The sequence below is a fragment of the Toxotes jaculatrix genome, chromosome 17, assembly GCF_017976425.1.
Source record: "Toxotes jaculatrix isolate fToxJac2 chromosome 17, fToxJac2.pri, whole genome shotgun sequence".
NCBI lineage: Eukaryota > Metazoa > Chordata > Actinopteri > Toxotidae > Toxotes > Toxotes jaculatrix.
Window position 1 is genome coordinate 17,576,692 of NC_054410.1, and position 288,358 is coordinate 17,865,049.

General features: G+C 40.6%; 11 protein-coding genes and 1 non-coding gene across 25 annotated transcripts; 2 read left to right on the forward strand and 10 right to left on the reverse strand.

Moving 5' to 3' along the window:
• Positions 1 to 3,808: 3,808 nt before the first annotated feature.
• On the reverse strand, positions 3,809 to 69,400 carry kiaa1109 (KIAA1109 ortholog). 9 transcript variants are annotated; one of them, XM_041061090.1, is made up of 90 exons: positions 69,273 to 69,400; positions 67,190 to 67,322; positions 65,831 to 65,947; positions 64,413 to 64,491; positions 64,236 to 64,300; positions 63,516 to 63,690; positions 62,782 to 62,863; positions 62,448 to 62,641; positions 61,227 to 61,306; positions 60,627 to 60,777; positions 60,108 to 60,264; positions 59,563 to 59,641; positions 57,857 to 57,948; positions 57,632 to 57,749; positions 57,334 to 57,489; positions 56,504 to 56,601; positions 56,033 to 56,217; positions 55,046 to 55,152; positions 54,676 to 54,905; positions 54,260 to 54,478; positions 53,742 to 53,879; positions 52,949 to 53,125; positions 52,333 to 52,461; positions 51,648 to 51,767; positions 51,171 to 51,502; positions 50,108 to 50,358; positions 49,614 to 49,854; positions 48,919 to 49,410; positions 47,522 to 47,795; positions 47,160 to 47,297; positions 46,946 to 47,016; positions 46,583 to 46,756; positions 45,799 to 45,919; positions 45,455 to 45,604; positions 45,048 to 45,175; positions 44,579 to 44,781; positions 44,149 to 44,349; positions 43,807 to 44,018; positions 42,952 to 43,103; positions 42,360 to 42,510; positions 41,985 to 42,137; positions 41,479 to 41,719; positions 41,074 to 41,216; positions 40,167 to 40,398; positions 39,569 to 39,730; positions 37,607 to 37,791; positions 36,964 to 37,139; positions 36,217 to 36,811; positions 33,301 to 33,499; positions 32,178 to 32,441; positions 31,971 to 32,064; positions 30,153 to 30,359; positions 29,228 to 29,463; positions 28,683 to 28,927; positions 28,472 to 28,577; positions 27,834 to 27,931; positions 27,469 to 27,657; positions 27,128 to 27,296; positions 26,604 to 26,815; positions 25,497 to 25,580; positions 24,289 to 24,487; positions 23,922 to 23,981; positions 23,528 to 23,754; positions 22,597 to 22,773; positions 21,903 to 22,033; positions 21,635 to 21,758; positions 21,365 to 21,477; positions 20,763 to 20,853; positions 20,289 to 20,348; positions 17,474 to 17,742; positions 17,084 to 17,299; positions 16,594 to 16,774; positions 16,311 to 16,500; positions 15,800 to 15,961; positions 15,574 to 15,713; positions 15,103 to 15,298; positions 14,254 to 14,454; positions 13,776 to 13,952; positions 12,918 to 13,055; positions 12,318 to 12,563; positions 12,081 to 12,234; positions 10,960 to 11,117; positions 9,848 to 10,037; positions 9,053 to 9,270; positions 8,413 to 8,664; positions 8,025 to 8,228; positions 7,208 to 7,402; positions 6,411 to 6,545; positions 5,452 to 5,623; positions 3,809 to 4,796 (listed from the first exon to the last, which is right to left on the reverse strand). In XM_041061090.1, the coding sequence occupies exons 2-90, from the start codon at positions 67,290 to 67,292 to the stop codon at positions 4,580 to 4,582; spliced, it is 15,525 nt and encodes a 5,174-aa protein (XP_040917024.1). In that variant the 5' UTR covers positions 67,293 to 67,322; positions 69,273 to 69,400; the 3' UTR covers positions 3,809 to 4,579. The 9 variants fall into 9 exon arrangements, with proteins under 9 accessions (XP_040917024.1, XP_040917027.1, XP_040917023.1 ...); XM_041061093.1 differs by having other exon boundaries at positions 16,404 to 16,500; positions 41,074 to 41,222; XM_041061089.1 differs by having other exon boundaries at positions 41,074 to 41,222.
• c9orf72 (C9orf72-SMCR8 complex subunit) lies at positions 62,879 to 86,099 on the reverse strand. Of its 3 annotated transcripts, XR_005896249.1 has the most exons (11): positions 85,941 to 86,099; positions 84,461 to 84,959; positions 83,246 to 83,341; positions 82,670 to 82,734; positions 82,020 to 82,092; positions 81,090 to 81,206; positions 78,880 to 79,115; positions 78,676 to 78,733; positions 78,170 to 78,279; positions 73,783 to 74,132; positions 62,879 to 62,890 (listed from the first exon to the last, which is right to left on the reverse strand). XR_005896249.1 is itself a non-coding variant. In XM_041061100.1 (10 exons), the coding sequence occupies exons 2-10, from the start codon at positions 84,905 to 84,907 to the stop codon at positions 73,946 to 73,948; spliced, it is 1,389 nt and encodes a 462-aa protein (XP_040917034.1). In that variant the 5' UTR covers positions 84,908 to 84,959; positions 85,944 to 86,099; the 3' UTR covers positions 72,775 to 73,945. The 3 variants fall into 3 exon arrangements, 2 of the variants coding, with proteins under 2 accessions (XP_040917034.1, XP_040917033.1); XM_041061100.1 differs by lacking the exon at positions 62,879 to 62,890 and having other exon boundaries at positions 72,775 to 74,132; positions 85,944 to 86,099; XM_041061099.1 differs by lacking the exon at positions 62,879 to 62,890 and having other exon boundaries at positions 72,775 to 74,132.
• A 14,518-nt stretch (positions 86,100 to 100,617) lies between these two features.
• On the reverse strand, positions 100,618 to 129,296 carry lingo2b (leucine rich repeat and Ig domain containing 2b). Of its 2 annotated transcripts, none has more exons than XM_041060920.1 (2): positions 129,227 to 129,296; positions 100,618 to 102,720 (listed from the first exon to the last, which is right to left on the reverse strand). In XM_041060920.1, the coding sequence occupies exon 2, from the start codon at positions 102,675 to 102,677 to the stop codon at positions 100,809 to 100,811; it is 1,869 nt and encodes a 622-aa protein (XP_040916854.1). In that variant the 5' UTR covers positions 102,678 to 102,720; positions 129,227 to 129,296; the 3' UTR covers positions 100,618 to 100,808. The 2 variants fall into 2 exon arrangements, with proteins under 2 accessions (XP_040916854.1, XP_040916855.1); XM_041060921.1 differs by lacking the exon at positions 129,227 to 129,296 and adding an exon at positions 105,154 to 105,210.
• A 15,363-nt stretch (positions 129,297 to 144,659) lies between these two features.
• On the reverse strand, positions 144,660 to 152,913 carry eif4eb (eukaryotic translation initiation factor 4eb). The gene is made up of 7 exons (XM_041060226.1): positions 152,776 to 152,913; positions 151,635 to 151,738; positions 148,972 to 149,067; positions 148,743 to 148,806; positions 147,437 to 147,550; positions 145,128 to 145,267; positions 144,660 to 145,037 (listed from the first exon to the last, which is right to left on the reverse strand). The coding sequence occupies exons 1-7, from the start codon at positions 152,791 to 152,793 to the stop codon at positions 144,923 to 144,925; spliced, it is 651 nt and encodes a 216-aa protein (XP_040916160.1). The 5' UTR covers positions 152,794 to 152,913; the 3' UTR covers positions 144,660 to 144,922.
• On the forward strand, positions 152,889 to 164,146 carry metap1 (methionyl aminopeptidase 1). The gene is made up of 11 exons (XM_041060225.1): positions 152,889 to 153,049; positions 154,473 to 154,524; positions 154,777 to 154,886; positions 155,188 to 155,248; positions 158,322 to 158,413; positions 158,524 to 158,607; positions 159,298 to 159,436; positions 160,251 to 160,382; positions 160,855 to 160,998; positions 161,111 to 161,176; positions 161,726 to 164,146. The coding sequence occupies exons 1-11, from the start codon at positions 152,933 to 152,935 to the stop codon at positions 161,890 to 161,892; spliced, it is 1,164 nt and encodes a 387-aa protein (XP_040916159.1). The 5' UTR covers positions 152,889 to 152,932; the 3' UTR covers positions 161,893 to 164,146.
• A 3,031-nt stretch (positions 164,147 to 167,177) lies between these two features.
• LOC121197161 (alcohol dehydrogenase class-3 chain L) lies at positions 167,178 to 171,990 on the reverse strand. Its single transcript, XM_041060599.1, has 9 exons — positions 171,877 to 171,990; positions 171,196 to 171,297; positions 170,500 to 170,641; positions 170,332 to 170,419; positions 170,003 to 170,222; positions 169,345 to 169,605; positions 168,977 to 169,112; positions 167,830 to 167,968; positions 167,178 to 167,567 (listed from the first exon to the last, which is right to left on the reverse strand). Exons 1-9 carry the CDS (start codon positions 171,892 to 171,894, stop codon positions 167,543 to 167,545), a joined length of 1,131 nt encoding a protein of 376 aa, XP_040916533.1. The 5' UTR covers positions 171,895 to 171,990; the 3' UTR covers positions 167,178 to 167,542.
• A 1,223-nt stretch (positions 171,991 to 173,213) lies between these two features.
• On the reverse strand, positions 173,214 to 177,186 carry LOC121197162 (alcohol dehydrogenase 1-like). The gene is made up of 9 exons (XM_041060600.1): positions 176,914 to 177,186; positions 176,330 to 176,431; positions 175,969 to 176,104; positions 175,385 to 175,472; positions 174,976 to 175,195; positions 174,605 to 174,865; positions 174,045 to 174,177; positions 173,765 to 173,903; positions 173,214 to 173,651 (listed from the first exon to the last, which is right to left on the reverse strand). Exons 1-9 carry the CDS (start codon positions 176,929 to 176,931, stop codon positions 173,618 to 173,620), a joined length of 1,131 nt encoding a protein of 376 aa, XP_040916534.1. The 5' UTR covers positions 176,932 to 177,186; the 3' UTR covers positions 173,214 to 173,617.
• Positions 177,187 to 179,305: 2,119 nt separating this feature from the next.
• LOC121197160 (alcohol dehydrogenase 1-like) lies at positions 179,306 to 184,000 on the reverse strand. Its single transcript, XM_041060598.1, has 9 exons — positions 183,768 to 184,000; positions 182,539 to 182,640; positions 181,107 to 181,248; positions 180,906 to 180,993; positions 180,401 to 180,620; positions 180,060 to 180,320; positions 179,828 to 179,960; positions 179,586 to 179,724; positions 179,306 to 179,494 (listed from the first exon to the last, which is right to left on the reverse strand). Exons 1-9 carry the CDS (start codon positions 183,783 to 183,785, stop codon positions 179,461 to 179,463), a joined length of 1,137 nt encoding a protein of 378 aa, XP_040916532.1. The 5' UTR covers positions 183,786 to 184,000; the 3' UTR covers positions 179,306 to 179,460.
• Positions 184,001 to 184,353: 353 nt separating this feature from the next.
• LOC121197159 (alcohol dehydrogenase 1-like) lies at positions 184,354 to 188,576 on the reverse strand. Its single transcript, XM_041060596.1, has 9 exons — positions 188,222 to 188,576; positions 187,232 to 187,333; positions 186,187 to 186,328; positions 185,983 to 186,070; positions 185,470 to 185,689; positions 185,099 to 185,359; positions 184,867 to 184,999; positions 184,588 to 184,726; positions 184,354 to 184,500 (listed from the first exon to the last, which is right to left on the reverse strand). Exons 1-9 carry the CDS (start codon positions 188,237 to 188,239, stop codon positions 184,467 to 184,469), a joined length of 1,137 nt encoding a protein of 378 aa, XP_040916530.1. The 5' UTR covers positions 188,240 to 188,576; the 3' UTR covers positions 184,354 to 184,466.
• Positions 188,577 to 189,930: 1,354 nt separating this feature from the next.
• LOC121197158 (alcohol dehydrogenase 1-like) lies at positions 189,931 to 200,722 on the reverse strand. 3 transcript variants are annotated; one of them, XM_041060595.1, is made up of 9 exons: positions 195,182 to 195,645; positions 193,958 to 194,059; positions 192,407 to 192,548; positions 192,197 to 192,284; positions 191,688 to 191,907; positions 191,317 to 191,577; positions 191,085 to 191,217; positions 190,315 to 190,453; positions 189,931 to 190,223 (listed from the first exon to the last, which is right to left on the reverse strand). In XM_041060595.1, the coding sequence occupies exons 1-9, from the start codon at positions 195,197 to 195,199 to the stop codon at positions 190,190 to 190,192; spliced, it is 1,137 nt and encodes a 378-aa protein (XP_040916529.1). In that variant the 5' UTR covers positions 195,200 to 195,645; the 3' UTR covers positions 189,931 to 190,189. The 3 variants fall into 3 exon arrangements, with proteins under 3 accessions (XP_040916529.1, XP_040916528.1, XP_040916527.1); XM_041060594.1 differs by lacking the exons at positions 190,315 to 190,453; positions 191,085 to 191,217; positions 191,317 to 191,577; ... (3 more) ...; positions 193,958 to 194,059; positions 195,182 to 195,645 and adding exons at positions 195,793 to 195,931; positions 196,073 to 196,205; positions 196,388 to 196,648; ... (3 more) ...; positions 199,442 to 199,543; positions 200,583 to 200,722 and having other exon boundaries at positions 189,940 to 190,223; XM_041060593.1 differs by lacking the exons at positions 189,931 to 190,223; positions 190,315 to 190,453; positions 191,085 to 191,217; ... (3 more) ...; positions 192,407 to 192,548; positions 193,958 to 194,059 and adding exons at positions 195,793 to 195,931; positions 196,073 to 196,205; positions 196,388 to 196,648; ... (3 more) ...; positions 199,442 to 199,543; positions 200,583 to 200,722 and having other exon boundaries at positions 195,555 to 195,701.
• Positions 200,723 to 204,829: 4,107 nt separating this feature from the next.
• Positions 204,830 to 228,412, reverse strand: LOC121197399 (serine palmitoyltransferase 2-like). Its single transcript, XM_041060996.1, has 12 exons — positions 228,078 to 228,412; positions 225,223 to 225,417; positions 223,760 to 223,914; positions 222,012 to 222,160; positions 216,743 to 216,867; positions 215,868 to 215,961; positions 215,016 to 215,121; positions 214,424 to 214,643; positions 213,294 to 213,420; positions 211,022 to 211,157; positions 210,298 to 210,427; positions 204,830 to 207,947 (listed from the first exon to the last, which is right to left on the reverse strand). Exons 1-12 carry the CDS (start codon positions 228,228 to 228,230, stop codon positions 207,828 to 207,830), a joined length of 1,710 nt encoding a protein of 569 aa, XP_040916930.1. The 5' UTR covers positions 228,231 to 228,412; the 3' UTR covers positions 204,830 to 207,827.
• Positions 228,413 to 265,176: 36,764 nt separating this feature from the next.
• Positions 265,177 to 265,249, forward strand: trnal-caa. Its single transcript has one exon. It is a non-coding gene; the product is annotated as a tRNA-Leu (tRNA).
• Positions 265,250 to 288,358: the final 23,109 nt, after the last annotated feature.

Sequence of the window (288,358 nt, forward strand, 5' to 3'; positions counted from 1 at the left end):
GCTGATGAGAGGTGAGACCGAACCAAAACAAACCAAATAGACAAACCAAAACAGTAATTCCATGATGACTCATTGTTCTTATAAAAATATTAATGGGATGCAGCTTTAAACCAGCATTAATTGGCTTTCTTGGCCATTTGGGGAAGCACAACAACAACAACAACACAACATTTATTATCACCTCACGCAGGTGATAATGAATGCCTGAATACACATCAATATAACACACAGCAACATTAGCATTCATTTGCAGTCATGTTTCTGTTATTGTCTGTGTTATCCGCAGCAGGCAGTTATTAAAAGCCGAGTGAACACTGGACTCATATTTGTCTGAAAGACGACTCCAGATGATTTGCTATCTGCTGCATATCTGATGAAAGTAACTCTTTGCTCGGTGTTCACCACCAAAAGGCCAAAAATTTGTTCAGTTAATGCAGCTTTAATATGTGGGCCTACAAAAAAACAAAAACAAAAACAATGAGCTGAAAGGTGCTAAAATGCTCCATACAGCTGAATGGAAATGCAGAGTTGGGCGAATATTCTCTGTGGGTTTGTCAGGACAAGCAACACCAGCTTTTTTTTTCACACACTCATTTCATTCATTGTTAATAAGTTCAGCTTTAATTGCATTTATGACACGTCATAAAAAAAAAAAAAACTACTGACAGGCTGTGTTTCTGTGACAGCCTTTAAACTGCTGCTGCTGCTGGCCAGTTGGTGCCCACGAGGAGGTTGAACTTACTACCTTGGCATTAGTACAGAAGCACGATGTTCAAGCTAGCAGACATTAGAGAGCTGCAGCGGCCGTGGCAGATGCTCATGGCAAGGAGGTTCAGACAACATGACGGTCAGGGAGGTCACCATCAAGTGAGGGAAGGTGTAAATCTGTTTCTGTGTGGTTTCACAGCTCAGCCTGAGAATCTCTAACTAAGAGCCTGAGAAACAGTCACGTTCAGGCTATTATACTAACTACCAGCTTCTCCTTTTCCACGCTTCAACCATATTGTTACGCTGAATTATTAAATCGAAGTAAAGCTGATGAAGTGGAACAAGCAGTTAGAAACTCAATTAAAAAGTAGCTCAAATCTCAGTCTGCTCATTTGTATTAAGACAGTTTAGTTGCTGTACATCATAACGGCACTCTGTGGTGTTCAACTGAATGTAGCTCGCTCTTTATTGTCCCACAAGGGCACATTTGTTTTGTAGGGCAAGGTATAGAAGGCAGTTTTGGAGAGGTTTCAGACACTCATAAAGGTATCACGTCTTTTTCTCTTTTCTATCCATCATTAGGCTAATGAGGACTTTCATAACAGGGTGATAATTTGAAAAAGATGTGGAAAATATTGTTCCCTGAAAAGCAGTTTTCTGGAACCACAGTGAAAACCTGAACTCGTTAGGTTTGTCAAGATAACAGTTATTGGAAAAACATAATCAGTGTGTCTTGTGTGGGTGTATTGTGGGCTGGGCAGCCCGGTGAGTTTTTTGGAAAAATGTTCTTATGTGTAGATTAAATAGACAACAATAAATTAAGACATCGCTCCTGATGATGTTTTGAATGAGTGGTTAATGAGTTTGTCTCTTTGATCTTCTTCTCCTGTAAGTATTTTACTAAATATATCACTGTCACCTCCTTATTAAGCTTGTATCTCAGTACAGCTTCAACTTAGAAGTGGCTGGACTTTCTAAACACGGGCTGACAAAACAGAATTAAAACATACAAATTATATTCAGAGGAAAATGAAAAAGAAGATTTATAAAGGTTTCTGAAGTTGTAACTAATGGCTTTAGTTGTAGTTAACATTTATTTATTTATTCATTCATTAACTCTTTATTAATTGGGTACAAGATATTGAACCATTTAAGGTCATCAGACAGTTTATCCTCGCTATTTAGTAATAATGTCTGTTATAAACACTGGTAAAACATTAATAAATAACACAAATGGGTTTCTCAACTTACAGGTTTAAAACAGTCTTAAAACTAATTTCCTGTGAGTTCAGGTTCCATTCACTCTCAGCTCCCTGCTAATGAAGACTTTCAGTCAGGAAAGAGAATATGCATTTTTCCTAAAGCTGCACACAAAGGAAACTTTCAAAAGCTGGTATCTGGCTCTCTTCAAAGCTTAAAACCCCTTTATGCTAAAAATTTCTGAATTCTAGAGATTAAATATTCAAGTGTTTCAGCGTTCCCCTCTAGACTGAACTCTACCTCTCCCACGTTATAATTACCTTTTCATGATATTTTATAACCTGTGCCCACAACTAGAGACTGTTTCTATCATATATTGGTCATTTAATGCTGTATGTCTGTTTTCCTTGACTGAACAGCCCAGAGCTCAGTGGAGACTGAGCACAGTTTGATCCCAGGCCAGGAAGGATAGAGGCAGGCGAGTCATGACGTTCAGCTTCTCTGGCCCCTTTATGACTTTTTAATGTTTTCTATTCTGTTTCTATTTTATAATTCAGCAGCAGGACAGTATTCTGTAGGGAGTGGAAGTATCATTAAGGAAGAGTTCAGCTTGTGGGACGACTGGCTTTTGACTCCATCTACTGGTCACTGGCTTGGCTTTCATGTTAATATGTGTTTACCGTAGCTCTATGAAGTGAGAGAAAGAAGAGAAACACGGTGCAGCGATATGTAAAGTAGAAATCACTTCAAAGGAATTCGTGTGCAGCAGGCGGAATAAAAATCAAAAATAATGTCCGGCCCAGGAAAGCAGGAGCAAAGACTTGAGTGCGCCCTCACGCTGAGCTGTCTGGGTTTGCTCAGCTGGCACTGCTGTAATCTCACAGCAGACGCCACAGAGGAAACCCGTACTTCTCTTCCTCTCCACAGTGCCACCGTGCTCTCCTTCACCCGCCAACGCACCATCAAATATGCAAAACCATGGCACGGAACCAAAAGTGGAACATGACTCGTGGTGAAGGGGATGGGGGGGGGGGGGGGTATCACAGTGGAAGAGATTAGCATGGGTCTTACAGCCAGTGTACTGTATTAATAAAACCCTGCGGTGAACACAGGCAGGCTTTTTAAGGGTGAGTGGTGTGGAGGTGTAGGAGGGGGTTCTGACAAACACTGGAGGACACCAGTAGAAGTTATTATAAATTACAGAATGAATCTTGCAGACTTACACATGCACTCATTAACTGACCTGAAAACCCAGAACAAAAACAAATTACTGCCTGAAGAAAGAAAAGGTATTACTGCTGATGCCATTAAAGCTTTCATTCAAACAATATGAAGCGTTTTTCAAAAAAAAAAAAAAAACATTACCCATTTCCAGTTAATTAAAGTTTCATTTGAAGTCCTAAACACCTGCACACAAAGTGATGCATTGTACGGGTTTGAAAATTGGCAGCACGATCCACAATGGTTTTTAGATAACAAAAAGTTTGCCACCTAAAAGAAAATGAACGTCATTAAAAGGGAGCTCTAACAATTTAGAATCGCAATTCCATAAAAATCATTGTCTCACAAGAGACAGATCTGAAAAAAAAAACGAGATAAACGCTGAATCCTACATTTCCCATGATGCAGCTAATAGCACAGATCTGTTTGACCCTCTCTGCCTGGTTAATAACCACGTCTTACAAACTCCATGCTCCCCGCTTAGTGACGCCGACTCTCTGTCCGAGCCAAAGCCAAGATGACCCTGTTGACATCACTATGACATCATCAGGCACGAGACAACCTTAATGCACACGAGTGCACCTTTAACAGAAGGTCACATCATTTATAAACTTGAAAAGGTCAAAGTTTTAGCTATATCCAACTGAACTTCACCGACATAACAGACCTGAGCTTCATCTACAATTGAATGGCAATATTTTTATTAAGTTAGGAAATCAACACATTTAAGAAATTTAATTATGTACACTGGTTCTACCGCATGGATTTAAAAAAAAAGACAAAAATAAGCTTGACACACCAAGCTAATACATGTTATAGACTTTGCATTTCACATACCCATAAATAATGATCTTGATTCAAATTATAATTACAAGTTTCTGTCATCCTCACGACTGAGCGGATGATGTGCCGTAACCGTCTAGTATTTATTTGTTCACCTCAAAAACGGGAAAAAAAAAAAAAAAATCAAGAACACTGTCACTGAACTGTTCCTCTGGTTTTAAATATCGTAAAACTAGGCTATAAAATACATAAAGCATATCTACCATGTGTTCCATGGGAAACAAAGAAAAGGCAATGGTTTAAGAAATCATTTCTCATGAAATATCGGTAAGCCTTAAAACAAACTTTCAAGCGATTTCAGTAAGGTCATTTACAACAGGTAAAGTAGGCAGGTTTACCACCATTAAAGCAGTCAAGTAATACTAACGTCTGCTAATTTGTTCAAAATATACAGAAAACAACATCGGTGCAAAACGCTTCAGTTGGAGCCGCCGGTAGCGTGCACCACAGTAAACAACTATACTGAGAATTCACAGGGTTTAGCAGGTGCAATGGGCATGTTTGACAAGTGCGTTGTACAGTAGTGGCCGTTGTAATACAGTCATCCAGTGAGTGTGACCAGTGGAGTATGTTTGCACAGCTTTGATTACAGTGGTATGAGCGTTCCTCAGTGTTCCTCTTTGTCGCGGCCTTTCTTTTCCTTCTCGTCTTGCAGGGCGGTGCCCAGCTTCTTGATGAGCACTGACAGCACCTTGTCCAGTGGGTCCATCACACCCCTCTGCAGCCACTTGGGAATGGTAGTCCTGGCGTGGTGGAAGCCAAGTTTCTGCAGGATGTAGTCCACACCCACTGGGTCAATCTTGCGTCCTGTCCAGGAGATGAGCCTGAAGATGGAGGAAACGTTTAGTTTTTAAGATTTTAGAGTTTTAAGAACCTATAAAAACTAACTTTTTTTTCAAATTGAAAACCGAAGCGTTTGTATTTTCACTTTAGTATTTCCATTTTCTGTTCCTTTATACATTTAACCCCACCACATCTGTAAAACAGCTGTAGTTATAGCACTAACCAATGATAAATCAGCTCCACTCCACTCGACCAGTTGTAACATAAAATGCATGTTACACATTCATGCAGAGCTAATACAATAAACAGTACATCACAGGATATCAAGTTACTCTTTAAGTGCAAAAGTTTTAGTTGCTTGTATTTCTATTTATTATGAATTCTGTTTATAATATATTTTTTTTACCTAATAGTGTTATACAGTGATGAGTGACAGCCTTGTATAACTGGCTTTGCATGTTTGGTCTGTGCATCATTGTAAAATCTGGTGTGGCCACCAAGTCATGAAGAATGATGCTTTTCCAGTGTAACAAATGCACACAACGCTCTTCTATTTTCTCCCCTGCTGGTTTTGAATGAACATTATTCATGAACGAACATTGTGACTCAACTGGACTCCGTCAAATGAAAAGGCGTGTGTCTGCCAAAAACAAAAACACACTCCACATGTCTGTGGTGCGGCGGAGCGAAGCTGACCTGAGAGTCGGCTCCAAGTGCCAGGTGTTGCACATGAACTCCCTCCAGTCCACCGTGGTGTAGTTGATGCCGTCGTCCTTGTCCTTGTCCTTGTCCGAGGAGCTTTCGTCGTGCAGGGCCGTGGGGCTCTTCTGGCCTGGCCGAGCCGCAAACATCCGCGGGGCGAAAAGGGCTGAGGGCACACGGGGAGGAAGACAAGCAATAAGATCGTCGCTCGCTTCGAAACGCTCCACCGCCTTCATGTTTTCTTTTTTTGTTTTTTTAACAAGACAAACAGATCCTTCAACAACAACATCCAGCAGCAGAGCACAATAAACACTCATTAATATCCCTGAAAGAGCGGCCGGCACCTTGATGGTATAGATCTAGACTCTATTCACATTCAAATACCCATCTGCCCTACTTCAGCTGATCGGGATTAATCAAACACTGATGAAAATCTTTGCCGCTTTGGCTCTTTTCTCTTTCTGCTCAGCTGCAGAACCAACAGAACAAAGTTAATTGTCATGAAGAATGTGTGCTTTGCCGGCATAAAGAGTGGTAATTTGTTCCTTTGCGACAATAGGAAAGCCATTAAAATGCAGCCAGCATTGGGCTCGCTGACCTCCCCACTGTGTGTGAAAATAACACTCAGCTGCCTGCGTTTCATGCTGCTCTCCAAAATGTGTCCGACAGCATCCAAACAGCTTTGCAGGTACAGAGGCAGACAGATGTGGTCCATCTTGTTGTTGTTGTTGTAGTTTTTTTCTTTTGGATAACACAATGAGTCATTTTCCTGATGTACAATACAATGCCTCGTTTGGAACTTCGACAGCTACTTTCACTCTCGAATAAAATAGTTTTTCATTGCTACACCTGTTGTAGTTGACTCATGAATTTGTCGCAGAGCGTGTGGACATTTGAAATGACTGAACCACAGACCGACTGACTGTATCTGTGATCGCTGGAAAGACACAAACCTTTCTCCTTCTCCTTCAGGTAGGCCGACACCAGGTCGTGGAGGAACATGATGAGCTCAGCGTCCATGGTGACGCAGATGTGGTCGGTGAATTCTGTCACAACGCTGCACTCCACCTTGGGTTTGCTGGTGGAGTCTGGATCAAATTTACAAAAAAAAGAATGAAAGATCTGAACTAGAGACAAGTCACTGCGTCTTTTAATCAGCAATGACACTTGAAAGGTCTTTTTTTTTTTTTTTTACTTCGATTAACCGCTGTACACCCCCAGATTTGTATTGTTCTCTTTATTACTTTTGCGTTCTTCATTTATTTATTATGATGCCGTCTTGTTTTGCATTATGTTTTTTATCTGTGAGAAAACTAAAACCTTTGTAAATTTCTGCAGTTGATATTTTAAGGTCAGCCTTTACCAGAGGTCGGCGTTTTTATTGGAGACTGCGACGTTATTTGAAAATCATTTTATATGTTTATGTTTAAAATTTACAGTTTTTCTGCTGTTGAACATATGTATGTGTTTTAAAAAAAAGGTCCATATTTGACTTTGGACTGAGACACACATTTCACACGTTTCCATGAACCAGACTGTACAAATAAAATATCACTGTGCAGTAAATTTGATATGATGCTGCTGAGGTCACGTTAGTCAGGGGCGACTATTTACACCATATTTGCTGACTAAAATGATAAAAGGATTTAGTTTGACCTTAAAAAAAAATAAATAAATAAAATGTGCGTGACAAGACTTCAGCAGGTGGGCTATTGCCTTGATGCAGCGTTACACCACTGTGCGGCGGTACCTGTTAGAGAAGGTTCATCTGGATCTTGTACGTGGATGGACTTAAAGTCCAGCTGCATCCTGGGAAGAGCAAAGATCGTCTCCGTTTCGTGGTTGTAGCTGGAGGAGCTGCGGAAGCTGCTCAGCAGGCTGGAGCTCTTGGCAGCCACTCCGCTCTCTTGGTTGTTGGCCTCCACGTTCCTGAGCAAGTTCAGCTCTGAAGCCGGAGATAAGACAGAGTCAGAAACTCTTTCAGAGTTTAAGGTCATGTTCACAGTTCTCTGCTTCGTTAAATACTATCTGCACCTATTTTACATTTAAGATAACAGGCAGCTGCTGTGAGGCAGAAACAAAGTAGCTCCTCTGCAAAGAAAAAAAAAAAAGAGAGAAAGCCGTCTGTCGCCTTTTAGTCAGAGCTGTCTGAAGACGAGGAAAGTTTGAAGTTCAAAGCCCACTGGCAATCAGCTGCCAGTTTATTAGGAACACCTTGCTAAAACAAATGCTGTCTCATACCACGGCTTCACTGTGTTGTGCATGTGGGAATTGTGTTTTCAAAATGTGAACCTGTTCCTTTAATCCAGTTTCTTTCTCAGCTTCCACTGTCAGTCGCAGCAGCAGCAGCCCACTGACTGCGTTTAACACCACGGCAAACTCTGACCTAAAAATGATCCCAGTAAGTTTCACACAGTGACGTTTACTGATTCTAAATTTCCCTGATTAGTTCCTGAATCAGCTCATACTATGAACTGAGGTATTGGAATAAATATCGTAGATATATGTAGAAGTGTGATGACATTAGGATAAAATATAAATGATTTACAGGTGAAATAACTGGTTACCTTCGTTCCTCATGGCAGTAACGTAGTTGAACCATTCTTTGACAGTAGCAACACCGTGTGGAGGGTTTTCGTGCCGGCGGCGGGTTATCTTGGTTATGGTAGCCATTGGGCTTTCGAGCGCGCCGCATGGTTTGGTTACCATAGTGTTGTGGCCCAGATGGAAATCCAGTGTCTGAACAATGTAGGTAGAATCATCTTTGGAGCCTGGATATAATAAAAACAAATGTCTGTTGTTAAGCAGCGATCACAGAGCCAAAGTTAAATCTATAAATCTGTAATTACAACTGACAATAATGATGGTTTTCAGTTTATGCAGTGGCTGGTTTTTTGATTGAACATATCGTCTAAATAACACCCCTAAAACAACGTAAGCCTGAAATGTCCTCACCGTCCTCCCAGATCTTCTGAGCCTCAGTCCAGAAGGCGATGTTCGGCTCTTCCAGGTGGAACAGAGCCCATGATTTGGAGCGGAAGTTGGGTCCGTGAAAGCAGGCCAGCGTCATGTGATTGCCATGGAGACTCATTGAACCGCCCAGCTGCACGGCGTCCTCGGGCAGAGGCATCTGGAAGAGGGAGATGTGGCAGCCGGCGATTACCTTCAGCACCCCGGGCCAGTGGCGGTGATGGGCCGCGTCCATGTCTGTGTGACAAAGACGGTTAGGAGACACAGAAATGAGAAGTGGGGAGGATGAAGGCAGACGGATCAATTCTGACTGGAACATGAGGCATGTTGCTGCTGCTAACAGGATCAGATTTTGTGTGTTATGTTGCTTTCAGCCTTCTTTTTAAATCCATGCTGCTTGAGCTTTTTGTTTGTTTTTAATTATCTCATGAGCATGTTTGATTAGTTTCAGTTGTTGAACAACCTTGTCAACTGTTTGAAAAAGCGGTATACAAATTACGCTTATTAGAATTACAAATGATTTCACTTCCTACAACCAGCAGGGCTGCCTCAGACACTTGCTGTGCATACCTCATTATGCCACAGTCTGCATTAAATACTTCAGTATAGAAAAAGGCACGCTTACACAGCTCTGCGGCTCCTTTCTCGGTGTTGATGACGGGGGTTTTGGGGGGCAGGTAGGGGCCGGGGCCCCAGGTGGAGAGGGCGCGCTTGCTGGTGTCGAATTGCTGAGTGAAAAACTCCTGCAGCTTCATGCCGATCTTGATGAGGTCTGGTGTGGTGGAGCGTGAAATGATCACCTGGAAAATGTCCCACTGCAAGTCTCCGTGGACGAAGATCTCACTGGAGGGAGGAGGAGGAGGGAAGGTGGCGAACGGCGAAGCAGATGATTGAGCCGATGGTTAAATTTGTAGGAAACAAAGGAAGGCAAGTAAAACTGCCAGAAATCTTATGTGGATTAAATAAAACTGCATCATGAATGACCGTAAATACTAAATCCAATCTGGTGTAATTCCACTATTATGGCACTGATACCAAACATAAACACATGTGCTCCAGTCCAGACATCAGTTAAACTGTAAATCCTGGCAATAAGATGTTGACGTTTGTCTGTTTCTATTAATAAAATCTGATCGTTTGCTTTGGTTTGTATTTCCATCCTTAAGAAACTGGGATTAAACTCTAATGGAGAGAACACACACCTGCCTGTTTGAGTATTTCAAATGCAGACATCTGTAGATATTTTCTTGCTGATGGCTCTAAAATACTGAGTTTGAATAAATGGGACTAAATATGAATAATGTGAAATCGCCCTTTATGAAAATCCACCAAATACGTTACAGCACGGTGTTGTATTTTAAGAAGCCACAGGTGTTGTGTGTCATGATAAGCTTCAGCTGACATGTTCTCCGTTTCGTACCTTTTCTCTGATAGGCTGGTGTCAACAGTGCACAGGTTGACCTTCCATTCGTCCTGCAGCTGCAGGTCAGCGTTGCTGAACACTCCCATCAGGATACTGGAGCCCATGTAGTCCACCCGAGCCTCCGTGGAGCCCATGGTGATCTGGATCTTATGGCTGGGCTGCTGGTTCGGGTGTTCAGAGATGTGGGCTAGAAAACAGATGGAGACTGGTTAGCACTGCAGCACTGAGTGACCGCTAATAACATGGCAGTCAAACTGGATGAGAGTAAAAAGGGAATAGTGTATAATTAAAATAAAGTTTATTTACACTGAATTTTTTTTTTTGCCAAAGATGTTTTAAATTTAAAAGATTTAAATGAAAAAAAATCTCCAAAGTCATGTTAAGATATTAAACTGAAATAAACAAAATATTAAAACAGGCAATGGAATCATATCCTGGTCTCTAGCTTTCTACAGAGCGGAGGTTGCATAGTAAAATCAGTATGAAAAAGAACGAACACATTCACACTGATCTCTTTCCCTCACGCAAAACTGAGTCCATTTAAAACGAGATGGTTAATTTAGCAGATTTGATTAATTTATTTAAATTTAATAAAACTTAATTGCAAAGCTTTAGCTTGCTTCAGTATCAAGGTCTGTCTTACTCACGGGCATAAAATTCAAATATTTCATTTTCAATAAGATTTTGCTTCACAGAAAAAAAAAACTGTGTAAAAAGGCAAAGAGTTTAGAGTGAACTATATCAAAGATCAGCATTATATGCAAAGCTGCAGCAGGAGGAACACAGTAACATGAATACTCATAAGAACCTGTAAAAGAACGACTCATTGATTAGATATATTCCATTTAAAAAAGAGCACAACATGTACAAATGTCCTATATTAGCAAATTTAAACACTAGATGCGATAGATAAGAGTAGAAAGTGAAAGTGTTTTTATGTCTACGTTCCATCACTGCACAGCTCCCAGTGTAGTTTAAGAACTGTGCACTGAACTCTGGCTCAGCTCCACATCCACAGTTTACACTCTGCTAGAACAAGAGCTGCTAATGAGCTGCAGAAAAACAGAAAAACACCAGATGTCTGAAAAATCGATGCTTTGTTTACTTACAGACCATCTCCAGGGTGTTCACGTCTATATTGCCACCCACCACCCCACCCTTGGAGTCGAGTTTGGAGCGGCCGAGGCCGACAGACATGCTGATCTCTCGGTCCCGGTTGCTGCCAACAGACAGTCGTCCCTGACTCTTCAGCCCGCTGGTCGTCCACCTGCAGGGGCAAACACAACTGTGAGATCTCCTGAAACGCTGCTGAATAATGCAGAGGTGCTCTCTATGAAACATAAATGACTCATGAGAACTTGCCGGGGAGTAAACACAGGTAACTGAAAAGGAAAAAACCAGTCGACCTCAAGTACTGAATGTGACTGACAGGTCAACAAGCGATTATGCATTTCAGCTAACATGTCATTATCTCCAAGTGTCTGTTCATCATGTCATTATTAGCTAATGTCCAAGTACAGCTTGGTGATTTCACCTTTTGTGTTGATACAGTTCTTGTTTTAAACAAAAGACTTCATCTGTGCATAAATGTTTTTATGTTGGAAGAATATTCTGAAGTCATAAATAATATAATTAGAGCTGGAGAGGCAGGAGATGTGTGTGTGTTGCTCAGGGAGCCCACACATTTCCAGAGTGGAAGATGTTTTTTAAACTTTCTGACGACGCAGAGCTCATAAAACCACTCTGCCTTAGTTATGAGGGTGTTGAGTTTGTCACTGATTCAGCAGAATTTTCTGCACTTCAGCCTGAACTGTACAGATGAACGCTGTAACGACTGCATATCGTGGTGGCCGGTAAAATACAACCGTGGACAAGAGAGGAATCAGATGATGAAGGGCCATAAGGGCTGGAATATCACATGTAATATCAGCATGGGAGTCATTTCATAACAATGACTATTAGAATGACAGTTTCCACTTGCTGAGAGTTAGATGAGGAGACTGATGCCACTCTCATGTCTTTGTGGTAAATGTGGAATTATGGCTGTTTTCAATGTTCATGCTAAGCTAAGCTAACTGTCTCCAAGCCACAGCTATAAGGTTCTTGTGCAGACATGTGCATGGTATCGATCTTCTTATCTGTTTGTCTGTTTCTTTAAAATCACTTCAGTTACATTTCTGACATAAAGGTTAAAGTATGTACATGAACGAGTGCTGAAACTGTGACTTACGTGTTGTTTCCCATTACGTTGCTCATGTTCATTTGGACGGTGAGCTGTTTCAGGTTGATGGCAAACACCACCAACGTCTCCCACGGCGCCCCCTGCTGACCTGCCGCTTTACCGTTTTTACTGAAGGAGGGAGTGGATGTTTTCGTCACCGAGTCTGGATAAAAATGAAGAGAGAGATTAGAGAAAAGGCGATCGAGAGCATTTTGTCATTTTCCTCTTTCATTTGTCAGCACTCACCTCTCCTAGGAGCTGAGGAATCAGACACGCTCCTGGTGCGACCAGGTGCAGGGGACTTGAGGTGACCCAGGCCGCCCGGGGACATGTTGCTTCCAGTGGAATGTTCCGAAAAGACATTGGGGGACTGGGGTATGTGCTGTGTCCCGGTGCTGCCGTCCCATGTCCTCCAGTAAGCTTTCCGACTGGACTCGGGGGACAGATGTTGGGTGACGTTTTCAGCCGAGTCTGGGGTGGCGGGGCCAGAGGCTGAAGCAAAGATAAAGGTGCGCAGATGTAAGTGTGAGGACAACCGCAGAAATGTCAACATGGAACAGTAACAGGAGATGTTGGCCCAAGGAGGGTCAGCGTGATGGGTCAGTGATGGGTCAAACAGAAAACCATCCATGAACAATTTAAGAAAAAGAAAGTGTTCACTGTTCATTGTGCCTGATGCCACATAAAAGCTGAAACTTTACAACTAAAGATCTGGCCACATGATTGCTGTTCTTATCTTTGGGACAACTTCAGATAAAGTGGGTATTTTCTACAGAACAGCAGAGAGCTATAAACATACCACACCAACCAAAGCAGAGCAAATCGTCTGACTGGTCAAAAAGTCACCTGGCAAGTTGATTGTCTGGTCTCCAAGGAAGAGGCGTCTGGCGATACTCCGCCTGTACCAGGCTCTAGGGAAGGCCAGGATCTCGCTCAGTCGTCTCATGTCGTACTTGAAGGAAGCCGAGCCGATGTCACACACAGCTAGGGGGCAGTACATGAGACATTAAATTAAATGTTCTCCAGTGCAAACACAGACTCCATATAACAAATCTGACACTCAAAGATTGTAAATTTTTCATCGACAGTATTTCTTGGCTTGTAAAATGTCCCATTTATCAGCTGAAGCACTTGTTGCTTTATGTGTATTTCAATCCCTGTCTGTCCTGGAGTAGGAGTCTTCGAGGTTCCCATGATGCTGCTGATGCTAAATTCCATGACTGAGCTCTATAATGTACTTCATATCCCCCAAAGATGCTACACTGAGAGTATTCAGTTCTGTTGTATATCTCTCCAAATGCCCTCGGCTGTAGTGCTGGATTACGTAATGCTGCTGGAGTCCCAGATTAAGCGAACACACAAAAGGACCCAGCAGTGCTTGTATTAAACACTATGCACTGGACTCAGACATCTCACTGATATTATGAACCTTCCTGTTGAATCAGACTGGAACAAAGCTGGAGACAACTCATGGAAAAAGACATGAATCATAAAGTAAACATCTGGACATTTTACTATTTAAAGCAGCACTCGTCATCAGCAGATGTTAACCTCTCTTGAACAGTGATCTAAAGGTTCCCTTACTTCCCCCTGCCTGAAATAAACCTTTATTAATTCCATTCAAATTCTCCAGTGAGAAAATGAACCTTGCGTAGACTAAGACAGGTACGGTAATATAATCTAATGCAAAAGGCCATGCTGTACCTGAGATGTTGATGAGGGTTGTGTCCATCTTGCCACCTTTGGGAGGAATGAAGCTTTCAATGAATGTGGGGCCTCCGGTTCGTCTCATCCTGGATAAGCTGACCTTCACGAACTCCAGGTTGATGCTCAAAGAGTCTTTTCTTCCTGTGACAGAGGACGGCTCCTCGTCTACTGTGCCTTCAGGAGAAAGAGCCATGCTCATGATGATTAGACTTTAATCTTCACACATTAATAACTCGTGGAATGAGATACCTCCTTAGTACTAAAAGGATATTTTACAGTAGGCTCACGGTTATTTCCATCTACACTCGACCCTAGCACATTTTTATACATGTTTATTTTACACAGCTCTTATCTGTGGAGTAAGGGGGCAAGAAGGCTTCACCAGCAGGAATATTAGACACTCATTTCAGTGAAAACCTGTATCTCTGTATCATTAGCATGAGAAAATCACAGCAAGTTTTCCCTCTTCCCGTACCTAATGGCCCTGGGCCCGGAGGCAACCCTGTGACAGCAGATTTCTGCTTTCCGGCACCATAGGGGTGAAAGACGTAGAGGGAGAAGTCAGACATGCAGGCGGTGAAGCTGAGGCCCGAGGAGTTACTGGGGGGGCCGGTGAGGTCGGACTGGCTGCTGCTGTGGCGGCTCCTGCCCAGAGGGCTCCCCAGCAATGGAGATGCTGGAATGAGGCAGAGGATAGAGAGGGAAAAAAAAAGAGAGGAGGTAAGACAGAGCAGACATAAATGAGCTAAAATCTGACTATGAACAGTGGGAATCACTGCGTCACAGTTTACAAGCCTGACACCTCATCAGCAGCCTGTTTTTGACACAAATGATAAAATCACATTTTTATAATAAAAAGGAGTAACCTAATTAGAGCAGAGATCCAAATGAACTGTCTGCTGCAAGGTTAATGCATCACATAAATATTGATGGCGTACTGTAATATTAATACACAGCTATTCCCCTTTTGGCTTTAGAGCAAACTCTACATTTACCGTAAATGTGACTGGACTAAATAAAAAATAAGATGGAATGAGATGCACTGAGAAAAAAAAAAAAAAAAAAAAACAGGGCAGAACTTGCATGATTTGTCAAAAAGACGGACTGGAGAGCAAAGTAATGAATGCAAGAGAACAAGCTGGGAGCAACATTAAATCACACAGGGCCCAGACATGGCATGGAGTGACTGCTAATAGATAGGCTCACAGTGTGTGACAGACTGTAAAAAAAAAGTCTGACTTCAAATGTTTTGTTCTTCACATATCTCTGCACACGTTAGAGCACCATTATTCCGCTAAAACAAAACGCCAAGTCATTTTCAGACCTTTGCTGGGAGGCGGTTTGGGGATATGTTGCCCCGGCGGGGTGGAGGAGGGCGGGTGGGATCCGTCGGTGGGGTGAGCTCCTGTTGGGGTCTCCAGTTCTCCGCGGTTAGAGGAGAAGACCAGGTCTAAAGAGGGCAGTTTGAGCATACACTCCACCCTGGACATGGGCAGGCAGCTGAAGCGGATCTGTGAGGGCTGGAAACACAAATGATAACTCAGGTTTTAGCCAGAAACAAACAGGGACTGAAAACATTAAATAAATATGCTGAAAAATAAAGATAATACATAAAACATCCATAGCTTATGTTGTTATTTTCAATTCACATGTTAATGACCTAAAATTTGTGCTTGAATTCCCCAAACTATTTTTTGGGGTTACTGTTATTATTTAAATGTTGTGACATTTGTTTGTGAAAAAAAGGGGCTATGGAGAAAGTGAGCTGTAAGAATTACAGTCAGCTTCTTCATACCTGGACTCTGACATAGACAACCACGTCCACAGGGAAGGAGGAGTAGGCCGACGTGGAAGAGGAAACCAGGGAGGTGGTGGATTCCTCCAGCTGCTCCACCGTATCAAACTGACCCATGTCCTCCTCCTGGGAAGCTACAGCTGAGACACAGGTAAAGACATGTAAGTGTGTGTTATAAGTCCTCTGTGGGTGGTATCCTTATAGATCAGCTGGTACTCAAACCAACCTGCATAGCTCCTCTCCACAGGAGTGATAGGAATGGTCTCAAGTGCTTTTTCCAGGAAGTCCAGCAGACAGGGACTGATGACCATTTCCTCTGGCAGAGTCTGCAGAGCCACCCAGGCGTACAGCTTGGCCGTCTTTACCCCTCCACTGCCCTTACCTTTGGCTGCAGAGACACACAGAAGTTAAAAGTCATATGTAGCCTGGGCTAAATGTCTGCAGCTCTTCTGGAATTTCAATTTGTAAACTTATAAAAAAAAACAAAAAAAAAACCCAGGAATCATATTAAGAGTAGTTTCTTCCCCTCTGTGGTGCACATCAATATGCATGAGCCCGTTTGATCAAAGGTGCCCTCTGGATTCATGCCGTAAAATAAAGGATGAAATCACATGCATTGGATTCGGTGGGTCCACGTGTGGATGTAAATCATCGGATTGCAGAGACGTAGCACTGTAGTTTCGGTGATTACGGACGGTGCTAGGGCATGCAATTAAAAATGAGGGAATGCTCAGTACCTGATGGAATAGGTGGGGGCGGGGGAGGTAGGAGCGAGTTAGTCTTGCTTTGGACAGCATTGGGAGGGTTGGGAGGGCCGCTATCTTTCATACCATACAGCTTCGACTCTTTGGAGAGAGTGCGAGGGAGAGAGGATCCACGCGACGCGTTGGGTGACTCCGTCTTCAGGGTCTTGGAGTTGTAGTGCAGCTGGGGGAGAGAATTAATCATTTAAAGCACAAAAGTAAACAAACAACAGAGTAGAAGCTTGTGGGCGATTTGGATGCTGAGGGAGAGGCTGACCTTAACGTCTACCCCTGGAATGTAGAAGACTGTGGTCTCCATGTCATTAGATTTGGTCTGCAGAGAGGAGGGACATTTCTTTCCAGCTAAGAGATGGGTGGTGGACGTGTAGGTGGGCTGCAGCTTCTTCTTCTTCGGGGGAGATTCCTGGTCCAGGCTCCTGAGGCTGCGCTCACAGCTCCTGAAAAATCCACAGGGAGAAGAGTCTTGTAATGTGAAGAGGGAAGGTGTGCTTATGCCTCATTCTGTTTGGTTAGTTGAATATATAAAGTTGTACTTCTTGTATCCACCAAGAACAAGCTGTCACAGCTGTTCCAGGTACAGCATAAAGCTTGATCTGGCAAATCATTCGAGTGGATTTCATAATGTAGAGTCTGATTTGACTTTTCCTGAGTCGTTATTTCAAAAATGACTCACAGAGGAAAATGTGAAGCAGACATTAAATTAATTTCTGTAGTTTTCAGAATGAATGACGTGCATTACATCGTACCTCCTGAAGGAAATGTCCTCATGCTCGGGTTGCTGAGTAGTGGGGTGAAGGACACACTTCCCGCTGTCAATCTCCACACGGACATCCAGCTCAAAGTCAATGTTTCTTTCAGTTGTTGGGCCACTGAAGCTGCGGTTGGCAGGTGTGCTCGGCCAGCGCTCGCTGAACAGCTGACTCACAGCAGAAAAGCCTGAGGACTTCCTGTGAGACGCTTGGCTGAGAACAAATGAGCAAAAAGACTGTTTAGAGAAAACAGCAAAGCTTTATTTCCAGTTGAAAACATAAATCATAAAAGCAAAACTTCTATGATAATGTGAGATTAATTTTGCGTCCTGTCATTTAACATTAGAATGCTTGAGAGGACAAAAACAAAACGAGAAGAAAACTCACAAAGGCCTTCGATAGCTCGGCAGTCTCTCGCGTTCAAACTCGTCCTCCTTTTCGGAGTCTTCGGAGGAGGAAGTGGACAGGTCGTCGCGCCTCATGTCATCGTGCTGGAAGGGAAGCGTGGGTGAGAAGAGAGCAGGGGTGCCGGGGGCACTGAAAACTGAGTGCTGGCCATCGACAGTGGATGGAGAATGAAGATGAAGGTGATGATGAGGATGGGATGGCTCGTCTACGGTGACTGACAACAGGTCCACCTCTGTCTCCTCAGGAAACTTCAGAGAAGGGCAGAAAATCAAACTCACACAAGGGGACAGGGGTCTGTTTAAAGTCCATCCTACTTAGAGACATCAATCCAACAATCTTGGTGATGTAGCCGATGTCTGAAAGTAGGAAGGAAGCCAAGGAATCATAACTTTGAAGGAGATAGTGTTCTGTACAACAGACCATGTCGATCACAAGTTAGTTTATTCTTTCTTTCATTTATTTATTTATCATTTACTCAGTTTTATGAGCTCGTGTCCAGTGACAGAACACTACCAGCCTGCAACTGTTCTCAGAGGAGCCGAGAGGTCATGCACTTTCTGTGAAAAGGAATGAAAGAGAGACAATGTGTGACGAAGAGGAAGATGAGGACGACGTGACACCCCGACAGGAGAAAAGGTGAAACACGCTCTGAAGAGGGCCACCATGGGAAAAAAGTACCCAAAGGAGTCTGGAGCTGGAGAAAATGCCCATTTGCCAACAGTAACAACAGATCCCCAAGACAGGTATCGACAGAGGCTGACTGCAGCTGAACATGATTTGACTGGTGCTTTTTAGACTAAACCACCATCAGGTTATCAGTCTATTCACAAGTTGGTAAACGAGTAATAAATCAGTGGCTGAGGGAAGTAAGTGGGTGGTTAAGGCCAAATGACCACAGAGTGAATGACAAGTGAGGCAAATCCTACAGCCTTCACCAGAGTCAGCCTGGGTCTGTCATCATTAAAGGACGATTGGAGGAACTGAAAAAGATTTGATTATTTACACCAAGCTGGGGAATACCACTGCAGACAGATTCATCCACGTTCATAGGGAAAATGAGACCTTCATAGATTAATTAACTATCAGTTTTGATAGAAGAAAGATTTGCTGGTATAAAATAGGTTTTGTGTCAGCTCAATCCGAAGGTTCTGAAGTGGATTTTGGTTGCAAATTAGTTTGCTAATATTTTAAAGGAACAGTTTGATTCTCCCGGAGCCTCTGCTGGATTTTGGGTCTGTCCCAACACCAACACTTGCAGTTGAAGTGAGTAGTCAAGTGGCTACATATTTCTGGTAATTGCCACAGCGCCCAAGTGCCTGTGAAGAACGCGAGCATGAGGGGGCTTATCAGAGCTCACTGGGACACACTCGATTAATAAGGAACTCCCATCACTCCCACATTTACATGGCACAACTGAGCTCAGATGATTTGATGGAATAAAATTGTTAACATAAGAAAATATACAGTTTTATGGTTACAAGCAAGTGACAGACATTTTTTGTTGACACTGCCAGACATGCATTATTAATGTTATCAGTCTTAGAAGAACAGTGTGGTACGTGGGTACATTTTTCCTAACATGAAACATGCTTTCTACCTGGTGGTGTATGAACACACACTTAAGAGCTCATACGGCGAATGTGGATACTGGGACAGAGCCTTTGTTACCTTCAGACAGAGCCAGGCTAGTGGTTTCCCCCTGACTCCAGTATTTATGCTAAGCTAACTATATTGAAAATCAAGTTATTTCTTGAAGCCTTACAGACACTTTAGACTTGTGCAATGATACCATATGGAGCACTTTAATATCAGTAATTATAAAAGGCTAAACTGTCATATATTATTGTAATTATCTTGAACAAATATGATCATTGCTCAGAGGACTGTAATCTGCTACATCGTTATTCACAATTTGTGCCAACGAACTGTCCAGGTGGGGGAAAAAAGAACTGCAAACAATCTTTTTTTTTCAATTCGGTTTATGTTTATAATATCAATTATTCATAATTTGTGATGTTAGGCAATTATTGATAAGAGACATGGTCTCTTTAAATCAAATTTGGTTGATTTATAATACCAGCAATAATAGTTATTGTATCAGCATAAAGTTTGTGGCACTGTCGGGTATAAGAGAGGACCGACTGCTGTGACAAACAACAGCTGACAGACTGTGGTTCGGAGGTTAACCATGCATAGTTGTTAGAAATCAGTCCATTTATTAAGGTTGAAGAAAAGCTGATTTGGATTTTTATGCGCTTTCAAGACAGGATGAGGATTTGCCGCACCATAACTCATTAAGCAGCACTCCACCCATAAACTGGCATCTATAGAGGACTCGTCTTATTATACAGGCAAGCTGCTTCCTGAAAACATGCTTGCGTTGAAGTTATACAAATAAAATTAGGGACACGTTGCTATCTTACATCACCGGCATTTTTATCAACAGAGAAGTAATAAAGACGGTGGAACTTCAATTTGAAATTGATGGCACATCTAAATAGAAATCCAACTGATGTCTTTGCAGCAGGAATAAATCATAATGTAACTAGGGACACAAAGTGCAGGGTAACAGTAAGTTATTATGCAAATGATCACAATGTTCTTCAATATAACATTGTTGTATATCTGTATAGCAGACGCTGGTGTTTCATCATCCTGTTTTGATCTTGCATATTCAAAATCCTATCAGCTCTGTCAAGGTAATCACAGAGGAGAAGAGGACACAGAAGTAGTATTTGTTGGTGTTGGTTAGGGTAGTTTGACTTGTTAAATTATATTCTTTTGAACAATATACCTTGAATATCTCTCCTGGACTGACAGGTGATTGTGCAGGGTCGAAGACCTGATTATTAAGCTTCAATCGAACAAAAGATTAATTAAAAAGAAGCTCATCCAAAACAAATAAAATAAAAACCTCAGAGCACAGTGGTCCCTCCCTTTGAGCCGCCTTTAAAATAAACTGTATGATCATGAGTCATCATGAACAGTAACTATCATGTAGTATGGAGATACATTACAGTGACAAACACATAGAAATGGAGGATGAGATGATGATATTTAAACTTTCAACATAAAATGACAGAAAACTAAAAAAAATGTATATATGTGTATTTTATCGCTTTAAATATTGATTTGTTTTGAACCAATATGTCAAAAGTACAATTCACAGATCAATTAAATCTGTAGAATTATAACAATGATTTATCAAAGCTTTCTCTGCTCTGTGAGCATATGAGACATGGAAGAGGTTTGTAAAAAACGAGCTTACTGTGTCCTGGATGTTGAACGTGACCCGGGGTCCAGGAGAGGAAGCATCCACACGGATATCTGGCAAATCATCCACATCGCCCATTCTGGAGCTGTGGACGCAAGGAAATGACGTGTCAAGTGGCACGAGATGCTCATATACAAATATGTAAACAATATTAAATGACCCTTGTACAATATAAAGTTGCTTATAGTTAGTTTGAGTTTATATGTTTTCCTTGTTGATCATTAGATTTATTTCCACTTGTTTTCATTTATTCATTTTAGCCCCGAGTTAATGGGTTTCCATTGCTAAAGGTCTTGTAGTCTGTGAACTGTTTTTAATATCATTACTGCAATAATTCAGAGCTATCTGCATAATTACTATCAAAAAAATGAAATGAACACTTCCTCTCCTCCCTTCTAATGTGTGAGTCACCACATCCTCTTTGTGAGAGGGTTAATGGGAAATGTGTTTCAAAAACAGAACGTCAACAGAAGTGGTCTGAGGCAGAGGCTGCTCAGTCCTGTTTGTTTACAGTAAATGCTAGGTAAAACACCCTTAATGGTTTCTATGATAATATGATACCAAGTAAAGTGGCTACTCCTGCCCTCGTTTGTTACCTCTGTCTGTCCATCCTTTTCAGAGGTGGTCTGCCTGCTGCTGCGGAGATACTTTTGGAGCGGTTGTAGCTTGGTTTGTAGCCAAGACCCCACTTATCCTTTAGAGAGGCCGCCTGGAGAGGAACAAAGACAAAGTCAAAAACAGGTCACGCAAAAATCTAAATGAGATCCACAGGCTGTCATTATTTTGTTTTGTTTTAAGCTGACTGTGCTCAGACCGCTGAGGCAAACACATTGCTAATTGGAGATGGAAAATAGATGAGCATTTACCCTCATGCTGGAGCGACGCAGTTTCTTCCTGACGTCTCTCCTGATGTCGTTGACGGCCACAGACTCCAGCTGCTGATAGCGCTGGATCTCCTGGTTGATGGTGCCCTCACTGGCCCCCAATTTCCTGTGGTTATGAAAAGAGAACGTAAATAGTTTTCACAGGATAACTATGAAATGCAAGACATTTCTTCACCAGTGGAGCCTTTTAGAATGAATACTATCAGAAAAAATAGATTAAAATGAACGAGTGAGGAAAAAGAAATCTTACTTGAGGTCATCGATGACCTTGGCCTGTTCGTTCAGCTCTCTGATGTCCACCACCCTCTTGGTGAACTTCCTGCCTCGAGCGTCAATCACCTGGTTTCCCATCACCATCTGCCTTCTGGGGTCAATGGTCTCCTGTTGGGTCAGAGCAGTGACACACACCCAAAAACATTTATCTGATAAAACCGACAACAAAACAAACCAGCTGATCAAACCCCAAAACCACCGTGTCTGAAAGATTTCTGCCAGGCAGCTGCTGTGAATAAGAAAGCATCCTTCCCAAATCTGTGATTAAAGGTGAGTTATTTTTATTGATATGATTCAATCAAAATAGGTTTTATGTAGCTCATTCCACACACCACTGAGAAAACACAAAACAGGAGACACCGCCACCACCATCACCATTCCACTCAGAGTGAAAGAGAAAAAAAATTCAGCTCTATCTAAACAAGAATTGTGTAACACTGATTTATTTCTTCTCACCCATCACTGAAGCTTAACGAGGAAGGGGCAGTGAAAGAAAATGCTAAGCGACACAGTTCTCGCTATCATGCTATTTAGCTAAAGCATAAAAAAGCATTGCTCAGCATTTTGGAATCCACAGCCTTCATCTGTTAACAGCAGGTGACTGAGATTTAACACCACCTTGCAAGTGATTCTGTCAACCCAGAGGAGAGTTTAACTCCGTTGCTACATACACAGGCCCAGGAGAGAGGTCTTTGGGCCCTGGCACTGCCTGCTGGGAGGCGAGGCGACGCACAGTTTAAGTAGTCGGATGGGACAGATATGATTTCAGGCGTGGGGCTCAGGCCCAGGATGTGGTTTACCAGACGCTTCCTTAAGGTCAGCCGAGGGCTGAACTGGCTCTCTGGACTCTGGACAGGGGGATGGACAGGTGGAAGAGTGGATGACTTTACCCTCTGAAGCATTAAGGTAAGCCAGGTAGGATTTCTTTCAAATTTGCTTGTTAAAAGGCATCTTTTGAGATTTTAGGAAATACTCTTAATTTGCTTTCTTGCTGAGAGTCTTTCTAAAGTCTGTAATGTAAATATGAAGCTACCACGAGCGATCAGTTAGCTTAGCACAAAGACTGGAAACACTAAAGTCTTCTTGTGCTGTAAAACCATAAATTGTCGCTTTAGAGGTACTAGCAGGTGGATTGTTACCTTCAGACAAAGCCAGTCTAGCTGTTTCCCCCGATTGCCAGTGTTTGTGCTAAGCTAAACTAACAGGTTGCTGGTAGTAGCCTGATGTTTAACAGAGATATATGACAGAGGTATCAATCTTCCCAGCTCTGTCAAGAAAGCAAATAGGTGTATTTCCCCAAATGTCAAACTATTTCCTGAAACTTGTGACAGCTACCAGCTGAAGTTCACTACTTATGTTCTGTGTTCTTCTTTTAAACAGTGCAAGTCTAAATCTTCTCCTCAGAGAACTTTCTAATTATAATCACAAAACAGAACCTCTGATCTAACTGCTGACAACTGCATATTTCTCTTAGCACATTAAAAGCGATATATAACAAGAGGCTTGGCTAAATCTAGCTGCAGTGGAAACAGTATATCAATAACACTTGAGCATTCTTCCTACCACAAAACTAAATGCTAAGATGTACATGGACCCACTGACCATGTGGATGGTGGGCGACATGGTGTCGGCCTCGTCCTCATCTGAAAGGTCCGCCATGTTGACTGAGTTCAGGTCGGCGATGTCGTCTATGTCCTCCTCGCCCGTCAGTGATGTCAGTGTGTTTCCCAGAGCATTGAGGCGCTTGCCGATGTTGGGATCCATGTGAACGTCAATACCGCACATTTTCCAAAGCACGTTGAGGGTCCAGGTGCCAGCGCTACTGCTCTCTGTTTTGAGGAGGAAGGCGCCAGGAGGGAGAGGAGAGCAAGAATAGCAGAGGATGCGGATGAAATTAATGCAAAATAAAATCTTCAGACAGTTGTCTCATGCTTATTGTGCAGCTCTAGGGTGTGATCCATATTTTATGGACTATAGCTCAGTTAAAAGAACTTGCCTGCAGAGGGTTGCCCTGTAGTCCTGGAACATACTTCATATGTACCGTCAGGGACGACACCTGCACAGAAAACAGCCAGTAAATATTTCAGAGATGGTGCATGAATGGAAAGACACATAAGAATTCTGTTTCTACCTGCTGAAGCCAGGTTATTGAACACACGATAACAGGCTCATGTAGAAAACAGCTAAAAAATCTTTTTCAGTATTTTATGCTTGTTTAGCACATTATCTCTGACAATAGACTCATCTTTTGTTAATTAGCGTTGTGTGTTTAAAAATACTACGTGCCACACTTAAATACAAACAGAAACAAAGTGAACTATCTATGTGACAAATATCAAACTTATAGATAACGCCTCACTCACAAGCGTTCATGACCAGATCCCCTCGGACTTCAGGCTTCCAGTCGTCCCAGGAGGTCTCGAAGCCCTCTGCGAAGCGGATGCAGAAATTCTTGAAGTGGCCTTTGCTCACCAGGGACTCGGAGGAGCAGGCGGTGATCAGTGTGCTCTCAATGGTCAGGACCAGAGCTGAGCCGGCGTCAAAATCTATGCTGTGGTTGGCCTGGTTGGAGGGGCAGGGAGAGGGGTTACACAGGCCTCGAGGGAGGGTGATGTTCATGGAAAAAGAACCCGTTTCCATGTGTTCAGAAAAGGCACGTCTAGTTGGTGACATTTCATTCTGCTGTGCTGTGTAACCACTTTATCAGTTAAATATAATTAAGAGAAATGCAGTTAATTTTCCTGTGCAATTATCAAGTAATACTTTGGTAGAATACCTCGAATTAAGACATTAGGTTTAGTTAAATAACTCTGCTTTCTGTAAAATTTGCAAATAACAGACTGCAAATTAGGACTGTCCCTGTAAACACACCTGCGAGTGAAATGTTACCAAGCTTTGCAGATTGTTAGATTGTGTTTAATTTGCAGTATTGGAAAAGATTTGTCCATATTACCTGAATTTCTGGATTAACTCACCATCGGTCCTATAATAGCAGTCTGATCATTATCTCAGTCATAACCGGAGGCGGGTAATTGTACCTCTACCTCCTGACTCTCCAATTATTTATTATTACAACTTGGATCAAAATCAGACCACAGTTTTTGGGGCAATCAATGCAGGAATGCGTGTAATTTTCAAATGTCCACATGCTTTCTCTCACAAGAGAAGACACTGCAGGGCCTGCCACGTGCACCACTGCACTGTCGTTGTCGATCTAGTGTTAGATTTTAAACCTTTATAAAATTTTATGGCAGTCTTTGAAAGATCAGCCTGATAAATCATCTTATTTACATTTTAGCAACAGATAAACAATACACTGGACACCAACTGGCATAACCTCTTTTTAGTAATTACACACCCCAAACACCTCAGACACCAGCTCAAGCTTCATTAGTTGTTATGCCAGCTCTGTGGAGGAAATCTGATTTTTGACAAAGTGGTGCGACCTGCTGTTTTAAAACTGAAGAACACTTGTGATGCAGTGTATTTGTGGCATGGAAGAGTATTGATCACAGTAAGTCATTGTCCCCACAACAAGCCATCACAAGAGATGTAAGAAATTGTCGGTTACTTTTCGTGCATTTTTATGCTGGCCTACTGATGTGCTGGCCACAGCTTCAGAGTCGATGCCCTCCGTAGCTGGTACTTGTCCTCTCTATGGAAATAAGTGTGACATAACAGCTGGTGTATCTCGTCTCTATGGACACACTGGTAAGTATGACATGACAACTGATATGGACCATTCATGAATATCCAGTGTTTCCCCTAAAACTGTTCCATTAGTGTGTACGGATATGGATTGATATATTAAAAATAATAAAATTAAAAAAATATATTAATGTGACAGCACTGTCTACATTGGAACCAGTAGACTTTAGTCTGGCAACCCCTAAAGCTGCAGACAGTGCAGGAATGAATTTATCATGAATCAAAGATGCATTATGCAAGATAAAAAAAACAAACACACCACTACCTTTATTCTCTTATGAATTTTCCAACTAAATCTAACCTACAGTAAATCTAACAGATATCGGAAATGTATTTTGGGGTATGCATCAATGTGTGGTGGAGCAAGTTAAAAGGAAGGTACGTGTGTTTAGTGGCCCGCCTGCCTATCAACAGCTACGGTAGGGGAAACACTGATATCAAAGCTGATAACAGAAGAACTGTTCTTTTCAGGAACATAAAGAACAAGATGGCAACTGTGCTTCTCAAGACTACCGATAAAAGCGATATGAACATCATGAACACTGGAACGGCAAATGCCGCCTAGTGCCAGTGGAGATGAGAAGAATGTTATTTAATACTTTTGACTTTAGCTAGAATGAGATTACAAATAAAAGTGAAAAAAACTATTTAAAACACTGTGAAACACCGTGGTTTATGTGTAGCACAGTGAAAACACTGCTACACACTGAACAGTGGTAAAATGCATATCAAAGATTTTACATTATTTGCATTCCACATCAAAATGCAAATGTAAGTATTACATTTTTTACTGAATGAAACAGACTGTAAACCTGCAACTGTTTACATATCAAGCGAGTACAATATATGAATTTGCATATCTGCTCTCAGTAAATGTAAATAATAAATAATAATAAATAAATGTAAATAAATAAATAAATAAAAAGTTACAGTTCTACAATATTGACTTTGAAAGATCACAGCAGGGTACCTGGGATGTGTTGGTGATGGGCAGGCAAATACCAAGGTCGTTCACAGTCAGTTGCAGGAAGAGGGTGCTGAAGGCCTGGGCTGAGGTCTGCTGGATGCCTGGCAACTTGTCCACCACCTCTTTGGTGGCCACATGGATGTCCTTGTTGAGAGCCATGCGCTGCTCGTTCCAGTTGTCATACGCCGCCTTGTAATTCAGCCAGAAGAGCACAGCTGCAGGAGGGAGCAAGGAGGGTGGAGAGAACATAAACCTGGATTGTGAATATCATGTGAACAAGTTGAATCAGGTTTAGAGACGTCAGTGTTTGATTTTTGTTGTTTTGTTTTTCACAACCACTGATGATTTGGTCGAATACTTTGTGGGAACTATATTCAGTGTCTACAAATACAAACCTTCCAAGTTCGTGCTGTGTTGATGATGCCTTCAGTGTCACTGTCACTGATTCTTTAATAGGGTTTATAAAGGTACATAGGACTAGTTTAACCATGTGGTATAGTGTGATGAAGACAAAAAGTAAACTGAACCTCTGTCAAATGCCACCGGCTGCGCGAAAACAATTGGCCTGTTGAGTGTGATGAGGACAGCCTCCTTGTCTGAGGAGCCACTGATCTCCTCCTGCAGAGCGTTCCGGAGGCCGATTCGAGTGCGGAAGTACGCCACCTGGTGGAAGTCTGAGCCAGCTTCTTCGTACACCTGTAAAGTGAAAAAAGAAAGGGGGGGTCAGAGAGAGATCTACTGTAATCAAGTACAAGAGGAGCAAAAATTGGTTAAAAGAAAAAAGAAAAAAGAAAAAGTGTGGATTCTGTATCTGTACAACAAGCTGCCTGAAGACACTTCTCTTGTCCAGCGCAACACTGATTTGTACCTGGTGCTTGACTATCTGCCCGAGGGCCAGGTTGAGATCTACTTGACATTTGCCAAACAGTTTCAGGTAACTGCTGCTGCCACCGGGCTGAGTCTTGCACTGGATCCTGTTGGACAGCTCCAGCTCGATCAGGCCCGTCTCAAAGCGCACAGCCCGCATGGAAGGGGTTGTTGCTGTCATCTGGATTCCCTGTGAACAAGAAAACGGCATTAACTGACACTCAAAGCACAACAAAAACCTCTTGAGACAAACGCTTTACTGGTTTTATTACTTAAAGCAACACCAAAAGGTCTGGACCAAAACCTTCACCTGGTTGCTTCTCCCCCCTGTGACTGATTCATACTCAGAGGAAGAACATGAAGTACCTTGAACATGAGGCTGAGTGAATAAAGCAGGATTTTTGGCTTGTCTGCGTCGGTTGAGGTGTCGTGCTCATTCCACAGTGGGATGGGTTGTTCTCCTCCTGCATGGGTAGAAAGTAGACAAGTCAACCTCACACGATCTCACTGACTGCTGTGAAACGCCTGAATATGTGTGAGGTGTAATATCTGCTGAATTGTCCCACTGCCACTACATTTCAAGACTCCCCCCTGATGTGAATACTTGCCACATACTGAGCTGAAGGCTGTGCCATTATTCTTTACCCTAAAATGGCATAAAGCTCACAGTTTTCTCTCTGTTGGGCGATTACATCGATCAAACTTAGCGAGTTAAACAAATTAGCATCAATACTGCAGTGGAAATGAACATGACTGGATTTGTGCCACTGCCTTGGGCATTGTTCTTGTGTGGAAAAAATATTGTTTTTCAGTGACTTAAGCAGGAGCTGTAGGCTACAGAATACCGTGGGGATCGGTCAGATGCTTAAGATTAGATTAACTTTATTGATCTGGGTGGAAAACTGAGCCATTACAACAGAAAAGGAAAGGATAGAGTTCTGTGCAGGTTTTTTTCTTAGAAATGTGTAAATGAGGTAAGTTTGCACTGGTCTAAGTTACAGTACCTGACACCTTCTGAATAACCTCGTTGACCTCCTTCATGAAAACCTTCTGCAGGAAGACCAGGTGGTTGAGCAGGTCTGTGGTCAGGTTGTGCTCAAACGAACCAATCTGCACATCAGAGAAGACAAGTATGTGGTCCAGCTCGGTGGCTAATCAGCTTTTACTTATTGTCCTAGAACACAAATGCGAAATATCCCATCAGGTTCAGCTCACCTCAGCCACACAGCGCAGGTAGTTGCCTTGCAGGTAGTTTCCTTGCTTTGCTGGGAAGTCGTCTGGTGCCCAGCCCTGGTCCGAGTGGCTCTCGTGGTCCTCCATGATGTACTCTCCTGACATGGTGACCGGAGGCAGGGTGAGGCTGGCCGATGGCGGCATGGTGGACATGTCCACCGGGGACACTTTTGACTGGAAGCAAAGCTTGTGGTTTGGCAGCTCAAAGGTGAAACTGGTTTGTGCCCCTAAATGGAAGAGAAGTAAGGGAAGGAAGACTTATGATGTTACAACTTCTTCTTTTGCAGGGACACGGTGTGCCTCAACAGTGATATTAAGGACAGACAAGGAAGAAAAATTTAAAAAAAAAAGTTTTTGCGATGACATTTTAAGAATAAAAAAAAACATCTGCCTTTTTACACATAACGATGGATGTAACTAAAGCACAAAGGCAGGTCAAACTAACAGTGGGGGGAAAACAAAAAGTTGTAATTTTTTAAAAACTGATCCATATCGATGTTCAACATCAGATGCCTTCTTTCACACACCTGTCATGCCATGGCTCTTCATGCGACCCATTTTGTACTCTGCTTTCAGTGAGGGCAGTAGGGCGGCCCCGATGGTGATGCCGTCCATCATGGCGCTGAACTTGAGAACGATGGGCTTCTTCTCCAGGCCCTCTGGAAGCTGAGGGAACTCGTTGGCCTCTACGGGGGTCTGATTGATGCTGGATGCTTTGTCAGAGGGTTGTGGGGTGGGGGTGTCCTCTCTGTTGGGAGGCTGACTGTGAGGGGAGAAAAAAAAAACATCCACCCACACACACTCAGTCAGGTCTGGCTCATTAACTAGTAGCAGTGACTTGGAATATATGAAGAAAGTGCACTAACAACACATTTTTGCTATATTGTTGGTTGGTCCGGATTTAGCATCTCAAATTTTTCTTTCACATTCACCCCAAACTTGTGGGGCAAAACTGTTGTTAAACTATAAACTAAAAATAAAAGAAAAGTGTAGGTTACTTTGATTTAGTTAAGAGTGTGTTATTATGCAGAGCTGTGCAGATTCTGGCTTCTATTCCACTGAATATCAAATTACAGAAAGTTGTTTAATATCCTAAGCACACCTACAAGTCTATAAATATATTAACATAATTCAGCATTACCATGGAAACAGACCACAGGCAGGCTTTGAAAGCAGGCAACAGTGCGGGTATGCTGTAGTAACCTGTCACTTATGTAGATGAAAGACTAAGGAGGATTTTATTAAGTATAGATTTCAATCTAATGACATTAGGCACTGCATGACAGATTCATATCCGTAATGAAGCACCTAATGTGCAACAGATATGAATCTGATGAGCAGTTGCTATATTTAAAATTTTGGATTTTAAATATAGCTATAAATGTAGAACCTTTTAGAGTTCATTTACTTTCAAGGCCAAAAAAAGAGAAAAGACAAACGAGGCGGACATACGCGTTGGAGGGTTGGCGAATGAGGTCAGAGATCTGTTTGGAGAGCTGGTGGGAACTGCGGACCATCATGCTGTGTAAAGTAGCCGGGTGCTGGGGGATGTTGATCATGATGGCCCCCACTTTGAAGACAGCTGCGTTGTTAGTCTTCAGTCCTCGCTGAGCGCTGTACAAGGCCTGCGACTTGGCGATGTTGCATTTGACCACGGTTCTGAAACATAGAATGAACTGGACTGAGAAACAGGACTAAACGTTGATTTTTTTTTTTTTCTTCAGTTGATGTGGACGTATGAATGAATGCGTAACTTAGGTGGAAATTACTGAGAGGACATCAAACGGTGAAACACCATGCAGATTCAGGCAAAACATTCAGTTTTCTGGGCTCAGGTAGAATGAGAGGTCATGACACTGACACACTGAATGAATAACGTAATGAACTGCACGCGATGACAGCTGAGTCTTACGCCAGATTCTTATCCTGGCTTTTGGAGCAAAAACAAAAAGAATGGTGAAATATCAGACAGACTGTAAGATATGTGTTTGTTTTAACTCAACTTTTAACTCAAAACTTTAGGAAAGGAGCACTACATGAATGAGTTCACATGACATTCACGACTGACTTCAAGGAAGCAAAACTGGCCAACTTTCTACTTTCATAAAATCACCAGGAACTCTTTCCTTTAGCTCTGTGTAACCAGTGAAAGTGGCTTCATTCACACAGTCTTTACAAGGAAAGTTCACTGAAAATACATGTGGTGGACAGGTGACTCGTACAAATGAAGGATGCACAGTTCGGGCAGTTGTGTTCTGAATGGTAGTAATAACATACAGAAACTCTTGTTTAGCTGTGCTGGTGGGAGATGTTGGGAAATCCTCCAGTCTATGCACGTAGTTGGAAGAGAAAGGCAAGGGAAAAATAAATAAATAAAAAAGAAGAGCAGAAAAGTGTAAAACAGTTGTGACGCACCATAAAGTGAGAACACAAGCAAGAACACTGAGGAGGCACTTTAAGTGAAAATACAGTCACCTCTGAGGCTGGTAGTCCCTTCAGTTTGTTTTTGTTTTAGATGCTCAAGCTCCATTTATGATGCATTGACAATCAGCGAATACTGCAAACACCATATTTTAGTTTTGACCCACTACCTTCTGCACTGGGGCCTGTTATAGGTTATGGCATAATAAATAAACCTTCTGCAACCCGTGTTCATTTGAATCAAAGAGACATGTAGGGAAATATGTGAGCAGCACTTCCATCATTCTCACTTAAGTAAAGTTGGGCAATTCTGCACATCAGTAATGACTACAAAGTGCCGAGTTGTCTGGCATACACAAATTTAAACACATGAGCACAGTTCGGAGCGCACTCTATGAAAATAGGATTAAGTTTCCGTTTTATTTTCGCAGCGGGAGCATCTGTTAAACAGAATGAGATGAGAAAAACGCCTTACTAAAGCAGCAGCACAAGTTCTAAACTGAATCAAAGCGGTGTGGCGATACATCAGGCTGTCTGAAGGCATGACCACGAGGCCTGTAACCTGGTTATGGTGGTTATGTTTTGAGGAAATTGCTTGCAGTAAAAATACAAACTGCGGTTAAAATTACCTGGCTGGAAAGGAGTCGCTTTTAAGTTTAACTAAGGGATTTTCAAAGGTGTTTCTACACTAGGCATTTAAGCATCATTGTGCAAGGTTCTGCTGCTGCTGTGCAAGAGCAATTTCCCTTGACTTCACTCACTGTTTTGATATCTAGAGTATCTATTTAGAACGTACTTTATCATTTGATAAAGTACTGCAGGCTGAAATGAAGGAGAATTTGTACGTACTGGATGTCAGGGGTTATACCCTCCAGGAGAACAATGTTTACCCCTCCTATATGAGCAGACGCACACGTCTCAGTCATTTTCTGGTGCAGGATATCTGTGGACACATGAGCATGGAAAGAAAGATCAGATCAAGCTGCAAAAAAAAGTAAAAAGTGAAGCACGCTGACCATGATGACCCGTTAACATCCACACAGATCTCTGCCTCACCTTTCATCTTCTCCTTCAGAGTGAAACTTCCGTGGATCTTTTTGAGCTCGGCCTCCATGGTCAGCCCGCCGATGTCGGCCTCCAGGTGGGTGCGGTTCACCATGCCGATGCCGAACACTATGAGCGTGACGTGCTGGGGCTCGGAGCTCACCAGGCTACGCCGCCTCCCGCCTGCTCCAGGGGGCTTGTTGGGCGTGGTGGGGTCCTGCTGCTCGTTCTCAAAGATCACTTTGCAGAGCGGCTCCGAGGGCCGACGGCCACCTTCTGCAGTAAGTATACATGTAGAGGAGCTGGTGTCATGTGGTACAGATTTACACATTACACAACAATACTGTTGTTAGCTGCAACTTTTAAAGAAATGGCATATTTGAATGACCTAAATTTGGCTTGTGATGACAACTGCACCAAAAATAAAAAAAAAAAAGGACTGAGCAAACTTTTAGTCCCTCAGGAACCCTGTCCTTCACTGGAACAGTGTGTGTTCTGCTGAAACACTGTCCCACAACTAAAAGCTACTCTCTCACTCTTAATAAACTCCTCAGGGGGAATGTGGGGTCAAAACAGCAGAGGAAGGAAATATATAGGGATAAATGGACTATAAATAAATAAATAAATAATACAGCAAATGGAAGTATAAAATATGACACATGAGAAAACCACTGCATTATGATGTAATAACTAGGCATACACAAGCAAAAATGAACTGAACTGAAACTGAACTAGCAAATTTTAACTGTCACCACAACATGTACAATTTATATTTAAACATGACCAGATGAAGAATTAAACTGTGACAACAACTGTTAAGATAAAATGATGTGCACTTCAGGTCAGGAGGGAAGGATGGTAGGAAGGAAAGAAGAAATGAAATGTCAAGACACAATGCAGGGCGTAAGAGGACGGTCTGTGAGAAGCAGTGGGTGCAAATGTAAAGAGGGAATGTGAGGTAAAAGGAAATTGCCGAGAAGGGAAGAAAATAAAAGTACAGCAAGATCTTGTGTGAATAATGTGTGGAAAAACCGTATGGATGGTATAAGTGGAAAGTGAAGCAGAACGCCAGTGAAGGGGTTTGAAAAGAGGACAAAAATAAAGAAGTGGCTGACTGCTGGAAGCTGATTTCCACCTGAGAGGCAGTTCTCTGGGGAGCTTTTCTCCAGGATGCCAGTGGGATCGGAGATGAGGGAGTAGAAGTTGAGCAGCTTGTACATGTTCTGCCAACATTCTGCTGACGGCTCGCTCTGCTCTGACACCGTGATGGAGTCTGAGTCGTCCATCTGGATTGCCATGTGGTCCGCCACGTCACGGGAGCCCTTCCGCGACACCTGAAGAAGTTACACAGAATTCCACATTATGAAACAAGGAAAAAATGTCACAGTATGCATCACGGGGCTGAAGGCTAAATAAGCAGCCTGGGTGACTTGCTTCATATTTGATTACCCTGCTGTTTACTGTAACAGTATAGTTATGAGGCTGTAAACTGTCACTACAGCTACAGTTAATAAAATCTGGAAGTGGACAACACATATTTGTGAAATGAACCTGTACAGGAAGGTAACGCAGCCATGTCAGGACACAGAGGTTCTTCAGAGGCCTGCTTTCGATAAAACTTGAGGAAGGTGCTTGAAGTCTGCCGTGATTCCCTCTGATACATTTTCCACTTTAAAAAAAACCTTTTCTCTTCAGAAAGTGCTCAGCTTCTCGAGGTTTTGAGCTGATGCTCCCACTGCTGAGGAAAAGTAACTTTTCTTGTAATAACTATCCAGCTCGACGGGTTTCCAAAGAAGATTCTATCACTATTCAAGTTCTGGCTGAAAGCTGTGGACTGAATGAAACGAGCCTCCACTGTGCTCCAGTGAATGGAGCCTGTTCTAAGAGGCTTTTGTAATCTCCTGGCTCCCTCTAGGGTTTATATGCAGAAAATGAATGAATTTTGTGATTTTACTATTCATATTCATAGGTCTGGACAGGCATTCCATTAAGGAATATTAACAGACCTTTTAACACTATTTGAGCTAGATCATTAACTGAAGTCGCAGGCGACATCCAGCTGTACCTCCCGCTGAAACCTGGTGATCCGTGCGGCGTTAACTCCCTTTTAAATTGAACTGAGGCTGTAAAAATCCTGGACGGCAAAAAGCCTCCTCCAGCTAAACCAGGATAAAACGGATCCCTCCCCCCACACCCCCATCTAAAGACCCGTCTCTTTCTTTAGCCTTTTAATATTCACCATGAAAACATGACTAACCACACTCTTTTTAATTGCATGTCTCTTTCTCTCTGTGTAATTCTGTTGTGTTTACGATTGTGTCCAGATATTCTACGCTTTTATTAATTTACTTACATCCTCTTATAACAGTCTGTGTTTTTATATGATTTTAAATGTGCTCTGTAAATAAATTGATTTGACTCAACATAAACCGAAGTCCTCAGGCAGGTACCGCCTGTTCCAAGTTGTAGATTAGAAATAGTCCGTTTTAAAGGCAACATCTGGACTGCCCTGCTGTGGTCGTTGAGCGTGAGAAATCTATTGATCGTTTTAAATGTGAAAACATAAACATTCTGAATGGGTCCCAAGATTATTTCCTGTTGCAGCGTTTGCCAATATCAATATCTGTCGGTAAAAGAAACTTTGACCCACTTAGAGTGCAGATGGTATGGCCATCTGTAGTTGTGCCAGAGTCTGAAGCGTTTCCAGTCTGTGCTGTCTCACGGGCCATGAGCAATGCAAGCCCTGACCTTTCTAAGGTAAAAGAGTCGAGCTCAAACCTAACCTGCAGCCTATCCTTAGCACTCCATCGCAGCACAGTCAATAATTAAAGCCCTGGCTCAGTTCTTGTCAGTGTTTGGCATTACCAGAGTGATACAAAGGGACTGAAGTTCAAATTTCACTTCAGAATTGTTTTCATAGGCTCAGCAGCAGCTACATGTAGAACATAATCTGTCTACCACCCAGACAGCCAGGGCACTTTACAACATTTTCATTAGACCTTTAAGTCAGTCCTAGCCACTTAGCCATGGTTGGGAGGAGGAGATGCCATGGCTGCTATTTACTGCCAGGGAGGTTGTGAAGGAAAGTACGGGGTTTAGTCCAAATGATCTGGTTTTTGGACACACTGTACATGGTCCATTAAGTGTTTTGCAAAGTGAGTGCCAGCCATCTGAACCACCACAAAACCTGCTTAATTATGCAAATGGTTTTAGGTACAGACTTTATTTTAGCTATTCAGCTGTGTATGTGTGTGCGAGTGTGTGTGTCTGTGTGTGCGTGTGTGGGGGCGTGGGGTCGTCACCGTCTCAGAAATTCGGAGGCATTAAAGGCTTTCCCTTCACTTTTGGATCTCTTGCAGGAGGGTAAACGAGTTGAACTGATTGCTCTTATTAGCAGTTTTCCAGAGCTATTTTCAGACACTGCATCACGTACCGATCTTATTGAACATGACATTAATGTTGGTGCTGCTGAGCCAATTAAGCACAGTTTCTACTGTGTTTCCCCTGAGAAACAAGAAAAGTTGGAGGTGCAGTTATATGTTGGGTAATAACACTGCAGAGCCCATTGCCTTCTGGTTAAAACATCAAACTCCACTTTCAGACCCTGTACAGAATTTAGAAAGGTAAACAGTATTACCAAGCAAGATGTGTTTCCTTTGCCATGCATGGAAGACTGTGCAGATGAAGTTGGTTCAGCTAAGTATGTGAGCAAGTCTGAATTGTTGAAGGGTGACTGGCAGGTCCCCAATGTCTCTGAGGGTCTGAGACATTAGTGCTTTTACAGCTTCGTCTGGACTTTATTCTTACACCATAACACCATTTGTTTTGTGCAATACTCCAGCTCCAAAAGACTTGAATGAATCCTGTGGTCTCTGGTCTTTATTGCATGTGTGTGACTGTGCTGTGTGTCAATGTTTTCAAATGAGCTACCTAAGCAGTCTTTCACAACAACTCATTCCCATGACCCAGTAGGGGATACATCCCCCTGCACGCTACTCAGAGAACCTGGTTTACGCATATGCAAGTAACCTAAAGTTATCATTATCATTACCTTGGAAGTGCGTCGCTCTGAACGTCCAAGGGAGCTGCGTCCTCGAGGTTCTCTTCTCCCCAGCGTGTCCATGCCTGATGGAGGTCCGTTAGGTGGTAAAGGCCCAGCGACCCCTGCTCCTCCTCCACCTGCTCCTGCCGCTCCACCCCCACCTCTCTTGCTCTTTAGGGTTTGGGTTCCGCTGCGCCCTGCCCCGTTCAGGCTGCCCCGGGAGCTGCGGCTGAAGTCCGACGACCTGAAGTGGCGGTAGGGCCGGGCCTTGAAAGTGGGCGTCGGGGAAGCGGAGCCGGCGGTGTAGCGGCTCAGCTTGATGTCGGTCTGCGTGGCCTTGATGTCGTCGATCATGGTGCTGAACTGGTGGATGAGGCGCACCAGGGCCATGTCGACACGCTGGCTGATGGCCTGGCAGGCTGTAGTGAAATCACAGTGGAAAGTGTTGTAGTGGCGGCGGTTGAGGTCATGGAAGGAGAGCGGGGCTGCCGTGGGGCCCTGTGGGGCGCTGGTTGACTTCTCCATCACCACTGCATTCAGGCTGAACGTCTCAATCAGCAGCGCTGGCTTGAACTCGAGTGGAGGGAGGTTTACCATGCCTTGTCTATAGACAGAGGGAGGCACAGACAAATGGTTGTGTGTGTAGTTCGCAGACATTAAATACTTTCATTTGGAGTTTTTACCACACATGAAAAAGCTAATCATGTTTTTAACTTTTGTGATATTGTTATAAGTTATGGTTCAGATTTATTTTACCTCCTGGATCGTTTGTTTTTGCGCTCTTTGGAGGTGTCGGAGTCGACTATGTCTGCTCTGAGACACTCGAGGTTGCCAGAAAAAGACAGGTGCTCTCCAAAATACATCTTGTAACTAAGAGGAGTGGTGTCTTGAGCCTGGATGCCTGTGTAGCTCAGCAAAGGCTTGAAAACAACCTGAGGGGAGGGGACCCAATATCAAGGCACAAAATGAAAACAGGTTTTTCTACTCAACTATGAGCCTTGGAGACACTGTTTCCAACATCTACATATGAAATGGAGATAAAAATGGAGAGATCAGACACAGGAATGAGATACATACAATCGCCAAAATGTCACCCAGGCTAAACATCAATATACTGTTTAATCTACTGTTCAGAACTGGATTCCCCGTTTTCTTCAGCCTGGCATAGTTGACTTTACTACACCATCAGGATGATGACTCATACCAAGAAAGCAGACCATTTGAATAAGCCACTTTTACTCCCCCCAAAAATGCACCTGCTTCCATAATATCAACACAAATAAAAACCTCATTTAAAAACCATTTTCTAAACCATAAATTTACTCCTTTAAAGACTTATCAGTGAGCTGCAGACGCTCTGTTAATCCTCTTTTTTTTCAGACAGATACAGAGACAGTACCTGAGCATCGGCCAGCTGAACAGCAGCTGGACACTGGTTGCCCTCCTCAATGTCAGCCATGTCGTCCTGGCTGGTGCTGTGCTGGGAATGCTGGGAGTGGGTCCCATCCAGGGTGTTCTGGTCGCTGGACAGCACCGTGTTGAAGTCTGACGCTGAGGGAATTGTGGGCAGGTTGCACGTCCCACCTGAGGGTGGTGGAAAAAGAGGTTTGGGACAAATGTTCTGTGAGATCAGGCAGGACCTGGGGGGCTAGTGCGGCCTTATGCTGCTGGATTAAATTCCCACCAGAGCATGTGAGCAGAGGCAGCGTGAACATATAAACAGCAGTGAGTGCTGTGGGGTGAAACACTTTAGCACTCCAGCTCCTCATAACAAAGATGTTAGAGGGGATTAAATAGAAGGCAGCAATCACATTACTGAGAGCGTTAAGGGGAACTTTATGGCCATATTATGCACGATGTGGAGCGCTGAACAGCCTCATCACATTCATTTAATTTGTTTGTGAGGAACTGCCCAGGCTAATTTGCTGTGCTGTCATTGACTGACACCTGGGTAAGCAGATAATGACAAAGCTTATCACTTTGAGAACAAATCCATCCATTTCACACATACAATTGCACCCGCATGATAAAAAAGTGCTCTGCTAAACTGTGGAGGTGAGAAATATCTTTTCACTGATCCATGTGGCTGATTCCAAGTGATGAGCTTCTTTTGATTGAGGAGGAAACAAACGCAGAGTGAAGCCGTTTGTAACTCAAGAAGACGAGTGGGAGTACAGAGGATCAGAGGGTGGGAAAGAGCAGCACTGTGAGGGATGAAAAAAAAAATAAATTTCTGGTCACTAAACTCTGCTAACATGCTCTGGTTCTCGCAGTGTGGTTTGGCAGGAAGGTACCGGTGAGGAAACAACATGACTTAGTCTATCCATCACGACAGAGCTGCTGCTGCAGGCCTGTAGAACAGCTACATGGGATACAGGACACTCTACGGCATTTAAGCTACCATTAGATTCTACTGATATCAAACACCATTTCATATCATCCTGCCCATTTTTACTGACCTGCGAGCAGGTTGCTGTACTAGATGACAACTAATAATCTATGAGATGTTCAGATTTAAAAACTAATCAAAGAAAAAAGAGCTGGTTCTGGATCCGATACTCAATCTTACCTGAAAAGCCATAAAGTGTTCAAAATAGTAAAACCAACCTATAGAACAATCCATGAAGACAATGTTGAGATCACCTCGCAAATAAAAACCGCTCTGGGTCTTATTCTTTAAATTCTGACAATGCTAGTACCAAAAATAGCAACTGTGACAGACAGCAATGCACACTTTAACTGAGTTTGTCTCTTTTTTCAACCAAAAATAAAACATCTCCTCAGAATAACCTGGATCTTGAATACACCACAGTCACAGAAAAACGTCTGTATGCAGCAGTTTTTTATTGTTATAGTTCTGTCTACGTCTTTGCTGCTGTAACAGATTAACATCCCTCCAAAAATGAAGGCAATAAAGCCTTTTTCAAACAGATCAACAGAGATCTACATGTGGGTGACTATAAAACTAACACAGGAAACAAACTACTCAGTCAGCTAGCTAATTAGTTCACCAACACCATCAGCACAGCACTAAGCATTAACCCCTGACCTCCTCCTGGGCTGTTAACAGTTTCCAGTGGTTGATACTGGTAGTGGTTGACAGGAGAATCCAGTGGGTCTGTTAAAACAACATTATATTACATTTAACTGAATTCCTCAGCTGTTATAGCTACTGGAGCAGAAGTGTGGAGATAAAAGAGATTAGTATCTATTCTAACACCATCATAATAAAAGATTTAATAGCACAGAGAAAAATAATTTAGCCTTTAAGCTTCCAAAGAAATTATTTCATATTAGCAAACTGAAATCCCTCATCTTTTCATTCAGAGACTTATTCCATTATGAGTCCACGATGTCTGACCTGTCTGTAGGCTGTTGTGCTGGGAGCGGTTGAGGGGGGACTCCTGGTTTCCAGCTCCAGTCCTGTTGCCCACAGCATTGGACATCCAGTTGTAAAAACTGACGGAGGAGGGCTCAGACAGCAGTGGGTGCTCTGTTAGCATGTCTGTCCCCAGGCTGTTTCCTAAGGCCAAGAAGAAAGACACATTACATCAAACTACAAAAGATTGTTACTGACTGCTGTTCCATGATCATGTTCATCCTGCATCACAGAGGCAGCACGAGGTTTATGTATTAAATTGGGGGTAGGCCAAGGACAGGGTTTGTATAGGTATTTTTCTCCACACCTTGGGTTTTCCCCTATTTATTTCCTACTGTGGTGTTTTTTGTTAGATACTAAGTGTAGTATAAAAAGCTTGTAGTAGTATTGAGGAGGGACCGAGCTGCGAGTCTATTTTGGTTTGTTATTATTCATATTACTGAACGGTAGAGGTCAGCATTGTAGCAAAAATGAATACATGTTGTGATAAAAACCCAGGTTCATGCCTGTTATCACTAACTGCCAGAACCTTCCACACACACACACTAACACAACACAGCGGTGGTTCAGGCTTTAGCACCTGTGCGAGTGAGCGAGCTGCTCTTGGCGCCAGCGGCGGCGGACGGCTCGCTCCTCTGAGGCGTGCCCTCCAGCAGGTTGTGCAGACTCCGAAAGCTGCCCGTCAGATTGCTCAGGAGACTCTCCTTCCTGGGGCTGTCCTTGGCTGGCAGGCCTGCGCGGCTCACATGGGCGGGTGAGTCAGCTGCTGTGTCACCGCTGGTGTAGCTCAGCGACTGGTATGGATGGGAGCCCTGTGTATGGCAAATGTACAGATTCCTGAGAGAAGGTCGTATTCACGCTGCATCACTTTTTATATTTTAATGATCAGTGGGTAACATTGTGTCTGGAGCCATTATGGAAACAGTATGAAGTTGAGGTAACACAAAAGAGCTAAACAGCCTCAACAGATCCTGTGAGGGAATGAACACGTCACAATTTAATTTGGCAGAGAAAGGAAAATGTCATCTCTGCTCTCAGCTCTGATCCCTCCTGGCTTTCCAGCAGCGGAATCATCTTCACACACCAGTCATTTCCTTAATGATTTCTACATCACTCACTTCACTTCATAGTGTTTTTAAAGGTGGCAACGAATTATTATTTTTCATTATCAAAAAATCTGCGGATTATTTTCTTGATTAATCGAACAGTTTGGGCTATAAAATGACAGAAAAATGCCTTTTACAGAATTCTGGATCTTAAGGTAAAATCTCCAAATTGATTATTTGTTCAACCAAGAGTCCAAATGACAAATGTGTTAAATTTCCAATCATAGAAGACAAAGAAAATCAACACATTTTCACATTTAAGGAGCTGGAACAGCTGGATTTTGGCATTTTATGGAAATGGATGCTTATATATAAATGACATTTATTAGGTAACTGAAGGTAACTTACATAACACAGTCACACTCATTCTCAAAGTGGTACCTTTATCCTGAGAGCAGACTCGCTGTGTGTGTGGGATTTGGACAGTTTCCTCATGATCTCCACTCCGCTGACAGGACCAGAGTTGGCTTCTTTAGGTGGGGGGCGACTGCATGCTCCCTCCAGCAGCATGGTGTGTTCACTCACTGTGGCTTCACAAAAATTATATAAAATAAAACTCCAGGAAGACCCATGTGACTGCTATAGAAATAAATCTGAAGATTCATAAGCTCTACGTCTCCTTTCTGCTAACAAGTGACAAGAGTCTGTTTATTTCTGCGCAAACACTGAAGAAGTAGAGGTTGAAAGTTTCACAGTCCGTCTGTGGTAACAGATGGATGGATTAACATCATATCAAGACATAACATAACATAACATAACACAACACAGAAAGTTATAAGTTATCACCTGCATCAAATTCGAATTCAGCTCCGTCGGCGCTGGTGTCACTCTGCAGCGCAGCTCCGTTGTCCATGCCCAGGATGGTCTCACCCAGGCTCTGCTGAGGCTCCTTGGGTTTGGTGAGCTGATTGGGCCTCATCAGACCAATTGCCTTGAAGCCCTGAGTTACCACGATGAATTTCATCCATTGTCTGGCCAGAGCTACCAGACCTTTCTTTAGAGTCACAAGGGCTGGGACACCATCATTCTGAGATAGACAGGAGAAGAGGAAAGAAGTGGATCATTGCTACTATTTCACACTGGGAAAGGACTAATTAAATTTGTGAGGGGCGGCCAAGAACACTTAAGACCACTTACAATAATTGCCAATTGTTTTTTTTTTTTAAATTTGAGCCCAAAAGAGTCCACATCACTTTAATTTTATGAACCATTTAACTATACATGGTCAAGTTTAAGAGCTTTATTAAAGTGAAGCAATGAAACAGTATGAGATTCAGAAGCCTCTCACTCACCATGGTAGCTTCCTCTATGACAGAGTAGTCAGCCTGCTGCAGATAGCGGTGCAGGATGTTACAAAGCATACAGGAGGGATTCTCATGCAGGTAGCGAGCTCGTTTAGTCACGCGGTTGTATTTGCTCCGGATCGGGATGTGGATGCTCTTTTTCTGTTGGGGGATGAGAAAATGTACATAGAAAAAGTTAAAACTGGATACTTCACAAACAAATCAACTGAACGTGGATGTTACAGAAACGTATTTACACTGACAAGCAGAGGAAAAGTTGGTTTGATTAACTGTTATTTCCTTAATTGAACCAGTCTATCCTGGACATTCTTCACATGTGAGCTACCCTGGGTATTTATCAGTGTCTACAGATGTACTGCTGACCTCAAGAGCTTCTGTCATGATGCAACCCATGACAGCACACACGCGCAGTGTGCCCTCCATGTCCAGTTTGCGTAGAGAAGATTTGAGCTGGTCGATGGGAACCAGCCAGGCTCCGATGGCAGGTGTGGCTGTGCTGAGCAGATTCAACTGCCTGTGAACACAAACATTTTTTATCATATCATATCAGATACAATGCTAACTGATTTTTTTCTTTTCCTCTTTTCTCAGCTGCAGATACCAGGTTAATAAAACTCAGATCCACAGTACAAAATTCAGCATGTGCCTGCCAGTGGGCCCCTCCAGTGTGACTGCCTGTGAAGCTGACAGGTCTGACAACTGTTGCCAGGGGCACACAAGAGAGACGGTTTTTCAAAAAAACCTCCCGCAGCAGATAATATTGTACTCATGAAACTATACTGATGCCACAACACTGACACTAAAGGTGAACAGCTAGTGAGCATCATCAGCCAGATGGTGGTTGGTGGTGATGGAGAGTGGCTGCTTTGATTCTGACTGACTTTAATCACTGACTTCCTGTAACAACATGGAGGCATTTATGTGAAAAGGTCCACATAGATCAGCGAGGTCGTACCTGGAGATGGCCTGTGAAGGTGAACGCACATTAGTTGGAGCAGCAAAACTGAACCAGATCTCTCTGATGGTCAGCTTCATGCTGCTGGAGTCAGGCGGCGGGGGCATGAGGGGGAGGTCTTTCTTCAGGTCGTCTGACTCGACCCCTTCATCCTAATGAGCAGCAGAGAACAGGGTTTAACAGGAGGGTGAGAATATTTACTAGCATGACTAATTTTTAAGCTTAGAGTGCATCTAGTTTGATTACTTTAAAGTCTAATCTAAATCTAATTTTGATACACATCTAAACCAATCTCAGTGTATTAATTTTGTGTGAAGAGGACAATTATTCCAATCTGAATCAAAGCCTGGCAATAGGCAGTGACATTTGTATGTTTGGAGGAAACTGAGAAAAACTGATGAATATTCTACAGTTGTTGGCTGAGACTGACCTGACATCAACCTTTTGCTTCAGTTTTGATTCTCTGTGCATATACTCCTGCACTTGATGTGACATTTTGGAGCTTGTTAGGCTTCCATAGATTTATTTTAGCATAGTAAGCTAATGGGTGCAAATACTGAATATCAACTGGTGTGATATTTATTGGTATGATAAAAGAAAATAAGAATTTCAGCCTCTGGAATGGGTTATAGGACTAAAATACCTTTGTATAATATGGATATAATTGGGTTGCTCATGATACACAGCAGAGTTTAAGGTTTGGGTAGGGTAAAAGCAAATCTAATGTTTTTTTAGCGTAGTTTTTTTTTTTTTTTTTTTTTTTAAACCTGCGCAAAAAAAAAAAAAAAAACACCCTGAAAGAGGACTGACGTTTTTTTAGCCCCTTCACAGTATGAGCATATTCCAGTATCTTACTTGGTCGTCTGAATCCGAGTGTTCATTCACATCAGAAGCAGGGCTGATGGCATCATGTGTCAGGTTGTCATCAGAGACGTCGGTGCTGTAACCACTTCCTGTCTGAGAGCCTGTCGAACCATTGGACTTGGATATTCCCGTCTTCCCCCCAGTGTCTGAGCGTCCCATCACACCAAATGCATTGTAAAGAATGGCTCCTGACTGGCGGCCCCCTGTAACACGTTCAAAAATGTTAGCACAAATTCCCTACGTCCTTGCAGATAAGACTCATTTTTACATTTTTCATTTCCCTCGGCCTAAATGTAGTGACGACTGTTGCTCAAAGAGTGTGGGATGGTTTACCTTTGACTGTGAGGTTCTCGATTCCACATTCAAACATGATCCAGCCCCATTTCTCAAGAGATGCTGTGGACCGACTCAGATCACCTGAGGTGGCCTGGGCATCTGTCTCATCTACCAGTGAAAATTCCTCCATTTCCTCCAGGCCAAACAGCACTTTGGACTTCTCAAAAGGGATGGCTGTGATGGCACATGTGCCGATGTCTATGGAAAGAGAATGAACCGTTTAAAAAAATATTTTTTTTAAATTCTGCACAGTGATGCACATAATGTACAAAAAGTCAAAAGGTCTAAACACTTTTTCCTGGAACTGTAGGTCAAGCAAGGGCGCACTGTCTATGCGACAGCTCGTCCAGCATATCAATAAAGACAGGGTCCAACTTCAAAGAGGGGCACAAGGGATCAAACGGGGCTGTCGTTTCACTGAACCAACCTGTGGAGTCCAGGCCTCGAAGCTGACTGTGGATACGGTGGATGTTTAGCCGAGCGGCGATCTCTTTGCCTTTCTCGATGCCGGCGTTGGAGCGCAGAGAGCCAGATGACTGAGGCTGCATCTTGGTGGCTGAGGCGTATTTCTCCAACATGACAGAGGGTCGGCCATGTTCCGTGGTGTTGGGAGTCTCTTCCACGATACCCCTAAAAGAAGCAGAGAGCAAACGTGAGCTTGTGCCAGTGCTTGACTGCTGTCAGATATCAGGGAGAGAGAAAATTTTCATTTGTTTTTCTCCCCTACGGGGTCTAAGATGAACAGCTGAATGGGAGCAGCAGTGCCAGCAGGCAGTTTAAAGCATGTAAAGTATAATTTACAGCAGGTGTATTTGCCCTGTGGACATGCTCCAAAAAAGCTTAGTCAGTGTACACACACACACACAGAATGACATGAGGAGTAGTTGAGGCATTACCTGTTCATCCTGAACTGGGTTGCAATCCTGTCGAAGCACAGCGCCACAAGAGACACATGCGTGACACACTTACTGGAGCAAGACGGTGACCCCTCCTCTACAGAAGCCTGAAGGAGGCAAAGGTTCACCTGCAAGGAAACAAAACAAAACAAAAAGACAACTAAACCAACCTGAACTGAAAAAAAAGGATGGTTACTGGTTTCTGTTTTATGTAATGTTTTGAAATCCACATTTTAGATATTTAAATAATGTGATTTTCTAAGCAGACTTTATTCTACACACTGCAGAGTGTGTATATTAACATCCAAATGTAAAGGGATGTACAGCAACGCTCATGATTCTGTGCTTGCTCTTGAACCTCTCCTGGTCAGAGCTAACCTCTCATTATTCAGGGTCATGGGTCTCACCTTGGGGATGGAGACGTTGGCTTGGAGGCCCTTGATTTTCACATTATCTGGTTTGACGGACAGGTCCGTCTGGCCTTGGGAGATGTTGATGGAGCCAGGGGTCGTGCCCTCTGTCTTGGACAGCTTGTGCTCCTGCTTGCCCGTTTGGCTCTGTGTGGGTCCAGATCCAAAACAGTGGGACATCAGTCATTGGGCACAGAAGTGGACTTCAGTGCAAAAAAATTTGGTCAAATCTCAGAATCTCAGAACAATTAGAAGAGAAACACTTCACACTGGGAAATATTTGTCATTACTACATGAATTTAAACTTTTGTTTCTGATTTAGATGAACTAATTTCACTTACAGACTCAGTGACGGTGGACTTGCTGATCTGATAGGCTTCATTGAGGACTTTCCCGTGAAGGTCGTCCAGAATTGCTGCAGGGTGGCGAATACTAGCAAAGTGGACCATGGACTCAATATACCTGAAACAGGGAAAATGCACAGAAATGATTCATAGCATTAGAAATGTTTTGTTTTATTTAATTGATCTTTGAACTATTACAGTTCAACAAAGACATTTTTCGACTAAAACTGTGAAAACCCACTGAAACATTTAAAAATGCTGTATATATTTTACTTTTTACTGTAAACACATGAATAAAAACACAAAGACTTTACAAAAGTAAACTGTAAGGACATCATCTAAGATAGAGATATAAAAAGTACAAATTTACTATGCCACTGCTTGAAGTCTTCAACCTTCTAGCTATAATTCATCCATCTCCACACTGCATTAATCAGCAGCTACATGCTTATAAGAACAGTGTTAGCCCAGGACCGTTAGCCTTAAGCAAACTAAAGATTCACACCGGTAGACAACCAAGAAGGAGATCAGACTCCAAAGCACTGTCAGCAGAATTTTAAAGCCATGAAACAGCGTGCATGGGGATTTAAGGTCAAATCATAGCCTCAGGCTAAAAATAACCCCTAACTAAGAATGTGCAGTGTGAGAGAGTCAACCATCAGGTTATCTTGCTTTTTTAATCAGGATTTTCAAACTGAGATTAAAAACCTGGTTTTAAGGGAGGGACGGTCAAGAGCAGGAAGAACACACATAAAAACACCATATGCAGCCTGGTTGCTACCTGTCCAGGGATTCAGCCACAAGGGGTGTGAGCACCACATTGATGGCCCCCTTCACCTCCACAATGGCAGTGGTCCTGGTCTGAGCTAAAGGCTGCTCCAGAGTCCAGTCATCGGTTGTTGTGTCCTCATCTGTGTTCTCCATGGCTCTCTTATCCAGAGGGGTATATGGTGTACTGTGGACAGACAAAGACACAACCTCAAAAACCCTTGCACAGGTTGTTACTCGAAAGGACAGAGTGAAGCAGTTCATCATTTGGGTGAGTATATTCAAATAATAAAAAAAAACACATTAACTGAGAGCACATGGTTTTATTTTAAATTTAAAAAGGTGAGATGGTGAAAAAAAACTGTGGCTTAAATACCTGTTATTGTCTCCCATCAATTGAACTCCTCTATCCAGCAGGGAACTGGCTGACAGGCCCTGCTTTATCACCTGAAATGTAAAAGAACATTTTATTTCCTAAACCTGAACCCTGGGTGTACTGAGGACGTAGAGATGCCATCTTTTAACAGCCAATACCAAGACAAAATTCGAAAATGATAAATGTTAAAGACCTTTAGTCATTAGTCACAGACCTTAAAGCTGGGCACAGAGAGCTGGTCAAAGGAGGCAGAGCTCTCTTCGCTGGTGGGAGTGTCCAGATCTAAGGGGCGGTGCAGAGAAGACTTGGAGGTCCTCTTATTGGTGGGCTGCTTGACAGACCAATTTGAGACCTGGCAGTGGTGAAGTAAAAAAAATGTTTAAATTGGACAAGGAAATGTGCATGTGTGCATTTTGTGTGATGCCACAAAATGTATGTAAATTTTGCAAAGTGATGGATTTCACTGATTGAAACAAATAAATGTTTAAGAGTAACAAATTCAGCACCTTGCATGCGCTGCTGACATTAGAATGGACCTAGAATATGCAGATATGGACCAAAAGTGCTATAAATTACCTGGTACTGGGCCAGGTAGTTCTGGTAGCACGCCATGACGTGGGGCTGTCGGGTGACCGGTCCGGGTTCAGCTGTCTTCTCCGCTTCCACTGAGCTCTCCTCCTCCATGGCCAGGGCTGAGACGAAAGAGGCCTGGGATGTGTGGCTGGGTAGTGGCTGAGGCGGGAGTGGGGGCAGTATTGGGGGCAGCGGCAGAGGCCGTGGCTCAGTGATCAACTCCCCGTTGAGAACGTAGGTGAGGGGACCCTCGACGCTGTGGTAGATGGAGCTCCGGCTGGGGGAGGTAAAAATACACGACCATAGAGATTTTGCTGGAAAAAGGACACGTCTGTAAACCTCAAAATTGTTTTGACTGTACTGTTTCATAATGGAGCTGTACATTTCTATTTAAGTGCAATATATCAGCAGTGATTAAACGGTGTTGAAATTAACCCTGCTTGAAAAACACCATCTTTTTAAAAGCATTCCTGCCAACATCTATGACACCTCAGCTCTCTGCCTCTGCTGTACACGCCTTAATGTTCTTAAATTCAGCCTTATGTTTGCACAGGCTTGTACCAGTAGAAACTTTTCATGGGGCTGAACGGCTTCTTTGTGTTTGTGTGGAGGCTATATCAATCAAAAAGCGTGCTGAAATCAATGTGCGACCATTTTGGGTAATATAAAAATGACAAGGTAGTTGCATAAGACTGAAATGAAATTTGCAAAACACACCAGCAGTAAGTGGCTGCCCATGGATCAAACATCTCATTTGCTACAACCGTTCTACATCACATCCATCCATACATAATCGAATCAAAGTAATAAAATAAAAGCTGCGGCGTGTTTCACTTGGGGGCAAGTTGCTTTACACGATAAAATTCAAAACTTGTTGGGTATTAAAACAAAAAAAAATGTCATGACACTGTTAATTGATTCATGTGCTACTAGGACATTTTTTCGATTACTGCGAGTCATCAGACATTATTTGACCCCAGTGTTTACTGCCTGTTTTTCATTCCATTCTGCAGTGCTTTCTCGCCGTTACAGTTTTAGTTCTTGTTTCCAAAAGGGAAAAGGTTTCTATATTATTTGCATGATACATGCACTCATCACAGTCTTAAAATGAAGATCATAAAGGGCAAAATCCACCTCAGAATGGCCCTTAAACATAATTCATAAGGGGAAACACTTAAAGCAATCTAGCAGGGTGAGAAATAAGAGACTCTTTGATGTTACTGTGAGCTGTCTTGAATCTATCATCACCTTAATTCCATATTTAACCTTGTACTTGATCTGGCATTGCAACCAGTCTCCTCTGAAAATTTTAGAAACTCCTCATATTTGAGAACTTTGGTGAGCTCCACCCGCAGACTACTCCACGTTCCATGTTCTACCCTGTTATCGTGTCAGCTGACCTGTAGTTCTCCATGTGATACGGAGGCTGCTGGGGCTGCTGCATCTGCTGCCTCCTCTTCTTCTTGCGGCCCGGGTACGTCCCCGGACCCTCATCAGCGCTGCTGATTGGCTCGAAGTCCTCAGCGGCAGAGAAGTAGGCCTCGCTGTCAGCCACAGACATGCTCGAGTCAGCAGAGCGGTACTGATGGAAGGTGTTGGAGTCCGCGGAGGGCGTGAAGGGAAAGGAGCCGTAGCTTCTGCGCTGACGTGGCGAATCCAGGACGTTCTCGTCGCTGCGGGAAACCTCGCTGCTGAACTGGACGCCTCCGGAGAGAACCGGAGGAGGCTTGTCGGTGAAGACGGCAGCTGAGAGGCTCTTGGTGCTGCCCAGCCGACCCGAGTGTACAGAGGACTGGCGCTTGAGAGGAGAGCAGAGGGGGGAGCGCACTGAGGAGCGGTCCTGGGAGCTGTTGGGTGAGACTGGTGAGACCTCGGGTACCTCCCCTATAGTGCTGCAAAGTAAGAGGAAAAAAAATGTAACATTAAGAAAGAATTACTGACAATAATAGTAAATGATTATAATCAAGGAGACCGAAAATCCTGCAGTGGACAGTGTCATATAATGGTTCCTATAGTGATATGTTTAGAATTAAATACATAATGTTTTAAAGTACAACAACACCAAAAACAGTGCGTCGTTCTGTATGTTACTCACTCCGCAGGGCTTTTGCCATTCATGGGGAACACACGCTCCTCTGTGCTTGGCGAGGGGCTGTCCCTCTCTCCGGCCAGCAGGGGCAGCGCGGCACTGGACGAGCTGTTCTCTTCAGACGAGGAGGCGGAGCTGTGGGAGCGCTGGGGCACCTGGAGACTCAGGTGCTGCTGACCTCGCCTCTCAGGCAGCTCAGGAGGCAGGCACGGCGAATGTGTGTCCGTTTTCAGTCCGACAACTCTCCCTAAGAAAACATGGAGCGAACACACTGAATAAATCTTAGGGCATCAAGTTGGTGTTGTATTTATGTTATCATGACTCACATTAACAACATATAAGTTTACAAATAAATATGTTATATGAATAAAACCACTGTGGATAAAACTATTCTTCATTTTTCTTGGGATCCACCAAAAAACCCCTGAAGCACCTCCTGGAGGACACCACTCTTCTAGAGGATATCAGGAAATGTAGAATAAATCACGGAAAATCCATACCATCCACTTTGGGGGTTTCCTTTGTAATGATCCACTCCCCAGGCTGTAGCAAGGACTGGCCGTAACACATGTCTGACTCAGAGCTGGAGGAGGAGAACACAGACGAGGAAGACGGCGTCAGCTCTTCGAGCTTGAAGAAGTCCAAGCCCATGTTGGTGCCTCCGAAGAACCTGCAGCCTCCGAGGCAGCCGCAGCGGTTCCTGCCGCGCTTGTTCCGAATGCCAGGCTCGTCTGGCCACAGGAACCAGAGTCTGAAGAGATGGAATGTGGGAAGAAAAAACAAAAAGAAAGAACAATAGAGAATGATGAAGGAAGCTGCAAACAACAACAGACAGGATTTGTGGTAATGGGGCTGCGGTAAGGGAAATTCTGCCCAGCCTTACAGACATACCAGGCACTCGTAGATAAAATGTTGCATTAGTCTTCCTTTCTTCAACAACATCTGATTATCATTTATTACCTCCTTCTCTGGTCTGTTGAGTTTCCCTTTCTCATAACCCATATTCAGCACATTTAGCTGCAGTAATGGGAAATGCAATGTGCAACTACAAGCTAGAAAAGAACATCTGTACTGATAATGGTTCTTTGCAGACCTTTGATGAGATTTTAAATTATTATATTATCGGAGAAGGTGGCCAATCTCCTAGCTAATTATCACATATCATGAGCTAGATCACTGTCTGTGACAGGAAAAGAATTAACATTGCTCTTGTGCAGATATTTTCTACTTTATATGATGAGCTGAACTTATACCATGGCTGGTCCTGGTGACTCAGTCTACTGAGGTGTGATACAGAAAATGATTCATTTCCACTTTGAAAAAGAATGTTCAGTACTGTCATGTTCATAAATGGCGTTTTTAACAATACCAGAGTCCCCTGATTAAATTAAAGAGTGCTGTTACCTGTAAGCCAATTCAAAAAATGAAATGATGGTGAACAATAGTGGCTGCTGATCTAAACAAGGGATGCCAAAATGCTGAAAAGGTGCTCTGGGGTAGCTGACACAATGTGAGAAGAGCTTGGAAAAGCAAATAACAGATGACAGTGAGTGTGCTTTCTACCTTTTTGTCTGAGCATCGTGTAGTTCCAGAAAATGCCTCTGGACTTCACATTTGGCTGGGTGGTCAGCGGCCAAGGCAATGTCTGCAGTGATGAGGTTCAGGTTGACTGAACCCGCCTCCAGCCAGACAGAGCGTCGCAGCAGAGGGGGCTGACCGGGACCTAGCGGCTGACCCGGACCTTGACCCTGTCCGGCTGGCTGCAGCCTGGTCGCCTCGCTGTGCTGCTGCTGTTCAATGTACTGCCGGATGTTTACGTCCTGCACCACAGCACTGATGCCCTCTCCCACTGCCTGGTTGTGCAGGTTGCAGTTGGCTACGCGAATAATACCCGTCTAGAGAGGAAGAGAAAAAGGAAGATTCAAGGACATGAACACATACCAAAAATCTGCCACATATTTTTAAACTGACATCGAGTTAAATAGGAAAAAAAATGTCTTGACTTAATTAAAAAAAAAAAATTACCTATCTCCTAATTACCTTGATATTGGCAGCACAGCCATGCTCCACGATGAAGAGGTCAACTCCATCCATGGCCAGTCGGGTCATGGTGTACTTCAGCTCCTCTGATGTGCGACAGTGACCTGGCAGGCAGCTCAGCTGAAAGACAACCACCACTTAGCATCAGAAACTTTTCAGTGGTTACGTGGGAGCCTTCTCTAATTGAGTCTGACTGAGCTTTACATACTGCTACACAGCCTGTAGCCACAGCTGCTCAGCTGTCAGAATCTAATGAGGGCTCTCAGGCAGAGCTCTTAAAAATATCCTTATTTGTATTTGCATAAAAAAACGAGATGTGTTCAGAAAGAGACTTGTTTTCTCTCAAATTTATTCCATATATCAAAGTGTTGTATGTTACATATGGCTGCTGTGGGTAGATCAATAGTTTTGAGTTAGAGGCTGTAGTGGTTCTGTTTCTCCAGCTGTGTAAAAAGTTTCTGCATTATGCATCATTAGAGACAGGTTCACACTGGCCTCTGGTTATTATATCATTCGCACATTTTCTTTCACACTGGACACTGACCAAGGTTTAAATCTGATAAATAAAAAAATGAAAAAAACTGTGGGCTTTCAGCCATAATGAGCCGATTTAGTAGCTTGGCGTGTGAGATTCAGACACACACAGCTGTGCAACAGCTCATGGCATACCGTGTGTTTGCGTTACCTTGGCATCGCAGATGCGACGGTCAACGCCGTGCTGGCAGATGACAGAGGGCTTGGGTTGTTCTAGCTGGAACTCTCGGGACACCACGTGGAAAAGGAAAGTTTCACCCCACTCTATGATGCTGGCCACCTAATAATCACAAACACACAGACACATTTAGCACTTCACAATATCTATAAATACACTTACTGCAAGGGTATACGCACCAAATAAAAAGGAGAGTATAATATATGCAGTCACTGTGGGGGTGTACAAAGCATAAGGAAAATCCCAATACAATCATATATAACACCACTACAAGCTATAATGTAAACAATTATGAACTCTACTGACAGTCTCAGCAAAAACACTATCAATTCACAAAAGCAGTATATGTGGCAGGATTCTTCTTGGATGATATATATATATATATATATAGGGAGAGAGAGAGAGAGAGAGAGAGAGTGTACAGGTGGTTCACACAAGCGAGCTTTAAAAAAAAACATTCTGAAAAATACACACATACACTCAGCTGACCTAAAGATCCAAGATGTAATCCTAACATAAGGCTCCACGTACACACACACGTGTTACCCTTTATCCTTCCCACATTCCAACTGGACACACACACACACACCTGTGGAACAGTGACCCTGCCGGTGAGCCCCCCAGCCTGCATGTCAATGAGCCAGGCGTACTCCAGCGTGTCACTGCCTAGAGGAAGGCCCTGGGCGGAGAACATGGCATGGGCCCTCATCTGCAGGCCAGACAGACTGAGGTGGCCGTCCCTCAAGACCCCATCTGATGTGGGACGCTGTGGGCGAAAGAACAGATTAAAACACGCACGCTCCTTTTTAGTTTAAATCTTGTAAGGCGTGGGTCAAAAAAATCACAGAAACTTGCTAAAAGCAATCTTTAGCTGAAGTGAACTAGTTAACTTTGTTTCCGTAATAACCCTGCACGTGCCGTAAAAAGAGCTTGTTATCCCACCAGAGGGTAGAGATGAGGGCCACGCATTCTTTGACCGGGATTAGGAAAAGTTATTCACGCTGAGCAGGAAATAGGATCCAGCTCATGGCCAAAGCTTAGAAATTCAGTGAGGTTATACAATATGCAGCTGCTTCTGCAAACATGTGGCTGGTGCAAGCATGTTTCACATTATGTAACACAGAGTGCAGCTTTATTCGGGCTGTTTTCTAAGGACTGAGTCACCCTTTCAGTTACCAGATTAAAGAGTAGTTGTTTGTGTGGTAATTGTTGAGTCTACTAATGCATAACGCCACATAGTTTGAGTCTGTATTACTGTACAACACAGACATGCTTTATGATTTTAACTGAAAAATGCAGACGTCCTTTCACCAAAGGAACAATGATGTCATTTCATGTGTTTCTGCACTGCTGTCAGAAAGCTGTGCAGTTGTGTTTCATACCTGGTAGTTGTCACTGATGAAGATGTGAATGGGAGACAGGAGCAGCTGAAGCATCGTCTCCTTGTAACCCTTTTTCATCTCAAAACACAGTCGCTCCAAGAAGCCGGATGGACCTTCGGGACCCTCACTGCTGCAGTGCTGGAGGCGCCCGGGAAAGTAAGCAAACACAGGGAGTCATGCATCAAGCTGTTTTCATAAACAGAAACACATGTCGACTTAAAAAGCATGACTAGCAGGTTTAAAATAATTAAGTAATTCCTTACATTGATACTTTTAATCTATTTATATACTTCAGATTTATATTATACACATTACTTTTATGTCTGTGTCACTGCAGCTTGTCTTGCATTCATACTGTGCACATTTTCATCATTTTTATTTCGCAGCCTAGTGATGGAACTGTTTCATTATCTTTGAATGAACCACACTTGCTGTATTTTTATACTAACCTCTCTGTCTCAGTCTTTTTTTTTTATGCCAACCCATTAAACTGAAGTACTGGCAGTTATCAGTCTTACCATTGGCAGTCGGCCGTGGACTTTGTAGAGGTTGATGAGCACAGTGATGTCCCAGGGGCGCAGGTCCAAGGGATGGAGGTCTGAGGTTTCCTTCTGTTCGCTGTCCTCCATGCCCAGAGGAGACCAGCCGAGGCCCGAGGAGGTCGAGGTGGACAACACAGGGCTGGACACCGCCTCCTCAAAGTCTGTGTACATGTCATCCTCACCGAAATAGTTTTCCTGTGGGAACAGTAGCAGAGGAGGTTTGATGGATTGGATACTTATACTTTCTAAAAGCAGTGCTTTCCTGGTGCTTACTGCAGGTTATTAATCAAAATTTACACTGCGTGTCTTTGATAATAAATTGGACAACTGAGTGGGGGGAAAAAAAAAACACCAAAGCAATGACAACTTAAATGACTGAAGGAGTTCTTTACCTTGATGGAAATCAGCGCTCGGAGCAAAGGCCCGTAGAGGATGATTTGAGAATCTGGAGACATTTCCATCTCCACATGGAGCCTGTCAGGGGGCAGCTCTGAGGGGTCAGTGGGCACCCGGCTGTGAGCAGCTGACGAAGATGTGGCAAAGCGTGGCTGGGCACTGTGGGGTACGGATGTGTGCTCCGGGGGACGCAGAGCTGACAGCATGGATTCCTCCATCTCAGAAACTAGGTAACGAAGCAAGCAAGTTAGATTTGATTATGTAAGATAAGGAGACAAGGCAAAGATTTTTAAGATAGTTAGAGAGACCACAGTCTTATAACTTAGAAAGAACAGCAAAGGACTGAAATGAAAGCAGCGAACTCACATGACTGTTTGAGTTGCTCATCAGCCTTCTGGGGATAAATGGGGTGCCAGGTGTAGTCAATGATGAGCAAGAAGTTGGGTACACTCCAGCAATCCACCCAGCCAGCTCTGACATAAAGAAAGAAAAAAAAAAAAGCATGTACACTCAGTAAACAGTCAAAATGCTGAATTTATCGTCATTTCAGGATTTTCCACTTCATTGTTTGCTTTATGAACCGTTCAACTCTTACAGTAGAGGCAAGAGACAGTAAATGGGCTGCGCTTGATTTCTCTGCAGCACAGAGCGCACCGGTCCAGACAGAATTCGATCGTAACCTCCCGGGGGTGACGGTGGGGTGCGGGGCGTTAGGGTGGGTCTCTTGCAGCATTGCATCAGTATAGTCTGGCTATGGGCTATACATAAGAGATGATCTCCATGTTGAGGCACAATGCATGCTTCTTTAGCATCTCTGAACTTTCCATGACCTTTAGGGATGGTGCTTACAACGTGGAAATAGATGCTGCTTTGTAACATTCTCTAAAAGGGATGTAGACTAACATGGCTGGTGTTATACATTATTAAGGAGCTAAATGGAAAAGGACTGACTTGATACTAGTGCAGGCTCAGAGAAAAGACAAGAGTTTATGCTTCTCATCTTTACCTCAAGTCTAAGTAATAAACAGCTGGTCAAAAGCGTAATTATTTTTCTGACAACCGAGGGCACTACATAGAACGCTTATTTTAAGTGAGCACAATCCAAAATGTCCAAACAGGCTATTTCATCTTACTTAAAACCAACTGACTGCGACTACTGAACCAAGCAAAGCATGAAAAGTGGAGGTTAGTGGTACATTTACTTCAAATTACCACCTATTACCTTGGCAACATTTCCCTTCTACCTAAGCATTGATGTGAGTCAGTGTTACAACGGTGAGTCACCCTGCTCTTTGCTAACACGCTCACTTTTTGCCCACAACTAGAAAGAAACAATTTGCAGGTTTAACTCACTCTGCGTGGGTGATGTTCCTCCAGCGAGACTTGGTGGGTTTGGGGGGGGGAGCACCTTGATTCTCCCCTGGCATGAACATGTCTGGGGGCAGCTTGACGTTCTGGTAGTCTTTGGCCAGGGTGAGGAGAGGGTAGCGGCTCGGGTGGCACTCTGGCAGGGACAGTCGCATGTCTGTATCCTCCGCCTGAGGAGGATAAAGCATACATATACGTTCATGCACCCACACATAGTCATATTTGGGGTCAAAGTATCCACATCTGTGGGCGCAGAGCAAAAGCATCTGAATCTTAAAAATAAATAAATAAATAAGTAAATCATCTAACCGGTATGAAAGTATACAGTACGTGCAGTCATCTGTAGATATGGTTTTCAAACAGGAAAAACTGCTGCGATTGCTCTCAAATAAAATATGGACATTTCAAAGACATCTATTTTCAGAACAAATCATTTTCACTTAAGGCATGACTCACCTTCAGGCTGAAGCGGGTATGGCAGGTGGTTGGAACAAACTCATTAAAAGGCAAAGTGAAGTCTATATTGAGCGTCTCACCGCACGCTGCCAGGTACACTATAAAAGATCAATAACGCAACTGATTAGTCCGCCCTGCTCTGGGATTTAGTGGATTATATACTATACTATACTATGTATCATGACAGATATAGAGTAATAGAGTCAAAGAATCCAGTCATGGACATTAGCTTCCACTGTTAAAGAGACACACATCAAAGGCAGGTCTATATGCTGCACTGAAAACCATAACACTACTATAACATTCAATTATATCATTATAAAGGATTTTTAAATAGTAACTTGAATGTGATTTTTTTTTGACATGACCTCACTTTTAGCAGATATTATTTCTTTTAGCTGAGACAAAAATATCTGCTTTATTTCAGAATAGGCGTTTAAAAAAGCATTCATTTAGATAAATGCTCAGAATTTCAGAAAATAAAGACTGCAGGAAAATCGATCGCTCTCCTTTATCATCTGTTCTTTACTGTCACAGAAATATCTGTACATACAGAATGTGTTTTACATGATCCGGTGATTTGTAACATACTTGCACATTGTTTCAGAAATCTGCTCTAGATATTAGGAACCTTTAATGAACTGTAATGAACAGGTAATTTCCAGTGTTTTGACAGAAAACTCTAAAATAACTAAAGCTGAAGATATTTTTTTCCATCATGTGCATGTGCAATTTGGGCAAAAAACAGTATAGTCATAAGAAATCTTGCTTTAGAGTAAAAAAAATGAATCTTTTTTTCCCCATGTATAAGAAAAAATGTTGTTTCTTACCATTCTCCTGCTGTTTGGTCGAACAGTCAATCCAGTTGTGCTGGTTTGCTGCCCAGATCATCTCAAACTGGTGGAAAAGGATCTTGAATTTCCAGGAGTAGGGCACAAAGGAGTAGATATCAGGGGCGCTGTCGCTCGCCCAGTCCTGGATCAAATCTAAAAACAAGGAACAGCGATGAGAAGGAAAAACGGTATGTTTCAGAAATGTTACTATGAAAATGCGAAATGCTAATAATCTGATTATAAAATCTCCTAATATTGAGATTGTCTTGCACAAGATGTTTGCCGGAGGGCTCACCGGTGAAGAAGTTTTTCTGGGCGTAGATGAAGTGGTAGGTGGCCTTGTACACCTCAATCTCACACTGCCACGACTGAGGCATGTTCCACACCCGAGGGTAACTGGCTATCACATGGAACTGAAACACAGGCAGAGGCAGGACACGCTTTCACTCCTGGTAGGGTGACTGCTATGCATACACAAGCTTGACACTGCACCTGCTTTATATAATTGCTTGCTACTTACAGCTAACATCTCGGCTTCCAGAAGAGTCCTGTACTGCATGCTGCTGGTGGTGTCCACGTGCAGCAGCTGACCTTTGATGGTGGGAGAGTAGCCTGAGGGCAGGAGCAGAAAGGCAGAGCCATCAATTCTCAAAACCCAAAGCTGCCGCTAAGTTCCTACAAAATAATATCATTTACCAGGAAAAAGTCAAAAGCTACTTATGTTAACTACATTTCTGGGGACAGAGGAGAGCACTGACTGATGACTGACAAAATGTTATCTGCTCAGTGTGATCAATTATTACACACATCTCACAAACTAGCAGTGGTAAGTCTGTGGATGTTCACTGAGTTTAGCTGTATTATTCTCAATATCGCCTTAAATTTAAAGATGGTTTCTGAAGGTTCTACTTGATCTTGGGTTTATCTTACTGTATAATGTGGGGCAAACTTAGGCTCACTTAACCCACATACTCCACTTGTGTGATGTCTTGGACTTGCATCATCTCTCATGCCAATTCTGACTTGGGCTTTCCTCAGTCTCCAACAAAACTTACAAACAATGTTAAAAAAGGACTCTATACAAAATATAAAAATGAATGATTTTCATATTAACACATTAATAACAGCTTCAAATGCTACATTTATGTTCTTCAGAAAAACACACGGTGAATGGAGTTCCTGAATCAAAGGGGAAAAAAAAGAAAATATGTATAACATGTAAATGTCAAATGTTCATAAAGTAATTAGTCAAAAACATATACTCCATATAATTTAAGTCAGAAGGATTAGTGCAGAGCTCCAACATTGTAAGCATTAGTGTGTATGTGCAAAGACAGTCAGTACTGGCTCCCTATTTTTGTCTCAGCCACGAGCAGGACTATTCGCCTTTGTCCTGATTTTGAATTTGACTCGAACCTCTCTGATTTTAGCTTTCTGTGTAACCTGATTACTGAGGATTAGGCCTTATGGAAAACACTGATTTATAAAAAAAACTAAACCTTTTGCATCAAAGTTGCATGTGTATTTTTTTCAATTTTGATTTATTGGCAACACACTCCTGCTTATCACTTGTAAAAAATACTGGTAGTTATTAACTAAATTTATATAAGGCTGTATATTGCTATTATTTTAGAATTCTGTTTTGGTAATATTAAATTCACTGAGGATTCATTAAACTGAAGCAAATTAATTTTGTTAACATAAATTAATAGATAAGGATTTACATTCACAGTGGACTCACTTAGGAAGCAAAAAACAAATTTAAATGAAGTGCAAGGCCTAAATTAAATCTAAATAAACTCTGCACAATTTTTCACAGCCTAAATCATATATGAATTATTGCTTATGAAATAAGAAAATCTGAATGAAAACTGCAAAAGTTGATTAACTGGAATCATACAATCTGACATATTTCAGTGGAAATAAATATGTCAAATATATAGATCCTGATTTGCCTTGATCAGCCTGAGAAATCTTTCATTCTCACTGCACATCATTTTTTGATGTACTAAAATATTCACTCATCCTGACTTCTGAGAAAACGGCTCATAATAGATGTCAGTCAGTGTATATTAGTGTATTATTACCAAATAAATGAGAAAACTGTTTGTTTTATATGAGCAAAATCTGTCCTTGAGCCAGTGGGACATCTGCTGAGACAAATGATCTGAGTTACTGACATTTTGGTCTGCTGGTCTTATTTCTGTGAAACACACACACACTTACCGTTCTCTCCTACAGTCATGGGGATGTTCACTTCCAAGTAAGAGCCTGCACCTACATTCACATGGATGGCATTGGTTTCCTAGTAACAGAGATGAAGACAGAGCAGGGGTGGAGAGAGAGAGAGAGAGAGCAAACAGATAAATCATACATGCTGTCAAATTATTAGAGACGGTGCCTTACCGCCTTAAGAATCAAAGAAAGGCATCTAATCTGAACAAAAATAGGTTCAAACGAGGTAATAAAATGACAGTCTTCCCTGACTCAAGCCATTTTATATTTTTATTCAACGTACATTTATTTGGTTATTTAGTATGCACTTCACATTCTAAGCTTTGTGGAAATCCCTGCACTGCTCCCGGATGAAATTTAAAAAAGCATAAAACATGAACCAATATCAATAGCAAAAAACATGGTGAGGCATAAAGACAAAGACAAGGGGAGAGGAAGGGAGAGGAAGACAGATCAAAGGGGGCTGGCAAGAAAGAGAGAGAGAAAAAAAGAGAGAGAGAGCAGAGAAGGCACACGAGAGAGAAGGCAAGAGTCACCCTGTTTTTGGTGAAAAGCAGATCGATGGTGGCGTCAGCAATGATGTTCATGCGCAGCTCGAAGGCCTGGATCTGCCTGGGTTTTCCTGGCTGCGCGACCTCGGTCACTTTCATGGCCTGGTAATCAGCCGGAATGAAGAACTTCCACAGACAGTCCCTGAGAAACGAGTGCAGCGTGCTCATGGAAATGCAAGACCATGTTTGAAAAGCCCAAATCTAAAGCCCTACAGGTCTGAACTGTTGAACTTTGATCAACAAGGTCTGAAAATGAAAAACAGTACTTGTGTATATGCTGCTAAAATACATAAAAAAAACACTATGCTATGCTTTTAGCTTCTGTCATTTATGGATTCTTTTTTTTTTTTTTTTTTAAATAGGCGATGGTTCAGAACTGACTGATTTAATCAAATTATAAAACCAGCGGTTCCATTTCTGTGCTGTATGTCTGTGCTGTATAGTAAATGCTATTTAAAATGCTGACATCGATAAATGAATTCATGGTTTCGGTTTGTTCCACACCTCTGGCGATCCGCCCAAGGCCCATAGTTGAAGTCAGTTCCTTTCCCACAGACAATATCCAGACCCCAACATGGAGGTAAATCCTGGAGCTTATCGCCCTCACTGCACGTCTCCGCCTCTTCTCCACTCTCCTGTTCCACAGGGACCAAACCTGCAAACGTACACACACACGCACACAGAAACACACACAAGCAGATGTCACACAACTGTACACAAAACCCTGCCAACAAGGCTGAAACCAAACAACTCCTTTATTACTAACAATTGACTGGTTGACATATAGTACATTCAGCATTAATTCTGTCATCATCAATTAGTCACTGGCAATCTGTCACACTCATCTTCTGCTAGTGATGAAGTACAGAGATAAATACAGTATGTCCAAATGTCCCAGTGAGAAACTATTCTGTGTTTTATTTCAGAGAAAAGACAATTATCTTTGTTTTTGTTGCGGCACTGCTGGTTTTGTTTGTTTACATTTTTAAACTCTGTCTGTGTGTGTGTGTGTGTGTGTGTGTGTGTGTGTGTGTGTGTGTGTGTGTGTGTGTGTGTGTGTGTGTGTGTGTGTGTGTGTGTGTGTGTGTGTGTGTGTGAACATACCGGGTTCATCCTGGTAGTAATAGATGTCAACATCATTGGACTGCATCACCACAAAGCCTTCACCCATCAGTCTGGGAGGTCTAGAAAAGAAATCCAGAAGTTTAGCCTATTCTAAATAATTATAAGTATCTTTACAGCAGGTTAGCAGGTACCTCACAGGTACCAAAGCATTATACAATTAAATATTCCGTCCATATTAAAGCTCGACTCTGGCATGAAGTCATTGAATTTTAGAAATTAAACGGCTTCCCTCTAACATATTTTTACTTCATCTCACTGGACATTCAAGTAAAGCCTTCAGAGACATAAAGGACGGCTGGAGGTTGATGCCTTTTCCAGCGAATACAGTTGCCAAGTTTTTGTTGAGGGTGACTCCTTCACTTTAATGCAATTTTACTTTCAGGAGTTGTTTCAATCAGTTTAAGTGGGGATAATGGTTTATGGCATTCCATCCTATTATGCAGTACAGTTACAGCTGCCAGGTGAAACATTCTGCCAAAATGTTTGGTATAAAATTTTCCCAATTCAAGCATTTACTTCTTAATCTTTATACTACAGCCAACAGCTTTCACTTTTAAGAAGGCAGCAGCTCCTACACTCAGGAAAATGAATGCAGTGAAAAGTACTCAAAGCAAAACAAAAAAAAAAAGCAAAAAAAAAAAACTCAACAAACTCAACAATTCAAAAAACACTATTCATTTTCATTCATGTGGCACAAAAAGTTCATTTTCTGGTTTTATTTTGTACAGACAAGCAGAGAAATGTAGTCCTGAGCCTGAGTGTGTTTAAGATCCACACCATACATTAAATATTGTCAATGTAAATACGAAGAAACAGAGAGAGAGAGTGGTGCACAGAATTATCCATTTTAGACTGTATAATGATTATCATTATTCTCATTCTCTGCAGTTGTTATGGCATGCTTAAAAAATGAAGTTAATATTCATCAGGCGAGAGCTTTATTTCTACAAATGTTCTGGAGAAAATAGTTTCAGTACTGAAAACAACAGAAGTTGAAAAACGATGGTTACATGTTGCAGAAATTGCTTTGAATAAATAAATACAAAATTTTCAGAATCTGTTACATTATTAAATGTGTTTGGCTTTAGTTTTATAAGAATTTCACCCTTGAATTTAAACAGCAAAACCTCTTGAACTACAAACCTTTGAAAATAGGCAGAGCGACTGAAATAAATTAAAAAGTATCTGACTTGGACTTACTCATCGTTCTGCATTCCCAAGTAACGCGGACTGGGAACCAGCATGACACGCACGTTTTCCAGTGAGCCTTTGACGATGTGCATGTACTGGTCCAGGTGGCTGGATGGAGGCTTGGTGGCGTACGTCAGGAAGGCATCCTCGAAGTTCACACACAGAGTCTGTGGAAGGTAGTGGTTCCCAAACGCCAAGCGACCCTGCAGGAGACAAACACACACGTAATAAAGGCTTCTAAGATGTAATGTTCCTGTCACAATCGCTTGTTTTTCTAAACAATGCTTCTTAAACCTTCAGACCAAACTGCATGCAATTTTTGTTGAATTTCCGAGGTACTTACGGTGCTGATGTTAACTTTGATGACAGGAATGAGGGAGCGCCAAGAAGATGTGGGGTCTGGACTCTCTGCTTTGATGTCCACACTACACAAGGACCAGAAGACATTCAGTCTTACAACAGTTTAGCAGTACTTCATTTCCAATTAGTACAATTAATTTGGATGTCAGAGGGAAATGATAATAGCTCTCTTCTGTGCCTCCATTCCCAATGCATTTGGTGATAACAGAGAGAAAAGGGAGCAGGCATAGTATGTTTAGCTTGTTCAGACCGCTTGTTATCGAATCTCCATACTTCAGTCTCCTCTGGTGGAAAGTTGCTGATTCAGTCTTTCACAGTAATTATTGTGCTGGTGTAGTGAAGTCAGATACTGCTAAGCCATACTCATACTAAGTAATTACCAATGTCAATTTATATTTCTTCTCTTCTTAAAATGATTTTAGGATTCTAAGGATGTAACATAAATAAACATTTATGAGCCTCTGTTTTTGTGAACGGCTCAGATTTATCAATTATTAATCAGAAAACAGGCGATTTACCCACAGATATTTTTATATCACCTTAAGGTAAGATGCCTACAGCAGTAAAACACTGTATGTTCTCTGCATTCAGGAACTTCTATTCATTAAAATATTGTTTTTAAAGCTTTAAATCAATGTTAGGACAGTTTTAGATTTTCTCTAAACAAGCCAAACATTTAATATAACAAAAATCTCCTTGATGAGGCCTTGGTTGCACCTTTCCAGGGTCTTGCTTCTGTCTTCTCGTCCCCTCTCTTCATCTTTTTTGGGCGTTATGAGCGTGGGTTCTAGTCCGAAGGTCTCCTGCAGGCGGGCGTAGAGGTCGGTCCGATTGTAGACATGAAACTCAAAGCCGTTAACGGTCACGTAAAGCCTGGTCTCTGCCTTGGGGTCTAAGACAAGAGAGACAGCTCAGAACTCATTATGGAAGCGACTGTCTGTCTTCCATCTACAGTCTGTTCATGTTTTTCTTCCATAATCTGTTTATTTATAAAGCTATTCTCTCTTAAACAAGGACTGCATCAACAGAGGCAAATAAAACCTATTTAAAATTTACACTGAGGTTGCACCTAAGCATTATTGTCACAATCTGACAGTGATATTCCCACTTAAATAGTTTCATCGTTTGATGTATATGTCAGAAAATAGTGAAAAATACATCACAGTATTTCAAAGCCCACGTTGATATATTCTTATTTTGTCCAAACAACAGTTTGAAACTCAAATGATATTCAAGTTACTATACAGAAGCATAAGAACACCACCAAATATTCATTTGACAAACTTTTTGCTTATAAATAATTTAAAGAATGAACTAATTAACAAAATTGTTGTAGCTCTAATTTACACTATTTTCTGCAAGTGACTAATAATAATAATAATTTGCTGAGGTTTTTCATAGGATTAACACAGGATTTCGTGGTCACAGTCAGCTCACCATGCTGTTTCTGTTTCGGGTTATACATTTTCCACCAACGAAATATGAGGAAGCCATCCTGTATCCTGTTACACAGACAAAAAAAAAAAAAAAAAAAAATCAATCAATAAGCAAGCTGTAAGATTAAAAGATAAAGGAACAGAAAAGTTGCAAATAGTTTAGCACAGGTCAGATTACCTGATAGACATGTCTTGGTTGATGTAGTACACATCTCTGAACATGACTTTCCCCGACAGAACAGAGAAGGAGAAGGAGCCTGTGGAGAAGGGGTCAGAATAATGTTAATAATAACAGTACTTTTCATCATACTGACTGAGAAGTACTGTTATTATTAACATTATAACAACAGTACTTTTCATCATACTGACTGAGAAGTGCATTATTATCACAGTTACCAAAAGCAATTGTAAACCTGTTTGAGTTTGATCACAGCCGTTTGAATACAAGTTAACAAACCCGTTAATTAAAACGTTAAACACAAGATGTAATTAGATGGTTTTGTCAGCCATGGTAAAAAAAAAAAAAAAAAAAAACTGTGTTGCTGAGATATTTAATCACCTTGTCTCTCTCTTATCTTTGAAAAAGAAAATAATCTTAATTAGCATCTAATTGCAAAACAAGTAGGTCACAGACTGTCACTGAGCAAGAAAGATGAGCAGAAAACCGAACATGATTTTCTTTCATTACTCCTTTCTGGCTCATAACATATGTCTTCCTTTGTTTTAATTATTTCATGTCAAAAGACTGACAACACCTGAGCGGTTCAACCATAATCTGACACTTCAGGCAGGATATGTAACTCGGCCAAAGACCACGTCACTGTAGAGGGCTTGTTTTGGTCAGTACTTCCTCTGTAAATCTTTGCAGGAATTTTTACTTGACACAGTCCAGCTCACAAAGACACACACTTCAGAGCATGTTCAAACCTGCTAAGCTGAAACAAATTTGGCTTGTAAAGTGGTTCAGAAATGTGCTGTTTGTTATGAAGGCTCCTGTTCATTTCCAAACACTGGTGCCCTTACAATGAACTACCTAAAAACAGATTGGCAGGCACCCCGGTGACCGCTCACTTTGTAATGACACATGTTGGCAAAGAGACGTTAACTAAGCCGTGCACTCATCAAATTTTAAAGCTTCCTTCGTAATTGTTCTTGTACCTCCTATTTACTCACAGCCAGAGGGCTGCAGAATCATGTCCACATACACTGCTGTGATGCTTAGTAAATATAAGACATGCTCTGGCTTCTTTTTTGGAGTGTACCATTGGGTTGTATTTCAGAGATTTACTCTTTAGTAAAGAAACTGATGTTTTTGGAAAAACCTAATCACTTGCTAAAGAATTATTGAGTCTTGGGTTACTCGTGAATTTATGGCCTCAAGGTGCTTTATAAATTAATTTCTGTGTCATCTATGTAGGGAAATTCAGCCTGGTGTTGGTTGCAGTTTGTTGTTCAGGCTATGTGGAGATAATCACTGAGAGAACCTGGCTCATTATGAAATATTTAGTAGCCTCAGTTGACGCCTTGAACTGGAAGCTTTGGCAGAGTTCCTCCTGCCTATTCATGACTGTGTGACGGAGCTACCGATGAACACACCGATGTGAATGTAGCCATCCTTGTAGAGTCTGTTGATGATGAGGGTGAGGATGAGGCCAATGTTGCGGGAGTTGTAATAAGTTAAATAGATGATCCATCCACAGGACAGAATGGTGGCTGCGAGGGAAAGAAAACAACACGATCTCACTCAGTAAAAGACGCCGAATTCTCAAGTGAATCAAAGCTCAAATTTTAACTAGAACCCCTGCTGTCACTGTGAGATTAAAACAGGCTTGTTAATACAAAAAAATACTGCACAATTAAGTAAAATAACTATTTTTAATGTTTTCTGATGCCTGAAAACTTATATTTGCATCAGTAAATGTAAAATAACAGTAAAGTAGGCTCATACTTTCAGATATGATCACTAATGCTGATTCTGCCTCTGTTACTTCAAACTCTTTAATTATATATGTGAATGACCTTGTTATTTATAAAGTCAGCAAACCGTGACTGGTCCTTTAAAAGAAATGTGCCAGATGCTTCTTTTTCTGACATGACAAAGACCATTTTCACACAAAGAAATTCCGCCTAAAAGCATTATTATTTAAGGAACATGGCAATGTGGTATTAATATGGTAACTACTTATTCTTTCATATCTGGGTTGACAGCTGGGTTTGACTGCTGATCTCAAGGTTTTGATAGATTTTTTTTTCTTTTTCCCAAGAATTGTTCCTTTTTTTTCCCCAGGTTGAGGATGTTGCAGAGATACAAAGAAAACAGCTTCTGTGAGTGATGCAGTATCAGTGGCCTACTGAGATCTGCACCTGGATTGAGCAATAATTGCAGGCTATCACTTGTCATACTTTAATTGAATTAAATCATAATAAGGTAAAGATACAGTCAGGATGACTTACTGACTAAAGGCAAATACTAATTAAAAACTGTCATAAGATCTTAAACACATTAGGGAATATTACTGAGTTTTATCATACTTATACTGTGTAGCTCAAGGCAACAAATTTCTGTGAGTTTAACATTATTTCACAAAATGATACTGAAATAATCTCTTTTGCTCACCACATTACTAAATTTGTCTTTACCAAAGCCCAGAACACTTATATAGAGAGAAGGAGACTCACATAATATCATTACTCCTCCAAATAGTCAATGTTTCTACCAAAACTCTGTTTAATAGATCAGGTACAAATAAAAGTAATGAAAATTTTCCACAATACTTCAGACCAAAGGAAGCAACAGCACATCTTCTATTACAGTTACACAAGTTGCATGTTAGACCACTAAAATGTAATTTGACAGAACTGACAGGTCTGCATGTGACAGATTACTACAAGTCTCACGTAAAATATCTAGTGATCTGGATATTTTTCCCCACAGGCCACATACAGAGCACTTACCAACGAGGAGCCAGATGAAGTTTGAGTTGTGCTTGTTAAGAAAATCATCCAGATCCACGAAGCTGGGGAAGGTGCTTTCATTTTTGGTAGAATGCCCATCCATGGCTACAGGCTCTCAGTCTGACGTCTAAAACTGAAACAGTCAAATGTCAGATTGTTGCCATGGCACAGGAACAAAATGAAGAGGAAAAGCAAGACCACAAAAGAACAAGTGCAATACAGCAAAGAAAAGATGAAGAAGAAAAGTTTTACAAGAAAATTCTTTTAATGCACCAAAGGCTACTGCAAACAATTTCCAGGAAAATACAGTTAACTAAAACTTAAGTCTTCAATGAAACTGGTGGCAGAGGTACTTGCAAGACAAACCCAGGGTTTCTGCAGTGTTCACCATATTAAGTTTAAGAATTTTAAAGGCCTTTTTAATATGATCTATAGTGTAATTTAATACCTGTTTCACAACCTCATAAATTATAAATATCACTGAAAATCAGCATCAATTTATAGACATTTATAATCACATTTTTCAGCACTTCCCCACTGTAAAAAATATCAATTCCTAAATAATATACAATAATTAAACATAACCTGTATAAGCAGGGGAAAACGGATGAATTCACTTAAAATACAGTGCTGTACAGCAGTTAAATTGTTGTTAAAGACTGCATAAGAGCTGAGCAGAGGGAACTTAAAAATCAGTGCCTGCTATGCATAACACATGATCACAGCTCGCGTGCACCTACTTTACATGTCATGAGGTCACTGGCTGTATTTGGTGACATGAACTTCCTTCTACGGGAAAGTTTTTTTTTTTGTTTGTTTGTGTGTTACAGAGGTGCCGGTGGAGGGGTGTTGCACGTGTTCTGTGTGTAGCTATGCTGTGGGTCAGCCCATGCTTAGGAGTGAAAAGCTTGAATACTGTTTGAGACACAAACAGACTAACACACACACAAACATAAATCCTCATCTAATCCACCTTTAATGACGCTGGCAGTAAAACAGCCAACAACCAAAACTGGCTCTCTCTCACAGAAAACGCTGCTTCTAAATTTCTATTTTTGACAGATACTTTGTTTTACAAAAAAATCTGTTAACATTCTGTAAACTGAAACAAAGATCTGGATCTTACAGCGGACTTAACACCAGCTACCTGCCAGATACTAATCCAGTTCTGTTAACACGCTACCTAACTCTGATTCAGTCCATCTGAACGGATCAAAGCACAGATATTCCTGTAAGGCAAGTTCTGGTTTCAAGTAATAACCTACATGAGTTATGAGATATGAGTACATATTATACTGCCATCCCAGAAAGATCACTTCTGTCAGTTACTCATCACAGTTAATGGAAAGCTTTCAGTTTTGGTTTACAAGTGGTGAAAATCTGCCAGTTTACTTAAACCTGCCTTTACTTGTCAGCAACACGCACACCTTATTGAAAATGACATTTTAAGAATTGCTGTCCCTTACTCGGCACAGGGGTGATTCACAAAGCACCACTTTTAATCCAAAAACTTAGTCAACGTTAAACACAACGATGAGCTTGACAAGAGAACACAGAGCAGTAACTAATCGTGGCTGCCTGACAGTCTCTGGCTTTATTTACATGTTGAACTGGTAAAGCCATCAGTGACACAGTTTTCTATCATGACATAACGCAGTATGTTAAGCTAAGGTTCATCATGGCTAGTAGTACATGATGTTGCTAATGGTTTAACTTCACATACGACCTAAAACCCAGAGCCATACCTGAAACCAACTAACCACACACCTAGCTAATCCGAAGTCTTGAGTAATTTCCTGAGCATTATCCTCAGCACTACTAACAAAGACGATATGTCGCCTAACGTGTTTTAATTATTGTTGGTGTTCGTATCGTCAGAACAAGAGGCTGCTGACCCATTAAGTACAGCCAGTCAGCTTCTCGGCTAGTGACATTTTAGCTTATAGATAATGTAGTTATTAAGCTAACCGCTAAATATCATAACGTTAGCAAGCTAGCTAGCAAGCTAATGACAGCAGGCCGCACCCTATAACTTCTTCAAATTCAAACTGTGAAACCAAGTCTCTTAACGACCGTAAAGTACCTTAATGTCCTCGATAAAGCATGTGGTTTCATCTTTGCTCCAGTTACTCAGGAGTTGCTGTCCTTTTGTTGTGTCAGACATGAGCATAGCTAGCATCCTCTGTTGAATATTTACCTGGCAGGCAGCCAGTTAACATCTCTTCCTGTTCTGTCGAGACCAGTCATAAAATCGACCAATAGGAAAAAACGGAAAGTCAGCGACTGACCAATTAGAGGAAAGGCCACCCACACAGTTGACGGGCGGTTTCTGCTACCTATCAACGAGAATGTTTTTATAGTAGTGGGACCACATCAGCGTTGTTTTGATGCTGTGTTGGTGCAGTAGATCAGCCTGTGATACTTAGTGTTAAACTAAAAGCATAAAGGAAAGAGACATTAACCTCCCATGTGGTGTACGTCAAAGATTTTCAACGTGAACCATATTTTTTCCAAGATAACATGCTGAAATATGTCCATGATTCAGTGAGTAGAACACAAAAGGGTTACAGATTTCTGTCTCGTCAAACAAGGCCCCTGGTCAGTAGGTTAATAAAGACTACCAGGTTTCTGAAGCAGTGAAATGTGGTGCTGGAAGGACCATCCCAGGCCTCCTGAAGGAGCCCTAAGCATGGTAACTGTAGTTGGCAGGCTTTAAATTAAAATTTTAGTCCACTGACATTGCAGCTCTAAATATAGCTGAGGTATGTCTACTAATAGTGTTCTTTCCTACCATCACATTCAAACTGAAATTGTAATGTGTAAGCCTGTCACATCAACAAAATCAACACTTGATATTTAGGTTGTTCCACATTCTGTTGTTGTTGTTGTTATTTAATTTAAATTGTACTTTAAGGTTCTTGTCAAACAAATTTTATCTGGTAAGATTCAACCAAGGCCAATCCTCTTTCTAGTTGGATATTTAAGATCCTATATGTTTAAGATTAATTAATTATTAAGATTTGTACAGTCTGTTAAAGCACAACTTATAGTCTACAGATAGCAGCTGTGTGAGGTTGTACTTAGACACAGCTAATTGCTAACACTTGCCAGGCAGCATGTTATCACCACAGGAGCTTTCCCAGGGGACCAAGAACCTTCTGAGCAGCTCAGGAACTAAACTACTTCTTTCACAAAGCAAGAAAATGCTCTAGTTTTGATATCTGGACATCTGGTGGACATTTCTTCTTGTTTTTTTAAATGACAAAAACATAGTTTGTCTTTGTCTCAGCTTCCTGATTAAAAAAAAAAAAAAAAAAGGATTTAGAGGACAGTGCTACCATGCTGATGTTCAGTAAATATAACACGTATGGCTAAGCCACTAGCATGCCTAGAGATGCCATCATGGGAGATGCAGCTCTGTCTTTGTCTATTCATTTGAGCTATTTTGACAAACAACTTCAACCCTGCTATTATGGTTTTGTTAATTTTAGCAGATTCTTTAAGTAGTACTCCTAAAATGCTCAACAAAAAGTACATAAAGTGGTTTGAATTTGAAATATCTGGAAACTGTTTTCTTCTGGTCCCCTGGTGCCTACAGGAAAGGATTCGAGGGGCCATTTGATTTTCTGTTCTGTTCAAAAACAGTCTAATGTTAAAGCACCAGAAACAGTTACAACAGGGTAAAACACGCACTTCATTGTTATCTCTAAGAAATGAAAGAACTCCAGGGTACTGTTTAATGTAAGAAGTCGCTGTCATGCCCAGTCACAACAACAAAGCCTCCCCAAAGAACACGCAGGAGTCCTTTTACTGAAAAGGTGTCAGACATCAGGCTCAAAGCTTTTCCTTGCCAATCAAGCCTTCCCCTCAAGACCAACCAGCGTCTCTCACTTGAATTCCTTTTCCTGTCTTCTGAATGTTATTTCAACTAAATTCCTGAAGGAGGTCTTTGGTACAGTCACTACAGATATTCTATTAGTAATTAACACCTCCTTCACTTTTGGTTCATTCCCCTTTTATTTTAAATATGCAGCAGTTCAAGGCTCTCTAGAGGACACCAACTTATAATTTTCTTGCTCGAGGCAATTACAGACTACAATCTTTAATATGCTGCCTTTTATTTGATCCAGTGGTTTAGAGAAAGCAGTTTCGTCGTAGATGATATCATTTATGGATAGCTGCATCTCAGAGAAACTACAGTCTGGCGTTGAAGGACATCACAGTTCACTGCCTCATTTTAGTTTCTAATTATTTCCACCTCAGTGATAAATTCGCTGTTTTCATAAATCTGCTGTCTGACCTCACAGTTCGATGTTATGTTATTATTAAGTTATTTAATGTTATTCAGCCACATCTTGAAAAGGTGGTTAGAGTCACAGACACAGTTCCCAACTGGACCTGGTCTGATTGATTGATCTGATACATGATGTATTCTCAGGGTTGATTTAGGCCCAGTGCTGCTTTCAATGCATACTGCGTACCTCCAGTTGGTCTCAACAGGATATCTATTTCCACTGTGACACACACAACACTTGGCCAGATGCTATGACTTGATTTATCACTTGCTTTACATCAAGACATCAAGTACTGAACCTCTAAAAAACTTTTTGTACTTTTGGCACACCCAGTTCCATTAACCTTGTAAAGTACTGTAATGGGTCAGCCAAAAATGAGCTTGCCAGTAAAGAGTGATTGTGTTTGAGTAAGGTTTCCATTTTCATCTGCACTGTTGTATAAGCTGATGCTGATTGTGAGTGGCCAGCTGGAGATGATGGACATAAATTTCAGTTCCAGGGGTCTATAGCCATGCTAGTAGCTGTACAAAGCACAGGAAGGCTTTGAGCTAAATGCTAATGACAGTGCTGACAGCAGGTATCATGTGTACCATCATCACTGCATTACTTTTCAGTATGTTAGAATGATAACAATTTGCACAAAACGCGCTTTACAAGTATTTGGTCAGTATTGGACAAACTGAAATTTTGATGTGATGGTGGTACAAGAGATCAGGGGATTCATACTGTGGGGGATATGAATGTATGTTCCAAATTTAATGGCATTCCATCAAATAGTTGTTGAGGGATTTTACTCAAAGCCACCAAAGCCATAACTCATCCTTTGGGAACCATGAATGCTCTAAATGTTACGGTCCGAGAGGCAGGGTACACCTTGGACTGGTCGCCAGTCAATCGCAGGGCTGACACACAAAGACAGACAACCATACACTCACACACATGCATGTTTTTGGGATTGTTGTGAGGCGATGGTGCTAACCACTGCACCACCGTGCCTCCACACCTTATATATCTAATAAAAAAGAAACTTTGGGTCTCCATACATGTTTCCTGGAAATATCCCAGAGCTTTTAGATACATGAAGGTGATCTGAAGGTGGATCCTTGTTAACAGGGCCCCTTCAACGTCTGGAGCTCACTGTCTGAGGAGGTATTGCTGGAAGATTTTTATGTCAACTGTCAACATTTTATTTTTCCAATTCTATTCTTACTTCATTCTGAGGCAGGTTACTTCAATCCACAAGTGTCAGTTTTACAGAGTATAAAAGAACTAAAGACAGTGTAAAAGATGTGAAGTTTGTTAATACAATGTTTATTATCCATTGCCCTGTCTCAACAATTAGACAAAGGTTCACTGTTAAAATAAATTAGACCATAAAGTAAAAAGGAAAGGGAGCAAAGTAAGAAACATGTCTAGAATTGATGCATTTGTAATAAACATGTTCTGCTAAACATCTCCAAGTGGAAAAACTGCTCTAGATTAAAAACTGTATGTAGATATAATAACAATGGAGTATGGCACAACATTAGCAACACAACATATTACAATGTCAAAACAATTAGCATTTTTGGAAGCAAGGCTTAAAGCAAAAAAACAAAAAACAAAACAAACAAAAAAGACTGACTTTAAGATGCAAATTTCATAATAATCCTAACTGCAAATAGCTCAATCTCTGCTGTGGGAGAAAAAAAAATCAGTGCAAATCCATTTAATACATAACTGTGTAAAGGTATTTAATGATGACACACAGTCAGCCAGAAAAAGAGATGTGTTTTATCAGCAGGGACCGTGATAAGATTTCATTTACAGTGCTTTTGTATTCTGTCTTTAATGAAATCCTCATGATTTACTCACAACCTTTCTGTAATGTCACCCGATGTGCACTGCTCACATTCAACACACACAGCCATTAATTGAATTTTTAAAAAAGGCAATCCACAAGTTCAAAAGGGTCAAAGGCCAGCCGAGGCTGTTGTACAACACAGGCAGTGAAGAAACTAATAACTTGTGTTTTTATAAATATAATTTAAATTAAATTGCAAATGTCCTAGTGGGCACCTCAGCCAATTTTAACACCATAAATTAATACAGACCCTCTATTAACAGAAGGCATAGAATACATGAATAATTCATAATTCCCGCAGCGAATAATTTGTCTTCTAAAAACATTAAACTCACATTATGCTTACAGGTGATCAAGGCGATGTATCAGAACTTTAATTGTAATGGCTCATAACAGCAGTAACAATCAGTCTTTGAAATGGTGCCTTGTACTGATCCAAGACACAAAAGGAAGACACATTTCAGCAAAGCAGAAACAAATATTCAGGCTAATGGCTGTCTCACAAATATACATTTGCATGCTTTCATGTAACAATTAAACCAATAAAAAAAAAAGGATCACGAAAACATTTGTTTTCATTAACCGTCTAATAAATAAAGTGCAGGTGAAGAATAAGGGTCAGAAGCTCATGAGTATGTCTCGCTCCTGCATGCTGGTGTAGAATGGCTTCCCGAACACAAACGAGTGCAGTCCTGCCCTCAGCTTCTCAGCGAAGGCCATTACGATGTTCAGGTCTCCTTCCATCATCAGATCCAGATCCGTCTTTAAATTGCGCAAGGATCGAAACGGCTTCTTCCCTTTTTGCCTGAGAAGGAAGGCACAGGCAACTGTTAACAACCTACAATACTAAGGGTCAGAGGATTTGCATTAGCATCTAGTTGGGTTGCAGCTGCGCACATGAACGCCATGCCATGATGAATTATGTATGCTGCTACAGGATGGCAACTGAGCATAAACAATCATGTCAAGGTACCTGTAAAATAGTATGCCCTTAGACCTCAGGCTGTTAGCAACACCATAAACAATAATGCTTTTATGCTTTCACGCAAGCACACGAATTATGGTTTTGCTTGTGTAGTCAGTGTGGTATCTGGAATGAGATATGTTCAAGCTTGTACTGTAGGTGGGAAAAAAATGCCATTCAATTCATCTTTGAAAGCATTTTTAGATAAAGGAGAAAAATGAAATCAGAGTAATGTTTTGTGGTTTCATGGTAGTGTTTCCTGCAATATTCAGTCACTAAAAAAATCTGCTGAATATGTGTATTATAATTTACATTAATTAATAAATTACAGAGCATCGTAACTTTAAGAAAGGAGGAATGATGTATTTCCTGTTTGGCCTGTCTATAAATGAACATATCAAGGTGAAGGTGTCAGTGTAGCCAGAATTCTGTCAGTGGAATTCTGTCTTCACCCTGTGCCCTCCCATAATATAGATACCCTTTATGCATCATGTCTGATATGTTGGTTCTAAGGTAAAACACATACGTTGTACTGTCTTCTCAATTTCCCTTTCCTCCTGAATTTCAGTTTAGAGAAACACCCTCTTTGTGAAGACAAGACTGTGCTTCTACTCTTGGGATTCAACCACCGTTTGAGCAAATCTTTCCAAAAAATTTGAACTTCACAATCACTTTTCCTGGAAATTTTGAGGTTTTAAATGTAACAGACAGGATGCAAAGAGAATTTTAGAGGCGGCGCGATTCCATGCAAAGTCAATGGGAAGATACGTATAGGCACGATTTTGCCTTGGGCTGCATGAATTGAAAACGTTTAAACTTGAGCAAAAGGTTTTTGCGCGTGCCCTGAGGCTTTATGAATCAGCTTAATATAAGTACAGAGATGAGAGGAAGAAGGAGAGAGACAGGAGAGAAATAACAAAAAGACCTGGAGTCTCTGGTGATTTCCAAGTTCAGCCAGAAGCTTAGCAGAATACAAACACAAAGGCTCAGAACTCCAGGCACCGCTGGTGCACCTGCTGCTAGCTAACTTACAGCTAACGCGTGTACAGTCGCTACATGGCTGTTTGAGGTGAATTTAATTTAAAAAAAAAGTAGTCAGTAGTTGTATTACCATTAATGATGTAGGGCAAAAATTAACCTCAATCTCTGTCTGATCTCACCTTAATAGTCTGTGCAGTAGACTTCCTAAATCTGCAAGAACAGTGACGGCGCAGACCGTAAAACAAAAACAATGAACTGAAAGAGGTTAAAGTGCTCTGCAGAGTTGGGTGATCATTTTCCATTTCTCACATTATACACAGTCATTTCATCCTTGGTTAATATAAAAGAAATATTGATTAGTACAGCTTTAAAATTTTTGACAAGGTGACACAAAATGAATCTGCAATTGTGAAAGACTAAAAAAAAAAAAAATCTGATACAGCCAAATTAACAACTTATATCCAATCACAAGTAATTTAAGCCTGGGCCAGGGGTTATAAATATTCTTGAGTGTATTTATGCACAATAAAGAAGCACTTTACTGCACTGAAGCACTGAAGCCTTCAAATGTCATTTGCAAATAAGAGTAAAGCAAAATTGTGTAGTTCAGGAAGAATAAATAGGGAGAGACTGCTGTCCTAAAAGGAGTGGGAAGGTCAGTCCACTGATGGGGAGCACAGAAGGAGATGAGTCAAGCCCAGATGGAGTGATGACCAGGTCACCACAGGGAGGGTGGCATGAAAAAATCTAGGGAAGCTAAAGACATGGTGGACTGCAGAGTCTCCGATGAATTGTCGGGGCTTAAGGAGGTACTTCTGGAGCCGAGCCAGGAGGGTGGTTACTGTAACCCCTGGTGGGACTAGAGCATGACTAGAGATACAATTATTCCTGGTTATTTTACAAGGAACTGAACCAGGTCCCCAGAGAAGAGGGGAATTCAATGGATTCAGTCGAGTGTAAAGCTACAGTCCTGGTTTCTACCTTGTTTTATCGTTGAGTGAATATTCTGGTAACTACCTAAATTGAAGCCGCGTTAATGCAAATTGTGGTGTCAAAAGCCACCAGGTCACCTTGCAACCTGGCATACAGTCTCACCTCTGAGACTGAGGGGGGCAGAGAAATGAGAATTACTTGTCAGTTGATGATCATAAAAACATCATTTAGTGTTTTGATGATGATGATGATGATTCGGGGGGGGGGGGGGGGGGGGGGCCTCATTGCTGGCTGCGCTCCAGAGTCTCTCAGCACTGCTGTTGTGACTGGGAAGGCAACGGCATGAGCTTCACATCATTTTCCTACTCGACACATTATTCATTTCACTTCACCTCGCTGACATTCTTGGGTGATGCTGAGAATTCATCACCCTGTGTAGCTGAGACAACCAGCCACTTCTTCCCAGTTTCTTCCCAAAATGAATCACTCGCCCATTTTTTCCTACATACAAACCAGTGCTGTAATTACTTATAACAGTCCAATCCCAATTCTGTTCAATTTAAAATGAGACAAAACAGAAAAGCTGCATATCTTCTGCTCTGCATATGTTCAGTTTTTGAAAAAAAAGCTTCTGATCGCAGCCACCCAGTAAAGACAAGTGTAAAGGGTTTTGGGGTTTTTTTTCCACCTAGCACCTTCCCATCTTGCATCTTGTTTTGGAAAGCCTTACTATTCATATTTTCAGTTGTGCCTAGTGTACCACACTTATACAGTCCTTCACCTCTGAATGTATTACTTGTAATGTATTCATTTTAAGGTGAATATTTTACAGTTTGTTTTCTATACACTAAGGTCCTGATCTACTAAAGGTCTGCAACGGTGCAAATATCCTCAACCTTAAATCATTTTTTCTGTATTACTATCAAATTGTAAATCCATTTTGCTGGTGCCAAACTCAAGGACAGGCTTTGTGCTCTTCACTACATATATATAGATTATGTGGATTGTCCCTTTTGAAGGGTAAAAATGGAATGAGGGAGGAATAAAAATGGAATTATTCAAATGCCCACACTCCTTTTATCATTCAGGAAACGTCTTTTTTCTATGATTTCTAAGTTTATTCGCAGTGGACATAAGCAATAATGGCATCTTCAGGAAGTGCCAGTCACACTGCATCTATAAATATGTGTGTTGTGTCCATGTGTCCAGATTTGACTGTCATCAAATGTCTTCAGGCTTGTCTCTACTGTGGATGTATTTTGTGTGATAAACTGATCCTGAAATATTTCTCTCTTGTAGGTTTCCTGTGCAACACATCACCGCCATACATTCAGAGCCGGGTGAGGGATGACTCATCTGATCATATGAGTTGTTTCTACTGCTCAACAGAAAGGTGTCTGCATACTTGGCACCACTTCCCTCGCAAAAAGCAGTGACCTGAGCATATGTTTTACCTTCTCTGTGTTAGACATGCTGCTCCTCATCTTCATCTTTTCATCAAGTGTCTGCTTCATGCCTCCAGTCAGCTGAAACAGTGTAACTTTCCCATATTCCCATGCATTTAAATGCAAAGCACAGATATCACAAGTATCTCTCCTTCAGCCCCACTGTCCATCTACCTGGTGGCGTTTGAGATTGTTTCAGCTGGGTCTTCACCCAGGTCTAACACATGTTTCTTGACTGGAGTTAATGTTGTCAGCTCCCTATCATTCTGGGTTTGGTAATTTGTCCCTCAGGGGTTACCATATCCTCACTGCTGTACAGAAAAACTCTGGGGATAATTCACAGTTGCACAAAATCACCGACATTACTACAAGACTTTAGGTTATTTCTGCCTGTGTGTCCTGTGGGGGGCCCCGTGGTGATCTGTGGTGCAATACGTGTGAGTGTAGCGGTTTATTGCCACGCATTTAATCCCTTTTGTTATTTGGATTAAAGTCTTATTAAAAAGTGACAGCTCTTACGTTTCGTCCTCGATGTACTTGAGCAGTGTGAGGGCCTTCCTGTGGAGCAGCAGCAGGAACTGGGCCAGATAGGTGCTCCGCAGGGACAGGCCTGGCTTCAGCATGAACACCTGGGTTTGACACAGGATGTCAATTAGTAGCGCAGGCTACAACTCGGCTGGAAAAGGTTGGAATAATACCCCCCACCCCCGCCTTGTGCTAACCTTGAGAAAGAAACATATTGCTGTTGTCATGAGAAAAAAAAAACTTACAACAGCAACTCCGGCGGCACTTTCATAGGAACAGATGATGGGTTGTGACCCCTGGGAATAAATTCTAATGTTTTGTATCTATGGGCTCTAGAGATTACATCATTGATATGGAAGCACATATTCCAAGTATGTGCTGCAGCCAGACATAAATCGGGTTCTGTCTGAGGCTACTTCAAACAAACATGGCTGCGAATCTGCCACTTTCAACTTTAGACTATACACTGCTGTGAGAAACAAGTGTTGCTATATTCTTACCTCATCTATAAACGACTTCACTAAAGTGTCTTTATGCATCACGTCCTGAAATATATTCCTAAGAAAAAAGCCATAGTGGTTATGAGATTTCAACCAAGCTGAGATGGAAAAAATTTAAACATAGTATAAAAAAATATATAAATATAAATAATACATTTGTGCATTAAAAATGTAAGAAATACAAGGGATGTGTGCTCGGCTTACAGGTCAGGTGTGAAGGTTTCATCAGTGTGAATGACTGTATCTGGGGGTATGTCCTCCTCGCTGTCTGTCTTCCAGAGCGTGCTTAGCTCAGATCTCATATAGCGCCGCTGGTTGTACGTGTGCTCGTGGCAGGGCGGCATCTGCTTCACTGTGTTGATGTCCACGTCGATGTGAGTGGTTGGGTACGGTGAGTAGAGCACCTGGCGGAAGGGCAGGACGAAGCTACCTGTGGAGTCCTGGGAAAACACAAAAGGGGGGAAAGCCAACATTGACAACCTGCCAACTCTGGGCTAATCTTAAAGCCCGGTATGATTATTTTTTTATGAGATGTCTGATAGCATGTTGATATTATTCATGTCATGTCCCAATATAAAGAGCAGAAAACACAGAAGACACTATATTTATATAAGAAGAAACAACAATAATGGGAAGAAAAGCAAAAACAAAGCAGCTGCATTTTTAGAAATAATAATAACCAAGGGGTGAAAATCAGAGTTGCTTTACCAAAGCAGCCTGTGTACATATCATGTGTGTGCTAAGAAGCATTGGTCAATAATTTCATATTTTGCAAGCAGGTTTATCAAATCTGTCTCATAAACTCATCTGAATATCGGTCTCACAAATGATCAGCCATAAATCTTGGAATTTTAATTCATAACCAAAATTATCAAAATAAATGGGACCCCAGTTAAATCATAATAATGACATTACAGCTAGGTTTTTCACATCAATGAAATAACAACACAATGAGGGCAACAGGAGTTCTTTGTTTATTCCAAAACAAAAATAATTTATTAAAACAATTAACACTAGTAATCAAATTAATACTAACCAAATCTAAGCAATAATGAACAGCAGTGTCATAACTAAGGCACAACTAAGGAACTTAAGGTTAGCCCAGACTAGGCCTGTATCCAACTAATCCTATCTGACCCCCAATCAGGACTGAAATCCCTGGAAATCCCAAGGACTGAATTCCACGTGAATCACACCTAAATCACAGGTGAATTCATGTAACAAACACACCACTGGGACTAACTCTGCCCAGGTACCAGTGTTACTTGGGATTGCTCTTGCGTGGCGACCAATGGTGCATCTGTTTGTTGTCTGGTGAACAGCTTGTGTCACAGATACAGGATAAACATTTATTTTCCTGCTCAGCTGAAGATCCTCTGTGGTCTGATGATCTTGAGAGAGTCTAACTTATGGTTCGCTGATGTTTAGGAAACGAAAAGGGATCCTGTCATCTTCTCTTTCTATGAAACTGCGTGGGCTGTGGCATAATGAACCAGTTTGGGGTAAAAGTTGCAGCTGTGCGAGGGACGGTACAGACTAATGACTCTACCTGCAGGGTAACAGTATATCTTTACGCACAAGGAATCCACCGCTAGAGAGAAAGAATTCAGACTTCACAGCGGTTTTAAGGGGGAAATTGTGTTACCGCTCACAGTGCTGCTGTGTCCAATACTATTACAGAGAAAGGTGAGAGGGTGGGTGGAGATTAGCTTTGAGGTTGAGCAAGGAATTATGCATATTGTGCTATGGGCAGAGCAGCCCCTACACAAGGAGCTTCAGAAATCCTTTTCAGTTGTTTCTCCCTGATCCAGTCTTCTGTCTTTTCTTCTTCCCCACTGCATTTTACATGGAAATCTAAAATAAGATCCTGCACAAACTCAACAACACAGCCAGTGTTTGCCATACTGAGTCTTTAAGACTGAACTAACGAGCTCTACCAAGTTTTCTGCTGCTTCTTTCACTGCCTATGTAGCGTTATATCCTCCCTGCCTCGTAAAAGGAATGGTAACTTCTCTAAAACTGTAAACTTCGCTGACATTCATGAAATTCTCTGTTCTGCACTTTACCCCAAGTAATAGCAGAAAATGTTGCCTGTTTAAGGGAAACAGAGCAGAGCAAACTAAGACCAAAACTAAATATGTCAGTGTCTTAACTTGCACATTGCAGTTCTTTGAGTAAAAATAAAAACCTTATGAAGACCACATAAAAAAAACCTTTGCGTATTTAAACAGACCTGAATCTTGTGCAGTGTAGTAATAAAAATATCTTATTGCAACAGTTTCTGGTGTGAAAATGAAATCAGGTCAGAACAGCAGACTAGGCAAGATCAAACAAGCAGACAAAAACAAAGAACAATAACCAGGCTGTAATTCAAATCACACTGTGCAGTGTAATGAGAGGGAACTGGTGGCTACCTTGAGCAGACCCTGAACGAACAGGCCGGTGTCATATTTGAAGGAAGAGTCAGCCTTGCAGAGGCGAGAGCACTTCCTCTCGGCCGAGGTGAGGAAGAGGCAGAGAGTCCGCACGATCTGCAGGGGAACGGTCAGAGCTGTCAATCAACACAGTGACAGTTTAACTCTTTAACTGAAGAAGCCTTCAGAAAAATCCTGGTTTTGATTATTAACACAGTGTATTCAGTAGATGTGAGGAGAAGGAAAAACAGGTTCGGGCATATTTTGGAACAAAACAGATCAAATTTGACTTGATCGCAACTGTTTGCCACTTCAGAGAGGTGTGGAAATTTGCAACCATGCTGTATTAGGTTTCCAAGTTTAAAACATGGTCAGAAAATAAATGGCCTTTTGTGTTTATCTTAATCCTGCTGGTTGCTGTAGATAATTAATTTGCTGCACAATCAGCATGAAATTTACTAAAGAAGCCACATTCTGCGTATAGACCATAATCTTGCATTAGGCTTAAGGATAGTTATTAATTACAAGTCTTGATTTAATTGATGCTCAATTCAGACCTCAAGTCATTATAACTACAAATTTAGGCTCTTTGACGTTCACTGGGCAAACTGCTGTAGCTACCTTCTGCTGTAGACTGCTATAAAACAGTATATAACAGTATACCAGCTTTCTTTCTTGGTTACTGTGCCCATCTTGTCTTCTTTTATTCAGACACCTGCTCATTTTAAGTAGCTTATCTGCTTTCACATTTAACTTCTATTTTCCGTGCTGCCAAGCACAGACTGACATTCAAAATGCTGACGCAAGCAGTAACAGGCTGAAAAAGTGCACGAGGGCCTCGCTGAACAGCACCACACTTCAAAACATTTTGAATTATGTAGATGGCTTACAAATTTTGTCTGTGTGCAGCCACTAATCCAGTAAATTTACCTTATTTACTTTCTCTGGGTTGCTTCCAACTACTATTGAACAGCCACAAGTCTGCAGATGAGAGCTGATGGCCCTGAACCAAAGAGACAAAGACATGCAAATTAGAGCCAATTAGCTTCATTAGTATTACTCTAATTAGTATTGACAGCTTTTAGGAATAATGATTGAGACAGATGAATTGTGTCTGAAAAACATTTATGAGGCTATGGGAAGAATTAAGATGGTAACTGACTGACATTATGCTCATAAACCTTAAATTTACCTTTTTACTTAAGTGGTTTAGCTGATGTCCTGGCCTCTACCTCAAATACTATAACAGTACAGCTTGACCATCCTTTTATTCCTCTTAAGAATCTTTAGACATCAGCTATAAATATACTTAGATCCAAGTAAACAAGTTCCAGTTTACAGATACTTTGTCATCTCCACAGGATGCTGAACTAATCCTGTTCAACTCTGAGCATTTGGGAGCTTCATTGCCGAAATGGACTTTCTGGACTCTCAACACTAAACAGCGATTTAGCTTTCATCCCTTCTCTGGAGGAAACTTCGGCTAAGTGGAGAGTCATTACTCATCATTGGAAGGTTGATGGGTGTTAAATGGGCATTGTTCATCATCTGTCTCCATTCGCCTGTACCGGAGTGCTTACTTGTGGAGGAAATCCTCGTGGCAGCTGTCCCCGATGTCATCATCATTTAGCACGGTGTCTTTTATCTACTCAGCAGGAGCGAAACAAATGAGTCACTTTTAAAACTGGTCCCAACAAAGACAAAAGTGCTGACAGGCACATTTGCAGACACGTCCATGAAAATAAGATGCAAAAAACATCATGGTGTAACAGTGTAGGAAACGGCAAGAAAGATCCTGCGGAGCTTCTTTGTGCTGCTTTTTTTTGTTGCATTTGCATATTAGAAGGGAGCAAATATGTAAAGTCACACTGGGTGGTAATCTCGGCAGAGAACCTGGATAAATTCAAACCTCTTGGAAATAGAGACCATTTGAACAAGAGAAAGAATGAAACAATGGAAATTTACCAAACCCAGCTCCTTCAACTTCCTGCCACCATGATGTCTACATGATAAGCTATCAACTGTTTCTCATTTTCTTTTTTAAAGCTGCTTCCATGCTGTCACATGAAACAAAGATTAATCGCCAGTATGGTAAATAGATAAGCATGAGAATATGTGTGCATATGAATGCATGTGCGTGTGTATGTGGTGCTCACATCTATTTCTTCCGGCACGCTGTGTGTCTTCATAGAGGCCAGCAGCTCCATGATAGGGACGATCTCCAAGCTCAACACTGAGATGATGTTGTAGCCCTGAAGGTGAAGGAAAGAAGAAACGTAAACTTAAGCACTGAACAAAGACTGAAGCCAGTTGAGAGAGAAAACTACTGATGATCCTTTTCATCATCGAGCTGGACAAATAAGAAAAGACAACTGATAAAGGGATAATGCCAGCATGCCAACATTTTGCATGTTGATACACAAGGTGCAGGCAAGGGGTTTGGATACTGTTTAGTACTGTTTAGTACCAATACCCTATACTAGTAATACCAGCACTGGTACCACTAACAAAACAATCCTTTAGCTGATGTTACATTAGTAAATACTGACAGGTTTTTCTATAATACCCATGTTTATTTAACAGCAGAAGACCTGTTTCTCAAATGTTAGAACAAGCAGCTGTACGAGAACTGACTTTCAGTCAGTGCCAAAAAAAAAAAAAAAAAAAAAAAAAAAGCACTGAGGATGGATACCCAGCCCTAAAGCCAGTAAGACGTGTTTGTCAGCTATAAGAGCCCTGGCAAGCAGGGCTATGATATATATATCATTCTTCAAAGGAACACAACACGACTAACAGAGAACCAAACAGGCCAAACCGCAGGTGTATCAGGCAAAATAAAAAATCTACTAAAATATTTATGTCAGGAGGAGCAGTCTGACAAGAGGTACACAGTACACAGTAGAACTAACAAAGGTGGAGGTGATAAACATACACTGATCAGCAACAACAGTAACGCCAGTACTGATTTTAATGGGTGATCAGTGTATGCAGAACACAAGAGATTGATAAATAGGCCTATACAGCTGCACCTGCAGTGGTGATGTATTCTGAAGCGCTGTGTGTCACGTTATTTTGTTTTCCCCTATTATCACCTGCTCACTACCTTTCTCTGTAGGAGATCTCAGACCTAATTAACCAACTTGCTCCTCTGTGTTGGGAGACTGCAATTTTATTATTCTGCCAATGTTGCTGCAATCCCAAAAGGATGAAAGAGAGGTGATAGATTACTTAATACCCCTTTAAAATCAAGAACTATGGTTAGATCAGCTTTTAAAGCACCTGTTATGAGTGTAAAGGGTAATAATTTGTTTACTCTTGTGTAAATACTAAGGGCATGTCCAGGAACAAGAACTCAAGCAATAAGTGACTACCTTCTGCATCCAAATGCGCCCCTTGCGGATGACGTGTTTTAGCCTCTCCACACAGATGGTGTGCAAAGGCAGGTAGAAGGCCAGCTCTGTCTGAGGCAGGATAATGGACAAGGCACATGTGTTCTTGTCCCCCTTCAGCTCGCCATCGAAGATGAGAGACACAATGATGACGCCCTTTTCTGCCAGGACAAAGAACTTCACATCCACGGCACCACACTCAGCACTACGCAGAATCTCCCCATTGAGTGTGTGATTGGCCAAAAAGGTGACCTCTCCATCGCTGAGGAACATCAACTGGTCACCCTTTGGTGCCCAAATGTGGCGCACCCGTGGACCCAGGATGTTATCCCAGTAGGCAAAGGTGGCAGCCAGCAATGGGCATTCTCCCTCTATTGCTACTTCAGACTTTGCCACAGCAGGTGACTGGGGTGGACAGCCAGAAGACATTGGAGTGGTTTGGAAATGTTACTGTCTTCTGGAAGGTTCAATGATATTCAACCTACATCAACACACACAAAAAAAAAACAACAGCTGTGTTTATGGTACTACTAAATTAGACCATTGTCAATGCAGTTAAGAACTGATTGTTGGAAAACAGTTAAAATCTTTGCTAAAACTTTGAGCTTCAGCTAAATTAAAACATACTAAGAAACCTAATAAATCAAGTAACGCTTCTCTGTGGAAATGAAAGTGATCTGCTTTGGTCTGTGAGTCAGGTGATACTAAGATCCACCCAAAAGCATCCTCTTTCTATGTGCAGCTTGACAAATGTTAATACTTTAAAGTGAATGAGGGAATGCATGTCTTCTGCAAACTCCATTTATAGTTGTGGCACTTTAATGTTTTATTCATTTTCTACAAGATATACATCTATCAGGCACTTACCCAAAAGCCTATGCTAACCCTTGTGGTCTTCTGTTAGCTTCAGCATACATATCTAATATACTATGATTTCATTACTGTAAAATATAACCCATTATTCTGACTTTTGTAGCTGCTCACTAGAATAGACTGTTAGATGTTTTAATAAAAGACTTTAAAGCTCAGGAGTAACAGACATATTTAAACGTGGATAAATAGCAAATTAAACTGCTCTTCCATTGACCATATGTATGCCGAATTTACCATCACCTCTTACAGATTAATCTGTAGTTGAAGCCAGTAAGTATCTATGTATATCCGCAGCCAGCAATATGGCTTTGGCAGCTTATGAATACGGAACTACATATTCCCACAAATAAGACAGCACGTACATAGACTTACATCCCAGACCTCCCAGACATATTGTAAAGCAACGACTAATGATTGGATAGTTAACATATACAACTTAATGTCAGACTCGACAAGAGGTAGTGAACGAAATAACGTTAACATTAGTAACCAGTCAATATTTTGGAGTAACGCTAACTGTGGCTCTTGAAACCAGGCTAGCTCGCTAGCTAGCGCTAGCCAAACTAATAGTGACATCGCTGTAACTTACTTCTTCGGTCTTTTTGGTGCTAAATTGTCACACCACAGCCCCTCTACAGAAAGAGTTTCAAATAGTCATCGCTACAGTTTTTCTGTTAATGCTACACCGTGTTCACATTTCAGTGGTTACCAGCCAGCTGCATTTTTATTTTCTTCATGTCACTTCCTAGAACGTCAGTCCTACGTCAACGGCAGAGGCGCACAGCGCCATCTAGCGATCGAGGCACGTTATTGGACAGTGAGTCAATGATGTCATTTTTGTTCCAGGCAGCCACCTGCAGAAAATTAGATATTTAAATTTATTTACATGGAGCCTGCCGATTTAAATGGTTGTATCTGCAGGCAAAACACCTCGTGTTTGCCTTTTAATGGCATCGTTCGGAGGGTACTGTGAGACCACATTAACGACACCCCACTTCAGTCCTGGAGACCTAATAATGCCTTCTCTTCTTTCCCCTTAAATCATACCGCCATAAACTGCATTCATGACATCTCCCAGGAGAATCTGACTTCCCCAAGCATCAAAAGATGTTAATGTGATTGTGTTATTTACCTTGAATATATACCGTTATAAGAATTTTAAACATCCTTATTCCTCCTTTTCCTTAAGGATTGCTGTATTCATTGTAGTTATCCAGTGAGCCCCTCCCCTCACAGAAACTTTGCTGAATTAATGTACGACCTCAAATACTTTCACATCTGTTCCCGGCACTGTATAGGCTATTCATCTATACTCTGTATATGCACTTGAGCTTACAGCTAATTCACAATAATGGTCTCAGCAAGACACTAATGGGATGCCTGACACTGCTGGCTCTGAATGGCTCATCAGCAATTCAGAGATTGAATTGCTTCTGCAAACAGTCAGCCTTAATTATCTAACACAATTACACCTTGTTGCTGAAAATGGTACACTCAGTTGTGCAGCCATCTGAGCTATCTTTGGAGATGCCCTGTCTCAGACCTGAATAGTTTCTGTGCTTAAGCCCAGAGCTGGTATCCATACTCCTCAGGTGTAGGTTTATATTTCAAGGGACAGACATGAGAGTGGTATCAACCTTCTTATCTAACTCTGCCAAAAAAAAAAAAAAAGCTAATAAACATATTTCCCAAAAATGTCAATCTAATCCATTAAAGGTTTTCCCTCTTTAACTGAAATTGGTAAACACATCATAATCTTGTGGCTGTACTGACCTCAAACAGTCTGTCCTTTGCATCCAGACAGGAGCAGTTATAATGTTGTTGTCTCTGAGTATATAGGACAAATGAAAACTTACTCTAAATAATCCTGAAGATTCTTTGACATATTCATATTTATTCTAGCATTTCCTTCTATGTTTCTTTCCTTCTTTCTTTCCCTGTGGTGACATTATTTATTCTTATCTTGCTTTATTCTTTGTCTAACCTTTTCAGTGTCCTGTCAAAGTGTTTGCTCCATTGGCAGCCCTTCTCTCAGTGACTGAATGTCCATGAGCCACATGAACAACAAACTGCTGGACGTCCTTTCTTTCTACAGAGCTCAGTCACCAAAAACTTGGACAATCTGTGGTCAGCAAGCTAGTCCGATGAAAAAAAGTTGACTTCTGCTGAAGTTTTCAAGGTGACTAACTGTCCACAGTCGCTCCAAATTGTGTACCTCCTGGCCAACCCACTGATGAGACTGCACTCTGAGAGCAGCACTGCACTCACTGCTGCAACAGAGGCGAGCTGATTTCAGTGAAGTCTTCCCACTTCTCCACATTTTTCAGACACAAAAGGGACAAAATATTTGTAGAGCCATTTTTCACATTAAATTGCATGACTGAGCATTTGACGTGTTATTTAGCTCTTTTTTTTTTTTAGTTGTGCATACATGTCTCTCATTGATTCTCATGCCTCTTATTATCTCTGCTCTGATGAAGACCCTGCAAAGTAGAAAGCAGTCTTCATTTTCAACCATAATCATGCCAGATTAAAAGGATTTTAATGTACCTCTTCACCTTGCTTTACATAAAAGTGCCTGAAGATTTTTTTCCCTCTCCTGTTCTAATTCTTTTCATCTTCAAAAGCACCTTAAGGTTTAGTGGACTGCAACCCTTGAGATACTGATTGAGTGCTTGGCTTTTTTTTTTTTTTTTTTGTCTCTTTTGGATTCTCAAAAAATGACATTTGGACAACAATTACATCCACTGTTTGGGTCAAGAACCACATTAAAATACTTTTATTTTTTTTCTGTTAATTCTGTTAATCGGTATAGTGATGTAACACGATGATAGCATGGAAAAAATGCATTACATAGATTAGATTTACCATTTCAGGCATTTTGTGGCTGGGCACCACCACAAAGATGCAATCAGACTCTATAACTACCCACAGTCAGCAGAGGCTCAACCAATAACCAATTTACTGGCAGTGTTAGCACACTGTAATGGTATTACTTTGTTGCTTGCAGGCTTTCTTAGCACCAGGACCAGGGCTTGGACAATCATGTTTGTCACCCACAATATCCTTGTGTCTCTAAGTGCCACTGTTTTTTTTTAATTTTTTCAAAGCCTTCTATTTCACTCTGGCTTGAATAGGTCCTAACTGCACTATTGAAGTTACAAACAAAAATATATGTAAAACAAGAACTCTCTGACTATACAGTATATTGCTAAGGAATGTATGAGCCACCAGCTATTTTGTAAAAGATTTAGATAGTATCTCTCTAAATGTGAAATCTTTGTTGTTGTTACCTCATATTCTGTCAGTTAAGGTTTAAAGGAATGGCTAGAGAAATATTTTTTATTTGGTTTCTTGCCCAGAGTTAGATGAGAAAATCAATACTACTCCCATATCTGTCCATAAAATAGCAAGCTATAGCTAGGAGACGGTTAACTTTGCATTAAGACCGGAAAAATCTTTCTACCCACACCTCTGAAGCTCACTAAGTCATATCTCATTTGTTTAATCAGTAGAAAATCAAATCGTAAAATGGCAAAGCTCTAGGAAGTGGAGCCCTGTGAAACCCCTGTAAGACCACAACTTGTTTATGCTTCAGTTTTTATGCAGATTAAACAAATGAGGTACAAGTGGTGACTGTTCTAATGCATGTAAAGACTGCATTATACTAAGTTCCTCAACTTTCCAGCCTCTCTGATTTTGTTAGACATGATCCTTTGTGAATGTAGACTCTTCTCTACTCTTTGACAGCAGAAAGTTGTCATTTTATTCACACCTGCCCTCCATAATGAGTGGGAGGCAAATGTGTCTGAGTTACCTTTTTACAACTCACAGCTCACATTGATGAGTGTGAAAAAAATACTGGTCATTTAAGTTTCAGTAGCCTTGGCTTCACATTATGCCACTTTTTTTTGTCATGATAATGACTCACTACACAAAACCTTTTATTTCACAGTTTTACACATTATTAGGCCATTGAAAATGCTCTAACCTGAATGCTAATGACTACATGAAGCTTGTTTCTGTCTGCAGTAGATTTGACGCAGCAGTGACTATATATTCCTGCAGCTGTTATTACATGAGTGAAAAGTTTGTGGGTGATTAATTCATGTAATTCATTTCTTCATACTTCATGAAGAAACTATTGCATTACTCACCACAGACACAGCAAATGCATGGCTCTGTGGACTGAAATATCTCAACAAGTACAAGGTACAGACCCTCACTGTCCCCAGAGGATGAAGTGTAATGGGTTTTTTTGATCCTCTGACTCTTCCTCTAGTGCCAACATGAGGTTCCTATTCTTTGTAGTAAAATCTCTCAATACGTATTGGACAGATTGCCATGAAATTCAATTGATGCATTGACTGACTGATTTGCCTCAAGTGTACTTGAGGCAAAAAAGCCTTGTTATAACACTCAATGGAATTTCAAGTTCATTTTCATGAATCATTTTAAATTCAAATAAATTACATCTCATTATCGTAGACTGAGCTTTAAGGTAAGAATGTTAATTTTCAAGCCTTGATGAAGACAGTCTAGTCACTTAATAGCATCTCAGTAAGTCATTTCAAATGAATCTCTAATGTGTCTGGCACAGTAAATACTTTATGAATTGCTAATACAATTAATTGGGGATTTTAAGTACAAAGAGCTAAATTGGATGACTGAGCAGTGATCTGTGCTAAAAGCTCTGAGGTTATGGAGTCAGTGGCTGTGTCTCTGTATCTGTGGTTCACTTCATTAGCGTCACTGTTTTTGCTTAGGGAGATGTGATTGAGAGTAGTGACAGCACAGCATCTCTTTTCATCTGACATTAGACAGACAGACGGGCTCCTTTTTTTCCGGCACAGGCCGGCAGCCTGATGCCCACCGCCAACATCCATTAGGATCGGTTTAACATCAGTCCGTTCCCCACTAACCTACATGGCCACGAGAAATGGGGCAAAACTGCCCTCAGAGCAGCCTCTAGGGCCTCCATGAATCCTAGCTTCCCTCATTCTGCCACCCTGCTCCACTCTCTCTTTGTGAAATAACCTCATGTTTTCCTGGGTTACATCTGAAAATATCACACATATTGGCGGTAAAGCTACACATGCTGAGTACACGCTGTGTTGGGCAAAATGACATATAAGATTAGACAACATAAAACACTGACATGAACACATATTGCTAATAGAGTGGGAAGAAAAACAAAAATTATACAGATGAATCATGTAAGTATGATCACGAAGATCCAAAGTCTGTCATGCACCATGATCGCGCCCAGTAAAGGCTGATCCTGCCAGTTCCAATTACTACTCAATTTTTAAAAAGGCCAGAGTAAGGACAGGCTACTGGGCCTTAATAAGCCAGATCCCTTTGTGTGGTTTCATAGAAGGCTATAGGTTTGAAACAAGGCACAACAACAACAACTAACTGTGTTGCCATTCAAAAGAGGGAACTTCAAAGAAGCTCATTTTCTCTTGCCCAGCTGCACTGTGGCTTGCTGCCACGGGCCAGTCATTATAATGAGTTAAAAAAAAAAAAAAAGTACTTTGGAATAGACAGCTAAACAGACTCACACTGCAAGCTACTGTACAGAGTGTCTCAAATGTTCTTTCAAAGGCAGATCATGAGATTTTATGATCATCAGTGTGAAGAGCTTTAATAGTGTACTGTCAATAGCAGGTGCATATTGGTCCAGGGATTATAATACAAAATGCACATTAGAATATAATGCTCAGTATTAGCAGCATGTGTAAACAATATAAAGAATCTTTACTCTCCACAGGTTGCCAAATGTTAGATATAATAAACATATCTAATATAATCTGACTGTTAAATATTACATTTTGTGAACATTAAAAACTTGGTGTTACTCCCATTACTGTGTCTCTGCCAGAGCCCCTCCGACGTTAGGACTGTATCAGTACAAATTACCTGGGGCTTTAGCATCAATAGCCACTCGATAGCACCATCCCATCCCAGACAGGCTTTGAAAGCAAAAATGATGAGCCTTTATTCTGCACCTACAATCTGAATAGTTCAAACTTAGTGACACATTTCACCTTGAACAAGCCTTCATCAGTGTAGCTCGTACCCTCTTTGATTTTTTATGCATCACTTCAGGTTTGATCAGTTTCCGCTTCTAATGCACATGAATTTCATATGCACACCTGTGACAGAAGGGGATTTTCATGGGCTTCCATAATGTCAGACATAATCGTCTGTCTATATATTTTAGGCCTTATTACGTCTTTTAATATGAGCATGTGTTGTAGTCGTCATGAACTGGGCATTCTGCGTTTCTGGCTCAGAGGCACTGGTTAGTGTCCGCTCCAGGCCCATTGGCTGTTTGCGTAGGAATTTCATGCCTCACATGTGCTCATCATGCTTTACTTGTCATGTTGTGAGCTGTGAGTCCTTGACTCTATGAACCAGTTTGCCTTTTGCTGTACCATTTGTTGATAGTGGTGCTTTACTGCTCACCCTCTTATACAAACATGCATTTGCATGCATTGTTGAGTTGAAAATCTGCAGGTTATGTTTGCTTATTCCCTCTGACTGAATGTGATGATGCGTGATGTAAAGGACATGCACGTGCTCTTTTCGGATGATTTCGAAAGCTGCCGTCTCTGGTTATGAATCCCAAACTCAGCATTGGAAATGAATGAGGCTTCAATTACACATTACCAAAAATTCCATGGGACATATTCTGTATTTACAGCCATCCATCTGCTACAGTGGCTCACATCTGCGTACAATATCTAAGCATCTCTCTTTTATGTGCCCATTTAATGCGTCTTTCCGTGGCACAGAGAACTGTACAACAAAGCCCCGCTCTCTAGGTTTTCCCCGTCTATCTATTTTAACACACCTTATCACGTTCCTCTTTCATTATACCTCCTTTACTAGCAACCTGCTTTTTGCTCGGGGTGTTTCTTTGTCCCTCGCAGGTTTTCTTGGGTCAAGACCAAAGCTTCCCCAATCCCTTTGAACTTGTTTTCCAATTCCCTATGTCTAAGTGCCAGTGGCACTTGACAGGGCTGCTTTACTCCAAACTCTGTGCAGTCAGGCACAGAATTCACTACGACTCTGTACAACTTTTTTTGTCTTTATGTATTTGTGGTCTTTTTTTCTGTTTCTATCATATCTTCCTTTGCCAGACACAGCAACACTGTGCAGTCCTATTTCACATGTAGGTTTTCATCAGCCCAGTATCCTCTGAATCACGGCCAATTTTGGATGATTCGACACCTCACAGTTTACATTTGGTGCCAATGCACAAAATTGCCTTTTATGCAGCAAGGCTCAAAGTCAAATTGTGGAGTCTGGGTTGTTGGAAAGCATGTGATTGGGTTGGTGGATAGGTCTGTATAGCATGTGACTGAATTCATGCTCAGTCACAAATATGCAACTAACATTTGCCTTTTTCACCATAACCACAGTCTTTCCTTGCAATGAACAGATGTTTTAGAAAGTGTTTTTATTTAATGTACTCTGGGGTCTCACAGAATGTACAGAGTCAACATTCTTGTTTGGGATCAGCTTGGTTTTCATTCAGGTTTTGTAAGTTTTGCATTGTTTGAATGTCAGTGTGATTTATATCGCAAACATGACAGGCTGACTTACTTGTGTGAACAAATGTTCTTGATTTATGTGTTGAGATTTTTCTTTAGGGCTTCATTTATGCCCTGTTGCTCTTGTTACCATTGTGCCTTCAGACACTGTTAAGTGTCAACCCCAGTCTTATTTCTGCAGATTTAAATTCCTCCAGACATCCTTCCTATACACTGCCAAGACATTAAGGGACTCCGAGTCCTTTCCAAGCAGTGACAGTCTTTGGAAGCGGGCCAGGTGGAGACAGCCGTCTGGGTTTCCTGTGCATCTTTTATCCTGGATCAAACAATAAAACAGACAACATGAAACATGCAGCACAGCTACTTCTTCTGCTTATTGCTCCCTTTTTGGGAAAGAGCTGAACAGGCTATAATGATCATTCAGGCTGCCTCTCTCTCCAGACGTGCTTGAAAAGACATTCTGCCGTCTGCAGGCTCAGTCCAGCTCATTTCACAGCACCTGCTGAGACAGGGATGTATATACTTAGCTGCAGATGATCCTTGTTACCCCCATTCACCACAGCTTTTTAGCTCATCATTTAATTTGGCAGCCAGGGAGATTTTTACATAGTCATCGTAGTTGTCATATTGTCCATAAATTCCCTGACAGAAGCGAGGCATATTCATCCCAACAACATCGCAACAATCTCTGATGCATTAACGGTTATCAGAGTGTGCGCTGTGTGGTAATGAGCCAAAAGCTGTCTGTGTGGCAAGCTTCCTGCTGCCTCCAAGCTCTACCCAGGTACAGTAACAGCACTGCATGTATATGATTTTAACTTCAGGTATTTCAGGGCTTAAAGTTACAAAAAAACGTAAACTTTCACCGGCGGCTATCTCATCTCATCATGGGTTTATCTCCTTTACTTATCCCTTTCATTCTATTGGTAATTGCATTTAGCCCCTCAGGTGCCCATCATTCATTCTGTCTAATTAGCTCTCCTGACCCTCTAAGCATGGCTGTGACCTCTTCATCCGGTAAAGGCGCTGACTTCTGCCTGATCACTTTGACTCCTGGCTTAGAGGCCAACCAGCGCTAAACGGAGGTAGGGCCAATACGTGCGATCAGAACAAGGTGTTTGTTGCACAAGAGTTTTAATTATTCTTAAGTAACTTTACTACAAGCAGCTGTTGCCTTTGTTGTTGACGTCCCATCTAAAGTCCAAGCGGGCTGCATGTAGGTCACATCTTTGTGTTTAAACAGACACGTGATCCATGTGATTGGGGTAAAACACACTGCCATTGGCCAGTCCTCCAGAATGCTACAAATTAATTGGTGACTCACCGACAAGAACGCTGCCATGAAAAGACGACTGTGTCTTGTGAGAGAAAATTTCAGTTGAACAATGGGCCTATTTAAAGCTGACTGGGAGGCTTGTTGTAAGGAGAATTAATGTTTGAATTAATCAGCACCTAGCTTTGCTTTTCTTCCTCTGTGATTTAGTGTCTGCGGGAGAAAATGGGGCAGGGAGTCATAACTCACAAATTAATCATTTATGATCATTGATCTCGCTTGCTGGCTAACTGCAGTGAAAAAGTAAAAAGTGAATTAACATGCACTGATAAGGTGTACTTATATGTAAATGACATGTTTCTCTCAATACTTTATCCTTCAAAATAAAGTTACTGCTCTGGGTTTTTTTTTTTTGTCTTAAGCGTAGTACTGCAGTGCTGCTGAGTGTACGCGGGCTCCAACACTTAGCTGCCTACAGGGCTTAGTGTTCACACAGCGTGCAAGTGAAGCCCAGAGGACATCTCTAATGTGACTGTAATTCTCCACGGCCTCAGCACAAATCACACTGCATGCCTCCAGGCACCCAGCTGTAATTTTTTTTTTATACTCATGTAACGTTCTGCAGGGGAGGGCGTCTTTATAAGCTCCCAGCCCAGGCTAATACAACTCAGGGGAGAAGTCTCTAAAAATGACGTCACATTGAAGCTTTTCTACCTCCAGAGCTTTGGACGACACATCAATTCAATCCTCCCTGCCTCCCCCCCACCCCGGGGGTCGACTACTGGTGCGATGCCATGTGCTTCTTTTCTGTTATTGCTCTCATCTTTCACACTGCACCTCTCGCCGACACTCGCCACAAGCTGCGTTTTAATGGGACAGTTCCACAGGGATGAAATGAGTGGTGCTCGACTTTGACCAGCGCGGGGTTAAATGGGGGAGCTGATGGTGAGAGCGGTTTCACCATCACCGAGAAGCGGAATAAAATGCAGCATGAGACATAATTAAATTTCCGCTGGAAAAGGGAAAATAGCTGCTCTAATGTCACAAAGTATGCTTCTATCCGCCTGATTTTTATGTGCATTTTCAAGCTGCACATTAAAAAAGCTGAGTGGAAACACTGGAAAGCTTTTTAGTGCTTGGCTGAGGTGGACCATTTACTTCCCATTTGGTCTGAACACACACACTGACACTTACACAAGTAGAGAAGAGTCAAAGAGTTCACAAACTAAGTTAGCCACAATTAGCTATTAACCACAAAGTTACTAGACCAAGTAGCAAAATCCTTGAGTGTATGAAAGTGTTTTGTTGCTTATAAATGTAACTCTTTATTTGTAAGAAAAATAACATGTTATTTCTCCTTTCAAAAGTCACATAAAAGCAATGCGGATGTTTTCATCTTATACACAAACTGATAAGAGACTTGCTTCCTTCTGATACTCGCTGCTGCAGAGATTTATCTGTGGACGCTTTAGATGAAGAAACTTCTGCCACTGTGAAAGATGCCAAAGCTGCAACTTTATGAGCTGTAGACACAATTATAAAACTTGAGAACCATCTGTTTTTCCTGTCTTGGTTTTACACCAGCGAATGGTTGATTGCTTCTGTCTGAATGCGTGCCTATTTTTTATTTTTTATTTTTCAAAATGGCACCGAAAATGATCAGTGAAATAAGTTTCAAAGTGCTTTTTCTTTGCTTTTATTTTTGTTTCATAGTCGTATGTGAACTGGAGTATTTAATATCTTGTAGTTTTTATCAAGACTGAGGAGGAGTGATTAATGTACCCAGCGTATCTGCAATAATGTACTGTAAATGCAAAGAAGGCTCCTGTGTTGATGGATGGTCTGAGGAGAATTAGATCAACTATGTGGCTGTAGAGCAGCGGCTTCAATTACAACAGTGCAACACCAGCACCATCAAAACCAACCAGCGGTAACATTACACTTTTACAGCTCTTCTCTGAGGGCCTGCTGGGGTCCTGTGTGGCGTGAACCTGCCATCACTGCAGGCCAGCTCGATTAGCGGCCGACCTTTCATTATCGTCTCTACATCATCAGCCAGCCCCAGAGCACGGGGAAGAGCCACTGCACCAAACTCCAATATTTTTTTATCGATTTGGGCGACTGCGAAGCATCAAGCCAGCATCGATGTCTGGAGGAACCACACAATGAAATGTAGCAGTGACAATGATTGGTAACACAACTAAGGCAGGGGACGTTTGGTAAGACTTACAAGGATAAAATTTTTGATCAGTTATAATGAGGTTTGTGGTAAATAATCTAACTCTGGATAATGAGATTTTATTTTAAAGTTCACATTTTGTTTATACATTTAACTTATACGTTTAAATTTTATGTAAATAGCTGTTCCCTGCATGAAAGTCCGTAAAAATTGGTTTCAAAGACTTACACACATAAGCAGTGATATGATTTCAGTCTAACCCAAAGATACTGAATGTACAAAACAGCTGAATTTACAGCTGAAAGACCCTGAAAATTTGGTCTCAAATCTAAAGTATTCCTCTGTAATATTAACCTTTTCATGACCAAATATACAAAAAAGTAAGTTAATGTTTGTAATGTTAACAGTAATAACCTGTAACCTGCTTCATCAGGACTCTGTGGGTCTACACAGAAATCTGACCTCAGGTTTTTCCAGCGGTGCCCCACCCACTTAAAACCCGTGAGAAAAACACAGGTAAAAACAAATACAGACTGACTATACAAACTGTTTTTTAACTGTAGTAGAAAATATTATGTTCCTAGAACCCACTTTTCATAGCAAGAGGTTGGTTTTCAAAAAAAAAAGTTTTTCAGGGGCCTATGAAAATCTCACCATATGCTTTTTTCAATTGTATAATGTGAATTCCTTCCCTCAGGTCTCTAAAACGCTCAGAATACAGATACCTCCTTGTTTATTTGTTAATGCACCCTCTACTTGTACATCTGGTAAGTCTAACAGGGAGCTAAGGCAGCATCTCATTTATTTCTTAGTTTCTCCTAGACTCACATTTAATACACAGCATAATCAGTCAGTTCCTATCAGCTCAAGTTTTTTGCAGGTAGATAGTACCAAAGTAAAGTTGGCTGTGGAAGAAAGATGATCTCATAAGACAGGATGAACTTATTATCCCCATTTCAATCACCGGCCAACAGGTCAAAGATCCCGTGTTACGGTGGCCTGGAAACCTGGAACCTGGAACAACCAAGCTAAACTCAGCACTGATGCTGCAGCCGTGCTCCTACACTCTGATTTAGTTTGACTCATGCTCTTTGATGCAGTCACGAGGTTGTGACAGATTCTTTATGAAGACCCTTTTATGATGTGTGAAATTATTCATTTTAGGGCTGCATGGCCCTGAGCGTGATCACCTCTACTTGAGCGCTACCAAACACACACTTCAGCGTTTTAATTCACTTAAAGTGCTGCTGTCGTATATTTACCACAGTAAATGATGGTTCAGGATTTAATCACAGGTGTAAAACAAGGCTAATAACATGGTGTTTCTTTGCCAAATCACAGAACAGGGGAACCTTTTACATTCTAATATAAATTACACTCTGTTAATCGCTTGTATAAGCTCCAATCATTGAAGAACTAATTCAGAAATTCTCCGTCTCTGAGAGCTGTGTACAATGTGAAGAAACTAGACAGTAATAGATTCATTACATTTCTTCTCCATTGTTTACAGCACTGTCTTGGTAAAAAACTGCAATGAAAATGATAAAAGCCTATTGGAGAGACTTTGATCTTGTCTTTACAGCAGCATGAATATTCCCTGTGAGCTGTCACACACAAAAGACAGACGTTCTTTTTACAATTAGCATGATAGCATCAAGTGCTGTCTCAAAAAGGAGCTTTCTGTTAGAGCAGGATGCCAAATTAGCATTTCCTTTTATCTGATTGTCAGGTGAGGCGGTGAGGACGACAGCTGCTAAGACCTGTTTTCAGTCAAGCATGTAGCCTGGATGTGGATGTATTGATACAACCTTAGGTAGGTCACGTAGGTTTTCACCTTAATAAGGTATCAGGTCATGTAATGTGGGCATATTTTGCCTGCTTACAGGCTATTTAGGCTACGTACACGCTGCAGCTCAAACTGTCCCAATTCTGATGTTTTTCCTTCACGCGTCCCAGTTTTGATGTCTTCTGATCACTGTGTACGGCAAAAAGCTGCATGGAATTGCAGTTTTCCCATTATAAGATGGGAAGTCGTGTGTTACTGACAATCTATCAGTCTATAGAAACATTCACAGCTCTGTGAGGCCGTACACAGGCAGGAGACCACATGGGCTGTGGGTTGGACAAATTTAAGTCTTCTTTATTTTTTCAATGGACACATTTCAGTTGGCATTGATGATTGAAAATGGTGTTTATTGTTTCTTTATATTACATTACAGTAGGTACACTGAGCATTGTGCCTTCTTTAAATGGGCGACCCGCAGATTTAAGAATTTGAGGGAAAATTGTAATAATACACCTGTAACACATTAAATAATTATTAAAGATTATTAATTATTATATTATAATTAGTTTGCATGAATGTTCATGAAAAAAATATGTCCTATACGACATGTCATATATGTTGATGGGAGGTTTACTTGCTGTTGTTATGCTGGTAAAATGGCTACCATGTTAACCATCTTAGTTTTGTGTCATAGCATGTTGACATTTGCTAATTGGCAAAAATGTGGACAAATTCAAATTTTAACCTGTTAAGATAATGACGAGCGCATTCATCCCTTTAACAGCTAACTGGTACACAAATCACTTCCTCTTTTATTAGCTCTTTTACCATTTCAGACAGGACGTAGAGCCAGCTGTAGAAACAGCCTGCAAGAAAGCAAAGAGGAAACATAAAGAGACAAATGAATACTATACTGGTCATATACGACAGGATGTAGAAGGCAAAAATCAGGGCACAGTTGGTAAAGTCAGTACTACACTGTTTTAAGACAATATAATTTGTCACTTTAAGGATATTTTTAAACATCATGGTGATATTAGAATTAGACATAAGGAATATTAATACTATATAATAATAATAATAATAATAATAATAATAATAATAATAATAATAATAATATAATATATAAATTATTTCAAATATATTCAAGTCACTGAAAAGTCACTAAACAAAACTTAAACTACTGGAAGTCCAGTTTTAGGGGTATGATTAAGATTTATTTCAATTTGAAAATATACCCATAAATTTGTCATATGAAAACAATTATACAACCTTGAACATTTTATCACAACAGGATCACACAAGTTTAACACCCACATCCCTGCAATACAAAGAATTGCCCTTAATTTACTTTTTTCCCCTAAACATTGAAAACATTTTCAACAAAAAAAAAAAAAACAAACAAACCAAACATTACAAGATTCCACTACAACTTTCAAAGTGCCATCTATTAAATACCCAGAACCCCTTGGTGACCCAGGGAAGAACCCGGACTTGCTAGCTTGAAGAGGTGCGATCAAAGAAAAATGCAAGAGGGGGGAAATTTAACCTATAAATCTGCGAAGCTCGACTTTGTCTTGTCCCAAAGAGGGCACCGGCCAGTAAATCTTTGCCATTGTGTCTGGTCACCGACTCTTTTATATCATATCAAGGGATTTGTCTGGCAGGAAAACTTGCCCATGATTTATTATGTTATAAAACGGGTTTAACATGCCATTTCTATAGCTGGAAGCCTTTCCAGAGTAATAACACCTCTGACCACTGCTATTTCTCAGGAAAGTGAGCTCTGTGGTACAGACAAAGCTCTGGCTTCACACTGTAACTACTGAGTGTGTGTGTGTTTATTATTTCCTTGAGTTTAGAAAAATCCCCATCTAATGTTGGAGCCATTCCAAGGGGGATAATGACCTATTTCAAAATTTATGCAGCATATCTCTTGAATATGATAATTGTGACTTTGCATACAAACAGAGATAATCCTCCTCTGTTTTACTCAACAGTGACAATACTGTTGTTAGAATGACCGAACAAGAACAAAGGCCTGGGAAAATGCTTTGGACCCTATCATTCATTTCAACTGTTCCGTCCAACAAGAAAGGCAATGCGTGCACATGCACAAAGAAACACACGAATGCAACATGCGCACACTGATGCACGCACACATACACGCATGCGCGCACACATGGACACAACACACACCTTTCATACTGCAGCTAAAATGGGTATTAGACAATTCAGTCCTGACACGTTGCAGCGATGATAGCTCCACCACCACCCGAAGATGTCCCCTTGTCCCTCCTTCACCATGATGTGACGGTCAGTCGACAACATCATCACTCATCACATCACCACTGAAACACATGCCTAGTGCAGCACTATATCACTCCCATATTGATATGTTGGTTATAGTATTATATTCAATGTACTGTATGAGAACATTATTTCATATAAACACGTCCACGGTTTCATATATCACTTTTATATTCACATGTCCACTTTATCACTAGATCACCGTCATATCGACACCCACTATAATAGTACATTACTTTCGTTTGTCACAAATCCACTGTCATAGAAAAAAAAAAACATTTTTTTCAGCTGATATGTGTGCACTGTGTTGTTGACGTCGCTATCATATGCGTCAGTCTGCATCGTTTTCAAATCATTTTCATGTTGACCCGTCTTGGGCCACTTGTTTCCGTCACATCAGCCGCTGCCCCGTTGGATTTGCGCGGGACATATTCGATATCAAAGTTGCTCTTATGGCGTCCTTTCCCTCGGCTCCAGGCGAACAGAAGCAGGAAGCAGAATACGACCACACCTAGGAAAGACAGGCAGCCCATGGCTGTAGATATAATGATAGTCTTAATATCTATAGGGACTGTCATGTTGTACAGTACTGTCCCATTCCCCCATGTGCTGTTAGAGTCTGTCAGATAGTTTGAGCTCCTGTTGCTATAGTGAGATCTGTCCCCAATGCCCAGGCTCTTCACAGCTAAAGAGGCTGACAGGCTAGCGTTGCCAGCAGGGTTACTGGCAATACACAAGTACACCCCGCTGTCATGCAGCTCCGCTGTCTTGATCTCCAGGGTACCATCTGGTTGGACTTCCACCCTACCACTGCTCTTGGCTGTGATGTATCGTCTGTGAGGTGTAATCCAGACCACGGAGGGCCGAGGTGCTCCCTCTGCCATGCAGCTCAGACGGGCGGGCTGACCCTCATCAGTCATCAGCAGCTGTGTCGTGTTGGGTCCAATTCGTGGCTTGGTGCAGGTCATGTACCTGGACACCAGAGGCTCCTTGAGGTCACGCAGAGTTTTCCCCAGGAGGTGCTCAGGGGCACTGCACTCAGGCTGGACATCCAGAATCTGCAAAGCGGGGGGCTTGTGGCTATTGAGCAGCCAAAGCAATCTACAGTCACACACTAATGGATTTCCACCCAGACAAAGCCTCATGAGGCTGTCTGGTGAGGCAAACACTCCCTTCTCCAGAGAGTCCAGGCGGTTCTGTGACACATCCAGTAGTTGCAAAGATTTGAGACCCGCAAAAGCGAAGGGCTCGATAGAAACTAGCTGAGCACCTTGCAGGCGAAGCTCCAGCAGGTGTGGGAGTTGGCCCAGCTCTCCCTGATGGATGTGCTGGATGCGGCAGTAGGACAAGTTGAGGTGGGTGAGGTAGGGCAGGTTGCGCAGCGCAGCGCCGGGGAAGGCAGACAGGTTAGTGTTGGTTATGAACAGCATTGTGAGGTTGAGTCCGTGCAGTGAGAGGGGAGGCAGTGTGTCCAGCCAGGGCCAGTAATCAATCTCTAGTCGGCGGAGACGGGATAATCTCTTAAAGGAGAAAGGCTTTATAAAACTGATGCTCAGGTAGCGCATGCGCAGTTCGACCAGACTGTGTAGATGTGCCAGAGCATCAGTAGGGACCACGGTCAGATTGGAACGTTCCAGGGTCAGACTCTGGAGTCCAAGTAATCCTGTAAAAGCCCGCTGAGAGATGAAAACCAGTTCGTTATCACCCACCTCCAGGGATGTCAACCTGCGCAGATCTTGGAAGGCATGATCCAGGAGAACCACCAGTCGGTTGTGGCTGAGGTCAAGGCGGGTGAGGTTGGTGAGGCCTGACAGCACACCAGCAGGAACCAGCTGAAGCAAGTTACTGCGGAAGTTGAGCGAGCGGAGAGCGAGCTGAGAGCGAAATGAGCCGGGCTCAACCACGCTGATAAGGTTGTCGCTGAGATCCAGGTCCTCCAGCTGCTGGAATGAAGAGAAGTTGTCTGGCGTGATGATGCGTAGTTTGTTCTTGCTGAGGTCCAGGACGCGCGTCTCGATGGGGATGCCTTCGGGGATGGTGGGCAGGCGCTTGCGGTGGCAACTGACCGACTTGCTTTGGGCAGAGCACTCACATCGGGCGGGGCAGCTCAGGGCTGAGCTCGCCAGGAGAAGCAGCAAGGCCCCGCCCAGGATGAGGTGGCAGTGTTGCGGGGCTGGGTGTCGCATGTCTCTTTTACCCACGTTGCCCTCTGTCATGGCACAGCTTCTTGTCCATACAGAGCACCATCACGAACAAGCCCTGCAAAACACAATCCATGAACAAGCGTGTTAGCATGGTCCATACTTAACTCAGCTCAGACTGTCTTCACCTGTTTGCCCCCCACCCCCCACCTTGTTACATTTTCAACCTTTTACACTTTATATCTGCTTACACTGCCAAGTCAAGTCTTTTCTCTCTTAATGAACTGTCCCTTTTCCTGGCAAGCAGGATATAATGGAATTAAATTCACAGCAGGGCAAGACACAGCAAGAGAAATACCAGCGGCAGAAAAATGAGAACGTTCATCACTGTGTTAGCCCAAAAGGTTGCAGGCTAACTGGAGATGTTTTATGAGGTTGGAAGATGTTCAGCTCAATGGCGAGAAATGACCCTCGTTAAAGCCAAAGAGGCCAAATTCCTGTGTAGATTTTTGTTGCTGCATGTGTGACACTGTGTATTTTGCATCACGTATAATGGTGTATACAGTATACCTCTGTGTATGTGTTTGTGTGTGTGTGTATGTGTGTGTAGGGGGGTTGGGGAGGCAAATGGAATATGTGGCAAGCGTTCAAACTGAAATACAGATGAAATAGGAAATGAAATGACAGCTTGTGTTTGTTTCTGTAAAGTCAGTCCACAGAGGTTGCCAGGAACACATAAGTAGAGCCCGATCAATCAGTTTTATCGGCCGATATCGCTTCTGCCTATCACAGATAAATTATACGGTATCAGCATATATGTTGTCCGATGTGCACCAATTTGAAAACTTTTCATGATTCAGAAAAAGATGCTGGGGATAATTTAGAAATGGTGTCATCGCACAGTTCGTCCAGCACCGTGCTCTGAGACACCACTAACTACAATACTCTCAGCATTGTCTCCAGCACAGGAAGCAAGGCATGCAACACAGCTGAGCAGATAGTGGTGCGGAGTCAACAACCACCATGTCACTCATGCTTATTACATCTGTTTGCTATATTAAAGAGGCAAACATCCAGTTATAGTTTGTCAGTACTGTCAGTAACGTAGAAAATTGAAAGGTAAGTATCAGAGCATCTTGCATAGCTATTTTCATAGAGTTTTGGTCGGGCCCTACACATAACCCCAAAAGGACGAATGGACATAAATATATATGACTCCTTAATAAGTAATCAGCATACTGAGTCATCTCACATGCTCATTGTTACATTTTACATTGCATACACTAATATATGTTTAATAATAAGAAAAAAGGCAAGCACTAAACAGAGGGACTGTGAAAAATATCAGATGCACATATTTGCATAATCCTCACAACAGTTTGTGTTTGCTTTGTTGCTTTATTGCTCGTCTCGTTTCCATTTACTTGTTACTGCAAATGAGTGCTTCTTTATGATCTATATATTTGTTACACTTTTGTTCCTGAAAGGACTCGACATTTCAACAGCGATCAGTGAAGTTTTACCTTGTGTTAAATCCATTTGATTTTTAATGTTTACACATTACTCGCCGGCTAAATTCCAATGTAAACAGCGTGGAGAAACACCACTGCGGTCACAGTGCTCGTCTCTGTAGCAAAGGCATTCACAGCTGATGATCATGATGATGATGATGATAACTTTACATTGCTTCACATGCAAAAACTCATAAATAAAAAGGAGAATAACTTTGTGGCACATTAGTTTTTTCCCCCAGCAGGTTGAAGAGTACTTTAGAATATGAAAGAAATCAATCAATAAAATTGTACAGTGATTCTTAAAATATTTATGATTGTTTTTATGATTGAGTCATTTCTTTAAGTCATTCAGTTTAGTCAATTAATTTTAAGTCACAGGGGGTTGTTTTGCTTTCTGTTTTTGTTTTTTTTTCCAGTAATGTCTTTTACATTTTGTTCATACACTCAGTGAAACGTGGCTCCAATTCCCAGCCACTGTACGGAGAGCAGGGTTTATGGAGAGAGGAGATAACGACAGGGTAATGAGGGGAAGGATGCAGACCTCAACTGTAAAACATTATGTTCTCTGAGAGCCGTGGTTCTCCACAGCTTGGAATGGCATAGACCTTGATAGAAAAACCTCGTAGCAGCCACAGGTTGTTGAATTGACAGATGGCTATGTAGACAGAGAGCCTGACCATAATTGCCTCATTACCAGTTCTATCTGTATTCTGCTCGTGGCTATCTTTGCCAATTAGGTGTGCAAAATGTTAGACACATCTGTGAGTGGTGGAAATTTGAATGCACTCATGATAAAGGCACAGAAAAATGCTAGAAATATGAAAGGTGCCTTTAAAAAGCTTTTTGACTGCTTGCAGAGCTCTGTCAATCACTGTAAAGCAAAATCCTGCCAAGGTAAGCAGATGATGAGCACACAGACAGACACGCACCTTACTTTGATAGCGAAGTGAGTGACATTCAGAAAAATAGCCAAGATGAGGCAGAAGGCGCCGTAGAGCACACACACTCGCTCTTTTTTTCTTTCCCACAGCACTCACCCCTCTGCCCGGCTCAGCAGCTGCACTGCTCGCATCTCCGTATCTCTCCTCTTTCCCTTTTCCTTCTATCGCTGTTTTATCTCTGCGTCCTTCTCTTCACACATCTTCCACCTAACTCCTTTTCTCTCCCCAGTCCTGCCTGGCCTGGCAAAAACCCCAGTCCGTTCATCAGTCCCTGCAGGCTGGGTTTTTATCGATCGCAGCGCAGACACATCAGATGCCAGGAATGTAGCCTTTAACAAAGAGCAGGCCGTTGCCACAGCAACTACAAACCCTTACTCCCGTCCGCTCTGTGTAGTCTGCCAATCAAATTAATGAAAAAAGGAAGAAATAGAGTGAGGAGGGTGGCATTCTTTCATATTCCTTTAGTCCTCGCATTGAGAGAGCACACAAATTGAATATATTCCTGGAAATTCAGTTTCATTGGTGTAGGAGAGGCTAGTTTAAGGTGTTTCCAAGCTGTCATTCTGACCGCCTTGCTATTTGTCGACCTGTCTTGTTGCCTATCCATCTGGTAACTATCTCTGTCTGTCTACCTTATTATCCGTCTACAAGCCTGCTTCTGTCTTTGTGTATTTATCAGCCTGCCTTTACCCGTCAGTATGTTCCTCCCTGCCTCTCTGTTTAATAATTACAGTCCAGTTGTGTGTTGCTGCAGTGGGAGGGGGGCTGGTCTGGTGATCTGTCTGAGAGTTGTGTAGCACTCAGCATGCAGTCTAAACATGGCTCTGTGCAGAGAGTTTGCACACAAAAACACTACAGCCTCGTAAGTTATTTAAGCTCATAACAGAAAAAGCACATGATAAAATGGCCACTGCTGTGCTGGAGTACTTATTTGCTTTCTCCAGAGTTAAACCTTAGGAGGTAAAATAAGTTTAGCTTCACTGGCAGGCCACTTAAAATAAAAAAACAAAAAAAAACAAAAACATCTCATTTCTAAATTGTAACTACATTAGATTTTTTAAGAGAAGTTTCTGCATTTTTAATCCTCCTTAAAAAAAAACTGACACATTTTCTGTAAATATCATAAATCTGTCCTGATCCAGGTTTCACAATGCAGACACTGATAAAATAAAGATGATTTCTCAGAGACTGTAAATCATGTCCTTGCATTAAAATACTATTTTTGCACTTGTACAAGTGCAAAACCTTGAAAAATGACATAGCTTTGATTCTCCTGAAGACCAGCAGTCTGTTTGAATCCGTATCTGGCATACAGAGCCCAGTGTCCCCCAACTGCTTTCTTTCTTTTGGTTTTCAGTTATTTGCCTGTCTCTCTGACTGAATGGATGGTTGATAAAGGTTGACAGTGTGTAATAAAATATAATAATAGGTGATCTTTTAAATATTTGCTTATAGGCCAGTGGTTTCAAAAAATGCAAAGGCAGTCACATACAGCAAATTCCTAAACTGTAACTCTGTTAAAGGAGCATTTTAGCATCACTTAGTCGCCTCTTCAAACATTGGTGGGATTAAAAGAATAATTTGAGATCACTGTTGAGAAAAAAAAAAATGGATTCGGCTGCTTCTATTTTATGTACTGTGAGGCACCTGGTCAGAATTAGCTGGAGATTAACTAGCTTGTTCTGACGAGGGCTCTGTTTTTGCAGCAAAACTGAGCTAAAGCTTTTCAGTCTTCTGGCGGTGGAAGGAGTGAACGGCAGATGGGAAAAAATAACTTCCAACATGCTAAGGAGTAAGAACAGTGTGGTCCCACATTTATGAAACACAGGGACAATTACATGCACATAGCACTGTCATTAAACTGCAGTTTTACATCTAATAGCACCCTTCAGGTATAAACAGATGATAATTTAAAACTGCACCATTTTTTTTATGTTAACAATAAAGTGATGTGAAAGATGCTGGTCGCAGAGAGGAAGCAACAGTTAATTACAGTACGGTTCCCCTCAGTGCTAAGGAGCGTTTTAGCTCACTTTAAGCTCACTGTCATGACTCATCAACATTATTTGCACCTGCAGCAAAATGCTCTGATAAACCTGCTGTATCTAACCAAATTTCAAACAAAGTTAGCGACTAGCTGGCAAAAAGCAACTATTTGGGAAAAAAATTAATTAATTAATTAATTCCTAATTCAGTTTACAGGTTTGAAGATTTCCGCGACACATCACGTGCATGTGAATCTATACTCTGACTGGCCTATTTATCTACAGCTGTGGCTCTGATAGCCTGACCCAGGCTGACCTAGGTGGCACACATTGTCAGGGAGGGAGCTCAGAAAAGAACTCAAATGCACGACTCCAGAACACAGGGATAAAAGGCAGAGTCTTTAATACAAACAAAGTCGGTACACGGGAAGGCAGTCCAAAAATCAGGCAGAGGTATCCGAATCGAGAGACAAGAGGTAGAACCGAAAAAGAACAAACTGGGTCAAAAACACAAGGAGTAACACAAGGAAACAAATGCTGGAACGCTTGACACTACGGACTAAGATGATCTGGCCCAGACAAAGGGGCAGGCAAGACTTAAATACACTAGGGGGCGGGAAGAACAATTAAACACAGGTGAAAACCATAAAGGCGGGCCAGGTAATCAGAATTGGAGGGAAAACACCAGAGGGCAGGAAGTGAACTAGAACTAAACAGGCAGAAACAGATTTCAAAATAAGACATGAGTCAAACATGAAAGTTAACACAAGGAAATAGTCATCAGACCAGGCTTAGGGACTAGACATGACACACATACCGCACTATAGTGGCCATATTTTCTCTCCTTTTGAGCCTAGCCATATTTTTAGAAACACTTGAAGCCAACCGTGTCATGGGCAAGATGGAAGACATTCAAGATCCCACAGAATTCTGGGTAAATGGTAATGGTGAGGGGGGGTCATTGAGAAGGGCAGCCGTTTTGGGCATTTTGGGATTTGGTTCTGAATTGGATTAGAGTCACAGTGAAACTGTAGAAAATCTGACAGCCGAAAAGGAGCTGTAGGGTGATGCATGAGTCACTGTGAGAGTGAGAGCGAGAGCAAGAGTGAGAAGAGGGAGAAATAAGAGAGCAGAGTATAAGATGAAGCAGAAATACACGAAGAAATGAGGAAAGCCACGGTTATGAGATTAGACAAGACCCGTGTTTGCTTGGGTTGACTGTGATTTCTAATGTGATATAACATAGAAAAGCTCGAGAAACTGATTACAGCCCTTCCTGGAGATCTCCATGGTGCTTGAGCAACGCTCCGTGCACATGTTGATTTTAATCCTTGGGCCTATCTGTCAAGACAAGCACCATTAAATCCCTGTCCATTATCACGCCACTTTTCTAGACCTGTGACCTCTGACAGGAGCGGCGTAAATATAATTTAGATTGAGGAGGACATAACTGGACTGTACCAATTCATTTTTAAAAAATACTCTAACTCATAGAATTGATCACCACAAAATTATTTATGAATTAATGCTTAATTTTATTGACAGAATTGTGTTTGACACCTTTCTTTCCCTTGGGTGTCCATTAAACCAGCATTTTTGTGAGAAGTACTATCTGCAGTGCTGCACCTTCAAGCTAATGTTATTAGCACAGTTACCAAAATATGTGTGGTTAGATGTATATAACATTAAAGGCATGGGTCATTTTTGTGGTTATGGTGCATAATAATCTCTGCTATAAATCATCTCTCTTGCCACAGCCTTGCAAACATGAGGCTTTTAATTTATTTACATGGGTGCAATTATTTCCCACCTAGCTCCTTGGAAAGAAGCCATTATTATTTTCCTCAACATAAATCTTGCTGGGTTCACTCCCATCGCAACCTCTGCAAAGGAGTTTAATGCACATTTTACACTTGTTTGCTCATTTTAAGAAAGCGTGATTTCATTTGTCACTTTGGATCAGTAGAATCATAAAGTACTGCAAAGCACTCATTCATCCTGTTGTTTTCCCCCTGAAATATTACAACATAGGCCCGACTGCTTTGCTCATCTCCAGATATGGAAGCATTTCACATGAAAGAATTCACATGTAGGCAATTATTCTCACAGTGTGAGCATATACCATAACATACTCTGCATGGTAATTGACTTAAAGGGACACGTCATTAAACCAATCATCCTTTTTGCAGCCACATATTTATACACAAACAAATATGCGTGCAAACTGCCTTTGCGTCACGGTAGCAGTGTTTCACATGAAGTTTGAGGTTAATGCAAAGAGGAAGCCTGATGTGATACAGTGAATTAACAAAACATGAGGGATATATATCCTTTTCATCAAGTTGTCAGAAGAAATAAAAAAAAATCCCTGTTGATTGCCCTTTTCATGTCCATACCATTAGGGAAGATGTAGAGAAAGAGAAGCAGAGGAGCTACATGACTTTTAAGCTTTAAGACAACTGAAATGTAGATTGTGCAGAAGCACCACAAAGGCATCCCAAATACTTTGTACTTTCAGCATAGCCCGAGCTCTGTTTAATGATAATTCACTGTGTATTCACCACAAATACTAACAAGCCAAATGCATTTTCTATTCTGGGAATTGTGGCACTCTGCACACCCACTGACCACCCTGCAGAGTGCAAAATGTCAGCGGAGTTTTCAGGATGCTGTTGGGATTCGGAAGTTGAATCGTGTTCTTCTCGGCTAATTAGTGCTTGTGCATTCAAACTCTGCCAATTAAACAGCTCCTTTCTGCACCACTGGCCATGTTTCCTCTGAAGCGGTGCCTTGTTGAGCCATCAACAGCGTATCCTGTCTCCCACCATGTGGCTTGTTGTATGTCTGCTGTGCTGTAGGCTCACAAGGGATGTTGCTTTACCCTGCAGTCTCTGGATTTAGAAAAGTCCAGTTAATACTTAGTCAGTGTTTGCTCATACTGATAGAAAGACGGAGGGATGGTGTGATGCTCCTACACTAACAGCCTTCAGTGCTGAAACAAAGAGCATAAAACACTGACACGGTCTGCGACACAGCTTCCTCACTGTGGACATGAATAATGTGAACATTACGTGCCGCCAACAGCTGAATTATGTCACAACAGCTTGTGCCAGTTTTTTTTTTGCTTGTCACATTAAAACATTGGAATTCAAATTTAAAGCCCTTTCAGATATGTTCCCTGTTACATAGATGTGATAGCTATTTTACATGTTGGTCTCATGTCTGAATAAGCACCCAAGTCAATTTAACATAAAGGTCGTGATGATAATCTCAGCAGGTCGAACCAACACGGCACAGGTCTGAATTGAATGCCATCAGATTAATGTAATGTGCAGCAGCATGTGGTTAAATATAGACAGAGAGAAGCTGAATGCATGTTGTGTTTGCCTTATTAAGATCTCTATAAAAGCTTTAATGCATTCCAACCACACAGATGAAACTGAATAAATATAAAGCAAAATGCCTCACATCCAGCGAGTAAGCTAATCTCAACTTAAAGCTGCTGTATTAGATATTTTTATATCAACAGTGGATCAAATTACTATGTGTAATGCTAAAGGAGTTTTTCATAGAGAAGAGCAGGGAATTAAATACTCAGAATTAAATAATCATAATCTGTTCTTCAGGTCTTTTTGTTCATTGTTTTGTTTTATGTTCCACAACTTTAGTGTTTTGATTCACAAGCTTAAAAGAAGTTTAAAAAGAAGGAAGTCCTAAAACAGGTTAAGAGTCAGATAGTTATGGAGACCAAACCAGATCATAACTCCCCTCCACTTCTCCGCTAATTATGACTTTGCAGTTTAACTTCCTGTCAATTTAAGTGTGTCACACATTTTAAAGTTGAGCAAATGTTAAATAAAACTGAACAATTATATAATTCATGCGTGAGAAGAGGGGACGTGTTCCTTGCACTGACAATGGTCACTAATTAAGGTAAAATAATCCCTCACAGATTCAGCCGGTGAGAACACTCTTCCTCCTGCATATTATTTTTACCAACTCGCCACTGTTCTCAGCAGTGACAGAACAGAAAGATGAAGCCAGCATTGTTACGAATCCCATGTCTGAAAAAAGTATCAGGCAACAAAAAACTACTTCAGGGAAGGTTAGGACTCATTTATGGTAAGTTAATATAATGATTTACACTAATACATGACTAAAAGAGCTTTAATTGATAGATTAATTAACCATTAAGCCGCCAATTTTAAACGTAAGTAAGTCATTAATAAATGGTTTTTGCTCCAGATGCTGTGCAGCCTTCTTCCACAAGCTAAAGGACCAAAAAGTCTATTAAGGTCCTTCCTCATTAATTAATAAAGTTGTTAAATAGCTAATCTATTAGCTGCTTGCCAAGTGATTCCACTTGAACTCTCTTTTCCAAACACTGACATGCACACACTCAAACCCGTAGCTAACGGTACTGGAAATTGCGCATTAATATTCATACTACATTGAACATTTATCCTTTATGCTGCTTTATATTCTACCTCAGCACCGTTGTCATTGAAGGACAGTCACGCAGTAATCATATCGTGTGAAATGATTGCTCTAAAAGATGCCATTGCTTCATTTCAATGGCTGCTTAGGTTTCCAGCAAAAGGAATAATCAGATTTTCCACGGTGTGTCAACTGGCATTACGTTTCCCTACCTATCTTGGCAAGTGTTTAGTAGAATAGCACGTTTTGCCTCACCACCTCTCCCTTGTTGTTGCGTATGAAGCAGAGTGTTACTTGAAGGGCACTTACCATATTCGGTTTCTGTCTAATTTTAGTCCCGGGAGGTAGAACTCATCCATTTTTCATGGTATATGTATACCACCGCTGATTCATAGGCCCTTTCCCCATACACCAAAATAAGATTTGTCTTAGCATATTACACCAGATTTTCCCCACACCCATTCTAATAATGTTATCTTCTGCAAACAAGTTCCATGTAATGTGTTTCAAAACAGAGTTATTGTTTGGGTCCAAGTTTCAGCAGTTTTGTAGGAGTGCCATCCACGGCTTACTGGAGCCAGGGTAGGGGTTAGGATTATCTTCTGTTAAGCTTGTGTGAAATTCTAACAATCATATTAAAAAAAACAAAATAGCCCACATACAAGGTTTTACTTAACCAAAGAAAATCTACACACAATGTGATTCTGTTTAACAATTTCAAAAGGTAAAGGAAAGGAACTGCTGTGATTCCTTTCAAAACCTAAACATCTTTTAATTTCAGATGACTCAACAGCAAAGAGGCGTCGCCACTTTAAAAGGTCAAGTGTTAACTTACATCTGTTCCTTAGCACTAAAAATAAAAGGGGGGAAAAGAGCCTGCTGATGTTAGACCATCTCTTGTTGTCAACATTTTTATGTTTGCCACAAAACTCAGGGGAGGCATTTGTACTGTCCTAGTAGGAGCCTGTTGCAATTATATGGTGCCAGTATCGATCCCAAGTATTGATTAAAGTCCATCCTTGATTTTAAGATTCAACAGACAGCTCTCAGGATTTCAGCGGAAATGAGAACAATGGAAAGTGCTCTCATTTGAAAACAGCATGGAACTTCATAAATAACAGATGTTTTATTTCGTTTATGAAGTGCAACATGAATGACTAACTATATCTTGTCACTGTGTTGTGTTTTTAAGAACTAAAGCTTTGATAATAGCCAATAAGAACAGCTGGATTCAATTACTGAGAAAGAAAACAGGTGTGTAATAATAATATAATGTCTGTGTTTTTCTTAACTTTAGATGAGAAGATTAATACGACCCTTATGTTCATCTGCTAAAAATGAGCATAAAGACTGGAAACTGGGGTAAACAGCTAGCCTGGGTCTGATATGAAGAAATCTATAGGCTCATTCACTCCTAGCTTCAGATTTCTCATTCAGTAAGAAAAGATGATTCATCTCCATGAATGAGAAGCCCACCGTTAATAATACTGATGCATCAGAGTAATACTGATTAGGTGATTAACTCCTGTTTTTTAAAAAGCAGTTTTCAATTCATCTGCAGATTCACAAATAGTGCGTGAGGACATCTAACTTGTCATTTAAGCACACTACCTCTGAGTCAGTGGATGCCTAATTTCCTAAGTTAAATCATTTTAGCTGATAGTAAACAATATCTGCTTTTACATTAAGTATACAAAACCAAAGCAAGACACTCCTGCCAACTTTATAATTAATACAAGTTTTAAAAATCTGTCGTTTCCTCTTAGTTGCCAGGGGATTTGTGATCATAATATGCTCTCATTTCCAATTTTTTTCTTTTTTTTTTGTCTTAGAACTTACACTCCTCTCATTCCCTGGAAAGTCTCATCCACTTACAAACTGTGTCAGCATGGGACCTGATATTTTCTCTGTATTCAGCTCCACATTTCTAGGAAGTAATTTTGCCTGTTAGGAATTATTAATAACAAGAATCTGATGAAAGCCTGAATGTTGGGTTGATCTCTGGAGCAGCTACTTTTTCAGACAGATGTTTGAACTCATGGACGTTTTGTGCCAAAGCCGCAACATGTTCTCACTTGGCTTCAAATCAGTTTGTGTTTAGGCAGAGAGGGAGAGAAATAAGCTCCAACAGCATCATTTAAGCATTTAAGACGTCCTTCAGTAACTACATTTTTTAAAAGGAGAAAAGGTGAACTAAACATTTTGAGAGTAAAATGAAAAGAAAACTGCTTTGACAGCTCTACTTAAGTTTTTTTTAAAATCAGAGTTGTGATAATCTCTTATTAATGATCACTGAATGTTTAGCTCACTCAAACTTGATTTCATACTTGAGTCAGTTTCTTCACTGAGAAAGAAAATTTTTCACCCCAAAAAAGTAAGTCTTTAAGTCTCAGAGAAGGCCATGATTCCCAGACTCATGGTTTCTATTCACAGAAATATCTTTCCATGCTGCTCAGTCAGCACATTAAAAAAAATAAAACAACTTTTTGGCTTATAATCAAAAGGTATTTACAAGAGCAGAAGTAAATATTGGATGTGTTAATATCAGTGTGTACTGGAAGCATGAATTTGCTTCCAGTCCTATCATTTTCCTAGAGAGGCGTTTAGTTAGCGTCATCTCTTTTTACATCAGACCCTCAGCGAGGGATTAGGCAGTCCTCACTGGCACTGAATAACATGGGAGGATTAGCACTTTCGCCTGTCACCAAATCATTCTGACGGATTAGCAATCTCCGCTGTCAGTCCCGAGAATTCACTCCGGCAAGGGAATTCGAGTCAGTGTGACAGCCAAAGTGACATTGGACTGACAGGATAAAAGTCATTTTCGTCAGCCCCTTCTGACAGACTGTGGCACTGCGCTCAGCATGGACACTGTTAGCATGTCAGACGTTTAGTGGAAGTTAATCGACAACATGAACATCAGCAGTAAATCAGATACAGATCACGTTCTGTCACTTGCACAGATGGAAATGTAAAACATTAGATGTTCAAATTGAAAATGACTAACAATATGTCGTTGCTGCAGCACCCCAAGCTGATAGGTTGGTGACACTTATCCAATTTGTTTCTCAAATCTGATTGGCCCGCAGACTGAACAAAGCACTGGAGATGTTGGTTGGCCCTTCGGTCTCTGTGTGCACCGTAGTTGATGGGAACATGGAAGTCGCAGATGATGCTGAGCATTAACAAGTGCCCAAAAATGTTTTTGCCCCACATTCCCAGGTGCAAACATCACGGGTTAATTCCACAGTGGTTATACACCACACAACTTTAAAATCCTTGTTCTCTAGCAAATAAACAAAAGACAAATCAGTTACATTACTTAGATATTCTGCCAGATGATTTCATCTGTTTTCCATATTTTCACAGAGGTTTACATCATATCTTTCAGAAAGTACGTATTTTTAATCATAATCTGATAAGAGTTTCAAAGTTGGAGCAGCTGCTGGTTCCAGAAATGTGTTTTTCAAATCATTAAACAGTCTCCTCAATGCTGCTTCACAGGACTCTCCCAGATATTGTCACAGCCCAGCAGGTTTATGTTATGGTCACCACTTTCAATAGTTTCAACTCTGATTCTGGGAAACTGAGATTTGTCCATCTTCTTAGTGTGGCAGTCAGTCCAAATACTACAATACCCAGCAGCCCCGGCTGCTGTTGTTATGGAGACAATGCCAGTCAGAGGCATGAAGCAAAGTGGCTTGACGCTGCAGGAGCAGTCGCTGTTCAGAATCACTATAAACACACATCCTATGAAACGTACCCCCCTGCCTTAGGAGTCGCAGTCTTTGGTCCATGCAGCCTGTCATTTTATATTTATTCCAATTTACAGATATTATGTACTGATTTTTTTGGTCAGAGCTTCAGATACAAACAAATTTCTCACAAGATCAGGTTCCTGAGTCTGATCCTGAGTCTTTTGATTTCACTTCTTCACTGCTTTGTTGCAGTTTGTACTGGTCAGTAGTTCAGATCAATAATTAGTCCATTCCCCTGCTGTATCTCTTCTTTGGGTGAAACTGTCCCTGCAGTAAAAGCACTGACTGCCGTTTACTGCTCGTGGATTTCTAACTACAGCTGTGACAGAAGCCTGAGGCTCACTGTGACTGAGACAGAAGCTCTTCTCCTGTGATTTGTTTACGCCAGAAAGCAGATACACAGACTTAATGTAACAGCATCAAATTAGTGTGTGTGTGTGTGTGTGTGTGTGTGTGTGTGTGTGTGTGTGTGTGTGTGTGTGTGTGTGTGTGTGTGTGTGTGTGTGTGAGAGAGAGAGAGAGAGAGAGAGAGAGAGAGAGAGAGAGAGAGAGAGAGAGAGAGAGAGCTTACTGGCTGCTTTCACAGGATATTACCTGCCTTTTACACCTTCCCCTAAATTGGCTGCCTGTGAATGTAGCCAGAGACTGGCAAATGTGAACCCTTTTGGGAATGGAGCTGGTTTGGACCAGTTAAATGTTCTCTAAATGCACTGAAATCCCAGGCTAACTCATATTCACATGCATGCATAAATATTCCAAAACATTATGCACAGTCTGATATCCACTTGAAAGCCTTGAGACTGAGTGGGAAGAAGAATTTCTACCGCTGCACCAGAACGACCAGACTTCATACTGCCTCTGCTTGAATGAAGGGTGATTTAGATACAACTATTATGAGTTTAAACAGTGTTTCCCTCATGTATTCACCTAAACGACTGGGATCCTAAAAAGAAAATCTCCAGAGAATGCTAGTTTAAAGTCTGTTTAGCTGAGAAAGTAGCACAGAAAATCATTTAGCTCGACTCCTTTTTGGCAGAGTGAAGCCCAGCAGTTTTGTCCCTCTGCAGACTCTCTCTATATGCAGGAGCTGAGCCGTCCCCAATATTATGAATCTTACAAATTGTACCATTCAAGAAAACCAAGCATATGCCAGAAAATCAATACAGAGAAGCTGAGGACAAAGGGGGGCCTCTGTAGCAGAGCCTGTGTCGTACACAGGATGGAGAACTACTGGTGGCACACATCCATTATCACCTCATCTATTTTCTATCAATGAAACACAGAGGAGCAGAATAAATAGTGGCAGCTGCTGCAGTTATCAGAGACATTTCTAAGCGATGTATGCTGCCTGTTTGTTGAACTATTTCAAATCTAGACGTTAGCACATTTGTACTCCGGCTTATTTTTCATTTCTCAGGGCCTAAGTTAGATCACTGCACAGATGATCAAAGGCAAGAAGAAGATGCAGAGGAATCTTTGGTGTCTCTTTTCTTTATAACACTTTTTTTTTTTTTGTCCTTAACATTAGTATTTTGTAAGACTGGGCAATGTGCTATTCCTATTGTGCCTCTAACTGAGGTGGTTATTACTTATTACTATTACTCGTAGTTATTACTATTAGTTGTTAGTAATAATTAGACGGTTTACTAAAAAATGACAAATATACAGAATATACAGAATTTAGAAAAAGTGAATGAGGTTGAATCTTATTTGTATATAATACAAAATAATAAAAATATATTTAAATATCTTAAAGGTGGTGTTCTTGATGATAAGTTTCTTGTGCATAACAAATCAAATTAATAGTCTTATTTATCTGTTTTTGTATATTTCATCAGATTATATTATAAAGCTGCACAGAAGAAATGAATATAGATTGTTCCCATTTGCACCAGGATTTTTTGGAAAACCTGAACTCTAAACATCTTTGGGTTTGTCAAGTGCGTAAATAACACATGAAGAAATACTGATTTTGGAGAGATGAGTGGCTGCTTCGCAAATTGTCCATCCAAATTCGCCTGAGCTCAGTGATCCAGGTCCTGTCCAAGCAGAAACGCAGAATGCACTTAGCACATGTCTTGGCAACCTGAGTGCACCCTGCAAGTTCTCTCAGCTTTAATGATCCATTAAAACTGATAAATGGCCGGAGACATTACAACCACTTAGCTGCTCACAGAAATAGCATTCCTACTTTTTAGAGAGCAATCAGCAACAAATTGCCTAATTCATTTCCTTCAAGATTTTGTAGCTCAACAAGCCATGTCCTATTTGGTGTGTTTGGAAAAAGGTTAGTCTGCAGACTATCTTTTTGCAGCGAGAACATTTTTGAGAAGAGGGCATCACACTGTTTTTTTTTTTTTTTCAGTGCGGGGAAATTTAGCACCCCTTCTACTACTATTACAGACCCAGCTGAATGGCTTTATTACACTTCCCTATCTCTGGGAGAAGTGAAAAGGCATTTTGGGAAATTAAAGTGAAACTTACTTACAGAATCACAAAAGAAATGTATTAATGCACTTAACTATGGAAACCCATTAGCACCAATGTGCTGACCAAAACAAGTCATTTTAATGTGAAACTTTCTCAAAATAATCCCAGAAAATAAAGAGAAACTTGAGTTCTCATAATTCTGAGGAACTAAGTCATTATTTCAAGACAGTTTCTCATTACTTTGAGATATAAAGTCATTATTTCGAGATAAGTAAGTCATTATTTTGAGAAAGTATCTCATTATACTGTCTTATTGGGTGTTTTTTTTTTCATCACATTGGCAGAAAAAGGCTCCACTGGCTTAACAACACTGCAAATGTCTGAGGGTGAAATTCAGAGCAATGCTCTTGTGAGAGCTCTAACTTGAGGAAAATTTAAGCAAAGTAGCAAAATTCTACTCAAGTAAAAATAATCCAGAAACGTACTATTAGCATTTCTACCAGTAACCACCGGAGCTGATCAACCAACCGGAACCAAGATTGTAACGATTATAAAGGTACAAGAACTTCCTGACTGTACAAACATCACAAAATTATCTAAAATCAATCCGAAATGTAAAACACAGCCTTGAGCGGTTTATTCTACAAAGTCAAAGCCATGAGATCTATCAAAGGAATAAAATGTAAAATGCAATAACAGTAACAAGCAAGAGGACCGTAGCTCAGTGCAATATAACTTTTAAACGGCGAAGCATCTGTATCAGCGGTGAAGTCAGTGAACATAAATACCTGTGAATTCATTTATTAACGCCTTGGTTTCGCCCCATAGTCGTTGCTGTGCCTGAGTCACTTAACAGGTTTGGAAAACTGCAATTAAAATGTGCACGGTACACACTCCTCACATCTGAAAATAGCGTGCCATTTACACCTTTTACATCTGAATTTTATCATTAGCCCAACAAGTGTTTTAAGTGACAAGGGAGGTCACAGTATTGTTTCATGTAAAGGTGTATGTAATACTACCAAGTGACATTTGCCTGACTGACGTAAGTAACACCTTGCTAAGAGTAACACACACAGTTTATAGTCTCTTTTTCTCAGAGTTTCCTGAAGTACGAGCTGTGAGACGCAGGAGTGTGATGCTGGCCCACTAGCAGCGTGCGAAATAAGGGGCAGTCTTCTTCTGCAGTGGATCCATTTCCAACACTGCTATGCTAATTAATCCCCAAAGCAGCTGACAAACACTGTGAGAAGGAATGCTTGCACATTTTTGCAAGATTAGGGAAATGCAACACAGCCAGAATGTTCTCTCGTCAAATTGTCACTGTCCCAACAGCAGCTCTGTGTTCGCTTATCCACTCCAATGTGTGACACTCAGATAGCTCCGAAATATTTGTTCTGCAGAAACCGTCTTTCACCAAACACTCTCGCACAATTACAGAGTGAAACACTTTCATTTATTCCAGTGTGTTTGCCAGCTGGCTTGAAAGAATCTCACAGCATTACGGCAAATGCTCTTATTTTGGCAAACAAGCACAAACATGAAATCACTCAAAATTTGCACAGCTTGCATTAATGCTGTGCCCCAGCAAGATGTTTATGTATAAAACCTGCCATGTTATCAGTTTCAAAATCTGTGTGTGGGTGGGGTTGCAACATCCCATTTGCAAAACCCAGATTCTTCAGATTTGCTCTAAAAATTTGTTGGTGTTTACAGACACCAAATTTGTTCTGAAATGGAATGAAATTAACTTTATTTTGATATTGCATTTTTTTAAAAAATACCAGTTTAGATAAGTTTCACTTCAGGTGAGACTAGAAATGCTTTGATTTAGTTGCCTTTTATTCATATTTAGTTTTAGTCTTTATATTTCCATGACCATATAACTTCCAATTATTGAAATGAACACTTTTTCTAGTTTTTCTAGTCAGATAGGTTTGCTTCCAATTTCTATTTTGAATTCCCCACATTTTAACCTACTAGTTTTATTGTAAAGAGTAACTAGCTATTCTAAAAATGTTGGTGGTGGATGCAGCAGTGTGTGCTTCAGGTGTGTAACCACTGGTAGGTGTGGTTATAAGTGTAACACACATAGAGACGGTAGTGAAACACTGCTTTTCAGCCAGTGTCAAGGACGGTTTATACTTCTGCGCGGGATCGACGCAGAGCCTACGCAAGTGGCCTACACAGCTTTTATACGTGTGCGTCACTCTGCACTCTGGGGTTTCTCTGCCACTGTGTGTGTGCTTCAAACAACGGCAACTGAAACTGAGTGGATCTTGTTGGATTTGGAGCTAAAAAATGTTGAACAACAGTTACTTCTACTGAGATTACTGCAACACAGAGAAGAGAGAGGGGGTGAATGTTCTGTGCTTGTCCATGAGACCAATCACAGTCTGCATCACTGCAAGGTGTAGTTACATTTCTACGGAGGTGGGTAACAGACAGGTATAAACTGGTCTTCAGTCTTTAATGGGTCAAATTCACCCACATTTCCTCCCTAAAAAAACACTTGTAATTTCTAACCATGGCTCGGCTGTAGTTTCACTTTTACGGGCCGAGGTGTTGAGATGTCTGCTGCTGAGATTCTTGCCCCCTCTGCAATACAGTGGAGCTGAATGGAATTTGAATGAAATTACTTCTGCTGCTCTTTTGTCATCCTCCTCTCTGCCTGTCTTACGCTGTAAATGCGTTTTCTGCACAGTCAGATAAAGAGAAAGGTATTGATGGAAAAGTCATCTGTGGCTGTCTCCAGCATCTCTGATGTATTCAGGCAAACAACCCACATCGCTTCAAACCTTTTTTCTCCAACTATAGTTCCAGAGTCACGGTCCTCTCTCCACTGAACTATGGAAACACCACCGAAAACACACCTCTCGTGTGACTTTGTCTCAATGGAAAAAGTCACTGACAATCTACCTACATAATTATGTAAAACTTCCCAAGTTAAATTAAGTCTTAGGTCATTTACTCATTTCCTCAAGGAATCAAAACAATACCAGATGCTAAGGACAATTTGTTGCTGGAGCCAGGAGTCCTTTGAATGCAAATCATTTTGAGAAGAATTTTGTATTGATTCAAAATGTAAATACACCAAACAACAACAAAACTACCCAAGCAGTTTTACATCTGCTACAACAACTAAAACTGAATGAGGAAAAAAAAATCCAAATCATAATTACCCTGAATGAAAGGCAGCTCTGCACAACTACCCTCATTTCAGATGCTCAGTGTGGCAGCAGCACAGAGGGACACAGCAGCCGTTGCAGGGCATGTGGCGCTGATACTGTCACCCTAAAAAGCCACTGAATCTGTGGCTTTGGCCATCAACCAGCCACCATGGCCCCACGGCAAGGAGCGTGCTCTCAGACAGAGGCTCAGCCAGCGTGCTGGCGTCCACTCAACAGGACAGCTGAGAGACCTAAGGCACCACAACTGGAAACACACAGGCCTGGTGCTATGCTGTGGGTTTAATGGCCTTTTGTGTTCTTTGAAGTGCTTTATAATGATGAGGGGGTGAGTGCATTAAGACCACAGCTCGCCGGGCCAATCGTATTGACAGGGTCGTTACTACAGTATAGCAGGTGTTCCCTGGGAGCGCTGCTCGGTTCCCTATCTGAACAAACAACCTGTCTGTACCCGTACACACTGTTTTTATTTGTGCTGTTACCGAGCACTCCAGCAAAGCCATCCTGCATCCTGTCACAGAGGTGGAAAAAAGCCATATTGACCATTTTAGATTGGAACAATATTTGTTCTGAAATATACAACAGCAGGCAGTCTCGTTCCCTCTATCACACATGACAGGCAATCAGCAGTTGTTTTTATTACCGTGCATATGATGTCAGGAAATCAGTTTGATTTGTGTTTGTTTATCACCTGGTGTCATTTATTACACCCTGACTGGGCCAGGAGGCCGAATATGTATAGTATCTATTTATACTAGACTTTTTATTTTGCTGGTAATAAAAATTTCATGTTGCATGATAGCAACCACAGTGCAGATGTTGCCTTATCCTTACTTTACAGGGCAATGAAATGCTTAAGTTTACAGCTAGTAATGTTTAATTTATCGTCATTGCTGCTCCAAGCGCATCAGAATCCACCGGACACCAAACACATGGTGGAGAGAAACATGAAAGCAAAAACAATCAATATCAGCCTTGCAGTTATTGCACGCTCATATTAATTTTAAAGTTGCACTGAAATTTAGAATTCAGGATAGTAAAAGACCTAATTTGTCTTTACATTCTGCTCTTCAGTCAAAACGTCTAATTTAGAAATCACTCCCACTCACCCACCAGCCCTCTTGCTTTCATTTTCCGTGGCAGATTCACCTTATTTTACGCTGCGCCGTTCGTGCACTTTGAATGACATTCCAAAAATGCCTCCCTGTTGACTTTTGGCATCATTTCCGCTCTGTTATCCAATTCACTAAGGTCTTTATAACCTTTCCTTACTCATTTCTGTCTCCTTTTGTTTTAGTTTCATAAACCCCTCAGGGCTTTCATTTCTATCACCTGCACAATGTGTAATCCATTTTTCCCTAACGCGTTTCAATCATTTTTACTGTATGTACGACTAAAATAAATTTGCAGAGGCAGAGATGGAGGGAGGTAGCGGGAGAGAGGTCGGGGGAGCTAATGATAGAATATGGGCCAGATGCAGGCAGATCTCCTGGAGATGCAGGGTTATGGGTCTCACTGTTCAAATAAATACCAAAATGGAAAGAGATGGGGGTTAGGGTAGGAGGGCGGGCAGGTACTCTGACACTCTGATATCAAATCTGGCTCTTGGCTTATGTCATATTTAATTCCTCGCCTCTCATGTCTGTTCCCATTAAAGTCTGTCTGCTGCCAAACCCACCCAGACTTTTTTGGAATAAAATAAAGTAATATTATTTCTCTGATACTTTGATGGAATTTTTTATAACATGCAGTGAACAATCTTCATGGTTTAAGTACTATTTCTTTGTTAGAAAGTAATAATTAAATAATTAAAACTGTCACAGAGAGGATTGTGGGTAACACAGAAAAACAGAGATGTCGTTTCAAGACAAATTATTATTATATATTAATTAAATTTTCCAAATGTGCCGCAAACAAAATGTCATTCACTTCTATTTAATTAAGGCTAGAGACAGAATCATATATAGAAATCTAATAATACATTTTTGTCCATGTAGTTTGGTTGAACCGAGCCTTTAAATGGTGTTAATTTGTGTTTAACAGTAAATGACAGTCACTGAGTTACTGCTATTTTGCTATTATCCACAAGCAGCTACCAACTTTCATGAATTCACTGCTCTAAAATTGAGATACTGAATAAAGTCAGATTATAGTGGTTGAGCAAAAATAAGGCTGTGCTTTTTTTTTTAGGCAGTGAAAAGGTGACATTTGTGGATATTCATAGTTTTTAGCCACCCAGGAGAAACATTCTGCATGCTAAAATTGCACCTTTGCTAAAACCAGCTGCCAGAATCTCAGAGAATTTAATTCAAAGGGAAGAAAACATCCTCCTTAAACCACAGTACAGTCTTAATGAGTGTACTGCTTAAAGAAAAGGGCGCCCAGCTTCTTTTACAGACTGCGCTTTTAAATAATCTAGAAATAGGCTTCTGAGGAACAACTGAAGTCAACTTTCCTCTGGGTATGTGATAATGCCAGAGGAAGGGAGGCCTGCACTAACCTGAGAGCTCCATTGTACTGAAAGCCTTTTTTCCATCTCACTGGCATCTCCTACAGGAGCGTGTCCTCCAGAGACCTGCCTGTTGCTTCGTTTTCTCATTTCTCAATGGGAAGGATGTGTGCTATTATGCTCTCTTGACATTGCTGAGAGCCGAGCATGTTTATATATAGCAGAAAGAGTGACAGGCACTTATAAACATTTTGACTTTTAGCACCTCAAAGGTGTTTGCAGTCGGTCATCACAGCAACCGGGAGCAGTTTCCTCTACTATGCGCTGTGTTACAAGCCAAAAATGAGATGCACGGGTTTTACACTGACTCACAATAAGGCAACAAATAACCTTATTAGTTATTAATGCGATGTGTAGCTGCAGCGGGTCAGGACTGTACAGAACAGTATGGACACTGTGCTCTTAACGACCCCGTGTGTGGCATTTTAATGCGAATACACACATATTTATTTTTAAATGGACACTGGCTGTCTGTGTAAGGAGCTTAAGCTGCATTGATTGTAATGTAACATTTCAGATGGGTTACATAAACAGGAATACAGTGTTATTATTATTATGATTATTATGGAGAGCTTCATGATGGGTTAGAGTTATTTTAAAGTTCCTCGAGTCATTTTCATGCTGCCAACAGTCCTCTGTCGTTTCCTGTGTTTCTTTAGGAAATTCACATTCCTCTCATTTCCAGCAATGTCCTCCTTCCCGTTCACACGTTCATTTTTGATATCAAATATATGCAGAAAATAATGGCTGCTGGCAGCTTTGAGCCAATTTTGGCTCCCGTCCCATGTGGGTCGAGCCCTTGTGTGTATTTATGTGCGAGAGAAAAGAGCGAGGAGGGAGCGCGTGCAGGAGGAGGTGCAACATACCTGAGCAAAAAATAGGCTCTCTGTGTGTTGGAGCATAATTCTGCTCTTGTGAGTTTCCCACGCACCACTGTTACATTTTAATCATGCACTGGAGACAGGGGAACCTTGAGTTTGTTGAAACTTACGCCTACAGAAACCTGCATCTGCAATGCTAATCACACTCCAGCAAAGGGCCCCACAGACTAGCCATGTCTTCCCTGTCAAACTAAAAATTCGTCTCCAGTAACAATGAGCACTCCATAGCTCGCTGCATTGCTAATGGGTTGTGGGGCTACATCTGGAGAGAGGCTTCACTGTCCTGTTACTTTGGCAAATCTGCATTCAGAGATTAAGAGAGTCAGTACACTGTCTCCTATACTGACTTTCATCATCCCATGATGATGCACATTTCTATTTTTGCTGCTCTGTGATGTTAGATGTGTGTATTGTACATACGTCCTTGGTGCTGTTTTATCTTTTGTCTTAAATTAGACATCTGTGAATCCCTTTATCTGCCTTTACATAACAGTTAAACAAAATGAAGCATACAAATATTCTGATTTTGTCTGATAAATTATTTTTTTATATAGAGCCACTGAGTGTTTTTCTATTCTAGAGCACCTAGAATCCGAAACCTTAGATGCATTTTGTTTTTGTGACTATTTTCAGAAAACTCCCTCAGAGCTCTTAAAGTCACCTAAAAAGCCAGTCACAGCCTACAAGTGGTTTCATCCCTGCAATTTGAAGCACTTCATCCCATCTTTGTAAGTCAGCATTAGGAGGACTTTTCTCTTATCTCCACTTGTTGCAGCCATTTTTCCCTTTGCTTAAGAACTCCCTAAGCTGCATAAAAGTCCTCCTCCAAACCAAACCTTACAGGTTGTCTTAAGAGATGAGATTTATACATCCTGGTTTGCTTTTATTTGTACTATGATTTAATCTTTTTAGAAAAACGTCATATTTCTGTTTTTGGAATTTCACCACTGGAGCCAAATCTCGCTACTTCAAAGCTTTGTAAATATGAGTCTTGGGGTGTGATTGCATGTGTTGTTGCAGAGAAAATCCTTTTCACTGACAGTAAAGCTTTTTGTCTGCTGCTTTTGTGCTGCTCTGCACACTCCAGATGACTTACAGTATATTTTTGGAAGACTGCTTTGAGGACAGTAAGGAAGGTGAATAAAAGTTCAACTGAGCATTTTCAATTTCTTTTCTCCTGTCCAGTCAGATTAAGTGAGCGGAGGGCCATCCCTTCCTGCTTTAAGGCCCGATAACCCGAAGGCCTAGTTACCATAACACAGGAACCTGCAGCGAAGGACCTGAATTGATGATATGCTCTCAAGGAATGTTCCTGAGTCTGAATGTCATATGCTGCAAAAACTGTATTGTATACAAATGTTGGTTGAAGCCTGAGAAAAGAAATATATCTATAATCCGCAGAATGTCCCCATAAAATTGGTGTTCCTGCATGTTTCAGTCCTACAAATCACATATTCACTGCATGACTGCAGAATATTTTCCAAAGCACAGAGACACTACCACATCACACAAACACTTGAAACATGCTTGCCCTCCAAGTTAGCTCACCATTGCATGGTAACACATGGTAACTTAAAGCCTAATGCTGGCTTATGATACGGTGCAACGGGTGGAAGATGAGGTGGCTGCTGAGCACCATTTTTATTTATTAGTTATGTTGTAAAAAAAAAAATGAAACCCAGAAGATAATCATGAAGCAATTAGATCTCTGTGTGAGTGAATTTGCCAACTCCTTGCATTAATAATGGTGCTGCTCAGCAGCCAGCTGCTGTTTTACTGTCATTCTAATGGGCGTTTGTAGGTGTGACTTTAAAGTGTGCACTAATATGTTAAGAACAGGATATTACTGCACACATTTGGATATAAAAACAAAAATAAATACATGACAGCAAATAAATAATGCACAGAGCTTCAGTTTGTGTGGATACTCATTATTTTTGCGCTCTGATTTAACTAGATCTTGACGTTCTTACTTTGGCGACTAAAATGAAGCTGCTGACTGACAGAGACCTGATCATCAGCTGTAACAACAATGATCGTGCAGCAGCTTCAGCACTTATTTCAGAGCCGTGGATGAGTGCTTTATAGTGCACTGCTCAACTGGCTTCAGCAACAGGTCAGTGCAGTGCAGCCTGCGTGTTTCATCCTTCCATACCTCCATTATGTTCATCCACACCATATGAGAAAGACATACAGGCTCCCAAAGCTTTTACCTTTTGAATCAAATTCCTACTGGTGAAAATTCTCTTCTACATTATATTCATGAGAAATTTTGAAAAACATAAATTCTTTAATTCACTAAGTCATAGTCTGCTTCATTCTTAAGTAGTCAAGGGAATATAACACATCTGGATGTTTATTCACTGGAAAAAGGTCCAGTGTTTGTGATGAACCCAAATTTCCACCACCAACAAAATACCTGCAGTCTGATGAGAGGAATTATTTATTCATCAGATAGCTTTTACTCAAGCGCCCCTGGTGGCTTACATTAAGATACTGCCACCACATCCCTGGCTCAGGTCTGGTTGGGAGCCTTTGATTTTCCTGTCATACCTTAATTATCAAATCACTAATAAAAAAAACCCCCCAAAACTCTCAAAATAAACTCAAAAGATTTTTAGATCACGTGTGGAATATGCAACATGTGGCATTTGTTCTTTTAATATTATGGATATGTGTTACATAATCAATCCAAGAGCTTTTGTGTTCATGCCTAAATTCTTCCATTTGGCTAAAGTTGGATTTTCTCCTTTCTTCTGGATGTTTGGGCTGTTTACAGTTTGCTGTGGGTGTGTCATATGGATGTGGCCAAGACGTGAGCTGCATTGTGGCTGTTCAGTTGAAGCTAATAGCCACAAAGCATAGAAGCACCAACAATACCAGTAAAAGAAACGGAGCTGAACACTCAGCTGATAAAATCCAAACACTGACATTGCTTTTTCACATTTCTGGGACCATCTGAGGGAAATAAAAGCGCCAAGAAGCAACCAGCTGGTTTGTGTGCAGCTACATGGGTGGGACGTTAAGTCACTGGTTTGCTCATCAAAACGTGGGACCAACGCAGGGGTTTGGGCCTTGACTAATGAGGCCGTGGAGGTCAAGATTTTGGCCATGGTGATTAGTATGGCCAATAAAGACATGAAGGAGAACAAAAAGTGATTAAGAACAACTTTGTGGCATGTCGACATCCTCAAGTGAGTTCAAACACACGGACACTTTCAGGCTCTTGATAGCAACCGTGAAACCCTCCCACACGACCGCAAACACGGGCGTCACGAGCCCTGGGAGTTACTTCCAAATGAACAGAGGAGGTGGCGTGAGGAAAGGAAGGGATGCATGTGAGGAGGACACAGCATGGGAAAGCGAAAAACAAACAATAGGAGAGGGGGTTGGGGTGTGTGTGTGTGGGGGGGGGCAATCCCACCTTCACTCTTCCCTCCATTATCTCCTTTCCCATCCCCCTCTCACCCTTAACGAGGGATAGTTTTCTCCTCGCTTCTCATCTCTCTCCTCCCCTCCGTTCCTCACCGTCTCCGGGGACCAAACACACCCCTGACAGGTTGCCATGGAAACGCCTCACACTCTCTCTCTCTCTTTTTCTCCCTCTCTGTCTTGCAGCGGTAACGCCTGTATCCTCTCTCGCCTCCATTAGCATCCCTCTTGCTTGGAGACAGCAGGGGCGGCAGTTTGTCGAAAACCCTGAGGTACCTGCACCTGAATTCATTTGTCACAAGAAAAACTTATAAAAACCTACTTTTATATTCCAGATTTATGGGCGCAGGATGTAAGGATCAGACCAGAGTGATAAATTATTGGACTGAGCTCACCAAACTATTGTTCCTGAACGCGCCTCTTTATATTTTTAGATATGGCTTACAAATGCATTTTCCGGCTATTTCCCCTGAACTTTGCTCTCCATTATGAAGATAAGAACACCCAGATTAAATTTGCACCCAATTACCGTGGCCATGCCATACTCAATTAATGCCCGCGGAAGTCAGACAAGAGACAGTAGCTGAGTCCCTTGGCTGGAGCACAGTTCATTTATAATTCAGTCCTATTTCTCATACTTACGGTCGGGATAGAAGTGTGGAAAGTGAGGGGTATTTTCTTTTTTTGCAAGCACTCATCTACATGGAAGAATATATCTACACTATATCTATCTCCCGTAGGCTTTTAGAGATCCTGGTCCACTCGGGAGGCTACAAAAAAAAAAAAAAAAGGGACTCTGCTGCAGGGCCACTTTGACTCACAGCAGAGCGCCAGCCTCCAACTTCATACAGTGCATGTGTCATCCCTGCTGTGCAGCTCGGGGAGGGTTTTATCCACCTTGTGAAGTGAGTTGGTGTCATCCTGTCACCCAGCGTGCACAGATGCAATCTCTTTGCCGCAACAGTCTCCAGTGAAAAAGAAATTAGCCCACGGTCACATCCACAGGCGTCACCAAACCCAGGCCAATATGAGACACTTTTTCTTTTTTGTTCATTTAACGCCACTTCATTGATTCCCTTTCTTTTCATCCTGCAATGCTAGGGGAAAAGTGTCGTCATCCACCCAAACTCACACAGTGAATGCAGCACATTTTCAACACCTACATCACTCTCTAAACTGAGGCGACACTTTTATCTCTATTCATCACCACAGACCTCATGGGGGCCTCATCACTTCTCTTGTTGATTTGTTTTAATTTACTGAATTACTTGCATTCCCCCCCCCCAAAAAAAAAAAAAATCCTCACACCTAGTGCCCCATGAAGGGACTACGCCTAGAGTGTGCTGATGAAACCAAGTGTCAATATCTTTTTTCCTGCGAGCGAGTTAACGGCCGGTTAACAGTGAGTCGTGCAGGGGAGGATTTTCATTTTTCATTCATCTTGGCAACAGATTGAAGCCACAGGAGCCCCATACACCCCCCACCCCACCCCCCCAAACTATAAGACAGTTAAAGCTATTCAGGCTCAGTGAAGTGTGATGAGTCTTACCTTTCACCTGCTCCTCCACATGCCAAAATCCACCTTCACGTTTTACATCACTGAGTGGGAGTCCGAGGCACACACTCTGTGACTAACACACACTCACACACTTGCACAGACTGTGAATGCAATCCTCTCTCTGAGTTGGTCTCCTTCCACTCTGTCTTCCATGGAACAACTACCTTCATAAAAAAAAATCCGTTATTTTTCCACCTTTTTATTAATTTTTTATTATTGTTATTATTTTAAATTTTATCAGGTTTTCTCGCCGGTAACCAGGCCAGCTAATCCTTCCTGACGGCGACTCCAGGTTTAACGAGGCAGCGGCACCGCGTTGGGTGACGGGGGGTAGAGAGAGGTAGAGCGAGAGCGAGAGAGAGAAAGAGAGAGAGAGAGATGCGTCAAGCAATCAGCTGCAACCACAGCGGGGTGGTTTTGCCTTCAGAGTAAAAGCCTGAAATACACTTTTAAAAACTAAGCCCCCTAATGCAGATAAAACCATAAAATAATGAAGTCTTACAGTGGCTGACATCACATTTTTATGAACTCCAGATGTTGTGTTGGCTAAGTCTAGGATAATATTTTTTTTCTTTCTTTTAAAACATGCAAATATTTCTGTTTGAATCATGTTTAAATTTAAACATTTTTAAATGCTGCATTAGGGTCATAGTATAAAAGGAAATCTGCTTAAATGATTCCAGGCCAGCTCATCAGCATTTATCAACCCCATCATGACCATAAGCAGAAAACTGCCTGTTTTTGGGAACACTGATAAGGTACAAGATCCTAATGGATCAGTTAATAATAAATCTTGGACCGCCCATGTCAAGTTATTTGAAGCACCCCATTTTGTTTATATTGAAGATGAAAATATAGTTTGTGGTTTTATCTTTTTAATGTTGAAGGTAAAAATTTGAGTAAAGCCCTGTCATACTCTCCTGAGGGAAAATTATTAATTCATTTACTGCGTGACAAGATTTTCAGATTCAAGATGCAAGAAGATCCAGTCAGTAAGTTTAACAGGTGACCATCAGGAGACAGTCAGGGAGTTGTACTGAAGGTGCTGGCATGTTACTGGGAAAAACTAGAAGCTGCTGGTGAGTCGTGACTTGCAGCTGCTTAACACCGACTGCTGCGGGTCATGGGTGCTCTAACCAGGCAGTCCATTCTTAATCTGGACCCAAATGCAGCACTCGCCACACAGAGGACAAAGTACAATTTCAGCAGTTCATTGCCTCAAGGAGTGAATGAATCAAAGTCTCTAGGTTTGAGTTAGGCAGGGAGAAGCAAGGTGGCTGGTGCATGCGGGGTCCAGGGAAATCCTGGCCCGTGATGCAGGGCGAGTGAACTGACAGGACGTGTGAACAGTCCTCCAAAGACCAGAAGAGCAGGACGAGGCTCATCTGGTAAATCACAACAAACTCAGCACAAGGTTTTAACAGAAGATGAGGTCAGACAAACTGGTGAGGAGTGGAGTGAAAGTCTTAAATAGTCACAGGTAGGAGGCGGGGTAATGATGAGATTCCAATCAGGTGTGCAGGTGAGTTGGCGGGAAAAGTAGGTCCCCACCTTTTGTCCAGACAAACACACATACACACAAGACACACATACAATCAGGTATAGAGAACATAGGGGGACAAACAACACACACCAGGTAGGAACAAAGTGAGGCTGGGTCCAAATTATATCACTGTGCATATCTTGATTTTGTTGTCTGCTGCACTCTGGTATTTTTTTGTATTGGTTTGATAATTGTTTAAATTGGTTTTCTACTGTATTTGATCATTTTATCAATTAATTAAAAAGTCAGGACTGGTCCTGGATATTTGATTAAGTTGGGTTGTGAACCTATGGTATTTTGATGATCATTAGGCCCACTTCTTTAGTATCCTTAATATTTCATGCCTGACATCTAACAAATTCTGAAGTATCTTCAAAAAATCTTCCAGGAAAATAATCTTCTGTGAACTCCACATTCAAAATAATGAGATGAACAACAAGGAGAAGATTTAACAATGATGCTTTAACACTCATTGCTGTGTATGTGCGTGTGTGTGTGTGTAATCAGATCAAAATGTTCATTAGCATTGACGCAGAGGTTTCTCATAGACAACCAGTATTGATCAACTCCCTGGTCAATTTCTTTTGAAACAAATGGATCGTTATATCAGAGGCAGACATCACTGACTCTCAGATAAGCTCATCTGGGTGTAAAGAAAATGTCGATATCTGGCTCATATATCAGTCAAACTCTGATCACGTCTTTCCTGCTAGAAGGAGGATTTGATTTCACACCTTCATTCAAGAAGCAGCATCTCTGTCACCTTAAATCAGAGGTGTCCAAACTGTTCCACAAAGGGCCGTGTGGCTGCAGGTTTTTGTTTCAACCAAGCAGCAGCACACCAGACCTGACTCATTTAATCAACTGATCTCAGTCTTCAGACAGTTGATTGGTCAAACTGTGTGCTCTTGATTTGCTGGAACAAAAACCTGCAGCCACACGGCCCTTTGTGGAACAGTTTGGACACCTCTGCCTTAAACCATCATTACATCTAGAACACCCAGGCACAACATGTATGACAAGAAGACAAAAGGTGTTTTTATTGTTGTAATTTTGATGATTATGTATAAAATTATTTTTGTAAAAATCCCTGGACGCTTTTAATGTCTTACTTTGAAAGATTTGTAGGAAGTGCTGTTTCAGATTCTTGCTGGCTTGCCAGCCACAGGGATGTGGGAATCCAGTCTTCCAAGTTAATCAGTCTGCTATTACCAGTGAAGAGCAGCTCACAGCATGGGGTGAAAAAGAGAGGAGCGCCTATGGGACCTATTTTGTTTCTACCTTCACTTCCCCTTTTTTATTTCTTCTTTCTTTTTCACTCTGCTCAGTGTGACTTTTAATCCGAGATCAGCTTTTATCCATTCCTACCCTTTATCCCTGTTACTCATACACACCATACTTCCCCTTATCTTTCCCTTATTTTAATCTTCTGTGACATACTGTCCCCTGTAACTAAGTCACAGGGGACCCCCGACTCACATGTGGCATAATGAAGATATGAGATATGTGTGAGAGTGTTTTCTTACACTTCTATCCTTACAAGGACCAAATGTTCTCACAAGGTACAAGAACATCTGCCGAAGTGAGAACAGGTTTAACATATATGCAGGTTTATTTTTAGTGTGGGGGATTTAGATTTTGAGTGACGATTAGATTTAGCCACTGGCTTAACCAGTTAAAGCTCAAAATAGTCATCAATTAGAACGACACTGAAGTGGAAGCGATATCTCAGCTTACATCTCAGAACATCTCAGTCTGGCCTGTAATGGAGCTGATGTTGCCTCGTTGCATTTCTCTTGTAATGTACTGCCAGGTTTAGGATTAGGTTAAGATTAAGGGGTTAAGGTTATTTTTGCATGTAGTAGTAATTCTGAAAGGAAGGGTCCATAACAAAATATTCTAACGGTGTGCTCAGACAGACAGCACGGTGAATTTCATAGGTCGGGTGTTTGCATACAAAGTCAGTGAATGAACATGAGTGGGCACGATTAGACGAAATTTGCACAATCAAAATATTTCAATCTGAGCAAAAGGGTTGTTTGATGTACTTGTGCTTTTCATGGGGTTTAGTACATTTACTTCACAAGCTTAGAAACAAGAAACAAAGGAGACTAGATGAAAATAACAGAAATAGCACTGAAAACAGCTCACATGGTCACAGCGTACAGTGCAAAGAAATCTTACCAGCATATCTGAAGTTCACTAATTAAAACCTTACATCTTGTTTGATTGAGTGGAAGAATGATAAGTTGTGGTTTTACGGGGCATTTTACAGGGTATGTCTTTATTAGACATCATAGTGAGCTGGTTGGATCTTCATTCATCTAACTCTCAGCAAGGAGGTGAAAAAGTGTCTGAGACCACTTTCCCAAAGTGGTGTCAGAGTAGTCCCAATGTATACCACAAAAATATCAAACTAGTCCTTTAACATTACTGGTCTCTATACATACATGTAGAAGATGTGTGGTGGTTCAGTAAAGGCATTGTGGGAAACATGGATAAACACAAACTGAGGAAGGATAAAGCAAAGTAGACTGACTAAAAAGCATGATATAATGATATTTAAGATTATAATGGAGGTTGAATTTCACTTCTCAGCTGTGGGAACTGGGACTGAGTGTAGTGTAGAAAGGTCCTCAGAAGTACAGAAAAACAAATGCATGTGTGTGTGTGTGTGTGTATCGCTGTGGGGAGGATGGCAGGAATATTGATTTCGCTGTCTTCATTAGCATGTACCTGTGGGGCTAACGTCTCTATGGGGCTCTGGCTAGACAACCTAACACTCCGTTTCTCTCCCTGTGGTGAAAGACTGGCTTGCCACTCCCCTCCTGCGCCTTCTGACACTTTGGACTGAGATGGAGACCAAAATAGAAGCAGTAAAGACAGAACCAGAGACCAAAGAGGAACAGACAGTTCTGGCATCTATGGCAACCATGCTGAGGAAGGAATAAAGCATAACCTAAAATGTCTGTGGACGTTTACACTTTTTATTGCTCCATAATTCATTACACGTCCATTACTCGTGATGTTAACATCGAATATTTCCTCTCACAGTTTAATGCATTGTCCTCATTTCAGCTCTTGTGCTGTAAAGCAAAGTTAATTACATTAACTTGTGTCAAATGGACCAGGCTCTGTAAAAGCATGTAATTTGATTGATTGAACATTACACACCTCAATTTAAAAAAAGGAAAAATAACATAATCACATCAAACGAGAGAAATTAATCCCCCCCATTAGCTTTCCCCCCCCCCCCAATAGAATTCTTTGATTGTGGTGGAAAATCTTTTTCACTCAAAAACAGCAATGAGGTATAAGCTAAATAGAGTACGTAAGAAGTCAATCATCAATTCTAAATAAATACTGTTAACACTTTTGGGTGTATCATGTGTACTTTTGTGTGTGCTTTGTTTTGTGTGTGTTGGACTGCCATGCCCAAAATATCTGTCATGGTAACACACTGTGTATAGTGTAGGTGAGGTGTTGGCTTGCAGTTCACACTTATTGCTGTACTGGTAGACAGACTTCTTCAGGGACATTTTCAGTTCACATATATTGCAAATACAAACTATGGTGTTAATAAACATTTAGAAATGACAGATTTTGACATCTTTGTTTTAGTTTTTTAGCCTTTAATGTCTTGTTACTTGTTTCAGCTATTAGGCTTACTGATGTTGTGATGATCTGTGGGTTTGTGTTTCTTATTTTTGGTTTGTTCTAAGGTGACTTCAGTGTGTTAAGTTTGTTCCGTGTTTATTGTTTGTCTTCATTACACATAAATCTATGTACAGTACTGTGTGGAAGTTTTAGCCTCTTAAAGTAAAGTAGGAATGCATTAAAAAATAAGGCCATGAATAGTTTGAATTTAACAATTCACTTCATACAAACTGAAGTAAAGAGGAAAAACCTAAATCAAATCAGTCTTTGCTGTGACCATACTTAGCCTTTAAAACTGCACAGATTCTCCTGGTACACTTCTGCACCTTCTGCGTAGTCTTTCAAGGTACATGTCAGGTAGGTTGTTCTAAGCATCTTGGAGAACTTGACTAAATCCACAGTTCTTTTGTGGATTTAGTCTGTCTCAGTGTCTTCTGTGCCTTCATGTCCCAGACTGACTCCATGATGTTGAGATCAGGGCCCTGTGGGGGGGCCAGACCTCCCGTTGCAGGACTCCTTGTTCTTCGCGTCTCTGAAGATAGTTCTTCTTCTTCTTCTGTGGCTGCATGTTCGGGCTCGTTGTCATGCTGCAGAATGAATTTGGGGACCAATCAGATGCCTCCCTGATGGTAAAGTGCCTAAAACCTTTGCACAGAAGTGGATACACAAATAAGTAAGTAAGAAAATAAATAAACAAATGTTACATTTAGCTTCTTTGCACACCCCCTTTTGCTCATGATGAATAGTTTCAATGTATTCCCCTCGCGTCTGTCCTGACTCCGGCTAAAACTGGCAGAATATTTTCATCACTGATGGCAAATAATGATGGAGGCGAGGCTATAAACATAAGCGACTTGCATTTTGACATTTTGGATTGATAAACAGGAAATATAATTTCACTGTATTAATATTCTCAGTGATTAAAACATAGGGTGCATGACATTTCAATCTTCTTTTTTTCTAATCTAACTCCAAAGGTCAGATGAGGAGACCGTAAACTTAATTTGAGACTGACAGCCCTTTCATAAATGAGGAGCACACACTGCCAGATCAGGATGGCAGTAATTATGCCTTATGAAGTAAAAGTCACTTTTGCAATCATGTAATTTGTCCTGAATTAATACCAATCTGTTTGCTTCACTCGATATCCCCAACAGACTCATTATTGAGAAGATGTTCCTGGAAAAAAAAAATGTGTGGAGCTCAGAATTGAGAAGACATAAAAACACAAACACAAACCCAAGGTTTATCACCATATTAAAACAATAGCTTTCTAATAGTGAGCATATTTAAACTGTCCGAATGATTGTTATTGTGCCATACGTAACCTTTATTTTTATTGCTGACCAAGTAAAGTGGAACATTTGATCATTATAGGAATTTATTTATTTATTATACAACCAAATCTGGTTCCAATGCACGTTGAAATATTTCATTTGGTTCTTTATATTCCAGAGACAGAAAAAGCAAAACAAACAAGCATCACTTAGCAACAAATGGACTCTTAAAGTATAGTGAAGAAATTAGGATAATAGCTTCATAAGTTAAAAGCAAGGGAAGCAGTAAACCTAATTTAAAAGATCCAAGGGGCAAAGTGACAGGTTGCAGGTCGGTCCCTCCTCTCAACATGACTCTCTTCCACTGTCCCAGAGTCTGGTGGCGGTGGAGCCTCAGGGTCACAAGCATCTGGCTTACATCATAAACGTCGCCTGTCCTCATGCTGAGGTTGTGCAGAAAGGCAGAAACAACAGGGACAGAAGGCGCACCATTTGGTCTCACCTCCAAGGCCTTGAAGAAAACAATCATGCCATCTTGACTTCATCTTGCCAAAGGTGTTCCGTGACTGAGCGAGTCCCGGGATGAAGCTGGGTGTACAGTGTCGGTGTCAGGGTGAGGTACTCACTACATGGGTTTCATCTGGTATTAGCAGGGCTTTGTTGTGGACAGATCTTGGGTCGCTCACAAAAACAGAAGAACTTTTTCGGGAATTAATTTCTTTTCTTGTGGATGTTTTAAAACTGTCAGTATGCACTTCACAAACTGCATGCACTGAGGCAAAAATGGGAAGGTTATTTAAACCTTACACCATCCACAGGTCTACCTGCTCTCTACTGAGGTGGTGGCATGACCCTACTTGATGCCTGATCAGCCTCCTGGTGATCTTGTGAACTACAATGGGTTGCATAAGGCCTGAGATGTTAGGTTGTGTGACAGCTCGCCCTTAAACAAAAAGCAGCACCTCCAGCTGATATGCTTTGCCACGGTAGCTGCTGCTTTCCAGGGGCTGAGTCAGGTTGTTTATCGCCACTCAGAAATCTGTTTAAAGGTCATACACCAAAGTAAATCCACAACACAGGGATGTTTGGTTCAGTCTGGCTTTTTCTGGTAAAAAGTCAAACGTTATTTGACATTTAGTTAATAATATTGTAGACTTATAACTTGACTTCGTGTTCAAGGTCTTTTTAAAGAATAGTTTGCTGTTTTTGATTTCTTGCTGAGAGTTATATATCTGAAAATTTTGTGTCGATCACCATGTTAGCCTGGAAGGAGCATACGCCTTACAACTTACAACTGAGAACAACTGGCTGCAACCGCATCTGAAGACTTAAGATCACATATCACACACTACATGATTTTATCTGCAGGGTGTCAACACAGCTGATCCAGACTGGGACAGACCTGGTCCAAACCATGTTAATAATCTCACTCATCAAAAGTCATAATGTGTGTCCTGGCCTTGAGCCTCACAGAGTTGCTTGAACGACTGTAGTAGACTCTTGTTTTATCTTTGAATGAAGCCAGGTTAGCTGTTCCCACACTCTACACTAAAGTAAGCCAACCACCCGCTGACTGACAGGCTGATCTGAGGCTAGAGACAGCAGGTGGTTATGTATTTGTCTTGTCATATAAATCTTGTCAAGAAAGTGAATAGGTATATATCCCAAAATCTCAAACTATTCCTTGAAACATATTTATATATGCTGTCTACAAGTGTGTGACATTTTACATTAAAAAAAACACAAAAGCTGAGGTTACTGGATGTGATTCTGACTGATCTACAACAGGTTTATACTCCACTTGGTCACTGATCAAAGAAAAAGAAGAAACTCACATTTTGAAAAATTTCTCCTTCTCTACAACACAAGTAGAATAAAATATTAAACAGTTGGCTGTATGTTATATTAATGGCAGAATCTGCAATGACCCTGAAGCTTAAAATACTGTATTTCTGGGTAGCTCACTGTGGAGTGTGTGTGTGTGTGTGTATGTGTATGTGTGTGTTTTTTTAAACCAACTGCACAATTTTAAGACTTTGCCAACAGGGAGGGAGATGCAGTATGTTGGAAGGTAGAGGATAAAGTGTCTGGTTAGCATAGGAGGCAGGGGTGTCAACCATTTTATCATTGGTCCAGAACCCTGTGACTTCCAGCACCTGCAAAAACACACTGCAGCCTCCCTTTTTCATTACTGTGTTGTGGGAGGCAAACTGGTCAGGAGACAGCACCAAAACCCAGTGACCTCCTGTAATAACAAGCGCCTGGGTGTTCAACACGTGTAATGAAATTATTTTACCACCAGTACCTGGTAAATGAGAGCACGGAGAGAGTGATCAGAGGATGAGGATTCAGATCACAGAGCTAAAAACAGGTTATTAATGGAATGTAATGGGAGCAGCTACACCAAGTTTCCAGCATATTGAGATAATGTCATGATAATTGGTAAATTTAAAGCTTTCAAAGGTTTTATCTAGTCTGTGAAAATGTGTTTACAGGAAAACAAAGCACTGAGATGAGCATAGAATAAATAAAATAACCCTTATTAAGTCTTCTTTCCCTATAGCAACATTGTACAACAGTGTTTATAATTATTTTAACGGTTCATTATCCTGACTTATGCTCAAAATACTATATAATTTCAGCTGTAGCATTGTAACCCAAGCTAAATTCTGTACTGTAAACACCTTAGAGGAGTAATTAAACAAAAAAACAAAGCCAACTTATTGTGCACATAAAATTCACATAACCCAATTCTTTACACAGTCTTGCACAAATGCCCTTGTTTGGGAATTACTGAGAGATAACAAGCATGAAAAAGTGACAAGTGGCTCCGAGGTGGGCGATGAATAGTTGCAGGCTGCATCAGTCGGTGAACGCAAGCCAAGTGCACAAAGACAGCAACGGACTGCAAAGTACTCTGGGCACTGATAGCAGAAAAAAATAAATGAATAAATAAAAAATGTGATTGTCATTAAACACATCTACAAATATAATCAATAAAAATGCCAACATTAATTAAAATTTTCTTTCATTTATTCCAGTAAAGGCAAACAAAGTTCACCCAAGACACTGGTGAAGGAACTGATTGACGTAATGGTGCTGGAAAGAAAACAAGTAGCTACAAAAAGAAAGGCTCTGCTTTGAAGGATATCAGTGCTTTTCCACAAGAGCAGCAGTAATGTTGTTGAAGTCCTTATAAAGGCGGTAGTGGCCTAGAGGTTAGATAATCCTTTGGCAGGCAACACAATACAGTTCTCACCTCTCTATTGCATGCATGTAGTGTAGTATTAGTGCCTTAAAATATCATATAATTTCTTCATTTTTTACCAAGTGCTAACTTTCTATTTCCTGTAAATGCTGAGTGCAAAAGCTGTACAAGAAGCAGGGGATCATTCTTTGAATCGCACCTCAGAGGGTTTCTTCTATTCCCTATTCCTTCTTCTTCTAAACCCTCATTACATGACATTTTTTGTGGCTGTGGTTGGCTTGCATTAATTAACATGTTTATGTTACTAGTGGATCTAATGTCTATGTGTAGTGGAGAGGGTTTGCTCATAGTGATGCACAGAGGGAGAAATATCACCCAGCTCTGCAGTTCCCCTCAGCTCTACGGAGGTTTTTAGCATCAGTCAGCTAATTGTTTTGGTTACCATTTTGAGTCAGTCTCACAGCTCTCATTAACTCTGGTTCCAGCTGAAACGGGCAGGTGTTTGCAGCTTTATAAGGTGATACTACATCCATGTTCAGCTTGTTTTACTGCTGCCAAATGGCAAAAAAAAAGCTGTAAGTCTTTGGTTAAAATAAAAATCTGCAGACCTTCATCTGCACAGCAAACTGGGTTTGAGGTAAGTTAGAAACAGTGACACCATCACTATTAGTTTGTCCACCAGAGAATGCTGACATGTTGATTTTTCAACTCTAAAATGTAATGCTCAGTATGTTTTTCCACATTGTCAGTGGACTGTGGGTGTGGCATAGCAAAAAAATTTCTCAATGAATCGAGACAACACATTAAAAATGACTACCCCCTCGAGCTCATTTGTCATAGCTGAATGACACAGGATGTGCACAGGGGGGTATTTTTACCAGCCAATTTAATACATAACTGCAAGTGCAAACACCATGAAACCTCACAAAAGGCTATGCTAATTATCTCCAGTTTGTGTCAACCCTGCCACTTACGACCTTACTATCCTTTGAACGTTAGATGAAGGCACAGCTGAAATTAATTAATGAGAAATTCTATTGACTGAATATCTTCAAGCTGTTTGGCGAGTGCTCAGACTCATTGACTGACCCCCTTGTTTTAGCAGAACTAAGTTTTTTCCCTTCCTCACGTTCTTTTCAAAGCAGTGGTTTTCCATCCTGCCGTTTCACAGCCCTGCTGGTTTTTATTTCAGCCATCTAATTAGGGGCTAATTGAAACCTGCAACGCCAGGTGAATGCAATGAACTACAATTAACCACCTGGTAAGAGAGATAACCAGCAACACTGTGGATCCTGAGGACAGGATTGAGAACCACTGTATTAATGAAACAAATCACAGTTTTAATTAACACAATGCAAACTAAATGTCAATTTTTCAATTAGCAAAGGAAAGAAGAAAAGGGCAAAGTGGTTTGTAGCGATGATTAAATGAGCAAAAGTCAAAATGACCACACACCAAAGGAAAGCTCATAGCAGGGAAATTACAAATGCCTTAAAGGAATAGTTTGACATTTTGGGGAACACACTTTCTTGCCAAGAGTTAGATGAGAAGATAAACATCACTCTCCTACTGTGTCTGTCCACTGAATATGAAGCTATAGCGCTAGCTTAACGGAAAAAGTGGAACCACAACATGTCATTTTTACAAGTTGGTTTTTGGATGAATTAAACAAATGATATATTATTTGTTATTTAGTAAGTTTTAAAAAATGCTGGTAGGCAGATTTATTTTTTAATTCGCACAGAGCCAGGCTATTTAACAGACAGAAATGAGAGTGGTGTTGATTGTTTCATCTAACTCTCGGCGTGGAATCTTATAGTTTATTTCCAAACAATTCCTTGGGCAAGTACTAAAATTTCATGGTTTTTCAACAGTTCAAAGTAGGATGCTCGGTTGGAAAGTTGCTCAAAAGACCAGAAAGGACCAGAAAGTCCCCCCTCAGCCCTGCGGATCTCACAGATGGTTTTAAAACATAAAAGAAAGAAAGAAAAATATCTAGGTGCTCGCCTTAGATGTGCCTTAAAGGCGATCAATAAAATGTTAAAATCAATCCTACAGTGTACTGGGAGCCTGCTATGTTAAGCTAACATGGGGATAATATGCTGTTTCTTCTTGGTTTGCTGTCAGGAGCCGGCTTTATACACAGTACTGGCACTGACAAGTGCACAGGGGGTTTGGATCAATACTGAATATAGCACGACGTGTGCAATGACTGCTTTACACTGCACGAATTTGTACTGTGTTCATGTGCTGACAGAGTCTCATGGGTTCTTCTATATATATGTTAAGTATATGTGTCTGGGCTTTAAATGTAATCCAAGCATTTTCGATCACAAGGCCACAAAGTAGGCTAATTGCCTCTCTCATTACACTCTTCATTCATTTAATCTTGGTCAACAAATCCTGCCATTGATCCTGACGCTGGTGGGAGAGAAATGAGCACCCAAGTGCACCCAGGGGAAATTGATCAGCCATCTGCAGAATGGTAAGCTGATAAAACATTGAGCTTCACAAATGGCCATAGCTTAGATCCTATAGTTGTAAGGGTATTACAATGCACAGTCCCAATTATAGCTGCTGGTAACATACATCACATGTAATACACATTTCTTTGATGTTAAATGTGTACTTTTCTTCCTGGTAGACATTGTTTCTGTATGTTACTACTCACCCACAACAGAGAATCAGACCGTGAGAGCCTTTACAGTCATAACAGAGGGAGTCCCTTTTTGATGTTTTATGGTTTTGCTGATTGTCTGAAATTCCCACTTCACCTCTGTACACACACAATGGGCTACATTTCTCAGCTTGTATTGCTGCCTTGGTTAATTTCTTTTCCTGTGAATTGGGAGCTGTCACCATCAAAAGCCCCAGATAGGAAATACCCAGACAGACAGACAAGACCGCAACACTGAGCTCCTAAATCACTGCCTTTTAAGATGAAAGCCTGTAGGATGTAGACTTAAGGCTGTAAACAAAATCCATCCTTGTACTGCCAACTGGCCTCACAAACACCAGTTTAAAGTTAAATGGGGTTGCAGCTCCCTCCAGTGTAAAGTGATGGACAGCAGTGAAATGATTACCTATTAAAACCTGCCTGGAGCCACAGCTACAACAGAAATACCCAGTGCAGCCCTAAAACAAGTCAGCTGGATAAATATTCCTCAGTAATAACATTTTATGTTTTGGTTCTTTGTGCTTTTCTGCTCAGAGTTATGGCTCTAAAACAAATTGCTTCAGCAATATTTTTTTCTTTTGGAAGTCTAGTCTAATTTTAGCCTTTATTTTGTGTGTCCTCTGCTGCATTGTGTCCTTCTGTCTGATTGATTTGACCAGTTGTCTCACGTTGGAGGTTTTGGGATTTGGATAAGCGCCTCCGATTGGAAAACAAGGAGGCTGTGCAGCTACAGGAGGGCCAACTGGAGACCGTGAAACTGTGCTTGATTCAATTTGCCACATTGCTCGTGTTCATTGCTGCCAAGGTTAGTCTGTAACCCCATTTAATAAAATGACCATGTCAGTGGCCTTGTGTTTACCTGTCTGCACAGACTGGGAAATTTGGTTTTATTACCGTGCACAATAGAGAAATAAAAAAAAAAAATATTATATTCATCTGTGTTGGTGGACAATTTCCAATAAATGCAAGATGCAGACAAACCTGAAATTATTTTTCATGACTGTAGCAAAATAGATTTCATTACATGCCAAAATTTTACAAACCAAGTAAATATACTGAATATACAAAAATATCTTTTACCGAAAGGTGTTTCAGGTGTTTTGCCCGCCCCATTAATATCAGAGGATGGACTGTTGTTAGAATTATTTCTCAGTATAAAATCATACAATTCAAACACACCACACACTAAATCCTCCAAGATGACAATAAAGTTGAATCAACACCTCTTTAAAAAACATTTTCAATTTAAACTGAACATTATAACCTTCATTAAGGGAGGATTTATTGCAGGACTGTTGTACAGGACTGCATTAATTTTAGCTGGATATACCTAATAAAATGCCAGCTGAGTTTACAGTACTTTTCATTACACTCTCTGATCAGATGAATCCTTTACCTGATAATCAGTCTGCAATTTATATTTGTGGATTGGGGCAAAAGAAAATTCAGGAAGACGCTTGTCATAGTTTTTAATGTTTACATTACAAATAACATACTGTAACATTAGGATTACTAAGAGACCAGATCAGACAACAAAACATCTTTAAAATGTCCTGTATTAAACTGAATCTGAAATATCATTATTAACTCTAAATCCTAATAAATCTGATGTAAGAAGTTTCAGCAATGTTTTACTGTAAAGTGGGTATCTGGGTGATTTTGTTAATGCCACAAATAGACTGTGTATTCTGTTGTAGCTCTTATATATCAAGTATTTTCTATATCTCAGTACAAAGTAATTTATCACAGGCTTTAATGGGGGCTGTCAAGTCTTGTGGGATGAGGGTCAGCTTCAATGTGGTGTTTAAGGTCAGGTCTGTACATGTGAATGTGAAGAATGACTCCCCCCGATCACAGTGCTCTATACTAAAGATCTGCCAGTGAATCCCATTGGACTTGACGTCTGTGGACTCAAGACCCACCTGCATTTGTTTTTTTTCTTTTTTTAGTTTTTCTTCACTTCTCTTGTCTGTCACTGTTATTCTGAGGCACTTTGTGATGTCTGTGCTAGAGAGGTGCTACATACATATATTTTACTCACTGAAGAGCGTGCTTGCAAAGGATCTTACATGATAAATCAGCTGACCTTTAAAGGTTACTACCACAACCGTGTCATAACCTCAACGAGGACCTAATGAAGCTTCTACACTCACTTAACGCTTCATCAGATCAAGAAGGATCTAGTTGTGGATGCTCCACGTGCTGGCTTAAAGAATGCCAAACCTTGAGAATGTGATGACATTTGTCATGTTGAAGTGACATTTTTAAAGCTGCCCCCGGTGGCAGTGAAGTGAGATGGGAAGCCATGTTGCCCAAAGTAACCTTTCCTTTCAAAGTTCTTTTTATACTGACATTTTAAGGGATCTTGGGATGATGGGGTGGGGAGTGGGTGGGTTTGAATTTGGCACTTTAACACCAGCTGGGGCTAATGGTGAATCCTAAGCTGCTTAGAAACTGTGGGACTTTCCTGTTTACCTAAGATTGATCTCATCTATTTTAGTTTTCTTTCTTTACACAGAGGGAATTGAGACCACGGGTAGAAAACTTTTCGATGGTCTGCTAGAAACACCCTCAGCTTTTCTTTCTTTCCTTTCTTTCAATGCAGGGCAGATAAAAGTCAGTCACTAAAAGTCAATATCCTGCAACACAGCACCACTGCAAGTCAAAAAGCAATTTGTTTATAACAAGGAATGTACCAATTACAGGTTGCAAAAAAGTATTCCACAATTTAACAGTTAATAACTGCAAAACAAACATTTTAATTATATTAACACTCAAATGAATGAGTCATGAAATACTTTAAAAAGGTTGATTATGTGCAACAGTTCAAGGCAAAAAAAGCATAAAACAAAGGTCTAACAATCTAAGAATATGCAGGCAAATTAATATAATAAATTAAAAGGGTTTAATGTCATTAAGGATTACAGCAAACCAGCAATGCTGTAGGAAATAGGAGAGAAATATACATTTTTTTTTTGCATTTCAGGATTCCCTGCCATTAAAAAAAAAAAGAAAAAAAATCAACACAAAATTCTTTAGTAGAGTATGCAGCACTCTAAATATCATCTACTATTAATACCCCTCATTGTTAGTGTTTTGGAAGATTCATGATTATGTTTTCCATTGGTTTTTTTTTCCTGTGGTTCAAGTCCTGGGCAGGTTATGGAAACATTTGGCATGTAGTCTTGGATTGGGTTGTTTTTTTTTTTTTTCTTTCTTTTTTGTTTCCTCCAGATTGCATTCCGCAGAGTCTTTGCAGCAAAGTAAACATATGCACCAACAACAAATAAGACAAGAGAATGAAAGAGGCACATTGGGCATTTTCTCAAACAACAAATTTGTTCTTGGTGGTTGAACCGCTTTTGGTAGCTGTGTCTGCGTGGGACTGGTAGCCAATAGTCATCTTCATGGGAAGCCCCAAGCGCTCCTTGTAAACTCTCCTGTTGACAGGAAAATGACAGCATAAGACGATTCAGAGAATGTCCTCCTGCAGTCTAAATACTTTAACTACCACTGAAGACGCGACTCACCCTATGTGTGTTACAGCATCCCGGTTCTCATAGTCTGATGTCCAGACGGCTATTTTATCTCCTTTTGTGCGGATGTTGACCACGGCTCCGCAAACATCATCGCTGTAGTCGTCAAAGGCCTCTCCCACTAAGCACAGGAGCTGGTGAGGGGACGGAGGGAAATAAAAGCTATTGTCATGACCTGATGACTCACATCTTGATTTTAAATAACACTGCGAGTCCTCCACATTCTCACAAAAGAGGAAGGGCAAGGACATGCTTAGCTTTGTCGCCTCGATTATTGTGAATCAGCAAGAATTCTGAGAGCCCTGCTCTCTGCTGCATCAGTCTCTCACTCAAGTTCACTGGAACATTTTCAGGTTTTTTTTACAATTCATGTTTTCCAAGATCAGTGAGGTAGAAACACAGCATGCAGCAGCATTTCAGTGGCATTATGACTTTTTCAAGTATCAAAAAGATAAAAGTGTTATCTCTATTTCAACAGCAACATTTGAATACTATATATTTTGCTTTGCCCATGTAAATATCTGTATCTAAATAAATACAGTATGGATTAACATCCCCATGGTTGCCTCAGAGCTTTTCAGTATCCTGATGATGAACCAAAACTCATTTTAACAAACACACAGTAGATTATATCTGATCAAAAACAAAACACAAGCTCACTGAACAAAGTCCTGAATGAAATCAGGATTTTGGATGATCAGTGTTTGAGCTCAGCATCATCTTCATCATTAGCCCAGATCCAGGACCATGCACGAAGCATTATGGTGATAGGATATCTGTCAGAACTCGGACATTTCAGACACAGATCTGCTCATAAAATGCGTTTGGTGAAGACTGTTCCAAACACAAACTCACTCAATGGTAGGAAATAATCTTCACAAAATAGAAAGTGAAAACAACTTCATTATTCTGGTGGTACGAAGTCCTGTCTGTCAATCAATACAAATTAACCATCCATCCATTTTCTAAACTTGCTTGATCCGTCAGGGTCGCGGGGGAGCTGGAGCCTATCCCAGCTGACAACAAGAGAGAGGCGGGGAACACCCTGGACTGGTCGCCAGTCAATCGCAGGGCCGACACACAAAGACAAACAACCACACCACACAATGATCTGAATGGTTTGTATTAGTGTTAACTTTGGATTATATTTTGATGTAACTGCAAACAGTGTTGAATTTGCAGCCATTCTGCCAATAGTTTGTTGACATGTCTCTGGGTCTTCTCACCCAGTGGGAGTTATACTCCTCCGAAATTCCCAACATCTCCCACTCGGAATATAAAACCAGAGGATGATATGAAAGGTTTCCATCACTAGGCTGCTTGTAATTACAGTTTTAATGATATGATGTGAAACACTAAATACCACTGCCACTAAATACCACTTAGTTATAGATAAGATTACCATTTAAATCATTGGCATTGCTGCAGTACAACTTCCAGCCACTACTGGCAGCACTGAGCACTACGCAGCTCAGCAGCACTCCAGCCTCCTGATGTTGTTTCTACCCGCCTTGTAAGCAGCTAGGCCAACTTCCTATCATCAGACAGGTTTATATTTTCAACATTCTTCCAAGTTCCAAGTGAAATATCCAAGTTCTGGCTGATATCCACGCAGGCCTGGAATCAGGACAAAGCATCAGCCTCCACAATAACTCAATATCAGAGCTCAAGAACAGGTTATTAGAAACTGTCCTCAATCATTAAAAACTGATTTGCTTCCAGCTTAACACGTGGTAAAACAATTAGTGTGTGCGTCTTTGGAAAAACCAAGTGACTCCTTTAAGCCCTCCAGAGCCCCAGTAGCTACAGTATTGACAGTACAGTAAGTGCTGTTTGCTCACTGGCAAGTCACAGCGAGCTGGATGTCTGTATCACTGTCAGTGACCTTTAGAGCGGCAAGAGAGCTCACCACAATGCTGTGTGGACTGCAGATTTACCAGCAAGTCAATTTTCAATTGCTCTCATTTGATTGTGTTGTGGCCCCATCACCAGCTCAGCATTCAGTCAAGGCAACAGTATATTTTCTCAGATATCAGAGAAGATTTTGTGTGCAAAAACACAGTGAGTGGATGAAAACAATCTCATCTGCGCCTCAGATCAGTATTAAAAGGTGTGAAATGATGTAATAACCCGTATCAGCAGTGTGACAAATGTAATGATAGAGCAGTACAACTAATTACAGTTGACAGCAGGTAATAAATGTACTACCCTGAGAGGAGACACAGGAAATGATTAATAGAATCAATTGTTTGAGTAACAACACTGAACATGTTACAAAGCACAGCGGCCACAGCCGAACCTACCGTTTCCAGCCAGTAGCGGTCCAGGTCTAATCTCCTCTGCTGCTTGGTGAGTGTGATCAGCCAGCGGCCGCCACGCTTGTTCCTCTCGTCCTCCCACATGGGTTCAATGCCATCCTGCAGAGATGGTTCAGCCTGTCAATACGCGTCCCAAAGCACTGCACCAAAACTTCAAAACAGCCTTTGTCTGCATTAGAAAATGTCTTTTCCAGCTCTCAAATAATCACAGTGAAAATTCTTTAAATCCGATTAGGCGTTTGCAGCTGGAATACTAAAAAGGTAGACAGACCTCAGCTCTTGTCCAGTATTTGTTTAACATCTTCTTCTCAAGTTGCATTTCTACCCTTTAGCACACTATCTGAATCACGTTGTGGTGTTTGGTTAAAAAAAAAAAAAGGCACATTTTCTAACATTTCAAATGTTAAATTTGTAAAACAAGTTCACTAGTTAATCTTCGCCACAGGTGATCCTGCTAATGATTTCCATAAGAGCACGCTGATCAAAGAGCGCAGTTATATTTGATTACTGCCTTCTCCATTCATTATCACCTATCTCAAACACAGTATAATTAGTGGCTGCTAGCTACCTCCTGCTTTTCAACTTAGCAAAAACTTGCACCCACGCATCTCATTTTCTATCATAACATCTGGCTAAATGAGCTCTTCTAAGCTGACGAGCTCTGAGTCTGTACAGACAGATTTAGTTGGGTAAAAAAAAAAAACCCTGCCCATCTCTATCTTTGTTTGCTTACCCTCCAGTAATGATGCTGTTGTTTTGACTGGATTTCTTAGTGTAAACAATTTAATTAGGTATTGTTCAGTTGGCATGAGCTTTATGTGAACCTGCTGTCGTAAAAAAAAAAAAAAAAAAACTTGCAATTTGGCTTTATTGGTAAGCTGATGATAAAATATTTTTATTACATTTTCAATTCGATGCCACTTGTTCTCGCAGAGATCAATTTGACACCACCGAATAACTATATTAATAATGTAAAAGCTTGATGTTTATTGTTATATCTCATGTGAATGTAAATGTGATCTTCCATTTTAACAGAAAGGCTGTTCATAGCCATAAACATGATTCTTTTACTTTCACTGAGTCAATATCAGAAAAAGGGAGAAAACACTGTTGTCCTTGTTCACAATGCAGCATCATTGTGGACAACTTTGTTGAAAATATGAAGTTCTATTCTCAGCCCCAGAGACAATACAGATGTTAATAATGACACAAACATTATTTGTAAGTACACTTTCATTGGTATTTTAACTCCTCATTCTCTGCACATCCACGTAAACAGACACAAACTTACCTTAAAAAGAGAGTAATCACAGCCTGACATCAGGTTGCTTGACAATTGGATGTGATTGTAGAGACTAGAAACGACAAGAGGACAGCGTCAACACAACATGCTCATTCATTGCTTGCGGATCTAACGGTAATTCACAAACACAGTATAAAGTCATGACATTTTATTGCTTCAGTCATTCCATGGCAGTACAGAACAACAAAAAGACTCAGAGAGATTTATTGCTCCTTACGCCCAGAAATCTTCAACCGTGTCAAATTTAGAGATGAGTCGCAGGTTGGCCTGCCATGTTTTGCTCTTGTCATTCTTGAAGAACCACAGAGACCATCTGTTGGGCAAAAACAGAAAAGGGGAATTTGCATAAATATAACAAGCCCCTAATTAAACACGAGGTAAACAAAAGTAACCACAAGCAATTGTACCCTGGAGCAAATGAGCAACGTATGGATGCACCTGGATGCTGCTGACACAAACTGCTCAGTAAATCAAGCCGTCGCTCTCATGGTCTACTTAATGGTGACACTGTGCTATACTTGTTAAATGCTGAATCCTGAATGTTATGGCTCAGCAATGGCGTTAAGCTCTTTAGGTTGACGAAGAATAAAGAAAATCGTGGCTGTTGACACTATTGTAAAGCCATTAAAGTCGCATGGCTGTCAGCAGGGATGGGTAGTGGTTTCAAGTGAGAGCAGCCCCAATAAACGCCAGAAAAGGACAGAATGAGTCAACTTATACAAACTAGGTTCCCTTCAGTATGAACTGTATATGCGTACCAGACTGTTTGATAAGCAAATATGACAATCCAACAGTCAGTAGGCTTCAGTTTATGACACATTTGTGTATCTCTTGTTGCATGTCCAGTGAAATATTTGGATGTCTGATTAAAGAATATACTCTGAGGCAGCATATATATATATATTGTACAGTCCATTCTTATGGACCTGGACGGGGTGTTTCTTTGGCTTGTAATGCATGCTGGGATAGGCTCAAGCACCATATGACCCAGTAACAAAATATGCAGATTAATAAAATGAATGAATGCTGGGCAGTCGGCTTATGTTGCTTCTGCTGTATTTTTGTATATTAGTGTATCTGAGCCAGTAAAGAATAAAAGGTATTTTTCTCATTTTGCACCATTTTGATCTTCAATATTTTGGGATATTTGTCCATTGAACTTGAACCATCAGTTGGAGCCAACTGTCAGTATATTTCAAACCTCACAACTGAGATTTGAGTCACATATAACATGTTTTGGGTCCATTTTTTCTTTTAGCTGACTGGCTTTCTATTGCTGGCTTTCTGTTTGGCTTTTTTATTTGGCCCCATTGGCCCCATTGGCCATAAATATATCCTGCAGGAGTTTATATATATATATATATATATATATATATATATATATATATATATATATATATATATATATATATATATATATATATATATATATATATATATATTCATTCTTATTTGTATTCTGCACCAAAGGGTGCAGGAACCTATCTGACTATGGATTTGGAGGGAAACACTGAGACACTATGGGCAGGTCACCGGACAATCCCAGACAATCACAGTCTTACTGTGGGGAAATAAGAAGTCTCCAATCCAGCAGACTGCATTTGTGTGGACTGTGAGAGGAAATCCACTTTAAAACATGAAGAACATTAAAACACACAGACTGGATCACTGGCATAGGTAAACACTGAACCACATATTGTGCATATATATTATATACAACAAAATTAAATTAGCTGCTAGGTCATGTCTCCCTCCCTTGGGGTGAGAAATAAAGAAAATGTAATCAGATAATCACATTTATTTTCATATAAATCCACTTCACACATTATTCATTTTATTGAGCCAGGTTAAAAATAGAATTAGCTAGGTAATTACACATCCATCTGGAAGGCAAACATGTTTTAATTAGGAGAAAATAACATTTTATACTTTTATTTGGCTTCTTGACATGTTGTTTTCATTATGTGCTGTGCACAAACAATTTTGGTAATTGCTCAGCTTCCTCTGAGTGAAGAAAGCAGTCATTGTTTTCAGTGAATGGTCAATTTATGTCCTACTTTCACTTCTGTATAAGCTGGCCCCATTCATTTGTGTGGAGCAGGGGTCACTGAGTCCTTGAACTGTGCCTAAAGATCAAACATCTGGGTGACACGTGAGTCACCAATCTTTCTTTCTTTGGAGCTGCTAATGCATTCGTTTCTCATCTTCACATTTATACAGTTTCACACACTCACTTCTGGAAACAGCTAATAATATTGATGGTGATCAGATACCAGAGTATCTGAATGCAATGTGTAAACAGGGGAAATGTATGTGGTGTCTCTGTTTTGAACTTAAAATAAGTTCATGTTAATTACATTTTCAATAAACCTTGCATCAGTAAAAACCCAGTTAATTCAACAGGCAAACCAAAGTAATGAATGTCTAATAGTCTGTAGAGTATAGCTTGATTTTAAAGCGTCAATGATTATTCGATTAACTGACCAACAGAAAATTGACTATTACTTTAATTTACTACTTTAGTATATAAAAGGTTAAAAAAAGAAAAAGTTCTGTTAACCTAAGGTGATGTCTTCCAACTTCTTGTTTTGTGTGATCAACAGTCCAAAACCCAAAGATATTAAGTTAAAAAACAAAACAAGAAGAGTGGACTGTTTTTTTTTGCCGATTAATCTTCAGTCAATCAACTCAATAATCAATTGTCTATTTGATGAACACTTTCTCTTTTCTCATCATAAAACTATCCCTCTATGTTATAACAAAAAGATTTCTGATGTAGAAAGTGTATCTCACGCTGAAATTAGTAGATTTTTTTTTTTGATGGATATAACATTATACCTTATACTTTTAGACTACAAATCTAAAATTGCAGACCCTAACCTGTTCTGGAGGGGGTGTTTGATGTAGGCCTCTGGGCTCACAATCTCCTGTCCAGTCTCCTCAGCTTTATCTTCTTCAGGCTGGGGTGGACTTGGGCTGGTTTCCTAAAAAGCAGTTAGGTAGAAGTGAGTTACAAATAAGGCAAGCAGACTGGAGGGCTTTCTATTCCCAATGCAAATGATCATACTCTCTAAACCTCTAACTTTCCAGTTGCTGATTACATAAGTGGACCCTTCAGCCATGGCAACTAGATGGTGGCACATTTAAATACAAGTCAAAGTTTACAAAGTGTCCAGCTGACACAACAGTGCTGTTCTTTCTAGTCTGAAGTGAGGTGAGTAATTTCCTAAATAAACTTTTAAGTGTCATAAAAATTAATTCCGTGACGGAAGCGTTCACTTATGAAACCCGATATGAACATCTGTCACACATTTCACTGTGATGTGAGGCAAGAGTTTGGCTAGCTACCATCAACTCCACTGCTAACATTACCCACGAATGCAAGGGTGAATTAGACATGGATGTCACACACCAAATCCCGTTTATCTGGGGTGAAAACAACGAACTGAAACTGCCTCGCTAGCTGTTTTGCCATCATGTAAGTCAACGTTAACCTTAGCTTCTAAAATAGCTAATGTTGCATCGTAGAGGTCAGCAGGAAGCAGTGCCAACCAGTTTTGACAGTTGAAACTTCAGCTACAAAAACGAGTCCTGTTTGTACGTGATGTATTATTCCTCATGCCGAATTTACCAATGGTCTACAATAAACATAAGTGTTTCGAAAAAATACTCCGCTTTTATGTACTTTAGCAGATAACCTGAGCTATAACAAAGTGAATTGTTTTGTAATGGAAGTTTGTGAGGTTCTCTTCGTAAAACTTAACGGCACGTCGGTTAGCTATAACGTCAGCCTTAAAGTTGGGAGATCTCCACACACAAGCATTGCGCTTTTACGCTTAGGTGGCACAGAAGACAAAATTTAAAACTGGTCAAAACACCACGTGTGATAGCAGCAACAGTCAATTTATATTAGAAGACTCGTGTTTAAGGTTCTACGCGAACTTTAAATATTATCTCGGCCTGAAATTTAAGCAAGAAGCCCCCCAAATGTTTTCATATGTTCTGAGGAGAAAGTGCTCACCGGTTCGGCGGTCGCCATCTTACAAATCTCTGTTAGGAAAGTTTCTGTTGATTGGACCGAGCTGCGCGACGTGACTGCCCCGCTGCGGACATGCGCTGTGTGCCGCCTCTGGCTGGCTGCTTCTCGGCGACTCCACCCCTCTCCGGCAGACGAAGGCATGGCGAGCACCGAGACCAGAAGGGAGTGTGAGACAGAGGGCTGTAGCAAGGACGCCAAACTTCAGTGTCCCACATGTATCAAGCTTGGTATTCAAGGCTCCTATTTCTGCTCACAGGTACTGCTGCTTTCTTGGCTTGCCCGGTTTAAATGTGGATTGTAGCCGCACATCTAGGCCCTGTCTCTTATCACGAGGCTGCTAACGCTAACTGTCAAGCTAGGTGGGCATGTGTGGATGCCTAATAAACCGCAAATAACGCCTTAACTCAACTTTAACGGATGCCTCCTGGCTGTGTAATGCCGTACAGATTACTGAGGATGAATAATGCAGTCAGTGACTGTAACCGATGCTGTCTCTGTAACAGTAGGCCGGGGGGAAAACGTTGAGCTAGCTAACTGCAGACTTGTTAGCTATAGTGAATGATACAAAGTCTCTGGTCTAAATAAAATCCCTACAGAGTGAAGTTATTCTGCTGTCAGCGTAAAACCGTGCGTGAAATGATCTATATTTTGTAGGACACAGGTAGTCTGGTAATGCAGCTGACTGGAAATAATCATACTTGGGTTGTAAAGTGCTGCCGGGTTAATGCTGCGTGACAGATCACTTGGTGCCACGATGTTTGACCCTCATCCTGGTACTTTCTTTCCCAGGAGAGTAAACCCCCACTCACAGATCTGTCTGTTTAAAGATGAACAGCTTATGGATCAGACCTCATGCTGGGCTGAGTACTACATACTAATAGAAGCTGCTCTCCTCTGAGGATAAGCTGAGCTGGATTTGTTTGAACAGTATGAGAACTTTTAGTACACACAGACCCATTGTCACAATTGTTACCTTTGACTAAAACAGTAAAGGTGCTTGTAAAAAAAAGTCTTATAAATCACTTCAGAAAGTTGATTTTATATTGCTAGTTTGTGGATGCTGCTTTTTTGCTAATTGTTCTTGCAGTATACACTACATTGGGAGTACCAAGAAAGCATTAAACATTAAATTACAGATATTATGCTCTCTGCAGCAGGTCTCTGTTTTGACTATATCTAATGCAATTTTCTTTGAGGCAAAAGTTTTATAAATAGGTTAGGTTGGGGAGCTCTTTAAATGCTCTTATGGTGCCATGGTATTTGACCCTAGAGGCCTTTGCTGTGATTGCAGCTTTGGCTGTGCAACCTGACCCTGCCATCTGTATTTCCTGTCTCTCGCTGCTGTTAACTGTCCAGTTAAGGCATACACACCAATGAAATGAACAATAAACGGCAAAAGCTGTGGCTGTGACGGGGGATACATACAGACACACATGTGGGAAAGACTCTTCCTGTGCTGCTATATTTGTCACAGTGTGCAAGTAACATTGTGTTGTTTTTTTAAGTTGAGTTTTAATAAGTTGTGCATCAGCACAAATTCAGTAACCATGCAGGTGACTGTTACACATTAGTTAAGTGTACTTTGGAGCACATTTTGCACTGCATCAGTAAAGGCTGGGTGTATCTGTGTAACACTGTACTTCATCATTTAGAAATGTTCTTTGTGTTTTAATTTGCAGGAATGTTTCAAAGGGAGCTGGGCATCTCACAAGTTGCTGCACAAAAAAGCAAGTAGGTATCACTGATGTAGTTTGTTGGCATCAAGCTCTGTGTTGGAATTAGTCACATTAAATGAATACATAATGTTATTTATGTAAATAGTACGAATGGACAAGTTGAGGTTTCATAAACAACTCTGTGGTGTTTATCACATGGTGCTTATTCAGAACTTGTTGAAAAAGTCAAGTGCAGATGTTGTTCCTTGACAGTGAACTGACATAGTGGTGCCAGATGCTTTAGAGACTTTGTGTTATGTTTTGTCAGAGGAGGACAAGAACCAGAATGAATCTAAGAACTGTGTGGAGAAGGACATCAACACAGACCCATGGCCGGGCTACCGCTACACAGGAAAACTACGCCCTCACTACCCACTGGTATGTTCTTGGTGCTGAACTAGTTTGCACATTCTTGTCACCATTTTCTTATCATTTACCACTAACTGCTGAAACCATGGCAGCAACCAGGTGGATAAAGGTCTGATACAAATTGCCTTTTTATTTATTTTTTTAAAGTTTAAGCACATTTTTTTAAAATGTCAGGTACTTCTTTGTGACACAATTCTGCACTCTGTTAAATGTTAAAAATTGTGTCTTGCGTTATGTATTTTCTTATGTAAGTGCTGGTTTATGTGAATTCCATGATGTAACATGTCTGTCGTCTCTCCTCCTCATGTAGACTCCCATGAGGCTTGTACCTGGCGACATCCAAAGACCTGACTATGCTGATCATCCCAGAGGTAACCACGCTTCTCTCTCACAACGTATTTGGAGCTGATTATAGTGGGTCTTTGTGCACTTGGATAAGCTTTGTATATTCTTTTAAGCTCATGTTTTTTTTCAGATGTTATGTTGTGTATATTGCATTTTTTTTTGTCCCAGGAATACTATATGCTGGAACAACACCAATAACACCACTTTGAATGATGTGTTCTTGGTGCTGTCAGTTTCCACTAGCAAACTTGTCATTTGCTTTGGTACTATGGTGTGTATGGTATGATTTGCCCCACATCCTGGTGGTGTTGGTCAGTCTGTCCATCCACCAGTTTGTCAGTCTGTCTGTCCACCACTGTGCTTTTGAGCAAGCTAACCTCAACAGGATCAGCTCTTTTGATTTTATTGACTCCATGGTCTTTTGTCTCGCACCACTGTGAAGACAACCTACAGTTTTAGCACCAGTACTTATAGGACCGTGATCATCGCAAAATCATCAGTGTTTTGTATCACAGTTACATGTCTGAGATCTATTGAGTTTTAGATTAGACTACAACATGCATTAGCCATTGATTGCATAGATCTGATAACATGCAAGTTCAGAGATTCCACCTGTTGAAGTCCTGTCTTAGCGTGTTACAATAGTCTGGACAATGTGGTCACTCATGCATGTGTTGTATATCATTTTTGCATGAATACACAGATGAGCTGATATGTCTTGTGCTGTTAGCAAAGAACTCTGCACCAACAGAATAGTTTGGGTAACTGTAGGCAGAATGAAGAAAAAGACCAGCACAAGTTTAGTTGCTGTTTAGTTGCACAAGTTCTTAAATGATTTTCTATTGTTGGTTTTTTTTCTCCACTTAGCTGACTTGAACAAATTTATGCCATAGTAAAAAGTTTTGTTCTAGAAAGTTTACCAAGTTAATGCCATAAACATCATGGTGTCATCATTCACAACCATCACTCTACAGACGAGAAACTGAATTATCATTATGTGGTTTGAGCAAGTGGCTGAAAGCTGTATGCAGCTGCAGAGTGAGACGTCTGTTCTCAGTAGGAATGGTAGTATGGGTATCATTTCGCTTGAATTAATTGGATTCAGTATTACAAAGAAAAATATTACTCAGCAGTGCTTTTTTTAAAAGATTGATTTCTGAGTAATTGTGTACACGTACATTTTAGACTGGTTCAATTTCTCAGTTCTTCTTTTGGTATTTTGACAGTTCAGAATCGTTCAGTTTGACGTGGGTAGCTTTCTCCTGATGACATTTCTTTCAAAGTCTAAACTGGAATCGATGTCACTCTGTTAAATAACTCAATAATGTAATGATCTCTTTCTAACATTGGCTTTGTCACCAAAAACTGCAATAAATTTATTTCAGGGAGAAGTAAACCCGCTCACAGGTCAGCTGTCACGCTGTGTATTTCTGACCAGTTTGCTTCTTTAGTGTTAATGATCACAGCCATAATTGTAACCCACCTTATTTACGTCTGTTTCTCTGGGCAAGTCATTCATTGTGCAACCATGGCAACCTCTACATCCCTGTCATCTGACTGCATAGATCCATACTCAGGTAGTCATGGTTACAGTCTGCTTTCATTCTCCTGCGATGCCTATTCAGGGACTGAAGCACAGTTGTTACAAGCTTAATGTTTCTTAACACAGCTCTGTTACTGAGCTCAAGCCACATCTGGGGTTTATTGTATTTTTATTTCTAAACATGTACTTAGACTATTTCCGCTATCACACCTTCAAGGAAGTGAACCATATCATTATGACGACATCATAGTGTGCACACACACACACTGTGATTTTCTCATACTCTGTGTGTGTCTTTTCTGAGCAGCTGTATCAGAAGCGTAAGTAATTCCGATTGATTGTTGCACTCACACCGTAGGCTCTCGGGGTGAAAAGGAGGGCTGTGTTTGAATTGTACACAAACCTGTCTAAAGTCTGTGTTGCTAGGAAACTGTCCATGTTCATCCAGCAATCATCTTGTAGAGTTAATAAATTATAGATCAGCGAATTGTTGATGACTCCAGTGCTCTAACCAACACGTATTTAAATACTGTCCTAATGTGCTCTTTGGTCTAGAATAGAAAGAACAGAATATGTTCTGATCTTGTTTAATCTACATGCTGAATTGCAGGTGGTTTTAATTTATTGCCAGGCTGAGTGCACCGATACCTGTGCTTCTCTTATTTTCTGTGTAACAGTAACAGTCCTGCTCTGCTCCTCTGGGTCAATGGTGTGAGTGTCATTAGAGTCTGCCTCTGCTCAGGTGCTGATGCTGTCGTGTATGCTCTGCAGGAGCAGCTAGTTATCCATAGCACTGCAAGACAAATTTAGGTTTCTTGGGACTGTGGGGTTAAAGTTTAAAGAAAGTCATAGTAAAATAATGTAACACAATGTAAAGTTTGTGAAATTTTTGACGTGGTCACTGGTTGGAAATGACCCATTCATGTCAGTTACTCTTAACATTAAAATATGCCCGAGCGGCATCAGCAAAACAAAGCACCGACTGAGTATGATCATTTAAATTTTGTTGCTTCGACAGCTCAAACTAGTCTTAGACTCTAGTCATGGCTTTCTGAGAGTAGACTTTGCTTTTGCAGTAGCGAGTAGAGTTTTTGCTGCAAATGAAAACTGCTTTCTGTTGATGCATCAGCGAAACAAAATCTCGTCTCATTACTTGTGTCCATGGTCTGGTGTTGAATTAATAGTGTACTGTTTGACCTGTTGAAGCTGCCAGGAGTCAGACACCACAGAAGGTAAAACTTGACTGTAAGGTTGGACACAATGTTTGGTGCCTTGTCTCAGACTTGATTGCCTTGATGTAAAGCATCCACTTCACATTACTCTTCCACTGGGTATTGGTTTAAATAAAATGATGATGATGACTTACTCAGTTGTCACTTTTTTGGGGGGGGGGAATACAAAACTGATTAGGAGAATGTAAATCCAACCGTGATGGTCCAAGTTGATGCTGCGTCTGAAAATTGATAGACGGATGACAGCTGCTTTGCCAGGTCCTATCTGAGTGAGTATTGATGTGTGAATCATGTCAGTTGTCTGTCCTTGTTTCTGTCCCACAGGGATGTCTGAGTCTGAGCAATTTCTGAAGGGGACGTCACAGATCAAGATCCTTTCTCCTGAGGACATTGAAGGCATGAGAGTTGTGTGCAAGGTAACAGTTGGCTGTCGTTGCTGTCCTGATGTTGCCACGGTTTGCATTTAGAATATTATATTTATTGCATTTTGCTTGTGATATGTATGTTTTTTGGGTTTTTTTTGCAGCTGGCACGGGAGGTCCTTGACATTGCGGCCATGATGGTGAAACCAGGTGTTTCAACAGAAGAAATCGATCACGCTGTGCATCTGGTACATATATACCTGTACACACACACACACACACAATTTTTGGCTTTTGTTAAAGTCTCTCAACAGCTATTGAATAGTTAGTAGTGACATTTGGTACAGAAAACTTCATCTTGTGCCATCAACAGTTACCTTCAAGAGTAATGGCACACACCCATCAGCCTCAGCTGTACTTTGTGTTTAGTGATACTTAGCACATACTATCATGGGAACACATCAAAGTAGGAGTTAACATTATGTGCTAAACATCAGTAGGTTAGCATGCTGATGTTAGCATTTAGCTCAGAGCACTGCAGCCTCACGTATGCTAGCACAACTGTAGACTATTGTTGCGATTAAATAAAAGAGCAGACACTGCTGATAAATAATGCAAGAGCGTGTTGGAGCGTGAAGAGAGACCCCCTGCTGTGGAGCAACAGTTCGGCTTAAGATTAATTTGAACCATATGCTGACTTGAATGCAGACACATTATCATGTCTGAGCTAATGCATATAAAACACACAGTTCACCCCTGTAGGATTACTAAATACAGTTACAGAGCTGTGATTAGAGCCTCCACTGTGGCCATGTCCATAGGGCATCTACATGAGGGGGGGGAGGAGTCATTACTCTTTATAATATGAAACCCATTCTTGATTTTCTCATTTGTTTCTTCCCTGCTCTCTCTACATCCAACATGATTTGTGTGTTCAGGCCTGTACAGCAAGGAACTGCTACCCCTCCCCTCTCAACTACTACAACTTCCCCAAATCCTGCTGTACATCTGTCAATGAAGTCATCTGTCATGGCATCCCGGACAGAAGACTACTACAAGAAGGAGACATCCTCAATGGTATGCTCATTACACTAGATATTACATGACTTTGGGCCCCAGCCTCACCTCCAGGCATTTTTTTCCCCTCATCACTGTGACAGATTTGATCTTTTTATTTGTTATAAATGACCAAAAATAAATTAGAATTACAGTGCCACATTTTTTCTGAACTTTCTAAACTTTTCTTAAAATTGCTGTTTTTAAACACCAACATTTTCTCGCTATCGTCACTTCCTCAATGTCAAACCAAATCCTATGAATAGTTAAGCTAAGTTTGGATGTAGGGACATGTTTTATTAAAGCAAATTTTGGTGGTGGTGGGGGGGGGGGGGGGTCTCCTCATTGACAAATGGCTGTACAGCTTCCTGAAATGGTGTCAGCGGGAGTTTGGCCAATTTTAGCCCCTTTATGAATATTTCTGCTAACGCGATGTCTTCCATCCGCCACTCCCCTCCGAGTGTCTGATGGAGCACTTGCCAACAACTCATCTCTCGCTGCGTTGTCCGACAAGACAAATAGTTTCATTAAACTTTACCAGTGGGGTTTTGCTAGTCAGATTCTCTGCCCTCTATATTTCACCGTCATCGGGAAGAGTTCCAGTTTGCCCACTCGGAGATCCAATCTCATCAACAATTTTGAAAAATGGACATTTTTGTTTGGCCTTGCAAATGGGTCAATGTTTTATGAGCGGCCATGTTCAGCCGCTACCTACCATTGTTAAATGTTTCAGACAGATTATTCATAACAGTACTCTTTGTGTTAAACATAATAGAGTCTAGTTTGCCATGCAGCACAGTGGCTCTGACATATTTGTTGTCTCACTCTTGCACAGTGGACATCACCGTCTACCACAACGGTTTCCATGGTGACCTCAACGAAACCTTCTTTGTCGGAGAGGTGGATGAAGGAGCAAAGAAGCTAGTTCAGACTACATATGAATGCCTTATGCAAGCCATCGACTCTGGTAGGAATTTAAACTTTATATATTTATATATTTCAAGTGTTGTTTTGGAACAAACAAGTGAAATATAGGTGTAAATATCTGCTTTTATTTGCTCATTAAAGACACATCTGGATCAGCATGTATGTCAGCCAAAACATTACAAGGAATAGCAGTACACATATGCCATATATACCTTTGAAGTTATTTAGAAAAAGAGTTGCCATTACATAGTTTATCCACCAGAGAGCACTGACATTTGAGAGCAAGGTGAGAAATTTTGACATTGGAAACAGTAGTTTTCTTTTTCCTGAGCTCCTTGCAAGGTTAAGAATGAGTTTTCATGAATTTTTAAGCCAACAAGGACAAAAAGTCCTTAAAGTACTTAAAGTAGTAAAATACTGGAAGTGGCCTCAATAGCACCTGTCAGGCTATTAACTAAATAAAATGTGTTTGCAGTACTGTAACCCTCATGCTTTGCTTTACTTTTTCACAGTGAAGCCTGGTATTCGTTACAGAGAGTTAGGTAACATCATCCAGAAGCACGCTCAAGCCAACGGCTTCTCTGTAGTTCGGAGCTACTGTGGCCACGGCATCCACAGACTTTTCCACACTGCTCCCAACGTGCCACACTATGCCAGTGGGTAGTCACGTACTTTCCATTGTCAGAATTTTAAATCTCTGAATGTTTGCTATTGAATTTCCTCATGTTTCCTTGCAACAGCATGATTTCTGTTAATTAATTTTCCCAGAAAACAAAGCAGTTGGAGTTATGAAGCCTGGCCATGTGTTTACCATTGAGCCCATGATATGTGAAGGTGAGTGAAAGTGCATTTGAATGAATAATGTGAACAATACTTCTAATTACAGCTCTAATTTCATTTTGAATAAATATAAATGTAACTCAATTAACCTAGTTACATAAATTGAACAGTTCTAACAATCACGTAAAACAAATATTGTGAGTTTAAAATGAGAATAAAGAGTAAAATACTATATCAGAGTAAAACACTAAAATGGTTGTAGCTTTAGAAATAGCAGGATTTTCTCAACCTAGGTAGGATCACTTTATTTGACTTTTATCTTACAAAAAATAACAAATTTGGAGATATGTGGTTTTCATGGGAAAGTGAAAACAAAAGAAAAGCTTTTAGGCTTGAGAATGAAGATTTTAGGGTGTTGACTGGCTCACAGGGGGTTAAATGATGTGTGATGCAGCAGACCCACTCATGCCTAACAACGGGTCATTAAACACTTTATACCTCAGTGAGTCATTGCCGGACTTGGAGTGTTTGTTTCCACAACTCTGTTTAATTGATGGTGTGTAAGCTAAAGCCACGCGTGTGTGTGTGTGTGTAATGTCTCAGGTGGATGGCAAGACGAGACGTGGCCCGACGGCTGGACGGCAGTGACCAGAGACGGGAAGCGCTCGGCTCAGTTCGAACACACCCTGCTGGTGACGGAGACCGGCTGCGAGATCCTCACCCGCCGCCTGGAGGAAAACGGTCGCGCTCATTTCCTGAGCCAAATGTAGGACGGACCGGAACACACCAAGGGACTGGACTTGGCAGAAACAGACACCCAGCATCTCTGGGACACGCACACACACATACACACATACATACACACATACATCTCAAACAAGAGGCACCACTCCTAGAGCTCAGTGTAACTGTGGCTCTCATTGTTCTTTGCATTAAATATCGGTTCCTCAAACTAAATGGAAGTACTTGAATGTGTCTTATATCAAATGTGGATTGCTTTATTAGTGAAAACAGTATCCTATGAAGGAAATATGAGAGTATTTATGAGATTTGGTTTTGCTTAGTTGTCAGGCTTTACAGCAGACCTGTTCTCACCTCTGGGTCATGTTCCCCCCAGAGCTTATACTGGCTGGCTAGTTGTTGTCTGTGGTGTGTGGAGCTCAGGGCAAATCCAACTACGCCATCCTTTTGCTTCTTTTTTCTCATCCTCTGCTAACTCAATCAGACTTCATATGAATTTGCCAGAGATGGACTGAAAAGAACCAGCAATAGTAGAGACACCAGAGAGTTCCAGGAAACAGGGTCAAAAAGTCACGCAATCTCAACACAACACCAGGCTGAAAACTTTGGTAACTTTAAAGCATCTGATTTAGCATTTACAAGCAGTACCTCAACATTTAATACATATTTTCTAACACACTATACTGTAGTTGTAAGCAGATGTAAGTATTTATTCATCTATTTGTCAACAACTATAACTCCTCCTGTGGGCACTCATATATAGATGCTGGTATTTAAACAGATTGTAAATGACAGTTTAGTAAAACAGCTGAAATAATATAAAATATGTCCTTACAGGAGCAGCTATAATTGTTGACAAATACTGTACATTAGTAACCATTTAAAGTGTCATTAAAGTAGATCAAGGTTTACCACAAATTTAAGTTTGAATTTTATTCTGGCAGTCATGTTGGATATTCAGATATTCAGCTCTTTTGCGTCAAAGTTTTAATAATTTTCTAAAGGCTTACCAGCTGGTCATCATAACGGACACATGTAATGGAATAGTTTGACATTTTAGGAAATATACTTATTTGCTTTCTTACTGAAGATTGATACTTCTCTCTTACCTGCATGTCAAATATGCAGCTAGAGCTAAATGATAGTTAGCCTAGCTTAGAATAAAGAGAGAAACGGCGGAGCAGGTAGCCTGGCTCTGTGCAGAGTTCATTCATTCACCAGCACAAAAACCAAAGTGAAAAAAAACACAAATTGTGTTTTTACAGGGGGTTATGTGCACCGTGCCAAGAAATAGTCACACATGTAACTCCTTGTAAAACCACAGCTTAATTTTTATGCTTACTAAACAAACTTTAAACAAACAAAATACAGTATAACAAGTAATGAGATTTAGAGGTGCTGTTTGCTAATGAAGCCATGTCCAGGTGATGTTAGCTTTGCATACAGACTGGACATTGATAGACAAGTTATGATTATTCATTAGGATTAGTTTTTAATTTTTTTTAACTATGGACAGAGCTGTGTTAGCTGTTTCCCATCCTTATTATAAGATAAGCTAAGCTAAGCTATCCATCACCTGGCCGTAGCTTCATATTTAATGGACAGATATGAGAATGGCATCAATCTTCTAATCAAACTCTTGGCAGGAAGACAAATAAATTTATGTCCCAAAATGTTGAACTGTTTGTTGAATTTATGCACTTCTTTTGTTAGGAAAATAATAATCAGTTGATTTATTGCCTCATGCCAGCCTGTTGACTAGCTAATGACAGTACCAGGTCAACTATCAATATTTACCTTTTGACATGTCCAGTAGAAGCACCCCAACTCAACTGTTAAATCCTGAGTGTAGCTATTATTAGTGCACAGCTAGTTGAGGACGTCAGTCATGGTTGCTAGGAGAACTGTGACGCAACCACAGAGCACCTCTGTAGATAACCAGAATAAAAATAACGACAATTGCGCTCAGTGTCGTTCAAGTGCTGAACTTGTTAATCCTGCTTTGAGGAACACTCCTTTGGTGTCTCGTGTTTTCAATAGCCCTGGTGTAGCAAATTGAGCCTTAATGTGTGAATCTAGGAGTTAAAAGTTGCCAGACCAAGGTGCGATAACTGATGCCCCCCCCCCCCACCATATCTTGACAGTCACCATCTGCCTTGATGTGGGGATTTTCCTGGTGTGAGCAGCATTCATTATTTCCACATTTTCAAAGGACTAATGTGATCACAGTTTCTCTGCCATCTTTGTATTTCTTCTAATGGAGTAATAAATGACTCTTCTGTATCTCTGTGTGGTTGAGTTTGTCCTTGAACAGATCTGGGATCTAAATCCCAAAAGTGGTTTAATTTATCAGCATTTTTATTATTGAAAATAAGTCTCTGGATGCCTTTTAGGCTTAATGTGTCTTTAAACTCAGTGAAGGACACCGATAGTCTTAAACACAGTCGAGAATTGATTTTGAAACTATTTGTTCACTATTCGACTTGGAGTGAACAGAACAGAACAGAAAGGAGGTTTTCTATGCTTCTCTAAGAATGTGACACTCTATAGGCCCAAAAACAAGACTTAATTCAGAACTTTCCCAATTAAGAATTTAGTTAACAGTAACTAAGACAATTCACACCCTGTTGCACAGGCAACATGTGCAAGCATCCACCCTATTACTTGACATCAGTGATATGCAGTGACATAGGCAAGCAGAGCCAAAGAACTAACTTCTAACTAAAAAGCAGAACATAAATAAAAGGTGTGGTTGTTACATGGTCAACTGTAAATAAATAGATTAAATATGTCTGTGAGAGGTTTCCTTGCAAAAGGAGTTATTAAAAGCTGCTCCACAATACAACCTTGTTCCTTCTTGCCACACATGTTGACCAAGGTGATAAGTAAGACGATAAGTCTCAGGGTAATTTCCTGGTTTACTTGCTGGTGCTACCTCTTAACGCTGAGGAATAAAAGACTATTGAAGTTCAGTTTTCATACACGTCTCTGCATGTGTATGTTAATGCATGCAATATCATAACTGATCTCAGAGCAGTGGAAGCTGGGCAGGGTAGGCTGACAAGCACACTTGCCTGTAGCTAGTCAACCTGTTAAAGATCCCAGGATTATCCACAATGTGCATGTGCAAGCTTACAAAAAATGCTGCTCCCTCCTCTGTTAGACAAGCCCCAGGCTTTGTCAATAGGACGCACCCACAGAAATGACATATATAATGGCTGGCAGTCTACCTAGCTTCCTGAGATAACAGCCCACTGCAGTCACAAAAAGACAGTAAATTACAATAGGTGTCTCAGAACACACCTTTACAATATTTTTTTAATGGATCCTTCAAGATTTGCTACAGTCTGCAAAAATAACCTTAACTCTTTAATCTTAACCTAATCCTAAACCTGGCAGTAAATTACAAGATGAATGCAAACATGAAATATCAGATCCTTTATGGGTCAGAATGCTGCTCTGAGATGTAAGGACAGATATCGCTTCCACTTTGGCATCCTTCCAATTGATGTCTCTTTTTAGCTTTGATTGGTCAAGCACTGCTTGCCTTGCCTTGCCTGATGGCATGTCACTGCTAGACATATAAATCCCTGAATCTGTCGTAGGCTGTGGCCAGGAACACAGGAGAAAGGACCCAAATGCAGACTCACAGGGTGAACTGATTAATAATGATGTTTTTAATAACAAAAAGTCATCATACGTCTGTGAGGCCAGGAAACAAAAGGCAACCGAAGATCATCCACGAAGGAGAAGAACTCTGGGATTCTTACTTTGGGCAAAAAAAAAGGCAACATAAGTAAGTGCACAGGAAAACACAAGGAGCAAACACAGGAGCCACACTGAAGCAGGACCACAGGTTCAAACAGAGACACACAAAGACCTCAGGGACAGCAGCTGACAATGTGAAGAAGAGGTAGGGGAAGCAACGAGACCTAAATACACTGAGGGTAATTGGCAACAGGTGATCCACATTAGGGCGGGGCAGACAATCAACAAAGGTGGGAAAATGGACAAAGACAGCTTGCAAATTGGGAACAGATACACAGGGAAGAGGAAATAAAAAATAAATAAAACAGGAAATACTGGACAAAACTCAAGAAACCAAAACTAGAGTCCACAGAGCACCATCAAAAGGCTGAAACAGTCAATTACTTCATCACCAGTGTTGTACTTTTCACAAGTCACAGAAAGAAAAAAGGCACAAAGAAATGCCATTTCTTTCCTTGTTTACTGTCAAAGTGTTGCATTGTATCGCACAGCACAGAATTACATCACAGAAAAATTAAACTAGCACAATGCAGTGCAGTCCCAATAATCATTTTGCCGTGAATGCAGGATTCACTGTAGATTACTTCAAAGTCCAACTCTAAACTTTATTATCTTTAAAACATTATTTTCATGGCATTTTTTGCCTGTATTGGACAGTTCATTTGACAGTTTAGTGAAGAGACAGACAGGAAACAAGGGTCTGGAACCACGTTAGCACTGAACCACAGACATTGCAGATATCTGGCATCTGATATAACCATTCACAGAACTTTATCATCTACTGTGTATTTAGTTTAATGCAGAATATACAGTTTTCAAAAGCCAGTCTTACTCTGCATAATCTCATGTACTGATGTCTGCATAAATTGTATGTTTTATATCTTTGCTCTTTATATAATCATGAGAAAATGATCACTGCAGACCCTGTTTCAATAAGAATTACTTTCTGTTTGATCATTTCATTTGTAAGTTGACTGAATATGATCAGCACGTACAAATTTACTACATGGCCGCTGCTTTTCCTGCTTCTTCTTCTGTGGTGAAAAAAGAGGCTGAATGAAAATCAGAAATAGGTTGAGGTTAATTAACCCCATCAGGCTAAAACACCCACAATCCTTTGAGCCGCCCATTTCAATATTATATGTCCTCGTCAGACTTGTCTTCATCACCACAGAAATACTAGAGAGGAGTAAAAATGCGGCTGCAGCTGCTGTAGAGCATGAAGTAAGCTGTTGGGAAACATGGCTGTTGACATGTTTTGCCTGTTTTGCCTAACAAGGAACGGCACAGCTGAATACAAGGCGTCGCAGTAATTCTCTCAAGTCAGTTACAGTTTGAGTCAACATTTTTGGAAGTGGAAATAGATTCCCCAAGCGTGGAGACACTTAAATTTACACTGAAAAGCTTGTGTAGCCGTTTGTGAATCGGACAAAGGACTAAAACCAGCCTCGTGCTCAAATCCTGCAGGGAGAAAAATCAGAGGATGTTTTGCAAGTATTTAACAGGCTAGACTTCATCCGCAGTGTTTTCAACATGCTTTTAAACAACCTCATCAGGCCTGTGTCTGTGCTGCTCCTACTCAGCAAGTCCAAATCCATTAACAACCTGCCAACGCTGATGCCATTTGGCTGTTTGTGGTTGCACTGCCTTATTATTCATTCAGCGGAGATCAAAGGACATTTCTGAATATTTCTGAATAATCTTGTTTTGGTTCGTCAGTTTTTTCCCTCTCACAAATGTTCTCTCTGTGTATGTGTGTTCCTTCGGGGGGTGGAAACGCTGATCAAAGAGGTGTCTGACTGTGCATTGTTCTAATAAAACAGACTCGAGACAGGGGAACCGAAAGATTATTTATTAAACTGAGCAGAGTAAACATGGAGTGACATCATGGTTTTCTTCACTCCTCTGCATCTAGAACCGGAGGACAACGCGGATGCTGAAAGAGGACAGTGGGATTAGACTGTGAATGTCAGACTTTTTCTAAGGCTTAAAATACACTAACAACTCAGTTGGCGTGTTGGTGTTTCAATAAAGGCCTCTCAAGGTCTCACAACTCTCCTCAGCATCTCAGCTGTGTCCTCAAAAGAAGGCAGCAGCGATGCATAAGGTCTAACGGACGAAAACCCAGAGGGACGCTAGAGCTCTACGCACATTAACATAACAAACAGCTCCAACATGTATCTTAAATGGAGGCTTACCATTTCCCAGCATGCATGAGATCAAAACCATCAGTGATCTTCTCAAAGGGCAAAGTGTGAGTCACAAATTCGTCCACTTTGAGCTTCTTGTTCATATACTCCTCCACCAGTTTGGGGACACTGTCGACACTTTTGTATCCTGGGGAAAAGTGTACGTGTGAAAAGGCAAACAGATTACACTGTTTATAGAAGTTACACAACTGTGTTTCCACAAAAGTGACAAACTGAAGAATAATTGTACTAAATCTACACCCACGCATTTTTTGGGGGGGTATTTGAACATTTGTCAGTGTAAATGCTTGTGTAACAGTTCGGCTTCCAGCCAGAACCACAAAGCATTTACTGTAGAAAAGGAATGATTAGCTGGCTTTGTGCAGTATGTGCTTATTATGTTCCCCTGTATGAGAGCTGAGAGTAGAAATATGGAGTGGATGAGTTGAAAATGATTCATCCAGGGAAAATAAAAGCGTTTTCCCATGCTGTTACGCTGACCTGAACTGCTTCCTTCATTTCAAAACATTCAGCTCAGCTCCTTTGTTATTCGTTGGTTCCCCAGTATTAATGATTGATAAAAATAAAATCAGGTTACGTCGGGAAGCATGAACCTTTTCTTCTGTAGGAAGCATTACAGAAAGAGTCTGAGAGCCACAGAACTCAAGTACGGATTAAAAGTTTGACAAGATGATGCTGAAAGGTTTTCACTTTCACCTTATGAACCATGAAACTCTGTGACATGAACCAAACGTGAAAAACCATTCAGTAGTTGAAGAGACATTATACATAACTAACAAAAATATCAACAGCACTAGAGGAAAAGTAGGGGGACTGGCGAAGTCTTTGGGACTGGTCCTCTGGGGACCACGAATGTCTGCACAAAATTTCCCTGCAATTCATCTGATAGTTGTTGAGATAATTCAGTCTGGACCCAAAGTGGTAGTGAACTAACCAACCAACACCACCATCCCTAAAGTCCAACTACCAGTAAATCTCAGTTTGTTGTTCATTATAGAGCGAACTGTTAGAGAGTCAGTTGAAAACCGAGTAGTAAATGAGTGAAAGAGAGAAACAGCCACAGTTATTGGTTATAATACTTTAAAATAACTTTATCTTGAATCAGCTGTCATCCTCACAACAACTAACTAGTTACCTCCGAATGCAGTTCCTTTCCAGGTGCGTCCGGTCACCAGCTGGAAGGGCCGGGTGGAGATCTCTTGTCCAGCTGCTGCCACCCCAATGATGACGCTAGTTCCCCATCCTTTATGACAGGCCTCCAGGGCGGCTCTCTGCCACCAAGGAACAATATCATCACTCTTATTTCCTCAACCTGGTCCGAACAGCACCTGGCTACAAATTCAACCTAATATGTTTGCACATTGCTCAGGTGTGATTACGATATGTGTACGATAAAAATTAAAATTACTGGTAATTTTATGGGAAAAAAAGTATTCAAATGAATACCTGCTACACAACAAAAGGTACTGGTCAGTAATGTGGGATTAATATTTCCCCACTCACCATGATTGCCACATTGCCCACACATTCAAAGGAGTAGTCCACGCCTCCATCTGTCATCTCTACCAGGACCTCTTGGATTGGCTTGCTGTGCTCCTTTGGGTTCACCACGTCTGTGGCCCCGAACTCTCGGGCCGTCGGAAACTTGTCCGGGTTAAGATCGACTCCAATAATCCTGGCTGCCCCGGCTGCTTTACAGCCCATGATTGCTGCGAGGCCCAGTGCCCCCAGGCCAAACACCGCACAGGTTGAACCAGCCTCCACCTGCAGGGTGAGGGACAGGAGAGACAAACACAGGTCAGCACAGCTCAGTGGGTCTTAATAAAACAGTACACAGCAGGAATAACAATGAAGCTGAAAAGAATATAATACAGCTTTACTGCCTTAAATCAAGGCAACATGATGATTAGAAAAGGAGCCAACAGGGAATTGTGACTACAAAAATGGATGATCAAAGATACAATGTTTGAGACTGAGGAAGTGAAAAAAGCATTCATAGCTCATTATTCATTCAATTTTGATTTAAGTTTATGACTTTTGTTTTTTCTTGGCAATTATCTCGGGTAAACCAATTTCTCATTTCCACACACATCCCACTATCAGTGCCTGGCTGTGAGGAGTAATCGTAGCAGAGTGATATTGGGGGAGGAGGTTGATTTACCTTGGCAGTGTTCAAAGCAGCTCCATAACCGGTGGTGATGCCACAGCCAAGCAGACAAACCTTGTCCAGAGGGGCCTCGTGGTTCACTTTGGCCAGGGAAATCTCAGCCACCACAGTGTACTCAGAGAACGTGCTGCAGCCCATGAAGTGGAAGAGGCTCTTGCCTTTGCAGGAGAAACGGGTCGTCCCATCTGGCATCAAGCCTTTGCCCTGGGTGAGCCTGGAGAAGGAGACACAGATCAAGCTGTGCAGAGGTGCAGCACAAAGCAAGATAGATTTTTTTTTTATTGTAGCGGCTGATCTGTGCAGCTTTAACCCAGGACAGTTACCTGATCTTTTGACACAGGTTGGTTTTGGGATTTTTACAGAACTTGCACTCTCCACACTGTGGGACATATAAGGGAATGACCGTGTCTCCTAAAATACAAGCGCACTGTTAAATATGAGCCCTTACATTGCAATAATCAATTTAACCATGTACAAAAAGAGAAGAGAACCTGGCTGAAACTTGGTGACCCCCTCTCCGACACTCTCCACAATACCAGCTCCCTCATGGCCCAGCACTACAGGGAAGACTCCCTCAGGATCAGAGCCGCTCAGTGTGTAGGAGTCGGTGTGACAGATCCCTGTGGCCACGACCTGAAATAAAGGACCGGGATCTGATCCACGCAGAATCATTTAAAAGTACTAATGTGATTATTTGAGGATGAGTATCTGCTGAAATGCAGGGAAATCAATCAGTTCAGGAATAAACTCTCCTCTGGTTCTTATTTAATCTTCTATTAGAAATATCACTGATTAGCGAGTATCTCTTTAACTTGAGGTTACAATACTGGTCTAAAGATTGTGTTAAAATAAATAAGTACAGTAACAATGAAGGAGACTCCTTGTTTTACAGCATATAGCAGGAAATAACTAAGGGTTCAAAGTCCCCCGTAGTCTTGGACAGCAAATATACTAAATAATGGAAACTGACTATAGATAAGCATTGAAAAGAAGCTGGTAATTATAAGGTGGAGGCTATAAACAGTGTATTTATAGTCTACAGGTATAGATACAGTAGCCTATCTAAGATAGGTTTTAGTTGTAACATCACTTTTATCTGATTAGAAATAAATTACAAGGCAAGCATGTAGTGACTGAAGAGTTTACTCCAGTATTTTTATCTTAACACATCGCCCCTGAGTCTTTACCTTAAGGCGAACCTCCCCAGCTTTAGGAGGCGCCACTTCCACCTCCTCCATCACGAGAGGTTTCCCAGCCTCCCATGCTACTGCAGCCCTGCACCGGATCACCTACAAGACAACATCCAAGAGCTTCAGCTGGTCTGGAATCTGTCAGCGTAACAGCTCTCTGGACATTTAACCCATTCAGTGCCATGGTGGAAGCAGCCGAGTAAAAGGAAGAAGGAAAATAAAATCACAGTCGACTTTTTTTGGGCCATAGAGAACAGGATCGGGGTCAATTCACTATCAGTACTTGTCTGTTTCTCCACAGGCTGATATAACTGAGCCATGGGAAACTGTCTTTGAGACATACTTTGACCTTTTTGTCCCACCCAGTGTGGAAATGTTGCAATAACAGGAAGTCTGAAGAAGAATTCTCAGCACAAGAAGTCTTCCAAGAGACACAATAAACTCTCCAATGACTTCTTTTTTTTTTGTCTATTACAGATTGTGAAAGCAGGACTGTTCAGATTCAAACCCACCCTAAATGTCTTCGTACTGTAAACACTCCCTCTGCTCTATAAACATTTGACTGAGCGAAGGAAAAGTCCAAGCAGTGTTTCTGTGCGTAGAACGACTCAAATCAAACATTCACGGAAATTCATTATGCCAATACGACTAATTGTGAAGAGAAGTCAGCACGCTTACCTTCCCTGCAGCTGCCATGCTGTTGAACAACTACACTCTCACTCACAGGGTGAGGTAAGAGTGTAGGTCTTATCAGAGTTTAGACCAATCACAAGGAAGGGTCCTGCCTCTGTGGGTTGGGTGTCCAAACAATGCTGATATTTCCACTTCCCACAATGCTCATTTCCTTCCGCAAATATTTTAACTGGGGTCATTGTATATATATACATATATATACACACTCACACACTTTTCTGTGTGGCGTTTGCACGTTCTCCTTGTGTTTGCGTGGGTTCCCTCTGGGTTCTCCGGTCTCCTCCCATAGTCCAGAGACATGCATATCAGGTTGGCGACTCTAAATCTTCCATAGGTGTGAATGTGAGTGTGAATGGTAGTTTAATGTATAGAAAATACAAACACACACACACACACACACATATATATATTTTACCTTTAGTTGCAGGCTGCATTCATTCTACAATTTTGTTATATCATATAAACATGACAATTGGACAAATTTCTGAGAAAACAAAAGGTTGCAATAGCAAGACAATTTTATCATGTTATTCAAATTGGGAAGGATATGACAGCAGCTTCAAAGAGGACAGTGTCTTGCTGACATTAACTTTGAACGCTGAAAGAAATGTGCAGATTAGCTGGATTGCGTGTTCCTTTAAGACATAAACTCAAATTTAAAAAATCATGATTCAAAAAGCAGATGAAAACAAGGCTTTGGCAGGATTGATTATCATGCTCTGCATTCCTGGATCTGTTGTGGGGTTAGTTAGGGTCCTGTTGAAATCATAGCCGATCACATCTGCTTCTCTCATTGTCTCAAAATGCTGTATGACTTTCCCACTGAGACGCACAGTTTAATGAAGCTCAGAGTCCAGATCAGCCCGTTATCCGAGGAAACTGATGTTCTTGCTGAACACATGCAGGGATGCTAGTCTAAGTATAAAGCAAACAAATATAAATATATTGCCAAGGAAAGATAATGTATCTTTTCTTAATTTAATCCCCCTTTCGAAAGTGCACGGTTGTGTATGGAATCCCAATGATCCAAACAGTAAAAATAATTGCTGTTAAGGAGGAAAATGTGCTGCTACATCTGCTACACTCCAACAATGGTGGTGAGGCCACCACAGATCTGCCTGTGGAAATCTAACAATGTGAGGTTGTGGTGCTACTTTTGCCAAACAAATTAGACACAAAATGACATGTACAATTGTAAACCTACTCTAACCTTAAGAAGTTAATGTATATGATCTCATGGACGAATCCTGGAGCCCATCCTCGCAGAATAATCACAAAGCTGCCTCCCAAATTAAGCTAACATTGAAATAATCAGAGCTAAAACAGTTTAAACACAGTTTAATAGAGCACTCAGAGTCACTGATACTCTGACACACAACACAGTCAGACCAGAAGACAAACAAGGAACTCACAGATTCCATCTGTTTAGATGGGGTCTGTCATGTATTTTGCTCCATAAACACGTGTTCTAAACACATGTTTAGTGTTTGCTCACATGAACACTGCAGATGACTCACACAAAGACAATCTGCATGTAATCCACTCAGTAATGCTGAGAGGCGAGTCACAATAAACAAGCCTGTTGAGAGATAAGAACTGTATTTTGTGTAAAATTTGACAGCTCACTTTAAATGTGCATTGTGTCATGTGCACAAAAATGATGGTTAAATTACATGTAATATAGTTACAGAATTATTTGTACATCGCTGAAAGCAACACAGCTGTTTTACTGTGGAGAAACACTCAGGACTGTCCGGATGCTGTGGAACAAAAAGAGGAGAAAGACATGAGCAGACCTGCACCTGTGAATACTGTATCTGTGTTATTAATGAGCCATTAATGATGACGACAAAGTACAGGAGAGTAAATCTACCATTCGCAGCGCTTCATCAGTTCGATGGCGTCATTGACCTGGTCCAAAGTCATGTTGTGAGTGATAAACTCATCCAGCTTCACCTTCTTGTCCAGGTAGGCTTTAACCATCTGAGGCACACCATCCTTGCTTTTAAAGCCTGAGTTACAAAATGCACACAAAATAAGAGCACAGAGTCTCATACAGAACAGAACCAGCTAAAGAACTGCAGAACATAAGCATAAAGCCATTCAATTTCTAGGGATTCATTAGTCAGTGGTAATTGTCATATTGGTCTCACCTCCAAACATGGAGCCCTTCCATGTGCGTCCAGTGATGAGCTGAATGGGTCGAGCAGCAAAGTCTTGCAAGTCTGTCCAGCCAACAATCACGCTGACACCCCAGCCTTTCACACAAGACTCCAAGGCACTGCGCTAGATGGAGAACAGCACAATGTCAGTGGGCTTGTAACTGGAGGGGGTGCTGGTCTACATCTCAGGACAACCTGAGGAAATGTGGACAATGAAGGACACTCAGCTCTTCTTCACTGACAACTGCTGGAAAAGAGCAAGTTCACTTTGATTAGAACTGTGGTTTTCAAACTGGAGGTTCCAGGAAGTCGTCCCAGGTGGGGTCACAGGCTAAAATAAATTAATGTGAAATTAAATAATGCAGAGCATGGTGCAGACTAATAACGTCCCTTAAAATTTGTGCATCTCTGCCTCTCTCTGCTCAGCCCCTCCCTAATATTTTCATCCTCAAAAGGTTAAGAACCACTGTCTTGGAATACAGATAATTATTTTAATAGTTAAGTGACCTCTCAATTATATTCTCAAACCAGATTAAAACAAATCTCCTCACCATGACTTCCACATTCCCGACACATTCCAGGGAGAAGTCCACTCCTCCATCAGTCATCTCATGCAGCACTTGGCTGATGGGTTTATTGTGATCCTTGGGGTTCACAAAGTCGGTCGCACCAAACACCTTGGCCTTCTCAAACTTGTCTGGATTGATGTCAACAACAATAATCCTCTTGGCTCCTGCAAACTTGCAGCCCATGACTGCAGCCAAACCCACAGCTCCCAGGCCAAACACAGCACATGTGGATCCTGGTTCCACCTGAAGAGGCAAAAACATGGAACTTTAGGCTGGACTCCTTGATGTTCTACTCAGTAATAATCAGTAGTTTTCCTTGATTACTACAACATGTTGAACCATCGCGTACACACCTTAGCAGTATTAACTGCTGCTCCAAATCCTGTGCAGACTCCACAGCCAAGAAGACAAACTTTGTCCAGAGGGGCAGCGGGGTCGATCTTTGCCACGGCCATCTGGTTCATCACAGTGTACTCAGAGAAGGTGCTGGTTCCCACAAACTGCAGCACCTTCTTCCCTTTACAGGTAAACCTGGAGTCTGGTGCCACGGTCGCATTGCGATGAATTAAGGACCTGAACAAAATAACATTTGGTGTAGAAAACAATCCAAATTAACAAAAAAAAAGTTCTGCTGTGTCATCAGACAGCAGCTAAAGTGCTGGTGAATAGTATCTTTGTGTCAAATGGGCCTATAATAGTATGAAAACATCTAAGCGGAAATAAAAAGCTGAGTAGGAAGAACTGGATGCTTATGAAGCTCACCATGTTTTTTCACACTGGTTGCTCTTAGGATTCTTACAGAAGCGACATTCTCTACACTGGGAGACGAACAGAGGAATAACCTTGTCTCCTGAAATTCAAAAACAATGTTATATTGTGACTGCCAGATTTTACACAAACTTTTAGAATGAGCTAAAAAAAAATAAGGGCCGAATGGCAAAGAAAGTTATGTTAATGCATGGGTTAACTTAACAAGCTACAAATTGTTAATAGGGAGCTTTGGGATTGTCAAATGGCAAGGTAAACTACTTCAAACTTTCTGTTGCACATAGACTGAAAGACAGTTTTAAATTTGAACAGGTCTTTGTAGTTTAAATATTTAATTTCTTTCTCACGTTCAAATGAAAGTTTGAATTTCGAATGAAGTGACAACCATATTGGTCACTGTGTTTCTACATGTTGGACACAGCCAAGGTAGCTGTTTCCAAGATTTACACAATACTAAACTAAATGCATCCTAGCTTCATACTGAACACAGAGACGTGAGACTGATATAATCGCATCTCACTCTCAGAAAGACTGCAAATAAAAGTATTTCCCAAAATGTTTGACAATTGAAAACTGACCTGGCTGAAAGTCAGTGACTCCAGGCCCAACACTCTCCACGATCCCAGCTGCCTCATGGCCGAGGACGGTTGGGAAGAAAGCTTTGCTCTCCAAAAGTTGGTAAAGATCTGTATGGCACACTGCGGTCGCCACAATCTGCACAAAGACAATGACTACACAATGAAAAACACGGGCAGTTGAGGGGACAGGCTGATTGTGAGTGTTCTCTCTCAGTGGGTTGGGCAGCATTGATTTCTCATTATGTTGATAGTTTTCATTTTGTGTTAATGTAAAAGGTGGAAAGTTCATCCCCTTTCTTACAGATGCAGTAAAACAAACTTGTGTATGTACTGTCGTGTTTTAATATTGGACGTTTCTCACCTTGATGCGGACCTCGTTGGCCTGGGGCGGGGCTACCTCTATTTCCTCAATAACCAAAGGCTTCTTGGGCTCCCAGGCCACTGCTGCCTTGCACTTGATGATCTTGAGGACAATGACACCAGCATGAAATTAACAAGCATGAGTCGTGACAAATATTACTGAGGTATACTGCTATTAAAAGGTCGGTTTGGCGAGTTGTTTCAAACTGTGTATAAAGTTAAAACGGAACATGAGGCAGAGGGGAAAGAGGAGAGAGACAGATATGAGAACGAAAGACAGGGTATTTTAAGGTTAAGCTAACCTTAGGATTACCTATTACATAACAGCTTTACATTTTACTGCAGTAAAAGTAAAATAATTTTAACCTGCATGTCTGTACATAGACTTGCACATAAATAATGCACATTACGACTGTGACACACTTATAGCTATAGTTATATATCGTTACATCAAAGTTTTCTTTGATCTTCTTTCTTTATTTTATAGCTAACAAATTTTTAGTGTGTGCATAAATACACAGGCGCCTCAAACATGTCTTGTAACATCACATAAATGTCAGTGCTCACATGGTGGATGACGCTTACCTTACCAGCTGTGGTCATTTTTGCTGCAAAAAGAGGATAAAACAAGCAGATAAAAGGAGTTCAGAGAGGACAGGAGTGGGGACGAGATTCCAGTCTTGCACTTTATATAGCAGGGCAGGGACTTTGGCTTTGGCAGTACTTGGATTCCACGATTTCTTATTAGTAATGAAAGAAAAATAGTTTATATATTTAAAAAAAAAGGTCCTGCAGATCTGCAATACGTTCCCAGTTGCTCAGTAAAGAATAAATAACATCTGTGGAGCCTGTGTGAAATAAATGATCAGCAACCACCATAACTGAGTGTGAATCAGGTAAATCATCACCAACAAAAGTTAAACTTTAATTAGTGACCTATTGAAATGGATGCTGGAGAACAGGTTAGAACAAGTTGTGGGTCAGCATGTTGGGAAATATTTGCAAGCATATTTGCTTTCTTGCTGAGAGTTAGATGAGTGGATTGATATCACACAGACAGAACCAAATGTCAAAACATCAAACTTTACAGAGAGACGTAGTTACTACACTGCATTACATTCCCCAGTGTAGACCTTGTCAGTGGCAGGTTACATACATCGGTGAAGTGTCGGGTCAACGTAGAGTTTACACACTCGTGGATTTTGATTCATTGCTGTTTGTGTTCCCAAGCTTGTGTTTAAGTGAGAAAACACAACCTGATGAAATTCCTGTATTTGGTGAAATAAAGCTGATTTTGAATTTTAAACCTGGGTGTAATTTGTCATGGGGGGCTCTTGTGAGGGTCATTAACAATAATAAAGCAATGCGTGTTGCCATAATATTGCAGTTAATCTGATGATATTTAAATGCACAGTTTATGTAGCTGTATTGATCTTTACCAGTGTCCCATTCACAGAGACCACATGAGTTCAGACAAAGTGATTTTAAAATGGTTAGATTTTACAATTAGATATTCAGTTGCTTATAAAATTTAAGCTATAGCTATAAAGTAAGTTGTGGATATCACATTTTAATGACTTAGAATATAATTCTGAAACTTGTATTTGTCCTAGAAGGGAAAGTGGCCTCTCAAGGGGACAAATTATAAAAACCTGTCTCACACCTCTCATCACATCTCAGCTTTGTCCTCAACAGAGGGCAGCAGTGACACATAATGTCTTTAACATACAAAACCCCTAGGGCACATGAGAGCACTACACACATTAACATAAACAACTTCAAAATGTTTGACAGTGTGAGTCGCAAATTTATCCATTCTGAGCTCCTTGTCCATGTCCCCCTCCATCACTTTGGGAACACTATCCTGAGAAACGTGTAAAGGAGGTCAGTTATTCAGTAAAGAAAGATAGTGATGAGTGTTTCATCTGGTGGTTGCAAAACCATACAGTATTTTAGGTACAGTATAGTAAGCAGTTCTAATGATTCTGTCCTTTGTGTGTCTGAAAAAAACTGGAATGGGAAAAAAAACAAACTCACTTGGAATGAGTCACACAACACTATTCAAGCCAATCAGCTACAGGGAGGGTTCATGCTCTCGCACAGGACAAGGGAAAGAAGAAGAATGGAGACGTGGAATAGGTGGTCATCAGAGCAAGAGACACAGGCTAACAGATAGCAGCAATTCAAGGATTGCCAGGGTAAGGAAAAGAAGCAGTCAACTGTTCCATAGCCACCACACCGTGTGTAGTCATGTATGGGATTGATTGGGACTGCAGACAAAAAACTGGCGGTGATGTTCAGACGAGTACCAAGTACCAAACGTGTACCAGCAGCTGCATGACAGCGGTGTATACTCCACAACATAATCACATTGTCAATAAAGAGAGATGGATGAAGAAAAAAGGCAAAGAGGAGAACATCAGAAGAACATCAGAAGAACTATGATTTTCTCTGCATTACTTATTACAATAAAAATAATTTTAAGCTGATTTTAGTGAAGGACAAAGCATAAACATTCTGATGGACAGACTTTGAGACTGATTATCAACAAACTTAAAAAACTGTAAAAAAAATAAAAATTTTGAAACCACGGCATCAATTCTTAGTACTCAGATGTGAAGGCTGTTTGCAACTGAGTTGGCGCAAAAAAGCAGCAACTCCCACGGATGATGATGATAATATGGAGACTTACCTCCCGTAAAAAATAAGTGAAAAAAATTCCGATTGAAAATACAATTAAGTGTGTAAGCAAGTACTGGTAAAATCCAGATGGTGCAATGAAAAACGTGACAAGAACACTTCTGTCAGACAAACCAAAGAGTTTAGAGACTGTGTACAGAAAGTTTTGTGGATAACTGAATCTTGTTCCTATGGCATACAACACGACACTGTACAACTCGTGTTCTGCAATGACAATAAAGATTATTCTGATTCTGAACAAAACCAAAGCTCAAACAAGAAAATCACAGACCCCATCTGTTTAGAGCTTTTATTTCTCTCCATAAGGACTTAAACATGTTTAGTTTTTGCTTACATCGCATTGTGTATATGGTTATTGTGTTAAGATTCAGTAAAACACAGTTGCAGGTCATTAAATGAAAGCATTAAATGACTGAAAGAAACATGGTGGTCTCATTGTGGAGAAACATTTATAACCGTCCGGATGCTGTGGAGCAAAAACAAAACAGACACTTGTTAATTCTTTATTTGTGTAGCTACTTAGTGAATCATGAATAGTGGAGAAAGTATAAAGATACCATTTGCCGCGGTTCATCAGCTCAAAGGCATCATTGACCTGGTCCAAAGTCATGTTGTGAGTGATAAACTCATCCAGCTTCACCTTCTTGTCCAGGTAGGCTTTAACCATCTCAGGCACACCATCCTTGCTTTTAAAGCCTGAGCCACAGAGGAAACAAACATAATAAAATATGAACAAATACAGTCTTATCTTTCAAGTCAGTCGATAATGATGATCATACTTGTCTGAAAGGCGTCTCACCTCCAAACATAGAGCCCTTCCATGTGCGTCCAGTGATGAGCTGAATGGGTCGAGCAGCAAAGTCGTGCAAATTTGTCCAGCCAACAATCACGCTGACACCCCAGCCTTTGACACAAGACTCCAAGGCACTGCGCTGAGAAAATTAATAATATGGAAAAGAATCTTAAACACAATCCCCCTTTCTGAGCCAATTTACATTGAATCTTTATGTAAACCTTGCTATCCGCCTCACCATGACTTCCACATTCCCGACACATTCCAGGGAGAAGTCCACTCCTCCATCAGTCATCTCATGCAGCACTTGGTTGATGGGTTTATTGTGATCCTTGGGGTTCACAAAGTCGGTCGCACCAAACACCTTGGCCTTCTCAAACTTGTCTGGATTGATGTCAACAACAATAATCCTCTTGGCTCCTGCAAACTTGCAGCCCATGACTGCAGCCAAACCCACAGCTCCCAGGCCAAACACAGCACATGTGGATCCTGGTTCCACCTGAAGAGGCAAAAACATGGAACTTTAGGCTGGACTCCTTGATGTTCTATTCAAGTTCTATTCCCATAAAACATACACACCTTTGCAGTATTAACTGCTGCTCCAAATCCTGTGCAGACTGCACAGCCAAGAAGACAGACTTTGTCCAGAGGGGCAGCGGGGTCGATCTTTGCCACAGCAATCTGGTTCAAAACAGTGTACTCAGAGAAGGTGCTGGTTCCCACAAACTGCAGCACCTTCTTCCCTTTACAGGTAAACCTGGAGTCTGGTGCTGCCATCACGTCATAACCATGAGCAGCCCTGAACAAAGAATTTGAACAAAGTAAAAATAAAGCCTGAAACTAAATTGGTGAATTGTTTCTGTTTCATTAGAGGCTGCAACAAATATTTATTGACATGATCTATGTGCCCGAGAAGTGAAATCCAAAATATTCTGAAGACATGTTATCATGGGGTATTATCAGACAGCACCTAAAATTAAAGTTATGTTGGATAAAATGTACCATCAAAACGGTTTATCAGTGATGAATGAGATTAATGATTTCGAAGGAAGGCAAGATGGGCTGGAGGTGAATGTTGACTCACCAGCCTTCCTCACACTGGTTGGTCTTTGGACTCTTGCAGAAGCGACATTTTCTACAGTTGGGCAAACCCAAAGGGATAACCTTGTCTCCTGGAAGATAAAAGATAATAATGCTGCCATGTTAAATTAATTTTAGTCCACCTGTCAAAAAGTTAAATCAAATGTGAGATAAGTGTGTTTCCTTTGGGTGGGCTTCAACTGACCTGGCTGGAATTCAGTAACTCCCGGCCCAACACTCTCCACAATCCCCGCTCCCTCATGGCCGAGGACTATTGGGAAGCCATCGTTACGCTTACACTCAGAAAGGTGGTGAAGGTCTGTATGGCACACCCCGGTTGCTACAATCTGAATCCAAAACAGTAACCATACAGTGAAAACACTTGAACATTTGGGTATTGTGCTTTTTCTGAAGGTCCATTAGCAGTTTTCGACTACAAGGGGAATAAAGACTTGCAAAAGGACATGCCATAATAATAATAAGACAGACCAAAATGCTTATCCCACTAATGTTGGCTCTATGCCACATACTTCATCCATACCCTCTGTTTATGTCCCTGACCGTTTGAAAACTGTTTGCATTCAACCACTCTTAAAAAAATCTGGCCTTGAACTTTGACAACTATTAAACACTCTCTAAATTATCTTTTTTTTTGCTATTGACACTAGTTGACCACAGGATTCTGGCAGATAGACCCCAGCACCACCTCATCAGCCTTTCAACCTTGAAATGGTTTAGCTCTTACTCTTAGAATAGAGGGGGTTCTGTTTCCGTTGTTGAGTATTTCACATCCCTCCACTGTAAACTCTGGAGAAAACCAGAGATCCATCTTTGGGCATTTTTTTCTCGCTGTAAATGCTCCGACTTGGTTATATAAGTTGAAAGAATGGCACTTCATTCCACCTCTATGCAGATGATACACACATGTATATACCAGTGAAAAATGACATTTCCTCTACCGTTTCCACCTTAAGGGCATTGTTTAACAGATACAAAGGATTGGGTGTTAGCAAACTAACTTTCTTCAACTGAACTTCAACAAAAACAACATTTATATTATTAAATCTGCTTTTGTGCATGAGCAAATCCAGTCACCACTTGGTCTACTGTGCAAATATTTTTCTTCTGTCAGAAACCTTGGTGTGATTTTTGACCCCAGCCTCATCTTTGAAAACCTTGATATTTTGGAGTTTTACAGATACTGTATCCATCATACATGTGCTCATTTCCTTCGGACTTCATTACTGCAATGGTCTCTTAGCTGGTATAAATCAGAAACCACTTCACATACTCCAAATTGTTTAAAATGCTGCAGCCAGACTCCCTGCTACTCAAAGTACCAGATGATTGACCTTTTCTTCAACTGTCTTAATGTTGTGTTCCCTTTCAACAGTCTCTGCTGCCATCAGAAACTTGTTGGAGAAAACACAAGCAGCCAGTCACCACTCTTCTAATTCACACAGGTTATCTTTGTAGCCATTATAGCCTCAAGGTTACATATTAGTTATATTTTTGAGGAAGCCCATATCAGCTACAGTGGTGGTGTTGTTGTTTTGGTGGCTCCTTGAGTAGGCTCCGTAACTACACCATGACACCTTAATGTACATGAGTGTGTCGTGATAGTGGATATCTCTCACCTTGATGCGGACCTCATTGGCCTGGGGTGGGGCTACCTCTATTTCCTCAATCACCAGAGGCTTGTTTGGCTCCCAGGCCACTGCTGCCTTGCATTTGATGACCTTGAGGACAATGACACAGCATGAAATTGAGTACCATAAAATTCTAGGACCATAACTGGTGACTGGTGCAGCTAAACTATACTAGTATGAGTTGCCAGAAAGGTATTGGTGTGCCAGAATCTTTTCCTGGAACCCTTCAGGCATCCACTCAAGTTTTTTTTTTTGTAATTTCAGGTTCATTAACATCAACATGCTACATCAGCCAGAACTGTGGTGTAATGTTCTGGCCACTGAAATGTTCTCCTACATACTTGGAAGGGGAGGGGTAAGGGGCGAGGTATTCGGTTGGGTGAAATCTCAATCAATCAAACAGTATTATTAAATTTAAGGCTGGCAAATCAGTTGTCATACTTGGTGAATGAAGTGGTTTTCTTCATTTTTGGCCATTTTTATTCCACTGTGGAACCACAGTGAATTCACTGACGTTCACTGTTATCTTTTTTTTTTTTTTTTTTGGCTTACTCGCCAAAAAAGATAAGGCTGTCATCACTGCTAATATCAACAATTGTGTAAAACTGAAATATTTGCAGCCTTTGCCCAGTCAAAACAGGGTGCGCAACATTTCACTAGGGCATTTCACTGGACTTTACTTCTTTAAATGTGTAAGATAAGTACACACTTAATGTAGTAAAAACAATAATTTTAATCTGATTTTAGAGAAATAAACATGCATATGCACAGAGAATTCACATTCACAATTTACAGACTATTTGCACTACTGCGAATACTACAGATCACTCTTACACTGCTAAACTTGTTCATTTGGTTTTATGCAGTATACTGTATGTTATACTGTAGTCTTCACACTGCTAAAATAAGTCTAAATCTGAATCTAAATCTAAGAGTTACATTTAAACAGAGCACTTAAAGACTCAATAAACATTATTTACACTTCCAGAGTTGTCAGGTATAAGATCAAATATATTACACAGTTCAACCAATGAATTAAATATTGCATTCAAAAACAAAATGCATAGAAATTTGAAAACAGGCTATGATCACTTAAGAATTTCATAATATTCAAGTAAAATATTCTGATGCAAGCTTTGTCTGTCTATTTGAGAAACTATTTGATAAAATATCACAGTTGTACTTATGAATACTCCTATACTGAATTGTGCACCTACCTTACCAGCTGTGGCCATTTTTGCAGAAAAGATTAGTGACAAAAAATGAGAGAGGAGTTGAGAAAGATAAACAAGAGCTACTGTACCAGAGAGTGAGAGGCAAAGAACTTGGAGGTTTAAATACTACTGCAAGAAAAAAGTGGTTATGCAACAATTTAGATGGGCAGGGACTTTGTCACTGGTTATCAACTATAATTCTTCCTCAATTAAATTTGTGCCCAGTCTCGTCCATCCAGACTCATATAATATATGCAGTGAAGACTTTGCAGGAACTTAATAAAAGGCATTAAGTGGATTTTTATCATTATTAGCATACAAATTATTGATTTTATTTATTATGACCCAAGATGTGTTTTGTGAGTTTGCATTTAGTTTGAATCCAAGTGAACGTTTGTGCCACATTTGAAGAAAGATATTGTGTTCATGAGAATTGGACAGATGGACAAGTGGGCAACCTGAACACAAAATGTTTGGGTAAAAACTGTAAACAGACTGTGTACATAAAGTTTTGTGGACAGCTGAATCTTGTTCCTATGGCATACAGCATAACAAAACCCCAACACAAACAAGGAATTCACAGACCCCATCTGTTTAGAACATTTATTTCTTGTGTATATGATTATTGTGTTAAGCTTCAGTAAATCACAGTTGCAGGTCATTAAATGAAAGCATTAAATGACTGAAAGAAACATGGTGGTCTCATTGTGGAGAAACATTTATAACCGTCCGGATGCTGTGGAGCAAAAACAAAACAGACACTTGTTAATTCTTTGTGTAGCTACTTAGTGAATCATGAATAGTGGAGAAAGTATAAAGATACCATTTGCCATGGTTCATCAGCTCAAAGGCATCATTGACCTGGTCCAACGTCATGTTGTGAGTGATAAACTCATCCAGCTTCACCTTCTTGTCCAGGTAGGCTTTAACCATCTCAGGCACACCATCCTTACCCTTAAAGCCTGAGCCACAGAGGAAAGAAACATAATAAAATATGAACAAATACAGTCTTATCTTTCAAATACTGGTTGACTGAATGCAGAGGGGCCTACAGAAAAGTCAGTCGATAATGATGATCATATTTGTCTGAAAGGCGTCTCACCTCCAAAGATGGAGCCCTTCCATGTGCGTCCAGTCATGAGCTGAATGGGTCGAGCAGCAAAGTCATATGAGTTTGTCCAGCCAACAATCACGCTGACACCCCAGCCTTTAACACAAGACTCCAAGGCACTGCGCTGAGAAAATTAATAATATAGAAAAGAATCTTAAAAACAATCCCCCTTTCTCAGCCAATTTACATTAAATCTTTATGCAAACCTTGCTATCCGCCTCACCATGACTTCCACATTCCCGACACATTCCAGGGAGAAGTCCACTCCTCCATCAGTCATCTCATGCAGCACTTGGCTGATGGGTTTATTGTGATCCTTGGGGTTCACAAAGTCGGTCGCGCCAAACACCTTAGCCTTCTCAAACTTGTCTGGATTGATGTCAACAACAATAATCCTCTTGGCTCCTGCAAACTTGCAGCCCATAACTGCAGCCAAACCCACAGCTCCCAGGCCAAACACAGCACATGTGGATCCTGGTTCCACCTGAAGAGACAAAAACATGGAACTTTAGGCTGGACTCCTTGATGTTCTACTCAGTAATAAACAGCAGTTTTTCCTGACTACTACTACATGTTGAACTATTGCGTACACACCTTAGCAGTATTAACTGCTGCTCCAAATCCTGTGCAGACTCCACAGCCAAGAAGACAGACTTTGTCCAGAGGGGCAGCGGGGTCGATCTTTGCCACAGCCATCTGGTTCATCACAGTGTACTCAGAGAAGGTGCTGGTTCCCACAAACTGCAGCACCTTCTTCCCTTTACAGGTAAACCTGGAGTCTGGTGCTGCCAACACATCATAACCACGAGCAGCCCTGAAAAAAACAATTTGAACAAAATGAAAATAAAGCCTGAAATTAAATTGGTGAATTGTTTCTGTTTCATTAGAGGCTGCAACAAATATATGTTGACCTGATCTATGTGCATGAGAATTGAATTCCAAAATATTCTAAAGACATGTTATCATGTGGTTTTATCAGACAGCACCTAAAATTAAGACATGTTGGAAAAAATGTACCATCAAGAGGTTTTATAACTTTAACAGTGATGAATGAGATTAATGATTTAGAAGGAAGGCATGATGGGCTGGAGGTGAATGCTGACTCACCATCCTTCCACACACTGGTTGGTCTTAGGACTCTTGCAGAAGCGACATTTTCTACATTGGGACAAACACAAAGGGATAACCTTGTCTCCTGAAACATAAAAAAAGAATGTTGCCATGTTAAGAGAATTTTAGTCCACCTGTCAAAATGTTACAACAAATCAAATGTGAGATAAGTGTGTTTCCTTTGGGTGGGCTTCAACTGACCTGGCTGGAATTCAGTAACTCCCGGCCCGACGCTCTCCACAATCCCCGCTCCCTCATGGCCGAGGACTATTGGGAAGCCATCGTCACGCTTACACTCAGAAAGGTGGTGAAGGTCTGTATGGCACACCCCGGTTGCTACAATCTGAATCCAAAACAGTAACCATACAGTGAAAACACTTGAACATTTGGGTATTGTGCTTTTTCTGAAGGTGCATTAGCAGCTAAAGAAGGACATAATATAATAATATGATGTAGGCTTATGAGTGTTTCTACCATCAGACAGACTAACATTCCTATCCCACTAAACTCCTGAAGAGAATGTTGGCTCTTTTCCACATACTTTATCCATATCCTCTGCTTGTGTCCCTGACCAAAATCTGCCTTGAGCCATCGAACTTCAATAATTATAAACCAATTTCTAAATTATCTTTTATTGCTAAAGTCCTTGAAAAGACTGTGTCCTTACAACTCCTGGGTGCCCTGAAAGATGAACCTCATAAAAAGTTTTAGGTTTGAAAGAGAACAACAGCACTGAGACTGCCCTTATTAGGGTAACAAATGAAATCGCAGAGACTGTAGTTAAAAATGAATGCTCTGTCCTCATAGTGTGAGATTTTTCCACAGCTATGGACATTTCCTCTACCATTTCCACCTTAAGGGCATTTTTTAACCGATATAAAAGATCCGATGTTTGCAAACTAACTTTCTTCAACTGAACTTTGACAAAAACGTTTATATTATCAGCTCCGCTCTTGTGCACGAGCAAATCCAGTCACTACTTGGTCTACTGTGCAAATATTTTTCTTCTGTCAGAAACCTTGGTGTGATTTGGTTTAAAATGCTGCAGCCAGACACCACTCTTCCAATTCACACAGGTTATCTTTGTAGCCATTATAGCGTCAAGGTTACATATTAGTTATATTTTTGAGGAAGCCCATATCAGCTACAGTATGGTGTTGTTTTGGTGGCTGCTTGAGTAGGCTCCGTAACTACACCATGACACCTTAATGTACATGAGTGTGTCGTGATAGTGGATATCTCTCACCTTGATGCGGACCTCGTTGGCCTGGGGTGGGGCTACCTCTATTTCCTCAATCACCAGAGGCTTGTTTGGCTCCCAGGCCACTGCTGCCTTGCACTTGATGACCTTGAGGACAATGACACAGCATGAAATTGAGTACCATAAAATTCTAGGACCATAACTGGTGACTGGTGCAGCTAAACTATACTAGTATGAGTTGCCAGAACGGTATTGGTGTGCCAGAATCTTTTCCTGGAACCCTTCATGCATCCACTCAAGGTTTTTTTTGTAATTTCAGGTTCATTAACATCAACATGCTACATCAGCCAGAACTGTGGTATAATGGTCTGGCCACTGAAAAGTTCTCCTACATGCTTGGAAGGGGAGGGGGTAAGGTCATTTTTATTCATTTTTGGCCATTTTTATTCCACTGTGGAACTACAGTGTATTCACTGACTTCTGACGTTATCTTTTTTGGCTTTCTAGCCAGAAAAGATAAGCCTTTCATCACTGCTAATATCAACCGTTGTGTAAAACTGTTTGGAAAAATTCGCAGCCTTTGCCAAGGCAAAACAGGGTGTGCAACATTTCACTGGGGCATAGGGGACAGAGGGAGACAACTGAAATGACTTTACTGCATTAAGTGTGTACGATAAATACATACTTAATGGAGTAAAAATATTTTTAATCTGATTTTAGAGAAATAAACATGCATATGCACAGAGAATTGTCTTTAAACACTTCATTAGAGCACTTAAAGACTCAATAAACATTATTTAAACTTTCAAAGTTGTCAGGTATAAGCTCAAATATATTACACAGTTCAACCAATGAATTAAACATTGCATTCAAAAACAAAATGCATAGAAATTTGAAAACATTTTATGATCACTTAAGAATTTCATAATATTCAAGTAAAATATTCTGATGCAAGCTTTGTCTGTCTATTTGAGAAACTATTTAAAATATCACAGTTGTACTTATGAGTACTCCTATACTGAATTGTGCACCTACCTTACCAGCTGTGGCCATTTTTGCAGAAAAGATTAGTGACAAAAAATGAGAGAGGAGTTGAGAAAGATAAACAAGAGCTACTGTACCAGAGAGTGAGAGGCAAAGAACTTGGAGGTTTAAATACTACTGCAAGAAAAAAGTGGTTATGCAACAATTTAGATGGGCAGGGACTTTGTCACTGGTTATCAACTATAATTCTTCCTCAATTAAATTTGTGCCCAGTCCCGTCCATCCAGACTCATATAATATATGCAGTGAAGACTTTGCAGGAACTTAATAAAAGGCATTAAGTGGATTTTATCATTATTAGCATTTGAATTATTGAGTTATGACCCAAGATGTGTTTTGTGAGTTTGCGTTTGCTTTGACCTTTGACCACCAAATTGGATTCAGTTGACCATTAAATCCAAGTGAACGTTTGTGCCACATTTAAAGAAAGATATTGTGTTCATGAGAATTGGACAGATGGACAAGTGGGCAACCTGAACACACAATGTTTGGGTAAAAACTGTAAAAAACAAACAAAAAAAAAACAAAAAACAAAAACAAAACAAAAAAACTGTACAGAAAAAAAATTCAACCATGTTGTCAGTCACTAATCCTCAAACCTGCCGTGGAAGCTGTATGTAGCTGAGTTGGCTTGTACAAGCAGCAACCCCAACAGATGATGACAATCAGTTTTTATGACCCATAGTTGTGTTTCATCTTCAAAAGTGAAAATGTTCAGTTTGAAAATACAGTTAAGTGTGTAAGCTAAGAAGAAGTACTGGTAAAATCCAGATGGTGCAGTGAAAAACGTGACAAGAACACTTCTGTCACACAAACCAAAGAGTTTAGAGACTGTGTACAGGAAGTTTTGTGAATAACTGAATGTTGTTCCTATGGCATACAACACAACAAAACCCCAACACAAACAAGGAATTCACAGACCCCATCTGTTTAGAGCAGGGGTCGACAACCCACAGCTCTAGAGCCACATGTGGCTCTTTCATCCCTCTGCTGTGGCTCCCTGTGACTTTGGAAAATAAATAATGAGTATTTAATTTAAATGTATTTTTTATTTTAGTTTATTGTTTTTTTTAAAACATAATTCTAAATTTGAAGATTATGGTGATCTTGTAACATTAAAATAAAACGTTTTTAATTTTCGTCACAACCACCAATGCGCGACACCTGGCGACAAAATTTCTTGAGCTTTTCGACCCCCGGTAGGTAAATCCAAGTTTAACAGACGACAGCTTACAGTCCTGATGTGCAGACGCTGTGTGCTGAGGTTCAGGAGCAAAAATCACATTAACCAGGTAAAATAAATATTTTAATTATAGGCTACTATTTTGCAAATATATATTTCACATTGTTAAGTGAAATAGGCCTTTTCTGTTCAGGTTGACGGCTGACTACACGCTCCAGTACACGCCATAAAATGATGACGGAACACAGAAGCAGACGGTATTTTTGGTTCGCTGCAGGTGGATAATTTAAGTATGAATTTTTATTTCATAAATACGAGGAGGACTCAAATAGACATGGAGTATTTTATTTGAAAGTAAGCATCAACCAAGCGTCTTTTTTTCGGAGTTCGAAATGTTTTTGTTACATGCAAAAATAAAATTTTATGTTCTCTGTATCAGTTCACTGATTTCATAAATGCAACACACTATAGTTTTTTATACATAGCATACAGGTTAAAGAAAAAAACGATATATGCAGCATCCTCATTTTAGATGTCAAAGGGTTTTGTGGCTCCAGGTGTTTTCTTTTCTATGGGATATGGTCCAAATGACTCTTTGAGTATTTAAGGTTGCTGACCAATGGTTTAGAGCATTTATTTCTCTCCATAAGGACTTAAACATGTTTAGTTTTTGCTTACATTGCATTGTGTATATGGTTATTGTGTTAAGATTCAGTAAAACACAGTTGCAGGTCATTAAATGAAAGCATTAAATGACTGAAAGAAACATGGTGGTCTCATTGTGGAGAAACATTTATAACCGTCCGGATGCTGTGGAGCAAAAACAAAACAGACACTTGTTAATTCTTTATTTGTGTAGCTACTTAGTGAATCATGAATAGTGGAGAAAGTATAAAGATACCATTTGCCGCGGTTCATCAGCTCAATGGCATCATTGACCTGGTCCAACGTCATGTTGTGAGTGATAAACTCATCCAGCTTCACCTTCTTGTCCAGGTAGGCTTTAACCATCTCAGGCACACCATCCTTACCCTTAAAGCCTGAGCCACAGAGGAAACAAATAGAATAAAATAAGAACAAATATAGTTTTATCTTTCAAATACTGGTTGACTGAATGCAGAGGGGCCAACAGAAAACTCAGTCAATAATGATGATCATACTTGTGTCAGGGAGGAGGCTCGGAAAAGAACTCAAATGCATGACTCCAGAACAGAGGGATAAAAGGCAAAGGCTAGTCTTTAATACAGTGTTGGTACACAGGAAGGCAGTCCAAAAAGTCAGGCAGAGGTATCCAAATCAAGAGGAAAAAGGCAAAACCATAAGAAAAACAAACTAGGTCAAAAAACACACAAGGAGTAACACAAGGAAACAAATGCTGGAACTCTTGACACTACAGACTAAGATGATCTGGGACAGACAAAGGGGCAGGCAAGACTTAAATACACTAGGGGGCGGGAAGAACAATTAAACACAGGTGAAAACTATAAAGGCGGGGCAGGTAATCAGAATTGGAGGGAAAACACCAGAGGGCAGGAAGTGAATCTAGAACTAAACAAACAGGAAAATATTTCAAAATAAGACATGAACCAAACATGAAAGGCAACACAAGGAAATATTCATCAGACCAGGCTTAAGGGCTAGACATGACAATTTGTCTGAAAGGCGTCTCACCTCCAAACTGGCAGCCCTTCCATGTGCGTCCAGTCATGAGCTGAATGGGTCGAGCAGCAAAGTCATGCGAATTTGTCCAGCCAACAATCACGCTGACACCCCAGCCTTTGACACAAGACTCCAAGGCACTGCGCTGAGAAAATTAATAATATAGAAAAGAATCTTAAACACAATCCCCCTTTCTGAGCCAGTTTACATTGAATCTTTATGCAAACCTTGCTATCCGCCTCACCATGACTTCCACATTCCCGACACATTCCAGGGAGAAGTCCACTCCTCCATCAGTCATCTCATGCAGCACTTGGTTGATGGGTTTATTGTGATCCTTGGGGTTCACAAAGTCGGTCGCGCCAAACACCTTAGCCTTCTCAAACTTGTCTGGATTGATGTCAACAACAATAATCCTCTTGGCTCCTGCAAACTTGCAGCCCATGACTGCAGCCAAACCCACAGCTCCCAGGCCAAACACAGCACATGTGGATCCTGGTTCCACCTGAAGAGGCAAAAACATGGAACTTTAGGCTGGACTCCTTGATGTTCTACTCAGTAATAAACAGCAGTTCTCCTTGATTACTACTACATGTTGAACTATCGCATACACACCTTAGCAGTATTAACTGCTGCTCCAAATCCTGTGCAGACCCCGCAGCTAAGAAGAAAGACTTTGTCCAGAGGGGCAGCGGGGTCGATCTTTGCCACGGCCATCTGGTTCATCACAGTGTACTCGGAGAAGGTGCTGGTTCCCATAAACTGCAGCACCTTCTTCCCCTTACAGGTAAACCTGGAGTCTGGTGCTGCCAACACATCATAACCACGAGCAGCCCTGAACAAAGAATTTGAACAAAGTCAAAATAAAGCCTGAAAGTAAACTAGTGAACTGATTCTGTTTCATTAGAGGCTGCAACAAATATTTGTTGACCTGATCTATGTGCCAAAGAACTGAAACCTAAGATATTCTAAAGACATGTTATATGGTATTATCAGACAGTACCTAAAGTTAAGACATGGTGGAAAAAATGTACCATCAAGAGGTTTTATAACTTTAACAGTGATGAATGAGATTAATGATTTAGAAGGAAGGCAAGATGGGCTGGAGGTGAATGCTGACTCACCATCCTTCCACACACTGGTTGGTCTTAGGACTCTTGCAGAAGCGACATTTTCTACATTGGGACAAAAACAAAGGGATAACCTTGTCTCCTGAAACATAAAAAAATAATAATAATGTTGCCGTGTTAAATGAATTTTAGTCCCCCTGTCAAAAAGTTACAACAAATCAAATGTGAGATAAGTTTGTTTCCTTTGGGTGGGCTTCAACTGACCTGGCTGGAATTCAGTAACTCCCGGCCCGATGCTCTCCACAATCCCCGCTCCCTCATGGCCGAGAATTATTGGGAAGCCATCGTTACGCTTACACTCAGAAAGGTGGTGAAGGTCTGTATGGCACACCCCGGTTGCTACAATCTGAATCCAAAACAGTAACCATACACACACACTTGAACATTTGGGTATTGTGCTTTTTCTGAAGGTCCATTAGTAGCTTTCGACTACAAGGGGCATAAAGACATACCATAATATGATGTAGGCTTATGAGTTTTTCTACCAGCAGACAGACCAACATGCCTATCCCACTAAACTCCTGAAGAAAATGTTGGCTCTTTGCCACATACGTTATCCATATCCTCTGTTTGTGTCCCTGACCATTTTAAAACTGCTGATATTCCATCACTCTTAAAAAATCTAGCCTTGAGCCAACAACTTCGACAACTATAACCCAGTTTCTAAATTATGATTTATTACTAAAGTCCTTGAAAAGACTGTGTCCCTACAACTACTGAAAGGTGAACTTTATAAAAAGTTTCAGTCAGGTTTCAAAGAGAACAACAGCACTGAGACTGCCCTTATTTGGGTAACAAATTAAATCGCAAAGACTTTAGTCAAAGATGAATGCTCTGTCCTCATAGTGTTAGATTTTTCCACAGCTATTGATGCCCGTTGACTACAGTATTCTGACAGATAGACCCCAGCACCGCCTCCTCATATTTTAGACAGCCTTGAAATGGTTTGACTCTTATTCTTACTGGAACAGAGGGGGATCTCTATCCATTGTTGAGTGTTTCACATCCACATTTTTCTCATTTCATGTGCTCTGACTTGGTTACATAAATTGCAGGAATGACACTTCATTCCACCTCTATGCAGATGATACACACATGTATATCAGTGAAAAATGACATTTCTTCTACCATTTCCACCTTAAGGGCATTGTTTAACAGATATAAAAGATCGGGTATTTGCAAACTAACTTTCTTCAACTGAACTTTGACAAAAACGTTTATATTATCAGCTCCGCTCTTATGCACGAGCAAATCCAGTCACCACTTGGTCTACTGTGCAAATATTTTTCTTCTGTCAGAAACCAGCCTCATCTTTGAAAACCTTGATATTTTGGAGTTTTACAGATACTGTATCCATCATACATGTGTTAATTTCCTTAGCTGGTATAAATCAGAAACCACTTCACATACTCCAAATTGTTTAAAATGCTGCAGCCAGACTCCCTGCTACTCAAAGCACCAGATGATTAACCTGTTCTTCAAACTGTCTTAATGTTGTGTTCCCTTTCAACAGTCTCTGCTGCCATCAGAAACTTGTTGGAGAAAACACAAGCAGCCAGTCGCTGCTCTTCCAATTCACACAGGTTATCTTTGTAGCCATTATAGCCTCAAGGTTCCATATTAGTTATATTTTTGAGGAAGCCCATATCAGCTACAGTATGGTGTCATTTTGGTGGCTCCTCGAGTAGGCTCTGTAACTACACTATGACACCTTAATGTACATGAGTGTGGGTCGTGATAGTGGATATCTCTCACCTTGATGCGGACCTCATTGGCCTGGGGTGGGGCTACCTCTATTTCCTCAATCACCAGAGGCTTGTTTGGCTCCCAGGCCACTGCTGCCTTGCACTTGATGACCTTGAGGACAATGACACTGCATGAAATTGAGTACCATAAAATTCTAGGACCATAACTGGTGACTGGTGCAGCTAAACTATACTAGGATGAGTTTCTGGAAAGGTATTGGTGTGCCAGAATCTTTTCCTGAAACCCTTCATGCATCCACTCAAGTTCAGTTTTGTAATTTCAGGTTTATTAACATCAACATGCTACATCAGCCAGAACTGTGGTACAATGGTCTGGCCACCGAAAAGTCCTCCTACACCCTTGGAAGGGGAGGGGTAAGGGGCGAGGTATTCGGTTGGTTGCAATCAGCCACCTCACCACACAATGCCACTCAGTGCTACACGCTAGTTATTTTCTCTGTACATTTTTTTCAATTATGTGTAACTATAAGGCCAGCTGCTCCTGGGAAAAAGCAAACATCGCATGACATGCACACAAGTGCAAACATACTTGTGTGCATGCATAATTGCATACTTAGTAAAGGAAGTGGTTTTCTTCATTTCAGGCCATTTATATTCCACTGTGGAACCACAGTGAATTCACTGGCTTCCAACCATTATTTTTTTGGCTTACTAGCTTATCTTTTTTTTTTTTTTGGCTTTCTAGCCAAAAGAGATAAGCCTTTCATCACTGCTAATGTCAACAGTTGTGTAAAACTGTTTGGAAAAATTAACAGCCTTTGCCAAGTCAAAACAGGGTGTGCAACATTTCACTAGGTCATAGGGGACAGAGGGAGACAACTGAAATGACTTTACTGCATTAAGTGTGTACGATAAATACATACTTAATGGAGTAAAAATTATTTGAATCTGATTTTAGGGAAATAAACATGCATATGCACAGAGAATTACCTTTAAACACTTCATTAGAGCACTTAAAGACTCAATAAACATTATTTACACTTCCAGAGTTGTCAGGTATAAGCTCAGGTATATTACACAGTTCAACCAATGAATTAAACATTACATTCAAAAACAAAATGCATAGAAATTTGAAAACATTTTATGATCACTTAAGAATTTCATAATATTCAAGTAAAATATTCTGATGCAAGCTTTGTTTGTTTATTTGAGAAACTATTTAAAATATCACAGTTGTATTTATGAGTACTCCTATACTGAATTGTGCACCTACCTTACCAGCTGTGGCCATTTTTGCAGAGAAGATTAGTGACAAAAAAATGAGAGAGGAGTTGAGAAAGATAAACAAGAGCTACTGTACCAGAGAGTGAGAGGGAAAGAACTTGGAGGTTTAAATACTACTGCAAGAAAAAAGTGGTTATGCAACAATTTAGATGGGCAGGGACTTTGTCACTGGTTATCAACTATAATCCTTCCTCAGTTCAGTTTGTGTCCAGTCCTGTGTAGTGTATTCCGTCATTATTGGCTTATGAATTCTTGAGTTATGACCCAAGATGTGTCTTGTGAGGTCACAGTTAGCTTGACCTTTGACCACCAAATTGAAGTGAACGTTTGTGCCACATTTGAAGAAAGATTCACAGACCCCATCTGTTTAGAGCATTTATTTCTTGTGTATATGATTATTGTGATAAGCTTCAGTAAAACACAGTTGCAGGTCATTAAGTGAAAGCATTAAATGACTGAAAGCAACATGGTGGTCTCATTGTGGAGAAACATTTATGACCGTCCGGATGCTGTGGAGCAAAAACAAAACAGACACTTGTTCATTCTTCATCTATGTTGCCAGCTAGTGAAACATCAGTAGTGGAGAAAGTATAAATCTACCATTCGCCGCGCTTCATCAGTCCGATGGCGTCATTGACCTGGTCCAAAGTCATGTTGTGAGTGATAAACTCATCCAGCTTCACCTTCTTGTCCAGGTAGGCTTTAACCATCTGAGGCACACCATCCTTGCTTTTAAAGCCTGAGTTACAAAATGCACACAAAATAAGAGCACAGAGTCTCATACAGAACAGAACCAGCTAAAGAACTGCAGAACATAAGCATAAAGCCATTCAATTTCTAGGGATTCATTAGTCAGTGGTAATTGTCATATTTGTCTCACCTCCAAACAGGGAGCCCTTCCATGTGCGTCCAGTGATGAGCTGAATGGGTCGAGCAGCAAAGTCATACATGTCTGTCCATCCAACCACCACACTGACACCCCAGCCTTTCACACAAGACTCCAAGGCACTGCGCTAGATGGAGAACAGCACAATGTCATTGGGCTTGTAACTGGACAGGTTCCAACTCACAGACTACCTAAGAGGAATATGGACTTTAATAGTTACACTTCCTGAGAAATAATCCTAGATTCAACGAGCCCCTTCCTGAGCCAGTCTACATCAAGTCTTCATGTAAACCTCTGTTTCCACCTCACCATGATTCCCACGTTGCCGACACATTCCAGGGAGAAGTCCACTCCTCCATCAGTCATCTCATGCAGCACTTGGCTGATGGGTTTATTGTGATCTTTGGGGTTCACAAAGTCGGTCGCACCAAACACCTTGGCCTTCTCAAACTTGTCTGGATTGATGTCAACAGCGATAATCCTCTTGGCTCCTGCAAACTTGCAGCCCATGACTGCAGCCAAACCCACAGCTCCCAGGCCAAACACAGCACATGTGGATCCTGGTTCCACCTGAAGAGACAAAAACATGGAACTTTAGGCTGGACTCCTTGATGTTCTACTCAGTAATAAACAATAGTTCTCCCTGACTACTGTGAACCCACAATCAGCAAGTGTCAAATTTAACCTGAATGCTGTGGAAAGAATCAATTACAGCATGTATTAGCCTTCAACAATACATGCTGAAATGTCTTCAACAATAAGACATACACACCTTAGCAGTATTAACTGCTGCTCCAAATCCTGTGCAGACTCCACAGCCAAGAAGACAGACTTTGTCCAGAGGGGCAGCGGGGTCGATCTTTGCCACAGCGATCTGGTTCATCACAGTGTACTCAGAGAAGGTGCTGGTTCCCATAAACTGCAGCACCTTCTTCCCCTTACAGGTAAACCTGGACTCTGGTGCTGCCATCACATCATGATGATCAGCAGCCCTGAACAGAAAATGTATTAAAATTAAACTTGAGAATAAAATGGTGCTTTGCTTTTATTTTATTAAGGGGAGTCACAAGTAGCAATATGCCAACAAATGTAATGCTCTGAGTCATCAGACACCACCTAAAGTTGTGCTGACATAGTGTGATATGAAACTTGTGGTAACTGAACGTGATTGCACAAACGCTGGTTTAATCACGTCAACCACAACTGCATAAATATTAGTTTAGTACATTTTTATTTAACTGCTCTCTGCTACCTTGTTTGCACATATTCAATGTTAACAGTGTTAAGCTTTAGTTGATATTTTGGTATCAGCTACTCTAGTTAGTAGCTGACTTAACTGATCTGTGTTCTCTAAAGTTATGAGGAATACGCAGAATATGTTGGAATGATTTACTCTCTCTGGATGAACGACATTAAAAGCTCACCATCCTTTTTCACACTGGTTGCTCTTAGGATTCTTACAGAAGCGACATTCTCGACACTGGGAGATGAACAGAGGAATCACTTTGTCTCCTGAAATTCAAAAACAGTGTTGCCAAATTAATTTTAGGCCAATCTGCTAAATAACAAATCAAATGTGTAAAAGTTTGGTTCCTTAAGCTGAACTAAATGGCACAAATGTGCTTTGGTGTAGCCATTGCTACCACTAATCTACAATTCCTACACCGATGCAATTAGACAAATGAAAACTGAGATTGTAAGCTTGAACTGACCTGGCTGAAATTCAGTGACTCCAGGCCCGACGCTCTCTACAATGCCACCTCCCTCATGGCCGAGGACTGCTGGGAAGCCATCTTCATGCATACCCTCAAACAGGTGGTAAAGGTCCGTGTGGCACACCCCGGTTGCCATAATCTGCACAATAGACAACGATCACACAAGCTCATGAAATTTCTGATGCTTGCTTTATTTTAGAGGTGTCCAAACTGTTCCACAAAGGACCATGTGGCTGCAGGTTGTTTTTTCCAACCAATCAAGAGCACACAGTTTGACCAATCAACTGTCTGAAGACTGAGATCAGCTGATTAAATGAGTCAGGTCTGGTGTGCTGCTGCTTGGTCGGAACAAAAACCTGCAGCCACACGGCCCTTTGTGGAACAGTTTGGACACCTCTGCTTTATTTGAACAGCTGGGTATTGTGTTCTCTCTATTGCTGCATTGGCAATCAACAGTTTGGTAAACAATCCCTTAACACCAAGAGCGTCGAGGTTGGTGTCCTTCCAAAACTGGATACACAGATACACTGGCTAGACACAAAAAAGTGTGATTTGTGTAACTGACTGAAAAATTAAGAATTTTGAATGGTACATCTGCCATCTCCTTCACTGCAAACAGCGTATGTGCCGTACAAGAATCATGACATGTTGGCTCTGATTTGGTTCGAACACCTGAGAAAATGTTTTTAGGATTCATCTTCAGCTGATTGTTTTAAATTTTCATGAACTTTTATGCTTATCATTTACAATTTCATATAGTTTCTGACCCAGAAAACCAAAAGAATGAACTAAAAGAAGCTAAAAGCTGCAGAGTACAGGGTTCACTCTCAGTGAGTTTGGTGGTACTAGCAATCCTTTTGCAATATATTGAGATACATGATTAAATATTGATATCAAATATCTCTCTTGTGGATTTTCACTTTTTTGTTCTGCTGTACTTGGGCAAGTATGAAACCTAAGGAGAACCACTGCACATTCAGAAGGCTTTTAATCTGAGCATGTCACGACACAGGATTCCTAGTTAGTAAAGTCCTTTAAACTCCTACCCCTACTTCAAACTACATTTATTCACTGGCCCTTAACCCTGTGAGACCTGAACTATGAAAGAATGGTCAGAAAATTCTAATTTTTCAGATATGAACTCTTTATTTGTCCCTTTGACAAAATGTAAAAAAAAATAATTAAAAAATAAATTCTAAGTATATTTTATATTTTATACACCGATTTTCTGCTCGATATAACTACTAACTGTAATTATAAAACTGAGTAATACAACGTTTTAAGGACAAACTAACTATTCATTTAAAAAATATTGTAAGTGTTTCAAAGAAATTCTCACCATAAACCATGAAATGATCAACTTTCTTGACCCTGAGAAACACAAATGTGTGCTAGTGCGAGGCAGCCATTTTGAAAGAAAGAAAAAACACATGTCAAAACATTTGGAAAGTGAGGAGTGTCCACCAGGAGTCAGTATACAAGCATAAGAGTTCATCTAAAAGGGTTAAATGCAAAGTTTATGCTTGATGGTGATGCAATGAGTCCCAGAAATGTGGGTATCATATATGATACGTACGGGCTCACAGGGTTAAGTGCAGTAGAATATCTGTGTGTGTACATGTGTGTCTTGGTAGTGGATGTTTCTCACCTTGATGCGAATCTCATTGGCCTGGGGCGGGGCTACCTCTATCTCCTCCATCACTAAAGGCTTGTTGGGCCCCCAGGCCACTGCTGCCTTGCATTTGATAACCTAGAGGGGAAGTGACACTAGATGAAATGCAACATAGAATAAAACCTCACAAACTCACATTGCTGGGTGCTGCCCCAGGTAAACTTTACTAGGATGGGTTTCTGGAATAGGTGCAGTTTCCTAAAAACCCATCAAACATCTTCATCTATCTGGCACAAGCTGGAAAATTTAAAGCATCTCTGTATTTTACTATATAGAGTTTAAACAGTGAATAAAATGTTACTATCCTACGATTTCAGGTCAAACAGTCATCAGGTGTCAAACTGACTTAATGCCACCATACATATTTTTATATTACATGTAATTACAGTGTACAGAGCATAGTGACTTCAGTGTCTCTGATACAGCAGCTACCTGTAAAAAAAAAAATGGAAGGCAAGAGTTTAAAGTCCACACAAGTTATTTGGCAAACATACATTTTATTGAGTCAGTATAATTTAATGTAGGATGTGCAAATTTTGCCTCACTGAGTAAATCAGTTGTCACAGATACATGAAGTGGTTTGCCTTCAAGTTTTTTTCTGGTCATTTTGTTTTTATTCCACTGTCCTAATACAGTGAATTCTTGCTTCTAGCTTCCATCGTTATCTCTCTTCAGCCTACTACCCCATCCAGCTTTGCCAGTATTCATAGTTAAGCAAAAAAACTGGATACTTTTGTACTTTGTGCCAGGTCAAAGCAGGACATTCAACATTTCACTGAGGCAGAGGGAACAGAAATATAGAAAAGAGGTTTTAATTCTAAGTTGCTTAAGTTAGTGAAAAAAAAATCATAGATGTGTAAAAAGAATTACATTAAACACTTTATTTACAGCTTTGCCAGGTGCAAGCTTGGTACTGAATTAACATCACATACACAAACATAAAGTGCACTCAAATTTGAAAACATTTACTGATCACTTTTAAAAATCTCATAATATTTAAGTAAAATATGTTAACATGAGATTTGTCACATCATTTATTGTTTTATTACCTACCTGACTATACAATACAATGCTGTGAAACATATCTGAGTACTCCCATAGTGAATTGTGCACTTACCTTACCAGCTGTGCCCATTTTTGCAGAAAAGATTAGTGCCAAAAAATGAGAGAGGAGTTGAGAAATAAGAAAGAGAGCTGCAGGACCAGAGAGTGAGAAGGAAAGAACTTGGACTTGGAGGTATAAATACTGCTGCAAGAAAAAAGCAGTTACGCAAACATTCAGATGGGAAGGGCCTTTGTGTGCCTTAGCTTGTTTGTCATTTGTTATCAATGACTGTAGAATAAAGAAAAAAATCCATCATATTATCATTTCCTGATACTAAAATCTGGACACCAGATAAGTGGAAACAAAAAAGAAGTTGTTCACACTTTAGGGCAGTGGTGGTTAAAAGTGAAAACATACTCTTTAAATCTCGATCACCTGATTCATCAGCCTTGGCAGATCTTGAGGATGTGGACTGGCCCTGGGCTGAGTCAGTGCCTCCTCCAAAATACTTTAACAGTGCTCCTGGGGAAGTTTCATGTAACTTATGAGCATAATAGGGAGTTGGTGTAGAAGGAATACTTTTATTTACTCACATAAATTACTATGCTCTGGAACAAACAATTGCAAACAACACAGGCTACCTCAAACTATAAGTTAACTAAGTTAATTCATTAAGGCAAAAACATATTGCAAGCAAAGGTCACCAAGTTTGTAATTAATGTTAACTTACCTTATGTATTTAACATTTGCTATCAAACGTTATCAAAAATGTTGTTTTGAAGCGTTGTTAGCTTGAATAGTAAGCTATCTAACCCACCAGTTAAAAGAGAAATTTCTCTTGTTTTGAGCTAACGTTAGCTAGCTAATTTGCTATTATAGGCTAACATAGCTGGAACAACATCAACAATAATTAGGGACTGTCCTAATTTGACGAACCCTTTCAAAATCTCATTTACAACAAATGTTACATTACCAAGACATGCAAACATACCTTTATCTTGTCGTTTTTTCTCCTCTTCCTCTCTTCCTCTTTCTTTTTTCTGCCCCTGAAGGGTATGTCCTTTTTTGCGACATTACTAGGCCTTCTACCTGCTAGCTCCTGGATGCGCATTGCGCACTGCACACGTTACTAGCGGAGCTCTGGCATTTTGAGCAGCGAGGCACTATTGAAACTATACTCTGTTATCAAATATTGTTTTTTTTTTTGTACAGGAACGCATTTGATAATATATGAATCATCATCACTCACACATTGAAAAAAATAATTACTTTTTCCTTTTTTTTTTAAGTTAATTGCTCTGTGGGGCCCCCTAGCAGTCACAGGGCCCTAAGTACTTGCTTAGTTTTCTTATGCCTTGGGCCTGCCCTGAAGTGTTAGCTACAGCCCCTTTCACACCAGCAAGTTTGACAGGTCTGCTGAGCTATGACTGGACAATCACTGGCTGAGAGACGGGTTTCGATAAATAGATGAATTAATAATTACTAACTAAGACAAATCTGTCCCCAAAGAGCTGCAGAGTGTTATTCGAGTGCACTGTAACCTTCTTATTGTTGTTTTGCTGTTACGTTTTTCATTGAGTCCTTCATTTATTCATTGTTTCCTGTTTTATTTTGATACTCACCTCTCCTCCCATTTCAGATAGTTGACTTCCTACCCTTTTGTATTTCCTGCCAGTGTGAATTTCTGGTGCGCCCTGATAAATTTCACCTGTCACTCATTATTCTTCTCCTCCCAGTGTATTTAGTCTGTGTTCCTACATGCCAGTTCTTGCTTAAGCATGAAATAAGGCTGGATCATGTTGGCGCACCTCTGCATGAGACGTCCAAACATATAGAAGATCTATAATTGATGCTACAGGCTTAAAAGTAAACTATGCAGGATTTCCCTAAAACCCAACAGATAGACTAATGGAAAAGTAATCCCTGTAAGTCATTATAACCCACAAGAAGTGTATGGCAGTGTATTTAATTGCAGAGGCTGTGCCCTCTGCCTGTATTTTCTTATCTTTATTTCTGGGCTGCAACCTTTGGCCAATAGCTCCCAGCCAATAACAGTGTGCAGGGTGCAAAGGCAGGACTCTATTAAAAAAAAGCTTTGTTGCACAGGCCTCTGTTGAACAGTGACCACATGTTCTGTTCTTGTTGGGTTGATTTTTTGTGTCTTCCTTGTTCAGTTGCCAGTTTGTGGTCAGCCTCTGCTCTCTATCTCTGACAGTTAAGAGATATTACAACAATTCATAATGTCTGTTTAGGGACAGATAACTTTAAATCTACTTTTACTTTCTTCCTCGCAGTGTTTCAAGTTTCAGGTTTCTTTACATCTTTCTGTCATTGAGCTGTGGAGGAGGGGCTGACTTTGAATGGTGTGTTTACAAACAGCAACTGACAAATCCGGCATCGTGTACCTTTAAACTCAGGTAACAATTTATTGGTGCTGTCGTAGAGAGGTTGAAGAAGGGGTACATGTGCTATATGACTGTGACATTGTTAATGATGTATGGGAGAAAACTGTCTTGAGCCATTTCATATGTCCCTGTTGGGTGTGACATCTAAGGACCTACAGAGGCAATAAATTATATAGGGCCAGCTGGTCATCCTGACAGGATGTTGAATCATTGTGAGACAATGGAAATCAATTACACCTTCATCATTTGAGTGATCTGAGGAATAAAACACACGTCTGATATATCATGTTATGAATGACTTTTAGACTCTCAGCATGCCAAGACCTGTTTTTTCTTTTAAAACCTTTGGACCACAGTAACAGATAGTTACTCTTTACGCCTCCTGTAATACAAATCAACATGTATACTCACTTCAGCTGTATGGAAAAAAAAAAAAAGCATTGTCAGTATATGTGCATTCTTATTTTTATTGTAAAGCCTACTTTAGATAGCCACCAGTTTGTGGACATGGTTGAGGATGTAGTTTTTTGTATTGGATGTAGTTGAAAATGTTCTACGAAATGTTTGTATTTGTTGGAATTTAAGTGTTAAAATTAATAATTAATTTAAAAATGTCCTTGGTGATTTAACAGCTTATTTCTGTGTGTGAAAGAACACTGAAGGCAATTCAAAATAGCTTTGTTTTTATTGTTTTAATGATCTACTATTATGAACATGGGTGACACTTTACATTAATCATTTGCTGATATGTTGCAAATAGTGCATTTTCTATTTTCAGATGCATAAATGCATGGCAATTAGTCAACACAGAGGACACATCCAGTGCTAGTTATAAGTTTTGTTGAAGAAAAATAATATAATAAGAGATGTCAAAGAAGACTGTAAAAGATGAACAATCTCAGTTGACACTTACTCTTATCAGAATTCTTATAAAATCATTTACTTCAAAGGCACTGTATCATAAAATAATTATCTTGGATGCGTGGTAACATGCACTCAACCACTGAAATGATTGCCTCTGTTATTGGCACACTCTAGCGCTTTCAACAAAAGCTGCCGGTGATATTGAAAACCATCTTTCCCTGGTTGCTCCATAGTAAACAAAATATTTTCAATAGCTTCTTTTCAATGAAACAAACTTTATAGAAAAAAAGGGTGGGACCGTTTTCCATAGTGGCATTTCATGTTGTGTTACACCAGCAAAGCTCATAGACCTTAAGGAAAGGCATGAAGGTTACTCTGCTTTGGTGCATTTCATACTCAAGACCAAAGTGGTTTAATGGTTAAGATCATTAAAAGAACATACTGCATTTTCCACAGACACAATATCCAGGACCAGATGGATTTGTGAAGTGTCACAACAGTACATTATGTCAATGTAGTACCAACAACTCTGAAGGGTACTGCAGAGATCTAATTTAAATTTAGAACTGCATCATTAAGACATCACGCCATTAGGTTTTGGGGTTTTTACAAAATCATAGTTTGGACTTTTTCCTACACCAAAGAAACTAAATAAATTTCTATGACACATTATACACATACATCTCCCCTTTACAGTGACTGATAAACATTAATATAGAAGAAAAAACAAGAACAAAAACAACGAGAGAATCTCCCCAGACCCCAGACAAAAATGTTAACTCAAACTTTCCTCTGGAATGAAGTGGATTTTTATGATAACATAAAAAAAAAGTCACATCTAGCAAAACAGTGTATATCATCGAGCACCTGTGGATGGCTGTGGTGCAGAGCAGCTGTACATGCATTTCTATGAGGAACAAGTGGTTACACAATGTTTGCCAGTGTGCACACATGCAACTGTAACTGTATGCACGTGGTATTTTCTTTAATAATTAATTAATTAGGTAATTATACGTTTGTATATATACATATATATATATATATATATACTTTTTTTTTTTCTTACAGCTGCCTTTATTAAGGAGTGTGAAAGCTCAATAGCGCATTGTAAAGATCAAGAGTTCAAAAGACAGGTGTGTACATGGAAGAAAAGCAAAGCAAAAGTGAAGCAACACATACATTATTACCCAAAACCATGCCAGCAATCACACACACACACACACACACACACACACACACACACACACACACACACACACACACACACACACACACACACACACACACACACACAAACATCTCCTCTCACAAGAGATTGATTAAAGTTATTTATGACTTTTGAGTCACAGCACAGAGATAGCACTTTGTTTTACAAGGCATTAAAACAACATTATCAGACACAAAGCAATGATCTCATTACTAATAAGCACCCAAGAGATGAGTGAGAATGAAGGAACTTACCAACAATGCTGAATTACATCCAGACTAGTTTAGTCTTAATAATTTAAATATTCTCCTGTCAGGCCTGGAGATATGAATATATAAATATAATTTATTGTTTTTGTTTTTCTTTATTCCTGAACTGACTAAACTGACCCTCTGCACATAGAGAACAGCAGCTTACACTTGCATTACACTGGACAGGTATTGGCCTTTCAGTAAAAATGAATCTGTAAGACTTTAAATGGTACAAACACGTGAACTAAATCAGTCTACACAAACACGTGAATTAAATCAGCTTACACAAACACATGAACTAAAATGGTCAGTCAACAAAAAATAACAATAATGCCGGTGATGGTGACATGTAACATTGATGTGGGAAGAACAGGCCAGTCAAAATCATGCGTTACAGATGCTCTGGAATCAAATTCCCCATTCAAGTTTCAACTGACATTTCTTTCCATTTTTCCAGTGGCTGTAAGTGACTATGAGTCTGAATGTTTAAGTTCTCATTAAAAAAAACTTGCATTTTCATTGGTCGATTAAAATACCAACTTTTTGCTGACAGCACATATATAAGCTCTACTGTAAACTACTTTTGTACTACTAGTTATATTCCATAAGTTTGTTGCAGTGGGATATATATCAGCTACAATTCTGTTGAATGATTTCACTTTAAAATGCAAAAATACTATTAGCTAAAATGCCAATGACAAAATTAGCAAAATTACTCATTTAAAGGTGACAAAAGACACAACAAAATATTTGTTAGAAAGCAGAATAGCTGTTTTACTTTTTCCATTTAGAATGGATACAGATAAAAATGATATCAACCTTTGCTTGTAGAGCTGCCAGAGAAACTTTATTTTTTTAAATGCTGTATTAGCTATGCAGAATAAACCTTTTCTCTGAGTGCGGATAACACGGCTAAAGACATGTATGCTAGTGCTTTGGATCCATTTCCACTTTGCCACAAAGTGAATTAGCTTAATGTAGCTAGCATTAACTGGTCCCAAAATTACAGCAATGTTTTGACGTTTTGAGAAATATGCTTATTGGTTTTCTTGTTAAGACTTAGTTGAAAAAAATGTAGGCTATTCCACACTCTTGTTTGTATGCTAAATATGAAGCAAGAGAAAGCAAGCGTTTAATTTAGCTTAGCTGAAAGAGTGGGGAAAAAAGGGGAAACAGCTAGCTTGGCTCTGTTAAATCTGTGTACTAGCACCTTAAAATTTTACTAAGTGACATGTTAGATGTTTGTTTAACTGATACAAAAATCAAAACGTAAAAGCAACTGTTTGATGGTTTTACAGGGAGTTAAGAGCTGGAACTATCTTTCTTCGGGCTACTTAAGCTAGTCAGCTTTTTTTAGCTCCATTTTTAGCACACAGACTTGAGAGCAGTATTGATTTTGTCAAGTACCTTTGGAAAGAAAGTGGATATGTGTATTTTTCTGAAGTTCTATATTTTTGGCATGCCTAAAGAGCTAAGAATGGAATGACAGCAATTTAATGTTGTCAAAATGGTGATTGGATTGGAAATGTTTGGTCAAGTGACGTTTAAGGAGCAGTTTGGTTGTAGGTGTTGTTGGTGTTGTAGACTGGTCTTGTTTACCAAAAAAAAAAAAAAAAAAAGAAAGATTAGGTAAAGTTTAACATAAAAAATATCAGCAAAAATCAGCAAAACTAAAAGGCACCTAATAGAGTGAACACTGCCACCAAAAAACAAGTCTCAAAAGAATGGAAGTTCTAGGAAGTTGGACCTTCTGCCACCAGAATATGAACAAGGTCAAATGGTCACGGACAAAACAACATAAATTGTCTAATGGCAGGAGTTCCAGATCTGAATCATTTAATTATCTAATCCTCAGACTAGGGACGGCCTGTCTATTTCAGCCAAGCCCATTTCATTTTGTGTAATATGTTCTAAAAAACAGACTCTGCAACTTGGAGCTAAAGTAACAGGGACTTGTACGGTCCTGTGCAAACAATGCGACATCCAGTGCTTTCTGTTTTTAGTCTATGGCACCAATGACTGATCTGAACTGCTCTGAATTAAAGATGATATGGTTTTTCATCATTTAATTTTGAATGATTAAAAGCAATCCAACTTTATCAAGTTCACTTTAGATAATATGAAAATATTTCATAACGTGAAAAATATCCCAAAATCTCACAATTTCAGAGGCATTTGGAAAGCTGACATCTGTCCATGTCACATACGTAACAACAAGGTTTAACATGATGAAGTCTATAAGCATTACCAACGTTCACACACACACACACCCAAATGAAAAAAATTCTCTGACACAAAATGATTAAAAGAAAAAAAAAAGAAATAAAAAGTACACACTAAAAAGCAGACGTGCTGTTTTTCAGTGCGTTCACCACTAGTTCTGCATGTTTAGGTAAGGCAAAGTAGAATTAAATGACAGTTTTAAGTGTTTTCCTTTTGTTGTGGGCGGGGGGTTATGTTATGGCAAGCTAGTGACAAGGGGCACCTGTGCACATCTCGGTCCTTGTGGAAGACTTGTTATCCGTCTTGACCCGTTCTATATTTTCTGGGGCTGTTCAGGTTCACACCACTTCAGGGGAGGAGTGGTTCATCAGTCGTCAATGTCCTCAAACACATTATCGTCAACGGGCCGCGCCAAAGACGGCTGTATTCTGTGTCGGGAGTACTTGAGCTGAAGGAGGTCTCCTACCTCACTGATGACACTCAGAGCCTGTGGAGACATTTGTACAATAAAAACAGCTGTCAACACGAAGGACAAAATGTGGTTCCAGCTAATTTAAAACTGCTTTTTATGGAAAAACACACCTGTCTCCTAAGATGAAATCACAAGCCCTAAAACAGACAAGACCGCTAACTTTAACGCTGCAGTTGGACCCGATATTTCATTCCTATTGCTCGAGCGTGAGGTGAAGTCACCAGTAGGACATCTTGTCGAGGTGATGAGTACAGATATGTCACCGAAACAGCAGTAAGTGTTTGCTGTGGCTGAAACTCTTCACCCACAGAGATAGGCAGTCTAAAGAGTGCACTATGAGTAATGAGACAAAAATATCATAGCTCTCAGGATGTATGGATAACAATAACAAGAAGACTTGGGGATGACTAATGAGATGTTACATATTGGTAAAGCTAACATGTGACACAGTTCCCTGAATGGATTTGTAGAGAGGTTATATGGTAGACTCCTTATTAGTGAGTGATTATTCTCTGCTACATGTGGTGAGTGACCCCTTCCATATAGGTAGCCATTTAATCCATTGTCACTATCAAGAAATACTGGTTAGTGTAGCTTTAAGTCGCTCCAAATAAAGTCCTCTTGATCTGCCTTACTTCATTGATGCTGGTGTTGCATATTAATATGGTCAATGACATGAAAGGTCTTAAGAAGAAGGACAATAATAAAAAGAAGGTTTATGTGTATGTGTGTGTGTGTGTGAATGAGAAGACAAAAGTGTGAAAGCTCACACGTAGGTAAAAGAAACACAAATCAACATGACACATCAAAGTGTGCAGGAGTGATACAGAGTTTTCAACAGAGAGGTTTCAACATCATGACAGATAAAAGAACTACAGCACTACAATACTCCCACTCTCTGTTTCCAGCTTTTTTCTTGTTTCTTTTTTCTTTTTTTTTGAAGCACAAGAAGAATAGGAGCCGAACAGACGGTATTTCCTGGAGACACGGTCTGAATCTGAGCCAGCTGAGCCTCAAGGGTACCCCAATTAGACAGGAAACGCAAGAGAAGGTTCAACCACTGTATGAGATGATCTATACTTATGATTAAAGTAGGAAAAGGACTGTGGATAATTTAAGATGTTGACTGGGAAGAAAAAGAGCAGTCAGCGCTGCAGCGAGCTCATTTCAGTGCAGTAGAATCTTCCCTTGCCGAGAAGACTGGGCAGCTTTTTTGATGTGTTGCCAAGAGCAATCAAAGCTGTGCACTTTTGTAGACCAACACAATAAGTGAAGAGGGTGGTTGGAGTGGAGGCCTGAACTCTGAACGCTGTGAATACACTGTGCATTAACCTGCAGAGTGATCCAGCTGACACTTTGGTGTTTTGTTTTTTTTTTTTTTAAATGGAGTCACTTCAACTCAACTTTTCCTGAAACTCAGATTACACCAGAGTAACAGACTCGTCTTTTGTCAGGCCTCCCTTGTAACACTGTCAGACACAGTGAGAGGCCTGAGTGATTGTGAAGTGACTAAAAGAATTCTCCAGAAGCAGACACTTGGCGGTCACAAGATATCACACCAGCATCCTCCCAATTCCACCCATTAGACCGCCCTCCTTCTCTTTAACGTCACCATGATCTCTTGGCTTGAAACAAGCTGCAGGTCATTACAACACCTTTCAACAGGAGGGTCCCCAATTTTTTAAGAATATAACTTTAAACAAAAAAAAAGTGCCAGCTGGTATCACTGTCTGCTCTTTGTGGACTATTGGCCTTTGTACCCTTTCCTTTCCTTCTGGCAAATCAAGCTTTCAAACTACATGCTGGAAAACTTTGCCAAAAACTTGATGCACACACAAGTCTAGCAATTAGCCATGACCCCCCTGGAACTATATTCATCAGAAGCACCTGTATAGCTTAGTGCAGTTCAGGCTTGGGACTGACAATACTGACTAATTAAAGGAAGCCTAACAACCCAGAGAGTGTTTTTCACTGAATAATAATGGCTTCAGTCAGACCTCTCTCCTGTGTGGAGCAGAGCACAGTGAGATCTGGCGATGCATGACTAGTCAACATCAATACCTTCAGAGTCTAAAAATACTTTTCTAAACAACTTTTCTAAACGTGTGCAGGAGCTGCATATCACAAAACCCCCAACAGTTTCACCAGTGAGAGAACTGTCAAATTTGAGGCATCCAAACATAAGAGAAGATATTTTTTAAGAGCTTGTTTAGTCAGTAAACTATTTGTATGTTTTTATAATGTTCTCAAATTAAGACCAAATGGTTTGCCAAAAGCGAGCAGGACTTAAAAAGCCATTTTTAAGTGTGAAATGTTTCCTATCTGTCTAAAGGAATGCTGCTCTGTAGTGAAAGAGATTATTTACCCTGTCGAGCATCTCTTTCGTGTGGGCTGCTGAGATGCAGAAGCGTGCCCGGGACTCGATGATGGGCGTGGCGGGGAAGCCCACGACCACCACCCCGATGTTCCTCTTCAGCATCTCCCTCCCGAACGCTCTGGTGGGACGAACATGAGGGAGAGACAGCAAAAATGACACATGGACAACAACAACAACAACAACGTTGTCTTGCATTCTTAATGCTCTCAATGTAAAGAAACAGTTGAAAAACGTCACTCTAACAGCGGCTGACCATGTTAACGGGTACTTGCATCTGGACAAGATCACTTATAAGGACACTTGAGTTACAGTTGGCTGTACGGACCTGAAGACTTAAACTGCATGTCCTTGTTTCATTTGTGTGACACGCTGCTCCAGAAAGACATTAAATATGTTGTGTCTGCTTAATATTGGCCTTAAAAAATGTCTTGGTTTAGTGATGAACATTGGCAGTTGAATACATATTTATTATATTTGAAATGAAATCTTAACTCAGAGTTCACTTACTAGCTTTTCTGTTAACTGAGCCAAAGGCAGACAGTTGTATGTCATATTACTATCATTTCTGATAATGACATTATCAGAGTCATGAAAATATCAATATTTGATAGTTATAGTTATATTATTCATCACACTGTACTTATTTAAATGCTTCAGGGGGAGTTGGTGGATAAAGTCTCGTAGCAGCCGCAAGTCAAAGCTCGAGGCTCACCCTATCTTGGCAGGCATGTAGAGCATCATGGGTACGACAGGAGAGTCGTCGTTGCCGTAGATGATGAAGCCCATTTCTCGAAGCCTCTTGCGGAAATAGACCGTGCTCTCCGCCAGCTGTCGCACGCGTTCACTGCCTAGAGATGATAAGAGGGGATGAGACGTGACAGCACATGCATTAAAGGTTAACCAAGCTTCTATGCAGCGTTCGAAAAGGGATGTGTATTTAATGATCATCTATCTTTTATTTATAGTGTGCTGACCACTATTTTTACTAGGTCACTTAAATCTGAACATGTAATGCACACGGTCTCATAAGACTCTCTGTCAGATGTTACAGTTAAGATGTAAATACTGCTGAACGTCAGTGGCATACGTTTTATCACACGCTGATGCGTTATTAATGAACAACGGGTGATATTTATAGAGCTGCACTGAAGGTCCTTCATCTCTGCTCCATACAATTTACTACTGAAAGTGAAAAAAAAAAAAAAAAAACTTGGTTGAAATGAAAGTGAGTAAGTGCCAGAGTTAAACAAAGACTCCTCTCCTTTCCAAACATGTTTATTCTTTACCAGATTTGATATTTCTGGTTGAAGAGAAGAGAAAGGAAATCATCTGGAGCTGTGCTGATGATACTTTGAAAAGATGAATAAAAGAAAGTTGACAAGCAGCTGAAAACAATCACTTTTATGAGATGAGTGCAAGAAAACATCTGAGTGTTGCAGCATCCAGGCACCATGGGGAGATGAAGTTTTTAGTTTTGTTGTAATATTTTTCTTCTCCCACAGGAGGTTTCTTCACTGGGTTCTTTGAAGAGCCTGGGTTGCATCAAATACAAGGCTACAAACTCTGTTTAGTGTGCACATAAATTTAGGTTTCAAACTACTCACAAAGAAGGAACTATTGCATGCAGATTGTTGCACTGATGTACCAGGTGCATAAAAATCATAGTGTAAATATGTTTTGGGTTAAAAAAAAAAGCCTCACAAAGGCCAAATCTTACCCAGCTAAGACTTATCTGGACCAGCCCACTACTTGACGGATTACAGACTGATTTACACCTGGGACAGTGGTTGAGTTTAGATTTAACCAGTTTGAGTGGAGGAGATTGAACGAATGAACAGAAATAATTCAGATGATGGTGAAACACAGGCAAAGCTAAAGAATCCGAAGTGAGGAAGAGGATTGTCAGAGGTTCCACTGTCCTCTCTGCAGAACAGCTTGTATTTGAAATAAGACACTTGACACTGAGATCTTAGATTTTACTAGTTTGCACTGACACCTGGTGGCCACTGATGAGAATTACAGCAGCTAAGATTAAATTCATTCAACACTGGCATAAAAAAGAATCCTGATGTGCTGATTGTGTTGTGAATATATACATTTTCTGAGAAAAAGATTTAGTGTTAATGTAAAAGACATATACATTCATTTACTTCAATTTCCTTATTATTTTCATCAAAACAACCTGAACAGTTCTTTTCCTGATTTGCCTTCTTTGTCCAATAACCTTTTATAGTGTACTGCAGTGCTCAGTACACATTCTCTCAGCCTGAGTCTGATGTTTGTCTCTCATAGTCTATTTTCACTTCAGTGAATCTGACATGTTATTCATTTTTGTTGCTGTCAGTTCCTTCATCCATCTGCAGAGTCTGACCTTGTCATCGGCTGCTCCACTAGATCTTTCAATATGTCATAAATGTAACTTTAAATGGTACCATTTAACTTGGTAGGGTTTTTTTTAGAAAGCAAGTTGAGCATTTGAAATTACAGATGCCATTTTACTAAATAACTTTATTAAGCTTGATGCATTTTCTCTGAAGACTTCTAGGGGCTTATCTTTGTGGTTGGGGCTGGGAAACAGCAAAAGGGGCTCATGTTGTTTCACAAAATCTACATTTTGTGGCTTTGTGGTTTTTGCATCTGTAATGTGAGTTACAGAGTGACCAATGTTTGTTCATAATCAACTGTATGCCGCAAACATATCCAAGCTTTTATTGGAATATGAAGTCAAATGTGGCAGTTCTTAACCAGACTCCTGCTATAACTCTGAATCCTGAGTGTCATAGAAAAGGGTCTGAATACTCATGTCAATGTAATATTTCAGTTTTATTTTTTAATAAATGTGCTGAAATTTCTTTGGTTTTGTCATTATGGGATATTGAAAGTAGACTGATGAGGCAACATTTTTATATTGTATAGAGACACAGACTACATAAATTTAAAAAAAAAATAAAAAGTTCAATATTGTCATACCATTTTGGACTTACCTATTTTTGTGCCATCTTCTCCCATAATGCACTTCATAGAAGTGATGATTTGCTCCACCACAGGAGGAGACATGGAGGTGGCGTAGACCGCACTGTGGGAATGGGAGCGCAGGTACTCAATGAGCTCCTAAACCCAGCAGATACACAGGAGGTGTCAGTAAATATGCATGAACAACACTATTACTCTATAATCTCTACAACCATGGAGGGTCTGGTACTCTTTGTAACTGAGACAGCTTTCTTTATTCACTCATGTGAACAGCTGAGTGTAATTATTAAAAATAAAAACATGGAAAATATAATGTTTTGCACAGATTATAGAAACAGAAATTTAGTTCTGATTAAAAACTGCTAAAACGTGACTCCTGAGACTTTTGTAGTTCCATTTTCAAAATAAGACTTTAAACTACCATCCATCTCTACTGAACTGTTACTATGTTTGAAAGACATTATTAACAGTTTATTATTGTAAGCTACAGCCTGCAACGTGATTCCTGGCCTAGTGATGGATGCCTCATGTCAGCCTTCTTTGAAAAAAACAAAAACAGAGAATGCAGTTAAGGTGGTAAGAGTAGGTGACAAGAAGACATTAAACATTTCTATTTATTTTAAACTTAGTTACACATCTGCACAGACTCATTTTATTTTGTACGTTTTGTTTATGAACGTCAGCAGTTCTAAGATGTCACAACTCTTCAGCGTTTCATGAGGACAAAAAGTTGTTTATGTCTTGAAATCAGGCTTCAGCCTTGTTTTGATAAGCTGGCGTCATCACAGTGACGTGTCATGGAACAGGGATAATATGTCAGGAATGCAGCATAGAGGAACTGAAAGGCTGTAAATCCACATTGCTGAGATGACAGGTGTCCTGTCTGTCACGTGACACTGTGTAACCTCTGATCTTAAGAAAATATGTACCAAAAGCATCTTTGGTAAAAAAGCAGAGTACTTTTAACATCAGTGTTTGTTCAGTTCCTGAACTAGAAAACGACATACTCCAGATCTTGTGACTTGTGAGCCTGAATTTAACTTATAATACAGTATACTGTATTTCTTATCTTTCTTTACAACTCTTCCTTCAAAAACATGTGAAATGGCCATAAAATAAACCCACAATCCTCCATCCTTACCCATTTCCCTGCGATGTATCCCCCTGCAGCGCCAAAGCTCTTGGTAAATGTGCCCATCATGACATCCACATCACAGGGATCTAGGCCGAAGTAATCGACCACACCTCTCCCTCTCGGCCCCAGAGCCCCTATGCTGTGGGCCTCGTCTAGGTAGAGGTAAGCCCGGTAGCGCTTCTTTAGGGCTATGACTTCTGGCAGGCGGACTATACTTCCCTCCATGCTGCAGGGAGGAAAAGGCAAAGGATAAGTTGTTACAGTGAGTGTCCTGAAATGTCCTGATGTGTTCATGTTCATTGCTTTCCTGACAACCCAGGAAATTTAAACTCAAGGGAGTACAATCTGTTCCCCACTCAGGATCTAAGTTTAAATCTGCTGGGACCTGTCATCTGCCGAGACTTCAGACTTCATCTGAATGACAACCAGATACCTCAAGTTATATGTCTCAAATAATATATAAGAGAAAATGTGAAAATGAAGTAACAATGTCACAGGCAATACCAGAGCATCTGTTTTTGTTCAGTGCAGAACTCATGCAGTGAGAGAAAACAACAGATTTTAAGCCTTCATCTCATGGAGAAAATGGATAAACTACCTGTAAATGCCCTCTACCACTATAAGGACCTTCTTCCATGGTCTGTGAGTCCTGGGCTGGCCGTGAACTATGGCTTCTCTCAGCAGTTTCTCAAGACTCTGCATATCTGACAGGAATATCAAGAAAGTTACATTCAAAATGAAATGTGGTATCTGTAGTAGTGGTAGAAAACATTGTTTTGTCGTCAGTGCTGGAAATGAATTTGAAGAAAGTAAGACACTCGCCTACACAGTTTCGATAGACCCCCAAGCAAAGTGTGAGCAGGCCTACTAATCCTGAATAGTGAGCATTTTATTAAACAACATAATCAAATGTTATTAGACTCTTCATAAAGCGGCTCTTGTTCTTAGCACATCAGTTGTAGTTCTACTCATCATTCTTTCTACTCTAAGAATGATGCAAACACTAGCATGTGGATACAGCTGCGGTTCCAAGTTGTGGCTCATTAGCCTAATGGCTAGTCATATTAAACAACTAAAGGCTAATCATATGATACAAGTAATTACAGACACAAATATTTACACATTATATTTCATGTGTCTTATGTTCTTTAAGAACAAGAGCTAACTTAATTTAAACAGAAGCATAGAAAGCAGAGCTAGCTCCTTGAAGGCATTTTGAAGAATAAGTAAAATAAAAACTTAATTTCTCCAAGTAAAGTAGTAACATGGGAAACTAAAAGCAATAAGAGAGAGAAGTAATGAATAAAGATAAAGGCTAACCACTTGAACTGAGGGACTGACAAACTTAAACAGACTCAAGGATGCAGGTGGACAGAGAAAATAAACTGACCTATAAATGCACTTAAGGAGACAGACTGATAGGAGGACCTATTTGTAATCTCAGACTCACTGTTGTGTTTGAAGACTCTGATGGTGGACCCAGAGAGTCTGGCTCCCAGGACCAGAGAGGCATGGTTCAGTTCATCACTCAGAATCAGACAGCCCTGCAGGACACCAGATCAACATTAAGTAGCATAAATTATTTATACATTTGATTTATTTTTACCCATCTGATGCAGAATATAGCGTTATATATATATATATATATTTATGTATGCAATAAAAATACAATAAAAAATGTTGCATTGTTTGCTCTTTAAGCAAAGCCACTGTGCGACCACTCTGCACACACATTTTCACCACAAGCTTTGCATAATTTCAAACAAACAAAAGAATTTAAAGCAGCAGTATCACACTCAATAATGGAAACCCAGTATGTGGTGACGTATCTACCTGCCAAACAACATCAACAGCAACGTGACAAAACAGACTTGTCTGAATTCTGTGTTATTTTTCATGCTGATATGTAGTTGAGCTACTATTCACCTATGCAAAGAGTCTTGCACCAGATATGACGTCAGAAGGTGGTTTTGTGTCTCTGAGTGTTTGATGCTACTGGTGACCTCTGATAGTGTGATTTTATGGAATGTTTTCGTGAGAAACTGTCCTCAATATTGCACAAACAGAAGTGAAAGGAAGTTCATTTATTTAATCTTTGGAAATACATACACAGAGTTCACATGCCAATAAAAACTTACATTCATGTAACATAAAGAGAGGGGGTGAAATTGAGCACAGACAAAGAAAAAGGAAGAAAGTGCTGTGACAACATACAGGAAATCTGGCTGGGAAACAAAAAGGAAGCCTAAGGGCAGAGATAAGAAATGTGTGCGCCAAGATAAATCACAGTGCTACTGAGGAACCAGCTATCACCTGTGGTCTTACCTTGCCTGTCAGTGCTGGTATGTTCATGGAGTTGGTTGCAAACCCCATCCCAAACGCCATGGCTGACTCCACACCAAGGAACTTAGCGACCAGTTTTTCCATCTCCTCGTGTCTGTCCAGGTTACCTGAGACACAGACACACAGGAGGTCACCATAAACACATACCAACCAGAAACTTCAAAGATATACAATAGCTTCAGAAAGCATTTGGACCCCTTCGATCTTTGCACACTTGTAAATAAGTAAAATCGCTATTTTTGCCCATCAATCTACACTCAATAATCCATAATGTCAAGGTGAAAAAATGTTGTTAGAAACTATTAAAAATGTATTAAAAATCGAAAACTGATATCTCTCGTTTACAAAAGTATTCAGACTTAATTCAGTACTTTGTATCAGAAAATACATTCATTCTCTTACTTGCTGAGAATTAGATGAGAGGATCTGGCTATATTAAGCTATAGCCAGGGGATGTAATCTTAGCTTAGCATAGAGACTGGCAGCAAGGTTATAATAGTTTAGCATTTTTCATTAGTTTTTATTTTTATTTTGTTTTGACTTTTAGCTTTCAATTTCTGTTTAGTTTTAATTTGTTTTTAAAGCCGGTTTGCTAGTTTAGTTTTTTTTTTTTTGAAAGCTATTCGTTCTAGTTTAATTTCTAGTTTCAGTGTTAGTTTTAGTTTAGTTGTTCAAGTGTATTTTTCATGAACTACAGCCTCCACAATGATCATGCAACTGAATCAAAACCTCTCTAAAGCAGTTTTAGAAAAAGCTGAACTCTAGTTCTGTACAATCTGTAGCCTGTCAACTAATGCAGCTATGAAAGTGTCTGTGGTTTAGAATTACAGTTTTCACATGTCAGCTGAACAATGTAGTTGTTCCTCTCCAGAGACTGAAAGTGCAAGACCTCCACTTTACTGTATATTAAATAGACACTCTCAACGCTTCCAGTAGGCCACAATTGCAAATTTAGGTGCAGGTGGTCTGAAAAAAAATTCAAACCATGTTTGCCATTGTTTTCATCACTGTAACTACCTGCTATTTATGAATGCTAAAATTTTCCTCTGGCATAAAATCTATTTGAAATATGTATAAACAGGGTGGGTGCCTTTATATATTTATCATGAAACTGTCACCAGCATTTTTTTAATCAATATATGAAAAAAAAGAAACTTTTTTTTACTGGAATAGAATAGATATAGATATAGATAATATAGAATAGGACAGTGAATTGGGTCGTGGTGCAGTGGTTAGCACTGTGGCCTCACTGCAAGAAGGTTCGAATCCACCAGCCAGGGCTTTTCTGTGTGAGGTTTGCAATTCTTCCTGTGCTTGTGTGGGTTCCCTCCAGGAACTCCAACTTCCTCCCACAGTACAAATACATGCATACTAGGTTAACTGGAAACTCTAAATTGTCCATAGGTGTGAATGTGAATTTGTCTCTGAGGTTGGTGGTCTCTATATGTCAGCCCTGTGAAAGACTGGCAACCTGTTCAGGCTGTACCCTGCCTCTGGTCCAAAGTTGGTTGGGATTGATAGAATCTAAGGTCTTATGGAGATAATAATGCCATATTATGGCATTATTATCTCCATGGTTACGGGCACTATAATTAACTTTGACTTCTGACATCTGACATCTGCAGCTGTGGTGACATCAGCAGGAGTGGTGACACCACTCCCTGTGCCTTTGATCTCTGATGGAACGTTTACCTTTAAATTCAGGTCACCAGAGCAGAATCACTCATTAGTGTCCAGATTATTCACAGTGAAGAAATGACTACGCAAATCTTCTCAGTGGAAGCCATGAACACTGAAGCCAAGTCTCCAGAGCTTGACAGCAAAATGGAACAGACGGTCACCAAGAAGCCAGCTGTGGAACCAGCAGAGAGGAAAAAACCCCACTCTACAGAGGAAGCAGCCAGCAAGCCAGGTCAACGGCCTCAGCCAGTCAACGGCTGGACTAACACAAATGTCCAGGAAGAGGCTGAGCTGAAGCCCACCCTGAAGTTTGATGACACAGATTTTCCTGCATTACAAAGACACCAAATGAAGAGGGAAACAAAGGAGGGACAGGAAGAACAGAACCAGAAAAAGAAAAAGAAAAAGCAGCCTCAGAAAATGTCTTCGACTCGTCAAGCCAGCTGTACGTTTGGACTGATCATTCCCAGACGGTCTCCTGAAAAACCAACCGCTGCCTCTGGACAGAAGACAGAAGCAGAGAAAGATGTATCTCTGCTTTCATCAGCAACCAAGGTAGCTGTGCCAGCTGGAACACTGACTGCAGACACCACCGCAGTCCAGAACAAGCTTCCTGTTGGTAATACCAGTATCCAGTCTAAGGACACGGATGTAAACCAAGAGAGTGTCCGTCTAATAACTCAGGCAGAGGTTCAGCAGATCATGGGCGAGAAGAAGGACAAAATGTATGCCCTGCTGAAAGGAAAAATATATTGGTGGAATCAGGCAGACAAATTTGAATATTTTACATCTAAGGTAAATGAGGAGATGGGCAGCCTGTCAGTTGAACTATCCACACAGGCAAAGCTGCAAAAGGAAGCTGAACTCAAAATACAAGAACTAGAGGCAGCGCTCAAAGCAAAAACTGAAGAGAGAGAGGATGCTGAGAAAAAGCTAGCCAGAGTGGTGGAGGAAAACGCCAAAGCGAAGAGTGCACTGGCACAGACTGAAATAAACCTGGCAAAAGCCCGATGCAAGTTCGAGGATGATAAGTCTCATTTTCTGGCTGAACAGATGCAGGCCACTTCCATTTTTAGAGCAGAGTTACTGCAGATGCAGGAAGACTTGGACATGGAGAGGCTCCAGTGGCAAGAGGAAAGGTCCTGCCTCCTGGAGTCTCTGAAGATGGCCAAGGAGGCTCTGGACAAGGAGGCTCTGGACAGAGAAACATCCAGGGATGTACTGATGGGGAGGCTGCTTAACCTAGAAAATCAGATGGAGGACACTAAGAAGAAACCTAAAAAACTATCACTGAGAAAAAGGTTCCGCCGGCTCTTTAAAAGAACCGGGGGGACCCAAACTCCCTCTGACCTGTAGTCTCCACATCCTGTTTACCCCCACCCCCTTTACCCGCCCTCCACCTTTTTTTAACCCCCCCCCCTTTTACCCCCCATCTCCTAACCCTTCCTTTATCTTTCTTCCCTCCACCTTATCCACCCCCAAATCTAACGCCACCCCACCCTGAACTATACCCTTAACCCCTATACCCTCTACACCCTTAACCATACCCCGCCCCTAATCATACCCCTAAATCTTGACCCCAACCCAACCGGTCGAGGCAGATGGCCGCCCACCCAGAGCCTGGTTCTGCTCAAGGTTTCTCTCTTTTCGAAGAGAGTTTTTCCTTGCCACTGTCGCCAAGTGCTTGCTCATGGGGGAATGTTGGGTAAAATAAATTTACCACCCTTGATTAACCCTATCCCTAACACCCTAACCCCTTACCCCAAAACAATTAAAAAAAAAACAAACAAAAAAAAACATAATGGTCTTGATGCTTTTACTGTGACAAAATTATAAGTTTCATTATTTTCGACACCATCCATCTGTTGTTGTGGTTGTGCAGGTTACATGGACTGCTATAAAGCTATAGGTTATTAGTTTTAGTTTTTTTGTAATGTGTTTTGCCAAAGGGCGAGATCAAAAAGCTTCAGAAAAAGTATTGTGTAATAAAACTTAACAAACATCATACCATTCAAGAAAAATGTATTCATTTAGTACAAATGAATAACCATCCACAAAAGACAACTATAAAAGATGTGTGTTAGTCAGTGTGTTTGTGTCACTAACTAGAAAAATTCAACTGGATACAACAACGGTAGATTAAAAAAAAAGTTGAGTTATGGGCCACAGGCTCAGCTTCCTCTCTGGCCCTCCTCCTGTACCTTGTCAAGGAATAATAGGTTGGCTTCCTTGTGTGAGCTTTTCAAATGGACTTTTAGACAGATTTGTGGGATTTTACCTCTTTAGAAAGATCCCACATATTCCATCACCTTCCATTACAAGGCACTTGCTCTGAACTAAGACGCTGTTAAGTTCAAAGAAATCCCAAATCAGATTCTGGCGCTTTCTCCCAACTTTCGTTGCCATGATGCCAGGCATGGACAGACAACGTGTGCCATCTGCTGTCTCAAAACTGGAGCAGTTTTTATTTTCATTTCAGTTAATGAAAATGTTTTTTCAAATCTAGTTTTGGTTATTTCATTCGTTTTCGTTAACAATGAAAACCTTGACTGGAAGCAGGGGAAAACAGCATGTCTGGCTCTCGCAAATGTTCCAAAATAGACCTACCAGCACCTTAAAATGGTGGGCATCGATCTTCTAGTTTAACTCTGTGTAAGAAAACAAATTTCCTAAAAAGTGTATTATACTTCCCTAAAAAACTGAACTATTCTTTCATGTTACTTGATCCCCTGTCATCTCCTGTACAGTATATGTGTGTGTAGACTCATGGTTTTTCCAGCTGACAGCTTTTATGCAGCTCTTATGCACACACTACTGCACTGTTCATAACGTGGGCAGGTCCTCTCTCTAAGAAGAAGAAGAGAAGCATCACTGGCTCTTCTCTATCAGTAAATATCTGCCAACCAGATGGTCTACTTTACTTCCTCCAGGCTCATCTGGATCTTATCAAACTTGCTCTGCAGTCTGGCTTCAATTGCAGATTTCTCAAAATACAAACCCTTGGAGAGACCTCTATCCTCCAGAAATCATTTTCAACACATTTTTGAATACTTGATACTCTGGTAAATCTGGGTAGTTTTGAATTTATTTACTACATAGGTAAGTTATTTTTTTAAATCACAGTATATTTTGCCCATTTTGAATTACAACCTTTGTGTTTTGATTATGCAGCTCTTATGCACACACTACTGCACTGTTTTGATAAACAGTGCAGTAATCAGTAATGAAAATAAATATTGGTTTTGTAGTCAGGTCCCAAGGACGGACACAATGCATTTCCAATAGAAACTCTACACCTTTAACATCATTCATTGCTCCTTTAAAGCCAACCTAGGTTTAGTCAGAAAGAAAACCAATGTTAGCAGTGCAGGAGAAATAAAGGTAAGACATTAAAACCGCGCTTTAAGATATCTGCACTGCAATCAAACACTGCGTACACAGACGGACTGCATCACTAAACAGACTGCTCTATGCTGCTTTGTTTGCTGTGGTGAATTAATCTCTCCACATTGCTGCTGCTAAGTCGCAGTGTCAGTTGGTGTGTCCGGTGCGCTTTGTTGTGTGTTTGTACCAGTCTCCTGCCTGGTGCTCGCAACTCCGACGCCGTACTTCATGGTGACCTCGGCTGCAGACTCAGCACATGAACCCGTATTCTCAGCGAAGCCGAGATAATTATACGAGCCCAAGTTAATCACATCCTGCACTACCCGGCCGGTGTACCTGGGAGAGAGACAGAGGAAACAATCAATGAGTGGAAGCCAATGTTTTTTCAAGCTTATTGGTACAATTAACTGTAATGATTGGAAAAGCTAATTAAAAGCTAGATTGAAGAGGGGCAACAGGGAGGACTGCACAAATGTCCTCTTTGTTTTTCCAGTCTTTACAATCTCAGCTGTCCCCTCGTTGTCTCTCTGGCACTCCATGTTCTTTTTTTTTCTTTCTTCTTTTGCTTTTCCTTTCTTTTTTGTTGTGAAAAAGTGCAGAATGACAAAATTCTGATGTGATTTTCTGATGACTGCTCAGAAAAAGGTTTCACTGTCACAAGATCAAGTTATGAACTACTGTACATGCGAAAGTAGTAGGAATGCCAAAGGAAATGATTCAAACTGATGTGTTCACACTGGCAGTCACATATGAGAGAGATAGATTCGGCTCATTTAGGTCCATCTGCGGTTTGAAAGTAGTGATGGAGCAAAGAAGAAGACGAGAAGCATTTTGATTTGCTCTTCAAACTACCTACAACTGTGGTCTTATCTAATCTAAACCGGGGAGATCAGGTTCTCTGTGGTTACTGCAGCTGAGAATAGTATCAAATTACTGGATTCTATGTGTAGTTGTTGTTGCAGAAAGGTTGGGAAAATACATTTCACATGAAAGAAACTGACAAAATCAGTGTTAACAAATCACTAGATGCAAAGGTGGACAAGGTAAAGACACCCGCTCTGTAACATTTTTAAAGAATACATATAATGTCTGCTGTTATGACTTGTTATGAATGTGTCCCTGGGCTGAATTTTTCACTCTGCAGTTAGATTCTGTTATTGCATTATATTGTAGAGGTTTACCTAATCTTGTCCTTCCCCTGTGCTGAGCAGGAAAAGGGTGGAGTTGAGTGTATGTGGGGGTGTTGTACAGATGTTTAATTTGTTTTAGCGCAGCAGTGAAACTCATTTGTTAAGTAAACATGTCAAACATTTGCCGAGTCCAGTTTCTTAAATGTTAATATTTACTGCTTTGTGATGTTTTAAATGCTTATAAATTGAATATCTTTGGGTTTTGGGCTTTTGGTCTTAAGACATATGAGGATGTGATGAGCATTCATTTGTTACAGACTAAATTATTTGACTTATCCAAAGAGTAAAGACAGTAAAGACAGATTAATCAATAATGGTTTCTAACTCTGGAACAATTAGTTAATTCCTCAATGAGCTGATTGACAAAAAGATCAATCTGCAGCAACTGTGATTGATGACTTAATCCTCGATGTCATTTGTCAGCATCAGATGATATTTCAGCCTGGTCGATTATTGATCTGGTTCTATTCTAAATCCTTCCAGTTCTCCCATGTGATGAGACACACACACAGGCACCACAATATGAGCATATTCACTCAGTGCCAACTTCCTCTCTCCTCTGTCTTTTCCTACGTGAAATTGTGTCTTGTACTGTTGTGACCTCAGTTCCCTAGTCTACTGTGAAATGTGTCTTTTCTTTGTATTTGTAGGAGATAAGAGTGTTAGCACAGTTAACACTCTCTCATACAGCTAACTTGCAGATTAACAAATTTACAGTCTCAAACAAAAGGTATGTCTTTCTCACTCAAAGGTCCAGTTGTAGTCATGGGACACCCGTTCCATAAGGTCCATTTTGGCCCCAGGGACGCTGCATATGGGCCTGTTCCAGTTGTCTCTGATTCGCATGTAGAGGTTTCGGGTGTAAAAGTTCTCAAAATCCTGGTAGAGGGGAACAAAGTCCTAGACATGGGTGAGAGAAGAGAACATAATGAGAGGGATAAGCGTGAGCTGAGTGGCAGATAATGTAGGAATTTCACCCTAAATCTTGCATGTTTGTTTCACGAGTATAAAAACTACTGGTATTAGTAACTTTGAAGAACTACATGCCACTCATACTTCTGGAAAGCTAAGCTGGAGGGAATTTAATCTCTAGAAATTTAATCTTCAACATTTACACACATGACTGAGGGGAGTTCATTTTCCTCGGTTCTTGGAGGAAACATCCGTGGGATATCCTCGGGGTGATTTAATGACTAAAGCTTCCTTTCCTCAACATAACTAAATACTTAAAACAATGGGCTTCGCTAGCAAACATTATATAAGATGTTGAAAACAATCTGGAGTGTTGAAGGACGTGTTCCAAATGCACTGATAAACTCCACCGTTAGATGTGCGTTGACAAAAATGCAGTCTTAAGCAGGCACAATGCACACTACTGTGCAGGAAAGCAATGTCACCTCAAGGAGAATATTTCAAATATTATCTCAGCCTCACTGCGTTTTCATGTGAGGCACACAAATCTCTCTAAAGTGTTTCAGCCTGTACACAAACTCTTTTCTTGCTATATATTTCCTGTTAAGGATATAATCACGGTTGACAAGATTACATCAGGTTTTCTGAGGTTTTTATTGTCACATGTCTACTTCTTTTGCAAACACCAAGCTTGAAGCAACCCACGCTTAAAATGGTAAAAGTACGAGAGCCTCTGCTACAGCTTCTAATGTCTGAAAACTTTGTGGTGTGCAAATGTCACTTTGGTTCAGTCTGGTTATCAAAATAACAAATGGATCAGGTGTATTTTTCCACTTGTTATCAGGGTCACCAGGCAACATGCAATTAGAGCTCAGTCTACCAGATCAGTGCCATTCAACACCTGAAATGCTTTTTTGCCTTCCTATTCCTCTGAGCACTTTTTGCCCACAGCATTGTCACTGTGCAAGCAAAACAGTGATAACATTCCAGTCATTGTGAAGGCACAGTGTGCAGGTATCTGGTTTTAGAAATTTTCTCAACTGCCATCATTACATGGACGCTGTTTTCAAGAATACAGAGTGCATTTTCTGAGTATGAAAAAAAAACATTTCCAGGGTCATTGCAAGGTGTGGTGATTGCTAACTACAAACCTGTTTAGATAAGAGAGATTTACTAGACTCGCCTGATGACTTTTGTGTTCTCAGTCCTGCACCTATTCTGTTGTTTGGCTATGTGTGGGGTTTATTTTTTTGACTTCCTGTAAATTACCACATTGTGTCTTGTGGCTTCTCTTACTTTTTGCTCCTCCTTCTCCCTGGCGATGTAGCACCTTTCGATCTTCCAGTGACGGAGAAAGTCACGGAGGTAGCCGAAGATGGTCAGGATGCCATAGCCCATGTAGGTGAGTACTGCCACCAGCATGGGCGTCTCCTCGAAAGACTCAATGAAGGGCCGACTGTACAGGCTGCCATGATGGGAGGCTGTGTGGATCTAAGCAACAGAGAAACCAGAAAATCTACTGTACTGAAATGTCATTAAAAAAACAAACAAAAAAAACACTCATTAAAACCACCATGCATGTTGAAATATGGCAATTAAGAGAATGTAACTGAAGCTATTGCTCTGGATATTATCACTGTATCCATTTGAGTCAGAATTAGTTTATTTGTAATAGCTCTTAATGATATTTTAATAGCTTCATTATAATCAATATAATGTTTCAAAGAAATGCATTTAAATGCATATGTTGTGCAGACTGCAGTGAGATATTCAAATAAAATGACATAAAGCAGGGTCAGATTCACATAACATATTACAGTGTTCTGTGTATATGCTGAAAAATGAAAACACTGAATATGAAATGTTAAAACCCAAACGTTTTAGCTGGGATATGCCCATTTTTGAGCTGATGTATCTTTGAACAAACAAACAAACAAACAAATAAATACTGATAATGATAATGAAGACATATAATTACTTGGAGCCTTATTTTGCTTCTGGGTTTGTTAAATAGTGCAAAGACAGTTTCATGTAGTATTTGGAATATTCTTTATATAAATTTACGCCCTGATTTCCTGTGACTCCCTCTCCTTTTGTTCCAATGAGAGAAAACACATCTTTTGTTATGTTTGTCTGAGGTTTCTGCAACTCACTCAAAGGTGACTTATGTGCAGCCAAATTGTAAGTGGGAGGAAGATAAGAACACAGTATTGAGTTATGGTCAGCTGTACACTAGCTATACAAGAAAGAAAACACTGTGACACAGGCCGCCGAGGGAAAGATTTGACTGCCAAATAAGGGAAGAGATGACTGAGCTGATGGAAATCTGTGCAGTGCTAAGTGATCCACAATGCATTAATAATGTATCTATATTTCATAAAGACGAGTTAACTTAACATGTCTCTTTTCTCCATCTTCATAAGTGGATGTACAGAAACTCAATACTCACAGACATTACGCAATTTGCCTTCCCATCATTCTCGTCTCGGTGCTCATGGCTATTAGGCACTACATGTGACCGGTCATGCCTTTCTCTCAAATACCTTACAGAGCAGCAACACTGACATCTGCATGAACTCTAATCAGCTGAGTTCCAGTCACCAGGCACACAGTTTCCAGTTTGGAGGCTTTTTTTTTGTGGCTTTGTCTTTGGCACCACAATGTCTACTGATGAGAATAATCAGCAGTGTTTCTCTTACTTTATTTTACTTAAGAATCTCAAACTTAAGATAACTATTATTACTCTGCCTTTACCAGCAGTTACCCCACTGAATTATTACTATCATACTAAGAAGACCGATGTTCACTGAAAACATCTGAGTTTTCAGCCATTTTGATGTTTGAACTGTGTTAAAAAAAAGTTAAAAAGTTTGAACACACTCAGCAAAAGGGAGATCATTTAAAATACCAATGTTCAGCTTCACTTTGCTTAGCAAAGCAACATTCAGACTCAAATTACTGCACCACAACATATCTGTGAGTCTAAATGCCCATGTGAGCGACAGCATCTAATCACGTAGTCAGAGGGGACCTGTTAATTGGGACGGTAACAGAGGGTGCACCAGAGGGTGGAAATTTCATTAGCGTCTTTGGAAAATGCTTTTCCACAGCATGCATGCAGTCTCAATCGAACAACCTTAACTGAACAGGTGCACCGGTTCAATGTCTCCCCATAACTCATTGTAGTTTCAGTTTCTTGGTTGTAAAGGGAGTTACCCACTTCAAGAAAACTGTGGGTTTTTTTGTTTTTTTTTTTTACAAACTTTTAAAGCCCAAGATTTGCAACTCAGAAGACTGCACCCAACAGACACCCTGAGATGAGCCAAAATTAAGAGAGCTTCAACGTTCAATCTGTGATCCGCAGGAGGAGCAAATGCAAAGTATACACTAAAACACACTGCAAATAAAGACACTATCAACTGATGAGATAAGGATGCAACCTGCAAATTTATTGCTATCATTAAGGGACAGAAATTTGAACTGTCCCTAGTTGTTTGACTTGCTCTTTGGCTTTGGTGGTATGTGCATCATGAGATCCTGTATGATTATTTTTCATAATTTATTAGAAGATATACTACACCCAGTTTGTAATTCTCACAAACTGGGGCTAAACCTCTTCTAAAATTCGGCACACATAATATGCACTAAACAGAATAAGAATTCTATGCTGTCTAAGATTTCCGAGTTGTCACACCCGCCTCTTTTTAAACAACCTTCCTCTTTAAAACAACGGAGCGGGCGATGGAGCGCAGTATGAGCCCATTCAAAAAAACGGAGATTTTAATGCATTCAGGCGATGCTTGGAGCAATTAGGATTACGCCGAATTAAAGAACGCTTCGAAACGATTCAGAGGCAGCTCTCCATTCATGTTTTGAGAGAGAATATAACATTAACAGAGCGAAACAAATGTAAGCTAAAATGTTTTTTTATAGAGTTTTGTGTTTGGTCTGTCTCGATGACAACAAACTGTCATTAGATTATCAGCAGCAGGACTTGGTCAGCGCATTAAAACGTGTATCTTGTCATTTCCTAATAACGCAAGAGTTCATGAAAATGACAACAACGTCAGCATCGTCCGGGTGTCTGCGCAGCCGATGCTTCCTCCCCCGGCTTCACCAGCCTCTCCACCCCGTCCCATCCCGGGCCTCACCTCCTCCTCCTCGGGGTGGCAGTGGTGCTTGTGCTGCTGCTCGTGGCAGCTGTGTAGGCTCTTCACCAAGCCGTTTCTCTCTGGCTTCAATCCGTTCTTCGCTCGCTGACACACTTCCCCATCGGCTGGCTTGGTCGCGGGGCTTTCAGTCATCGCTGGCCAACGGTTGTGGAGTCGCGACGGTAACTTGCATGTAGGAACACGGAGCTCCGCTGCGGTGCAAAGCGGTGACAGTGTCCGAGCCGGGAGCTTTTTTCCAGCCACACTGCAAACTCTCTCACACTCTCACTCTCACATGCGAGACACACACATACACCACGCACACACACATTACTCACACAACGTGAAACCTGAAATTCCAGACATTACATACCGGAAATCAACGCCCATAAAATACATAGGCGCCTGCAGGAGGGCGGGGTCTGGGGAGGTTCACGTGTGCTGAGGGGCGGGGTTTGTTGTACATAAACTTGGTTCACTTTTTTTTTAATCATGTTTGGGACACTTTAAAGGTGTGAGGATGTTGGCAGTAATGAAAGGAAATAAGTTTAACCAAATAAATAAATAAATAAATCTAATCTAATTACCTGTATAGTACCTATACCTATACCTTTAATATCAACACCAGTTACTTGCATAGCAAATACACAGAAATTAAGTCGCTCAAAATTATTAAGGATTCACAGAATTGAACCGCATACATTGTCTTTAAATTCTAAACATTAGAAATCAAATCTTACATTTTCAGACTGTTGCAAACTCTGTTCCTATTGAAAATAAAATTGAATTCCATATGTGTAGTACCTTTAAAAAAGCTATCAAAGGTTCAAATGCATATATATGTATATATATATATGTATGACAAGACTCAAGAATCAAAAACTGAATAATAAAGGGCATCACATGCTGTAAAAAGGTGTCTCCACATCAGAGTAAAAAGTAAACATTTTCATGCTATCTCATAAAACTCTATTCTTCTTGAAAGTGTTAGCTGTGTGCTAGTATAACCACTTATATTAGTGGGGTTCCTAATTGAGCTTATTTGTTAATGAATCGATGACCATACAAAGATTTACAAAGATTTCTGCCTGCACGTGTTGTGTTCATATCACTTACATGAGGTTTTAAGGAGTTCTAGCTAGCGGTTTTAAGAAAGGTTTTGTTGTGTCATGAGTATGAGATTGTTGCCAGGTGCTGCCCAATTTAACCAGATCATGTACAATATATGTAGGGAGTGAGGTGTAAGTAAGTGAAAGTCTTTGCTATCATTTTCTCAGAAACATGTAGAGAGAGTTTCTCCCTAGACTCACAAACAAGACACATTTACAGTAAATAAACTTAGCAGTGGTACTGAATCTTGAGTTGACCTTTGTCAAATCACAGCACAGCTCTTCACCTCTTATGCAAATTCCAGTTCAACTGCTCCCTCTAGTGGCCTGAGGTTGTACTGACACCAGCAGGTGTTCTACATTATAGAGGGGAATAACAAAGGTGTTATCTGTGTTAACCGCTGTAATGTTAAGTTAAACTGAAGACCTGCAAACCCTTTGCATCCATCACACATGATAAAGGGCAACAGGGGCATAGTAATGAGGGGAACAGTGAAACTAAGCACTGAGAGTCTGGGCTGCTCTGATCTATTTGTAGGCGTCCTCTAACTCCCTCTACTTCCAAACAGTTTAAAACTAAAAGTAGTTATATTTTATGCTCAAGGTATTTGCTTAGAAAATGTGTTTATATAATTTGAATGAACATCAAAACATGGGCCTGATACATGTATCCCATCTATGTTTTAGTACACTGGAGTTTCCATAATTAACTGGACCTTACACACGCCCATCAGTCACAAATGGAAACAGCTGATGAAAACAGTGAGGTACAGTTACACCTGTTTCTATATGGAAACAAGCACTGCAGAATCAGAGGCTACTAGACAAATATGTTCTGAAACAACCCACTACTCATGGTCGTTCCAGAACCTTGTGCATTTTTTACTTATAGAAACCTATAAGTGACCTATAGAAATATAAATCCAGAAATGACAGCTGTGAATCCACATTTGAAGTCTAGTTAAACAAGACCAGAAAACAAAGAAAGAAAAACAGAAAAACATGTCAAGATGACGATATTAGGAGAAACCATTTCTGATGCCCTTATTAACAATATACATGATGGTGTTTGACCCACAACTTAAGAACTATGATATCATCTGCCGAAACGTGTGTTTTTCCAGTCATTAAGAACATTATGAGACCTTCTGTGAAGGCCTTGCGACAAGCAACACACCCTGCAAGCGTGTTCCAGGGTAACATGTGCTGTGTGGATCAGCATGAAATGATACTGTACCATTATGTACACTGCAGACTGCACATGACCTGTACATACAGACAATGTGATGTGCATGTCACTACTTATACTCTGTAGACTGCTCACAGTACTCTACACAGCAACGGTAAAGTGTCAGACTTGGCTATTAACATAAGTCTAAGATAAAACATTGCCTGTGACACTAATGGAAACCCAATGAAATACATTTAGGAATAGTTCAAATTATAATATGCAGCAGGAATAAAGAGCACACATACACACACACACCATGAGGCCAGGAGGCAAAACTCAGAAAAAAACTACAAACCACCCACGATGGATTTAAACACTGAAACACAAACTCAAAGGAAAACTTAGGGATTTTTACTTGGGGGCAAACAAGACAACAGAGGTAAGTCTACAGGGAACACGAGGATCAAACACAGTAGGCAAAAACAGGAGCAAAACACAGGCATAACTAGAGGTCCAGACTCAGGCAGGACAGGTTCAAACAGAGACAGCGACCACAGGAATAAACTCAGGGACGGCACTGAGGATAATTGGCAACAGGTGATCCACATTAGGGCGGGACAGACAATCAACAAAGGCGGGAAAAAGGCCAAGATAGGAAGCAAACTGGGAACAGATACACAGGGAACAGGACTTTGAAATAAAACAGGAAATACTGAACAAAACTTGAGAAACCAAAACGAGAGTCCACAAAGAATCAGAGAAATCAAAAACAGTCCATAGTGACTTCAACGAAAGTCCAGGACAGTCCAAAATGAGTTCAAACACACTCGCCAAGGGGCTGATCATAGCAAAACAGTGTATGTGCAGCATAAATTATAAATGCTATGCTGCATGAAAATGAAAGTGAACAGTGTTAAAATACATGGATTTGAAAGGTGACCTTCAGTCATTTGCCTTCTTTAGATGTGGACTTGAAACAGTTCAAAGAGTCTGGCTTTGGCAGCTTGAGCTCTTTGGTGATAAGAAATGACATTGGTCAGCTTTTTATCAGAGCCAGAGGGAAAATGCTCAGTCTCAGCCTGGAGGACATTATCAAAAAGACTAGTGAGGTAAGAAGCTTGGGGACTGACCAGGCTGCTGCTCTCAGACGTTTGCAGAATTTGTTAAGTCATAGAATAAATACTCCACACAACAAGGAACACAAAGACAACCTGTCTCAAGTAGCGTACGCTGGCTTTGTCCATTACGTCTGAAACTTTTGAACTGATGTACTCAGAGCTCTCCACTTGTGATACAATCACCCAAGATGCATGTTAATACCAGGTAGGAAGAAGGCCAAATACATCTGCACAAACTTCATAAATAGTAGCTGCCGGTGTAAACTGAGCTTGTAATTTAATGTGCTGTGTTTTGTGACTTGAGGAATGAGAGGATGCTGCTGAAGAAGTGGACTTCTTTCTTGAAGGCCCGTCTGGACTGTCAGTTTGCCGATGCAAGCTCTTGTTCGGGATATTTTCCCTCTCCAAGATCAAAATAACTTGAGGAATAATGTCTTCTATGACACATTCGACTCATAAGCTGCATGTTTACACAGTAAGTACCTAATTTTTTTGTATGTAAAGTATATAACTGATTAGTATTGTGACATAAAATGTAAATATGTTATAGAAAACAACATGAAATCTCTTTTCTGTAACGTCACAGTGAGTCCTCAGGTGGCTGCAGCAAATCTGCAGTCTGTGCATACAAACTGTCAGACACCAGTCAGGTGTTTATGGGGAAGGTAGGAATGCAGGAGAGGAAGCATTCGTCCACCCTGGTTCAGTAAGTATCAAGCCAAGATGGAATAAAATCTCATCATTAATAAATTACATTGATTTTTGGTGTGTGTCACATGTCACTCAAGGACAACTTGTTTTTTAATATCTCCTGTTGACTGGAACTTCGAGCTCTTGCCATTAACTGTACACAATATTAAAGGGCTTCCCCCCCTTATTTCACTCATTTGTTTTCACCTTTCACCAGGCGTTTTCTCTAATAAGTCGAACAGCGCCCCCTGGCAGGTCACCGGTGGTAAATACATCGGCCGCTATGTGTGGTCTAAGGCGTCGGTACAGGTGGGGACAGTCACGTGGAGCCCACCTCAGAGAAGACAGGTGCAGTTCACGTCCTCTGAGTTGTCACATGCGGTTACTGTCGTGGCAGTGAGGAAGTATACGCGGACAGGACTGTGGAAAATAAACTCTGAAATGGACTGAGAACGAAAATGAACGACATGAAGTTAAAGTCGACTTTTAAATGAAACAGCCCAGTTAGCTAGCTAGAGTTTACCGGTTAGCTAACATTACGGAGGGAGTCAGAGGACGACAAACAAACAAAGGACAAGTGCACAGCAAGAAGTGCAGTGGGACATTTTGTGACATGGGCATATGGAGCAGTCCACCCCCATGAAGGAAAGAAGAGTGGACCTCAACGTGAAAAGGGTGAGCCAGATAAACCCTTTTTCTGTCTGTCTTTTTTTCTTTCTTGATGGTTAAATGCCTCCCCCCGGTCCCCGTTGCTCTCTCTCTCTCTCTCTCTCTCTCTCTCTCTCTCTCTCTCTCTCTCTCTCTCTCTCTCTGTGTGTGTATTTAAATCCTCGCTGTGGAGCTGATGAGGTTTTGGAGGTCATGTTGTGAACTGTACAGTGTTTTGCCTGGAAGCTGTTGTTATAGCTGCTGCCTACAAACAGCGGTAGGGGACAGCAGCAGGAGGGCTTTGAATAACTTTGTGCATTTCTCCAGTTTTGCATTTATTGAAATGTCACCTGCTGACTGTGTATGATTTTGTGAATGAGCCCGTGCAGAGGGCTCTGCAAGTGGCTGTGTTCTTTGTTTTAACAAGAGGCCTCATAGGTTTATTTTTGTGTAGGAATCATGCAGATAAGACTTTGTAAGTCATGTGTTTGACACATGCACGGATTCTTTTTGATGTGAACATAATCGTACATATCTGTGAGTATATTTAGTGTTCAGTCTTCTCCTGTAGTGGAATTTAAGCTTTAAGTTGTATCCTTTGCTCCCCCAGTGAGTTTATTCAGTCTCTGTGCAGCCGTGTATGTTCAGAAGATGCTAAATGTTTTACATCATCTTGACAAAAAACACAGGATCCAACTCACCTGTTGTTTCTGAAGCTTTCAGCCATAACTCCTGTGGCCTGTACTACAAAGCAGGATTTGGGGTTAAAGTCATGGTCACACCTAACCTGCTCCAAAGCAGGCTAACTTTAGAGGATCAGATCAAAACCTGTTAACAGCCCAGCTACTCAACAGTCAGATTCCTGGAAAACCAACATCATCAGTCTTGCAGGATCCCGACAGGAGTAAAAGAGTTTACAACAACGTGACAAATAACAAAGGGCATCAGATATTTTTATAAATCAGTCAAATCATTTTCCTGTTTAATAAAACTTAGTGATGGTTTTCACACACTGATTTACACACATTATCAACTACAGTTATATTTTAGCACAGGAACATTCAGCCCAAAGTTTGCACACACAGACATAAATAGGATGATGATAGATCCCACCCTTTCCAGGATTTCTTGTCAGTTCTGTAAGCCTTTGAAATCCATGCTCCACATTAGCTGCATGCATGGGATGTATGTGGAGAAGCTGTGTGTGTTTTGTCAGCAGTTGCAGAGAAAATGTAGGAGGAAAAAGACACAACATTAGTTTTCTAAGTGGCCTTGAACTGAGCTCTATGGTAATGATATAATTAGTTCTCAGGGGAATGAATCCGCTCGCCGACTTTCTGCTGGTTCTCCCTTTTCCGTCTCTCTCTTTGCTCTTCTCCCACGTGCCTTTCTTTTTCTCTGCCCCGTCTCTCGTTCAGTCCTTTTCCTTTTCCCTCTTCCTCTCTTTTCCTCGTTGCCTTTCTTTCCCCGTCTCTGAGGCCGAGGTGTTCCTGGAAAGGCTGTTCTTTCGTGTTGCAGCACTTTTGTGGAAAGTCATCTGACGTGACCAGAGGGACAGAGAGAGGAGAAGATGGGATGATGGATGATACAAATTTAGAAATCAGAATAAGAAAAGGAAAGAAAAGACACCAATTTTTTGATCATTAGAAAAAAAAGAAAAATAAATGCAGTTAATTGACAGCACACACACACATACTGGACACACAATCACATATTACCTCAGACGTACGTACCACTCAGTTTGATCGAGTTCTGCTCTCCAGAGTATGTTGGTGTGTTGGCCCAGAGGCTGGGAAGGCAGCATTCAGTCAATACAGGCTTGAAGCGAGGTACCTACACCAAAACTTTAGGTGCAAGTATGCTGGTACAGCTGCTTCTGCTGCTGTTCACTGTCTTTAAGTCTGACCATTTTTGTGCCTTTAAAAACATGAAATGTGAATAATTACAGGCTTTTCACTGACAACCAGTGCAGTATTGATTAGATATTAATCATGAAAAGCCATCAGTCATGAGTGAAAGCACATGGGAGAGGGAGAAGCTGTGTAAACCTTCATATGTCTCCTTATATCAAATAAAATACTGTGCAAAATCAAGAGGACGTAGGCTGTCGCCAAGTTCATCAAACAGTCTGGCCTTTTAAGTTTTGTTTTTACAAAGTCAGTGGCTTGTGGACCAGTCTGTGGAATGTATCAGCATTGTTTCTTCCTTCAGTGAATCTGAGTTTGAATTAGGTATGTTCACTGTGCTTGACACCAAAAAGGAGTGAGCATCAACACTGCGTAATTCAGATTTTTAGTAATATGCACACATCTGGAACTATTTGACCTGTATTTTTGAGGAGGATATCAGATGCTGCCACAAGATGGCAGTCCTGTATAACTAATGAGGCATTGGAAACGCAATAGCTGAACAGCATTAAGATCAGATTTGTGAAATCTGCTTCAAAAACACAGCCTGTGCCTTGAGAACAAACCTATAAGAAAGACACCATCAGGACTATGCAATAATAAATAACCTTGTTTTTTTTTCATTTGGAAAAAGATTAAATAACCTTGGTTTGTTACAAAAAAGGATTAAGAAAACTAAACATGTTATAGATTTTGTGGTTGAAAACACGTTTTTAATTGATAGAGAAGCTTGAACATGTCCCCACTTGTCTTTTCCTCTAAATGGACCTATAAGGGACTAATCGATACTATAGGCCTTTTTTATACAGCAGACATTTAGACATTTGTCATGGCAGGAAAAAAACGTGTCATTAGTATGTAAAATTGACAGAGTGACACTGAACCAGGGTGTACAATACTAGGACCCTGACACCTAAGCAACTAAATGGAATGCAGCCATCATTAACTGTATTATTTTCTATGATAAGATAAATCTTGTCTTGTTTTGTAATTGGTTACTTGTCAGTCATCAATAACTGTGATTCAGGGTGATTGCACTGTGCTTGTGAAAGGAGGGAAGCTCAGTGGAGGCAGCCAGTGGGCAGGAGAGGAATGACAGAAACAGGAAAACTCCATAAGACAGAGTGGGAAGCTTTGTTTCAATGTGTTATTCATGTATTGTGTGCAGAGATTTTACGTTTAGATCACCTGTCAGGAGGCAGAAAAACTGTTTTCCATGTTTGGCTCTGCAGATGTTTAAAATGGAGAAGCTGCCTTGTTCTGCTCTGACTAAAATAAATGTGGCATTGTTGTGAATCATTTCTGTTCCATCAAAGTTGGCAGAGCTGTAGTTCATCATTTTTTTTAGAACAGGTCTGATATCATCACTCATTGTTATAAATGTGTTACTCACTCTCTGATTTAGGATTTTCATTTGGACGAATGTAGTGGAATTAATGGGTTTGGTTCTTTTGTGTGTGGTGCCGCCTGGTGGTGGCTGTTGGAATGCAGTTCAGTAGGGAGGTGACATGGTCGGGAAGTGTTTTTCTTTTCGGTCTTCAGAGAGGAAGCGGTTCGGTGTGCGTCGTCTGCAGGGTCCAGTCGCTGAGGTTCTCCGAGGCGGCTTCATCTGTAAGTTGGATGTGTATTGCAATTGTGTTGACACAGTTGTGTGTCCATTTCTGTGATTTGAGTGCATTGTTTGGTTTGTTTGCCGCTTCATATATGTATATTACAGTCGCTAGTTGCGTTATTTAGGTCAGATATATTTTCTTTATTTGCCAACGTAGTTTGTATTTTTTGTGTTCTCATTTGTAGTTTTACAAAGAAATTACATATTTTCTTCATTAAAATTCCTGCCAGATACAACACACGGCCTGTTCCTTGGAGGATGTTAGTGCTGAAGATATTTTGTTAAGCTAGCTGTATAACTGTAAGAAACGTTGCCTGCAACAACCTTCAGTGAGGACAGCATAGTAAAAAGATGTACACTCGTCGGGGAACTTAAGGATACGCATGCTACACTGCTGCACACTGCTACATGCCATGGAAACTACAGTCAAGGCAGCTGACGTTCCAGATCAAGACAAAAGAAATGGCTCACAAGACAGCCTTGACACAGGCTCGATCGTCTCACACAGTTGCTCCAGAAAATCACGCTCTTCACGCTCATCAACAAGATCTAGAGTCAGCTTAGAAGCAGCAAGAGCCCGTGCCAAAGCAGAGGCAGCTAAAACCAGACTAGCCTTCACAGAAAAAGAAAGTGAGCTCAAAATCGAGAAAGCTAAGCTGGAAGCAAAAATTGACTACATGAATGTAAGGCGAGAAGCAGAAGCTGCAGTGCTAGAGGCAGCAGCAGCAGATGTGGACGGCTCCATTTGCAGTAAAGAACTTGTGTTCTTGCCTCTTCAAGAGAGCGCAGTGAAAAGAACTAATGATTATGTCACACAACATGCTTTACATAACTTTGGACAAGTATCAAAGGAGGAGAAAGATGTTCAATACTCCCCATCTCCAATGCTCACATTGCAACCACTCACTCTGGAATATAAGGAAGAGCAAGACGGTCATTATTCTTCACTGCCCATTCATCTTCCTCATCTAGACTGCAAAGAAATTATGACTGTCAACATGGAGCTCTCCCCAACATGTCATTACCCTCAGCCAGTTATGACACAACAACTGTTGATGTTGCCAGATTTCTTGTTAAAAATCAGCTTGTGTCTTCAGGATTAACAAAGTTTGATGACCTGCCTGAACACTATCAATCTTGGAGGGAAACATTCATCAACACAATAGAAAATCTTGCTCTCTCAGCAACAGAGGAGATGGATCTGCTGATAAAATGGCTGGGTAAGGATTCAAGTGAACAAGCACTTAGAATTAGGTCTGTAAATGTTAGACAACCATTACTTGGTCTTAAAGCAATATGGGAGAGATTGAACAAAACATATGGAGAACTTTCCCAAGATCCATAATAGAGACAGTAAAAAACTTCAAGAGCTAGCAGACCTACTGACAGAGCTGGAAGTTGCTCAGACAGATGGATACTTGCAAGGACTAGCTTATCTTGATACTGCAAGAGGCGTGCAGCCCATTGTTGAAAAGTTACCCCTATATCTCCAGGACAAATGGTTGTCTCATGGATGCAAATACAAGAGGAAACATGGCATCGCCTTTCTGCCTTTCTATATCTTTAAAGAGTTCATCTGCAGGGAAGCTGAAGAGAGAAATGACCCCAGCTTCAACCTGCCCACACTCTCTACATCCCCTTATAAGAAAGAGAAGTTCATTCAAATGAAATCTGTCTCTGTACATAAAACAAATCTGTCATCACCAAGCACAGGGCCTTTAACAGAAAAGACAATAAAAACGGAAAATCCAGACAGACTGTGCCCAATGCATAACAAACCACACCCACTGAAGAAATGTAAGGGGTTCAGGAAAATGATCTTGGATGACAGGAAGAAATTCTTGAAAGATAACAATATATGCTTTCGGTGCTGTGCTTCTACAGCACACCAAGCAAAGTCCTGTGAAACTGCCATTAAGTGCTCAGAGTGCGGCAGCGATAAACACCTTGCTGCTCTTCATCCTGGTCCTGCTCCACAGACACAGTCACCTCCTTCTCCTTCATCAGAGAACGGCGGGGAGAGAGATGACATGAGGCAGCCGGATGTCACTTCGAGATGCACTGAGGTTTGTGGTGATGATTTTAAAGGGAAATCCTGTTCAAAAATCTGTCTGGTGAATGTGTATCCCAATGGTCATTATGAGCTGCAGAAGAAAATGTATGCAATTTTAGGTGACCAGAGCAATGTGTCATTGGCTAGGTCAGAGTTTTTTGACATGTTCAACATCAAGGGTGAGGCAGTGACATACACGCTCAAAACTTGTGCAGGGGTGACGGAAACAGCTGGAAGTCTATAGATGGGACAGCAAGCATTCCACTGCCTACACTCATTGAGTGTAATGAAGTTCCCAACAACAGGTCAGAGATCCCGATACCAGAGGCTGCATACCATCACCAGCATCTAAGACAGATAGCAGACAAAATCCCACCTCTTGATCCAGCTGCAGACATCTTGCTGCTATTAGGAAGAGACATTATCAGAGCTCACAAGGTTCGTAAACAGTACAATGGCCCTCATGATGCACCTTATGCTCAGAAACTAGACCTTGGGTGGGTCATCATAGGTGATGTATGCATAGGGGGTGCTCATAAGACAAATGTAGTGAGTGCTATGAAGACTTGCATCCTGGATAATGGAAGACCATCACACCTTACTCCATGTGAGAATCAAATACTAGTGAAAGAGGTGTACAGCAGCAAATGCAATGTGGACAAACATTCCCTGCTCACACCCACACAAAATGCATCACTGGTATCAAGCAAAGATAATCTGGGAGAAACAGTCTACTGCACGGCAGAAAACGACAACCAGCTTGCTCACTCTATTGAAGATCTTGCTTTCCTTCAAATCATGGATCATGAGTTCTTTCAAGACGCCACAAACAGCTGGGTGGCCCCTCTTCCTTTCCGCCAGCCACAGAGGCGTCTCCCTAACAACAGAGAGACTATGCTTATAGCCGTCTGATGTCACTGCGGCGAACGCTGGAGAAGAAGCCTGAAATGAAAGTGCACTTTACTGAGTTTATGCAAAAAATGCTTGACAACAAACATGCTGAGATTGCACCACCACTGACAGAAGGCACAGAGTGTTGGTACCTCCCCACTTTTGGGGTTTATCACCCCCAAAAACGAGACCAGATACGGGTGGTGTTTGATTCTAGTGCACCATATGATGGAGTCTCATTGAATGATGTGTTGCTTTCTGGGCCAGACCTCAATAACAGTCTCATCGGAGTGCTTCTCAGATTTAGAAGAGAACCTGTTGCAGTAACAGCAGATATACACCAGATGTTCTACTGCTTTATTGTGAGAGAAGACTGCCGAGACTTCCTAAGGTTCTTGTGGTATCGTGAAAATGATCTCACCAAGGAAGTGATGGACTATCATATGCGAGTCCACGTTTTTGGGAACAGTCCATCACCCGCAGTTGCAATCAACACCAAGAGGAGGAGTACAGCAGTGATGCCAGGCATTTTGTTGAGAGGGATTTTTATGTGGATGATGGCCTACGCTCATTCGCGACTGAAGATGAGGCCATTGATGTCCTGCGTCGTACACAAAAAATGTTGGCCGCATCAAACATAACTCTGCATAAAATAGCCTCAAACCAAACAGAGGTGATGAAAGCATTTTCAGCAGAGGAGAGAGCAAGAGATCAACCTCACGGTAGATGACTTACCTGTACAACGCAGTCTGGGGGTCAGTTGGAATATTATGTCAGACACCTTCACTTTTCATGTCCCTGAGAGCCAAAAGCCATTCACACGCCGAGGCGTTTTGTCATCAGTAAACAGCCTGTTTGATCCACTAGGTTTTTTGGCCCCTGTGACCATTGAAGGCAGACTACTCCTCAGAGAACTCTCATCCCAACATATGGACTGGGACACTTGTCTTCCTGAGGACAAATTTGAAGATTGGAAAAGATGGCATGAGTCCCTGTCAACACTGAAGGACTTATACATCCCACGCACATATGCATCTTTCTCCACCTCCAACGCACAACACAGAGAATTGTGTGTTTTTTCCGATGCTTCGGTAAAAGCAATCTCTGCGGTGGCCTACCTCAGGGTGACAGTGAAGTAGGTTTTGTCTTCGGCAAGTCCAAGCTAACTCCTCAGGCTGAGCTAACAATCCCCAGGTTGGAGTTATGTGCAGCTTTTTTGGCTGTTCAGATTGCAGAGTTAGTGATCAGAGAGATTGATCTGAAAGTGAATACACTACACTGACAGCCGAGTTGTGTTAGGCTACATACATAATGAGACCAGAAGGTTTTATGTATATGTAAACAACTGCGTACTGCGCATCCGACAGTCAACGCGTCCAGAGCAATGGAGCTATGTTCCTTCAGAGTTGAAACCTGCAGACCATGGTTCCCGATCGGTTCCAGCTGCCAATCTTGCAAACACCACATGGCTAACTGGACCAGCTTTCCTGACCAAGCCAGTAAGTTCAAAGGTCAACACTGATCAGGAGACAACATATGATCTGGTAGAGCCAGAATCTAATGAGGAGATTCGATCAAAGATAACATCTGTCACTGCACAAATCAGCATAAACAAACTGGGCTCAGAGAGGTTTGAACGGTTCTCTAGTTGGAGCTCACTCACCAAGGCTTTTGCATGCCTTTATCACAATGCTCAATGATTTTCTCACACAGAAAGGAGCCATGCCTGCACTGGTTGGCACATGTGCAAGAATGTCTTATCAGTGGCTGACATAACCAAAGCAGAACACATCATCATTAAGTGTGTGCAGCGTGAAAGCTATTCAGAAGGGCTGAAATGTATTGAGTCAAACCGGGATTTACCCAAAACCAGCCCTCTCATAAGCTTCATCCTGTCATTGACAGTGAAGGACTGTTGAGAATAGGTGGCTGCATTGATCAGGCACAACTTGAAAGTTCTGAAGCCCATCCAATCATCATTCCAAGCCGCCACCACATTGCATCGCTGCTTGTCCGCCACCATCATGAATCTGTGAAACATCAGGGGAGACACTTCACAGAAGGTGCAATCCGAGCAAGTTGTCTGTGGTTGGTGGGAGGAAAACGTCTCATCAGTAGTTGCATTCACAGGTGTGTCACATGCAAAAGACTGAGAGGAAAAATGGAGCAGCAACAGATGTCTGATTTACCTGTAGAACGTCTGAAAGTAGAGCCACCTTTCTCTTATGTCGGACTTGATGTTTTTGGACCATGGGAGGTTATCACACGCTGTACCAGAGGCAGCCAAGCCAAAGAAAAAAGGTGGGCAGTTTTGTTTACATGCATGTCCACACGTGCCATTCACATTGAGGTTATTGAAAACATGACCTCCTCAAGTTTCATAAATGCACTACGGAGAGGATGTGCCAAACAGCTTCGCTCTGACTGTGGGACTAATTTTGTAGGAGCATGTAAGGAGCTGAAAATGGATTCACTCTTCACACATGGGTGGTGCTTGGGAGCGTATGATTGGAGTTGCGCGGCGGATTCTAGACTCCATGCTCCATGTGGGACCCTTCAAACTGACTCATGAAGTCCTTGTCACCTTGATGGCAGAAGTCAGTGCTATTGTCAATGCGAGGCTGTTGATCCCTGTATCCACTGACGAGAGTTCAAGCACTGGCAGAGACGTTCTGGGCTAGGTGGCGCAAAGAATATTGGAGCACGCTGCAGACACGACGGAAGTGGCAATCCCAGAAACCAAATCTTAGAGAAGGAGACGTTGTTTTAATGAAAGACAGTCAGACACAAAGGAATCAGTGGCCAATGGGAATCATTGTAAAGGCTATTCCCAGCAAAGATGGACTGGTAAGAAAGGTAGAAGTCAAGGTGGTAAGAAATCGGACAGTGAAAACATTCTCCAGACCCATTTCTGAGGTGGTCCTACTTTTCTCCCCGGAGGACAGAGAAGGTTGGACGTGCTTTTTGAACTCTCCTGCTCCTTCAGTACAAAAATGATTGATGATGGGAAAGTTGTTATGCACAATCCTACTCCAGCTGCTATCAACTTCTGGTAGCAGTCACCTGTAAGCCTGGTTAGAGAGAACTGTGAGTTTAAAAATAGGTAGTGGCTTATGTTCCCATATGCCAGGCGGGGAGTGTAGTGGAATTGATGGGTTTCGTTCTTTTGTGTGTGTTTTGGTGCCGCCTGGTGGTGGCTGTTGGAATGCAGTTCAGTAGGGAGGTGACATGGTCGGGAAATGTTTTTCTTTTCGGTCTTCGGAGAGGAAGCGGTGGAAGTTCGGTGTGCGTCGTCTGCAGGGTCCAGTCGCTGAGGTTCTCCGAGGCGGCTTCATCTGTAAGTTGGATATGTATTGCAATTGTGTTGACACGGTTGTGTGTCCATTTCTGTGATTTGAGTGCATTGTTTGGTTTGTTTGCCGCTTCATATATGTATATTACAGTCGCTAGTCGCGTTATTTATGTCAGATATATTTTCTTTATTTGCCAACGTAGTTTATATTTTTTGTGTTCTCATTTGTAGTTTTACAAAGAAATTACATATTTTCTTCATTAAAATTCCTGCCAAATACAACACACGGCCTGTTCCTTGGAGGATGTTAGTGCTGAAGATATTTTGTTAAGCTAGCTGTATAGCTGTAAGAAACGTTGCCTGCAACAACCTTTAGTGAGGACAGCATAACGAAGGTAAAAATTTTGGCAGGATTTTGGCTGGAGTGTTTTTTCTTTTTTTAATCTCACTCTGACCTGGTGTGAGGGGACAGGGAGGCATATTAAATTTCAAATTTTGCCCATGTGTCCCTTATCCATAAAACTCAAAGTTGTTCATTTTGGCCTCACAGAGTTATTACTGATTGCAGCACAGCTCAGTTTGTGGGGTGCTCTCTGAGGCACAGTGTGGTAACAATAACTTCACAATATGACAGTGGTTGTTAGATGTCTGTGTCTGCAGAGTTTTCAGAGATCCGTTCTTCATATTTTCATGTTCCCATGTTTATTTTCCGTATAATTTAAGAGTTATTCAATACAGTTCGTCATATAGCAAGTTATTTTAATCAAAAAGCAGCCTTCAAGGAAATTATGCCCAGGGCCTATAAAATGTTTGTCTACACTGTAACACCAACACACACACACACACACACGCACAAACACACAGGAATGTACAGAAAAGTCCAGTTTGAGATGCCAGTTTTACTCAAAATCCACCATGTTGTTGTTAAAGATGAGAGATTGCTGTTTGCTTCATTTGCAGTGCAAACAATATATAAACACTAAATGGAGTAGAAATAACTCATAGTAAAGTTAACTCTGCAGTAAGAGTAAATTTTACTCTGTTTAGACCGGGACCAAATGTTATCTTTTTTTTTAGAGTAACATTTTATTCAATTTGAGTAAGATTTACTCTGATAAATTAACTGTGCACAAACTACTTTTATCAAGCACACTTCAGTTATGCAAAAGTAATCTACCTCACAGTAAATTCATACAGCACAGTCTCTTATCCTCTCTGCTCATTTCACAAGTTTCTGACTCCCCTGCTTTCTCTCGGACTCAGTCCTTCTCTCTTTCTTTTCCTGTCCCTCTGAATCCCCTTAACTTGTTAATGAGGACCGGCCCGTAATGTGCCCCCCCCCCCCCCCCCCCTTCTATCAATGATAGATTACAGTGATAACTTTAATCAATTTTAATAGCTGGAACTTTGCTGATATTAAAAAGCTGATCCCTGCACCTATGGCACCCCTGAGTCCAGACCTTTAGCAGTTTTAGAGAGGAAAGGAGTGAGATGAAGATGGAGAGAAAGTATAAAGACTTTTACTATGCCAAGCTGTCTCTTTCTTTTTACTCCACAGTGGGCCCTAAAAAAAGAGGGATTTTACATTAATTATAACCTAGTAGATCCCATAGGCAGCTCAGGACAGCCACTGCACAGTAAAACACCCAGAATGACCCTCCCTATGGGTATTACAATAAGTATATGCAGACATGTCTCTGGATGGTATAGACCCCAACCACCTCTGAATGACCCCATTTGGATATTACATCAGTTTAATTCAGGCATGTGGTAGCACAGCCTCTGTATGACCCTTGCTGCTATCAACGTTATGGTCTTTAATTACAGTCAGGCAAGTCCCAAAGGCAGCTTCTGTTTGCTTCAGGGGGCCTCTGGGATGTTAAACTAAGTCTAATCAAGCATGTCCAAGGCCAGCCTGTTTATGGTCATGGCAGAATGTGGTTTAAACTACACCATCTTTATTCAGGTGTGACAGTAAGGTAAGACCCCCGGTGCTACCAAAGACCCCTCAGGAAAGCACTTTAATTAATTACAGGCACGTCCCATGGTAGCCCCCTCTGTGGCACCTTTAAGTATTAATGACAGGGCACCAACATGTCATTGACTTCGTGGAATATTATGGAAGGTGTGTCAAAGACCGGAAAGGTCAGGAATTAGGAAATTCTGTCCTTTTTTTTGCGTTGATTGATCATTTGCAGGGCAAACTGAGCAGAGAAAAAAACCCATATTCAAACTCAAACAACATGAACAGAACAGGAAACTGGTATATTTTTAGGCAGCGTACTCTGAAAAGTCACTGGATTTCATATAATGGCCACAGTGGGGATTCTGTAATAAGTGATAGATTTGTATTTTGCGAAGAAATTGCCTCACACTAGGCCAGCATCAGGCCAGCATCACTTCTTATTTTTCCACAGGGCCCCTGAGGGAATGTCAAGGTAGTGGAGTTGTCGCTCTTCACTTTGCTAAGTGAGGGACAGGAGATGTGAGGCAGGGGAAGAAAGAGGCAGCGACTGTAATGGGGGAGTTATAAAAGACAGAAGGAAGGGCAGACAGAGACAGAGAGGGACATGAAACCTGGTTGAAGGAGAAATGCGAACAAAAGGAAGAAGAAAGAAAGAGAGAAATCTTTGCAGACTATCTAAACACTGTCTACCTGTACTTTCCCTCCCCCCCATGGCAGCTGTGTGTCTGTGTCTGTCTGCGAGTCTCATTCAAGCAGCTGATAAACAGAAAATAGTTTTTAAAGTGGGTTGACCGTGAACAGCCTGAAATGACTCAACACCCAGCAGTGAGCCCGAGTTGTTTTCCACAAAGGCAGAAAAGTATTATTTCTATGTTCATGCTCTGCATTGGATTAGACTCTGTGTTCGTGATTTGTCAGCCATTTTAATTCCTATTACCCCAAGGTAAGAATTCAACTGATCAATCAGACGCAGTGACTACACTTTAATGTGTATATTTAATAGTGTCGACACTGGACAGTGAAAGCAGATAATTAACAACTAACTTAAAATAAAAAAATAACATTATATTCTGCTTTATACCTCTAAACCATTATATTTCACCTGGATATATTGTGTGGTATTCCACTACATTTATTTGCAACTGCAAAGTAACCAGTTACTTTGCAGATTCAGATTATTAATACAAAATCTAATCAGCAAATTATGATGTATTGTTACAGATTAAAGCTACTCTGCAGTTTATGAAATAGTTCAAATTAGCCCCACTTTCCCATTAAAATAATACATACATTTATCAATCAATAATTATAATTATAGACAGTATAGTACAAGTACAGTATAGTACTGTATATAACCTATGTATGTATCTATCTATCTATCAATCTATGACCCTCAAATGGGCCACTCTGCATAATGAGCACTTTGTATTTCTGCTCTTAATGAAATACCCTCCGAGTGCTCCTTCCACCACTGCATTCAACATAACAACAAAGCTAAATTTATCACCGCCAAAATAACAGGCACCTTAACTATCCTGACCTTAAACATGAAAAGTCAGTTTGGTCACTGTCTCCTGTGAAGATTACGCGTTACAGCAGCCTCAGCAAGATCTGTCCAAGGCACTGAACCCGGTGTGCACCAGCTGGAGTTATTTGGTGGCAGCGGGAGATTTGCAGCCAAAAAAACAAGCCTGTTTAATTATCAGAAACACCTGTTAATGTGGTTGTACAGTTCTTTTCTCTGTAATCCTGGCTGGTGAGTCATTTCCTACTCAGTTTTTGCCACATATTGTGTTCTTACTAAGTACTTTTGGAGCTCAGAGCTGTTACTCTGTTTCTTGTTTTTGCAACTTTAGTGTGAAGACGGCCGGGGTAATAATATAGACTGTCCCACTGGCTGTAGACCAATGGGAGATAAGATAATAATACTTAGTTTTGAGTTCTGTTTTGTGCCTTTCCTTTGCACTGTCGTCTGTACCTGAGCATTGTTTACAGTTTGCCTCTACAGTTTCCTTTGTTTTGGCGATGCTCTACAAATTTGTGTCTTGAAACAAGACAGAACAAAGCACCACAGGCTCATCAGTGTTTCCAACTGTAGGCAATTTATAAGTGAAGGAAGTGTAGAGGCGAGTGCTGTATACACATAAGGGAGTCCCGAGCCAGCAAGATATACATACATATAGTTAAAAATGAGCTTGGTGCTTCCACTGAGCACAGACGACTCAGAGAGTAAAAACAAAAAGGAGATGAATTACAGTGGACTGCTCTATCTGGACGGCGTGGGTGAAAATGACAGTGTGCACATACAAACTCACTCACAGACTACGTCCTGACTGGAGCACAAACTGGGAGTTATTCAGGCTTAACAGGTGGGCATCATTTACAACAAGCACTGAGTTCAAAGGAACATATATACAAGTCACTTTTAACAGGCATTGAAAGATGGTGGTTTGCATGACCAGGCTTGAATTAAAACAGCACCAAGATACAGTATATAATGAACACTGACAGTTGACTGCAAGGCAGACCTTATCCCCCAACACTAAGTATAACTTAACTAATGCTCTTGTGGCTAAAGGGGAAATTCCTGCAGCTAAGCTGCAAAGTTTTGAGCAAAGTCTCCTCAAAAGAAGTGGATATTACTGCTGTTGGTTTCTGAATGAGAAGTTGAACAATCATATATAGATGAAATATTGGGGTCTCCATATACTTTTAACCATATGGGTGTCTGCGTTTATGAAATCACTCTTGAACTTCAATAGTGGCCGTATAATTATAGCTAAAGCAGGATTGAATCCATTGTTACAATCTCACTTTGTGTCTACTTAATTTAATTTTTGCTTTCTTTGGCTCATCCTTCCTCCTCTCGCCCTGATTGCTTTGCCCTCCCTCTGTCCCACTTTCTTTCATTCCTTTTCAAACAGACACCCTACACAACTTTGATCCTTCATGCGCAGCCTTTATGTTCTTTAAACTTGAATCAGTGGCTCTCTGCTTTAAGTGATACTCTTAATTCCCTGAAGAAAAACCATGCGCTCACCTCGTTCCAGTGGGAGGTTGTACGTGGGTCAGCAATAGCAGCAAAATGCACAGCACATCGAAGAAGAGGAAGTAGAAGAAGACTTCATCGGGTTTGACTCCTGTCAGCCAAGGTCAGGAATCTGAGGCTGCAGGGGAAGACCTTACCAATCTTGGTCAACCATCTTGGTACATTACCAAGAAATAGCCCAGCGCATATCTCCCCATAAAATGACATATTGTCACCTTTGCATTTCCATTAATCAGTGAGCATTAGAGCTGATGGTAGAGCTTATTTATGATCTTTGTACAGAGCCAGACTAGCAGCGTCCTGTCTCCAGCCTTTATCCTATAAGCAATTTTACACTCAGAAAACAAGTGAGATGAGAGTCATCTTTTAATGTCATTACTCATCCTTTGACAAAAGTAAATAACGTACACAAATAAAATATTAATATTCCGTCCCTGTCATTACATCACATCATACATTAACTTTTAAATCAGAGGTTGGTGAGATGTATTAATTTATAGTTAATCAGTAATCAATAAGTTAATTAACAGTGGATATAATGGCCACTCCCACGCTGCTGTAGAGGCACATCAGACTCTCTGCAGATTTAAGGCAGACTGTAGCCACTGGAACAGCTTTGTGCCTCAGGGAAAACCATGATAAAGAGCCATACCACTGTTTTTGTTTTCCCCTGTTCCCTGATGAATATAAACCCATCTAAAAGTCCTGATGAGTACTCAAACCTTATGGTGGGCTTATGATGATGTTGGCTGTATCCTCTTTGAAATATTTAAGGAGTGTAAAAATACAGATGCTACAAACAGCTCAATAAAATGAATCCACTTGACATCCTGTAGATTAAACTGCAAGGCTCTAAGTGAAAGAGAAAGAGATGTGGTGTGTCTGTGTCAGCGCACACTCGTGGCTCTGTGCGTGTCTGTTTGTGAGTCCGTCGGACACCCGGTGTATTAAACTTTCATGGCCGCTTGGTTTGAGCTGGTTCTTTCTCTCGCAGCATGTGAATGAGTGGGGCGTCGTACGTATATGTGTGTGTACGGGTGCGTTCAAGTGCATAAGACAGAGGGGGCGAGGGTTGAGCGTGTGTGCAGTTCATTTGTAAGAACCCGTTTGCAATCGTGTGCGTGTGTGTAGATATGTATGTGTGTATCCCAGTGCACTGGTGGGTGTACGTTGTGTGCGTGTGCTATGAATATTTGATGTGCTGCTCAGTATTCATGAGGCTGAAAGATAGAGAGAGGAGGAGATAGAGAGGTAAGGGAAAGGGGGAGATTTAAATCATCCGACAACAACATATGGTTACTATGACCACAATACTGCAGTCCTTTAATGTGATTATGGGCACAATGGTGAACCTACGTGTCTCTCCAGTGCTGTAAAACCAGGATACAGCAAGTCCGGAAAAGTTTTTTCTCAACTTAGATATTCACTAGTTTTATCAAATGAGCTCATGAGATTAGTCAATTTAGCAGGACGGCCACAATAGCTGGATTCAGTTGCTATTATTATTCAGTTTAAAAGACAAAAGAACAGGATTGTAATAAAAAAAAAATGTAATTAAAAAACATTGGAAATGTGTTAAATAAATGATGGCTCAGCATGAGTCTCTTAATGAATCATTCAATCTCATCATCCGTTTCACTAAACTGGGAGAATCTTGCTTAGTCTGGAAAGATAGTCTTACGGCACATAGGAGGGCCCTCTGTAATGCCAGAGCAGCGATTACTCATCGTGAATAGAGGAAAAATAAAGTCATAGCTCTATTGATCCATGTATTCTTACAGCTCTCAGTGGTAACAACTTCATGAGCTTCTTTAATAATAAAATTCTAACTATTAGAGACCAAATTCATCACCTCCTGTCCTCAACCAGCAGCAATTTATCTGCAAACACAGGAGCCTTAGAAACTATGGGAAGCCAAAAGTGCCATCAATCACCTCTATTTTCACACCATTTACATTATAACGCAGTTTTTCATACAGTCTTATTTGTCAAAAAATTTAGTTATTTTCGGCCCGTCCTTCTGTTTTGCATAGACAGTAAGTTTACAGTCTCTGTAATGAATCACTGAAGAGTAAAATGCAGACCAAAGCATTAATAGACTGAAGACTTTCTGCCATTTTTAGTCTGTAGATCTGTGCTATCTTTGTGAATTGTACAGTATTCCAGATTCAGATTTGCCTGAGAATATAATCACCTTACTGTGTCTTTTAAAATTACCCACATTAATCGTTTATCTGATGTGACTGCACCTGATCTGAGTGGTCTGTGTGTGGGCTTTGCACTCAGGAGGTTAAAGTGTGAAATAATTTTTCTTGTTCACTTTTAAACTTTCTCTGCGACCATGACAGAGACTGTAAAAAGAACAGACAGCACATTTTAAATCCAGTTATCTTCATTCTGCACAGAGAACACAACCAACAGTTTATTGTAATTTTAATAGATAAATTTGAAAATAAAAGTACATGTTTAAATGTTAAAGATTCTTAAGGCCTAACTTTAACAGCTGTCAAGTTTAATGCAGGACACACACACGCTGATGGGAAAAAAAAACAAGCAGAAACCAGACTGATAGAATATTGGATTAAAAACCAAAATAGAGCGAGCATTATCTCCAGAATCTCATTCTCATTCTGTTAGAATTGCCAGTGTGAGGGACCTCAGTCTGTGCAGATGGATCTGCAGATATGATAGCATCATTATTATTATTTTTTTTAAACACAGGCTCAGAATAAAACACTCTCAGGTCCAGACTGGTGCAACACATTCAATCACAGGGGTTTCCTGTACAAAACAAATCAATGACAGCAACAGTGTCCACATCGTCCTCTAACGTTCCCTTCACGTAAATCAGCTCTGCTATCGCTCTTCACCACAAGCTGGGCTGTGATCTGAAAACAACACGAACAAGAAGAACTACATGAAACATATGAAGCAGTTAACTTATTTTCACACCTGTGTGTGCACGTATCTGTATTCTCCACACAGTTGTTGTTCTTTTATCTTTGTAGTTCCATTTTGATTAACCTCAAATTACCCCTCTAACTGCATTTACTGGCTGACTGAAGCTGCCTGGTCAGATGATGTCTGGGGACGAATGGCACTGAACTACAAGCAGTCAGAGTAAAAGTCTCTAGTAACTTGTATCACGTTTTGGTGAATTAAGCTGAGTGTCCAGTTTGTTGACATAATCAAACAACCACAGTCCACCCACCCATCCGCAAGGATGCCGGTGATCATATGAGAAAGTCGGTTATCTTGTACAATATCTTCGCAGCACCAAAGTACAGTTAATTATAGGCAATTATTTTACGACTTTTATTATATACACCTCAGAAAAATGCAGAGGTCCATTCTCGGTGACCTCAATGGTGTGTACGGCGATGCCTGCACTCTCAGCACCAGCCGTGTCCAAGTTTTGGGACCTCTTGTTGGTTGGCCTTCTCCACCAGCCTCCTCTCTGTCCTCATTTTGTTTTATAAGCTATAGACTTCTCAGCTATGGACGAAATGGTATATTTACCCTCTACAAACATATCATTTCATGGAGTTTCTTTCTACAGTAATCGCTGAATGTGATGGTTCTGAATGAATTAGTCAGCATTTTGTTTGTGTCTAATATCTGTATTTATATATTGCTTATTTCTAAACACTATCATCCCGCAGCCTTCTCCCACATGGCAGTCTGTGGTCCTTAGTGCCACCAAGCTTCCATCTGCCACATCACAGGTTCATCTAGCTCTGCTGCAGCCTCCACCTGTGTTCCACTTCTGTCTGCAGCTCCCTTCTTAAAACACCCTGATTCATGGTGACTTTCTCATTGTGGAACTAATGACAATAATCCAAATTTGTTTTCAGATCTTGCACAAGTCCAATGTTCTCTGAAGTCCCCTGAGCCATACTGCTAACAGTGTTTAAAAAAAAAAATACACAAACATGTTGATCATATTTTGCTTCCTTCTAAAACTGACTTTTTATGCCTGAGAGAAAAGAAATACCTTGTTTAATAGGGAATGTGGTGTTACAGAAGCTGTCAGTGTCAATGCCTGAGTTGTTCAGCAAATTAACATACTGAGACTGGTTCACACACAGGCACACACACACACAGTGGAATAGGTTGTTGTATTGAATTTTACGTCGCTCTCTCAGATATTTAAGAACCTCTTAAAGAGCTCTGCCTTAATGTAACCGCAGTAACTGTCGCGCTCCCATTAGTGCTGCTGTCTGGTGTCATTATGCAAACAGGAAAAAGGAGCCCCACATTAACTAAAGCGAGCTGTTCACAAAGTTTGTGAGTGAACAAGGTCTGCTACTTTAGACTGCGTGAAACCCAGCTGCTGTTATCTGGAACTAAAGACAGTATTACACTGCAGTTCTGTGGAGTGATTTTTAGTTTTTATTTTTTATTTTTGTAGCAAACAGCAAACATTTAAACAACTTTTCATACTCTGTAACTTCAAACTTTGTTCAGTATATCTGCCAGTTTACATATTCTTTTCTTATTTTGCCAAAATGCCAATGCCAACAATTCTCCTTTTTGTTCTGTGGTTGTCTAAACACACAGAGCACTTTATTAGGAACACCTTCACACCTGCTTATTCATGCAGTTATCCAATCAGCCAATCATGCAGGACAGGAACTTCAGTCAATGTTCACATCAAACATAATCAAAAGGAAAAATGTGATCTCAGTGACTTTGACCGTGGCATGTTTGTTGTAGTTTGAGTGTTTCTGAATCTGCTGATCTCCTGGGATTTTCACACACATTTGTCTCTGTAGTTTAACTCAGATTGGTGTAAACCCCTGTCAGCCCAGAACAGAGATCTGAGGCTGCAGTTAATTATCCATTTTGTTGTATCAAGATGATTAATTTATTTTGTTTTGTCAGGCAATATTTCTGTGTGACAACAAATACAACAAAGCTTTTCATTCAGTCAGAAATCCACATTTGGAAACTCACTGTGATGTAGAACTGATTTTCAGTGATCGTCCTTTGGCTCCAGAAACAAGACATAAAACTGTAAAGATAACATAGAACTAACCAATAACATAAACACCTACTCAAGTGCTTTGGTTTCATAGCTTTAACTGCTGCTGTATAACTACATGGATAGATGGAATAAGAAATAACAAAGGAGCAAATGAAATTTTAATGTTCCCTGTGGGGTCATTGAGTTATTACAACAGTAAAAAAAAAAAAAAAAAAAAAAAAGGGTTCCAACAAAGAAAATTAATGGACTATAAATAAGGGCAGAGCAGATTGGATGTAGGCATGGTATTAAGTAAAACATGAGTTAGTATAAAGATATAAATCTGCACACCAAGCATGTATGAGGAATATTTTCTATTACCATAACACAATGTAGGCAAAGTAACACTGCAAAAAAAAAAGTTTAAATGTTTAATTTCTGTGACTAAGCAATATTGTGCAGCAAGCCAGGCGGTCATTATCACAAAATTAAGCCAACCGGGTGAATCAATTGATGCAAAGTGGACCTCATCGCCCTGAGCAGCAGCCTGTACATCATCCTGCTCATTACACAGCTACTTAACAGAAACATTCTTCTTTTGGCACAAAAATAAATAAATAAAAATATTGACTCGGAATAACTTCATTACAAGCTGAAGTCATTTACAAGCTTCTGCAAACAAGCCAATTTAACAAGCCTGCAACCATGGAAACATTTTGTATCCAAAATCCACGGCTGCACGGCGGCGGACAGATGTTCGATGTTTTCCTGCTTATTAGAAAAGGTGAACGCAGTTTTCTGAAGTGTGCCTGTTCAGACAAGATGAGGGGGAAAACGGAGATGAGTCACAGAGGCAGAGTGGCAGTGAGTGGGATAGATGTGTCCCATTGGAGAGAGAGAGAGAGAGAGAGAGAGAGAGAGAGAGAGAGAGAGAGAGAGAGAGAGAGAGAGAGACTTTACCTGAGTGGGTCTCAACACAACTTACCTGAATTATTCCCTTTTTGTCTTTGCTGCTGTGCTTGTTTCTCGTTCTCCTTGCTCCCCAGTGAGTGTGTCACGCTGAGACAGATGCAGGACTGAGCTGTGGGGATTTCCACAGTATAAAGGCTCACACAGGTAAAGGCTCTCTATAGGCTAGAAAGGACTTTTGAAGACATTTTTCTTCTTTAAAAGACTGCGTTTCCGCTTGCAGCAGTGCCTACTACATTTTTAAACATTCCAATGCAAGTACATATGTTTTGGTACTACATAAAAATGGGGTTGAATGAAACAATGTGAAGTGATGTTTATGCCACATATGCCAGCCAACATACTTTTCTCTTGTGGCTGAGCTCTGCCTTCTCTGTTACATCAAGTGCTCATGAATATTTCTTTTGTGAGCCATTTGAAGGCACTGGCCTAAGGATCCAGGTGAGCTGCACACAGTGTGATCACACCGCCCTCAGCCAGTCGTCTGCTGAGCTTGACCACAACAGCCCACTAGGCACAGTTGGAGAGATGCCACAGTTTATAATGGAGAACATTAGTTTTTGGTTGTAAAGCTGCTTTCTCCCAAGTACGAAGATTTGACAATGGCATTAACTCTTTCTAGCTCCATCTTTACAAACGCTTCACCAACACAGGCTCCTCGGGATATCATTCATCTAGAATCCAGTTCAGTGCTTTTGGTTGATAAGATACCATGGAAAAGCTTTACTGGTGATTTATTTCCCATCCTGCCACACAGAAAGATTGTTTAACAGCACTCCCTTGTGTCAGCTTCCAGGGTAAACACGCTATGATTACAGAGACTGGGCTGTGGACTGTGGAACCGTTTGAGTCTTTATTTAATTAACTGATTTTGACATGAAATCAATTTGGCAGGCTACTGGAACTTGGCACCCTGATGTGTAAAGCGAGTGTCTAGCAATGCTACTCAAAGTAAACTTATTTCCCTCACCTCCCCTCTAGCATTTCTGCTTTGTTAGATAGACGCAGCACAGAGTGAGGGCAGCCCATCAACTAACTGTCAAGGCTCGGCTACAGAACCCAAGTACAAAACACAGGAAGGTGAGATGACTGAAGTTGAGCAGAAGAATATTTATTGCAGGATTATAGCAATGGGATTTGAGCCGGGGACAAACAGGGGAAGGTGGGAGGCTCGGAGCTCAGGAGGAGGAGGAGGAGACCAGGTTTTGTCAGGGAGTAACAGGCAGTGAGCGAAAAATATATCTTATAATGGCTTGAACGCAGACTGAGCGAGCAGGTACTACTACCTGGCAGGGCCGTAGCAGCAGAGCCGAGACTGTGTATGAGCCTTGATTGCAGGATGGGAGGCAGCTGGTGGGGCTCTGCTCTGACTCCAGCACACCTGTCTCCACTCACACACACACACACACACACACACACACACACACACACACACACACACACACACACACACACACACACACACACACACACACACACACACAGGGAGACAGGGACAGGCTGTAGGATAGGCAGAGGGTGTGACACTAATGGCTGACTTTTACACCTGGGCATACACAAACACACAGACACACACACACACACACACAGTAAACCAACGACTGAACTGAAGTTGCCAACCTTGTCTATGTAGGCAAAGAAAATGGACATTTAATTGTAGAGCAATCAAGGCTGAGAGCTTAATGGGACTTTTATAGCGTTCTATCGCTCAGCCACTCTCGCTCCCTGCCTCTTTCTCTCTCTCTCTCGTTTTCCATGTGTTTCTCCCTCTTCTGTACTTTCTTTTTTTTAATCCTTTTTCATCCAACAGCTACAAAGATGAGAGAGCTTTCTTGTGCTGCTGCCGAAGTCTTTTCCCCACTTATCTTTTTCCCTCTCGACCTCCAAACTTCTTTTTCTTTACTTCACAAATCCAATCAGCTGAAATCAAGGCCCACACTTGGCAATAAAAAGTAGCATTTTCATCTCTATGCTTGTTGGCTTTAGTTGTGCATTCCTCTTAGTTTGTGCATTTTGATGTTGTTCTGCCCGGGCAAACAACAAGCACAACTATTTCATTTTGTTTTTTCAACGAAGCTGTTAGAACAAAGCTAATCTCGCCGGACATCAGCGTGTGTGAAAATCCAAAGCAGGCAGAAGAATAAAGGGAAATGGAGCGTTTTGTGTTTGTTGGCTGATAAATTGACCTCAGACTCAGTTTGAACAAACACTGATCGACATTACATGTGTTTCAGAACTTCACTTGAGTATGGATCATTTGAAGAGGGGCGGATACAATTAAAACACTGGGAACAAAATGTAGTTGTTTATGATCACTCCAGGCACTGAAAAACTCTTCTATCAGTATAGTATCAACTAAATACTAGATGTTTCTTGTAATGTTGAAGGTGTTATAATCAGTATTGTTGTACTAGCAATGGATCAAATGACTACCTGTAATTGAAAGGTGCCGCTTGTAGTGAGAGTCACAGAAAAATTTCACCTGACTCTGTAATTCCTCTCAGCTCTGTAGAGCATTTTAGCTTCTACAATTTTACAGCTCACAACTTTACTGCTCTGGTTCTCTGTCACTGCTCTCATCAACCTATTTTCCAGATGCAGAAGGCAGCAAAAAAAAAAAAAAAATTTCATGAACTCACTTCATGCTACCTGCCCAACACCAAACAGCTGACAGTCAAAGTTAGTGACTAGATGTTGAACATAGTGGAGCACTTAGCAACTAAAGCGCCAGATATTTCCCTTAGGAGTTGGTTTGGAGACCAAAGCAGAGATTAAAGCAGAGTGGACTGACATTCATCATTAGAAACAAGACTTCAAATAAATGCTAATGTTGCACAGTCTCTTCTGCATATGTGAATGGGAATCAGTTTGCTAACAACTTTGGCATATCAACTTTTCAGGTGATAATATATTAATTGTGTATTTGCAGCTTGTTTCCACCACCCATATGTGGCCAAAAATCAATTATTGCAAGTTTAATGTTAAAACAAAGTCATGTTGAGAAGCGAGGATAAGAAAAAGAGTGAGTATGTGTAAATGAGCTGAAAGATGGAGCTAATGAGAGAGAAGAAGAGTGGTGGTTGAGGGAGCTAGTTACTGAATGGGGACAACATGATGACCTGTTCCTCTGCATGTGAAAATTGTATCTTGAACACCTCCATCTTATTTTAACCCTTTCTCTGCCTAGTTTCTCTTAACTTCATGGTTCTTCAGATGAGGTGGAAAAGCAAACAGTCATGCACACAAAAGCTGTGAGGCAGGGGTCAAACCAAGTCTCCTTGAAGCCTCAACACTTTTCTCACAGGACCAAATGACAATATTACCATAGACTCAAACCTAGCAAACCCTTAAAGACACAGTGGAATGACAAAGTGACAATGCAGATGTATTTGTATGTGAAATTGTCATTACGTTTAAGTCCTAGAAACGGTAAAATGTCTTAATCATATACATAGATGTATATTAAAACTCCCATAAAGCACAACATAATCAATTGGTTTACACCATAGGTGTCAAACCTGTTCCACAAAGGGCCGTGTGGCTGCAGGTTTTTGTTCCAACCAATCAAGAGCACACAGTTTGACCAATCAACTGTCTGAAGACTGAGATCAGTTGATTAAATGAGTTGATTTTGATGAGTTGCTGTCGACCTAAATAACGCTCAAATGATATAGGATAAGTTTGGTATTTGGGAGTCTTCACCCTATTTATTTTGTGGATAGCCCACAAAATAAATAGTGTCGATAGACATTGACAGACATTGTGTCTGTAAATGGTGGTTTCCAATAAAAATGAATGGAATTTGAAATGAATTCTTTCTCACACACTGAGCCGGAAATCTCCACTTCAGTTGGACTTACAGGCACCAAACTTTCCAGTTTTATTCCTATCTGTATTCGGAAGGTTTTTATTGAGGGGTTTGTTCATATATCATTCATAGCCTGATTTATATAACATTTCATTCCTAAAAACATGGTGAAAATGTATGTATTTTTTATGGCTTTTGACAGTATTTTCTGATTTATGGATTGATAAAGAGATATGCCAGATTCCCCCTGTAAAAATGTTTGGCTCTAATATGTCAACAAAGTGAAACAAGAATTGTAATTTAGCCCTTATTTAATTAGATATTACCTCATTTGCATATTCAAACTTAAATTAAGTCATATAATGCGTAAGTTTAATGGTGATATGTCAGTTAAAATTTTTACCCTATTCATTTACCCTATGTGTTGCCTTAAATATTATTAGAAATTAAATATTTCCTGATCTGCCTCTGTGAATCAAGGGTTTATTTTGACCAAAGAAAAGCTGGTGACTGTTGGAACAGTGGAAAAATTAACCAGGATGGTTTGGGTGATTTTTATTTTGTTTCTTTCTAGTTTGTTGAAGCTTGTTTTTCAATGATAAATTATTGTTTTTGTAAATGGAGTCTAGTAATGAAACGGTTGTTTTGGATAAAACAAAAAGGATGTTAGTCTTCGACAAAAAGGTCTAGTTCTGTAGAGATCCTTTCATAGTGTTGTCAGATACTTAGAATAACAATCTGAACACGTCAGTGGCAAAAACAAGCACTTTTAGTTGACATCCTTTGACGATCACAATTGCTGCCTGTTTTGTTGCTGACAGCTGCAGTGGTCTTGCTCAATACTGACATAAAAACATGAGAAAATAACATCTTAGTTGAAAAATAACAAAGTTACCCTTTAATACATCAATAGCACAACAGTATCACTTACCAGTTTGGTAATGCCAAGTCTATATTACTGTAGATCCGCTGCCAATGCGCAATCTGCCATTGCTTCCTTTGCCTTGTGGCCATGGACCTGGACCAGTAACTCAGTAGCCAATCGCTGATCAAAATCTGCCTGATTGACTTCAGCTGCAGCTAATCAGTGGACAGGTATGTGTTCAGCCAATGAATAGCACTTATTCAGTGATAAAGAGATAAAGAGATGGAAATGTGGGTTTAACTGCAGTACCGCAAAATGTCTGAAGTGGGAGATTGTACACTGTGAGTACACACTGACAGTAGAATGGCTTATCTGCATCTTGATAACTGCTTCTACACTTCTTGACTTGCGACGACTTGTCCTTTGGTCTTACAAGTCTATTAAATCTAAAAAGTGAGGACCAGCAGTTCTGTTTCACATATGAAACAAAACATTTAAGCATCATTAGAAGGGACAATTTTATTTATTACACTATTTACTTCAAAGGACAATAGATCTGCCATTTCAATAGGGTGTGCTTTTGATATTTTATTGCCAAATATTTAGTAGTTAAAAGGCAAACTGGCTAATAGCATATGATTCATTTCCTTAAGACGTTAACAAAAATATTGAAGCCCGACATTACCAATACCATCTGGAAAAAATAATAATTAATTTGTATATTTGAGATGTTTTAATTGCTTTTGATTGTTTTTAATACAAAGCTGCATTGACACTGAAGCCAACACCAGGGCTGTTAGCACAGCAGCAGGTCACAAACAAACCTCAGTCATTGTTCTGATGACATTGTTCATATTTATATTTGCCTGCACTTTACACCAGTGAAAAATGTGGCTCATAATGGTCTTATGTGTTATTTTTATGTCTTACAGTCAAACAGTGCATTCATTCATTATTCAGTCTTGGTAAAAAAACAATATTTGATCAAGAATCTACAGTTGTGCACACGCCTGGAAAAGATAATCATTTTAATATAGCACCTATCCAAAATACAGTGGCTCTGAGAACAGTACTGAAGAGCACTTACATGGATGCTGAAACAAACATCTTCCTGGAGAGTTACAAACCACAATTGTTGGTCCCAACTCAACACAAAACTAGGCAGCGGCTTTTGAACGGGAGAGTAGCTCTAAAAAAAAAACATCAACACATCTTTCTCCTCCCCTCATCTCCCTCTACACATATCATTGTATCTCTCCATCTCTCTCTGTATCTCAACCCAAATTAAGAATATAGAACTTGAAAATGGTTGAAAATGGACAGTTGGGCCTCTTTAAAATCAAGCTTTCTCTCTACGAACCTCTACAAACCTGGACCTTATTAAAATGTTGATTACAATAATCTAAATTATGGTAGTTTTAACTACAGCAATTCATTTTAACCGGCTCTGTTAGTTCCACACGGTTTTGATTGTTTTGTTGTGATTTATTCTTTTCGTTTTACTTTCTGGTGTAGGCACGGTAACTGCATTGCTTCGTCCCCCAATGTGTTTTGGTCTCTGCAGATGTAAGTGATCTATGAGTTAATTTGCATATAGAGCGGGGAAGAGAGCTGTGGTAACTAGTGTCCACTCTACACGTATGCGGATACACATTCTAATGCCAGGTGTGAACACATGCACTTTGAGCTGTCCACTTGTGATCGGATCAAACAGGCACACACATTCTCAGATACAGGCTCTCCAAGTGGCAGAACTGAAATGCTCCACTGTGGAACGTTTCATCCTCTGGACCGTGTTTCCCATCACACACCTCTTACACAGCACTGTGGTAACCACGATAATGGACAGTACAGGCTTTCCTCCCTCTCTCTCTCCTCCTGCTCTCAGATTAGAGTTGACTGAAATGAGATTCCCCTGGAAATCCAATCTAGCCACCCTCATTCCTTTCCAGCAAATCTCGACTGTCCATTAGTGTGCACCTGTGTGGCCGTCTGTGAGAGTGGTCATGTGCGGGTGGGAGAGAAACCGAATGATGTACAGTAATTCCACCTGGTTTCAGCCAGGTCCTCTTGAAACACCAGGGTTCATGTGTTTGGTTGGTCAATTTCAATATCTTAGCAAAACACTTATTGAATTTTTCCAACTGTGAATCACCATAAATGTCATGTGGTGAACAGAGGACAGTGTAATGACAGGAGTCTTCAGGAGCCTATTGATTGTGTAGTGAAAGAAATGTCTCACAAGGTTTTGAGTATTGGATCAATATATAATACTACAGTAGCTGGCAGGTTGTATTGGATACTGTAAGCCTCTGTAATCCAGTAGAAGGCTTTATGTTTTGTTTTGTGTGATTAAAAAGAAGCGAGAAACATTATTCAATTTAGGGAAAATGACCTGTGATCCGGAAGATTGCATTTTCCTCAGTAACGTATCACTTCAAACAGTTTCACTAAATGCCAACCTTCAACTCAAATTACCCTTTGCATTTATTTCATTCATTTCCTCCCAGGAACATCATGAGCTCACAGCACTCAGATGTTATTCGGATGCTCAAATGAAAGGAAATTGAAAATGAGAATGAAACCCAGTTGAATAGATGGATAGAAAAACTGAGAGGTTTTATCCCTGGAAGTTGCGTTTAACCCAAACAGTCAGATTTGCAGATACAGAAGAGTGCTATGTTATTGCTACGCTGAAGAGAGAGAAGCTGAGAGATGGCAAAAAGAAGGTGGAAACCTAGAAAGAGAGAGAGAGAAAGAAGTGAGGGGACTTGTTCAGGTGTGAAAGTCATTTCCGAGCCTTTCTGTCTCAGAGGATTCAAAATCTCCCTGTAGCCTGCAGTCCTTGGGTTGCCAGTGAAAGTAAAAGTGTTAGAATTGCTTCTATTTTTTTTTTTTTTGCTTGTTAAATCCTTTGCTCCCAGTAGTGGTCTATCAATTTCTATTTTCTCTCTTTTTTTCTGTCATTTCAAGTTTCACTCTGGTCACCAGCGAACTAGCAAAAGAAGAGCTGCACACTCCAAAAATGATAAATGTCTAAATGTAATTAAGCATATTGCCACATTGTGCATGTGAAATGACCTGGAAAACACTGAAAACAGAGAAAACATCTCTGCCTTTCTGAGCATTAACAGACGATAATAATTCACCCATCATTTACAGCTTTTAGATTTGAAACACTACTCTGCAGTTCACTGAGGGAAGTGTGCAGACTTTTTCAGTCATCAGTTGGTGATTATCAGAAACTTCTTCAGGTGTATTTATATGTTTGTTAAGATTTTTATATTGGTTAGGATTTTAATCATTGTCAGCATTTTTTCTGCAACAGCCGTTCATTGTATTTCCATTCTTTATTATTTGTTTGTTTATAAAGTAGTTTTCATTGTTAGGGGTGGAGTCTGCCATTCACAGATTTTACTTGTTCATCCACAAAATGTCTAAAACATGTTAGCACTGGATATCTGTCCACACTGATGTAAGTAGCAGTGGGATGGTGACATACAGTTATTCACTGGGATCATTCTGTCATGCACATCAGCTCTGAGGGTGAGACTGAGCGTGTGCATGTGTGGGTGTAACCAAAACGTCCAAGTCTTCAATAATACAAGAGGATTAATCCTACTTTGAAACATGCTCCATGTGTTGAAGCAAAGAACATTTGAAGTGTGCCATTTTGTGTGTGTGTGTGTGTGTGTGTGTGTGTGTGTGTGTGTGTGTGTGTGTGTGTATTTCCATGTTATGCTATGGAATTGAAGTGCAAAGAGATTTAAAGGGATTTGATCACATGTGGCACACTGTATGCGACAAGTAAAAGGAATATGTTAGTGGATTAGAGAGTTTCTTTTCATGTGTATGCAAATGTGTGTGTATATGTGTATGTGTGTGTGCACGTGCTTGCGTGCACCTATTATAAAGCCAGCCACTCCGTTGGCAAGCGAGAACACTGTTAATTGGACTGGCTCATTTACGTTAATTGCCTGACAGGGTTCAACAGGAAAGAGGAGGATGGATTTAAACTGGTTCGCCCAAAGTACAAAATGACAATGGAGTTGAATGGAAATTATTTGTGATTGAAAAAGCCATAGTCAGACTAATCAGAGTGGGGTACCCTGATAGCCTAGGGCTTGACAAATATGAAGAACCACAGTGAGTCCCATTGAAAACCTTTGTTACATGTCATTCCCCATCTCTCTCCTCATTTCCTGAAAATATATAAACTATATAATCAGCTGAAGATTCTGTCATCTGAGCCACTGCTGGAAAAATACAACCAAGCATATTAGCGTATCTACAGGTGGCAGGTGGAAAAAAAAAGTATTTCTGCAGTTTGGATGAAATGGCTCTTTAGCACATCATGATCTGAATTTTTGTGCTGTTTAAAAAAAACAGTCAAATGAGATTTACAATTGCATTAAGTATGATAATGGCTTCTGCAATCAGGATCCACTCTCATATTTATATTAAGTTACCTCTCCCATTATATAAGTATGGAAATTAGCCTGTATAGAAATTAGCATAGCTGATCCCACATTTGCTCTAATAGTACTTGTGTAATGATTAGGTCTCACTGATGTGTAAACAAATGGGAGCAGAGCGAGGCGGAGACCATCTGGATTTGTCCCTTTTGTGTTCTGACAGCAAAAACTGATAAAACCCAGGCAGTCAAGATGGAGTTCTGTCAGTCTTAGTGTAGAGCTGAAAATATTTTCATGATCAATGAGTACTTTGAGCAAAAATACCATTAAATAACATCATTTAATGGTATTTTTGCTGCCGTTCACCGTTTTATATAATTTTAAGTTGAACACCTTTAGGTTTTGGACTGTCGGTCGGACATAAGACAGTTGATTGTGTCTCCAAAGACTGTGGGGATATGGGATTCACATTTTCTTTCATTTTACACGCAGAACGATTAATCAATCAACTAATCAGCAGATTAATTGATAGTGAAATGGTGTGAGACCCAGTAAGATGTGCACAAGAGTTAATGTTTTAGCATGCGACTGATAAATCAGAGTTCATATTCCAAAGGTGAGTATGAATGAAGAATGAACATGTAATGTAGCAACACCAAATGAAGACACAACCTGGTAAAAACAACATACTTGTGAAAATGGGAATATAATAAGAAGCTGGAGGCTTTACAGGCAGAGAATTTAATTAGTGAACTGTAAGCCATGTAAATCTCTGTGATTTCCTAAATCAGGTCAAAGCAGAACAATGGCAGCTTATTGACACTGTATTATTTGGTCAGTGTAACAAACTTGCATAAAGTTAACTTTGGCTGCTACTGATATGTTACTTTATTTAAAAAAAAAACAAAAAAAAACATGGCTTCCAAATGGATTTTTGGCAATTTTTTCAAGACTCACGTACCTAAGTGTGTCCCAGCAGACACTCCAGATTAACAGACAGCTATGCCCTCACTACATTTTAATGAGCTGTAAAACCTCCGCTACATTATTAACACCGGATTTGTCAGCAAACAGAGAGAAAAACAGAGATATGGGCGAACACTGATAAGAGCCATGTTATCAAGGTGAGGTAAGCTCTGTGTGTGTGTTTGTGTGTGTGTGTCAGTGTTTGTTTCATATTCCAGTGTGTAACTCTTAGGGATTTAGAGAGGAGGTTCAGCTTTATTCATTGTGTGTGTGTGTGTGTGTGTGTGGACTTTTTTAACACACACACACACACACAAACACTCGCGGTCTCTCTTCTTTCTGTCCGCCTTGCTAATAAAAGCCCTATGATTAATGATCAATTAATTAACAGGATCCAAATAGGAATGTTCTAGATGTTGTTTAACAAAGTAGCTGACTTTTTAATTGGCTGAACTCACAGTCCACACAAGCAATTAATCAGCCACACACACACACGCACGCACACATATATTCACACATACACACGTGCATTCTTGTCTTAGATTAGTTGTCTTAACCCTCAAACAGCCCTTTGAATTTGTGAGGACTGGACAAAACGTCCGCACAATGATGTCTAAAGAGATGCTGGCTAAATTGGCAGAAATGAAACTTTCAGCAAACACAGACACACACACACACCACACAACCAGGTAATTCTGCACAGAAGGAGTTTCTTCTGAAGAACATCACTGTCAAAAGCTTTGAAAAGGAAAAGTCAAGTTGTTAACAAGTGAAGCTCAGAATAGAATAATAGAGACAGGCCCTAGATAGCTATCTGGTGATAACTGCAGCATGATAATACTGTGTGGCATCATCAGAGATAAACAGTTCCTCTACAGTATGTCATCCTCTCCGTTTGTCTTCCTTCCCATCTCTTTCTCACTTGCTCCTTCTGTTAATTTAAAGTTGACATTACACAGCTCCTCATGATGCAGTGAAGTGAAAATGAAGAGGAAAAGAGGAGGAGAGGAGAGGGAGCATTGTTTCTGATCTATTCCCTGTGTCAACTCTCCGCTCTGTTCTTCAGCTGAGCCCACCTTTCTCTCTCTTTTAAAAGTCGGTCATCATGTGGCTTAAAAGGAGATTTTGAACCTTTGATGTTAGGAAACAAAAGAATGACTTTGTTCTGCAGAGAACCTTTCATGTCCCTGAAATTAACAAGATGTAGAAAGAGAAGGCGAGAGATGGGGAGACTGCAGAGGGAGGGAGGCGGGGTGAGAAGAAAGACTGAGAGGAGGGAGAGAAGTCCTGCCAAGTTTGTCATTTGCCAGCATGATGTTGTTGCAACTTCTTGCCATCTTGACTGAAAAGTTATGATAACTTTTGTCAGAAGAATTTGAGAATTGAAGGAACTCTGATGACTTTCGTGATCCCGGCATTTTCTCTTGCACCATCAGAGAGTCCGAGTTTTTGCTTTGTTTTTACTGAAATATCTAAGCATGTACTCGATGAATTGAAGCCAAATTTTCTACAGCTCTTTGTGGTTCACAGAAGATGGATTTTAAAGAGCTATGAGGTTGACTTTTTGTCTTGTATATTTTGGGTAAATTGCTGTGACTTACGTTGCCTGGGTAGCTCAGTTGGTAGAGCACGAGACTCAATCTCTCGGGGTCGTGGGTTTGAGCCCCACTCTGGGCGCCACCACCTCCCATGGGCCCACCATCCGTGGGAGGACTTCGGTGCATTGTGGATTGGGTGGCAGTCGCCCCCGCGACCTGGGCCCAGACCCAGATAAGCGGCAGATGATGACATGACATGACATGCTGTGACAGTGATGTGTCCCCAGAGAAATATGTTGATCACCTGACCTTTCATCTTCAGGTCAACATTTGAATTTGTCCAACATTCTTGCGTTATAGTTGTGAGCATACTGATGCACTGCTGAACATGACCGTAGACCCTTAGCCTTGTTATTTTTGTTTTTGTCCATGTTTCACAACAAGTATTTTGATCTTTTGATTTCGGCAAACCTCACACACCACAGTATTTCTTGAATAATGTTAATAAATCACAGGTTAAATACAGTCCTTACTGTTGCCTTGTTCTGCATCCCCACTCTTCTTCTAAGGCCATTTTATTACTAACAAATACCATCAGTTATGAATTTTGGCACAAAGTAAATCCTGATGAGATGTAAAAGTCAGAAAGTTTTACTACAAGGTGTTTAGTAAGATCCTCCTACACCTCACGAAATGATTTCCCTGGTCAATGATCTGATATGAAAATACAAATAATGAAATACTTTGCAGAGCTGTGGTCATTTCCATCATATCAGATATGGCAGACAGTGGTTGGCTGCCATCTGATTGTTCATAAAAGGCCAGTATCATCCTATATAACAGCCTGACCTAGACTGCATCACTTAGCTTGACTTCATGTCTCTGAATAAACTGCCAGAAAGAGAGATATGAAATATCTGTGAGACATTGTTTATGTCCAAAGTAAATGGAAAAACATAACAATGACGATGCCACAGACTGATATGAAGTTTCCACACGTCAGGCTGTTTGTCCAGTTGTCAAGAACACAAAAGTATAAAGTAATAACAAAAAAGAGACCATATTTTCAATAAATCCAGTTTTATTGGATCTCTGATGTCTCCTGCCATCAAACCACCGAAAAAAGAAACTGAAAAAAGTCCATGTTATAAATTGTCACACTTCCACACTTTGTCTGAAAAGTTGACAGACAGAAAGTTATTCCCAGAGCTGAACTGACAAATATGTGAGAAACACACGCGCGCACACACACACACACTGTTTTTTAGATTAAAAAAAATCTAATTATAATACTTATGTCTTTACTTTTTCATCACCCTATCACATTTCATTATCAACTGTATAGAGACATGTATCATCAGCTCTATTTATGAATGTGAGTGTTGCTATTGTGACATATGTTCTTCTTATTTATTTATTTTTTTTGGCATCTCCTTACCATAGCAACCACATGATTTCATTCATAACCTCATTGATTAGATGTTTGTGTGTCAGTGTGTGTCAAAGAGCGAGGGGAGAAAGAGAGACAGGTTTCATTATGTTCAATAGGCCTCCAGAAGAATTAACATGGAAATAATGTCAGCAGGCATCTCCCTCTCTGTCTCTGTCTATCATATCTTTTTCCCCCTTTTCCTTTTTCTTTTCATCCTCTTTTGATCTCTTCCTCTTTATTCTTTGTTTCTCCGCCCCCTGTTCCATTATGTGAAATACTGCATTAACAGCACCACGTGTTTCAAGTCAGCCTCACTTTTTCCCCCAGTGAGGTTTTAGATCACATATTCAAAAATATTCTCACATGCAAACTCACACACACACACACACACACACACTTTTATAATTGCATGTCATGTATGTGCTGTTTCCGTAATTACCTTGTTCAATGTGTTTGTCTCACTATTCCTCTAGTGGACACATCATAAACACGTGTGTGCTCTCTGACAGCATGACAAATTATGTGTGTGTGTGTGTGTGTGTGTGTGTGTGTGTGTGTGTGTGTGTGTGTGTGTGTGTGTGTATACAGTGGCACAATGGAATGACATTGACACAAGGACACAGCAAGTAGATGATTTATCACAGATGCCTTATTTCTCTGCTTAAATGATCGTTTCACAGTTAATTTTCCTTGCAAATCAGAAAACCATGACATGAAAATAGAGTGGGATTCCCTGCATCCCAGTGAAGCAAAAATAAATGAAATAAAATAAGCCCGAAACATCCAAAACAGAGTTTTCAGTGTCTAATGTCATATCAAAGAATTAGATATGATAAAGAATAAAGAAAAACATGTCTTTGGCCACAAAATCTCACTTTTAACCTTAAATGTCATAAATTGTTTGATCCCAAATGTCACGTGAACCCACTGTAATACAAACAGCATAGACAATTATTTTATAGCTTAAAAGGTGCATCCTGCAGTATGTTGCTGTCTCACTCCTCAGTATTGGGCTTAGACACTATTCTACAAACATGAGTCTGTATTCCCGCCGTGCCTCAGGGGACAGCTTATTGTCAGTTTGGGGATGAAATTTAATGCTTACTCTAGATTTTACTACTGTCCCAAGGAGCGTGACGCCACTTCATCTGAGTCAGTGTATGGTATTCTGTTTGTTCCCAGTCATGCTAAGTCAGCAAACTGATGTAACTTTATCCACACATTTTCCAGTTATGGTGTTGAATTCAAAATGCTTCCTCACTATCTATGCTGTGGGTCAAGTGGCCAGTGATTTTTTTATGTCCTCTGGTCCGATGTACTTATACACTGTCATATTTTCTTTCCTGAAATTCTACATATTCTACAAAATATTCAAAGGAATTATTGTGTACATTAGCGATGCTTTCATCTACATAGTTTACAGATGATTCTAACAAATGTGAAATAACTCATTTATGCCTTATGTCCATTTTTGTTGCGGTCGGTTGCAGAGGTCACTGCTCTGCCCCTGTAGACTACAAGCTTGTCTGTAATGTCATTTAAACATTTAACAGTTCATTGGTGGTTGGATCTGGCAGCGCAGCTTTAACAGGCCGTTTCTGCTCCGAGAGACATCCAACCATGAAACAGGTTTAATTCCAGTGGGTCAAAACGTCTTGTATACGTTTCTGTTCTGTCGCCTTCTGTAGCTGTTGTTTCTCCTTAAGTGCTGTGGTGACTTTTGCACTGACGCTCCAGATGTCTCTCGCAGCTGCTGTGATGTAGCATTTTTAATTATCGGTTGACTTTTCTAAACATAGAGCCATATTTGCTGCATCGTTGTGAACCGCTGCCACCCCCTTTTCTCGTTGGAGTTTCGAATTCATCTGACAACCCTGTTAACTTTTGTGCAATATTTGTATCTGTGTAACTTTCATCCATCTGTTTAGTTTGTAAAACAAGTGTTTCCAGCCTTCAGTGATCAGTGAAATGGGCTGTCATATGTATTCTTCCATTTGGGGTGAAATACAAATGTCGGCGGTAAAACTTACTGCTGTGCTGAGCTGAATTTGTTTGCTTTACCACTTCTTTAGCTGTTTCATATTTTGACTTTGGTGCGGATCAGTTTTTAAAATCCTCCAATGATAATGTTTACTGGCCGTATCCTGTTGAATGAATTTGATGATGCTGTCCGTAATGACCTTTTTTTTTTCCTTTGTAAATGGGGGAGCTTAGGTTCAGAGTTCAATGAGGACAGAGGTGCACCCAGCCAGACATAATTTTATAAAGTTAGCCATTTTGCTCAGCTTGCATGGAGGACTGAGAGACTGAGAATTGAGTTGGGGTTCTTCTTGCTGATGATCTGACTCTGAGAGGGCAGCCCTATACTGTAGCTGTGATAGTGACTATAACCATGGGATGACACAGCTTTGGCCATTGTGTTGTGGTTGTAGCAGTGGCTGTGCTTTGGCTGCCACGATCATGGCTGTGACAGAGTACTTTATAATGGGTGTAACACTAACTAAATGCAGGGGTTACAGGTGCACTGGCTGAGAGCTGCATTGAAGCCACTGTGTTCCTGAACTCCTAAACATATCTGTCATATCTGACATATGCAGCGCACTAAGGAGTAAAGAGAGCCCACACTACGGCTCCCATAGCCATGTTCACAGCTCCATATCCAGCTGTGGTCTGAGCAGTAACCATATCAACCACCACGGCTTGGCACAGCAGCTGCAGCTCTGCCTTTACAAAGACGTTACAACCAATAAATGCAGTTTGCCTAAACTGGCAGTGACCTGTGTGTACATGTAACTGGACGGGATCATTACACTAACTGTTCATATGGATTGGGAGATGGTAAAATATTGTGTGGGAATGCAAATTTTAGTGTGAAACTTATAGCAGCAGAACACAAATCTAGTTCAGAAAAAAGAATCCACCATGAGCCTTTCACAGATTGAATAAGAAGATTTTTTTTTTCTTCAGCTGTTGCACGAATCTTGATTAAAAGGTGTCAGCCATATCTCCTAACTGCATGCACCTCTTAGAGAATAATGCTAATCCACCTTCCCAGTTAGCTGTCATACATTTAGGCTCACTTTCACTCTCCCCCAGTCCTATAGCAGAGAGACATGTCAGTTTGAGGGTCTGTCTATATGAAGACATATGAGTTTTCTCTCCTGGGACTTTAAGTGGCTGTTACTGTATCAAGACATGGATGATAAATCATCTGTGCTCTGGCTCTTTGTGACAAGGCCGGTGCAAAGTGCAGCGTGGTGAAGTCGGTTGGCGTGATTACTGATGCTGCGCTGCCTGCAACACTGTTAGGACAGATAAAAAAGACATGCTAAGTCCGCCCAGCGGTACCATGAATAATGGTTTGCACATGAGAACGGTGCATGGAAATCCAAAGTGACCTTATCTGCGAGGAAGAGCAAGTCGACAGAATAAAGGAAGTACGTCCTGTCCACCTGTCCAGGATATCAGATTGGTGTGGTGAAATATTGCACGTGTGGATATGCCTGGTTTCATTTTAATAACATTCCATATAGCGAGAAGCTGCTGTTTCATTTATCTCAAAATATATGGTAACAATTAAAGCTGATACTTGTATCAGTTATAAACTATAAATCACTGTCAAAAGTTTATTTTGATTCCTGAGGATAACTAAAGTAAACAAACCAACCAGGGTCAGCATGATTTATGGCTTCTGTTTCACAGAATAGATGCCATAAAACATATTTCTTTCGAAACTAAAATGAAAACCTACCATTTACCTCAACCCTACATAGCTTATATCATTAAACATAGCGACTGAAACTCCAGTCCACCAAAGTCAGGCATCATGTGAACCAGCCATGATCGAGACAAGGATCAGCTGACAAACGTTGACCCGTTTAGATAGACCGCTATGTGGATTTGACCGGTGTTGTTTATGTGGGTCTGAATGGGGTGTTTGTGTAGAGTGTTGACATTTTGATATGAAAATCATTGGAAATTATTTTAAGCCTGTGAATCTCTTGTTTATAGAAACTCTAAAAGCCTCAGTTTGTTTTTTTTGTTTTTTTCTGGAAAACGTCTTTTTCAAAATCTGGGATCCAGAGCAGAAGGTGTTTCATGATGGCATTCTTGTCAGTGTTGTTGTTGTTTTATATAAATGTATCAAAGTTATGTTGTAAAGATTGGTTGGTGTTAACTGTTGTCAGTTGCACCTTGAATAAAACACGCTTCACCAGGTTGGTGATCATTCTGAGATTTAAAGAGAGGTTTAAACTGGTCTTATGCCAGAGGAATACCAGGCTATCACTGGTAACTTTTCCTTGCTGCATTAATGTTGAGCAGCTCTACACAAACATGAAACCTTTGCCACGTGACGCTGTTTGTGACAAAAGGTTGCACTCCTTCACACACAGGCATGATACCCATGTTTTTAGGTTCAGTGTGACTTTCAGAGAGTATAATTATTGCAGTAATCTATAAATCTGCTTAAAAAGGATGCTCCTTATAATCATCATTTTGTTTTTTCTTTTTTTTTTTAGCATCAAAGTAATCCAGTGATGGTTGTCTGTACATCCATGGATAAGTTGCAGACAGTAGCTAAGGTGGCACACTTTTAATGGGGTCGTTTACACATTTGAGGATTATAAAGCCAGAATTTGGTTGATAGAACCTACCCTTTACGCAAAGACATGAAACAAGGACAGGCTGACTTATGTATCATTGTGACTGATGCGACAGTTAAATCAAATCACGTGCTTCTCTATGATAAAGACATGTTGACTCTAACATACCCCATATTGTATGATTGATGATAAATGGTTTACACCAATACACACATATTACCTCGCACACTAAACCATGATTGATGTTTTATCTAATAAATTCGAATAAATGATAAAGACTCAGAGTACTTTCACAATCATGGTGTTGTGTTTTCAGACAACTCCATGATTGATGTTGTTGTGAATATGTGTGATACCATAATAAAGACATAACCAGTCTTATCACACCTGGAACTGCCTGTGATTGAGAAATGTTATTCTGCACAGCAGACTGTGATCGATGTTATGGATTATGTCTAGTTTGCTATGACTGACGGGAGAAACCTTACTTTTTCTAAACCAAACCTAATCAGAGTCTATTCCATTAGGCAACCTGCACAAAACACCAGAAGATTCCCATAGCAACCAACATTTCATTGGTGTCCAAGCTGAGTAAAAAACATATGGAAACATAACTTGCTTTGCTTTAGAAACACGAGGCCAAAATAACAAAGAACATCTTTTAAGATGTCCTCTGAATGACAAACTGTACAACTCTACAAAACCACGTTTGTGGTCCGGTGGCTTTACATTTCACTTTGCATGTTTCACCTTTGTCTGGATGTGTTTCCTCCAGTACATAACAATACAGCAGACACACAAGTCTGATGAAGTGGGAACTCTAAATTGCCCACAGGTGTGAATGTGTTTGCCCTGTGATAAACTGGTATTCAGTCCTTAGTTTGCTGTATGCTGCCTCTCACCCACTGCATACTGGGATAGGTTTTTGAGCCCTTCAAACACTGAACAAGTTGAAATTGATGAACAGATACATGGATGAACATAGAATACCCCACTGATGTAGTATTACTGAATAAGAGCATCAGCTAAAATGACTAAATATAAAATGTTTACTGGACTCTTAAAGCTGCATTAATCTATAAATTTTATACACACAAACAATCAAAGGACTGTGGAAAGTGAAGGGGGTCGTTCACAGCAACAAACTGGCAGAAGGTTATCACCTGATAGTAGTTCCCCTCAGCTCTATGGAGAATTTGAGTGTCCTTCAGCTCATTGTTTTGGTTTTGCTTTGTTTTGATTCGGTCTCACGGCTCTCGTTAACACAATCCTTAAATGATAAACACATCATCAACATTTTCATTTTATGAATCAGATTTACTCGTGTCTCAACACGATCAGACCTACAGGATGACTCACATTATGTTTCCTTTAACTCAAAGAATAAACACGGAAGCGAAGCTGGTTTGAATGTTGTCAGACGCTGAATATTGTGAGACAATGCCTCTGAAAATGCTTTTCAAAGCTTGGCAAGGTTTTTTGACACCTTTTCATACTGAACCACAAAACTTGAAGGTTGTGTGTCCTCAGGGAAGCTCTGCAGAAGACGCTGTCTTCTTTTCCTCCTCATTTTCAATGAAATGAATGGATGAGAAGAGAAATATAGATTCTATATGTGAGGAAGACGTACAGAAGGGAATAACAAATGGAAAAAAAGAGTGGATGGATGAATGAAGAACTGAATGAATGAATGAATGAACATGAGACCAATAACAAAGTGCCTGAGTGCACGAGAGAGACAGGGAGGAAGACAGGATGAAAACAGGATAAAAAAGTAATAGAGGAAGGAGTACCAGAGGGAAATTAGACCTTAAAACTCTCAGAGAGAGAGAGGGAAGGTGAAAGACAGCAAAGCAAAATACAAAGAGAGTGAAGAGGTGAGCTAGTACCAGTGTGAAGAGCAGTGACAGAGCAGAGGACAGGTTGAGACAGAGAGAAGGATAAACACTGCAAATAGATGAAGACAACAGATGTGAGAGAGAGAGAGAGAGAGAGAGAGAGAGAGAGGAAAAGAGGCAAAAAGAGGAAAGCAGAGTGTATGAGACAAATACGTGAAGCAATTGAATGGCTTAACTGCTTCCTCTGCTTCCTGCAGTGCAAAACTTGGTGTGAACTGCCAAACAACTGACAAACATCCACTGCTATTTACGTCTTCTTCTTCTTTGTCTTTTGGAGTGGATCACCTGTTTCCATCTCTGCACATCCAGAAACCTCCTCCTCCTCCTTGGCCTTCCCCTTGCCTGATAGTGAAAATCTTAGCATCTTCAACTCTGCCACCTCCAGCTCTGCCTCCTGTCTTTTTGTCAGTGCATAGCTGGTCTTACTGCCATCTTGTAAACCTTCCCTTTCATTCTTGCTGGTACCCTTCAGTCGCAAATGGCTCCTGACCCTCCTCTCCACCCACTTCACCCTGCCTGCACTCTCTTCTTCACCTCTCTTCTTCACACTCCCCGTCACTTTGAACAGCTGACCCCGAATATTTAAACTCCTCTCACTTTGCCACTTCTTCTGCTTTCATCCACACCATTCATTCACGCACAGGTTTCAGTATTCCGACTCGCCCCTACGGACTTTCATTCCTCTCCTCTCTGGTCCATACCTCCGCCTCTCCAGACTCTCTTCAACTTGCTACTTACTCTCACTGCAGATCGCAGTGTCATTCACAAACATCATAGTCCACAGAGACTCCTGTCTTACCTCGTCCGTCAACCTGTCCATCAACATTGCAAACAAGAGGCTCAGAGCCGATCTTTGATGTGATCCCACCTCCGCCTTGAACCCATCCGTCACTCCTACCGCACATCTCACCTCTGTCATGCTAACATGCTTCTCTGCCACTCTCGACTTCCTCATACCTCCTCATACCATCACACCTCCTCGCTGTCATATGCTTTCTCTAAATCCGCAGCCACACAATTCAGCTTCTTCTGACCTCCTCTATACTTGTCCATCAACGAAGCAAACTGTTACAGCTTTTGAAAGCAGCACAGGTGAAGGTGGACCTGAGCACAGACACACACACACACAGGCAGGCTGAAGTTGTGCAGCTGCTTTTAATGAAGAAGCAACAGGCTCGCTGGCAGATGAGATGACAAGATGGCAGGTAGGTATTCAGGAAAAAAAACAAGGGTAGCAGGTACACAGGAAAACTAAGAGGATGTAGTATATGGGGAAAATCAGAGGTACTTCACAGAAGAACTGACCAAGAGTGAGAGGAACACAGAAAGAAAATACTCAAGGAAGGCGAGGGTAATTGGGAACAGGTGAAAATAATTAGGGAGAGGCAGATCGTGACACAAACACTGTATCTGTAGTTCTCTTTCCTGGCATGAAAGCACACTGCTGCTCTCTAATCATCACGTCTCCTCTTAACCTGGCTCCCACTACTCTTTCCCATAACTTCATGCTGTGGCTTATCAACGTTATAGCTCTGTAGTACAGCTCTGCACATCAGCTTTATTCTTGAAAATTGGTACCTGTACACATCTTCTCCATTCCTCAGGCATGGTTTCACTTTCCAAGATCGTGTTAAACAAGCTAGTTAAAAACTCCACTGCCATCTCTCCTACGCATCTCCATGCCTCCACAGGTATCTCATCTAACCAACAAGTCATGGTGACTGGTTTTGGTATGTACGTGTCTTTATGTCTTTATAAAGAAGTTGAGGTTGTGGAGAAGCTGTTCAGAATGTGTGCTAATACAATGTCCTGACAACCAAAACACAGTGGTTAGTTTCACTATTACAAACAGTTCAGTTTTTTCCCTGACACGAGCTTATTATTATGTAACAAATTATATTATCAAGAGGCTATATATATTACATAGTTGGGTGAAAAGAACTTTTAATTCATGGTGATAAATCAGATTCCTGTCTGCAACAGTCTGATGAACCGAGCTCTAGGGAAGCAGTTGTGCCCTGCAGTCTAGTTCTATATTGGAAAGTGGGGAAGTTAACAAGACATAAATCTGACAAACAACCACTAACTTCTCAAAAGTCCCCAAACAGAGTTTGGTACTTGCTTCACACCAAACTAGTCACTGTGCCATGTAAAAATAGTAGCTGTAGAATACAGTATGGACTGTCAGAAAAACATGTACATGTAATTCAGTCAACCAACCAACATGTGACATGTTGCTCTCATAACACTGACTTTATTCTCTAAAACTTTAATGAATTATTTTGATCTTATGCTTGAAAACATTTTTTTCTTCCACAACAGGGCCTAATACTCACTGGGCCTCATGTAAGAACTGGTTTTTGAAGTCAGATTCATCAAGTTTCTGAACTGCACAAACTTGTCATAAATTGCTCCTTTCAGACCAATGAATACCACCTGTTCATGAGGAGGTGTGCATGGTTTTTTTAACATAACAGAGAATGACAGTGATGTCCAAGTGAGAGACTTTTCCTAACAAGCACTAAAATGTAGATCCTGCTCTTATAAATTTTGCTGCTGATGATGATATGGTGAACAGGATATTAATTTAGCATTAAGTTTGTTACTGACATTCAAATTAAACCGCTACAACACTACTAACAGTTTTTACCCCTGTGGCAGTCTGACAGGTCTGGACTGCTCGTGAATTTTGTTCGTACCCAAGAGAAAATTTGATGAAAGTGCGAGAAAACGGATGAATGCCACAAATTCTCTTAAATTGCTCATATGTGCCACTTAAGAATGAATGGCTTCGTAGGACTGGTTCTGGGACGAGGCCCATTATTTCAGACAGCTTTTTCTGTCACAAACTTTTCTTCCTCACACACTAAGGACGACAGTGGATTCTGTGACCACTTACTTAAAACCTCTTGTTATCCAAATTTTCAAAAAGTGGGTCATTTCTCACATGAAGCCTCAGAGGACTCTTACTTCTCTCCTTTACTCAGCCTGTTAATGTCCTGTTCTGAAGAGTCAGGAGGGAGGAGCAGAGCTGATAACAGCCACTCAGCATTCTGATCAAATTTGGTCAATTTAAAGCTTAAACTGTCAAGAAAAGAGAAACTAGAGTTTGGTTTGGTTGAGTTTGTTGACTTATAGTATAACCTTCAGACAAAGGTTCAGAACTCTGCAGCTACCATGACTATTTATGAAATGTACATATATACATTTAATATTTAAGTACATTCTGACAGGCCTGTAAAGACACACAGTAATGTTTCAGGTGCTGGAGGTGGACTATTGCAGCAGCCTTTTCTGTGCCAGCTTTCCACTCAGTTAGTCACTTTCTTTTTTGCCAGTGTGTGTGATGGCAGTTTTGCCGACCTGCCATGCCAACTTTAGGGCTTAAGATACACAACCTCCAAGCCAAGTCACTATAAACTTATGAAAGCATGGAGTTTTTCTGCTTTTTAAATCCTTCAGGGATTCACTTGAGACTCCCGGGAACTAAACCTGAATTTTGATAATCCTCATTATGATGCATAAAAAAAGGCCTCCTCCATATTTAGAGTCTCTTATTTTTTTTAAAGTTTACTCAAACCGAACATCATTTCTTTTTACAATATCCTGGGTGGTTTCATGTGTACATGAAGGGTTAAGCATTAACGAGTTTTGGAGCCCAGGCAGGCTAAAAGTCTCAAGAACAATCCAATTCAGAAATCAGAAACAACAGAGTTCAGTCAATAAAGACCTGTGGCAACAAACAGCAGCTCAATATTTGAGTTTACTCAACAAATCATGGGCAACATGAGAACAAGGCACGTTTGACTCACCCTGTCTCTGTACAGAGAAATGATAAGAATAGATTTAGAGAAATGAGTGGATACAATACCAGTCATGGCAAGACATCTGCTGTGATTGTTTTCTGACAAAGCAGCAAACCTTTGTATTTGTGATTGTGATTTGTATGTAGGATGATTATTTGCTGCAGAATGATCCAAAACTACAATAACAGGTCTGGATATTGGTGCAGATCTCCAGAATCGTTTAGTTTTAATTTGGTTCAATTCTTGATGATTCAGTGACATCAGGTAAATGTTGCGTAAAGTTTTTCTCAGAAATCGTCCTGGGAAATTTAATTTCTTCTATGTTCATGCTTCCTTGAATAATAAACTGGGTAAACTGCACATTATAGGCTAAATTTTAAGAATTCATCATCAAAAATCATCATTATACAATTTTTTTTAAAACAATTGCTATCCCATACAACTACAGCTCTTTTTTCGGTCTGCCCCTCTCGTAGATGCAGTCTCTTGATTCGCTATGAGTTAGCCGGTCAGCTAACCATAATTATTCACAACAGTCCCTTAATCTGCAGCTGGTCCATAAAGACTGTAATTATTTATGTAACAGCTGCCATTTACTTTTTAACTTAATAAGAACTTTGTGTGCACAACTTGATTTCCATAAAGTCAACATTTTACACATCGTGCTGCTCTAACGAAACCACTTACAAATACCCTCTGAATACATTTATCACGGATGCAGTGTTACATGTTTATGGAGGTACAATCTTGGAATGTTATGCGTGGCAAGATGTGTAGCTGTGCATGTCAACATGCCGCACCATTGCAGAATGGGACACTGTGTTTTGGTAGCATTGTTAACACTCCTGAAAAAACAGCACTTTTTCACATTAGCTTTTGTTGACTGGGACTTTTGGGGCCACTGAAGCTTGACTCACATGTTCTTTGATGATCTTGTAGCTGTCAGAATGAGAAACTTGTGTTAAGGGTTATAAACATCCAGACATGTATGATAAACAGTCCTGCATTTAAAAAGATAATATTAAAAACAGCATTTTCTGGTGAGATGTAGATGAAGGGGCTTTTCAAGTGAGTGATACAGTTAAATAACACACAAAAGAATCCAGGGAAGAACAACTAATTCACATTAAATGCTTTATATGATGCTTCTTATGTTGTATGCTTATGCTTATGTTGTATCCTTAAACTATTCTGTATTTTCCACTGTGTGCCACAGTGGTAAATGACACAGGCCATGTGACTTTAGTTCAGCACCAATCCTGTAACACCCTCTGTTTTCTTTAATAACCTTTAACCAACAGCAGCCTGTGTTTCCTCTTTAACACGTGCACCAAAAACCACTCTCCTTTTAACCAGGCAACTTTTGTCTTTTGTTCAGCTTTTGCTGATGTACTGCCTTCTTTGCTTCCCCTCAGCAAAAAAAAAAAAAAAAAAAATCCAATTACTTGACATAGTACAGATGTATTCATTGTAAAAGATCTGTTAAAGCAAAGCAAGCCCCAACTCCAAAAAGCCCATTATTAGGTTTCTGGTAATGCAATATACTGTGAGAAGTTTAAGCGCCTGGATGCATGTTGAAACAGATGAAAATCTGTTGATGAAGCAGCTTGAATCATGGTGTAGTGACTAATTGGGTAATTTGGACAAATTATGGATCGAGCATATAGACAACAATCGGTGATAGAGGACGAGTCAAAACACCCTCTGAAACCTCCGCACATTTTATACCATACTCCCTGTACGCTGCTGCATCCCTGCCTCATTTAGGCACTGGATAGCCTTTGATCGCAAAGCAATGTACAGAGTTATAAACATGGCACAACAAATCCCTGGGTCTTCACTCCCACCTGAACTGGACATTTCAATCTAGTGACCCCAACTCACCTCAAGCTGAAACTCTGTGCTCCCTTGCCATCTGCCAAATGACACTGTATTATTGAAGCAGCAAATATAGACCAGGAATAATTTCTTTTCTTGACCTCAGGCTCATAAACACATGGTGAGTGTTACTGAAAATTACATTCTGTCACCTTATACAACCATCCTGTGATGCACGCAGCCCCTTAATTCTTGCCAGTTAATGCCTTGAATTGTGGAGTTGTGCTGCCTTTAAACACTCGACCTGCCTTAACCTACGAGCACTTTTCTGTTCCCCAAGTCATTTCTTTTTATGCTTTTACACTATAATGTCTCATTTAAACTCAAGGACAAAGATTTCCCTTTGAATATTCACTTACATGAGCTAGAAAGACAATAAAGTTGACGTTTTATCAAATTGAATCCCTCACACACACACACACACACACACACACATAGACAAAAAACATAAGCTCTGACATGCCCTCAGCTCATGAACTTTGTCTTTTTAGTTTCTCTTTGGTGAATTAATGAGCAAGGCTGAAAACACAAGAGGAAGGAGACGAATTAGAGAAAGTTGAAGGGGAGGAAGGCGAGAGAAGAAGGCAGGGAGGTGAGAAGACAGAGGGTGCGAGTCAAGTCTTTATGATGTACCAACGTATGTAGACAGGTGCAGAGCCTTTGATAGAAATGGCACCAGCCTTGGAGCAGGGCTACAGAGCTTACATGGAGCCACTGAAAACCTCTGAGAGAAATATGGCCGACTATTACGGCTAACAGGTTGTAGCTGCAGGAGGAGCTGGAACGTGGCAGAGAGGGGAGCACTTCATTTTGGGAAAACAGCCGTTGAAGGCCTTTACCTTCATAAAAATATATTGACCAGCAGGGGTGCAGTTTTCATTTGAGCTTCAGGGGGTCAGATTGTTTATGTTGCTTCCAAACTACTGCAGGGCTGACTCCACACAAATAATAATAATGATGAAATTTTTTTTTTTTTCCTGTAGTAACATAAGGTAACTCTTTCAGCCCCTAAAAAGAAACTGCTTTTGTACCCATAATCCTGCATTTTTTGGGAGCTCACTCTGGGATGTGAATATTCCTGTCTGAAAAGATGGCTGCTTTTTTAGGAAAATGCCATGTCCGATGAACCATTTACTTTAATCTACGCAGGAAATGTTGACTGGACACGTTTACTGTCCCAGCATTATCCTGCCTCATAGTCACACCTTGCTTAAAACCTTAATAATTTAACAATAATGGCGGCAATCTTAATTTTACAAAATATGTCAAAAACTGATGAAAACCATTGAATACAACTTGGCAAATTTCAGACAAAACAGAAACTCTCTTTCAGCTTTAGATGTTTTTTCAAGTCTGTGCCTTGTCTATTAAATTTTAAATGGTTTGACCTATGTTACGTGACTAGGTTTACTTTCGGTTGGAAAACTAGAACTACAAGAATATTTTCTATTATACTGTACCCTTTTGTCACACGGCCTATGGGCAGTCAGCGTCCTGTGTTTTGCTTGACTCTGTATTATATTTGTTTGGCTTGGTTTTCAGTGCACATCTGTATTACTATGTGTAATTTGTATTATGTGTTTTGTCTTGTCTAGTTTGCTTAGTGCTGTTTTATCACTGTGTGTTTTGATTGTAACCTGTCAGGGGGGTTGTAGATGAAAATTTGCCTTAGGCTATCTCTGGCATTATGCATCAAATGGTAACATTTATATTTAATATTGTACATAATCCCTTAGAAATAAATAAGTAAAAAAACAACCAAACAAACAAAAAAAGAAGTGACGTAGAGATTTTACCTCCTTGAGGGGGGTCTCTAACAGAGAGCAGCTGTTATGTATGGCAGTTTCTGTTTATACAGTTTATATCAATATTTCATTATATTCAGTGTACCCAATTTAAATTCATCACTTTTAAACATCAGAAACATAATCAGGGATTTAGTTTATAGTGATTATATTAGAACCGTGATTCACAATAAAGGAAAAAATTAAAAGATAATTTTGCAGGGAAATAAAATGAAGCCTCCAGTGTAACTAAAAAGAATGAAAAAAAAACTGATCACACAAATAATTCATCACAATATATATTATAAATGTACCTTTTATTGACTGAATTCATAAGATACAGTACAGACTGAAGAGAAAAGGTCAGTGAAACTGGCTCATGTACCGAACAAACAGTGATTCATTATTTAGACTCACCTTTCTCACCTTCCGTTTCCATCTTATCATATCACCCTTAGAATTCTCTACAAAATGTGTGTGAAATACGAGTTTATGTGGGATGTGACGTGTGCATGGTTGTAGTGCCTGTGTATTATTTAAAGTGTAGCTGATTTAGGAGGAGACTGTCACACGTCCAACTGTGTTTTCAGCTGCCGCTGTTTTTCTTCAAATGCTTTAACACCCCATGCTTCTCTGACATGTGACCTCCTGTATTCATGTGAATAACGACCGTCCACTCTCAAAAACAAAGGCAGAATTAGCGTCTGACTTGTTATAACACCATCGATATCTAGCCATGATCTGCGGTCTTTTTCCATCTTTTACCATCAACCAGGCTTAAAGTTGAAGCTGAAACTGAAGCACAGAGGCAGCTGTTTGAAAAATACACACACATAGTGAATAATTTGTGTAACTGGGCATTTTGACTTGAGAACATAGTGACATTTTCATGCTTAGTTCATTCACACAAACCCTGTGTTTCTAACTTTTGCTGCTCAGACTGGAAATATTCCATTGTCTTTAAGAAAAGATCATTGTGGGAAAAAAAGAAGAGAAATCAGAACTGTCCTAAGGTGCCAGTTCTACCTGTGGTACCTGCACTTTTATAAGAATGTACAGAAACACAAGTTCTCACACACACACACACACACGCGCGCACACACACACACAGACTCTCACGCTTTCCATTATCTCTCCCTACCAGCTGTTAGTAGCCCACCTACGGGTTAGGTTGCTGTGGGCATCAACAGCATTTCAGTGGCCCACAGCGTTTTAGATAGTCCCTACTAGACACTGTAATAACACTTTAAATAACCTTTCGTGTGTATGGCAGTGTGTGAGTGTGTGTCCGCAGCCTTTTTTTTGTCTACTTCACTTTGATTCCTTCACTTTCATGCAGCTTCACTGTCAAAGTAATATTTCTGACACTAGGAGTGAAAAATTTGATTTCATGTCCTCGTGTACGTAGATGTACTTTATCAACTACACTAAAAAACACAAAAAAAATGTAACACACACACAGACTCCCCTTATGCTGCTGAATATTTGAGGTTGTTTTCACGTGGCAGGAGAAATCAATTATAAAAAAAAAGGTTACACACTTTTTAGTAGTGATATTATGAAAATATATTACCAATAACTGCTCAACCCAATGAGTCAGATCATGATCAAAATGTGAAAACAATAAAATGGAAAGCACCTCCATGAGGGGCTGAGTCTGCTTGGTAACCAGTTACAATTTGCATAATGTAATTACAAATGTGTCACACCTCAAAATGCACACACACGCTCCATTTCTCACACACGCTCACACATTTATTACACCTGTGCACTTGAGAGAATTGTCATGATCGGTGTGTGGTAAAAAGACATGTAGTGATAAGAAAAGGAAATAATGGAAATAATAGAAAAGTTTGTCAAGTTGTTTCTTATTCTCTTCAACTGTTCATCTGTTTTTCTTGGTGGACGCGTGACATCTGAGGGGCTGGTGGTTTCAGTCTCCTCTAAGAAAAATGTAACAAGCTTTGTTAGTGGAACTTGTTGTGAAAAGGCTCATGTGGCTGAAGTTGCTATGTTGCTAGATACTGACTTACGGACTGACTTATCCCTTTTATCACATTTATCATTTATCACATTTAAACAGAATGAAAAATACTAAAAGCAGCTGAGGGGAGAGAGTTGGCTGATAATTCTCAGTGGGTTTGTCACTGCTGACTGACCCTGTCTCATTACTCCTTATAGTCAATCAAAAATATTGATTAGTGCAGGTTTACAGCAAAGTATGCGCCCCCTCATGTTCCGTCCTTCCATGCTGGATGTGTCCTCCTAGTCAAGCATTGTACTTTCATTTTTTTTATGTGTCTCATATTGAATCTGCTGCAGCTGTATTCTGTTAAAGTGTCTTTCACCACCTCCATAACTGGTGTGATCTTCAGTGTTCCATCTTGAGTATGATCACACACCGTATTTTATGTGTTTACGCTTCATGTATAGCACCGTGAACTGTAATCCTTTCATTCAAGATGCCAAGAAGCCTTCAGATACAATGTGTGTTTCTCAGCTCTGGATTAACCATAAGTGTTTAAGTGGCGAAGGGAGTCAAAGGCTTCAGTATAACCCCAGGCAAAGATATGCACTTGTGTGTAATGTGCTAACAATGTCCTGAAATCCTCAAGTGGAGAATTTACCATCTATGTAGAATAAAAACAACCCATGTGTGCGTTTAAAGACTAAGGCTGAGCTAAAGCACCGACTGAAAACAACACACCACTGCCTCAAAGGGAGGTGACAGCTATGTGTGTCTTCTGCTCAGGTTTCCTCATCACCATGTTCAGATGACATGTCATGTGCTAGTCCTCACCCCGTGTGCCGTAATAAAGGTGTAACATATCTTTATCGAGCACCTGCAGACAAAGACATATGCAGGGTCGTCTTCTTCCATCCTTTTGTCTCTGTTCAATCTCATAACTTCACCTTTGCCATTGTTCCTGAAGTGAGGGAGCAGAGGTGGTGCAGCGGGCCAAACAATTATTGATAATGACCAGCTGTGTGTGTGTGTGCGTGTGTGTGCGTGTGCGTGTGTGTGTGTGTGTGTCTGTGTCTGTGTGTTTGTTCCCAAAGCAGAAAGTAATATCTGAGCAGCTGTGACATACTGGCTGCCTTTTTTTTTTTGGCTCCCTCCCTTTACAGAAGCCAAACCTCATACACAAATTAAACAATCAGACACAAAAGGAACAACTATGACTATTGAGAGAAAGGCCTAATTCTAAAGAATTAAACAGAAGAAAACACAGCGTATGTATGTTGCTGTGTTAGACGTCACTGCTGGCAAACACTGCTGATGGAGATACTGTGCACTGCCTGGTGGACTGTACTTGCCATGCAGTCCTCTTGTTCGTGTCTAAGCTGTTTTATTCTGACCCATTCAGTGTGTATGGCAGAGACAGGGAGAAATGAGAGTGCTCCTTCCTTCTTCTCATCCCTGTTGGGAAATTGAGAACAAGCAAATAGAAGACTGGATTCCTGCTTTTCATACAAATTTAATTATTTTCCTTTTTAAAACATACCCTTGAAAGTATCAAGACAGACTCAACAGTGCAGTTATCTGTTGTTGAGATAGAAGTGGTGCACAGTCGTGCTGCATTGTGTCACATCTGGTTTCATCTGTTTTCATTCTGTCGAGTTGTTAACCAGCTTCTAAAAAGTTTCTAGTGTAAATTAACCAAAACAAGTCAGCGAACTCTGAAAGTTATATGTGTTCATCCATTTACAACCAAACTAAAAGTCTGAACTCTGTCTTTACTTCTAAGAGGTTAGAACGATTTAATTCAATACATAAACCTAGGAGATAGAGACAAGGTCAGTGGGTCAACTGTAATGGCAGAATTTCCAAAGAAATATCTCATCAGACTAATTCACAAAGAGTGACAGCAAAAGAGTAGAGGATCTCATTCTCACTAAGTGACATATACGGTTTCCTGTTTTTCAAAATAAAGTTTTGGAGTTTCATTTATCAACTTTATGCACAAAAAGTTTTGTGCTTAAACCATGTGTATGCTGCTCATTTCTGCTCTTGCATGCTGGGAAGCTTTCCCATGTGCCTGCTCCCAGCATGTTACAGTATCTTGACCTTGTTGTCTGTGAAGTTTTTCATTTTCATGCTTCTCAACTGCCACTTACAGTACGTCCACAATAATAAAACCTGATTACAATGTGATCTACAATGTCCAGCGGTTCTTCACATTGACAGGTGTTACTACACTTTTATATCATTTTCAGGAACTTTTTTCATTAGATCTTAACAACTGTCACGTTGCCTGAAACCAAGAAAGTGTTCTTCATCAGAGCTTAACATACAGTGCCTTAGAGAGTGCAGTTACTAAGTGAGGAAACATTCTTTGAATCATCCTACATGTGTGGAAAAGACATACAAAAACTTCTGCAACAAATTTACATGACTTGCTCATCGTAACTCAATGGCACACCTTGTTAATAAATATTGAATAAACTCTGTTTTCTCTGAGCGATTTATTCAAACCCAAGACAACGTGTTACCGGCTGCACTATTTAATCAAAAACCCCCTAAAAGTTTAGCCTCAAGAAGCAAAACGTTCTTCTTTAACAGCTTCTGATTCCTGCCAAACCTGATCCTCATGGCCTCACCATGTTTCACCCTCCCCTCCAACAGTTTTCAAAGTGAAGTCTGCATCGTCACTGTCCTATTTTTTACTTTTTGCAATTTTATTTTAGGATAGGGCTGGAGAAGTACGGGAGGAAATTGTAAAAAGCTTCAGGTATTTTTGCACAGTTCTGTTATTGAAGAAAATACCAAGGCCTAGAGGGAAGGCTGTGTGTGCGTGTGTGTGTGTTTTCCATCCCACTGGTGTAGTCAAGTTGAGGCCAGGTCTTGCCTGTAGTCAGAGCTGAGCACAAGGGGCAGTTCACACATATTTATACTGTGTGTGTGAGCGTGTACACGTTTTTGTTACCTCTTTGGGACATTTTCTGGTATAAACACCGACCTTGTTGGGACCAGTAGTCCTCACGAGGACCAAAGTCTGGTCCTGGTTAGGGTTAGGTTGTCCACAGTGAAAAAGTTAATGCAGTGTCCTAACAAGGATGTGTGTGCAATCTTGTGTGTGTGTGTGTGAATCATCTATGAGTCAGGCCTTAGCCCACAGACAGGAAGCAGAAAATTGAGAGACAGGAAATTGACCTAAAACTTTGAGAGTAGCCTCAGGCGCCCGCTCTGTGTGCGTTTGTGTTTTTTCTTCTCGTTCGCTGCGTTTTTCTCTCAGATTGCTGGTGGCTCGCTCTTACACACTTTCTATTCATGTCATTCTGTCTCTTGCTCTCTCTTCTCTATCAGCGGTCCTCTTCTTCTGTCCTCCTCTTTTTGTCTGACAGATACCTAGAAAATCTATAAAACATGCACACAGACGCACACCAGAAAGCACAGGCGTTCTCACGAACAAATGAGAACCGACTTGCTTGGATCTCGTTCAAATTCTTTTCGTGTACGAGCTTTGGAGAATTTTCCTCGTCTTTCTCTGGTTGTCAGGACATTTGATTCTCACCACGGCAACAGTCAGAGGGGCTCAACTGAGTCTCCACTTTGTTAGTGAGGCTCTGAAGAAACAAATCTAATGATCTAGTGATAGTTGGCTGTACATTGTTGGTTTGATTGCAGAAAGAAACTGATAGTAACTGTTTGCCAATAGTGCTAATTTGTCAATATGTATAAGTATAGGCTAAAAACTCCCACAGAGTTAAAGCTAGTAGCTTTCCTCTGCTCATAAGAGATCCTGTCCTAAAGAGATTTTTATGTAAGTGTTAGGGCCAAAGTTCACAGTTCTCCTCCTGTGCAAATATGAATTTCCTAACTGGAAAGCTGCTGTATTTGCAGCCTCTGTGACAGACAGTTTGTGTTTGTGTGGGCAGTGTGCCACACTAACTTCACTGAACTAATGCCCATGTTGGACTGGGCCGACTGGGCTGGTGCCCATGGACCTTGACCCAAGGCCTGCCAGATACTTTAATTCCCAACTACAGCATAAACAGGCAGCATGGAGGAGAGAATGAATCAGCTGGGCTGTAAAATTCACTTAGACCAGTGCACACCCACTCATTTCATCTCATCCACTGACTTCCAGAATAATGGCTGTCACTTAGACTGTGAGGGAGAGCACTTTGGAATCAGTCATAACACTCTGACCAAGAAAAACACGCCTGTGTCAAACTGTTGGATACAGTTATGGATAATTGCGAGAATCTCGGCAAAGATGGCTTCTGTCAGATTGTGTAGTGGAGGAAAGGACAGAAGGTTGTAGGGAAGGAGAGTAAAACCAAACAGTAATGATTTCTTATTACAAGTAAAATAACCTCATTACAATTTTAGGAACCTAACACTTAAATGCCACTTTAAATACTTTTTAAAGTAACGTCCACCTCTGCTCTTTGCCCTGTTTCACATTCAAATGTTGATGATTTCAGCTACTTTCAGCCTAAAGCCGGCATCTGACTTACTGATACACACAGGTGAGGGTACATTCAGTCAGAGAGCAGCGAGAACATCAACCTCAGAGAGCGGAGACAAAAATAGGAACAGTTCAGAGCTTCAAAGCTCCAGCAAGCAGGTACCGACCTCAGCTACTGGTACTCGATTAAGTTCTACACTAAAAGATTGTATGTGCTCCCCTGTTTATGTATCCACAGACGTTCAAATTTGAAATGAAAGTTGACATTTGGCTTCTGAAATATGAGAACTGAAACTGAAACTGACATTGCTTGCTGGTAGGAAAGTAATAGAAAAAGAGGGTAAACTTTAACTTTGTGTGTGTGTGTGTGTGTGTGTGTGTCTGTATGTGTGGGGACCCCGGGCTCGATGCCAGCTTTGTAATCCAGCCGTGCACAGGTCTCCCCGCCACACACATCCCCAATAAATCAAAACCAGCAGCTCTTAAATTAGCTGGAGACGTGCATCTTTCTCGCTGAATGTGTCTGTAATGAATGCAGCACAAATCCATTTTAGCAAATAATTTATTCTTCCGTGATGTTCTAAAGTTTTAATATTGTTTGATATTCATTTTTTTGCAATCACTCAGTGCCATTACATATTTCTGAGCATTAAGTGTCCATATCCTGTGCCAAGTTAAGATAACCTGGGAGCTGTATTGTAGCATATTGCATCACATTTCAATCAAAACTCTTGAGATGCATTTATTTGCACTGCAAACAGGAGAAATTATTTCACCTTTTGCCTTTAAAATCTTTTGAGAAAACATATCACCATGTCCATATTCAGTGGCCTCCTCCGTGCTGTGGTTTTGAACTGTGCAACAAGCATCATGTGTTTTATTTTTTAGAGTCTCGTTGTCTGCAGGAGACAATCTTTGTTCTGTAAATATAATTTTGTTGTATCCGTATTCTTACATGAAACAATGAACATGTTTGATGGCACCGAGCAGCAGGAATCCAGCTCCATGCTTTGTACGAGGACTAAGTGAAACTATGGACATTGCATCTCATCTTTTAGTTCTGGGACAACATACATGTTAAACATCATTACAGAATCCAACTGAGACCATGTGTAAAAAGAGTCTATAAATTATAAGTTGTGTTCGTGGGCTGACATGAGACTTTTGGTCCACTGCATGGTCTCCTGGCTTATGTCTCATTTTCCAGGAAATTCAATTATAATTTTTTCTTTTGTTTTGTTTTGGCGCTGTTATCTGACCTGAATAATTTATAGACACTCCCTGAATCCCTAAAGATGACACACACAGAGTCTAAATACAGCTTCACTCACTTTACAGGGAGCTATTATAGCCTAAAGTCTGATTCCTTAAGAAATGCACTGATGTGGAATATTATGTTTGGACCAGAATGTGAAAGCAGGTTTTCATTT

What these genes read in the sequence shown, in the direction of transcription:
- LOC121197399 (XM_041060996.1), bottom strand. Translation starts at nt 228,230, where the DNA reads ATGACTGAAAGCCCCGCGACCAAGCCAGCCGATGGGGAAGTGTGTCAG. An exon ending in GACTACAACTGGACCTTTGA is followed by an intron (nt 222,161 to 223,759) that starts GTGAGAAAGACA and finishes TCTCTCTCCCAG; the next exon opens with GTACACCGGCCGGGTAGTGC. An exon ending in GTGGTAGAGGGCATTTACAG is followed by an intron (nt 214,644 to 215,015) that starts GTAGTTTATCCA and finishes TCCTCCCTGCAG; the next exon opens with CATGGAGGGAAGTATAGTCC.
- lingo2b (XM_041060920.1), bottom strand. Translation starts at nt 102,677, where the DNA reads ATGACAGAGGGCAACGTGGGTAAAAGAGACATGCGACACCCAGCCCCG.
- LOC121197162 (XM_041060600.1), bottom strand. An exon ending in AACCAGTGTGAAAAAACATG is followed by an intron (nt 175,196 to 175,384) that starts GTGAGCTTCATA and finishes TATTTTGTTCAG; the next exon opens with GTCCTTAATTCATCGCAATG. An exon ending in CAGCAGTTAATACTGCTAAG is followed by an intron (nt 174,866 to 174,975) that starts GTGTGTACGCGA and finishes TTGCCTCTTCAG; the next exon opens with GTGGAACCAGGATCCACATG.
- LOC121197160 (XM_041060598.1), bottom strand. An exon ending in AACCAGTGTGAGGAAGGCTG is followed by an intron (nt 180,621 to 180,905) that starts GTGAGTCAACAT and finishes TTCTTTGTTCAG; the next exon opens with GGCTGCTCATGGTTATGACG. An exon ending in TCGGGAATGTGGAAGTCATG is followed by an intron (nt 179,961 to 180,059) that starts GTGAGGCGGATA and finishes TAATTTTCTCAG; the next exon opens with CGCAGTGCCTTGGAGTCTTG.
- metap1 (XM_041060225.1), top strand. Translation starts at nt 152,933, where the DNA reads ATGGCGAGCACCGAGACCAGAAGGGAGTGTGAGACAGAGGGCTGTAGC. An exon ending in TACGCCCTCACTACCCACTG is followed by an intron (nt 154,887 to 155,187) that starts GTATGTTCTTGG and finishes CTCCTCATGTAG; the next exon opens with ACTCCCATGAGGCTTGTACC. An exon ending in AGAAGGAGACATCCTCAATG is followed by an intron (nt 159,437 to 160,250) that starts GTATGCTCATTA and finishes ACTCTTGCACAG; the next exon opens with TGGACATCACCGTCTACCAC.
- LOC121197159 (XM_041060596.1), bottom strand. An exon ending in CAGCAGTTAATACTGCTAAG is followed by an intron (nt 185,360 to 185,469) that starts GTGTGTACGCAA and finishes TTGTCTCTTCAG; the next exon opens with GTGGAACCAGGATCCACATG. An exon ending in TCGGGAATGTGGAAGTCATG is followed by an intron (nt 185,000 to 185,098) that starts GTGAGGCGGATA and finishes TAATTTTCTCAG; the next exon opens with CGCAGTGCCTTGGAGTCTTG.
- LOC121197161 (XM_041060599.1), bottom strand. An exon ending in CTGGGGAGGTTCGCCTTAAG is followed by an intron (nt 170,642 to 171,195) that starts GTAAAGACTCAG and finishes CCTTTATTTCAG; the next exon opens with GTCGTGGCCACAGGGATCTG. An exon ending in GGTCACCAAGTTTCAGCCAG is followed by an intron (nt 170,420 to 170,499) that starts GTTCTCTTCTCT and finishes CTTGTATTTTAG; the next exon opens with GAGACACGGTCATTCCCTTA.
- c9orf72 (XM_041061100.1), bottom strand. Translation starts at nt 84,907, where the DNA reads ATGTCTTCTGGCTGTCCACCCCAGTCACCTGCTGTGGCAAAGTCTGAA. An exon ending in GCGTGCCGGAAGAAATAGAT is followed by an intron (nt 82,735 to 83,245) that starts GTGAGCACCACA and finishes CCTGCTGAGTAG; the next exon opens with ATAAAAGACACCGTGCTAAA. An exon ending in AAGTACATCGAGGACGAAAC is followed by an intron (nt 74,133 to 78,169) that starts GTAAGAGCTGTC and finishes CTTCCTTCTCAG; the next exon opens with GCAAAAAGGGAAGAAGCCGT.
- LOC121197158 (XM_041060595.1), bottom strand. An exon ending in CCAATGAGGTCCGCATCAAG is followed by an intron (nt 192,549 to 193,957) that starts GTGAGAGATATC and finishes TTTTGGATTCAG; the next exon opens with ATTGTAGCAACCGGGGTGTG. An exon ending in AACCAGTGTGTGGAAGGATG is followed by an intron (nt 191,908 to 192,196) that starts GTGAGTCAGCAT and finishes TTCTTTGTTCAG; the next exon opens with GGCTGCTCGTGGTTATGATG.
- eif4eb (XM_041060226.1), bottom strand. An exon ending in AAACACCCCCTCCAGAACAG is followed by an intron (nt 149,068 to 151,634) that starts GTTAGGGTCTGC and finishes TTTGCCCAACAG; the next exon opens with ATGGTCTCTGTGGTTCTTCA. An exon ending in GTGATTACTCTCTTTTTAAG is followed by an intron (nt 147,551 to 148,742) that starts GTAAGTTTGTGT and finishes CCATCTCTGCAG; the next exon opens with GATGGCATTGAACCCATGTG.
- kiaa1109 (XM_041061089.1), bottom strand. Translation starts at nt 67,292, where the DNA reads ATGGATGGGCATTCTACCAAAAATGAAAGCACCTTCCCCAGCTTCGTG. An exon ending in TCTCTGTGCCCAGCTTTAAG is followed by an intron (nt 47,017 to 47,159) that starts GTCTGTGACTAA and finishes TTTACATTTCAG; the next exon opens with GTGATAAAGCAGGGCCTGTC. An exon ending in TTGTCTATGTCAGAGTCCAG is followed by an intron (nt 15,299 to 15,573) that starts GTATGAAGAAGC and finishes TTGTGTTTCCAG; the next exon opens with CCCTCACAGATCCGCTTCAG.